Raw genomic sequence first — 285,465 nt, forward strand, 5'->3', positions numbered from 1 at the left:
GACCCCGCAGCCCCAAGAGAACAAGGGGAAGAGAGGCGCCCTGCGCATTTCTCATTTCCACCGCAAAATCCAAATGTGGCAATTGGGTGACGCTGTGAGAGAGGCCAGCAGGAGCTCCGTAAGCACAAGCATGCAGGTGAGTGCATTGGGCGCTGCCAGCTGATCACATGCCCTACATATCACAGCATTTTCTGTGGGTCCTTCACTGAGGTGACCCAGTTATGCGCTAAGCTGTTACTCTGTGGCCACCGCAGTGCTCACTGAGAAATACACACCACTGTGAATGTCTTGGGGGAGTCAGACACATCCAAACGGACAGACACTCTACAAAACAGCTCACTGAGAATCATTAAAGCATTCCGTGTAGTGCAAGTTCAGAGGAGGCTTCAGGTAAGGGGGCTGCTTTAGTGTGCAGCGGACTTGGGAGATTTGGCAACTAAATTATAATGTAATATATGATCTTGGGCTGGAAGTTATTAGTAAGATCAAGGAAAGTCTAAGTTGACAATCACAGTGCCCACCACAGACAGGAGAAAAGAGGGCCTGAGTGAACCCAGCTAATCAGAAAGGCACAGTATGTGTCTTTGTCTCTCAAGGCTGGGCTGGGATTCCACAAATGTCAACTGCTTTTACAAATGGTGACTGAGTCTGGACCCTCTGCCCTGACCTGTCCCTCATAGCATGAGGGCACGTTTGGCCAGAGCTGGTTCATGTCCTCCACCCATCTGGTGAGGTCTGACCGGCAAACTGAAGGCCCCTGAAACTCTAACCAGTGTTACACATCGGTGGACAAGAAGGATGCCCACACCTCCTCCCATCCCCCATCAGGTTACAGAAACAGGTGGGGAAGGTGAATGGCTGTGGCCACATAGTTGGAAACTGGGGGGTTTCTAGCCATTCACTGAAATCAAGCTCAACAAATCCAGAAAACAGACTCTAGGAGTGTGAGTGATCCTCCAGCCAGTCCCACCAGGCTGTCGCACGCCTCCTGCTGAGCCCAGTGCGGGCTGAGGGTTACTGGCCCCTTCCCTGCTGTGGCTGCTCACAGGGCTAAGCCTGGAATTAGCAGCGAACAGTCCCAGGCTCTCTGCCGTGGTGTCCTCCTGCTCCACAGCCCTCACTTGGTTACTTCTAGACATGCCCACCATGAGCCAAGTGTCCGGACACAGGGCCAGGGTGGTGCTCACCTCCTCTCCACCTGCTTCTGCCACTCAGTTTGGAACAGAGAAGCTTCAGCACTTAAGACAGAAAGAGAGAGAGAAGAGGAAGCTAACATCACTAAAAAGCAAGCAGGAGACGCTGCCCTCCTGCTGTGCGGTCTCCTGTTCCTTGTTTCGAGGAAGTTGCCTCCTGCTCAGCCTAGAGTCAATCACATAAAAGCACAACTGTCTGAGCATCTAATCTAGGAGGCAGCCGGCTCTGAGGAAAAAGGTGTGTGGAAGAACACACATTTCCGTGAAGAAAAGGTTCGCACACCGTGTCCTTCACTGTGCTTTTACCTGGATAGTACGTGTTCTGAGAAGCTTTCCAGTACACCTATGTTAATACACAGGTGTGCGAAATTTGTAACCAGAAGCACAATAAAAATTCTCCCTGTAAGAAGAGGTATGGGATGATATTTGAAGTGTGGTCAAAGTCATTTGCTTTCGTCACTATAAATGTGCACTGAAGTGTGTATGAGAGTGAACAGGGTGACCTTATGCAGCCGGGCTGGGAGCTGGCCCTGGGCAAACACAGAAGCTTTCCAGGTAAGCCAGGCACTATGGTGCACACCTATAATGCCAGCGACTCAGGAGGCTGAGGCAGGAGCATCACTTGAGGCCAGGGGTTCAAAGCCAGTCTCTGCATATTCAGAGATCTCCATCTCTTTAAATAAAAGCCCCAGGGCGGAATAAAGAAGCAGAAAGGCGGCCGGGAGAAAAGAGAGAGGGGTGTGTATGATGGCAGGTCCTGAACCCTGGGGCTTGCGTGGGTGGGCTAATCAGTGTGGAGACAGCATTTCAATTTGGGAAGCCCTGTTAAATGGAAGAGGTCTATGTGATCAGGACTAAAAACAGTCAGATAAAAGATACACCCCAAATCAGGAAAAGAGGAAATGCCACAAGTTGTTACAGAGTCATAGACACTGAAGACAGAAATAAATCTTGCAGATTATTCTGGTTGAATCTTCTCTTTCCCAAGGAAGACCCAGGAGCTCAGAGAGTCTGAGGGTTTGCTATGGTCACACTGCAAGCCTGTGCAGGGGTACGGGGTGTAGACCAGAATCTCTGTGGCCTTCTCCAGGCCTGAGCACACTTCTGCACACCCTCGTCACAGCCAGCGTGTCCCCATGGGGGCATGAAGTCTGGCTCTTATTCACAAGCCAGAGGAGTGACCTGGACTCCAGGGAGCGAGGAAGCTTTCTGGGTTCCCGAGTGGGGGCTGGTTTTTCCGTGGATAGGATGGTTGAGGTAACAGAAGCCAGGAAATCCTTGCTCTGCATAAAAGTGTTGAACCCATCATGCTCTGACCGAAGAACAAAGGAGCCATAAAGACCCGAGCCAGCCCACATCTCCCAGGTCCTCTTCGTCACATTAGTTTACCTTCAGAGATGTCTGGGCTTAGCCTTGCAGCTGCTCCCCTAACCAGCAACCCATCAGTACCCACTGGCCCTGGCACACAATGAAGGTACCCACACAAAAGCCAGGGCAGCCACCTTGGGGAACAGGAAGAGAATCAAGACGCCAAACCACGCATTCTGTGAGCCAGCTGCTGCATGGGCGGGAGACAAGAGGAGCCCATGTAAGCAACAGGCTGATTTGGAGGGAGCCAGGCTGAGATGATAGCAACTGAAGTTTAAGAAAAATAACTTAATGCTTCTATTGTTTGATTGATTGCAGGCCTAAAGCTGGCAGTCTGAGCATCTATTTGGAGGATAAACAATATGCATTATAGTAACGGTGGGGAATTTCCTTGTGTCTTGTTCCATTTTACTATTTTGTTTTATTCCTATAATGCCTATCATCTTGTTCTGAAGTCCTGTATCGCTACTGTTGGTTGTTGTCATCAGTGTCCTTTTGCTTTCGTTGTTTTTTAATTTGTTTGCTTCTTGATTGTCCCGTTATTTCTTTTTTCTCTTAAAAAAATCACACAAAGAAGACTGAAGGACAAGGTGGATGGACGAAAGGAAGGGTGAGAAAAGCACCTGGTCCTTCCTCCTTTCCTCCCGTGGGGCTGGGATAGACACCCTCTCCTGGTTTACTGCTGGGTTTGCCATGGGCGTGTCCTACACCTCCAGGTCTGTGTCCCACCCCACAGGGGTGGAGGACAGAAGCTTAACCTTGAGCGTTCCCTGTGCCACTTCTGTTTTCCGCAGGATTGTGTCTCTGTTTGGAAAAGCTCACACAATGCAAAGGGACCGCACAGAGCGATACCATTGTACCCATGCAGGCATTGCCAAGGGGCCCCCTATCTCTGGGCTCCTCAGTTCTCTGCCTAGAGCATCCTAGCCAGACAACCTGTCATTTCAAGCATAAGGCCCTGGAGGTCCGATCATTCTCTTAGTTTTGTGTGTATGTGTCACTTTGAGGGTAAAGGGTCTATTTTAACGCCATAATAGCATGGGGGAATCTGCCCAGCGCCGACAGATGGACCACAGAGCTGTCTACCAATCCTCCACCCACGGTGCCTCTCTGAATTGGACAGGAGTGGGAATCTCTGCCCTTAGGGGACATCCTCTCCCTTATCACCACGCGGCCTTTTCACCGTTCTCCTGAGAGTATCAGCTTGTGAGTTTACACAGCAAGGTGGTTCTGGTTTCTCTGCTTCTGCTTGTCCATTTGTTTTCCTAATAGGCAGTTTAAATTTACTGAATGGAGAAAAAAGGAAAAATACTGATCCATAAAGGTGTATGATCCATATAAGTTAATATTTCAAAATATTATCATCTATATATCAAATTCTTATAGGATCTGGAGATACAAGAAAATTCTCCACGTGTGCTAAATCCTTGTGAACAGAGGTGTCACAGAAGAAGCTGAGGATAATCAGGGAAGACCGGGGACTTGGGGGAAAGGGAATCAGGGAAGCAATTCCTCCTCCTCTGCTCTTCTCTCCTTGGGCGTCTGACCACGTGTTTCAAACGTTCTGCAAGCCGCTGTCTCAGGCAGCTCCTCCCTACGGGGACCTCCCCTGCCAGTTCTCGGGCACCTTTGGGGTGCAGTGAAAATAAGCTGAGAGAAGGATCAGCAGAAAGAAGAAATACTGAGCTCCACTTGCAGGATCTCAGAGAGTTAGTAGTCAACACAGTCCTAACGCACTTTGAAAAGAGATGAAGCTGCTCAGCGCGATGCTGCTGTTTCTCGTCCACACGGCCTGATGAGGATGACAGTCTTGGCCGTACTCTCCGATGGACTTGGTCAGAGGTCCTGGGTGCCTTCATCCCGTGACGCTGCCATGCTAAATATGCGATCTCTCTGAGGGAGAGATGCCTCGCTAGAGGCACATCAGCCTTTAATCGCCTTAGCATCATTCCCATCTGTGCCCATGGGACAAACTAAATCCCTTCTCTTCCCTTGGCTGTAGGAAAGGCTGGGAAATCTCTTGCATGTTCTGGGAGAGGAAGGTGAACGAGCACCTGGAGGTGCAGAGGTTGCTTCTCTGCAGTAATTGCCACAATTGCCTTGAGAGTAACGCCCAGAAGCTCTTCCCAAAGTCTACTGAGGAGCGAGCTGAGGTGGGAGAAGTTGTTGGCTTCCCAGGGACAGGCTCATAAGGGAGGTGGGGTGAGAGGGGGGCTGCAGTCCAGATAACCTCTCCCCTGAGAGCAAACTGTCTCCCTGCCTTAAGAGTTGCAGATTAGGGCCAGGGATGTAGGTCAGCAGCACAGCGCCTGCATGGCAAGCACAAGGTCCGCAGTTGGACTTCCAGCACAAAAAAAAAAAAAAAAAAAAGAAAGAAAGAAAGAAAGAAAGAAAGAAAGAAAGAAAGAAAGAAAGAAAGAAAAAAGAGAAAGAATTGCGGATTAACACCTGAGTTCTCACTGACAGGAGGATTTCCTCATGAGTCACCAGAGTCCCAGGGCCATGTCACAGTGCCTCTCAAAGCTGATCCTGGAAAGCCCCAAGGCTGACATTTCATTCCCACAGTGTCAGCCTAAGTCTAGAATCCATGAACCAGGTGATTTTGGCAGTTTTCAAAATGTCTTTGCATAGCGTAAGCAAAAAGGGTCACAGCATGATTAAAAACTACAGTGAATGTCTACATAAGTGAAAGGCATGGTGTTATGAACCCTCCTCAAAATCCTCTCCTCACTCTGAACACATGCAGGCTTCACCCCGCCACTTCCGAAGTAGTTCTGGACGTCCTCTTTCACCACAGTCTATTTGCACTCCGTGGCAGCCTTGATGTCCTGAACCAATTGAAAACATTTCCCTTCGTGGTTATTTTGACTTCGGGGAAGGGCCAGAAGTCACGTGGTACCAGATCCGGTGACTAAGGAGGTGAAGGACGTCATGCTGTTATGAGCTGCCTCTCCATGGCCAACTGTATTTTTGGGTCACACCTTGAAAAGCCACAAAGAAGGACTTTCAGAACTGCTTCAGGAAGTGGCAAAACGGTGGGATAAAAATGGATGGAGGATTAGTGACAATGTGTATTTTTTAAAATTTAAGCATTCCTCATATTTTGATAACACCTCATATTTCTGGAAGGCTTGTCATTCCATGCATGTCTTTGCGGGTTTTCCTTTGTGGGAGCATGGGTCCTTAGCTTTACTGTCTGTGGCCACACAGTCCTCCTGAGGGACTACTGGTCTAACCACCTATTGCGGAAAGTATTTTAAAATACTACAGCGAGGCAGCCACCTTTGATTGGAAGCGGCTTTGGCTAGAGATAGGACCTGCGTTCCCAGGAAACTGGGTGTGTGTGGGAGCTGCTTTGTATCTGGATTCTTTTTCCTGCTCTTGTTCGTCACTTTTTGACCTGGGGGTTGAGTTGTGAAGCTGTGGGTTCCCCACAGGGTGTCTGTCCATTGTCATTTACCTTGAAAAGCCAAAATACACAGACATGTGGAAGCCATTTAGAGCGGCAGGTCACCTCTGAGCACAAAGCTTTCTGAATGCTTTGTTCTCAAATTTGGGTGTGTTACCCAAGAAGAGGAGATGTTCTCACCAAAAGAAACTAGGTGCCTAGACGCAGAGCCAGTGGCTGATCAGCCTGCGGTCTGGGGTTTGGAGTTCTGTACCTCTGTGATTACTTGATAAGGAGCTAGTCCTTCCCATAGGTTCCCTGTCTTATCTAACATACAACCTGGTGTCCTAACAAAAGGTAGCTGAGGAGAGGATAACCCTGCTTGGCTGAGGGCTCGTTGGTTTGGAAGGCAGCCCATATGGTCCTGGGCTATGTCGGCCCAGAGAATGGTCCATGAGTTTATAGTTGATCATCTCTGCGGTGCCCTTTGCCCAGAGGTACCGCTCACAGCGGTAAGACTACTTTGTTCTGTTCCATTGATCCTCAGTCTGTTTTTGTGCTTGCACCAGGCTGTTTGTACCCAGCAGCTTTGTACTGTAACTTCAGGTGTGAGATTGTAAGGTCTCCTGCTTTGCTTCTGCACCCAGGATTACCTTGGCTATGCTGGGTCTCTTCAGGTCCCCTACAAATTTTAGGATTGTTTTCTCTAGCTCTGCCAACAACACTGCTGGTATTCAATTTGGATTGCATTAAATCTATATATTAGTTTTGGATGTATAGCTTTTCTGACTATATCAGTTTTGCCTCTCCAGGAGCATGGGATATCTTTTCATTTTCTCATACCCTCTTCAGTCTCCTTTTTAAGGGTGATATAATTTTCACTATAGGGGCATTAATCACTAGATTAATTCCTAGGTACTGAATTTTTCTTGTTGCTCTTGTGGATGGTATTATTTTCCTAATTTCTTTCTCATCAAGTTCATTGTGTATAGAGACACTATTGATTTTTATGTGTTGGTGTTATTGAATTTGGCTATCAATTCTAGAAGTCTTGTAATGATCTTGTCAACTGTAAATAATAATACTTTGACTTTGTCCTTTTCTACACATATTATTCCTTTCCTTTCATTCTCTTGCCTGATTGCTGTGGCTAATACTTTGAAGATCATGTTGAACAGAAGTGGTGATGCTGGTCTTGTTCCTCATATGATTTGATTGACTGACTGATTGACTGATTGATTGATGGATTGATTGATTGATTTTGTGTCTTTTTGAGATGGGGTCTCACTATGCAGTTCAGGCTGACCTTGAGCTCACTGTGTAGCCCAGGCTGGTCTGGAATTTACAATGACCCTCCTGCCTCAGCCTCCCAAGTGCTGGGATTACAGGAATGAGCCACTCAGCTGGCTTTTGTTCCTTGTTTTAAAACAAAAGCTTTCAGTTTTTCCTCATTTAACATGATGTTAACATGATGGTCATAAATAGCTTTTATCAGATTGAGATCAGGCCATTCGTACCTATTCCTTTTATCATAAATGAATGTGCTTCGTTAGTTAATACGTGATTAATTATTGGCCTTTGCCTCTGTCCCAGGATCTAACCTGTTTATTTAAGAAAGGAGAGTGCAGCTTATCTGGCCCAGTACCCAGTTCTTTGGAAATGGAACACAGTACTGTTTATGACCCCCAGGCGACCCAGAGATTAGCACACAGAGAAAACCAGTCAATAGCAGCAACCCTAGTGTCACCTTAGAGACAGCAGCAAAGCCATTAACAACAATAACGTTACACGCAAACCAGGTATTGAAAAACTCTTGAGAACTCTTAGGGCTTTGCCTAACGTACTACCCTTACCCACAGCAGGAAGATCTTGACTGCGGTATAAACTCTGAGATAAACCGGATAATGAGCCACAGTGAGCATCTACTTAGCTGAACAACCAAACCTCACCAGCCTTAGAACAGTATTCGACCTTAGCAAAATACAGTTGACTAATTATCTATAGATCCACAACATTTAACAGCTCTACTGGTCAGGTAAGTGTTGTGGGGAGGATGGAAGTGTGGAAGAAATCGAAGTTAAAAAGTAAAGTGGTGAACGATGAGAAAAAGTGATAAAAGTAAAATCAGGGGTCCCACTAAGGAAGAAAAGGAAATTGGTAGTACCGAATAAAATTAACACAATCGGGCTGGGGATTTAGCTCAGTGGCATAAGCGCCTGTCAGGCAAGGTTGTGAGTTCAATCCCCAGGACCAAAAAATAAAAACATAAAAAACCACAATTGATAAGGGAAATATGAAATAAGAAAAAATAGAGAATAAACTAAAGGGAAAAATAATAAGGAAACAGTAAAAAATAGAGAGACAGCAAGCAAAGAGAAAGAAGAGGAGCCGATCAAAGGGAGAAATAATAAGGGGAAAGAACAGAGAAGATAAAAATTCAAACACCACCAAAAGAGAAACATGAGACAGAAAACCAGGAGGAGGGAGATAAGAGGGGTCAAAAGAAAAACGTCTCCCGTGTTTCAGTGTGAGTCGTTTCCTTCCCAGACCTGTGTTCTTTGAAATCCAGAAAATTAAGTTGCATTCCTCTGCACCCCACTTTCCAGCCTGTGGATTGTGAGGTGACCCCTCTGCTCGAGAGGTCCCCATGTCTATACACCCCGGACCATGACAGCTGTCGCAGCCAAGACACTTTCCCGCTCACATTGGTACATGGAGAAGCAATCAGACCTCTGGTCTCTGGATGTAGGCGGAGGGGCAAGGATCCAGCCAGCCCCGCATGGAACGCCATCGCCTTCGGACCCAGCCTCCCTGAACTCGGCCTCCTACCACCGAACACGGGCCCTGGGTCCCTCCTGGCCTAACTTTGAGCTTCGCAGGGATTCTAAAGGGATCTATTTACAGCCCTCATCCTCTGCAGCTGTGTCTCCCATGGCTGTCTTTCACCCTGTGTCTGTGGTAGAGAAATACTTTAGTCCCAGAGTGGAACTAGTGTATACTCTGTGACTCAGTCCTACCCAGTTAATCCCCTCTCGAAATGGCCCGTATTAAACTCTAGTAACATGGCAGGTGCTGCCCTGGATTTCCTCTCCACCTCTATCCCACTGTAAAGAGTTCACTTTCCTCATACTCACATGGCTTTGTTTGTTTGTTTGTTTGATTGGTCGATTTTGTTTTATTTCAGCTTGGTTTAAACCACTGGCAGGGTTGGCAGGGGGCTACCTCTGCTGGCCATCCATTATTTCTTCCTGGAGCAGCCAACTCTTCTGGGCTTCCTTCTTCTTGGGGCAGTTGGTCTTGTCCTTGATCAGATCAGGCACTGGTGGTCACCTCTGTGGGCCTCTGCTGACAAGAACCAAGGTACAGGGCTGGCTAGGAGTTGGCAGTTTGACCCTGTGATGAGTGGGGCGTTCTCCCAACAGAACAGAGGGCTTTTAGACAGTGCAATTTGTTCTTCTGCTATCGCACGTGACTCAATCAGACTAAAAAATAGACTACAGTTACACTGGAAAACATTGGCCCGGCAGCCACTGGAGACGGCAGAATGGAGATGGGTTCCTTTGATTCCCAGAGAACTATTATTATTTGATCTGTATGGTGCAAAAGATCCTATTTGCAAGCCTGATTTTGACTGATCTTTTTATGTCTTGCAAAGCAAAAAGACTTTTCACTGAGAGTCTTTATCAAAACCAGGTATAAATAACTGCTTAATTTTTTAGCTTTGCAGCACTGAATAACAGGTGAGGAAAACTATATGCTAATCAAAAAGTTTTAAAGGAAAAGCTGGTGATGAACAGTTGACAGTGGCTTTGAAAAGTTATGGCACAGGGCTGGGAATTTAGCTCAGTGGCATAAGCGCCTGCCTTGCGAGCAGGTCATGAGTTTGATCCCTGATACTGATAAAAAATTTTTTAAAAAAGAAAGAAAGAAAGAAAGAAAGAAAATTTATGGCATTCTAAAAGGGCAGGTTATGTGTAAGGCTATGCAAATACATTCAAGAAAGACCAGGGAAGGCCCTAAACTCTCACCTTGAATTGACCTTGAACTCTGAAAAAGAGAGTTTTTGGCTACCTAAAAGAATTTTGAAGACACTTCCCAGCACATAGACAGAGTCCCTAGACAAAGACAGGGAAGATTATTATTTTATTTCCAGACACATAAGAAAATCCCTGTCTAAATTATTATCTGGCATTTAAGATAACCAAGCATAGAATTTAGTGGCTACAGACAAAGAATAAGGATATTACAGAATTAGTTCAGAAAAGTTCTTGAAGAAATAAACAACCACAGAAAGAAACAGCAGCAACAAGCCATTGTTTATAGAACTGCCACAGTATAGTGTTTGATTTTCTCAGTTTTTAATAAAGTCCTATGTCACGTACAAAAAAATATGGCCCATATACATGTGCAAAAACACTTAATAGAGAAACATGAGGCACTGTGTTCACTAGACAAAGACTTTAAATCAATCATTATAAATAAGAGAACTAAAGAAACTGTGTCTTGAGAACTAAAAAAAAAGTATAAGAAGAATGTTTCCTGAAATACATCAGTAGAAACCAAGATTATTTTTAAGAGCCAAATAGAAAATTCTGGAAGTGAAACACAAGCACACAGAACAAAACTTAAATATTCACTAGAGGCACAATAGCAGAAAAAAGACTTAGTGAATTTGAGGGTAAACTGCTGAGTTCATTCAATCTAAGAAACAGTAAAGGATGAAAACAGAGTACACTGTTACACATACCCATACGTGACTGACACGGACAGAAAGACTAACAGAGGAAAGAATGACTAAAAACTTCCTAATTTTATAATTTGATACAAAACATGAAACTACACATTGAAGAAGCATAACGAACTCCAAGCACATTAAACTGAAAGAAATCTACAGAGAAACATAGTCGAATTGTCAAAATCCAAAGACAACAAGAAAAACAGAGACTCACCATGGTTGTCTTGATTACTTTTCTCTTGCTGCTGGAACAAAATACTTGGCACCCAAAATTAAGGGAGGCAAGGTTTACTTAGCTCACAGTCTGATGAGGTTTCAGCGCATAATCAGCTGACTCCAAGGCAGGGTGGCGTGGCTCGGAGGCAACATTGCAAGCAGGCAGAAGATGGAAAAGGAGAGAACAAAGCTCTCTTCCTCCCCTAGATGGAAAGCAGGCCTCCCTCTAACACCCTCTGTGTAACGGTGCAGCACTCAGGCCATCTCCCTGCCCTCCTCTTGCACAGGATGTGGTTTACAAAGTAATGGACCCTGGCTCCCTGCAGAGTCAAACTTCTAAACTTCTCAAGTTGATGCAATGTGTCAAACATGACAATGGTCAAGAAACCCCGGAAGATTAACAGCTGACTTCTTGTGAAAAACCATGGAGATAGAGCACAGAGGAATAGTAGAAAAAATTCTGCTCTACACTATAAAAGTAGAGAAATATCACTTTACACTTGTTCAAAGCCGTAGAATGTAGAACACCAAGAGCGAACATGAGGTAAGGCAGGATCTCTGGGTGATGATGAAGGCTGATACGGCCTCCTCAGTGACAGCGAATGTTCCATTCTAGGGGCGGGTGATGGCACTGCAAGCAGGTGTGCATGTGCTAGAGGAGACTACACATGGTACCTCTGTGATTTCCTCTTGATTCTACTGCAAGCCTGCAACAGCTCTAAAAAATAAATTCTTTAAAACAGACCTTCGAGTGCAAAGTGCTAGCAGAGATGAGAACCAACTGAACTCCTCGCACGCTGCTGACGGTGAGGCACCACAGTACAATCACTGTGGAAAACACTACACACTGGACTCAGTGATTCTTAATCTAGTCATGGCACTGTGTGCCCATCCCCACAATTTTAGAACATTTTTGTTACTCTCAAAATAAACCCAGGAGCCCTGCATCGCTCTCCACCACTCCGTCACCCTCAGTCCCAGGCAACCTCTGCTCTATTTCCTGTCTTTCTGGACTGGCATCTTCTGGACATTTTCTAAGAATAGGATCATACAATACATGATTTTTGCCTACAGGTTTCTTAAAGTTAGCATTAGGCTTTAACTTTCATGCATGTTATACCATATGTCAGTACTTCCTTTCTTTTTTGCCAATTAATATTTTATTATATGAATGCCCTGTATTTTATTAACTTGTGTGTTTTCTGACTGGCATATGGGTTGTTGCCACTTTTTGGCTACTGTGAATAGTGTTCTTACAAGTTTTCTTCTGTTAGAAAGCATTCAGGAATTATAGTGGTGAAGACTGAACCACTTTGTGAATATGCTGAAAACCACTGATTTGTAAATTTTATAGTATGTGAATTATACCTCAAAAACAGTCAGAGTTCAAAAACAGCTCAGTGGCACAGAGCCTGCCTGGCAAGTGCAAGGTCCTGAGTCTGATTCCCAATTGCAAAAAAAAATAGAATGTTGATCCCTGACCCTTAGAAAGTCCGTGGGTGCAGCCGTTGGGGCCGGGTATATAGCTCAGCAGCACAAGACCTGCCTGGCAAGCACAAAGTCCTGAGTTCAGTTCCTGATACCGAAAAAACCACCCTGCCTTGCATGCAGGACTTTGTGCCTGCGCTTCTCTGGTGGGACCTCCACAAATGCTGCCTGGCCTGCCTCTATTTACTCACCCTTCACCTTCTCACGATGGCCTTCCCTGGCCACACACTGTGTATGAATTTATATAGTCTGTGTGTGCTGATGTTTCTTTTAATGTCTGTGATTTCTCATTGAAATACACACTGCAGGAGGCAGGTAGCTTTTTGTGTTTTATTCCCTGCAATAGTCTCAGAACTTGAAAACTATCTAGCTCATCGCGGCATTTGAAGCCTTTTCAGCTGAGATGGGGAGACAGATCTCTTTAAGAAAAAAAAAAGATCTTAAAAGCAGGAGCATAAGATAAGGCCCAAGGACCCAGAAAGGGGTCAGAGACCAAGAAGCCTGAGTTTCATTCCTTCTCAGCCAGTCCCCCTCTGCCGCCCTCAGCCTTCTGGAAAAGGACGGCGCTGGATGATTCAGCCCGCTTCCCACTGCTGCGGATCTCAACATCTGCCAAACACTTCTCCACCAAAGTTGCTCATAGGAACTGAAAAGCATGAAAGATGATTGGGTTCACCATTTTTTCACGCTTCTAAGGATACATAACTAGTAACATCCTAAGGGCACAGACAGATCCATTCACTACACTGTTCACCCCTGGGGATGTTAGACTCTCAGCAGGAAGGCAGGGGTGTAGACTGACAGGGGCTCGTTACAGATATAAAGGAAGGAGGGAGGCAGACACAGAAACACAGACGCACTGACACTGTGCAGTCTCATGTGGAGGCGGTGGTTTCGCACACAGAACCGGTAGAGAGCCAGCCCCGCTGCTCCAGACATGGCTCTTGGATGATGGATCTTGACCATAAGAGGGCCGGGCTCCTGTCTCAAGGACGATGGGGCAGAGTTCTGTGGGGATGTCACCCTGTTTCCACCCCAGGACAGAGGAGGAGACCGACAGTGGCAAGCACTGTGCAAAGCCGTGTAGAAATAACAGCAGTCAAAACCTTCTGAAAGCATGACCACGAAATTTGGGGAACTCTACAGTGGTTAGATGTCAATGAGGGGTTCCGGTAATTTTTCACAGAACATCGGGGCTGCCAGGCTCCTGAAGGGCAAGGGATTCAGTTCTGAGCTGTGAATCGCTTCCGTGTCCACAGCCTAATGAAAAGGCAGACACCGTGAGCTGTACCAGCCGTCAGTTGCCAACTCACGGAGCCAAGCTTGAGGGAACCAGGGCCGCCTCTCCCACGGCTCCAGGACAAAGCCTGAGCCCTCAGAACCAGGGAGACAGGACGTGGCTCCCGGGGACATCCCTCAGGCCATCTGTTCTTCTTTCAGCCCACACTCAGGAGCCGGAGGCCTTCTCCCCTGGCTAAACTTTTATTTTTTATGAGAAAATGGGCCAAGTTCCCTCTCAGACTGAGGAAAGAGGTGTTACTTTGTTTGTTTTTTAAGTACACTGGTTTGATAACCATTGCAAGGCTGGTTATGGACCAATACGCCGACCGTGATCCACTGGCCAGGCGGTGTTGCATGGGCTTTCCTGAGATTTTGTTCAGACAGGGCAGTAAGTGGACCAGTGTCAGCCATTGTCACTGACAGAGGTCTGCAATCATTTTCTGAGTGTTCCATGGTGATTTCATTAGGTTACCAGGATGCTGCTAGGAGTAATCTCTCTGAGCTGATCAGTCTCTTGGGGGAAAAATAGTGAAATTATTCAGAACTGAACGATCCCATGTTTGCCAGTTTCAAACCATATTTAGTTGTGTCCCCAGTACACTGGCTTAGGGAAGGCCCAGCAATTCATTTCCTCACGGTGTTCCGGACGGAGCAGCTCATGAAATAAGGGTACTGATGCTTGAATTCCTCAGCTGCGCAAACCCCCGTCTCTCTCTTGATGGCCCTTCATCTCTCTGGCTCCACGTACACCTGAGAAGGTGTGTCCATCCTTAGGCCACGACTTCCCAGATTGGCTCTGAGAACTTGTGGCTTCACATTTGCATTTATCCAAAGTTTCCTGAAGACTTTCTAGATGCCAGCCACAATGGTAGGAATCCGAAATAGATGTACAGCTCTCGGGGTGTGCAGTCCACTGATGAGACGGAGAGACTCGTGATTTTGACACATGGGCAAAACAGCACAACAGAAAAGGACACACAGGGCACACAAGGCCATTCAGCCTGCCAGGGAGCGGGGGAGCTCCCACGCTGTGAGACACTTAACGTGTTGAAAGATGTGTAGGACTTTTGCAAAGAGAAAATATGGCATTTCCTGGAGAGGATTGGCAGTCTTTCCTGAGTGTCTTGATTTTCTCATTCTTCATGGGACTTGATGTGGCCATGCTGTGTAATAATAACTATATTAAAGCCTGCATTAACCCCCAAGGTGCCACAAGTCACTAACACTGTCGGCTGTGTGCTGGAACTGGGGAGCTCCCGTTGGTTCTGCGAGCACCAGGCCCTGAACCAGCCAACCCCAGGGGATTATCTCATTCTAGAACAATCTCTGACCCCCACTGCGAGACAGGGCGTGTGTATTCCTGGCTGTGCTATGACTGTGTCAGTGCAAATTTCCAAAACAGCAAGTGGAACCCCTATCCCTGTCCACACCTGTCCCTCAGCCTCTCCGCTCTCCCTCCAGGGCATTGAAGGGCCTCACTTGTTCACACTGTGCTCCCTACGGGGTCCCCACTTATGTGTCTAATGAAGTGGATGTGGCCTCGCAGCTAGAGGCTCAGGCTGCCCACACAGGGGTCCAGAAAGTTTGGAGGACGGTACGAAGATGGAAGCACAGTGTGTCACTCACACTTGCAGGCCAGCTGGCTTGCCTGTGACTAGTTGGGGGTTTTCCTGCTGCTTTTTGTACATGAGAAAATAATAAAAACGATGACACAGAATTTTAAAACAAAATAATAGGAGATTAACAATGGTTACTATAATGGGTATTGTTATCTTCAAAGTAGTTAATTACTCAGATTACATGTTAGAGGCCTGAAAAATGATCAAACAATGAAAGCACAAACCATTTTTTGATGAATTTATAAAGATTAGTGGTATAATTTTCTATTATATTTATAATATCTTTTCTTTCTTTTCTCCTTTCCCCAATCCCATTTTTCTTTCCTTTTGAGTAGTTTCTTCCCCTTTTCACTTTCACAATATCTACTGCACATTTTGGATCTTATTTACTCTGTTGGCTTTTTAACTAGGGAGACAGCATGTTTATACGTGCAAGTCTGACTTACTTCACTTATGAGTACGGTCTCAAGTTGCATCCATTTACCTGTAAAAGCCTCAAGTTATCCTTCCTTATAGCTGAGTAGTGCTCCATTACATAAACATACCACATCTTTTTTTATCTACTTCTAGGTTGATGGGCATTTGTCTTGTTTCCAAGGTTTAGCTGTTCCACACTGTGCTGCAATAAACATGGTGCACAGATGTCACTGTGCTGTGATGTATTCAGTTCTTCTGGGAAAATACCCAGAAGAGGGATAGCAGGGTCAAACAAGACCTCCAGTCTTAAGTTTTTTGAGGAATCTTTGCAGAACTTCAAAGTTAACTTCTCTCCTCGCACGCTGTCCTCTGACACCCCGACTTGCTCAGTTCTTCCATGAGCAGCTCTTAGCGACACGTACTTGAGAAACTTCCTGGGGAAGAGGCTGGTGGTACAGCGTGTCCTGGCGCCTTCCTCCGCTGTGACAATCTCTGCAGTCCGGACATTCCGCCTCTACACTGGGCTGGCCTACTATTTGCTGCCCCACCGCTGGGCCTGGGCCTGGAGGATGACCAGTGTGCGGTGGGAAGAGCAGAGCATCGCAGATGGATGCCCAAGGAGCTGCAAATCTAAAGGCAGACGTGGATTTCAGGGAGAAGAGTGGACGTGGCCAGGCCAGGGCCAGGGAATCAGAAGTGAAAGGTCACAGAGCAATGATTGAGAAAGGAAGAGGTGCCAAGCGTCACAGGTTAGGTCACACCTGAGCCCAGGGGGTGAAAGATCAGGAGGCCATTAAAGAGCTCAACAAGAGCCGTCTAGCGAGGGCCTTGGTGGCATCCAGAGCCTAAAGGGTTAGGGAGCTGGGTGGTAACTCCCAGGGAAGGACAGTGGGCAGAGCAGCAGGACAGGCTGAACGCCACGAAAGGTACACAGTGGCCTTTCCTCAATGGTACAGTGTGTGACGTGGGTTTTGACTGAGTGTGCAAAGGCCATATGATACGCTCTCCATTTGACAGGCTCACAGGAATGGAGCAAAGTGTTCCACAGAGCAGACGTTGAAAACAGTCTTTGTTTCTATTTTTTAACTTATTAGTCCACGTTTGCCATATATAATGACCGCTTTTGTTGTGTTTGGTGCACGTAGCTGATACATCCTAATCCCATTTTTATGGCCCCTTCCGGCTTCTGCCTTCCCCCGGCTTCATCTTCCGGTTCCTTCTGATTTGTAGTAGCTCTATATCACCGTTTGCTTTTATTCATCTTTTATTTTGCTCTGTATTTATACTTCAGATTTCTCATATGACAGGAACCATATGGTATTTAATCCTCTGCGCTTGATAAAATCAGTCTTTGCATTATCTGCTGGAGAAGATGGACTCCCAGTGGGATGCCTTCTCTGAAATGATCCAGAAAAATTAGAAGAGCAAGGTACATTTTACTTTACATTCAATTTTCATCATGAATATGAATAAAGCAAGCTCTATATACATGAAATACACGATATGTATATGTAAAATACTACAGTAACTCCTAATGCATGCATGCATATGCAAATATATAACACAGCTAAAATATTATCAAGTCAGTGATGAGGCACACCGTACATTTGCCTTTCTTCTGACCCACTTCTGCCCAGCGGAACCTGGTCAGAAATGACAACTGTCTCTTTCAGACTCAATCACAGAAGAGATTTCTTTACATTCCTGCTTACATATGCACCAGCAAATGCAGAATGCTCTAAACAGATGCAGGTCCGAGAGAGCGGGGCAAGCCTCAGCTGGACCCTGAGAGCAGAGGGCCTCTCCCATTCAGCCCCTTGCCAGCTCAGGACCCCTCGCTGTGCTAAGTCACTGGGGTGCTGCGGAGAGTTTATGATCTGAGCAAAACCTCCCTTCTCCTGGCCTATACAATAACTGTTCCTTGAGATTTTCTAAACCAAAGCTTAAGTAGAGCTGTGAATCCAGATAAGAGCAATGGACATCCATGACTAGAACTGATCATAGAAGTAGGCTTCCAAACAGTGACTACATGCTAGTCAATTCTTAAATTGATTTTAATGTTAATTAATAACAGTTGTATCTGAGTTTCTCTCTTAAATATGTAAAATATTTTAATTCCAAACTCTAATCTGTATGAGGCTTATATGCTCTTACATCTTAAAAGTTCATCTTATTTCTAAGTTATAAGTAAAGACACTTTCTGCATTAATGATAAGGACATTGTCAAATCCAATACTCTAAAATCGGAAGAGGCCTTGGAGTTGCAACTCACATATACCATAAAAGGATCTCACCAGATATTTTTGTAAAGTTAAAATGTTTAAATTAATGCTTGTCCTGTAAAGAAATAAAAATGTTGCCAGGGATTTAGCTCAGCAGCACAAGTGCCTGCCTGGCAAGTGCAAGGTCATGAGTTCGAGCCCTGGTACAAAGAAAAAGAAAAGAGAAAAATGTTCAAAACAGATCATCTTTCTGCCAGCTTCATGGGTTATGTGAGACACAATAAAATGGTGAAGGAAAAATTTCCCATAGTTCTCCAACTCAGCTGTGTCCAAGTGGCACAGGACGAGGAAACCATGCTTCGTGATTAGAGTTCAAGGCTCTGACTGCTTGTCACTACAACCAAACGTGGGTATTATGCTCATTCGCCATTAAAACACTTTGATAATGACACATGCTTGAGTGCCAAACATTATTATTTAGAACTGTTACTCCATCAATTTCTTGCACAATCAAGTGTAATTACTGGAACCTCTGCAATAAAACTAGTCCTTAGAGATTTTCAGGTTCATTTGCAGAACAAAAGGGCACAGATATCATTTACCCCAAGTATTCCAGACATGTGAATCAAGAATACACAGACAGTGAGTGAGCACTTTCTGGTCGCCCATATTTCAACTCATAAGAACTTTGCATGTATCAGCGTATTCCAAAAAGCAGTATGGTAGAGGAATTAAAACACAGAAAGATTTAGATTCTAGGGCAGAGTAAAATGGAACCTACTCAGACATTTTGAGCTGAGATCAAAATCCTTCTTGGCTACTAGAATAAATTGCTCTTCAAGTAATTAAAACTAGAACCTGCAGTCGTTAGTGCAGTCTGGTAATTTTTCTGCACTCAGTTTCAAGACTTTATAGCTGGCTCCTTTCCAAAGAGTGCACCTGTGCAGTGTCTGCCTGGAAGATGAAGCTAACTAACTTTGTTTGATTTGGATCTCAGTGAAAACTCTTAAGTTAGATGTTTATACACAGAGCCACATGAAGAATCCTAGCTTAAATTATTCCACCAGGGCATGCAAGGAGAGCTCCACTTAGCTAATAGAACGTTAGAACATGCTTAGCTAATGAAAATGATTCATCTCTGTTTTTCTATCAAACAAGATTCGAAGAAGGAGGGAAGGAACTTATTTTATGTATAGAACATCTAGCATTTTAACCTTCTTCCCTGCCACACTACATCTTAAATTTATTCACTTTTGTTTCTGAACTTTGAAAAGTCCTTGATCTACTTTAATTATGAAAACTCAATAAAACATTGTTTTGATTTTAAATTATTGGCCTTTAATGTCTTTGATCCCCCTTTTCCATGTAAAACAAAAGCCTAATGATTCCTATTAAATGAGAGGAATGAAGTGTATCCCAATGATTGTTTTCATTTTACGAGGGCAATTTAAGTTTCTGCTTCTGCCCACTAATTATACGGGTATGTCACTAATGTCAGAAGATGGGATTTGTTTGTTTCCAATTTTGATCTCAATGGTGGTTATTGCTTTGTACAGAACTGAGTGGGGGGTGCCACTCCACCCTCCACTGCCCTCAAGAGGATGTATGTCCAGGGACAGTGCCAGCCACAGTGCTAGTTCACACCAGAATTTCCAGAAGAGCCTCCGAGAAGCGCCCATCATGCCGTGGGGCACGGAACCTCTCCTGGTGGTCGACCTGCAGGCTTCTTCGGGCTAGGACAGGAAAGGAAACTGCTGGCTTCTCCTGCCTTGCTGCCTGGGCTGACTAACAGTGACGCAGTCCAAGGCTGGAAGAGAAATCTCTGCTCAGCAGAGAAGGCGTTAGCCACTTCCTTAGTGGCCTCTGAAATATTTTACAAACTGCCTAAAGAACAGTAGCGAACGTTTGGGATTAGGAAGATGAACCAGTTCTACAGGAAAACATTAGAGAAACAATGTGAGGAAGGGTGGAAATAAGTATAGAATTTTCCAGAGCCTCATTCAATTGCTTTTCTGTTCCCACTTCAGAGAGGCCGGGGGGGCTTTCGGATCATCCCACCTCACTGGCGCCTGGGTTTGCCTCTGGTGAGCTGGAGTCAGGAGTTGCATCTTGTCCGAGTGTCCTCTCGTGCTTTTCTCTTTCAGTTTAAGTCCTGGGGGATTCCTGTACATTGCCTGTGGTGGGGTGCTTTATTGCTGGTACTTAGAACCCTTAGGAAATGACAGCCTCTCTGAGGCATCATACAGGTGCAGCTGGTTTTTGAGTTTTGAGTTTTGAGTCTGTTGGAAGACCCCACCTCTTCAATTTGTAAGAAATAAGAAGCTGCTGCCTGCTTGGCCCGGCCCCTGGTTCTCTGGCTCTGTGCCACAGTATTTTCTGCGACCCTTAGTCCGTCCCAGTCCTGGAACACCAAGGAAAAACAGCACGGTCACACGGTGGTCCTTCATGTCCACTGCGCCCGTCCACTGCTGCGTCGCTCCCGGGAGGCCTCTGGAGTGACCAGCCATCACGTGCGTCTGCAGGTTTGAACCGCTCCTCTCTGGCAGTGAGTCCTGTCTCCGGAAGCATAGAAATAAGTGTCATGGGAGAAACAGACCAAAAAGAAGAGCAGATGGGTGCTATGCATGGATTGGTGCTAACATGTGAATTTAACTGAAGCAGGAGAATCCACAGTCTGTTCCACACACTGGTACTGGCCCAGCTGAAGAGTCCACTAAATATTCATGGGGAAAGTGATATTGTTGCAGGCAGCTGAGTCAGTTAGAAATACTATAGGCAGTGAGACAGGGCTGGGTCCTCAAGGAGCCAGTGCAGAGACCTTGCAACTATGGGATGACCGACACCTCCTGCTGTGGGCCGGGCCTCAAAACAAAAGATCAAATAAATGCACCCATACCCTAAGGGCTGGTATTCTAAATGGCTCCCTAACACCCTGAGGAAGCCAGGAGTCACCCTGCCAACCCCCTAGGGAAGTCACTGCCCTCTAAGAATGCCCGCTTTCTACACGACTTGCTCCCCGCCATTTGTCCCCAATTTAATCAATTTCACCTAAGCAATTAATCTTATTGGGAAACCATAGTTCTGTCCTGCTGTATGCCCATCTTTTGAGTTTCCTTTTTCTGCACCTTAAACCCTTCTCACCCCATGATTTTACTCTATAGAAATCCCTAGAAAAGACAGAGTCCTTGGCAACCCGCTCAGGACCTCTTCTGTCCCTCAGACAAAAGCTTTCTTTCTCTCAATAAATATATTCTGCTCTTAACCTCCGTTGTTCCTAAAATTCATTCTTCGATTTTAGAGAACACGAACTTGTACTGGACACAGTCGGCTGGGAGTTTCATTCCCCTGTATTGATATGGTGAATGCTGATGCCATCTTCTATTAGCTGCTTGGCAGTGGAATGCATTTAACCTCCACTTCTCCTTCACCCAACACCCAGGGTGGGGTGCTCCACGATCCAGCAATAGTATTCTTAGAACACTGTGACCCACAGGTCACTAATGTGCAACAGAATAGATCAGAGTGACCAAAACTATTTTTATGTCAAGGCATTCCCCAGGGTAGCTTATATTTCTCAGTTCTCCATCTAGATGCTATGCAGCTTCTCCCATTCCAGGACATTCTTTGAAGCATTGATGTCTGTGCCATCAGTGGGCTATGTCCAAAATCCACAAAACGGGAAGAGTGAACGTCTCCAGCATCATGTCATCCTTCGTCACACAGATCGGAGAGCAACAAATGACTACTGGACGTTCTTACGAGAGGGGTTCTGTCGTAGATCCGACTAGGAAATTTAGATGTCGAAAGATCTTCCCCAAAACGATTCCAGGGCGTTATGGGAAGGCACAGCCCTGAGGTGTGTAGACCCTCGTCTTCCTTGTTCCCCGCTTCATTCTTGTTTTACCTAAATTTTAATTTATTGCCTTAATACTCAAAGTAGGGTCTGCCAGCACTGGACCACTGGAGACTGGAACTCATTAAGAATTTAAAATCTCAATCCCACCCAGATCAACTGTCAGAATCTGCATTTTAATGAGGCCTCTAGGTTACTTTTAAATGCATTAAAGTTGGACAAGCACCAATGCATAGAAGTCACCGTGTGGATTCTCCCACTGAGGTTTTCACATCCACACTGGGCGCTGGCGGGAAGCGAGGCTGTGCTCCCCTTCCTGGTCGGAGCCCGCCTAGCGCACATCTGTCCCCGGCAGACTTGGATTCCGCGCGCATCCTTCCTGGTGAGCCTCGATGCTCCTTCCCACTGCCGTCCCCACCGTCCCTGGACTCTGCGGATCCACTCCCTGAGCAACTGGAAACGCACCTCGGGACCCACTGAGGCTGGCGTCATGGGTCCTGTTCACTCTCTCTTCTCTTGCAAGATGTTATCACTCCCAGAGTTCAGAGGTCTACGACTTGTTTCTTGCAGTTCCAAATTTGTGGTCAGGATGCCCTGGCACTGAGTGGGCAACACTGACCATTTGGCTAAACATTTTCCCCACTCTGCTCTTCCCGAGCATTTCTTCCACATTGATATCACCGTATGAGACTAGGACTGTAGGAAGCCGTGAGGCTTGCAGTTTGTCTTTGAAGCTCCGCACTGATGAAGTCACCGGCCAGCAGTGCCTACGCACCGTAAGACTACTTTGAAAGAAAGACTTCCTGGACTTGACCATGCACCGTCCCCTGGACATGTTGACGTCTTCTGGAAGAAACCTGTTGCTTCTTGGATATGACAGGAAGGGCAGCTGAAGTCCAGGAAAGGCAAACATGACTTTTGGTGACGATATGGAGAAGTTGGATACCTTACGCTTTGCTAGCAGGAGCACAAAATGAAAAATATGTTGATGTTTCCTCAAAAACTGTAAATATAGAATTACCATATTGACCCAGAAATTCCACCTTCAGATAACTGCCCAAATGAAATGTAAACAGACACTCTAAAATGTTCATAGTACCACAATAGCATTTTTCACAAAAGCCAGAAACAAGTGCTAAATAAACTCCTTTGCCTTCTAAAGTCCCGGTCTCTTGCATTCTCTCATAAAAACAGAAAGCAGACAAAGATACATCTCCGCCAGAACATCTTGGACAGGTCTCAGTGTATTAACAGCCACGTCTGTAATATAATAATAGTCTTTGGACAGAAACTGGCCCTTTTACCCTGCTTTATTTTAGTTTTCCTATATCTGCTTATATTCTTTCCTCCTTTTATTCTAAAATTGGTCTTTTAACACTAGAATAAACTCTGCAATACGGTTTTCTAAGAAAACAATTTCGCTAAATTGAGTTGGTCTAAAATCAATCCCTATAAAGTCAATTTAATATAACCAACCTGCTTAATGTTCTATCACCCATTTGTTACTTGTACCTAACTTTGTTTTAATGTCTCACTTTCAGAGTGTTTCTCGTGAATAGGACAGGTTCAGCCTCTTACAAAGCTTCGTGTTTTTCTGCATGTTTTTTTCTGTCACTTGCTAAAAATATTTATTTTCCTGTCCCTAATAAGGACTTGTAGTTATTCACATATGACTCATAAAACTGATCCACTTTAAGCTATCTACCTTGCTTTTAGTGTTTCATTTTTCCATAACTATGCTTCTTCTGGGTTCCTTCGTAGGGATTAGTTTCAATTTTGATATAATTCATTTGCTATTATGTCCTATTTTGACAGACAAACAACCCTCCAGAAAGCTTCCTTGTAGCAATTTTTCAGTAGGTGCTTCTAGATGCACAAAAGTGGAAAACCAAAACGTTACCTGGACTATGTCCGGCTGGTTATACTCATGCGGATGCTTAGAGAATTTGAGCAGCCGAGCAAACCTGCCTCAGGTCCCCTGACTTCAGGCTCCGTGCCGGGCTTCCGAGTACCACACTTCTTCCGTGCCCTGCTGCAAGTCTGCCGTGTCACACTAATTAGTCAGTAAGACACTATTTATCTACTATTTGCTCAAATACGGTCTGATTTGGACCTCTAAAGATATCATTTCTTGTCACCATTACCACTTTAAAAAGAAGGAAACTTGTTTGAATGAACTAATCAGTTCGTTTTGTAAAGCAGGGTTTAAAGACAGAGTCACCAAAAAAACAAACAAACTCGTGCACTGATGAAAAGAATAAAAGACAGATTGGGAAATAGTTGAACAAAGTAACAAACACTTTCCCCAAGAACAGTTAAGTCAGTAGCTCCCAGCTGTAGGAGACTTGCACCGGCTGGACCCCTAGCAAGTTCTGGAAACAGTTCTGGTTGTCACCACCAGGGGGAGGGAGCTACTGGCATCTGGTAGGTCAAGGGATTCTGCTAGATGCCCTACAGTCCACAAGAGTCCCGCGAGGTGAACTGCCTGGCCCCCAGAGGCCCCTGGAGTGAGGCTGGGAGCCTCTGTGTTGAGGGCTGCTTGTCTGAGGAGGTGAAAATGAGCTATATTTGGGCTTTACCAGCGGATCCTCCTTTGTACCGTGCGATCCACTTCCCCAGCAAGGCTGTCACATGTTTCGCCATTTATACTCACATTTGGACTTCAGAAAGAAACCCTCTGTCTGCCTCCGTGGCTTGAAGCAGGCTCTGTTTCGCTCCTCTGTTTTCTCTGGCCCAGTGCCCTCTCTGCTCACTCTTCCTCAGCTTGGCTCGAGCTCTCCTCAGAGACAAAGGCCATTTTTGGCCTCAGGTTTTGTCCCTGCACCGAGTGCCATCCCCTGGGCCAGCCTCCGGGCCAGCTGAGTAGCCCAGGTCTCCTCTGGCTCAATCTGCTCCTTCCCCAGGCCACGGCCAGGCCAGGAGGGAGCCAACTGAGCGGGTGGCGGGGGAGAATCCCCTTCTTTTCCATCTCTCTCCAGAGCTATGCCTTCTGCTGTAGCGTGTCTTTTCCTTTCCTCCTTCCCTGTTTGTCTTCAGGCAGTTACTGGAATCCTTATTCCTGGCTGTAAGTCTGAGCCTTGGGACTCACCTCTCTCAACCGCTTTAAGCCCATTCTCAGAGATGGTCACTCAGGAAAGGCACAGCGCCATCCCTTCCAGGTGCTGTCCCTTCTAGGCCCTCAGAAAGGGGCCCTACCTCAGCTCAAAGGAGTGACGCTCCTAGCAAGATACCGTACAGGGTGTAACAACACCAGGAAGCACTGCCCTGCTCTCCTCACTGGCTTTGGAGTGGCTCTCAGTGCCTGGGACAACAGAAGGATTCGAACACCCTTGAGAACAATGGAGAGATACAGCGCATAGCTCAGGTTACCTGGGCACTGCTGGTGGGCAGGCAAAATGTAGCCTAGGCTGCTTGGTGCGCAGGCGGTGTAGACATTCTGCAGTGCACCTCAGGCTCTGCCTTCACGTACAGCTCTCCTTGCCCCAAGTCAGCCAATCCAGGCACTCAGACAAAGCACCCAGGCTCCCTCCGCATTTGGGAAAGGCCCGTGTCACTGCGCCTGGCCTCTGGAGCTGATGGGCTGATGCAGTTCTGAGTTCTCACCAGCGATCTCTTGTGAAACCTGACTTAGAGCATCAGCACAGCCTTTCTTACCCCAAAAGATCTTTAGCAGATGCCCACTTCTTCAAAGAGGGCTATCGAGCTTCACTTGTATGCTGACCGCAGACCTTCTAGCTCTCTTCCGGCCTGGGAAGACTCCAGGTGGAACAGCTCACACGTTCCCCCTGTTCTCTCTGCTCTTCCCTCCATAATTAAAGGTGAGTCTACAAAAGGAAAAACAAAACTTAGACTTTCACTGTTGGGCAAAATGTAAAACCATTTGAGAAGCATCCTGAAGATCAGGAATTAAATGCAGCCTGAAGAAGGCTGTGATTGACGAAGGCCTCACAGCATTCTGGGAGCCTGGGGTAAAAGAGAGTGGGAACTGCAGGGTCCCCAGAGCAGCTCTCCCCGACCCTGTAACGAAACAGCCTCTTCCCAGGAGGAGCACTGGTGTTGGCACCCTGGGTGGTTTCAGTTCTCACTTATGAACCAGTTCCAATGTTAGTGTAACTCCTTGAGTGTGCATGGCTTTGCTAGAAAATCAGAGTTTCAAAGCGACTTGCCATAGAATCCAAGAGGTGCACTGTAATTGTGAGAACGTAAAGTTTGTTGTTACTTTGGCCTAAATTATGCCCTACTTCTGTCTTCTCAGCCTGTTGACTTTCAGATGAAAGTTCACCTGTCAGCAGGTGAGGCGCTAACACCACCTACAGACAGCCCTGCCTTCAGGCCATCCTGCCTTTGTACAATAATCATTGCTGGATTATTTTATTCCGTTCCAGCTGCAGCAAAGTGGGATGGTTACCTAACGCACTCCTAACGAACAGCTGATAAGGATTCAAGAACTTCTTTGATGTCATCACCATGATTGTCATTCCACGCCTGTGCTCTGTCCAGCGAAATCCTCTGTAGCCCAGTTATTCCTGCTGCCCTGTCCTTTTAAACTCCCACAGCAATCCTATCGTGCTGAGCACAAGGTTTGGTTTGGTTTTCAAAAGACATTTATGTGTTCCAAATAACTTTTTCTCTTTAACTAGATCAGGCAGCAGATCTCCTGTAGGGGTAATTGGTTTGGGATGTTCTCCATCCACAGATTTGGGATGTCATAAGCCAGGAGCATGGGGCTGATGACCCATCATGCATCATCTCATTTGAAATTAAAAGAAGCATCAAAAGATGGGTGCAGGTGAGAGCGCGCTTCCTCTGGCACTTCACTGGACTCCTGAGTGGCTTTTAATACCACAGTGTGCAGCCCAAGGACATGTGGGGAACCTGGAAGGTAGGGGATGGAGCTGGACTTTTAAGGGTGGGCAGGATTCCACACAGTATGATCAGGAGAAAGAAGATCAACACCTCGGGCAAGGTACCATGGGAGAAATGATTGGGTCCTGTTTGGTTTGATTTTATAAGTCAGTCGCTGTTACTAAAGATCTATGTTCTAGGGTAAGAGAGGGAATAAAAGAAAATAAGCTTAGGCAAACAGGTAAGGGACAAATAATGTAGGGCTTTGGATAGCAAGCTGAGACTTCATTCTGTAGGACAGAGAAAGCATCGGAGACTTCAAAAAAATGTTCTAAAAGATGAAGGAGAGAAAGATACCCTAAAAGTAAACGTGAGAGACTCAGAAAATTTTAATCTGCTATTATCTGTGGAGATAAAAGGGACCAGGAGTTTTTGTAGCAACCAAACCGATCAGACTGGGGTGAGGTTGGTTCTGGGGGGATGTGGGTGAAGGGTTGGTATGAAGACGAAAATGCCAAAGATCAGAAAATGTACATCAAAATATTCTCACAGTGCAAGCTCCAAGGTAGGTACTCAACACTCATTGTGATTGCTGTTTCTAGGACTTGAAATGTAAGTGTCTGGTGAAGACATTTACTGAAGCCAGGAAAAGAAAAATAGACCACAGAGGAAGGTAACAAGGTAAGCTGTGGGCACTGTGTTTGAGGTCCTCGAGAGAGATCCACACGGAGATGACCACAGATGAGATCGCCGGCGTTCACAGCACAGGTGGAACCAGAAACATAAATGGGACCTTCCAAGAAGCATGAACAAAAGAGCTCAGGGCAAGGTGAAGGCCACCTACTGTGCCCACCAGCACGCTTGGTGAGGGCATCTCACTGTGCCCCCGCTTCAGTTACGTCTTCAGAGCCTGCCACAGGCTGGCCAAGGGCAAGTGCGTGGTAACATTCGTCAAGCATTGAAATGAACAAATTTAAGAAGCTAAACCTCTCATCGCAGGAGTAGGTAGAGAGACATGAAACCCCCACCTTGTGGAGGCAGCAACTATATGCTCTTTACTTGTGGTTTCTCCATTAAGAAATAACACGGTGTCACCTAAAGTTTAACGAAGCTTAAGAGTCCAGTGTTACAGTGACCTCCTCTTGCATAGTTGGACGTGTGCAATTCCATGCCGGCCCACTGACCACCTGCTTCAGCATGTTTGTGTTTAATCTCCACTTACAGAGTCAGGAAAAAGCAAAACTCGTTAGAACCCAGGACACATCCCGCATTCTCCTCCCTAAACACAACCCACAGCCCCCGGTTCTTCTGGGTTTGTTGCATTTCTTTGTGTGATTAATTAGTTGCTTTCTAAAACCAGCATGATATGTGTGGGAAGAAGACCTGCTCAGGCTTTGAAAAACTCAAAACACCTTTGAAATGTACATGTGTATGCATGTATACATGTGTCCATGTTAAATGTAATCTGTAAGCACCGTGCTCCGAGGGCACATGGAGAAGGAGTCTGACTCTGTGTTGGAGGGAGAGGTAAGAGTGAGAGACCAGGGAAATCTCACAAGAGGACAGAGAAGAGAAGAGAGCTGTAGAGGCGACATAGGTCTGTCTGTCTGTCTTTCTGTTTTTCCAGGCGGGAGAGGCCACACAGGGAAAAGTGTACGCGTACAAGAAGGCAAGAGTGGGAACCATCTGTAAGGCGCCATGTGACGTCTGAGCAGTGCCCCGAGGACTTGAGTATGTGGACAAGACCGGTTTTTATTCTTGGGGAGACAGTGCTGGTAGCTAGTGTGGACACTGGAGCAGAGGCGGGAGGGAGCCTGAACAGCAGCTTTGTGTCCAGATGCCTCCTTTCCATTCTCTTGTTGCTTCCGGAAGACAGCCGGAGGGCAGACCTTGGAGATGGACTTGTAAATGCGTTTTGCTGTAACAGAGGTTGGAGAGCTGCAGGCCACACACCACATGGTGACTGAAACCAGCAAAAGGAGCAAATTCATGGGAGACGGAGATAAATGGGGAGTGGAAACATTCCAGACAGTGTTGAAGAATGGGGTCTAATTTGTATACAAGTGTTGTTGTAAACAAGGGTCCTTCCAGTCATGAGTAGAGTTACCCTTAACTCCCTAAACCCACTTCCATGTTCCAAGAAGTTTGTGTGTCAACCTCAGGCCTGGATCCAGCCTTAGCCCCAGAGAAAATGCAAACTTTCACTCTAGCGAACACCAGGCAAGGGTGATCAGGTTAGCGTGGCTCCCTCACCGGACCTTACTGCTGGTAATTTACATATTCACCAGCTCTTATCACAGGTACACTATCCTGCTATAAAATTCAAGTGACATTTGCTAAAACTCTTATGAACTACAGTTCCTAAGTTATATCTTGGGATATGAGTTAACCACTTCATGAAATTCAAGAATCTTAACTATTCAGAAACTACTTTTGAAAAATATTGATTTAGGCAGGGTATGATGTTGCATGCCTGTATTTCTAGTATCCCAGGAGGCTGAGGCAGGCAGATTACAAGTTCAAGCCCAGCCTAGGCAACTTAGCAAGAACTTATGTCAAAATAAAGGGGATCAGGGAGTTGAGTGAGAAGGTGCTGTGTTCTCAGTCCTGCAAAAAAATTTTTAGATTGATTTAATTGCTGTTATATTTGACTTTTCATAAATATGCTTTATGCATTTTTGCACACATAGACCCACATGAACTAGAGATGAAATAACTGAACTGTAGAGTCATTTCTTAGGAGCCAAGAAGAAAGAACGAGTGGCTTTACCCAACAGTTCAAATGGCACAAGCCTTGGCAGGGCTGGCAACAGTCAGGAGCACAGACATTTGCAGCCTGGGATGCTTCACTTGTGCATCTTCTCTCAGGTTCAACAAATAAAAACACAATTCTGGATCTGGACTTTGTAAAATGCTCCTGCTCCCCAGTGCATGATGGGAGTGGGCCAGGTTGTGCCTCCTAAAGTTTTTACACAGTGATGGCAGCCAACCACTTGCCTTCTCAATCCAACCTATGCCTTCCCCATTCTCAGCATCTCTGCTCCCTAATCTACAAGGAAAGCCCCTAGCGAAGTGGGCAGGCAGCCTTCTGGGATTTCCCAGGAACCAAAAATCCTTGATGGTAACCTAGGGTATTGTCATGGTTTATGTCTGTGTCCCCCAGGCCTCATGAGTTTGCATTGTGTATTTGTGATTGATTCATTGGCTAGTGCTTGGATTGATGGTGTCAGTGCTACACCCATATAGGGGTGGAGCCAGGATGTGATGTAATGGCAGGAAGAAGGTGTGTCTTGCTCTTTGTTGGTTCCTGTTTGCTGTTTGCAGCCGCCATGAACTGCATCCCAGCCATGCCCGCCTGCCTTGGAGCCAACTGAGTGTGGACTGAAACCTCCAAAAACTGTAAGAAATAAACCTTTCCTTTCCCAACTTGAGCTTCAGGTATTTTGTCTCAGCAACGAGTAAAAAGTAACTAAGACAGTTATACAATCAATTTCCTTGGAATAAGGAAAAGAGAAACCTTCTTTAGGAGAACTCAGAGATGACCTTGAAAGAATAATACGTGGATTTCTTCGCACATAGGAGCACATATTTGTTAGAGATTTCTGGCTCAATAGAGAAGCTAAAAAAGAGAAAGTGGCCTTTTATTGAGGATACAGAAAGGAGTCCACAATCTGTGGGGGTTTGGCCTTCTCCTCTGACCGGATACAGAGGGGCAGAGGGTTAGGTGATGTCTGATTGGAAGTGGTGCATGGGGAGGGCATTGATGACTTGCAAGGAACTGATTGGAATTTTTCTTCACACGCAAACATTTGCAATTAGGGCCGAAGGGGAAGAAGGAGGAATTGGTCGTGAAGGCAAGCATTCCTGCTTTGACTCCACCACGTTAGACCGCCACCATAATCGTACAGTAATTTATAATAGGGAAAGAACCTTTCAATGTTAAAGCCTCTAGAAAGAGATAAAAACCCACTCACGGAGCAGTATATGGTCATTTACACTTAGAACTTATTCCCACTAAAGGCTTGTTATTCCTCAAAGTTCATTTTCGCTTCATATCTGTACTTCTCAAACGCCCACCCATTCCCCCTACGGAAGTCCATTCCAATGTCCACCAAGTTTACTGCATTTTACAGCATTCTTAGTATAAGCCTGTCCTTTGTAACAACCTATGAAGCTGATCTTTTTCCTTTTCTTTCACCTCACGCTCTAAGTTTTATTGACTCCTGATGCGGAGATGAAACAGAATAATGAAAAAGACCACTCAGTGAATCCCGATGAGTCACGGTCTACGCTTCCATCCTCACCCTGGCAAGAATGCTAGAAAACCTTAAAAGGTCAATCAATCTTTCTACTGTTCAGATTTCTTCCCCCTCCAATGGACAGGACCTTTCTGAGCCGTCCACCCCAAAAGACTGTCAGGAGTTCAGACAGGAACCATGTCTATGAACACAATCTGAAACCTTCTGTGAGCCAGAGCAAAGAAAGGGAATCTCAGGGTTTTCATGGATATCTCCTATCAGCTATCGCAGTTTCGATATGCTTAGTTTCCTTTTATTATGTTTGACTCATGACTTGGATCCTCACATAGTTCAGATTCTTAGAATTAATTCTAAAATAACCTGGTGTTGCTGCCTCTGCTTTTTATATTTTTAGCCTACGATGAAAATGATAACTTTGTCACCTGAGAACCAAAAATTTAAATGGCGATCGCTCCATATTAAAGACTACTCATATTAGAAATGTTATATCACTGCAGATCTTCCAAGAGGCTCCGCAAGATGTCCTTGTGTACCTTTTCCTATTATCTGACTGTTCCTTCAGTCCACACATGTGGACTGAGCAAACACTGCCCAGTAATAGCAGCAAAGACCCATGCAACAACCTTCAGGAGGATTTGTGCAAACATTTCCCTCCACTTTTTAAAAACAAAACATTTTCAGCTTTCCACACTTAAGCACTAAAAATCACAATAATTTTCAAACTGTACCTTCAGTAGAGACATATGTGATCTAACAAAAGTCCCATCCGTTTTCTCCTTTAACCGGCCGCTCGTCTAAAATATTTTACAAAGTCCAGAGCACAGAAAATTTACAGTGAAGTTTGGTGAGTAGAAGATGCAAAATAAGCTAGTAGAAACCTAAGTTTTTCTTGGCTAGAGCATGCGTAAAATCTCTGCTCTGATGAATAGACCTGCTCGGAGTAATGTCTGTGGAGCTGACTTTAAAGTTCTAAGTGCCAGAAACAACAATCACATTAAATTGGGTGCAGGAATGTATACTGGGACAAGAATGAGGGATTTTCCAAAAATCTGAGTCTTGTTTTCATCTATTATATTGCTGATAAAATTCTATTATTAAAACTTGACACTTTTTGGTCATGTAAGAGCCCTATGTACAATAAATGGTTCACCATTCTTTATCAATCAGAGGAGACAGGGAAAGCAGGCTGGGGACCTTATTGAGGTTCATGACCTCCTAATGAAGTGTGTGCATACATTAATAATAACGATTACTTAAATGTTTCTTTCTGGGTAATAACATAATCTGTGTACTTATATGTGTGTGTGTGTGCATATATATATATATGTATATATAAATATATATACAAATATATATATTTGTATACATGCATATATTTGCTAGCTCTGACCACTGGAAGGACAAAGGACCAAGGACACCTCAGCAGCAATGCATACACTGTGGTATCTATTCTTGGTCTCTCACACCATTCCACCAGTACAAGGTAAACCTCAAACAGTTTATAAACCAGAAACTGATAAAGTGCTAAAAATGTGATGGAAGCATGTCACAAGGATACAGGAGCCAGCTGGAATGGACTCTCTCTAGTCAAAGGTAGGAGAGGCTGAGTAATCAAATAATTAACTACAGCAACTTTAAACCACTAGAATATCAGATTCCACGCATCCCTTACAACAATATATAAATAAATATAAAAGGGAGAAAGAGGTCTCTGTTTACAGTAGGGTGTCAGGAGCCAAACAAGCCCTGACAGTTACAATATCAGTATTTTAAAACCACCATAGCATGGTAACGGATGGTAAACTCCAGGAGAAAGTTTGACAGGGAACAGGATATTTGCATGATTTTACACCAAGACGCTTATTAATTTAAAGGGAGGGGGAAAACTCAATAATCATACCATTGTAAAACTGAGCAATACCATTTTAAATGTTTTTTAAATTGGGCCACACCTTGGTCAAATGATAGGAATTAATACCATGAGGAGGGACAGATATACAGAGTCCCTCGCTGAAGAACTCATCTAAAGATTTTAGGTGTGGCTTTTTTCTAATGGAAAAGATTATAACTGATTCACAAAAAGCTCACAATATGTTCCAGAATTTATCGATTTAGACTGAAATAAGAGCTGGAACAACATGAAAAGAGATCTTTGTGTTACCAAACTACTACAAGCAGCAAACAGGCTTAAAAATGGTCTGGATCTGAATACAGGCCATTTCTCACCCAGAAGGAAAGGGGAATTACAGAGCAGAACCAAGAATCCAGAGACAGCCGTGTCCTATACATTAGCCCTTTGTCAGCAGGACGGAGACTTAACCTAAGAACTCACAGCATTTGCCTGGATGAATTTCAGAATGCTTTTGGGCAAGTTACTTATGGTCTTGTCTCTGTCTCATACTGTGTGTTGAATGTGTAAGAGACAGAAAATTGTGTCTCTTCTCTTTGTACTGTAAAAAGGGATGATACCGAAGGAGTTGTACTGGAGAATGACACCATGTCAAGAGCTTCACTGGCACCTGATCCCGAGGATGAGATTCTGAATTTCAGGTTACAAAGATGAGACTTAGTGCCTTCCTGTGCTCCAGGCTCGCCATGCGGATGGGGAAGAGACTCAGCAGGAGGCAGAACCACGCCTTCCCGTGAGCCAGCAGGTACAGGGGCATCCCCTCCCGTCCCCGAAGTAAGCTGATTCAGAGGACTCAGGGTGAGATGACAGCAACTGAGGTGACAGGAATAGTTCCATGCTTGTCTTGTTTGGCTGACTCTGCAGGCCTGGGCTGGGCATCTACCTGGAGGATGGCAGTGCGTGCTATGTCAGCTGTGGGGGATTACTCCTGTCTTGTTTTTGAAATCCAGTGTTTTGTTCAGTGTTACTGGTTTGTTTTATTTCTCTGTCTGGTAACCCGAGCAACTATTTTGAAGATAACAATGTGCAGTATCACAGCCGTTGCTAAATTCCTATCATCTTGTTTTGAAAACCTGCATCAGTGTTGTTTTTCTTTTGTTGTTGTTGCTGTGATTTTGCTTTTTGTTATTGTTATTGTTATTATTTTTAGGTTTGTCTGCTTCTTGATTTATCTGATTTTTTTCTTTCTTCTCTTTAAAATAAAATACATTTTTAAAAAAGATAAGACTGGGCATGGGTGTATTTTAAGTGTGGGAGGATTAAATTGTTGGACATGGAGGGTGCTGGTGTGGAGGGTATTTTCCAAATGTGGGCACAACAATAATGGAATTCTACAAATAAGGACTATCATGTGACTCTGACCTTTCTACCAGCAGTAGATAAGGACTATAATAAAGATTTCAGGTTCATAAAACAAAATTCAGCTAGGGGTTTGGCTCAGCAGCTGCCTGGCAAGCGCAAGGTCATGAATTCAATCCCAGGTACAAAAAAATAAAAATAAAAATAGAAAACTCTACAAACTTTTTAGTATAAATTTGATCCAGATATCCCACATGACATGTTAATACTTAAAAACACATTTCTTGCTTACCTGAAATTCAGATTTTACTGAGCATGTTGTGCTAGGAATCGCTACCCTTAAATTGGAATGGGCCTGTGTCTATGGCAGAAATGAGGCTTTGTGACCTCTAAGGCTAAGTCACACAAAGTGATACCACTGCCTGGTCCTTGCTGTTTGATCTTGTGACACAGCCACCATGCTCCAGGTAAGTCCAAGCCACCTTGTGCAGGGGCCGACACAGAGGTGTTGTACACTAGCAAGAAAAGCTTTGTTATATTTGTATTATACCAAAATACCTGTAATGTGGCCTACTGTTCTTCATGTGTGTTTTTTTTTTTCTGGGTGACCTAATTGATATGTTAATCAATGTTCTCCTCTGTAAAGAACTGTAAATCCTAACCTAATTGATATGTTAACCATTGCTGCCCTCTACAAATAACAGATGTGGTGCTAAAATAAGTTAACAAAGGTTGTTAATTACTGCTAGACTTCTCTATCCTCTGCTAAGGAAAACAAAGGTTTTCCTCATTAACAGATTTCCTGATCCACGCCCATAACCCTTACTTTGTGAGCTGTGATGTGTACCTAAGGGCGTCAAGTGCAGAGCAACAGACACACAGCTTTTGCAATCCCAAACTGCATTGTGTCGCTTGGCCCAGGATAAGATAAATCAGCGCTGCTTTTTAAAATATGTTTGTACTCCATTTTTTGAACTCGGTGGCTCATTTGTGGATTACAAGACTTGGGGGCTTGCTTGGGATTAATGGGGGACCCCTCCAAATTATTTTTTCACCAATTGACCAGCTAAACATCTGTAAGTATTTGGCTTTTTTGCCTGTTTGTAATCTGAGTGTGCACATTTGTAACTGCAGATAAAATGAGACAACTTCTGGGGACCTTTTTCCCCTTTTGTATGTTAGGGCTTTTGGGGCCCATTTGTAACTTTGGGCTTCGACCCGTGTAGGGGTTTTTGCCTGTGTGTAATTGGATGCGCACAGTGACTGCAGACGAGCTAGGGCTCCTTCTGCACCGGACTCCAGAGGCTATCGCCCGTTTGTAATGTGGGGCTTCGGCCCATGTATGGCTTCGGCCCACGTGTGGCTTCGGCCCATGTGGGGCTTTGGCCCGCCGTGTATGTGGCTTCGGTCCGTTTGGGACTTGAGTCCGTCTGTGGGACTTCATCCCATGTGGGGCTTTGGCCCGTCTGAAACTTTGGGGCCTTTTGCCTGTGTGCATTTATGTTTAGTGTTTTTGTACTTTGGAATTGTCTGCCTGTTTGAATCTGTTACTAACTTTGCGGGGGGGGGGGGGGGGGTTGCCCATTTGAACTTGTTGAATTTGTTACTAACTTAGGGGCTCATTGCCCATTTCTGTTGCAGGATCCATGTGGCTCATTGGACTCAAGGTTCATAATGAAAATTATTTCCTTTAGCTCACCAAACTGTGCACAAAACAACCTTTGTTTGTGTCTTTAATGTTGGTCTTGTCTTTTGTGGTGCCTTCTTTAATGTTTTAGTCCTCAATTGATTACTTGCAACCTCGGCATGCCTTTAAGGTATTTCTGTTTCTGGTTAAAATGTGAATATATGTGCACATATATATGTATATTTATGGTTTTTAAAAATCGTATCAACTTTACCAAGTAAAAACCAGGTCATACTGTAATTGAGCCAGTTAAAAAGTTTACAGTTTTTAAAAAATGTAGCATTTTAATGTGGTAAAAAGACATAAAATGATTAAATATGTTTTAGACTACTAAAAAGGTCATTTCAAGGATTTTGTTAAAGGTTTTAATGTCTAAAAAGCAAGAGAAAAAGTAATTGACTGGTAATAAGTAAAAAAAGTGATTTTGTCTTAAAGTAAAAATATAAAAGAGAAAAAAGAACAATTCATCTTGTACTGGAAAAAGCCAATCTAAATTTTAAAAAATAACTATTGTGCCTAATGTGATTGGTGATTATAGACATAAAATACAAGTTCTTACATGTGCTGTGGACATCTGAGAGATTATGTGGCATAATTTGGTTACCTATGAAAAAGCTCTTTTTTTGTTAAGTATATAATTTCAGTAAAACAATGGCCTGCCACATGGCACCCTGGGACAAAAAGCAGTATGCCATACAGATGAAGCCTGCCCTCTGATCCAGAATGCCAGAACCATGTTTTCCTTTTGTCCCACCTCAATTGGACAACCAGAGGTAAGGAGGTTCCCAATCAGTATCGCCAGTTGTTCTCGGTAGCCATTAGGGCACCCCAGAAAACCCACCAATTTGCCCAAGATAGCAGAGATGAGACAATTGGCTAATAAGTCTCCCTCGGGGTTTTCTGAAAAGATTACAAAAGGCCTAGCACATTTATACACTGATAGCACCTAAAAATGCAAGGGCCATTAATATTGCCTTTGTAACTCAGTCGGCCCCAGAGATTAGACAAAAATTGCAAAAGTTTGAGAGATTTGAAAAAATGCCCTTCAGTCAGTTATTAGAGGTTGCTTAAAAGATATTTGACAACCGGGAGGACCTTAAAAACCAGGCTTAAGAGGTTTCTGCTGGGCAGAAAGACTACATTGGTTGTTGGACTCTCCATTAAAAAAAATAAATAAATAAGACTCTTTCCTCCCAGAGGATGCAAGCCATCCAACAGATTCCAGTCCCTGTGACTAAAAGGCAAGTGCAAAAATTTTTAAGAGCCATAAAACTGATCCAGAGTTTGGGAACCTGGCAGAGGCCTGTTGCCTATCTTTCTGAGAGACTTGATTATGTGGCAGCCAGATGGCCAGCTTGTCTGCGGGTGATTTCCTTGGTGGCCCTCCTGGTAAAGGAGGCTTAAAAATTGCCTTTTGGACAAAAACTCTTAATTGTTCCCTCCTATTCGCTGGAGACTCTCATCAAGGCTCTGCCGGATCGATGGCTGCCCAACTCCCAAGTCATGCATTATCAGGCTTTACTTCTAGATCTAACTACCATCAGTTTCAAATAAATAGTGGCTTCAAATCCTGCTACTCTGCTGTCTGATGATGCCCCTCCTTGCCCCTCCACGAATGTACTGGGGACCAGACTTGACAGATGAGCCACTACTCAGAGTTCCTTTATATTTCTCCAATGGAAGCAGTTACATCTATCAAGGTAAGTGGGTCATGGGAGCTGCCGTTACCACGGACTCTCAGATTCTATGGGGACCAACCCTGGAGCCAGGAACATCGGCCCAATGGGCTGAACTCATTTGCCCTCATTGAGGCCTCAAGTTGTGAAAGTATGCATTTGTTTCTGCCCATGTTCATGGGGCCATTTATCAAATATGGTGTTTATTGACTTCTGGGGCCAAAAGATTAAAAATGCTCCCCAAATTTTGGACTAGTTGACTGCCTTCTGGATGCCAAGGAGAGTGGCTATATTATCTGCTGAAGAGCCCATTGGGCATGAGATGGCCTTGTTATACAAAAAATAATTTGGCAGACGCCACCGCCCAAAAGGCAGCCACAAAATCAGTGGGGATTGAGACTCTGACATTACTGCTGATCCCACCTACTTTGTCAGAGCCTATTTGCACTTAAAAAAAAACTTGCATCTGGCAGCTCAACTTCTGAGTGATCCCTGGGGACTAATGTCAAAGCTAGCCCAGTCTGTGAGCCTCAGATGCCTTCAGTGCCAATTGGTCAACCCAAAACAACTGCAACAAATAGAAATTGCTCGCTACGTGGGACTATAGAAACCATTGAGAATAGACTTTACAAAAATGGAAAAGCCTAGACTTCAAAAAATAAGTACTTACTAGTAATGATAGATATTGTTTTACTAAATGGATTAAAGTGTTGCCTACTAAGTCTGAGTCAGCCCTGATAGCAGTTTCCCCAATTTGGTCTCCCTTTACCCATGGGGTCTGACAATGGCCAGGCTTTTATAGCCCAGATAACTCAAGAACTAACCTAACCTTTGCAGATCAATTGAAAACTCTATTATGCTTACCAGCCTCAAAGTTCAGGACAAGTAAAAAAGATAAATCAGACTTTAAAGACAGTAATAACTAAGATGCCTTAAAAACTAGCGAGAACTGGGTGAGTCGCCTTCCTTTTGCCCTTCTGCATGTGCGATGTACCCCTTATGTTGCAGGTATTTTCCCTTTCAACGCTTTAAATGGGAGACCTCCTCCTCTTTATCCTTAAGATTTCTAAGAAAAAAATTAGCTGATTTGGCTAATCAAGATCTTATTAAGTGCCCCCCAGACTTTTCAGCCAACATTCCTCCACCTGCTGCCCACTGTGAGGACAAATGCCCTGCTGAGGAGCCTAAAACACCTGTCTTTATCAAACGACATCACCGTGAGTCTCTTGAGCCATGATGGGAGGCTCCCTACACAGTGGTTCTCAGCACTCCAACCTATTAAAGTAGCCAAAAAGCCTGTCTAGATTCATCATTCCCACTTCAAGCAGATCCCAGCTTCCAAAGGTGATAAACCTATGGATAAGTGGACTGTTGTTCCCTCCAAGGACTCTTTAAAGCTTAAGATTGCCAAATGTAACTGATAATCTTGTGTTCTCCCTTATAGAGACCCCAAGGAGGTCTGTCTGGCTTTAAAAAAAGTTGTTACTCATGCGACAGAACAGAGTAAATTTAAATGTTGGTTTTCTTTCTCCTTTTGGTTAACAGCTTTAATAATGACAGCTGCAAGACCTTTGTTAATCCTTCTATTGAGTCTTGTATTGTAAACAAGTTGATAAACTATGTCAAAGATCTTAAACGTTTATGATTTTAAAGACACAAGATTATAAACAGAAACCTCACAAGCCAATGATTTAGCTCACGGACTAAAATCAGTGGGGAATGTTGTACACTAGCAAAAAGAGCTTTGTTACATTTGTATTATACTAAAATACCTGTAATATGGCCTACTGTTCTATATGCGTGTTTCTTTTCCTCTGGGTGACCTAATTGATATGTTAATCAATGCTCTCCTCTGTAAAGAATTATAAAACCTAACCTAATTGGTATGTTAACCATTGTTGCCCTCTACAAATAACAGATGTGGTGCTAAAATAAGCTAACAAAGGTTGTTAATTACTGCTAGACTACTCTATCTTCTGATAAGGAAAACAAAGGTCTTGCTCATTAACAGATTTCCTGATCCACACCCACAACCCCTACTTTGTGAGCTGTGATGTGTACATAAGGGCGGCAAGTATAGAGAAACAACACACAGCTTTTGCAATCTCCAACTGCACTGTGTCACTGGGCCCAAGATAAAATAAATCAGTGCTGCTTCTTAAAATATGTTTTTTGCCTCATTTTTGAACTCGAGTTTGGGGGCTCATTTGTGGATTACAAGAGAAGGTAAGTGGTGGCCATGAAAGAACATCCCTTCCTGTCTCTGGGAATCATGTGAGGGTGGAGGAAAATCTGGCTCCCAGGAAAGCCACACCTTTGTCACCTACATCTCTCTCTATGCCTTGTGCTGGTCATTACCCCTCATCTCATGTAGACAAACAAGTCTCCTCACATTAATGAAAAAGGAAGGGAACTCCTGACACTATATACCAAAGAACACCCCAAAACCTTCTGAGCAGAGAGTGGCAGGACATTCTCTCTTACAATATCTCTGCTTTTCCTAAGGTAAAACTCTGCCTCTGATCTGGTTTAACACCAGACAGTCAAGTTCCAGATTCCTGGATCCGTAATGTCTAGTGATTTCATGTCCACAGGACCCGTATCACACAGGTAGAAGACTGACCACCTCCACACACACTACCTCCTTCACAGACATGAAACTGTTTCACTTCACCAGTGGGGTGTGCACCCATCACCCCCAAATCTCTGTGATGGTTATACAGTATTTTCCCACTTTGTTGACCAAAATACAGTTTCAGCTGGACCACCTTTCTGAACCTTGAATAAATTAATTACTTAGCCTCCCCCAGCTTCAGTGACTTCTTCTACAAGAGTGATAGTTATTTAATTACCATGCCTGCCTCATAGATTGTTTTGTGTACCATGTGAGGCAAACTGGGGGTAATGCTTTAAAAATTCAAAAAAAAATCACAATATAAGAGATCGTATTGTAAGAGCTGCCAGGCGGCCATCTCCAGACCTACTCATTCTGATACATTGCTGTCATGTTAATCTCCCTAAACTATCCCTTTGTTCCAGAGTCACCAGCATCATCCTACTTTCTGGTAGAATAAATTTCAAAGGCCTTCCCTTGACTTATCCGGCTTTATCTTCCCATGCTCCTCAGAATTTTTGTCCAAGCAATAAATTCTTTTTTCACTTTTGATCATCCTAGTTCTTATAACCTACAATACTTTCTGTACACTATTCTTCCATCCAACATGGCTCTTGATTTTTATCCTTTTCTAATAAAAACTCTAATGGAGTTTATAGAGTTCTGCACAGGCATACTCATTAGAAGGAAGTGATGTCTTGTCTGTTCCCATAATATGTGACTTCCATCAACATTTGCTCGTGTCCAGCCTCTCTGGACACATGAATCTGTACAAATTGCTCCATTAGATTTATAAGCACACCTTGTCCTACAATGCTAAGCCAAAAAGGGTAAAAGCATTTTACTGAACAAAAATGTCCAATGATTTTTAAAGAAATAGTTCTTGTAGAAATCGAATAAATTCCTTGCTATTTACGTATGTTAGGACCGCTTAGCAGCAATTTTTTATAAATTTCCGATATTATATATATAAAAATGCATACATATGTAATTCATTTATCTGAAATATCTTGAAATATCTCCCAAATGCTGAAGTGAAATTGATAATAGATATAAAAGTGGATAAAATTCCAAGGCTCAATTCTAATCCTTAGAATTTTGCTCTCTATAGGCAAAATTCATTTACATTGCTGTAGAAAATAATCATATGCATTATGATCAGTTTTTTACAAGTTCACTTCTACTTCTGCAGGAAGATCATAGTGAATTACTCAAAGGAGCAGGCCTGTTCACAATGAGACAATTCTGCATGTGTACATGAGAAAAACTCAGTGCTTCATGAAAAGGGTACACGCCAGTCTCTTTTGTCAGTTTCCATGTCTTAAACCATTTTCTGAGGAACTTCCAACCTGGTCAAAACTTGGAACATATTTTACCACAGTAAATTCCACTCAACCTAACTCTGGGGTCCCCAGCCTTCTGCTATCAGTCCTCACCACCATTACAGAGCAGGACGGTGCCTTCTACAGCAGAGGCACTGCGAATGCCCGAGGGCACCAGTAGGAAGTTGTCCTGCATAGAAGAAAATCGAAAGCAACCAGAAGCTCCAAGGGTCATTACTACTCCTGCTGAGGGACACGATGCCAAGCTGTCTGTTGCCAAGGAAATTTCCCAGTAAGTAATCTCACCTACAAGGAGCGAGGGTCTCAGTGCAGAGTTTAGACAGGCTGTGAACCCTAACTTACCTCTTTATGAGACCTAAAAGTGACTCCCTTGACCACTTACTCAGGAGGGACATTAAATGGCTTTCTGGGCCATGTCTCTTCCTTTCTTTGTGGTCCATCCTAGGTCCACCACGCTCTCTGCCCAGCTAGTGGTATCTCCATATTTTCTGCTATCTTTCTTAGCCTGAGGAATTCCTCCAAGTTTTACTTACTGTATAGCTTTTCAGACTTACGCTTATCATTTTTATCATCTCCCCACATGAAAATGAGGGCCGACTTTTTCCTGTTTTCTGCCCTGTCTTCCCTACCACGCTGCAGGGGTGGGGAATGCCCAATTCAGTGGATGGAGAGGGATGAAAAGGATGCATTAGAACAAAAATGGCTAACTATGACTTCAAAAGCAGCCTGCCACAGACATCTCAAAAGCATGATTTGAGACACCACTGATCCAATCAAGATGAGAGACAACTTAGCATCTTTGTCTGCAGATGCATTAAGAACAAATGCTTGTCTTTTAAATCGCTATCTATGCATTCACTCACTCGATGCTGTGAGCATTTTGAAATTTTATGTTTTGTTAATTGTTTTGAGTACAGGAAACGTAATGCATAATATATTTTAAAAATGAAGATCATCTTGGAAGTGAACATTATCTGCAGTCAACACACATCAGAAATAATAGCGAATAATTTCCAAGTTCAGATTGTCACTGTGAGCTGGGGGAATAAGAAGCAAGGAAAAATATCAGAAGTGAGTAAAAAACCTTCTAATAAAAGTAAGTGGTGAGAAAGCCGATCCTTCACATCTTTGCAGGCAGAGTCAGAGGTGGGAAAGGAGTCATCATATCCTTTAGAAACGGATTTTTCCCTGCACAGCCTTTCTCTATGTGAAGCCAGACATCAGAGCAAGATTTCTATGTGAACAAAAGGATTTTCTGTCAGAAAACCAGTTAGCAGACGGAGTTAGGGGCTGGGAGGGACTCATGGTAATGTCAGTCTCTGGGATGGCGAAGTGGTGGTGAAAACTGCCCTTCTCCCCGTGTTTACTGTCTGGAGGGGCCCTTGCAAAATTGGTTTTGGAAAAAACCAGTAGATTTCTTTCCCATGAAATACACACACATGTAGTTTTAAATTTTTTTTTTCACTGAAAGTTGCTTTAGCTATGCAGCAATACAGGCAAGTTTATAAGCTCTGTGCATTTCAGTTCCTCATCTGCAAAAGGAAAAGGCTGGACCAGATGCCCTCCACGTGCCCCTCCAGAGCTCACATCGTTTGTGCTGAGGGAAAGAGATCGGCAGGCCCTCCCGGAGGACCTTTCACTAAAGCAGGCATTCTCGGTGCAGGCACCCCTGGCCAGACTCACGCAATCCTTTCGTCTTCTTTATGGTCCAATCTTTAATTTTATTTAGAGAAAAAAAGCAAAACAGAAAAAAGGGTAGAAATATATAGAATTTCAAAAAATAACAGTAAGAAATCAGTAGTTGATAAATTACATATTGTTATCTTTGAAGCAGTTGTTCAAGTTACAAAATCAAAGCGTAAAAAGTGGGCAGACAACCAATAACGGTACAAACTATTCTGCTTGATGAACTAACAAAAGCTTAGTAGTCTGGTTATCTGTCTTGCACACTTAAACATACATACAGTTGTAGCCATCAGAGCACTTTCTTTCCCTTTCATTATTATATAGTTCAGCCTTACTGCATGATCGTCAGCCTTACATCCTCCTGTCTTCGGGAGGACTCCGCATACCCCCAGGCCCACCGTGGACACAACCACCTTGTATGTTATTCACTTTTCTACCACTGTGACACAGTGCCTGAGAAAATCAACTTGGAGACTGAGGATTTAGCTCAGCAGTTCAAGTACTTGCTTGGCAAGTGCAAGGTTGTGAGTTTGATCCCCAGGACCCCACCCCAAAAAGTCAACTTGAAGGAGGAAAGGAACCTTTTGGCTCACGGTTTCACAGGTTTGAGTCCCTGACTGCTTGACTCCTTTGCTGTGGCCTGAGGAGGACCACGGCAGGCAGCACATAGTGGAACAAAGTTGTTTACTTCTTGATGTCCCGGAAGCAAAAAGGGGTGGGAGAGCCTGGAGAAGAAGGCACAGAGGCAAGATATGTCCTCCAAAGGCACCCCAACAGTGTTTTCCTCCAACTAGGCCACATGGCTAAGGTCCCATCACCAATGAGGTTAGGTTAGCATCCTCATGGTGCGATAAGCACTCTAGCTAGATCCACCTCTAAACACTGCTGCATGCACAAGGCTCGGTGTGACCATTTAGACCCAAAGCCTGAAACCTTGGCTCTCCTGAGCAATGCATCAGGAGATGTTTAGGAAACACACACACACACACGTGCACACACGCACATACACACTAATCTAGAATAAGTTGGTTTATAATCTATGATTTACTATCAACTTATGATACACCACCAGGGTCAAAGACTCCATCTGTCTCTAAGGATAAAAAGCACCTGCCAACACTTACCTGAAAGCATCCATATGGACACCCAGTCTCCTCCAAACAAACACAGACTCAGAGACAGTGAGACCCAGCGGCTCCTGTCATCCACTGGGCCCCACCTTCTGGTTGTTCTGGAAGACTTCCCTTATGGAGATGACAGACACCAGAAATGACCTTTTGGGAAGATCTTGTCCTTACCCCCCAAGTCAAAAGTTATGCATCGGTGGAGCTCAGCATGGAAATCATTATGGGAGTGAAGCACAGTGGTCCCAGGGAAAGAATATAGTTGAAGAGACATATTTTAAAAGATGAATATTAGGTGCTTTGGTAGTGGTTGCAATGCAGGTGAATTAGAGTCAGGGCACATGAGAGATACAATAAAGTTATGATAAGGGTAAACAAAATAAGTCACCCTCAACGGAGAATTTCAGAAGTATACAGTCTACAGCCAGTGTGGGAGCGTTTGAGTATCAGTGTCCAGATTTGTCTGTTTTTCTGCCCCACCTTCTCTAATGTGCAATGTTTACTCTTGAGGGAGCTTCATGGTACAAAACAGCTGCTGGAGCTCCAGCTAATTCATTCATGGAAAGGCAGTGTAGTTAAAAAGTGAAATAAAGACCAAAAACAAAAGCTACGTGTCCTCTTTTTGAGAAGACTTTTTGGAAGTGCCACTCAACATCTATTTGTATTTCACTGGCAAGAGCTCCATCCCTTGGCTTCAGGAAAGTTGGGAAATGGACAGACCGACACTTGATGTTACGATTAGGCCTCTTTTATGAGAAAAGGGGGAGATTTGACACTGAATTGGACATCAATCAGCCATTCCTGTTTCAGCAGCGTGAGAAGGATGGTGGTGCAATGGAGTGTGGCGGGCAGGCAGGAGTCTGCCCTGAAAGGAAGCAGGCAAGCTAAACGAAAAGGAACTGAAGGAATGGACCGGCCGCCCCGGAGGCCACATGGGGGCGGGGTGTGTGGAAAGAGTCAAGACATTGCGAGTAGGACTCCTGGAGGGGGCCACGAGTGCCAGATCAGGAAGCCTACTGTCTCCATGGAGAGGTGGAAGTCTCACCTCCCACCCAAGAGGAAACTGAGAAGCAATTTTGTCTGTCTGTTTGTTCCACTATGCTGCCCAGTCTGCCCTGAAACTCTTGGAACCAAGAGATCTTCCTGCCTCAGTCTCCCAAGCAGCTGGGACTGCAGACACAGGCTACCTTGCCTGGCTAATATGAAATGCAACTGCAAACCAGAGTGACCCTCATGCTAGAACATGTTCTTCAGCAGGTGGACTGAGACTAAGCGTGTGCTGTCCCAACTGATTCCTCCCAGGAGAATCGCTAAAATCACCTGACAACAAGGGAAAAAGGGAAGAGCACGGGAAGCAACTGAGACGTTCCCGCAAAGACAACGCACACATGTGTGCACACCTGAAGCAAATCCAACGGAGACACACCCCAAACCTGCAGAAGCTCAGATAAAGAGAGGAGGGGAAACTATGCCAGTGTGATATGCAGCGCACCATTCATAGATGTCTATCAAAATAAAATAAGCACAAACACTTTTAAAAAGTAACAGATTTAATTCTGGTCTCCCCTTTGTTCTTTTGTACATCGTTCTCCTCCCCCACATCGTTACACGCGTCTCACCCTCAACAGAACAGCCAATTTTTAAATCAAAAACCATTTCTAGGATCAAAGAGAAACACAGTTCTAGGCGGATAGTATATTAGTTATATACTGTAACATCATATGGTGAGGAGCTTTCAAGTAAACTTAAAGACAATATTCACGGAAATTTTCAAAACAGCAAATGCCTCCAAATCCAGGGGGGAGCTTGAACCTTTTTTTTTCCAGGATATTTTTCTTCAGTGCTAGCGGAAGTGCTAATCAAAGACAGGCCTCCTTGCCGTCCACTGACAAATGCAACAGGGCACCCGAAACCACAGAAAATGAGTCTATTTAAAAACGTCAGACACAACGCTAAAGGGAAACTCAGTTTTGTATTTTTCCCTCTTGATCATGTTCTAATAGAGACGATTCAGAAGTGATTTCTTCTGAACCTGGTGATGGTCATGATTGAAATAGTGTTGCTAATGATAACAATGTGTAGAATTATTACATGGAAAGCACTAATAATGCAAATCATATGGGCCTCAGTTACAGTTCCTCTGTGGATTATTTTTTCCTAGGCACATTTGATTTCTCAGAATTAGTCTACTAAAAGTCAGATTTGTACAATCATAGACAGAACTCAGGTTCATTAAAACAAGTTTAGAAAATTAACCAAATTTTCACATATAGCAGTTCTGCTACATAACATAACAATGTGGTGTAGGAGGTATTAAACCAAATAACTATTTTTAAATGTTTTTGACATCTGATATATATTTGCTGAGATCTGGCTATGAGACATGTGTTAAATGTAAAATTACATGAGTACTTGCTAAATCAAAGGCATAACTCATAATTAACAGTGTCAAAATATGACACTCATTTTGGAATCTTTAAGTACTAACCTGACTTTCTTTTTATACCTAAAATAGAAGGTTAGAATAATTTCTTTTGCTTATTGAAAAGAATTCTATACAGTTATCTTCATGTCTTACCCTGTTTGTATGACTGATAATTAGTGGAAACAGTCTCCGTTTGTAAAGATATATTACGTGCTATGGCTGTAGGTCATCTCCACTGGTTTTAAGAAACAATAAAATCAGATTTTAAAAATGGCAAGCAAGAACTGTCCTTTTATATAATTGCATTTGTAGAACCGCATCACAAAATTCACGAGTACAGGATAAAGGATAAAAACAGTTGAAATAAGGGAACTTTTTTGACTAAAGACTTAGTAACAAACACATCATAACTATACCCATAAATGTGCCATAAAAAAAGAAATACCTATAAACATTTTTTCTTGGTGCTGGAGATCGAATTCCCAACCTCACACTTGCCAGGCGGGCACTTGTACCATGAGCTATATCTCCAGATAAATTTCTATAATAATAACTTAAATAGCAAAAATTACATTTCAAGTTCCATAAAGTGTATTCACAACTCACTTCTTCAAAAGAGATCACTATATCCTATTTTGGGCACATGTGATATATCTTCTATATATTAAATGTAATATCATGTAGAAAGATAGATGCAATGAATACATAATTACACATTCACTACATGCTGTATTGGACAGTTTTGCTACCTTCAGCTGCCACCCCCAAATCTCATCAGTTTCTGAAAACAAAGCCGGGTTTCCTGTGCCATTATGACCTTTAGCAATGGGCTGCTCCTGTATGCCACATGTTCATTATGGCACCCAGGATAAAGGAACAACCCTGTGTGAAAAGGAGAGAGACAGCGAGAGAGAGAGAGAGAGAGAGAGAGAGAGAGAGAGAGAGAGAGACAGAGACAGAGAGAGAGAGAGAGACAGAGAGAGAGAGAGAGAGACAGAGAGACAGAGAGAGAGAGACAGAGAGAGACAGAGAGACAGAGAGAGACAGAGAGAGAGGCAGAGAGAGAGACAGAGAGAGAGACAGAGAGAGGCAGAGAGAGAGACAGAGAGAGAGAGACAGAGAGAGAGACAGAGAGAGAGACAGAGAGAGGCAGAGAGAGAGACAGAGAGAGACAGAGAGAGGCAGAGAGAGAGACAGAGAGAGAGAGAGAGACAGAGAGAGAGACAGAGAGAGAGACAGAGAGAGACAGAGAGAGACAGAGAGAGAGAGACAGAGAGAGAGACAGAGAGAGAGACAGAGAGAGGCAGAGAGAGAGACAGAGAGAGAGACAGAGAGAGACAGAGAGAGAGACAGAGAGACAGAGAGACAGAGACAGAGAGAGACAGAGACAGAGAGAGAGAAAGAGAGAGAGAGAGAAAGAGAGAGAGAGGGAGAGAGAGAGGAGAGAGAGAGAGACAGAGAGACAGACAGAGAGAGAGAGAGAGAGACAGAGAGACAGAGAGAGAGAGCAGCATTCCATTATCCAAACAAGCCACATGGCCAACTTAGATGTCAGTGCCATACAAAACATTACCTCTCATTGGGAAGAGCAGGAAAATCATTAGTAATGACTTCCTCATTAAAGAGGTTCACTGAAAGCATATACACTCAAAGACTGTATGTCTTCAAGTACATCCTTCCCGGGGGAGTGGTCACTCATCTCGGCAAATAGACCCGTGTACCAATCGCCTACTCTCCCATCATTCCATTACAAAAATGGGATATGAGCTGAACAAAACGCGAAGAAATTCATAACTGGAAAATTTATATTTGAAAATAAGAACAAAAATAACCCCCCAAACACAGGAGAAAATCTTCAATAAAAAAAATTCAATAAGGAATTTCAAAAAGATCTAATATGCAAATATAAGCACTGTTTCCACTAAAGAAAAACCTTAAAGATACAGAACTATAAACCTTTAGGTCACCTGGTAGAAAAGGGGAGACAGCAAAAAATACAAAAATTATAAATAATAATGGAGTAACCATAAATACTTCGGAGGAAATTTAAGGATTCACAAGTGATTATGAAGCAAATCCAAGCAAACCTAAGAACTTGAATTAAAACAATGATCTTTAGGAAAACATAAATTACTTATAGCTCAAATACTATTTAAGTTTTCCAAAGCATAAAAATTTTGAAAAGAAAAACATCTAAATTCTTTTTAAAAAATCGAGTGCAATTCTGGCACTAAAACCCTCAGGGAAAAAAGTCACAAATTAATCCGACTTCAGAACATCAGTATAAAAATCAGATAGGAAATAGAGTAATATTGTATGATTTTTCTGTCTTTGAGAAGATGCCCAGAGTACCATTCTGCACTCCCACCTGGGTTCTGGAAAAAGCTGAGAAGTAAGACTAGGGATAATGTACACGAACACTAAAACATCATCCTCTCTGCTGATCAAGGGTCTGCTAGGGCCCATAGCTAGTGTGAGTCCAAAGGCTTCCTGAGTGAACTGCAGATTCGGCAGACTTACCCACAGGGCCACAGGAAGCACTCTGCTCACCGAAAGCTTACATCACAGAAAGGCAAAGACCTCCTGTCCCCGGTGAGAAGCCGGCTCCGAGGATCAGGCCAGTTTCCACTTCTTTCCCTGGCGCAGAATGAGGAAGGGAGACATACTAAAAGAACTTAAAATAATAGGATGTCTGTAATTTGTTTTTAAATTTTCCCACCAACAAATAAGCCAAGATCATCTTGTGAAAGTGGTGCAGATATACAATGCTGGACTGTAGATACATTCAAAGTTTTTCAAGAACCCAGAAGCCCCTGAGAACTGGCCACGCTGGGACTAGAGGATCCAACAAGAAGCCGACTAGCCAACCTCTCGGGTAAGTCGTGCGAGCTGTGTGGCTTCCAGGCAGAGAAAAGTCAGTGCCTCCTGTGAGCCCAGCAGCGTGCAGGCTGAGAATCAAACCCACCTCCACCCCACACCCCCCAAGCAGCCTGCCGGTTCAGAGCACAGCCTGAGTTGATAGCAACTAAGGCACATAAAGCAACTAAATGCTTGTATTGTCTGGTTGATTTTGCAGGCCTGGGGCCAGCGCTCTGAGCATCTCTTGGGAGGATGACCGTATGCAACATAGCAAATAAGGAGGATTTCTAACTATTTTGTCTGAAGGCCAGTATTGTTCTCACTGTTTTGCTTTGTTCTGCCTGTTTTGCTTTATTCAATATTCTGTTTTGATGGTTTTTTTTTTCTGTTTGGTTTTGGTTTGATTTTGCTATACCTGATGGAATGGACAACTAATGTGAAGATAACAAGATATACTATAGTAGCTATTGCTGTTTTCCTAGTATGCTGCTTTGAAGTCCTCAATTTTGCTGTTTTGTTTAGGTTGGCTTTGTTCTGTTTTATTTTGTTGGATTTTACTATCTTAAAAAAAAACCCAGAAGTCTAAGTCAGCTTGGTACTCTTAAGGACAGTAATATTTGAGTGACTGTTGGGGAAGGGAATAATATTTCAGAAGGAGGGGTTTGGAAAAGTGCACGAGAGTGGGAAGGAAAGACTAAAAGTAATTCTGGAGTAGAAACCCCACATAACCCAGGAGGCGCCTCAGGTAAATACGACCTTTGTCCCGATGGTTAGAGTTGAAACTAGTCAACTTGTCTTCACTCAATTATGGCATTTCAGAAAACTGTATATATTTTAAGTTAATCCCCTCGTCCAAAATACATTTTTCCTCTCTTCTTTATGTGAAAGCTATTTTTCACAGCAGGTCCAAGAATTCCCGTTAGCCAGGCGTGGTGGCTCCTGCCTGTAATCCCAGCACTTGGGAGGCTGAGGCAGGAGGACCATTGCAAGTTCAAGACCAGCCTGGGCTGCAAAGTGAGCTCAAGCCAGCCTGAACTGCATAGTGAGACTCTCTCTCTCTCAAAAAGACACACACACACACACACACACACACACACACACACAACACACACTTCCCTGTAGTTCTCTTAACTAATTTCTAGTTCACTGAAATCGCCCCATATCTTTAGGGCACACTATTTTAGCTTATCAAAAGCACCAGAACAGCTTTGCATGGGATAATCTCATCTCCCTGGCTGGACAGTTATCCCAAATCAGACCTAGTACAATGATCAGGATGCTAAGGGACTCATCATGCAGGGCATTCTTTAAACACAAGCAGCAGGCCAGATGTCGGCTGTAGTTACGGCTTGTACTAGATCTGCATCTCCCTCCAAAGCCTCGTGTGCTCATGGGTAGGGCATTTGGGGTAGGTGCTGGGGCTTGGGTGTGTGACACTGGATGCAGGGTGTGTGATCATGAGATTGGGTTAGCATAGATCTGAGTATGGCTAATGGGGAGGCCCACCCTGGGTGGGGGTAACATAGGCTTTTAGCCTATATAGGATAGAAGGGACAGGGGTGGCTGGATTCTTGCTACCTTCCTGCCTACCCTGTCATGAATTGTTCTTCCTCTGTGACACCCCACTTCCATGCTGCCCTGCCTTGGAGCCAGATGACAATGGATTGAAATCTACAAACTGTGAGATAAAATGAACTTTTTCTCCATTAACTTTGGGTGTTGGGTATTTTGTCTCAGCAATGAGAGACCGCTTCCGAAAAGATTACACATTCAAGTTAGAGCTGACATCTCAATTTCATCACTGGGAAGAAATTTTTTTAAGAGAGAAAGGAAAAGAAAAGAAATGAAATGTGGTTCTTTTTTCTTTCTGAAATGTTTTAAAAATGGATGACTCCAGAGCTAAAAATTGTAAGGGCTTTAAAATACTGGAACTCAGCCTGGTGCTGCGGTGCACACCTCCATTTCCAGCTGCTTGGAGGTTAATACAAGAGGATCAGAAGTTCGAGGTCGGTCTGAATAACAGCAAGACTGTCTCCAGGTGAAATTTTAAGAGGCCTGGTGGTAGAACTCAGTGGTGCAGCACCTGACACACACAGGACAGATCAGCTCCCTGAGGTCAAGTCCCAGTGTGAGGGTGGAACAAAATGCAGCATTTCTTTTGAACTTCGGTTTCTCACTTCAACTAAGAATTCTATAGATTACCATGAATGAAAATGGACGTAAGAATGGAACTGAACTTTTGGGTTAAGGATGTGATTACATCTCAGTGGCTGAGCTAGGAGCTGGACTGTGAAAACACAGGCAAACGGGAGACTTTAAACAACATCTAAGAAGCAAAAAGCAAACGCAAGCAAAAGCCTAAGAGAAAGTAAAAGGCTATCTTGGCAACAGCTTGTACTCTGAAGCTTGAGATCTACTTGGAAAATATCAATTGATCATTTTCAAAACAGAAATAGCAAAATCACCATAGAGAGCAGCTTGATACAACACAGTTGTGCTCTCTTACTGCTTTGGAGCCAGAACTTCAAAATCAGTTTCACTGGGTTAAGATTAAGGCGCTGGCAGTGCTGTCTCCTTAAGGAAACCACGGAGTAGAATTCCTCTGTCCTGCCTGTCCCAGCGATTGACCGCTCATGTCCCCTGGTTGGTGGTCTCTTATGCCATCTTCAAGTCCCAGTTCCAGACGCTGCCATCTATCTCACCCTCTGACCCTGGCCCTGCTCCCACTGTCCTGTCTCCTTCTCTCCCCTGCTTCTGTCCCACTATCTTCTGTGATTCTGGCCTCTGTCCCTCTAACACTGATGCTTGTGATTACACTGGTCCCATCTGAATAATCCAAGATACTGTCACCACTCCAGACCCTTAACACATGTTAATCATGCTTGCACTATCCTTACAATGCAGCATGCAACAGGTTCCAGGGGTTAGGACAGGGACATCTTTGGAGAGCCATTATTTAATTAATCACATCTGGATAGACGGATAGTATAGAAAGATATTTTGACCTATGAAAAATGCTATTCTTATTTTACTGGGGAATATAAAGTCTCCATTAAAAAATAAAAAGGAATGATTTGTAAAAGTCCCGTAGCAGCATTATTAGCTCACAAAATCTTGTAGGATGGAGCAATTAGTTTCTGAGGAATCCAATAAAATGGGAACATATTGTCCTCTAAGGAGGCACTCATCTGACGCTAGTCCCAATCTCTGCTTTGTTGTTAATTTGTAGAGATAGTTGAACTACATCTGCTGTATTTTTCTTATCCTCACTCTACCCTGCCCTGCCACTAAAAGCTTCTTAATGGTGTGGCTTCCTTGAGGGGGACTAATGGATTTAATAACATGGATTTAAAAAGACATTTGGAGTTACTCTGTCTATGGTGAGTTATCTTGAAAGCCTCAGTCTCTGGCACATATGCACAATATAATATGCATACATACACATACCTAAATATGTAATATAGTTTTCGATGGCAAGAACATCTAATGTGCTGTTTGCCAGATTTTCTTCTGTTCATTTTTTTGTAAGCCAAATGCTTCAATGCAGGTTGTGCGATGTGTGGACAGATGGTTAGGAAAAGATTTTCCAGTCCACACATCAAGTTTGATAGCTTTTAGGCCCATTTATCTGTCTGGACTGCTACATTATGTAATATAAGCCTGGTTGTAATGTGAGAGTTATATGTTGTTTTGTCAATTTGCAAATAGTTTTCATTTTATTTTGAGACAGGTCTCTCTATGTAGTTCAGGCTCACCTTGAACTCACAATGTAGCTCAGGCTTGCCTTGAACTTACAGTAATCCTCCTGCTTCAGCCTCCTGAGTGCTGGGGTTACAGGCATGCACAACCATGTCTGCAATTTTAAGCTACCTTTTGTATTCTCCATAGATTAAATATTAAAATGATACAATTCTGTGCATTAAAAACGAAGACATCAATTTAAAATTTTTGCTTAAGGTAAAACATGAATGTGTTTTCTTGACCTCAAATGTTGAAAAAAGAATTAATATGGATTTCAGGGAACATCGATGACAGTTTTGTGGAGTCTACATTGAAGAATCATACATTTAAAAGCATTTAGAATTATCTTTAGAATATACGTTGAACAGAGATCTTATATCACACATAAAAAAATTCTTGGTCTCGACTTTTATTCTTTCTTTTTTAAAATGTGGAATGCTTCACAAATTTGCCTTTTTATTATTTCTCCTTTTGTTTCTTGTATATTATCCTCTGTCTGCATATCCTAATTTAAGAGATGTCTAACCCAATCATTTTTACTTTCCCCATAATGGACTAATAAGAGGAAAACAACAAGTTCTTCCAATGCTCTCATAAAAACCACCCAAGTTACTCTTTTTTGCCATAGTCCCAGGTATCACCCATTTATCTGTCTCATTTACATCGCTATTATACAACCTTCAGTCTTTTTGCAAAGTATCCCCAACTGCTCCTTCACCTCCACAAAAGGGACTCCACCAATTACGGCAGTTCCTAGTTAGCCTCGAGGGCCCCTACATAGTTGATCTTGGCCATATCACAAATGCAATCTTTTTATCTCTTTCTCTTTGATGATGCTGCTCATGCAATTCCAGAACGTTCCATGCTATTCAGCGCAATTTGTTCCTTGTAAGTGCTGTATGTGGCTGACATTCCTCTGAAATCTTTTCATGTCTAGCAATCCTGCTGGGTTTCTCCACTTTCTATGAGATGGTTTTCCTCCCCTTCTGCTACATTCCTGCTAAATAACCTGTCACAATGGCTTCTAAGGAGCATTCCCGTGGGTTCTCCAAATCTTTCACAATTAGACCACTTTTGGTTTCCTCACCCTTAGAAACTGTGTGAGGTAATAATGTCAAATGTCCTAGGTTGCTAAATTTTTAGTAACTGTTAAGCAACAGTAAATGAACACACTTCTACCACTAACCTTGCCTTTTAGTTCTTAGACTAACATCACATATTTATGTATTTTATTTGTTCAGTGCATGTCTGTGAGATCAACGACTTTTTTTTTTTGATTGCCTTGGTATCTCTGACCTGGAATAATGTTTGAAATAAATGAGTAGTCGATAAAAAAGGAATGAGTAAAGAAAACATAATATTTTCGTGTAAGATAAAAGTGTGTCATTTAAAATCAGTACACGGAAAACTATTCAGCCAGAACGAATGGTGAAACCATGTCAAGTACAGGAAAACGGGTGAAACTTGAGATCACAGTGTTTTGTAAATAAGGCAGACTCCAAAAGCCGAAGTATTGCAGTTTTGTTATACGTGGAATCTAAAAAAAGAGAAAGATGACAGCAAAGTAGGAGGAAGAGTACTAGAGAAAAAGAAGGAGTGAGAGAGAGCAGGGAGGGAAGCACAAAGCGGGTTCCGGAGTGGAAAGTATTGGGGTGCATCTACGCAAAGTAAATTCACCCTTAATGTACACCTATTGCACCTTAATAACCACCAGCACACAATGGCCCAATGTCATGGCCATTTGTGCTTCTGATAGGCACTTTTGTGGAACATCTGCCTTGTTCACTATGTCTCCTTACCCTGCTGACAGAGGGCCAAGATGACCATTAATATTTGTCATTTATAATTTAAACTGCTGGACACTGGACCCAAAGTAAACAATTTTCTGGATATCTGGAACTAAAGTTAAAAGCAAGGAAAAAAGAATCACTGTGTGACAGTCCTGCGTCAGTTTAGACAGGCTATATGGTTGACACATAACAATGAAACTCTCAGGAATTTTAACAAAGCTCACTTTTTTCATGGTACGTGTTCACTGCAGGATGGTGAGTAGACTAAGCAGCAATAGCTACTCAAGGATACAGGCTCTGGAATGCTGTCATCACCTGCCAAGGGAAACTGTGATGTTTCAGAGGAAATCACCTAAGTCATCAACAGCTCAGCTTTGAAATGGCCCACTTTTCCACCTGACTCATTGGGTAGAACTTCTCATATCCCCTCTACCTCTCTCTTTCCCCAAGCACCCAACCAAGAGGCAAGTTCAATCCTACCATGTATCTAGAAGGTAGAAAGTAGGAACTATCTGAACAGCACCAATGGTTCCACAGTCCACCGGCATAAATCGCACAAACCATTGGCCGAGTTCTGTCATGTAGTCTGTGAATCAAACAATGATGAAACAGATGCCCACAGAGAAGCTAAGAGACAGGAGAGTTTGGCTTCTATTTCCAAGTATTTTGCACATACTATTTCCACTTCAAACCAAGGTCTGGGTGCATTCCTGCCTTGGACTAGGAGATCAAAAGCTCTGAGGGGAGACGCTTAAACACAGACTAAAACATATGGAACACAAAGTTGAAAGAAGGGGTAATTGTCTTTTAGGATCTCACAGTCTGGTGCTGAAAACAGGTAGTGCCCTAACAGAAGAATGCAAATGCTGACACAGGAGTATAAAGAAAAAAGCATCGCTGTATACAGCGTGGAGCATTAAGGAAACCATATGAATTCAACATCATGTGTTGAAGTTAATGGAAGGAAGGGAGAGAGAACAGCAACCTGCAGAGAGAAAAACACAGCAAAAATGATGAATTTATGAGAAAGAGTATGAGCATTACAGAAATAACAAAGAAAGAGGAAAGCCATAAAGAACAATTCAGAGGATGCCTGAAATAGTCTCTCAGACAGACAGTTGCAGAGCCTGGCTCTGCCAAGATGCCTTAACCAACTTACTTAATTTTTTGGGACTCTCTTTATACCATGATTAAACGAATACAATAGCATGGTGTGGCCAAAAGGACTGGAAAGATAGTTGTTGTTTTTAAAGACGGAACCTCTGGTTTATTCTTTCTAGCGCAGGCTTGTTACTGGATGGAGGGCCCCATGTTCCCTGAACAAGGAACTGAACAAGATGCACAGAAAAGACAGTGAAAATGTACACTTCTTGAAGGCAGAGAGGAGATGCACTCTACAGGGAGGGAGTGAGCTGGTGAACAGGCTCACAGCAGCCCCAGAATAAGGGCAAGGGGTGGTTGGAATCCAAAATTCCTGTACTGACTTCTCCTTCATGCAAATAAGCATTGGAACAGTTCTCCTACCAAATCAAATGCTCATTTGGACCATGGAAAAACTCACTTGACTTCCTGCAAGATATAAATGCACAGAAAATAGCACTTTTCTGATTGGTCCTGCAAATAGCCCAAGATTCAAATGAAAGACTGAAAATACTGTTTCCTGATTGGTTCCATGTACAATGCAGTCCTCAGGAGACGTGGAGTCATTTTGGGTCCTGTGTTCTGCATGTCCTTCTGCGCTTTTATGACTGTTGACACATTTCACCCACTCATTTGGCTTGTTTGGCCCGGCTTTAATCTCCTATCTCAGGATTAATGAAATTAGAGACATAAAGCACTTGAAAAATACATCACAGAAGCCTATGCAAGAATTTAAAGAAATGCTAACTAGTGAATCATGTTCAAGAAAGTTTTTCACACATTTATTAGTAAGGAGGAACACAACTTTGAACATACCACAGAACGTCATTATGATGTAATTAGTTATTTATGTACTTGCTTATGATTCCAGACCCCGTGGTCACCTGCTAATCCTGACCTCATGGAACTGCTCTGAGAATTAAAAATGAATTAAATCATGAGAAGCTGTTAAAACAGTGAACAGCTTTTTCTAAACTCATTGACTGTTGCGCACATCAATTAGGAAGCAGAACGTCATGACCAAAAAGGAAAAGCAATGAAGAGGTACTGGTCTACTGTCAACCACTGGCCGGATGATTGTGCCTGGCACCGAGATGTTGAGAAAGAAAGGAGCGAAACTACCCTTCTGAGCGTGGGGAAGAATCACTGATGACTTGCTGGCCTACTTGATTGCTCCTCTCCCCGGCGATAACACCGACCTGTTCCCTACGGTGTGATGCACGTTTGGGCAGAGTACGCTGGTCCGAGGTTAAGCAAACAACGCTGCGGCAACCTGTGTCTTCACCGAGTGTGGGCGTGGTGAGCTCAAAGTATCTCTGGGATAGACGGCCTTCCATCACCCTCAAGCGATAAGGGAGGTCAACTGAGCATCAACCCTCCCACGTCTGTCTGGAAGGGAAGAGACGCAGCATGTGGCGGAAAGGAAAACCAGGCAGAAGTATAGCAAAGATGCCAGACAAGAAGAGGCTCATACAGTTCAAATAAAGAGATGGAAACAGCTCTGACTCCTCTAGGCTTTCTCCGGGGACCTGGGTCACCGGCCGCAAGGCGGGATCAGCAACTCAACCCAGTCGCCCACCTGCTGGCCTGGTCTGGCTAGCAGCGGCCGCTTCCGGGAGTGGCGCGGGGCGCGGCGCAGTGACGTCACCGGGAGGCGGGACTTCCGGCTCCGCGCGCCCTCCCCGCCCTATCTCGGGCCAGGCTGGAACTGACCCCACTCCCACCCCCGCAGGCGACAGGTGAGGGGCACCTCAGGGTTGGGGTGACTTTGCCACGGTAGGATGGAGCTGACCACGCAGGAGCTCTGGCGTGTCCACGGCTGCTGTCAGACGGCGTGGAGATGAGGGTAATAGCGCAGCTCGGGGTCCCCCGCCGCTGGGCTGGGGAGCCAGGCGAGCTGGCACGGTGGCTTGCGGCGTCCGGGAGGCGCCAGCGCGGGGCCTGAGCCCGCCGGAGCTTTACTCCAGGAGACCCGGCGCAGTGTGCACGCGGCACTCAGGGTTTCATGGATGTGTTTCTTTCCTCCCAGGTTCTGTAGTTACTGGAATGCTGCTTAACACTGAGGATGATTACGTCCCACCCTGTGAACCATGGGTCTCAGCCTTTTTGATTTTGACTTTTACGGTTGGTTAGGGTGTTTTGTTTTGTTTGAGACAAGGTCTCGCTATATAGCACAGGCTGGTCCTGAACAGTGTCTACCCCGAGCCGGCCTCGAACTCGCGGTGATCCTCCTGCTTCAACCTCCCAAGCGCTGGGATTGTAATGGCAAGCAGAAACACCGACGAGACATCCAGGATTTGGAGGCAGCTTTATTTACATGAAGAGGTGATCATTCCCAGTGTACCAGGCCCTCATCTGTGGTGGCATGGTGCTTATTGGAGATAAGCAAGCAGAATGGCTTGTCATTGGGGATTGGTTTATACAGTGTGCATCACAGTGACCAGCTGTTTCTAAGACACAGGAGCACCCTGTACTAGAACAGGAATGGTTACCTGGGCAACTAAGAAACTGACGGGGATGGCGTGCATTTTCTGCTACATTTCCCCTCTTTTTAGTTCCCCCAGCAAATGGACATATTACATGTGATCTTCTGAGACAAGGCCCAACTAGAATTTAGGTCTGTCTGTTTTGTAACATTATTCTGGCAAGATAGTGTTGTGTCCAATGTGTCTTGGATGCTCATCAAATCTTGGTCAAGTGTTTGATTGATTGATTCTCTTGGGGCAGCTGTCCATAGAGCTTAGGATGGGAGGGCAGGGAGGCAAGGACTGGATAAGCAGGCTGAAAAAGATAACAAGTATCAAGGGAAATAGGTGAGGAGCAATCCTGTGAATGATGTCCTTTGGCTTCAGTCCTGAGTGGACTGGTCAGCTCACTCTTTAGAGAGAGACTTGAAGAAGCTGTGCTGTTAAATCTTTCCAGCAGGTCTAAGGCTGAATTTCTGAAACTTGTAGAGGTATTTAATATGTACGTGGGATATATGTGTGTGCAGGAATGTCCACAGATGCAGCTGGTCTTTTAACTGGTTATAAGCTGGGGTTTAAAAAAAAATTAGAGCTTTGTGACCTGTAGGCTGTAGATAGTTTTTATTTAATGGAGTTTTTGAGTTACCTCTACTTTAAATGCTGAGCTGTTGGTGGTGCCAGTGATTAAGGGTAGGCTATATCTGGGAATGATTTTTTTTTACAGCAGGACTTTATCAACTTTTATTGTTGTCTCAGTATGAATAGGGAATGGGAGGTTGGGGCTAATGACACAGACAGTGAAGTCTGAGCCAGCTTGTAGTAGTTAGGGTTTGCAAGGAGAACAAGACAATATCGGACACATACTTTATAATATTGGTGATAATGGCTACCCAAGGAGTCAAATACAAAGAAAGTGCAGGGAATCTGTCCACACACTTAAACCCAAGGAATCGAGCTGAGGGCCCAGCTGAGGGTGCAATAGTGTCCTGCGTCTGTCTGCTGAAGACCCAGAGCCCATGATAATGCCCCCAGCAAATCCAGCTGGAGACGAAGAGCCTAGGATAATGACTCATGCAAGTCTGTTTTACAGATCTGTGCTAGGTCAGCAGTGAAAGCTCTGTGCCAGTGGGATGAAGGATCTGTGCCAGTAGGTTGAAAGTTCTGCACTGGAGCCAGGAAGCAACACTTAAAGTAAGTACCGGGATTCCCCTGAGAAGTACCGCAGTATCCTCAGCAACAACGGAGTCTCAAGCTCCTCTAACTATGAGAACAGCTAAATTCATATCAGGAAGCCAGCATGATGAGCTTCTTCTAGAGATTGAATAGCATACTGTCTTCCCCACTGGAGTCAGAAAGTGGTAAAGACCAGAGCTCCCCCGAAGTGAACCAAAGCCATTCTCAGTGACAGTAAGGTCCCGAGCTCCTCTGATGATGATAACAGCCAAGGTCATATCAGGAAAGAAGCTCGATAAGCTCTTCCTAGACAGCCAATGGCAACACAGAAACAATAACATTAACTTCTTCTCCAGATCTCCTTTATGTTGGCAACAGTTCTCAGTGGGCCCCACACTCAGCACCACACTGATTGAGCTCAGCTAGTGTTAGGTTGACCTCCAGTTTTTAATCCACGACATAGCTGCAGGGTACAGGTGCCAGTGCAGTTCTTGAGCTTGCAGAACAAATGGTGGGGGCAGATCTGGTGGCTAGGGTTGATGTGTTAGTTGGATCCCAGGAGGGGCTTAGGCCTCTGAACTGAATTATTTTGTATCATTGGTGGCAGGTTTCAAAACAGCAGCAGAAAATAGTTTGCTGTGCAGATCATGCCTGCAAGAGAGTTTTTGGCCAAAATAAGTCCAAGGTGACCACAGCATATCTGGCCCATTGGACTTCATTCCTAACAGAGCTACTTGCATCTGTAAACAAGATGTAGTCAGCCTTGAATGGGCCCGTTTTTTAGAACAGTTCATCCAAGTACAGCATGTGGCACCGGGACAGTTAGGTCTCAGTGAAAAGTGAGCTCACTTGTCAGCTTTGTCAGCTTACTTGATCAGAAGAACAGTGGCTGTTAGTTTCTTTCTTGTAACCAGTTTCTGCCAGATATTGTAGCCGACCTTTTGTGTCTTTCCAGCAGGCAGCCTGAGTGTCATTAAATCAGAAGTGCTTTTTCAAACAGGAAACAAGTTTTTGAACCTTTGAGTGGTTTCGTCCAGGTCAGTTGACTTTGGAGTCCAGAACTGGGGTCTTTTCATTTAAAGGTAAAGGAGGGGCTGCCTGACAGCAGCCACTCAAAGGCAGGAGAAGGCATTTTTTTTAGGACCAGGCAGGTGAACCAGCAGGCTGTGGGTGGCAGAGGACTGAGGCAGCATATATGGAGGGCAATCATGGTGGCATTGCCAACTCAGAGATCTTTATGGGCAAGAGAGGTGTATTTTAGCAGTTCAACAGTCTGTAGACATTTTATAGTTTTGAAGCCTCATTTTTTCCTTTCTTGGGGGACTGTGATGGCTAGGGCATCCCTCAAAATAGTGGGAGAGTTTTTAATCTCTTATGTCAGTTGAGTCCAAATGAGCTGGGCTTTTGTCTCAGGAGTTTCCCAGTTGAAGGGTCTTATGGGAGCAAGTGTCGGGAACATCAGAGTGCAAGGTGGTGACTGTTGTCGGCAGTACAGACATCTTGCCAAGGTGATTAACAGTGTCTCAGGCTGATGTGTGATTGGATGCCTGTTGGTGCTTCTCATGACATCTGACAGCAATGTGGGTGGGTGGGGGAAATGTCAGTGAGGCAGCATGGTTGATTGCCAGGTCCGGAGGCAAGACCTTAGTTTATACCTCAGGGAGGAGAGTTTTTTAAAACTTTAGGATTTCAGTGGTCTGTCTCGGTCTGATGCAGGCATCATCTTAGGGAACAGTCAAAGTTGAAAGTGCAGGGTTATGGGCTGGAGATTTAGCTCAGTGGCATAAGTGCCTGCCTTGCAAGCAGGCAGTCGTGAGTTCGATCCCCGGTACCGATAAAAAGGAAAAAGACAAAAAAAAAAAAAAAAGAAAGTGCAGGGTTAAATGAGAGAGAGGCTGACTGGTTTGGTGCAGAGGAGATGGTTCTTTCTAACTTGAAGAAGAGGTCTCTTCCCAGAAGTGGAATGGGGACTGGCTTATACAGGAATTTGTGACTGGTGAGATATCTTTCCAGGCTGCAAGTTTGTGCCTGGCAGAAAGCGCAAGAAGCAAGAGTCCCAGTTGCCATGAGGAAGGTACTGTGGGCTCCCAGTGGCCCAGCTGAAGAAGGGAGCCTAGTCTGGCCTAGTCTGAGCCAATTAGACCAATGAAAGTGTTGTCGTCTGATCCAGGTTGAAACTTTTGAGAGTTCTTATTTATTTATGTCCATAGTTTTTATAATTCAGCAGAGGGTATGGTTATCTATCAGACTCAATTTTCTTACAGATATCAGCTGTTTTATTAAAATCAGGTTTCTGGGTAACAGTAGTTATTGTACTTCTTGTCTCCCTGTGCAATGTCTTTTTGAAGTGCTCAAACATGTTGTTTCTAGGAGAGGTGACCTTTGAAATGGCCATGGCAGCTCATTTGTCAGGACTGACAGTCTGATTTTCCTGAGTCAAAATGTGGAACTAACTCAGAAGGAATTGCTGATAGTCATCTTGAGTGGGCATTAGATGATGCCATCAGGATAGATGTGCAAGCAGAAAGTTGTGTAGGAAGGGCCCCTGTGACTAAATGCAGGCAATGGCTAGCTGAACGAGTTCAACTGGCTGACATTGGCTGAAGGGTGCCAAGGCAGAATTCTCAGGAGGATGGACCTATTTTTCCTTTTTTCTTTCTTTGAGATGCAGGGAGTGGTTTGGTTTCATTTATAACTCTGTAAAGCCCTTAGTCCTGTAGTCAAGAACTGTGGGTTTTGACTAAGTAGTTCCCATCGCTGACTTCCTGATGTAGATCGTGTACCCATAAAGAGTGGCACAACAGACAAAGGGTGGGTGGCCCTCAGAGAGAGACCATTCAGATGCCTACTTGGCCACACTCCTCTCACGGCCTTAGGCACAACTTAACTAAGGAGGATGCACGGCCTCCATTATGCCGTATATCAATCACCACAGAACCACAGGCAAAGGCCCAGTCAGCCACCATAGCCAGTCTTGGTGCATAGCAGAGCAGTGTATTGCTTATGCTGTCCAGTCCATTCACTCACATATTCATTCACAGGCACTCAGAGGTTACACATCCAACCCCCTTCTCTTGAGGGGAATAAGAGTTGATCAAGCTCTTCTGCTCAAAATGAGCAGGACTGACTGATTAACTGGGAAGCCCCCAGGGCTCTTACCAGAATCAGGCAGGCAGGCAGACAAACAGATTGCATCCTCCTGCCTTTGGGATTCAACAGGAACCAGGAATCCTGTGGATCTCTGAGGAAACTCAAGAAATCTCAAGAGCAGGCTTTCCTCTTGAGACCTGGAAGGGTCCTTGCTCCATTCATGAGGGCCACAACCAGTGATCAAACCTATCAGTGTGGTCTGTCTTCCAGGCTGATGCACCTGATGCAACAGCAAGCAGAAACACCAAAACGATACCCAGGATTTGGGGGCAGATTTTATTACATCAAGGGGTGATCATTCCAGGGATGTCAGGCCCTGGTCTCTGGTAGTCTTGGGCTTATATAAGTACGCAGAATGGCTTGTCAATTGGAGATTGGTTTATACAGTGTGCATCACAGTGACCAGCTGTCTCTGAGAGACAGGAGCAGCTGAAACTGGAACAGGAACTATTAATACCTGGGCGACTAACAAACTGAAGTCTGCTGGCTGAGGGGTGGGGAGCATTTTCTGCTACAGGATTACAGATGTGTGCCACCTCACCTGGCACCCTGTTGGTTCTGAGAATACTGTTGGGGGAAGGAGCACACACACACACACACACACACACACACACACACACACACAAGGTCAGAGTGTCTGATGTCTCTACTGTTGACTATTTGCCCAGTATTCCACTTAAAACGAAAGGCCAAAGTCCTTCCATATCCACTCCTCTCAGCTAAGGCAGCAAGCAAAAATTTTTCTAAAATGTCACGTTTTAACATTTTGTATTTTTTGCCTTCAAACTAAGTGACTTCCTTTTTTTTCTGATTAAAAGATTGATCTTTCAGCGTTTTTTTCACTTTTAGTGTGGCCACAATATATTTAGGTCTAAGTAATTCCAGCAAAAGAAAATCAATGTGTTATTTTAATGAGTTTATTCAATATGCAATAGACAACTTTGTACAACTCATGAAATTTTTTACTTCGATCTCAAGAGGCTGAAAGCTGCTTTCTGTCACATTAAAAACATGTATTTATTTATTTATTTTGGTTTGTGATTATAATAGTTTGATGTAATAATTGATGCCTTATAGCAGCAAAGGAGTTAAGGGAAAAGTTATATTTTTCAAATAAATTAATTCATCAAGTTCATGAGTGTAATGTGTGCTGTATTTTTATATTTCCTTAGCAGTAGGGATGGACTTTATATTCATCATGTATATAAATTTGATTTTCTCTCATAGGTTAGTATGCATTCATACAGCAACATCAGAGGAAATGTCAAACTTGCAAAAAAATTCTAAAAGTTGGGAAATTGTTGTCCATTTATCTAGTAGGAGCTTAGAAGATTATACATAATACCAGTGTAACATAACGTCATACTTACTCTATTTGGAACTTCTACAACATTTTGCAGGAATTTTAAAAAAATTCTTCATTCTGCAGACTTTTTTAAGTACTGTAATAGGTGATTGGAAAATAATGGGCTAGGAGTCTGAAGTAGGTAGAATTGATTTTTTTCCATTTTAAGTGTATGACTTTGAACAAAGAGTACTTAAAAACTTTGATCTTCATCCTGTTTATTGTACAGCCTACTGGTTAAGGTCCAATGAGAAAGAGTGAGAATGTCCTTTGCAAGTGAAACGAACAGTCCAAAAGAAGTTTGTGTTACCAGTAGTGACACTGTCAAGATACACAAAACAGTTGTGTCTGCTGGTGTGTTATTCTGGAGAAAGATGAGAGGCTACGATTCCATGAGAAGGCATGGAAGACTGTTTAGGCATCTACTGGATATGCTGTCTTGCAGCTGCCTGTTCTGAAACTCCTGTGGCACTGTTATGAATATAGACTTTTCCACTTTTATACCTCTTACCACAAATTGCAATTAAATAAATACATGTATAATTAGAATTTTTAATTATTCTAAAAAAACTTTTGGTTTTGAAGTAATTGTAGATTTATATAAAGTTTCAGGGATTGGGATTTAGTTCACCCGCATAAGCACCTGCTTGGCAAGCGCAGGGTCGTGAGTTTGATCCCCGGTACCAAAAAAAGATTTATATAAAGTTTGAAGGAAAAAATAACCGTGCCTGGAGAGAGCTCCTTTCAGCCAGCTTCCCTCAGCAGTAACATCTTGAATAGCAGTAGTGCAGTATTAAGACCAGAAACATCGGTCATCTCTGTGTGCACACAGCTCTGTGAGACTTTGCACATGTGTGGTTTCCTGTGTGCTCCAGTACAGTCAGGATGCTGCTGCTATAGCATCACAGCCAGCTTGACCTACCACAGAGGAGGTCAAGACTTGGGAAAGGTCAGTCTATCTCCATCATTCTGTCATCTCTAGAAAACTGTATGTGAGCCTGGAAAGGGCAACTTAGTGAGACCCTGCCTCTAAATAAAAAATAGGCTCAGGTTATAACTTAATGCAAAAAGGCCCAGTTTCTATCCCTAGTACTTTAAGGAAAAAAAAAGTTGTGTAAGTAGAATCATACTGTGTGTGACTTTTTGAGATTACTTTTTTGTACTCAGCGTAATTCCCTTGAGATTCTTCCCAGTTGACTGTATCAATCATCTGTTCCTTTTTCATTGCTGCATAGTGGAATGAGTGGCCCATGCCTGAACCACTCGCTGAAGGACATTGAGTTGTGTTTTGTCTGGGGCTCTGTTAAATGTTAAACAGAACTACCATGAATCTTTGTATGAGTTTTTGAGGGAACAAAGATTTTATTTCTGTGGGCTAAATTTCTATTCTATAGTAAGTATGTGTTTATTAAGGTTGACAGGTCTTTCTTGTTTGTGTTTTGAAGCAGGGTCTCAAAATAGTGGCTTTGAGCTCACTGTGTAACCCAGGCTGGCCACAAACTGATGGCAGTCCTCCCACCTCAGCCTCCAAGTGCTGGTATTACAGTTGTGTGCTCCGTTGGCCAGCAGACAGGACGTCTTTAGTTTCTTGAATTATTGGTTGATTTTTATTGCTGAAAATATCTGGAATACATTTCACTTAATGGTGGCATATAATTCTGTTTATATTTGCTGTGTTCTGTTTATTAGTATTTTGTTCAGGTTTAGCTATGGGAGGTGTGGAGTATAAATTTCTTTTTTGCACTTTTTTGTCTGATTTTGGTATTGAAGTAATAGTATTCTTATTCTGCAAGGTCTTTAAAACTGCTACTTCATTTTTATATTAGTAATTTGATATTAATAATCTCACTTTTTCCCTTTTTTGGTGGTAGGTTAATTGATGAAAAGAACTAGCTTTGTTTAATTGATTTTTCTCTTTTTTATTTTGTTTCACTGATTTTTATGCTTTATTTTCTTCCTTCTTGCTTTGTTAACTTTGCCCTTTTTTCTCCTAATTCTGTGATTATTATTTAAACCTTTCCTCATTTTTAACATAAGCAGCTAGTGGTTTGTTTCTCTGCATTGTATTAGTTGCATCCCATAAGTTTTGTCATCTTGTAGTTTCATTTTCATTCAAACAAGTTCTATGCAGTTTTGAAATTTCCTCTGAAACGTCCCCTTTTGGCCTAGGAAATGTGCAGGAATGTGTTCTTTGGAATTTGTTTTTGTTACTGGTTTCTGTTTTTGTTCCACAGTGCTAAGAACACATTGAGCTGTGTGATTCTAATTCTTAATTTATTTGCTCTTTGCCTGGAAACGTGATGTAGGTTAGCAAGTGTTCATGCAAGCTTGAAAAACACCCATGTTCCACTTCTGTTGGGCGCTGTGTGCTTTGCCTGTTATATCCTGTTAGCTGATAGTATTCTCCTCTTTCATAGTTTTTGATTATATGTCTAGTAGTTCTTGTTGCCAAGAGTTCCAACTGCAATTGTTGATGTTTCTTTCTCCTTTGAACTTTTTCAGGTTAGTTTCATGTATTTTGAATCTTGTTATTTGATGCATCTACATTGTCTTAGTTACTTTTCTCTCATGCTGAGACAAAGCACCCAAAGTTAAAGGAGGAAAGGTTTATTTAGCTCACAGTCTGTAGAGGTCTCAGCCCACTGTTGGCTGGGTCCAAGGCAGGGTGGTGTGGCGAAGGGCCAGTAGTTCATGAGGTGGCAGAAGATATCAAAAGCAATAAGAGGAGAACAGAGACACTTGATTCTGTCCCTTACATTGTATGCAGACTGCTTGCCCTAGAGCAGGTGTAACACTCATGCCCTTATTCCCAGCATTCGACCTTGAATCAATCACAAACTAGATTCAGCTGTCTCTGAAAAGTGCCCTCCATGACAACATAAGACTTTGAGGGGACATCAAGACACAAATCATCACATATAGTTAATGTATTTTCTTTTTTTAAAAATAGTTTTGTATTATCTTAGTGGAGTAACTAAACCTTTTATTGCTATAAAGCATCCCTCTTTGAAAGTAATTTTCTTTGTTCACTTTATCTTGTATCAATATAGCCATCCTTTTAAAAAATAGTGTTAGCATGACGTTTCTATGCTTTTATTTTGTGCCCACCAATATCATGTTTGAAGTGAGTTTCTTGTAGGTAGTATGCAGTTTAGTCTTTTTTATTTGATCTATTCTGGTAATCTCTTTTCACTGATATATTTTGATCACTTATTTTTTTTTAATTTAAGAGAAAAAAGACAGAAAAGTAAAACAAAAAGCAAAACAGACAAACAACAACAACAAACCCAAAACAATAATGGTACAGGTTTTCAAAACAAGGTGATAGGAATTTAACAGTGGCTATAATACTGCATATTGTTACCTTCAAAAGGGTTGCTTAGATTACCAGATATAATAGACATGTAGTATTGATGACTATACTGCTGATTAATTGTATTAGTTCTTTATATCATGTCTTTTTAGAATTGATATGTGAGGATTTGCATTCACCTTTTCTGTTTCTTTCCTCTGTTTTTCATTTATTTCTCTTGTCCTGCCTTCCTGTAGGTTATATTAATATTTTTATATTTCTATTTGACTTAAAGTGGTTTTGATTATATTATTTAGCATACTTTTAAGTAGTTGCAATAGGTATAACAGTATTCATAATGAGTTGCCATAGCCTGCTTGCATTGACTTTTGCCACTTCAACTGAAACTTCATTTCTACTTAACTTCTTTTATCCTTTACATTTGTAAAATATCATTATAATATTTCCTGTTACATACATTAGTGTCCCCCTTATCCATAGGAGTATTTTTCACATCACCTCCTACTATAAATGCCCCAGAAGTCCGTAATACTGAACGTTACATATACTATATTTTTTCCTATTTATGTGTGTGCTTATGATTAAGTAAAATAAGGGTTACTTTAACACAAGCACTGTGATACCAATCTGATACCTATGATGGCTACTAAGTGGCTAACAGGTAGGTAGCATATACACCATGGATTCACTGGGAAAAAAAAGAGTGATTTCCTGGGCAGAATCAAATGAAATAGAACCAGATTTCATTGTGCTACTCAAAATGGGGCAAATGTGAAATAAATACCATAGATATCATATAGATACGAGGTTTATGTTTATGTCTGGAATTTCCAGTTAATATTTTCAGACCTTTGTTGACCATGGTTAACTGAAACTATGGAAAGCAAAACCATGGATGAGGGGTCACTGCTATGTATCTGGAAAACTACAACACTGTTATACATAGAGCACTACATCAGATATTGTTAGCACTTTAGTCATCAAATATGATGTAAGAAACACGTGAGAATATATGTGTCACTGTTTTTACTCACTCCACTGTTACTCGTTTATTGCAATTCAGCCTTCTCATCACTTTCTTTCTGTTGAAGAACTTCCTCTTGAGAAGATTCTAAAGATAAAGCTGTTAGTGATAAATTATTTTAGTTTTCTGCTGAGAATGTCTTTTTTTCCCCTCACCTGTGGTCTTTAAAGACGGCTTTGTCTAGTATGGGACTAATGCTCGCCAGTTCTTCTCCGTCAATGCTGAAAACTGTTACATATTCTCTATGTAACTATTGTATATTATGTATCTGACCATAGTTTCCAATGAGAAATTAATGACTCTCAAATTGTTTCTGTTAGAGGTAATCAATATTTCTTCCTAGTTGCTTTTAAGATTTCTTGGGCTTTTAGCTTTACAAATTTTGACTATGACATTTTTTGTATTTCTTTGGATGCTACTTGGAATTTTCTCAACTTCTTGAATCTGTAGATATATGTCTTTTACCAAATTTGAAAAATTTGCAGCCATTATTTCTCTAAATTCCTTTAAGCCTGCTACTTTTTCTTCTTCCTTGGGAACTTCGATTGTAAGTATATTAGATCATTTGTTATCTTTTAAATCCCTTAGATGCTGTCAATCTTCTAATCTGTTTTCCAGCATTCAAAATGAGTAAAACTCTATTGATAAGTATCTTCAAGTTCACTTGTCTTTCCCTGTCATTTCTACTCTACTGTTCTGATGGAAATTTCACAAAATTTAAAATAGATTTGTAATTTATTGGCATTTCAGTTCATGTGTATGATTTGTCCTTTCATTATTTAATTTCTTCTAATGTCCAGTAAATTACATGGATATCTGTGTAGAGGTCTGATCATCATTTGTTGATCTATGGCTAAGTTTTTAATATTTTTTGTGCTGCCATAAGTGGTGTCTTTTTAAAATTTTCATTTTCCAGTTGCTGGCAAGTAGAAATATATTTGATTTTTAAATATATTAGCCATTTAGCTAGTGACCATGTTGCATTCACTTACTAATTCAAGTTGTGTATATGTGGATTGTTTTAGATTTTTTTCCCTTTGGATTTTCTGTGTATGTATTCATGTCATTTGTGAGTAGTGACCCTTTCTTCTTCTTCAATCCACATATGTTTATTTCTTTTTTGTATCTTAATGTGTTGGTTTAATAGCTCATTTGCAATGCAGATACAAGCTCTGATAGCGGACTTCTACATCTTGACCCCAAATTCAGATGGGATTTCCTCATTTCACCCTTAAACAGATAGATAGACAGACAGACAGACAGACAGGGAAATTATATACTATATAGTTCATAAAAAAAACCCTCTTTCTCCTTTTAAGGATTTTTTTTTCATGTATGTCAGATTTTACCAAATACATATTCTGTAGCAACTTAAGTGATTATATGAATTTTTGCCCATTATTAATGAGGTCAGTTAAATTGATTCAGTTCTGAATTTTTATTTCGGATATACACAATTTGGTTGTCATGTATTATACTTTTATATATCACTAGACTTGATTGTATATGTATATCACTAAGTTTTTTGTATGTTGTTAGATTTGATCTAATATTCCCAATTGTTTTTGAATCTCTGTTCATCTTCTTGTCTTATACTTGTCAAACATTGATCAAGGATTCACTGGCTTCATACAATGAGTTGGGAAACAGTTTCTCCTTTTTCCTTCTTTGGACAATCCTGTGTATGACTGTGTTATATTTGAAGCATTGTGTCAACTTGAGAGGTTTAGAAGCTTAACTAAGAGATTCAGCAACTCCACATCCTAGGGTGGAGGACAGCCCTTACCCCTCTAGGATTTTGTTCATTGTGTCAATTTGAGACACTCAGAAGTTTAATTAAGTGGTTTGGCAGGGACCCATCAGCCTTACTTTGTAACATCCTCAGGCTGTACAAGAGAAGAGCATGCAGATGGTGTGACTGCAGTATCCACCCAAGGGGCACAGTCTGCTTACAGTACAAGAGAAAAAGAGGCTTGCTCGCCCACTCCCCCTGTTGCTCTTGCTTTGCCGCTTGAAGTGTTATCCTGGTTCCATGCCACCCTGTCTTGGAGCCAGCTGACTATGGACTGAAACCTCCACAAACTTTGAGCTAAATAAATCTTTCCTTAATTTTGGATATCGGGTATTTTGTCCCATCAATGAGAGAAAAGTAACCAAGATGGAATTTGGTGCCAGGGAAGTGCGGTCATTGCTGTGACTGTACCTGACCATGTGGTTCAAGAGTCTCTGAGAATGGCTTGTGGGAAAAGTTTGAAAAGGTTGAGATGTCACCTGAAAGAGTAGTGCTGGAATGCGTTAGCTGTTGTGTATGGGAGATTCTGAGCAGAGCTCAAAAGACCAGAAGGCGATAGAAATCCTGCCAATGGACCAGGCTTTGGAGGTTTCAGCTGTGAAAGAGGACTGCATTGGTTGTCAGCTCCAGATAATGTATGTTACGGCTTGGCAAGAAGTTTGTATTTTGTTTGTGTCTAGAGACTTTGCTTGAGACCAAGCTTAAGGGTGGTGGACTAGGTAATCTGGTAGGAGAAATTTCAAGGCAGTCAAATGTCGAGGCAGTGGCATGGCTATTGTTGGGGGCTTTTAGCCAGATTTATGTTGCCGATCAAGAGCAGAGAGCCCCGCAGAATGATTTAAAATGTTGTGAGTTTGGCCAATATGGAAGCTCCACTAAGACTGTGGACTGCATAGGGAGAACTGAAGACATCTGGATTGCTGAGAAGAAACAGGAGAAAATAGAAGATGCCCTGAGTGTATCACAAATAGCAAGTCTCTACCCTTTGCAGTCTCAAAACTGCAAAAGTGAAAGACTCTGCTTTGAGGAGAAAGCCACAGAGCACCACATTCTAGAATGGTGGCAGCATAAAAAATTCATTCCTCACAATCAGGTTCAGAATGGCCAGTAATCCATGCACTGGACCCCTACAGCCAAGAGAAGAAAGCCCAGCCAATGCTCCAGCTGTCAGCAGACCTTAGCATCATCCATGTGGCACTGGTTTTAAGCTCATGCAGAATGCAACAGTTCTGAGGTTAAGGCAGCTTGCACCTCCATTAGGAGGCCAAGCAGTGTGCCCCGGACAGGCCAGTAGGTAAAGCTGTGAGCATAAAGCCCAAGGCACAGTGAAATTTAGAAAAGCCAGGAATGTGGATCATCTAAGGAGACCTGCAAGGAGGGAGCAAGGCCAGCCCAAGGGAGAAGCCATGGGATCTGTACCCACCAGAAGTGCTGCAGGGGTGGAGTGTCACGAGCCCTCCGGAGCTCACAATCGCCACAGATTGCTTCAGATGCTTGGCATGCAACTACAGTTTGCCCTGCTGGGTTTTGGACTTGCTTTTGTCCCAATCCTTTGTATTCTCTTGTTTGTAACCTGGAATTAAAATGTTTATCTTGCGCCATTTAATGTTGGAAGTGTTTGACTTTGTTTTCTTTTGTGTGGGAGTTGCCTGAGAGTTTGACTTACATCTCAGGGGAGAATTGGGCCGTAGATTTTTCAGCAGTGCTGAAACTGTTAGGAGTTTGGCAGCTTTTGGAGATGACTAAATAAATGTCTTTTATCTAAAGGAATGCACATGAGTCTTTGGGGGCTGGGACAAAACCTTAGGATTCTAATGTAATATAATGTTGATATACTTAATGCTGGTTCTTAAGGATTGTTAAACCTGTGTTATAATGTTCCAAGTTGTGAAATGCTAAGAATAAGCATGTCTTTATATCTGGAGACTGATTTAAAGAAATGTGTCTGGTTGCCAAGTTGACAAGGGGTGCATTATTATAGTTGAAACATTGTGTCAATTTAAGCAAGTCTAGCATTTAGCTAAGTGAGCAGCAGCCCTACATCCTGGAGTATAAAGGACAAGCTGTTTCCCCTGGAGGATGTTGTTCATTGTGTCAATTTGAGAAGGTCAGAAATTAAACTACTCAGCAGGGGCCAGGGGCCTTACTTTGTAACCCACTTGCTCTTTTCCCTTTTTGCTCTGTTGCTTTGCTGTCTTCTGCCACTTGCAGTGTTGTCCTGGTTCCTGTTCTACCCCAGAAAGGAGATCCCCCAAATGTTGCTCAGAACAAGGCAAGATGTTTTTGAAGAAAAAGAAGCGCTTTATTTTAGCTGGTAACCAGCAAGCAGGGAGCAGTGGAGACTGACAGCCTCTGCGTGGGGAGATGGTGCGGGCACAGCTTTTAAAACTGACAAAAACCGCAAAACGATAGAGGTTCTAAGACAGGGTGGGAGTCCAGGGAGTTTTACAAGGGACATCTGGTGCACAGTGATCTCAGAAAACGGGGTGTTTGGCTGCGTTGGGCTGAGGGCTAGGTGCAGAATGTTTCTGCACCCTAGCGGGGGAGGTCCGAGGCTGGTGGTTAACTTATCTATATGAGCCCAGCTGAGAAGGAACAGAAAAAGAGGGGGGGGGGGTGGGTGACGCATGCAGGACAAGAACACGGCGTGGAGTGATCTGTGGAAAGTACAAGTTATAACAGTTCCATGCCACCCTGTCTTGGAGCCGCTGATTATGGACTGAAACCTCCACAGACTGTGAACTGAGTAAGCGTTTCTTTCATTAATTTTGAGCATTGGGTACTTTGTCCCAGCAATGAGAGAAAAGTAACCAAAACGGATTGATATTGTTTCTTACGCATTTCAACTGCACCAGCAATTATGAATTCTATATTTAATAGAGATAGGTCTTACCATTTTGTATCTTTTTCTTAGAACTTTGCCATGTCAAATGTATTGACATAAGGTTGTTCATACTAGTCTTTTATTGTCTCTTGGTGCCTGTAGAATCTGGAAAGATTCTTTTTTTCATTTTTTACTTTGGTTACTTGGCCTCTTGTTTTTTTCTTGATGAAACCTTTCAGAGATCTACTTATTTATAGGTCTTTCCAAAGCACAAACTTTGGGGTTTATCTCTGTAAATAAGCTTGCTTCATCTGATTAATTTTTAAATTTTTATTTTTTTCTATTTTCTTTATTTGCATTTAACTCTTTCACATTTCTTAAACCAGATGTTTAGTTATTTGATTTTCATCTTTTTTAAAAACTATGTACATCTTAAGACCAAGTTTTCCTGCCTTCATGTTTTTACTTATAGTTATTTTTTATTCTGTATACTTGTTTGCTTTTGTATCATATTGTGTACTTACTCTTTTGTAAACTTGTTTTGGAATCTTACCTAGTTCTTTTAGTGGCTGCTGACCCCCCCACCCCCCATACTGGAGATGGGACCCAGGACCTTCACAAGGAGCTAATCCTGAGCCCTTCTCAAATTTTTATTTTGAGACAGTCTCAGATTGTTGCTCAGGCTGGGCTTGAACATGCAGTCCTCCTGCCGCATCCTCCTTGATGCTGGCATTACAGCTGAGTGTATAAAAAAATAGTTTCTCTGGTTTTTCTAATTGTTCTCAATGGATTATTTGAAAGCAAGCTAATCTGCTCTTGATGAAACAGATTCAGACATAATTTTAATTCATCCTTTAAATTAAGAAAAATCCTCTAATTTAAAAACGACTTCCAGGCTTATTTGCAACTTCTTTGCTAAACACTTAATATATGTAGATAACTAGCATGTTCAAAAGGAAACTTGAAATAGAGCTTCTGTTAACTTCTTTGTGTATATGCATGTGTTGTGTTTTGGTATTACTTAGAAATATTGTATCTCTGCCACAAGCCATTAAAATTTTAATCTGTACTTGTCTGATAGACAAATATTTTATAAAAAGTTCTGATACTTGTGCTAATTGTTATCTAAGGAATAGCTAATTGTTATCTAAGGCTCAGAACCACAAAAAGAGTTGTTCTGTTCTGTGTTGTGATGTGACAACACAGTCCTCAAAATTATCCTCTTTATATGTACACGATAAATAATACAGGTTTTTATTAGCTTTGTTCATCCTTTATTTTTTTAAAGAACACGATTTTACCACTTTTTCAAGTTTAATATAATTTGATTAAAGTCTCAAAATTGTAAAACAAGCTTTTGAAAAACTTAGCATCAAACAATTCCTACATGGGAAAAGCAGGATTCTTACTTAGTAACCAAAATAAAATACAGGCATTATTTGGACCATGAAACTGAATGAGATACAGTGGAGATAATTCCATTTCAGACATTTTTATTCATCAGTTCAGTCTTATTCTCATTGACTGACTATATTATAAAACTTTATGTACATACAAATTTACATTATAAACAAATAACAAATATTACAGATTTGAATCTGTTTAGATATACTGTATTCTAACCAGATGCTGAGTTTCTGCCTTAAATATCGAGATGTGTATAGATCTAACTGGAAAAAATTACATAAAATTAGAAAACAAATAATGTGGATGAATGCCTGTATTTTTGAAAATTGGCTTGCCTGAATTATACAAATTAATGTATACTTGCTGTTTATCTGGCCTAGATCTTGACATTTAGCAAACTGATTGCATTCATTGTCACTTATAGGCTGAAGCTAAAGGTGAGGCCATCACTCTTGAAATATATAGTTGCACCATGATGTTCTTATCACACTGACGCTGGACAGGCTGTGGCAGAAGGGAATTGCACTGGTTCCTTAGGTAAGGAAGAGCGTAAATGCTCACACCTCAGGTTTTCCTTTGCTTCCTTTATTTGGATATATGGGAGTCAGAAATGTAACAGTAGAAGAAAACGTAGGATGCTTTAGGAATATATATGTTAAGTGCATGTATTTCATTTGTATTTTGTTTGTTTATTTGTATTCGTTGAGACAGGGTGTTGCTGTGCAGTTCAGGCCGACCTTGAGCACATCTTGTAACCTAGGCTAAGTCCTGAACTCACAGTGATCCTCTGGCTCAGCCTCCCGAGTGCTGGGACGACAGGCGTGAGCCACCGTGCCCTGCTTTCTCAGTTGTATTTTATTTGAGGCATTTTAGAATTGTGTTTAGTTTTTTCAAATTTTTATAGATTGTGTTTGATTTCCATACCTACTTGAATTTGCGTTCATTTTTGTGGATAATCAAAACCCTGAAGATGTCATTTACTTGAAGTTGAGTATTTATGAGTTGAATATATTTAATAATTTTGAATTCCCCTCCCTTAAAAGTGTTCAGTATGGCCAATACCTTCAAAGTAAGCATTCTAAATCAATAGCATATATGTGGTTCCATCTAATATTGTTTCTAATGTATTATAAATGTTTGAAGACCTTATAAATACACTGTGTGATAGTTTTTGAGACCAGAAGCTTTAGTGACATTTATTAGTGAAAACTAAAAATTCATCAAGTGCTGATATGTTAGTTAATAGATTTTTGAGTCAAGAGTGGTTCTTACTTTTTTTTCTTTTTCTGGTACTGAGGATCGAACTTATGAGCTGGTGCTTGCCAGGCAGGCGCTTAGGGACTTGAGCTAAATCCCCAGCCCCAAAGTAGTTCTTACTTTTTAAGTAAGAATTTTTCATTTTCCATATTTTCATTTTCTTATTTAAGAAAAATCAGTTTTGGATTTAGGATTAAGCATGGAGTTTAGAATATCTTTGGTCTTCCTCCGTAAATTCCCTAAAATGACAGTAAAAATAATAAAACAGAGAATGCAGAGGCAACAGAAAATGAGACTAGAGAAGTGATATCTTAGAAATGTTAGGAAGCAAATGGATAAACTCATCAATTTAGAGCACAAATGTTGGTAGAATATAATATTTTACCATAACATTGAACTGCAGTTTAATTAGCCCTTTATGTGGGGTCATTAGATAATTTTTAGTGTGACTATAATGTTTTAGAATTCATCCAACCATTCCTCCATTAATGATGATTTAGTTTCTTTGGTTTTTTCAAATGTTATAAATAGCATTAGTCTACCAAAAATATGTTAAATTTTTGCAATCAGTTCCTCAAAATAATCAAATAAAAGGGAATGCCTTTTATGGATATTGACCCATGGTGCTAGATTGCTTCCCAAAGGCTGTTATCACTGTTCACATCAAGGTGTAGTTTCCCCTTTCACTGTATCCTAACCCAACACAAAGGCCAGGGTAGGGTTCAACCCTGCATTTACCTTAAGAGCTTCAGTCTGGAAGGAAACAGGTGGTGCTTGCTGTAAGTTTCTTGACTTGCTTCTGTTTTACACGAAGCAAATAAGCAGGCTCCTTTTATCACTACTGATTTAAAATAAAAACAAGTGCTTTATCTTTACCTGATAGGCTCAAGGAAGGATTTATGAAGCACATACGTCATTCAGGATCAAAGGAGAAGACAGGCACTACACAGTGATTTAAATGGTCAGTTTAATATAAAGAATGAGCTATAATAGAAAAGCAATAAAATTATTATGTAAAGAGAACTCTGAAAGATACCCTCGGACCGAGGGAAAGTACCCAGTGAGGGGTAGAATTGAGAGCTCAGTTTCTTTGAAGGTGTGGTTGCTTAAGCTTTATGTTGGTACACAATTGCTGTGGCCACAGGTGAGCTAAGACTGTTGTGAAAGTGTGCAGAGGGACCCAGGATGCTGCCACAGGTGCCAGCCCTGGTGTTTGTGTTGGGAGGGCCTCGAGACGCCGGTGAGTGCAAAGGGAACCAGGGCACCACAGTAAGTGAGAAAGGAGCCTCCCGATGCCTGCAGCCTAGAACACTGGGGTTTAGAGCACAGCAGTGCCAGGCTACTGTGTGGGACACAGGTCCGGTGCCTGGCTAGCCGGAGGGAAGAGAATGGGGAGAAGACACTGGTCTAGGGCTTTGGTTGTAGTGCTCTGCTGCCCGAGTAGAGAGCTGAAGAGAGAAAGCACGCAGATAGATGGCTGTGCCTTGGAGGATCCTAGGACTACAGCAGTGTTTACAGCCTCGGCATTGTTGACGTTTAGGACTAGATATTTATTTGTTGTTGGGATACATTCGGTGTACTATAGGATGTGGAGAGGCATCCTTGATCAAAAATCACTCTGTGCTTGTAGGTACTCCCAGTTGTGATAATGAAAGACAGCTCCAGGTATTGATAGTATACTCGGGCAGGAAAATCACTCCTACCTGTAACTGCTTGGCTATGGAAATTTCATAGCCTGAGCAGCAGAACAGAAAAGATGTGCGAGCTCTCTAGAAATCTTCAGAGAAGACTTTCCTGCTGTGACCTGTTTCCAGCCCACTATAGTAATACATTGTGATATGTCTGCTGACAAGAAAAAAATGTGTTAAAAACCCAGATTCATGCTCTGAAACAATGCAGGCAGTGAGAGAAAAATGTGAATCAGGGAGGCAATTGGTTGATAACTGATAACATGAGAGAAAGGTTGAGGAAATACAAGCAAAATTATGAGTAAAAGAGCATGTGGGCTGGGGATTTAGCTCAGTGGCATAAGCGCCTGCCTTGTAAGTGCATGGTCGTGAATTTGATCCCCGTAGCAAAAAAAAAAAAAAAAAAAAAGCATGAAGGCACTCAGAAAAAGAGGACCAGGTTGATGAGAAAGAAATTATGTAAGTAATTTGGGTAATATGTAAGTATTTATGTAAATTTTTGTACATCCTAGATTACTCAGGAAATTGTTCATGTTGCGACCTTCTGTTCCATTTTTTCCTCTATCTGCCTACTCCAAAATTTAGTAATGTAGTACTTTAAAATAATATATAAGAATATCCTTATAGAATTTGGGGCACAGAGGATTAGTAGAAGTGGAGACTATAAACAAGTTCACTGTCCGCCTCTCCTGGGGAGAATTCAAGAACACAACGCAACTTCCAACTTTTTCACCAGCCTTTACCAAGTAAAAGGTCAAGATAAAACCGGTCTCCGTGGCGAGACACAGAGTCTAAGAGAATTCTACCACAGGGAAATGAAGTTTTTTCATGTTTATTATGGTTTATATTCAGATGACCCTTCAAAAGCCTCATGCATTCAGAGGTGGAGCTTTTAAAGGAAGGTGATTTAGATGAAGGGGATGTCACAGCTGATTGGCTGTTAGGTGGCAAGCGATCAGCTGATGCATTTCCACGGCAGTGTGATCTGGGAGTATAGATTCCTTCCCGGGTCTTATTCACTCTCCCCACTTCCTGGCCACCAGAAAATGAGCAGCTTTGGTTTACCCTTGCATCATGCTGCCAACCCTGCAAGTCTGAAACTTACAAAACATAAACTAAAGTAAACCTGTCTTCCTTGAAGTCACTCGTGTTGGGTATTTCGTCCCAGCATCAAGGAAAAAATGACTAAGGTAGATTTGAGTATCAGAGAAGTGTTGTCATTGCGGTGATTGCTACCTGACCATGTGGTTCAAAGCTTTTGGAACCAGTTCGCAGGGACAATTTGGAAAGGTGATGCTAGCTGGAGAAGCTCTAGAATGCTGTACACTGAGCTTAATGGAAGACATTGGCCAGAGCTCAAAAGACCAGAATGTCATCAGAAATGCAGACGCAGGAGGTGTCAGTTGCAAATAAGGACTCCAGTGGTGGTTATTCTCCAGGCCATGTACGTTACGCTCCAGCAGAAAAATTGTCTGCATTTTGCTTGTGTCCTGAGACTTTGTGGAAGACTAAGGGTGGCAGACTAATTAATTTGGCAGACAGGATTTCAAAGCAGCTCAATATTCAGACTGCATAGATATTGTTGAGCCAGGTTTATCCTAAAAATCAAAAGTAGATTACAGAGCTGAATGATTCAAAAAGTTTATGTTAGGCCAGAAAGGAATATCTGGTAAAGTTGGGGACTGCAAAGTTGGAGTCAGAGGAGAGTTTGGTTTCTGAAAAGATTAACATTAGAAATAAGCCAAGTACTTTGGATCAGGACTATAGGAAATAACAGCTTGAGGACATCACAAGAACCAGCAAGGCTCCACCTTTTGCAGACGTAAAATTGTAAAAGTGAAACACTGTGCTTTAAGAAGACAGCCCTAGGGCACTCTGTTGAAGACAGGTTGCCTAGGGAATTCGTTCCCAGGATTCACTTCATAGTGCTTAGCTATCCAGATACTCAATTACTTCTGCAGCCACCACTCAAAGGAGCCTGGCTACTGCTTAAGCTGGTGGCAGACTTTGGCATTATCCACATAGTGCTGGCTTTATAGGCATGCCGAATGCAGGAGTTATGGGTCAGAGAGACTTCTACCCCTATTTCAGCAGGCTTGGGAGGCCAGGCAATGTGCCCCTTGAAGGCAATATGTGAAGCTGTGAGATTGAAGCCAAAAACGCACTGGAGATCAAGGAAAGTTGGAGAAGCCAGGAACATGCAGAGTTGCAGGTAGTGAGAGGAGCTTCCCCGAGAGAAACCGTATGGGGTGCAACCAGCAGTGCTGTAGGGCCAGAGCTCCTCAAGACATTTGGAACCCATATTTCACCACTGCCTGTGTGCCCCAGGCATTAACATAGAGTTACAGGGTGTAAAGTTCAGTCTTGCTTTGGTCTCATTCACTTATATTCCCCTGTTTCTCCCTTTTGGAATGGAAAGGTTTATCCTCTGCAGTTCTATGTTACTTAACTTTTTGATTTTTAGAGTTTGCTTTGAGTCTCAGAGGAGACTTCAGGCTTGGACTTTTTAGCAGTGCCAAAACTATAAAGACTTTGGATCTTAGGCATGGACTAAATGTATTTTGTATAAAGAGATGCATATGGGTGGGCAGAATGTTATGGCTTATATCTACATGTCCCTTGAAAGCCTTCCGTGCACAGAGGGGGCTTTGGGAAGGTGGTTGGATTATGGGTGCATTATAGCTGGCTTCACATTAGGTGGTGTCTGGTGGTATCAGGCACATCACTGGATGTGTGACCTGGAAGGATTCATCTCCCTTCTCATTCACCCCTTGAGTCTCAGTTTCCTGACCACCATGAGGTGAGCACCTTTGCTCTGCCTTGGACCTACCAATATGTACTGATTGTGCAAGGACTAAAACTTGTGAAACGTGACCCAAAACAAACCTGTCCTCTTTAAGCTGTAGGTGTCCCAACAATGAGAGATGTAAACAAGACAATGAACATTATCAGATCAGCCAGCCTGGAGAGGGGAACTGTGGAAAAGGCAATCTGATTTTGATTCAAACTCCTCTATGTTCTTTTGTTTTGCAAAGATATGATATGTGATTCTGTTTCTAAGTAAATATGCTTCTGATTTGTCTGGTCTTTTAATACTATAATCCAGAACAGTTGAATAGTCCTATATCTCCTATGGCCTGTGGCATTCCCTTCTAGATATTTTGAAATTTACCTTTTTTATTTTTCAATATTAGTTTTTATTTAAAATTTTATTTATTTTTTATATTTAAAGAAAGACTAAACAAAACAGAAAATAGGTAAAAATAATACATATGTTCAGAGAAAAAAATAAACAGCAAAAAATCACTAGTTGATGTTTACATATTATCGTTTTACAAATAGTTGTTCAAGATACAAAAATGGAATATGTAAAGTGGGAATTCAGACAGCGAGACTGCAAACAGTTCTGTTCAACTATCCAACAAAAACTTAGTAACATGGTTGTCAATCCTATACACTTAAACATACATGCAGTTATCCATATCTTCAATCATGTTGAGATTGAATAAACCCAAGCAGGCTAATATCACTCTGAACAAAGAATAATACTATTGCTGGGTTTCACATTACGACATTCCAGAATCAGCACTGGGTATTTTAGTGTCTCTTTTTCTTCAAAGTATCTTCATTACATTATGTGTCTTAAGATCAGTTCTCATAAACTGTTTATAGATTCTACACATGCATGAGTCTTAACATGTATTTCTATCCTTTCTATATTACAGGGAGAAGCAAAACAAAACAAGACAAAACAAAACATATTCCTGTAAACACATGAAACGAAAAAAACATATAAGACTGTTGTACAAAGAATTCTACCATGGTTACTGTGTTGTCTCGTTATCTCCAGTAGAATTGGCTATATCATCAGACATAGTATAATTGAATATATTAGTATATAACAGTATTAATAAAAACATAACATTGTGCATAGTTAGTATAGAACTTGGAAAACCGGCAGTTATCAAATCAGAATGTGTATCATAGGGTCTTGTCATCTTCAGTGTAGTTGCCTATACGCTCAGACTTGATGCTATCAGTCATATCAATTTTGAATAAAATCTTCTCTGCCTCATTTCTGTTATGCTCGTTTTTTCCCCATCAGTTGTCTGCTTTATCTTCTTCATTCTGTTTTCAGCTCCATTCATTGAGGCCTCTCTGTTCCACTGTTCCTGGAATCCTAGTACATTTCTCTCTCTCTAGAATGCCCTGCAGTATTCTCTGTAGAGTCGGATTGGTGGTTGTGAATTTTGTCTTGGAAGATCTTGTTCCACCATTAATTTCTAGAGACAGTTTATCAGGTATATCAGTCTGGGATGGAGGTTATTTTCTTTCAGGGCTTGGAATATTTCACTCCAGGCTCTTAATGGTTTGTGTTGAGAAGTCTACCGTTATTCTGATGGGCCTTCCTTTATAGGTGATCTGTTTCTTGTCTCTAACAGCTTTTAATATTCTGTTCTTATATTGAATTTCTGGGATCTTGATTATTATATGCCTGGGTGTAGTTCTGTTTTGGTTGTAGGTGGCTGGAGTTCTGTATGCCTCATATATCAGAATATCATTTCCTTTTCCTATGTTTGGGAAGTTTTCCTTAATTATTTCTGTAAATAGCCTTTGTTTGTACCCCTAGCTTCTTCATTCACATTCTTTATTCTCAAGTTATAGATCCTTTTGTTGTCTTCTAGCCTTTGTATTGTTACTGCTTGTTTCCTTGTTATTTTTTAAAAGTTTTCCCTTTCATACTCCACATTGCAAAATTGTCCTCCAGTTTGGATAATCTATCCTTAGTTTCTTTCAAGCTGATTTGCCATCTTTCCATAGAGTTTTTAATTTCCTGGTGATCTCTTTGAATCTGCTTCATATATTCTATTTTTTTATGTTATTCATCAAATGGTTCTCTCCTTTGTTTGAGTTCCTCCCTTCCATCTGTATCTGTTTGAGAGGTGCTTAGTATCTCTTTTATTAATATTCTTATATCTTGCCTTACTTGGCTAAATATTTCACTTTTGAACTCATCTATGTGGTCCCGAATATATCTCTTTATGTCCACTGGCGCTGTATCTGATACTACATGTTTGCGGTTTTCATTCTCCTTTGTATTTACCTGTCCTGGGTCAATGGTCTCAGGGTTGGGACCTGGGGACCTTTTCTTGTTGCTTCCTCTTCCCATCTTCTTTGTTTCTTCCAAGAGGCCTCAGTTTCTTTGTTGGTTACAATTCTTTTGAAGCACGCTGGCTAGATGAGCCTTCCCACTGCTGTGTGCTAGTGAGTTGCAGACAGGGACAGTGTATGCTGTCCTCTCACTTCTGGATCAGTCAAGCTGCTGTGGCCTGCGCTGTATTACTATGCGCCCCCTCTTCCCCAGATCAGTCAAACTTCTGAGGTTTCACTGGGTTAGTGTGGTTAGTGTGCACCACTGCTGTAGGGACTTGATTTTGGATAACCTATTGGGTCTCAGCTAGGTCACGTGACCCAGGCCTAGCTCACTCCACCATCCCCATTTGGAAAGGGAACAATTGACTGAAGTCACTGCTGCCCCTTGTACTTGCCAGTCCTGCTCGGTCCCAGAATGTCCCCCAGAGCCCCGCCAATTCTGGAATGGCTCCACTCTCGTCACTCACCACAGGTTGATGTAAGCACCCTGGCAACTCAGCTCTCCATTTGGCTTGCCGACCCTCAACTCAATGTAACTGCGCCTCCAGTGAGTCGAAGTGGCAGGACCTCAGATGGCTCAGCAAGTTGTGGCGAGACCTCAAATGGTTGGCAAGTTGCCTGCAGTGGCTGGAACACTGAACCTTTAGCTGTTCCAATAATAGCATGGGACTGTATGTTTTGTTGGTTCTTCTCACTTTAATTTCTTCTTGGGATGAGAGAATTCATCTCCCTCTGTTTGGGGCTCCCCAGTCTGTACTATGTTGGATTCTAAGTTGACTATCTCAGGGAGCCTCTGTAGCCAGTTGTTATCTATCTGCCATCTTTGCTCCTCCCTCCTAAATTTTATTTAAAGAGAAAAAGAAAAAAAGCAGAATAGATTTACGTATGTTGAACCATCCCTGCATATCTGGAGTGAATCCTACTTGGTCATGGTGTATAATCTTCTTGATGATTTGCTGCATTCTATTTGCCAATATTTTATTGAGGTTTTTTGCATCTCTGTTCATTAGGGAGATTGGTCTGTAGTTCTCTTTTTTAGTTGAGTCTTTCTCCGGTTTTGGTACTAGAGTGATATTTGCTTCCAGAAATGACTTAGGAAGGATTGCTTCCCTTTCAATTTCATTGAAGAGTTTGAAGAGTGTCAGCATTAAGTCTTCTTTGTACTTCTTGTAGAATTCTGCAGTGAATCTGTCTGGGCCTTGGCTCTTCTTTGCAGGTAAGGACTTAATTACATTTTCAATTTCATTAATAGAGATTGGGTTATTCAGCAGTTTTACATCTTCTTGACCTAGCTTTGGTGCTTCATATGTGTCTAGGAATCTGTCTATTTCTTCTGTGTTATCAAACCTATGAGAGTAGAGGTTTTCAAATAGGTGTTGATGATCTTCTGTATTTCTACAGAGTCTGTAGTGATTTTGCCTTTTTCATTCCTTATTGCACAAATTTGAGCTTTTTCTTCCCTTTTTAAAATAAGGTTGTCTAGGGGCTTATCAATTTTATTTATTCTTTCAAAGGACCAACTCTTTGATTCCTTGATTCTTTGGATTGTTTTCTTAATCTGTATTGCATTAATTTCTGCTTTGATTTTTATAATTTCCTCTCTTCTTTTGGCTCTGGGCTTGACTTACTCTTCTTTTTCTAGATGTTTGAGGTGTAACATCAGATTGTTTATTTGTATTCATTCTGTTTTCCTGATATGGGAACTCAGTACAATAAATTTTCCTCTGAGGACAGCTTTCATTGCATCCCACAGATTCCAATAAGTTGTATTTGTATTTTTGTTTGCTTGTAGGTAGTGTTTAATTTCTTCTTTAATTTCTCCTGTGACCCACTGATTACTCAAGAGTGTGTTATTCAGTTTCCATGTGTTTGTGGGATTTTTGCAGTATCTTTTATCATTAATTTCTAATTTCATCGCGCTATGATCCAATAACATGCAAGGGATAATTTCAACTCTTTTGCATTTATTTAAATATGTTCTGTGAGCTAATATTTGGTCTATTTTAGAGCATGACCCATGTACTACTGAGAAGAATGTGTATTCTGATGTTGTTGGATGGAATACTCCGCATATGTCTATCAAGTCCATTTGTTCACAAGTGTGATTCAGTTCTGTTATTTCTTTGCTGATTTTCTGTCTGGTTGTTCTGTCCCTTGGTGTCAATGATGTGTTAAGGTCTCCTTTATAATTGTTTTACTGCTTATTTGGTTTTTCATTTCTGTTAATACTTGTTTTATATAACTAGGTGCTCTATAATTTGGTGCATATTTATGTAAGATTGTTATGTCTTCCTTTTGAAGTTTTCCCCTAACCAGAATGTAATGACCTTCTTTATCTCTTCTGATCATTACTAGCTTGAAGTTTACATTGTCTGCAAACAGAATCACTACCCCCACTTTTTTTTTGGATTCCTGTTGCATGAAATATTATTTTCCATCCTTTGACTTTTAGTCTGTGAGTATCCTTTTGGGTTAGATGGGTTTCTTCTAGACAGTGTATGGTTGGATTTTGTTTCTTGATCCATTCTGCCAGTCTGTTTCTTTTAATTGGTACATTGAGACTATTTACATTAATGGTTATAACTGTTATATGTTGGTTTATTGTTAACATGTTATCTTTCTGCTGTTGCATCTTTTATTTTTCTGTTCTGTTTAGTTGTCTGCTTTGCTGAGTCGTTTTTTCCTAAGTGTATCTAAACTGTCTTTCAGTGTTCTTTGCCTGGTTGGCTTGGTGATCATGAAGTTCTTCAGCTGTCCTTTGTCATGGAAGTATCTTATTTCTCCATCCATTTTGAAGGACAGTTTTTCAGGGTACATCAGTCTAGGTTGGAAATCATTTTCCCTTAGGCTCTGAAATACTTCACTCCATGCTCTTCTTGACTTCATTGTTTGTTTTGAGAAGTCTGCTGTGATTCTGATAGGTTTTCCTTTATAGGTGATCTGTCTTTTTCTCTCTGACAGCTTTTAATATTCTATTCTTATGTTGGATTTCTGGGATGATGATTATTATATGTCTGGGTGTAGTTTTATTTTGGTTATGGCTATTTGGAGTCCTATGTGCTTCACTGATCTTGATATCAGTTTGCAATCTCAGATTTGGGAAATTTTCAGCTATTCTCTAAATATCTTCTTGACATCCTTTATGTTGTCCCCTTCTTTTTCATTTATCCCTGTCAATCTTATGTTGTTTTTCTTTCCATCATCTTGCAGCTGTTGAATTGTTATTTCCTGATTCCTTAGCATTTTTAAAAGATCTTTCCTTTCCTCTTCACTAGTGGCAATCTTGTCTTCGAGGTCTGAACTTCTATCTTCACTTTCACTGAGGTGGTTTTTACAACTTTCAATGGAATTTTTGATTTCCTATGTATCTCTTTGCATCTACTTTATTTATTCTGTTTGTTTCTTACATTGCTCATCCAGGGATTCAATATTTTTGTTTAGTTCCTCCAATTTTTAAGTGTGTCTTCTTTAGGCATGGTCAGCATCTCTTTCATTTCTTTTATCATTTTTTCTTTTACCTGGGAGATTATTTATAGTTTAAATTCCTGTAAAGCTTTCCGGGGTTGCTTCTTTATTTCAGTTGCTGTTATGACCAATATTTCAGGTGTATGGCATGTGTTTTCTTCTATGTACATACCTCTTAAGGTTTCTTTGGAAGGGCTAGAGGTTTGAGATTGTAATTTGGTGTTTCATTCTGTCATTTTGTGTTTCAAGTGTTATTCCAAAGCTTTCCCAGGGCCTGTTGGAAATCCTCTCCTATGCTCTCAGCTCCTGGGACTCTCGCCGCCCAGTTCCCGGATTGAGAGAGGGTCACTGGGGATGGGGCAGGCCAGCTCAAGACCTGCCGAGCTGGTCCAGTGCAACAGGAAGCTACGAAGTTCCTGGTCAGGGCTGAGGAACGTGGATCCCAAACTAACTGGTCTCTGGGGATGGTGCAAGGACACTCACCCCAGGCTGCCCAGCCTCTCAAATGGATGGCGCTGGCAGGCCCAGAACTCCAGAGTCTGCCAAGCTTGGTAGGCAGTGGTGAGACCTGTGCAGGCCGGTTCAAGACCCCCATTTAATGACTGTTCATATTGCTTTTCTCCATTTATTTAGAAATGGATTCAAACACTGAGGAAGACATTCCTGTCCGTGAGGAATTCTTGCTGTGTGGTGGAGTTGAAACACAGGTTATAAAGTGTGGGCCCTGGACTGACCTCATTAACGATCCAAATGGCAGTAGACCTAAGTTGCTTATTTGCGTCATTCCTGGTAAGTACAAAAGTTTGGATCAGAAGACTTTTACACAGATACTCTTAGCCTTTCTGATTTTATGATTACTCATTCCATTGATATCAGGAACCTTTAAAATTTATGTGCTTTTGATCTCTGTGTGTGCATTTATGTTATGTGACATATGTGATTATATGGGGGCTGCAATTGGAATATAACATATTATTTTATAATTGGCTTTTTAAGGTTTCCTTATATTTAGAACTGTATTAAAATTTTAACAATTTTTATTAAGTTTATTAGTATATTTTGGGTATACAGAATGCTCACATTTATTATAGGGAATTTGTATCTGGATGTGATATAACTTGATACCTTTTTTTTCCCCATTCTCTTACCCTCTCTTCGACCCCTTTTCTCTTTCTTCCTTATTTACAAAAGCTTTGTTTCTGTTTTTTGTTCTTTTCTCATCATTTTTTTCTTTTCCCTTCCTTTCCCCTCCCTTCTTCCCTTCCCCATTTGAACATTTTCTTCCTATTTCACAATACGTATTTTGATCCTTATTTACACATTTGGTTTCTCATAACAGAAAGCCATGTAGTATTTACATATCTGTGTCTGATTTATTCCACTTAAGAGAATGGCCTCAATTTGCATCCATTTCGCTAGAAATGTGTCAAGCTTATTCTTCTTTATGGCAGAATAGACCGCACTGTGTAAAAAAAACCAAACCACATCTTTATCCATTCCTCAGTTGATGGGCATTTGGGCTCTTTCCAAGATTGGCTGTTAGATTTGGCTGTTAGAACTGAGTCGCTGTAAACATGGATGTGTATGTCACTGTGGTATGGGAAAGATAATCAGAAGGGGAATACCTAGATCAAATCGATCCTGTAGTCCTAGTTTTTTGAGGACTCTCCACACCAATTTCCACAGTGGTTTCAACATCTACACTCTCTCCAACAGTGAAAAAGTGTTCCTTTTTTCCTGCAACCCCTTCAGCATTTGTTATTGGTTGATTTCTTGATAGTAGCTATTCTTTGAGGTGAGGTGGAATCTCAGTGTTCTTTTAATTTGCATCTCTCGAATGACCAGTGATATTGAACATCTTTTCACGTATTTATTTGCTGTTTCTACTTCCTAGAAATGCCTGTTTATTTGAGATGCTCATTTTAGAATTGGGTCTTTAAATTTGGGGAGTTTTTGAATTGGGTCTTTAAATTTGGGGAATTTTTAAATTTTTTTGAGTTCTTCACATATTATGGATAGTAGTCCTTTGTCTGAGGAACAGCTGGCAAAATATTTCCCCACACTGTAGGTTGTCTCTTCCCTTTGTTGGTGGTTTCTCTGGCTGTGCAAAAGCTTATTAATACAGTGAGATCCCAGTTGTTGATTCTTTGTAATATTTCCTGTGTGACCAGGTTTTTGTTCATAAAGTATTTGTCTACACCAGTATCTTCCAGAGTGCTACATAATCTATCTTCCAGCAGATTTAATGTTTCTTTTTTAATATTTAGATCTTTGATCCACTTTGATTTTAGTTTAGCACATGGTGAAAGATATGAGTCTAGTTTTAATCTTCAGCGTGTGGAAAAGCTACTTTTCCCCCCATTTATTGAAGAGATTTTCTTCCATTGTTTGGGTCCTTTGTCAAAGATAAGGTGGATAAATGTGTGTAGATTTGTTTCTGCCTCTTCTAATCTGTTCCATTGATCCTTCGGTCAATTTTTTTTTATGATGATATTTTAATTTTATTTATTTATTTATTGGAACCAGGGATCAAACTCACAACCACATGCTTGCAAGGCAGGTGCTTATGCCGCTGAACTAAATCCCTGGCCCACAATGATGTTTTTAACACAGCAGTTTTGTCATATAATTTCAAGTCAGAGATTGTGATGCCCCCTGCCTTGCGTTTATTGCACAGAAATGCCTTTGCTATTCTAGGTCTCTTCTGGTTCCAAATGAATTTTAGGATTGTTTTCTCTAATTCCGTGAGACATGTTGGAATTTTAATCAGGATTGCATTAAATCTGTGTAACAATTTTGGGAATATAGCCATTTTCACTGTCGGTTCTTCCTATCCAAGAGCATGAGGTGTCTTTCCATTTCCTGAGAGCCTCTTCTATCTCCTTTTTCAGAGTACTGTAGTTTTCAGTGTAGAGGTCTTTTACTTTCCTCATTAGATTGAGGTTTTGGATGCTACTATGAAAGGCATTGTTTCCCTAATTTCCCTCTCAGTGAATTTGTTATTCATGTATAGGAAGAGTATTGATTTTTTCAGTGTTGACTTTGTATCCATCTATGGTACTGAATTTGGTTGTTAAATCTGGAAGTCCTCCAGGGGAGTTTCTAGGGTCTTCCATGTAGACGATCACAAATGATTAACTTCTTCCTTTGATGTCCTTACTCCTTTTATTTCTTTCTCTTGCCTAATTGCTCTGGCTATTGTTTTCAGAACTATATCCAATAAGAGTAGTGACAGTGGACATGCTTGTCGTGTTCCTAATTTTAGAGTGAAAATTGTCAGTTTTCATCCATCTAATATGATGTTAGCTGTTGGTTTGTCATAGGTGGCTTTTATCAAATTTAGATAAAGACTTGTCTATTCAAATTTTCTGTAGGATTTTTATTGCAAATAGGTGTTAGATTATGTCAAATGTTTTTTCTGCTCCTGTTGAGATAATGGTATGGTTTTTATCCTTGGTTCTGCTAATAGGGTATATTGCATTTATTGATTAACATTTGTTGAACCATCTCTGCATCCCTGGGATGAATCCTACGTAGTCATTATGTATAGTCTTCTTAATGATTTGCTGCATTCTGTTTGTCAATATCTTATTGAGGATTTTTGCATCTGTTTATTAGGGATATTGGCTTGTAGTTTTCTGTCTTAGTTGGGTCCTTCTCTGGTTTTGATATCAGGTTAATGCTTGCTTCTAAAGACGAATTTGGAAGTATTGCTTCCTTTTCAATTTCATTAAAGAATTTGAGAAGTAGTATTAGCACTTCTCTAAATTTCTTGTATAATTCAGCAGTGAATCAGTTGGCCTGAATTTTTTGTTGATTGATTTTTAATTACATCTTCAATTCCATTGATACTGATTTATTTAGAATTCTTATATCTTCTTGGTTCAGCTTTGGTTCAGTTCATATGTATCTAGGAATCTGCTTATTTCTTCTGCATTTTTCATTTTATTCAGAGTATAAGTTCTCAAAGTAAGCATAGATGATCTAGATTTCTACAAGATCTGTTGTGATTTCCCCCTTTTCATTCCTAATGACATGGATCTGAGTTTCTTTCTTTCTTTTGTTGAAAAGGTTAGTTAAGGATTTGTCGATTCGATTTCATCTTTCAAAAAACCAACTTTTTGATTCATTGATTCTTTGTGTTGTTTTCTTATTTTCCATTACATTGATTTTTGCTCTGATCTTAGTAATTTCCTCCCTGTTATGAGCTTTGAATTTGACTCACTCTTCTTTTTCTAGAAATTTGAGGTTCAATATTAAGTGTTTATTTAAACTCACTCTGTTTTGGGTATTTGCCACTATAAATTTCACTCACAGGACTGCTTTTATTGTGTCCTATAAGCTCTGATCTGTCGAACTGCCATTATTGTTTAATTGTAGAAACTAATTTCTTCCTTAATTTCATCTTTGACCCATTGGTTGTTCAAGAATGTTTAATTTCCATGTGTTTATGAATTTATTATAGTTTCTTTTGCCATTGATTTCCAGTTTCACTCTCTAGTAATACGCATGGGATAATAATTTCAGTTCTTTTGCATTTATTTAAGCATGTTCTATGAGCTAGTGTGCGGCCTACTTTGGACAATATCTCATATGTAACTGAGAAGAATGTGTATTCTGATGTTGTGGGGTAGAAAACTTGTAAAAATATCTATTAAGTTCATTTGTTTTAAAGTTTGGTTCAGTTCTAATATTTCATTGTTGATTTTTTTGTGTGTAATCTACTTGTGACAGTGGAGTATTGTGGTCCCCCATTAAAATTATATTTGATTTTTTTCAGGACTGCTCATCATATTTGTTTTATACTTGAGTGCACTGGTATTTGGTGCATATATATTTATAACTGTTATTGCTTCCTCTTTGATGGTTCCCCTTACAAGGACATGGTGACCTTCTTTATCTCTGTTAATCAATCTTGGCTTGAAATTCATTCTTTCTGCAAATAGAATAGATGCACTTGCTTTTTTTCCAGGTTCCTGTTGCATGGAGTATTGTTTTCCATTCTTTAGCTTTCAGTCTATGAATTTATTTTAAATTGAGTTTCTTGTATGCAGCACATTGTTGGCTCTTGCTTCTTGATCCATTCCGATAGTCTGTTTCTTTTGATTGGTGCCTTGAGACCATGAACACTGATGGTTATCACTGATACGTGTTGACTTCTCTTTGTCACGTTATTTTCCTGTTGTTCCTTTTTTCCTTTCATTTGTTTGCTTTTGCCTGGTGAGTTCATTTTGTAGGCATTGATGGAGTTGAACCCTCGCTTTCTCTTTTTAAAGTATCCTTCAAAACATTTTGGTGTTCTAGTTTGGTGTTCATGAATCTCCTCAGATATTCTCTGTCATGGAAGTATCTATTTCTCCATCAATGTTTTTTTTTTTATCGGTACAGGGGATCAAACTCACGACCACACACTTGCAAGGCAGGCGCTTATGCCGCTGAGCTAAACCCCAGCCCCACCTCCTATCAATTTTCAAAGATAGTTTTTTGCAGGGTACTTCCATCTGGGCCAGAAGTTGTTTTTTTCTAGGGCTCAAAATATTTCACTCCAAGCTCTTCTTTACTTGAGGGTTTGTGCTAAGAAGTCAGCTGTGATTCTAATGTGTTTTCCTTTATAGGGGATTTGTTTCTTTTCTCTAACAGCTTTTAATATTCTGTTCTTGTGTTGGATTTCTGGAATCTTAATTTATGATAGACCTTGCTATAGATTTTTCTTTGATCATAGCCAGTTGGAGTTCTATATGCATCACATATCTGTGTGTCAAATTCTTTTTGCTTGCGAGGGAAGTTTTCTGCCATGACATCTCTGAACAAGTTTTTATGTCATGTGCACTATCTCCTGCTTTTTTCATTGACTCCAATCAGTCATATGTTATTCTTCTTTGCATCACCTCGCAGCTACTAGATTCATTTCTCATGTCCCTTACTGTTTTTAAGAAATCTTACTTTTCATGATTGATACCCATAACCCTGCTTCTGTATCTGAGATTCTGTTCTCACTTTGACTCATTCTTCTGTATATGCTTTCAATGCAGTTTATAATCTCCTAGATGTCTGTTTGAATCCATTTTATGGATTGCATTTCTTTCCTATGTTGGGCATTCATGGCTTCTGTCGTCTTCCTAAGCTTCTTTCTCTTTTTTATTTTTTTTTTTAATCTGTATCTGGTTTAGAGTCCTTAAGCATGTCTTTTGTTGTAGTTACCATCTCTGTAGTTATCTGAGAAATTGTTTCTGATTTGATTGTTTTCCTAGAGCCTCATTTATTGTTACCACTTCAGAGTGTCCAGGTGTGTGGCTTTTGACCTCATTGCCCTTGGTGAGCTGGATTTGGGTTGCATCTTATTTGTCTTACTTTGTGGTGTGTGTGTGTGTGTGTGTGTGTGTGTGTGAGAGAGAGAGAGAGAGAGAGAGAGTGAGAGAGAGAGAGAGAGAGAGAGAGTTTAGTTCCTGGATTGATGCTTGTAAATTGCTTATGGCAAGAAGCTTTATTCCTAAAGGTGGCATGGTCCTTTAGGAAATGATTACTGTTCAGAGGTATGTTCCAGATGTAGCTGGATTTTGAGTTTTGAGTCTGTTGTGAGATTGTACTTCAGTTTATTGAGGATGAGAAATTCCTCTCTACTTGGCCCAACCCTGGTTCTTTTCTACTGGCCTATGATATTTTTTAGGACCTTTAGGCAGTCTAAATTTTGGTATAGCAGGAAGAACAATTGGTTAGAACAGTTATGTCACATTAACTAAAGTGGTGTAATCAGCAATAACAGCAGCATCAAACACAGCCTAAAAGATGACAAACCAAGGTAACCATTAATGTACCGCCTTTACTGTCTGAATTAGATTTGTGGTTATATGACAAAAATATAAAATGGGCCAAAAATTGTATGCAGTAAGCCCTCAGTGTGGTTGTTTTACCCCCTCAGAGGAGAAAATGTAAAAGCATTTAGCATGGAAAATACAGAAAGAGAAGAAAGGGAGAGATTAGAAGCCAGGCTGGAGGACACAGGAGGACCTGCCACCTTTGGGAAATTGGTGCAGAAGATAGAAGGGAGAAATCAGAACAGAACAACGTCATCAAAAAACTAGAAACCATGTTCACACTCATAAAAAATAAGAAGGTGCAATGAGGAAAAAAGAAACAAGAAAACTTTAGAGAAAAACAAAACAAAACCAAAAAAAGGTCCGCTTCGAGGTGTGTCTCAGCTAATAGACAACATGGGCAGAGTGCAGGTCCACGTGGTCAGTCTCGGCAAGCTAGCAGCAGCTGCAGTCTCCGCAAGCCTGTACCCCTCCTTCCACTGACCTTCGGGCCGGCCTGGACCAGCCCTTAGAGCCCTCAGCCGACCTGAGCCACTGACGGACTTGACAGGGCTGGGCACCGCTAGGTGGCGCTCACAGCCACTCCAGGTCCTGAGCTCAGCTGGCCTCTCTCCAAGATGGCTCCTGGCCAGTTGTCTTTATGCAAGTGGGAACGACTCACCAGCCACTGCCGGCCACTGCAGTCCACCGCTCCACTCCACTGCTGTGCTGTCCCTGAAGGCCCCTGGGGTTGAGAGCAAGCGCTGTGAGTCTGTAAGTCTGAGTAGCACCTCCCACACTTGAGTCCAGGCTCAGGAAGAAAGTGCTCTCTGCCTCTTTTTCCGTTGACGTTTCTCGCTTCACTCTCCTCCAGGCTTCAGTGCTCGCTTCAGATCCTTCCCGAGTCCTGGGGACCCCCACCTTTCCTTCTTCGCTTCCCCATTTTGCTGCATTCCAGTGTCTGGACACAAAATCCGGAGGGAGGGGCCTTTGCTCTGTTGCTCACCACCTCGTCCCCAGGAATTTTTTAAAAACTGTTTTCCACCCCATTTTAGGATGATTATGTGATTATTATGAAATGTTTATTGTTGGAGTTACAGCTAAGACATTTTGTGACTTTCACTAGATTGTCAATAAAATGCCAGAAGTAAATACTTGATTGCATGTATTTGAAGTCCTTTCTGCATTATGAATTAGAGCATACATGGTTATGATCTTTCTTGAGGCTCTTATTCTGTAAACTACCAGCTGAAATCCTTGCTGATTTTTCAGTTGTCTTAGTGTATTTCTTCATTGGTTTGTAGTAAAGTTGTGTTCTGTGTATCATACATGAGAAAAATCTTTCCTCGTATAATTTTTTATTTCATTTACAACATTTGGTTGGACAGAATGTTTCACTGTTATGAAACAGGTGAGACTTACTAGTCTCTTCCTTCAAAGCTTCCAGGTTTTATGAGTTCCTTAGAAAAATCTTCTCCATTCTAAGATGATAAAACAATTCTGCTGTGTCTTGTACTTTTCAGTTTTAGTAGTAATTTTAAGTCTGATGAATCTAGAGCTCAAGGGAAGTAATTAAAGAAAGGATCTAGCTTTTTCACCCTTTCTCTAGATGGCTTACTATTGTAAGCCAAATACTGTGTACAGTCATCTAAGTATTGTAATTTCTGGTTTTCCTCACAATCCAAAAAGTTATAATTGTAATCCCATTGAGACATTATCGGAATCCCAGGAAGTGAATTCCAATCTTCCACCTCCAATGCAACCCACTAGGAGAGTAAAGACACCAAGACACATTCCAAGTGAAGAGCAGCTGAGGGGCCCTAAATCCCATCCCTGTGAGGACGTGTGGATAAAGGCCCTGATCCTGGGCCTCTCCCAGAATTTGTTATCCTGTGAAGAAGGGGGTGGCTCCCAGATGAGTGACAGTGGGGGTGGGGGTAATTATGTGAGTAACTTGAGCTGGCTGCCCAGGTGGGGAGAAAAGCATCTCTGCACAATGCAGAGATAAGGATGTGCAGAAGGATCAATTTGCATAATTCAAAAGGTAGCAACTGAGTTGTTTTAGAGGCTGTTGCTTCGGTTTCTGATATGTAAATTTTTGTGCCCTGGGAGTCAGAGCCTCTTTACCTTGAGGCTCATACCCAGGTGACATTCCTGGAGCTGTTGGCTCTAACATCCTGCGGTGCTCATATCTTCTACAGAGAGCACTGTGCAAGGAAACAGGAACTGTTTGAAGGCTTTAGAGATTGCACACCAGCACCTCCCTAGCCTTATTCAAAGAGAGAAGGAAATACCATGACCAGCTCTCTACATATCAGTATAAGGAAGTCAGTCTCCCTGTAATCAAAGTTGCAGCAGTTGTTATGCATTCAAGGGGAGACACTGGAGTTGTCTAACACAGCTTACAATTGGCCCACGTCATTTATTAGATAATGTGTCTTTTCTTTACTGGCTTGTGGTACCACCTTTATGATAGTACAGCTTCTGCTACGACTTGGAGTCTGTTTCTGCCTCTTTATATGCTTTTCAGAGCTGAGGCTTTGTGGTACCTTTATGTCTTTCAAAGGTGCCCTTGGTTTTGCTGAAACCAGTTGATTTTGAAGTATACATACTTTAAAACATAAAACATTTGGTTTCACCAAATATCTGCAGAGACAAAGCCTTTCAACACTGGTATATCACTCTGGTGTTTATATTTCTTTTTTGATATCAAGTGTTTCTTCCATGAAAGATGAGAATTAGCTTCTGTGTACTTGTGTGCTTTCTCTGGATTAATGATGGATGTTCTCCCTCTCTTTCCCTCTCTTCTCTCCTTAGTTTTCTATACTTTCATCACCCATTTAGCCTAAAGCTATTCTCCAGGGATAAAAAGAAATCCTCTCAGTGCATTTAAATCATCAGTCAGTTTGGTTTTTCTTGGTGCTCTGCCTCCGTAATGGTCTGTTCCTTGGCTCTGGTGCGGACTGATTGTTGTTCAGGTTGTCACACTGCTGCCATTCTGGGGATTCCTGTCACTTTCTCCTGCTCACATCTCATTTCCTGCAGTTCATGTTTTCCACTTTATTAGGTTATTCCTTTGTTTTTGGTGTAATAATTCTAATAGTTTCTTAGAAAGAGGTACATGGACAATAAAAGATCACAGCACAGCAGAAGCTGCCTTTCACTTCTAGGTTAGAAATTTTTCCTTAGAATTTGGGGGGAGGGTTTTATCATTTTCCAGTACTTACAGCTGCCTATTGGAACTATTGATATAGATCTACGTATATTTGGTATACTTGGAAATGACTGTTTTTTCATATTTTGCACATGGGTTTCAGTGGGCATTTCTAGATTAGCAGCTCATACATGTACCTAAAGTCTGAGTTCCTTTTCCTGTCTTCTTACACTCTTCTGTTTTATAGGTATAGTTTCATTTTCTTGGCTTTTTTCATTTGTTTTCACTGTATTTCTTTTTCTGTTGTTTTTCAGTGGTATTTTTTATGTTTGATAATCTTTCACTATCCACTTATTTATAAGAGGAAGACAAAAACCTGATTGGAAGTTTAATATTTAGAGGTAAGGTTGTCCACAGGTGTGCCTATGCCTAGAGATTTTTCCAGGGCCCATGGCAACCTCCTAAAATTCTGACAGGCCTGGACCAAAGGGCACAGCCAGTTACCATTGGTGAGCCTCACCCTTGAGCTGCGGGCTAGGAACCCTGCATTTGTGTTTCTAGTATAGTGAGAAGGTAAAGGAGCCTTCAGGGGAGAGAATCTTGAAACGTTCCTTGTTTTGTAGTCCTGTTGCTTGTAGTGCTTTGATGTTTTCAGAAGCCACTTTGTTTCCTGTGTTCTGTTATGCCTGTTCTGTTGTCATTGCTACCCTTGGCCCTTCCCTTAGATTACTGAGCGCTGTAGGCGGGTGCTGCTCATTGGTTTCTGGAATTCAAAATTGGGTTCTATTTTGGGGCCTCGTCTGTTGAAACCAAAAGGAAAATTAGGATGACAATGTGTGTGTGTGTGTGTGTGTGTGTAAAATTTGTTTACCCTTTTACATTTACTGGTTTATTCTTGCAAATAACACAAATTAAGAGATGCAAAAGGTGTGGGAGAATAAGCCTGGAGCTTTTGTATACTTTCCTGTGTGCCACCATAAACTACATATATGTGAATAGCATGATACCTTCTAGTTTCCAAACACAGATCCCCTACATCAAAATAATACACAACCCAAAACCTACTGCTACCTTTTTAGATTCCCACGTAGTCATTAATAATTAGTCTGTCCATCATCCTATTGAATGAATATGAGAATTGCAGTATTTCAAGGGCTGTCAAAACATTATAGACATTATAGACATCCTGATAGATTGACTTAACATTTCATTTTAAATCATTTTGCTAGCAAAATTGGTTCTTCACAATTAGCGGTAATATTTAGGAATGATTTATCGGAATCCACAGACTGAATAACTTAATTTCCCAGTGACCTTAGATCTAGAATTTCTGTTGTGTCTTTGGTCTTTAAGTAGTGAAATGGCAAAAGGAAGTTGTCTCGGTTACTTTTCTCTCATTACTGAGACAAAATACCTGACACCCCAGATGGAGGTGGGTAAGGTTTACTTAGCTCACTGTTGGTGGAGGTTTCAGTCCATAATCTGCAGGTTCCAAGGCAGGGTGGCATGGCCCCAGGGCAACACTTCAGGCGGCAACCAGAGCAAAAAAGAATGGGGAGAGCCAGGCTCTTTTCCTCCCTTGTATTTACCAAGTCAGAACTCTGGCTCCCTGCAGAGTTCCTCAGTTAAACTTGTAAACTGCCCAAGTTGACACAGTGAATCCCCGCAAGGGCCTGGGCCTGCAGTTCTCCTTGCATGCCCCAAGCCTCCAAGGCCGCAGGTGCTTTAGGCTCCTAAACTGCAAGACGGGGCAGTGGACAGGGCTGGAGGTTCTAGCCCTTGTGATCTTACATGCACTTCGCCTCGGTTCCAGCTGTATTGTCGCTTATTCCCTATTCCGTGTGTGCATAGATATTATGACTGACAATTTGTGTACCTTTATAATGAACAGTATGATGCTTTGAAGTCAAGCTAACTACTGTATTCATTATGTCACATAGATTTTACGTGTTGAAAACCCATCTCAGAAATTTTAAAGTTATATTAGTCAGATTTTTGTTGCTGTGACCCAATACTTGAGAAAAACGGCTAAGGAGAAAAGGTTCACTTCGGCTCGCAGTTTCAGAGGTTTCTGATGTCCGCCGTCAGCTGGCTCCTCTGCTTTTGGTCCCTGGTGAGGTACAAGCCTGGGGCAGAACTGCTCGCCTCCTCGCAGCCGAAAACCGGGGCTCAGTAAAGATGGAGAAAGAGAGGGGCCGGGACAAGGTGGCCGCGCCCCTCAGCTCACTGCCTCTGTTAGGCCCGCCACTTACTTCCTTCTCCCAGTAATGCGGTGGAGTTACGATCCATCGATAAATTAATCCAGCGCCGGAGTTAGACCCCTCAGGCTCCATCACTTGAGAAGCCCACAGCAAAAGCTTCAGCGCAGTGAATCTTTGGCAGAACATTTTAGATAAAAGCCATAATAAGAATGCAGTATCTTACTTTTAACTCTGACACCATGATGTCCAATGAACTTCTTGAATTTATTCATCCTAATAAAGTTTTATAATCGTCACCCAACCATCACCTCCCTCACTGTCTCTCTCCATACTTTGAATGACCACCATTCTACAAGAGCTTTTATTGAACTTTTTGTTATCCCACATATAGACGAGATCATGCAGTATTTTCCTTTGTGTGTGCCTGGCTTGTGTCCTCCAGGTTGACCTAATTTGTCAAAAACGATACGATGTCTTTTCTAAAGACTGAATAGTACTGTGTTGTGCACTTATATCTTTATCCATCCATCAGTTAATAGACCCTTAGGATGTGTGCATGTCTTGACTTTTATGAAAAGGCCTGCACTGAACATAGGAGTACAGGTATCTCTTTAATACTGATTTTGTTTCCTTCACATACATGACTAGAAGTTGGATGGTAGACTAAGTCTAGTTTAATGTTTAAGGGACCACCATACTGTTACTCATGTCTACTCTAAGTAGCATGCCCACTGCGGTGTGCGGTATTCTTTTTTCCAGACTCGCCAGCATTCATTTTTTGTCTTTTTGATAATATCCCTCCTTACAGGTATGAGCTTGACTAGCAGCTGCCTGCTGTATGAGGGGCTTAGATTTAAATATGGTTCCATATCCAGCACTCCTGCCCGACTCACTAGCACCTGGCTGGCCTCGCTAGGTTTTTTTTTTTTTTTCTTTTTTAGAATTTATTTGAAAGTGAATAAGACAAAACAATAAAGCAAAACAATGAGAACAATCTTGGACTTCAAAAACAAGACAGTAGGAAATCAGCAATAGTTACTGTATTGCATATTTTTATCCTCTAAATAGGTGCTCAGACTCCCAGATCGTGGCATGCAGAGTTAACCTAACAACACAAACCCTAAGTTGTTTCTTTACTCCAGGTGCCATCATTTCAGAAATTTCAGATGTGGGGCTTCTAATTTTGTTATGTCCATGTCTCCCGGATTTGTTCTGGGTAAGATGTAGGCATGAAAAATTAACCACACAGCATAATCACTAAGTTGTTTCTTCACTTCGCCTGCTCTCATCTCAGACGGTCCGGCTGGTGACTCCCATTTCCTCTGCGTCTGTGCCTCCTGGACTTGTGCTGGGTGGTTTAGAGGTCGGTCACTGCACCGTCCTCCATCTTGTCGCTTTCCTGCACTCCCCGATCAGCCAGCCGCTGAGTCCGGGCACTTTCCACACTGGGACCTGCAGCCCCGAAGATGGTGCCAGGCATATGGATTCCTCTGATCTGAGGCTCTGATCTGGAGAGGTGCTGGCAGCAGCCAGCCATTGCTCCCTGGGGCGTGGCCTCCTCTCCTCCAGGCCCTTGGCAACTACTCACCAGGGGCCGTGGCCCTCCTCGCCTCAGGCCGGTGGCAGTGGGCCTGCTTGGGAACGTGCCCCTGCTCTTTGGCCCTCAGTGGTGAATGTGGCTTCCTTCCCTGGGCCTGAGGCAGAGGGCCTGGTTTTCTTATTTTTGCTGGATTCCAGCATTATCTGTCTCCATGGGCTGCGAGTCTCACTTCAGAGCCTCCTGGGTCCAGGGGACCCTTCCCTCCTCTTTTCCTCATGTGCTGTGTCTGCAATCTGGACACCCAATTTTGGAGGAGCTGTTTTTCCGCTGCTCACCTCTCCACCATCTTCCTGGAAGTCCCTCTCTAAGTATTTTAGAGAAAATATAATCATCTGGATATTTATTTAGAATAAAAAATAAATCATAACAAGTTACAGATTTAGTACTTAAAAGTTTGCTTTTCACATTGGTTGAGCAAATGTCATTTTAACCAATTGAGTCTTACATTGAATAAATTTAAAGTTTCAGTGTTTCCCATTATATTATAAAAATTAATGAAAAAATATGCAATTTTTGGTTATCTTTGGACTGGTAAGTGGTGAAAAATATGCTAGAAGCATCAAAAATGCAGGAGAAAAGCAAATTTTCAATTAGTTGCTAAGCATACCACTATGAATCTTTGTTTCTGCATTTATTGGCTGCATATTCTTTATTTTATTATGACAGTACATTTTCTTTTTCTTTTATTATTTTGCATTTTTAAATTTTATTTTAAAGAGAATAAAACCAAGGAAAATAAAACAATAAACCTAATCAAGATAAACTAGTATAAGTGATACAGGACTTCAAAACCTTATAAAATCAGCAATAGTTACCATAATGCCTCTTGTTTTTAAATAGCTGCAGATACCTTTGGACCTAGTAAAATCAAACAGAACAGAAACAATAAAACCAAAACAATGAATGCAATAAAGGACTTTAAAATAAGCTAATAGGAAATCCAAAATGCTTACCATTATATATCTTGCTATCTTTTAAATAGCTGCTCCTGCCATCATATTTAACATAATCAACAAAACAGAAGAGAATAAAACTCAACCTACAAAATCATGAAAATGATACGGTTTCCAGGCAGGGGCTATCTCCTTGAGGGACCTGGTTCCCCCCACCGCCCCTTGCTGACTCGGGAGAGAGGCTTGTGTGTGGCTGTCATGCTCTGGCTGTTACAGTGGTATTAATCAGCTTTCTGTCACTGTGACCAAGTACCTGAGCTCGTCAATGTAAGAGGAAGAAAAGTTTATTTTGGCAAATAGTTCCAGAAGGTTAGCCCATGCCTGGCTGCTGTGTTGCTGTTAGGTCAGTCTTGCCACTTTCTGAAGCTGTCCTGCAAGTCTTCATGGATATCTTTAGTTGTGCTGTGTGGCTTCATTAGTGTTCTGACTCAATAAAAAGTCGCATGGTGCCTCAGCAGTGAAGAAGTGAGTGAGGGCACACCGTAATGTTTCTATGACCCTGTCCTGTCCTTCCATTGGCTGGCTGTATTTTTTAATCACGCCTCATAAAAACATGAAAGAAATGCTTCAGCAAAAACAGTCGGATAATTGTGTTCAAAGCTAGGCTGCGTGTTTTGAGAGATTAATGGCAACGTGCCTTTTACTGTGATAAATTTTTAAAAATTTAGAATACTACAAAGAAGGATGAATGAGAGGCTTTATAGGTAAATGGGCGCAGCTAGAGACCATATTCGTAAGTGAGAGAAGTCAGACTCGTGTATAAACACCAGACAGTCTCGCTAGGGTCAGAAACTGACGGCAAATGAGATCCAAAAGTTATACTCGATGTAGTTAAAGGGAAAGAAAGTGCTCAAAGGGAAATCATTCTGTTTGATCAATTTTGCATGCCTATATCTAGTAACCTGAGCAGCTGTTTTGAAGATAACAATATGCAGTATAACAACCATTATAAATTCCTATCGTATTGCTTTGGAATCCTGTATCACTGTTTGGTTGTTGTTGATCCGTGTTTGGTTACTTTTTCATTTCTCTGGATTTTTTTTTCTCTTTAAAATAAAACTTTAAATACCATGTATTTTATTGCTTCGGTTAATTTAGGATCTTTCTTTCCTTAGGTAACCCAGGTTTTTCTGCCTTTTATGTGCCGTTTGTAAAGGCTTTGTACTCTTTGACGAACAGACACTTTCCAATTTGGATTATCGCTCATGCCGGCCATGTCTTGGCTCCCCAAAACAAGAAGACGGATGTGACGTTGGAGGGTATGTCCTGTTAACATCTGCTTTCCTTCGCAGGGAGTGGGTGTTCTTGTTTCTAGAGTACCTACTAAGGTTAAGAGTTTTACCGTTGAAAACCTCTGCTTACAGCATTGAACCCATGATGCTGATTTGGTAATTTTAGGATTTGTAGACATTTTAACTCTCATATGGATAGTTTTCTTTAAGAATTTGGGTAGATGAGACTCTGTATGACTTGCCTTCTTTACCAGTTAGCAATCACGTATTTCCAAGGTTGTACTAGGAGGAGGAGTAGACAAGGAAGTATAAAGGGCAGGGTCTTCAAAGGAGCACATGCCTGGTGTTCAGAGAATGACTGTGTGACAAATCCAGCCTGCTGATCCTGCGGGTAGAGGAGACTTCGTGCAGTATGTTGCCTCGTCATCAGTTTGGACTGCGGTAGCCGGGGACCAGGGACTGGGTACCTTATACACAGCACACGTGAGCTCTCCAGGTTCTAGAGGTAGGGATGCCAAGGTCAAGGCACTCAGCAGTTCATTTGCAGATGAGGGCTTCCTCCTGATTCATGATTCACCCTTCTTCCTGTATCCTCTCTCAGGGGAGGAAGAGGCAGCCCCTCTTAGAACCCTTCTAAGGGCATTAGCCCTGTTCCTGAGGGCTCCGCCTGCATGACCTTATCTGTGCATAATACCCTCAAGGAGTGCATGTTTGGGTGTGAGATTGTCAGCATCTGAATTTAGGGATGTGGGACCCAAGCATGAGTAACGGTGGGTTTGGCGGTGGAGAAGGACTCGGATCGGGTGCTGCAGAGGTGTGGCAGGCAAAGAGGTAGCATGGAAGGGAGCCTGGAAGGCGCACTGCTTCTGTGCACAGCTCATTTAGGAGAAACCGGACAGCTGGGAGAGAGCTAGGATTCTACACGCTAAACTGCTGGAAAACTTTGAGGGAAAGAAGTATCATTGTCGACATGCAAACTCTTTGCTTTTAACATAAGAATTCTAACATGTTCAGCCTTCTAAAACAAAAGTGAGAGGACAAAAGAGGGCTATAAATTCTCTGTAGGTGTGGCTATCAAGGGCCTTTCGCGTGCAGCGTTCCCTTTGTTAGGTGGGGTGAGAGCAGTGGCCCCTCCGGCCTCATTGCTTACTGGGCTGTGCGGCTCCCAGGCTGCTCATGGGTGGGCATTGCTTTGTACTTCCTGAGTGCTGTGGTAGGAGTGGAGCTATAAAGCTACGCTTTCTTTCACACATTGCTGTACAAGTTTGAATACACAAAGCCCGTACTGTAGGAGTGATCTAAGTTACTGACGGGGACCTTTTAGGGACTGAGTGCCCCAAATGCAACCCAAACGTTTATCACAAAGTGCTAACATTGTATTTCAAACCGAACACTCAAGTTTTAGCTTAGAAACTCACATAATAACATCTTTTGTTTTAAAACAAAAACACAATAACAGAGCTTTCAGTGGTACAAATAGCTTTTTAGTGAATGGGAAAAGATTGCATTTGTTGTGTTTTTGCAGAATTAATGTGAGCTTTGCCATTCTGTGCATACCGGTAATTTATCAAACCTCAGCTCATACTCCGGCAGTTTGAGAGCAGCTCCTGCAGCCCTGTTAGTCTGTTTCTTATATCGGATTTGATACAATTCAAAGTTGAAAACAGCTGCTTGTAGGCATAAGCTACTCCAAACAAAGTAAGAACAGTAATCCCAAGGGCTTTCATTGATTTAAAATTACGCGGCAGCGACTTTGACGCCAGGAGGGTTTCCCTTTCGGAGCTACCGACTGTGCCTGCTGTGCCCTCCTTCACACTTTCACTTCTCTCTCTTCAGAGAGATCTCCACAGAGATCATAAAATTTATTTTTCCAGACTGAGCTTTCTTGAAATTCCAATAGCTCCATTTCCAGGTTTCCAGCATCTAACCTATGTGAGCAGGAAAGATCAAGGTCTTCAAATTTGGCTTTATCTGGAGAAGAAAACACAGGGTCGTCTCCGTCTTACAGAGCGGTAAAAATCTGTTACTAAAATTCTCCTTCGTAGCTGCTGCAACGCTAAGAATTCCTTGTAGATTTCCTGATGGCTTGTAAGAGCATCTGCAAATCTAGAATTTTCTAAATATATTTTAGCTTTGGAAAATATTTTAGCCACCCACTTTCCAGGTCTTTTTCAGAAACCTGCAGTTTTCTCTCAAATGTTTTGGTAGCACAAAACATTTCTGCTGTTTCCCTTCCCATACAGTGCAGACTTTTGTTCAGCACTTTGAAGTATGAAATCTGTAAAAAGCATGAGATGACTCAGCCAGCCATGTCCGTGAGCCATGGTTATGTCTACCCTTTTCCATTCATAAACGCCCTAATTTCATCCAAGCAGGACGTGTCCTCTGCTCAGCCACCAGTCACTGTTACACGTGAGCAAAGCGTTGTACTGTGTCTGAACCTCAGCAAGAAGTGCTTGAACTGCTGGAAAAGTGAGAGCGTGAACCGTGACACCGTCTTGATGACAGCTTCAGGGTACTGTCTAATCTTTTGCTGCTTTCCCTGGCACAGAGGCCTTCCTGATATATAACACAATGAAACTGAATGACTGGATGCTTTGCTTCTTTAACAAAGAGCTGCATGGAACCAGATATTGCCCTCACCATGCAAGGTGACAAAAAGCCTCCGTGGCAGCACTGTAGATATGCATGGCTCGTGTTCTCCAGGTAGACACATCGTTTCACTAACTCCTCTCACAGTGTCACCAACAGCATAATGCAAAATTACCGCTAGCCTTGCGTGATCGTTCTTATCTGTACTTCCATCCAAGCCGCCTTCAGTAGTCAGTGGTGACTGCCGTGCACAGGACTCAGTCTTTGACAGTATTTCTGCTAAGTGACATCTCAGATGTGTAATTTTATGCTTGTTTGGGAAATCATGAAAAAGGAGATTACTCCAGGACAACATGACCATTTTAATAAAATCCCCATCAAGAGAGCCTGGCTACATTTTACTATTCTCAGCAAGATTTGAGAGCTGGCAGCTGTCAGGTTGTTGTAGAAAGATGGTTGCAGTACTTCTGGTTAGTGTGAACCTACTGTCTGACACTTTATGTGGGAGCCATGACACTTCCCACTGCACAGAACGCGTAACTTTCCCACTGTGCTCAGTCACCCCAGATGACTCTGTCCAGGCCTCCTGGGATGATCTTCCACTCTGTTTTCCATTTTATTTTTTAGTTTCTTTGTTTTTGCTTTTGTTTTTTTGCTCTATTCATTTTTAGGTGTTCAAAACATGGAGTGTAGAAAAACACAAAATTTTTAAATAACAAAGTTACCCCAAAATAGGTAACATTGTTAGTTAACATGAATCAGCAGTGTGTGGCAGTGATTTTCAGCTGGAGTTCCTCTTGCATTTTCTGGCCACCCGTGCACCAGGACAGTGTTCTGCTGACCATTAGCACAAGGGGTTAGTGTTCGGTGGAGGCAGAGTTCCACCAACTGCCAGCTTTGAGCTGCTCTGAAAAGGCATCTGGGTGCATTTCTTACCTTGGGAGGACTTCTAAAATCACAGCCAGCCCAAGCAAATATATATATCCTTTCTCTTATTTTCATAAATTCTTCACAGACAACTAAATATGATGCTGCAGATTTAAATATGCAGGGAAAAGCACATTAAAAGAATCTCAGTCTCTTAATTAGAACATCTCTTTGCTAAATCTTAGATACTAAATTTAGTTTTTCATAACAAAATTCAAAGCTAAAATCTTATGTAAGTAAAAATGAATGTGTTAAACTTACATCCAGTCCAAGCCAGTATATGTACCGTAATACCTCTGTTCACAAACACTTCTGTTCATGAATAATTCAGTTCACAAACAGAAGCATTTGACAAAATTTTGCTTCCATTTGCAAATTCCACATCAGATGATCAACATGACTGTAGCCATCTTCCCTATATAAACACAAACATGGCCATGCAAAACTCTGTCCAGGGTCAGGGACTTAGCTCAGTGGCTTAAGTGCCTGCCTGGCAAGGGTAAGGTTGTGAGTTCAATCCCTGGAACCAAAAAAACCCAAAAAACCCTTCTATCCAATTAGCTAATGAGTCCCAGCTCAGATGTCCTCACCTGGTACAAAAACTGTTTTCTGAGTGTGCACTTGGCCTCCAGGTGTGCTGTTTTCTGATGCCCAGATGCTGGGGCAGCTTGGCTTACCTGTAGACAGAGAGGGCTCTGCCTGCGGCCATGCCCACATGTCATAGGTTTGCCACCACTGATCTAAATGTATTTCAGGGTAGCTTTGATTGTATTTATTTGTTTTATTTATTTATTTTTGTGCCAGGGGTTGAACTCATGACCCCACACTTGCCAGATAGGCACTTACACTGCTGAACTAAATCCCTGGCTGATTGTATTTATTTTTAACTCTGTGCTCTGACTTCAGCTGCTAACCATCATATTTTTTGTTTATGCTTTGAAATTGAATTTATTGACAATAAATATGAACACATACTGAACTCTTCAATATCCTCTAAAGACTAGTTTATTAATCTATTATGAATATGGGTAAGCATTACAGGTCATATAAACAGAATTTTAGCTTTTATCTGATTATTAAATTGGTGCATATTAGTAAAACAATAATGAAATTGATTTTAGTGTACTGGTATTTTCATACCTTTTACCCCACTCTCCCTTCCCCTGATCCTCTTCCTCATTTTCACTAATCTGTCTTCTAAGCTGGGCCTAGTCACGCAGGCCTGTAATTGCAGTGCTTTGGTAGGCTGAGGGCAAGAGGGTTACAAGTTCAAATCCAATCCCGGCAATTTAGCAATTTAGCAAAACCTTTCTCAAAAAACAGAAAAAAATTTAAATGGTCCTATGGTTACTTTTCTGATCACTGGGACAAAATAGTCAACACCCAAAGTTAAAGACTGCAAGGTCACTTAGCTCACAGATTCCATAGTCTGCTGGCTCCAAGGCAGTGACGGGCACAGAGGCAACAGTCAAGGTAGCAGAGACAGGAAAGTATCAAGAGCAATCGGAGAAGCCTCTTTTCCTCCCTTATGCTGTATGCAGACCGCTCACCCAGGCTACCCCACAGTCCTCCAGCACCAGACCACAAACCAGTCGGAAACCCTTTAGTCAGCTGCCTCCGAAGAGTCTGTCCCCAGGACTGCATGAGGCTTTGAGGGGATATTCAAACACAAACCATACCGTGGGCTGGGGTCATAGCTCAGGTGAAAGCCACCGGCCGGGTTCAGTCCCCAGGACCACAATAAACAGGTGAATGAGTTAATGGGTGAATGAAGAAAGAATCTGCTTGCTAGTGTTCAGTCCTCTTTCCATTTATTAACTGACTTGTAGATGACAAAGAATGTAATATTTACTTTCTGAGTCTGGCCAGTTTCATTTAACATGATATAGTCTGCTTCCATCTATTTTCCTGCAAGTAGCATCATTTCCTCCTTCTTCGTGGCCCATTAGTGTCACATTTTCTGTATTCCTGTTGACAGCATCTAGACTGTGAACAGGACATGAGTGCATGTATCACTAGAGGATACTATCTTTAATGCTTTTGGGAATATCAAGGATTAGTGTAGCTGGGTGTTGATTGTTTATTTTTGTGACAAGATCTCATTATGCAGGTTGGGCAGGTCTTAAACTCACTGTGTAGTCCATGCTAGTCTCAAACTCACTATGATCTTCCTGCCTCAGCCTCCTGAGCTCTGGGATTACAGACATGAGCCACTATGCTCAGCACAGCTGGAGTTTTAACATGTTCCCATCAGGTTGAACCACAGGAAATACATACATGACAGCTTGTATCACTGGTGATACGAGCAGATCTAATCACTCTTGTCAGTCTTTCTACTAATAGAAGTAATAAAAAGTTGCCCAGTGAGACAGTCTGGCATGTACCACTGTGGCTGAAGCCTCCCTGACAGCAAGACATACTAATCATGGCCCCACTGTGAGCAGCTTAAAGCCTGTGTTCTACAGGCAGTCTTTTATTTTTTTAAGAGTACAAAACAGTAAAACCAATCAAAACAAACCAATGTAAAAGATACGGGACTTCAAAACATTGCAAAATCAACAGTAGTTATCATAATGCCTTTTGATGTCTTAAAAATAGCCACAGATGCCTTTGGACATAGGAAAAATTAAACAGCAAAATAGAATAGAAACAATAAAAACAAAACAAAGGACTTCAAAACAAGTGATAGTAAATCCAAAATTGCTACCATAATATATCTTGCTAACTTTGAAATAGCTGCTTGTGCCATCAGATTTAACATAATCAAACAAAAGAGAATAAAACCCAACCCAACAAAACAATGGGAACGATATAGGACCTCAAAACAAGACCGTAGAGAATCAGCAATGGTTGCAACAACCATGAGATCCTCCCTAGATGCCACACTGCATAGCGCTGTCCTCTGAGCCCATGATCAGACCACTGGCCCTAGACCTGCAGTGTTAGTGAAGCTCGAAGGCCCCACAGGCATCCAGCTGCATTGCACCTCCAGAGCTGGCATCACAGCCTGAGTTTCTGTGGGTAAGCTGTTGCTTGCACAGGGCTGGGCTGGGGGATGACTGGTATTCTCATTGGCCAACCTGCACACCAGAAGGGGCTGGGGTCTGTCCGTTCCCAGTCCAGCAGCAGCCGGCACATGGTGCTGGTTCCCAGACTGGGCTTGCTTGCTGGTGTGGCCCTGTTGTCTCTCCCCACAGTCTGTGAATGACCTTTACGGCCAATCTTTTAGCTTTTGTGACAATACTGTGCAGTTTATTTTCAAAATGGATTCACTTTTTGATTGTATTTTTATATTAAATGTAATATGTTCTTCATATTAAAAAGTTAGACAATTCAGAAAATTGAATAAGACAATAAAAATCAGAGTTCTATAAAAGGTTGAAAAAGAATGCTGTAACTTTGTAATGTTTTGCTTTCATTAGGTTTAAAACTTTTACCCCCAAATCAAATAAACATTAGCACCTTGGCACAAAGAGATAAGATTTCCCAGTATCTGTAACACTTCATGTGTGGCTTAATCTTTTTTTTTTTTTTTTTTTTTAATTTTTTTTTGTCTTTTTCATTTTTATCGGTACCGGGGATCGAACTCACGACCACCTGCTTGCAAGGCAAGTACTTACACCGCTGAGCTAAATCCCCAGCCCCTTGTGGCTTAATCTTGTGCAGCCTGAGAACTAGCTAGTAAGTACATTTTTAGTGTCCCACAACAGTGTTACAGTGAACACTTAATAAAATAATTACATTTTTATTCAAAGGGTAGTTTTTGACTTCTATTTGCTTATTATTAATTGTTAAGAAATCCTAGTTGCTGTGTATTATGTACCCAGAAAACATTTAGTTTTAAAAAATGAGCAGTGGACTTCCAGTTTCATTACTGATGTGGAGAACTTGAAATTTGTCACTTCCATCCATGTAAGAAAAAGAGCCTCATAAACTGACACATCAAAGGTTTTTCTTACATCTGTCAGAGAATTTAGGTCATAGGACAGACTACCAACTGAAATGGGGTTCAGGATATATAATAGGTATCAGCTTATCTGAAGCAGAAGTCAGATATCCAAAAGCTGATGGAATGCAAAATGGGAATTCTGAGTAATCATTGGATTCAGACTCTCTATTTTGAAAGTGAGGAACTCTTGGGGCTGGTCTTAGAGAACCTTCCACATTTTCTTGTGTTCCACCACATACCCCACTAGGTTTGTTTGTGAGTGTCTGAGAACATTCACGAGATTTTGGTTGAGCGGAAAAGAGAAGAAATCACTTTGCAGTACGCTCAGAACATTCTGAACAGCAGAGGCCTGGTTTCCAAAGGAAGAGACTTTGCCAGTCTTCTCTAACAGGAGGGAAAAGCACTTAGCTAAGCCGCCTCCTCTAACATTCCTGTCTCAAATAGACAGGGAAAAAGAAGAATTTAAAAAAAAAAAGCTGACAAACATTTTGAAGATCACAGCTCAGGGTCTCAGACCACTTACAGACTGAGGTTTAGTCACAGGTTGTAGGACTTACATTTCCCATATTATCACCACAGCAACCAAACTCAAGTATAATAAAAATATGTCACAACTTCAAAACCAGTAAGAGACAGACTCGAATCACAAAGGAATTCACAGCAAGACATGGAAGTGTATGCACTCCAATCTTAGCTGAGGAGGCGGAGGCCGAAGGATCCTAAGTCACACCCAGTCACAAACAAAACAAGCAAGAACATTTTAGGGCAAATAAAACAACAGGAGAAAAAAACAAGGACATAGAGGACATCGGTCCTCTGTTACTTACAGCCCACAGCTACAGAGCACACTAAATACTGCTCAACTCTACCTTAAAACCAGGCCTCACACGCAAGAGTTTTTCCTAGGTTTCTGTTACCCAGTGCATCATGTGAAGCTTTAAAGACACTGCAAGACGCCATGAAAGTCTTATTTTAAAAAATTCCTACTGAAAAGGAAGCATCAGAGCCAAACTCATCTACATGCTTATTGCTGGCTTTGGAATTATCAGACATAGAATTTAAAATAACTATGATTAACAGTGAGATCGTAACGGAAAGCATGTTGAAACAGATGCATAATGCAACTTGGAGTTAGAAACTCTTAATAGTCAAAAATGAATACTAGAAAATACTACAACAAAATGAATATAACTACAGGAAGAATCCACGAGTTTTAAAACAAGTCAACACAAGCTTCCCAAATTAAAATTTAAAGAGAAAAAAATTTAAATTTTGTGATCACGTTGATTGACACAGAAAAGGTATTTTACAGAATTAACACTTATGATTTTTTAAAACTCAGCCAACTAAAAATAGAGAAAATTTACTCAACTTGATGAGGATTATCTGCAGAAAGCCTACAGCTGGCCTCATACCTAATGGTGAGAAGCTGAATGCTGTCTCCCTAAGTAAAAAACAAGTTGAGGATGTCCCCTTACACCACTCCTGTTCAGCACTGCACTGGAGTTCGTACTCGTGGGGTAACACAGACAAAGAAATTAAAAGGAAAACAGACTGTGAAGAAAGAAGTGAAATTCTTTGTTCATAGATAGATAGTATGATTGTCCATTTAGGGAATCCCAAAGAATGAATAACAAAACTCTTGGAATCAGTATGTGGTAGTCATAGCAAAGAAATACCAGATTAATACTAAATACTTCCCCAAATTACCTATTCTGTTTTTTCAAAAATAATTTAATATGTATGCCGATTTGTTTCGTGTACACTAGACATTTAGTTTCTCTTAGTTCCATGAAAACGGTTTTGTGCTTTTGTAGGAAAGGATCTTTTTGTCCATGATCGTGTACTCTGAGTAACTATTTTGAACATAATGATACCTGGTGTATTAACTGTTGTTATTCTCATTATTTTGTTATGAAATATTTTTTAATTAAAAAAGTCATTAGTGGGCTAAGAGAAAAATCAGAAAGCTCCCTGGAGGACAGGCTGTTAGGAGACAGGCCATGTGGGTTGTGAACTTGCCATGAATTTGCAAAGAGTGAAGGGATGAAAGTCTAAAAAATTCAGACGTGACCCCAAACCTGCTGTTACTCAACAAAGAACATTCAGTAGAATGAGATGACATCTTTCAAATGAGTAGGTCCAGATTGTACAGGGAGAGAAGAAGGCCCTGCCTGAAGGGTTCCCACGTGGAGAAATAGGTTTCAGTGTGTCCCCCTAAACAGCGCATCAACCCATGCCATTTCAGGGTTACTTCTCTTATATACTTATCTAGTAAAACTTACAAGATTGTTGTTCACTCCGTGTATAGAAATAACCACAAAAAATAATTTCCTGGCATTGAATAGTGGATTCTCAAAAAACAAAACAAAACAAAAATGTCAATGATTTTGCTATTTAGCAGCATTGAAACATTAGAATTTAAAAATTAAAAGCATAATACATTAGAACCAGAGTGCGTGTCTGTTTTGTTTTGTTTTGTTGGGCTGGGTCTCACTGTGTATTTCTGCCTGGTGTTGAACGCGTTTATGCGGCCTTGAACTCATGGTGATCCTGCTCCCTCGGCCTGCTCAGTGCTGGAATTACCAGCGCCAGCAAGGGTGCATTTTGAAAGGTAAATGGATATTGATTACTTAACTAAAAGATTTTAGGAGAAGTGAAATAAAACTAAATATACAAATTTCAGCCATGATTTAAAATATCGATTTCAACAGCCAGCATACTGAAATTGAATAAAATGTGTAGCAGGTACTATTCTTCGAAATACTTTTAAAGATACGTCTTTCTTGTCCTAAGTTATTGCTTCAAATATGACCAAGATTACAGGCTTAATACCATAGTATTTCCTTTATTTGGAAATTTTAAGACTGTTTAGAATGTACTTTTGCAGTTTTACATTGCATTTGGAAAACAGAGGTATTAAAAGAATTCTTCCAGGCTGGGTGTGGAGCTCAGTATGAGACCTGACCTTGATCCCCAGCACAAAACGAATTCTTTCTAGAAGAGTGTGCTTTACCATGCTGAGCTCCCAGGAGCTGCCCGCTCTCTTGGCCCATAACCTGAACTCTGGCAAGAAAAGAGAGAACCCATGGACAGGGACCTGGGAAGTCGTGAACACTGCATGGGACCTTGGGACGTTTTATTCTTCCTGGGCCACACTGAGACTTCTTAGTGGTGAGTAGTAGCCTGTGCTATTACCTTGACGAGAATGACTCCCATTATTCACTGAGTTACTTACTTAGAGCAACATCCAGCTGTGACCGTGAGTATTTGAAATCATGCTGAAGACAGAAACGACGTTTGAACAGACTGTGGATAGCAACTTTGAAAGTCAAAACAGACTTGATGCCCTCCATCAGGGATTCTTGTTAGAAATCTGAATGGCCACCTCTGAGTTGCTAATTCGGCTGAATAGGACCTGAGAGTGTGTATATCTGACAGTTTCCTAGGTAGTATTCATGTCAGAGCCATTGCCCTAGACCTTCTTCATGAGTAAACCCAGTAGAAAGTATCTATGGTGTGTCTGAGGTTTAGGAAATGTCTTCAGTCCTTGTTTTAGGTTGATTTCATTATAATGTCAAGTATGCTCATTGCTGTCTGGGCTGCTTGTTCATAATAATGCGTTAATAACTTAGTAGTTAGAGTGCTTTCTTACCTAATGAGCACAGTGCCACCTAGAGGTGTTTGCCCAAAGGACCACCCCAGGCTAGAGGAAGCTGTAGGGTGGAGGTGCGCACATTTCCAGGTGTGGTCATCAAGGGCATATCGACAACCAGCTAGATTAGTGTGTAGTGCTGCAGGGGTATAAAAAGAACAAAGTTCTAGTCGCTGTCTGTTAGGCTAGTGCTTTTCCATCTGAATCCTCAGCAGCCTGAGGTTCTGTGTGGGCTGAGGAGGGTTGTGAGCTTCTCTAGCCCCATCCAAGCAGAGCAGTTCTGCTTCCTCTGGAAGTTGCATGTGCTGGTCTGTGCTGCAGTAAATTGCCCAGCATAGGCGGGACAGATACGTTATTCATCAGCCACGTTACTGTCAAGACCACGCTGAGATAACATCACATGCTAACAGTATGTTTTGCTGCCTGTTGACATATTAAAGTTATGAATAGCTGAAAATAATGTTCCAGTTGTACTACATTATCACAGTCACAATCATTGTAAGTTGAGTGTAATAGAGAACATAGATGTTCACCTGTATCAATGGGGGTCATTCAGTTTATAAAGAAAAAGAAAATTTGAGAAAGTAGTTCCTTTGCTTTGACTTATTAAAATCAGCTTAGTTGATGACATATTATCAGTTATTCAACTAATTTGTTCAAAAAGTAGAAAAGGAAGCTAAAACCTGTACTTGCTGAGTAGTAATTATAAAACATTACTTCAAAAACTATATGATTTTAGCTGGGTGTGGTGGCACATGCCTGTAATTCCAGCATTTAGGAGGCTGAAGCAGGAGGATTGTTACAAGTTTGAGGCCAGCCTGGCTACAAAGTGAGCTCAAGGCCAGCCTGAACCCTGGTTCAAAGAGAAAAACTAACACAATCTTGCAGTTAGTGCTGAATTTGGGTCGTGGTTTATCTAAAGGAACAATGAACTCGTCCCATGGTAGTGCCCCAGATAGGAAGAGAGAAGAGCCTGCTGCAGTTTCTCCGGGGCAGGACCAGGACTCGGGGAGGAACAGAGGCAGGCGGGAAGGCGGGATGCGCCCAGGGCAGGGACACTCAGTCTGTCCAGTAGTCCGGATCACAGTCATTAGGAATGCAGTCCGCTCTGGGGCAGAAGCCGGGAGGGCCGAGCCAGAGAGGCTGGCAGTTGGGCAGTCGGCATCCCAGGCAGAGGGGCTGTCGCCATGAGGGGTCCTGTCCTGCACCACCGACCGGGCGCACTGCTCCGCGCTTCGTATTCTTGGAAGTCTTCTCACCATTTACAGAACGAGTCCAGGCTACTGGGTTGATGTTCCGTGTCCTGCTGGATTATTCACAAGCTTCCTTTTGACCCTTTTGCTCCCCTCTCCCTATAGCCACAGCCAGCTGGAGAAGAAAGCACCTCACACTTCCGCGCCTCCTGCTTTGGTTATTTGCTAAGTCCGTGGCATTTTGTTCTTGCTGAATTTCTCGTGGGCCCTATTTCTGCTGAAGTCCTTAGAAGATAAATCACTGATGGTAGTCAACTGGAAAGCATAGTTTGAGGACCTTAGATTCTACTATCTGTTTGGAGAATAGTAATTTAAAATCTTACGTAAGACGTGTGCTTAGAGTTGTAGTTTTCATTTGTTTTTAAGTAAGAAAGTGGTTTTGAATAGAATACTTGTCTGCTGTCTGCTTACTGTGTCCTTTTGCATCCTTGCAGAGTTAGCAGAGTTGCCTCGAGGCTTAGGTGCAGGAATCTTAGAGAATACTTAGGGAGCTTGGAACCGATGAGCCTAAACCGTGGGAGTGTGCCTTCACACCAGCTCGCAGCCGGGGGACAGTCGTGAGAGGAAAGGCTTTCGGATCCATGAACTAAGTGAGCACACGGAACTGGGGACTGGTTCTCATCCCGCTGCCTCGCTGCCGTGGGACGGGAGCCCCGCAAGGGCTCAGGGCTCTCAGCCCTCTGAGTGACAGAGAACGGAACAGTGTACCCTCCCCTGTGAAGTGCATGCAAGAGCTGGGGACACAGGTCAGGGCGATCTCGTTTTTTAAAAGAATTTATCTTGAGTAATTTTTTAAGTCACAGAAACATTTAAGGCTTATACAAACAGTAGTATGACAGTCCAAGTTCTGTTACTCAAAAGCGACAGTTAACAATGCAGTAATTCCTCAATAATTAATACACAGAAAGTTCTGTTTTTATGCCTCTTCAGTTCCCCCTTCATGAATTTAGAGCCAGTGTTTCATGGCTCTCTTTATATTGCTATGTAAGTGTTGCATTATGTATTTTAAAAGATTTACACAAGTGCCAAGCGTGACGGAGCACACCTGCAAGCCCAGCACTGCGGAGGCTGAGGCGGGAGAGTCTCGACCAGCTTGAGGCCAGCCCGAGCTGCGTGGCGAGGCCTGTGGGGTGGCAGGGGCTGCCTGGCTGTGCTCTGCACTCATCTTGCTTGCACTGTTTTTTAAATATGTGTTCTGTGTTTCGACTTTTTTGTACATCTTACTTTTTTATTAGAACTGTTACTAAGAAAGCAGGGAGCCACGTGTGGCGGTGCACACTAGTCAGCCTCACACTGGGAAGGCCGAGACAGGACAATTGCAAGTTTGAGCCTAGCGTGGGCAGCTTAGCAAGACTCATCTCCAAATTTAAAGATAAGTAATAAAGGGCTGGGGCTATAGCTGGGCTCAGGGGCCCTAGTTCAGTCCCCCGTACCAAAAGTGAATGACTGCGGCAGGGGCAGACAGGAGGGGAGCAGGAGGGAAGACGTGTGTGTCTCAGCGGGAGTGTGCGCAGGCCTGGGTGCAGCCCCAGCACCAGTGAAGACATGTTCCCTGTTCCCCGGGCGTGATGGCGGATTCTTCTTTTTGAATGACACACTGTAGGGGATGTATAAGCCCACCTTTATTTTGGGAGAGTATTTCTATTGATGAATTGTTATTTTATGAGTTTTATTAAAATATGCACTTAAAGGAAATTAAAAGTAAAAATTTGATGAATTGTTATTTTATGAGTTTTATTAAAATATGCACTTAAAGGAAATTAAAAGTAAAAATTATTAAATATTAATATGTAATAACTGTTTAAACATCAACATTTTCAATATCAACTGTTTGTTTGCTTACAGAATCTAAAAATTAACAGCAAAAATGCATTTCCATTGAAATCCAATGAAAATACAGACGAGGCCACCACAGCAATAATCCTTAGTCAGCACACCCACTGTTTCCTTCCTCGGTTGAATCAAGGTCTGTGGGCTGTACTTTTGTGTGTCATGACTTGCTGGCTTCTTCACTTACATGACCCACGTCATCACTGGTAGCTAAGTCACCTGAGGACTCCTTTCATACTCCTCCCAAAGTTGTAAAAGTGAATCTTCATGCAGTAATATACTGAACTGGGCTAATTCTACACAAAAATCAAAAGAAAACATTTAGTAAGATAAGTTATACACAAAATGTTATAAATAAGCTATACACAAAACATTTAGTAAGATAAGTTATACATACACAAAAATGTAACGCAGTGCATAACACAGGTAAACCCGTTCACACTCTGACACACGTGCGCACACCTTGCTGTTCTTCGAACAAGTGAGTGGACACAAAGCCTGCTTCCTGATTCCCTCGGGGTGGCGATACCGACACACAGCCAGCCACCGTCACCCCGACTCCATCTGCTCATTAGAACAGTATGATGGGGCGACCTTTCCCCAGGTAAGGGGTGGAGCAGTGGTGGACCCGTCCCCGGGAGCACTCATCTCTCGGCAGTCTCACCAGTTCTGGAGTTGTAGAGTGTAAATACTGTTTGTGTAAAAGTCCGTAGTTGGAACTTAAAGCTTTTTCATTCAGTGCGTCGCTGGGCATATGTGTGTATAATTGTGTATACAGTTAAGGTTAGACTGCTACGCTTGTGTTCAAATATGCAGTTAAACTTACATGTGGATGGTAATGTGCGTGTAGTAAAGAACATTTTCTGTTTATTTTGGGTAACTTGAAAAGAAGTACAGTACGTATTGAGGCCAAAGGACTATTACCTTTCTGTCATGATCCAGTAAAACCCTGTTCTTTTCTCAAGCAAATTCTTGAGATTGCAGCTTCAGGATTTGGTTAATCGTGTTTTTACATTTCCTCTTAGTACACTATGACCTCCCTCAAGACAAAGGTAGTTTTTAATTAGATTTTGAAGAAAACAGTTCATGTGTGAGTGACAGAAAGGAAGGGTATTTCAGATCAAGACTGTGCTAGTTACGAGAGACAACACTGCCACTTATGCCTTTAAGCCTAAGTTCTTTAAACAAAGCGGTAACGCTGTGTGACTGACATTCTTAGTTGTCTGTTAATATAAATTAGCCTAACACAGTGGTTCTCAGTGTGTCATCCAAGCATCAGTAGTGAGTGTAGACACGCAGGTTCTTGGGCTTAGCCCAGACCCACTGAGTCATAAACTCAGGAGATGGGACCAGCAGTCTGTTGTGCAGGGCTTCCAAGAGATTCTGTTCGTGCTCTTGCTTGAGAACTACCAGCCTAAGCTAACTGTGGTCGTGGAATATTTGAAAGGTCATGGGCGTGAGGACAAACAGACCTGATCTGAGCTTAATAGATCTGCAGTTGTCAGTCTGTTACATATCAGTGCCGAGATTTTCACCTATAAAATGAAAATGATAATGCTTTCCAGCATTGTAGGAAATATGGTTACTATTGTCAGTGCTTTTCCAGTATAGTGATTACTTTTTCTTATAGAGTGAAAGTGTACTTGTATTTTTGCTTTCAGATCCAAATGCTCAAGAAATTGAGGACATCTATGGACTGCGTGGTCAAATAGAGCACAAAATCTCGTTTCTGAGGACTCAGGTGCCAAAGGATGTGAAGCTTATCCTCATTGGCCACTCAATAGGCAGCTATATGGTTCTTCAGATCTTGAAGTGTGTCCCAGAGCTCCCAGTAAGTATGCTGTGGGAGGGAACTGTGGGTGCCGGATTACCCACTTGCACAAGCCCTCCTGGAATTTCCTTTGCTCTTTTGTCTCTTGGTTAATAGATACAGATAAATAGGACAGAGACAGGGAGAGCTGGTGGCTGCCTTATCGTACCTGTTACGTGGACCTGTGTGAGCACGTGTTCAAAGAGTAAAAGGGGACACAGTTTCTGAAATGAGTGCCTGCGAATCTGGGATCGTCTGGAGTTCCAACATTACATTGCACTTGCAGTCTTCCATAAGGGGATATTTAAGAGCAGTTCTCAGCCAGTCCATAGATAAGAATCTCATCGGTTTTGGGAGAGTATTTTGCAAATATTTATGCCTAGGGGCTGGAGGTTTAGCTCAGCGGCATAAGCACCTGCCTTGCAAGCAGGCGGTTGTGAGTTCGATCCCCGGTACCGATAAAAAGGAAAAAGACAAAAAAAAAGAAAATATTTATGCCTCTCTCAGAAGTAAAACAATGTATCATCATCATCAACATCATTAATAGGCCAACAATACAGAAGACAAATCTTTAGTCTTGAGTCTGGCTTTTTATATATTCTTGACTTGACAGCCTTTTTGAGACATTTTGTTCCTTCACACATACTTCTTGGGTGCTGCTATGTGCTAGATGTTAAGTGACGAACTGAAGTCACAGAGATATATTTGAAGTGAGCTACAAGAGACTTAAAACAAAAAGCTGCACTTTGAGTAACAGTGTACCATTGAAATGACCCACAGGATAGATGTGATTGGCAAAATTATTTATTCATTCAACGGACATAGTAAGGACTGTCATGTATCAGGCACTGTACTATGCTGACATCCGGTGAATAGGATGGTCTTTGAGGTCCGAGAGCCTGGAGTGTGATTAATAAAAAAAACCAGACTAGCCAACGGTGGTGACAGCTGTCGCCTGCTGCAAGAACTGGGAGTGTGGGAACAGGCAGCAGTGCTGTCTCACCTAGTAATTGTAAGGCGGGGAGGAAGGGACCTCTCATGTCGCCTCTTTGTAGGATCTCAGGTTTTTCATCCCGCATGGTAAAGTGTTTCCCAGAAGGTCTCGGAGCTCCTTGGGAATTTGCTCCTTTTCCCGCCCACTTGACTGATCACTCAGTGTGGCCCTCAGAAAGAGAACAGCTGTAGTCTTCCTCCCAAATGGAGGTTTTTAATTTTCTTCAATTTCATTAGGAAATGCATTTTTCATTTCTAAGTGAATTCAGTAAATTCAAGATTATGTTCTAATTTGCATTATTGCTTCTACTCTTCGGGAGTTTTTCTAGAAAGCGTGGTTTAAGACAGAAGGGTAGGCTTTGCTTTTGCTTTTTGTCCTGGATGTGGCTTATCGTGTCTTTGGTGCCGCTGAATCTCTGGCACCGTGCTGTGTGATTAGCAGCTCTCTGGCTTTCTTCCTTTGTCTTTGTGGTTTTCGCTGCTGCCTCTTGGAGGTTCCCACGTGCACACTGCTGTGAGCTCTCGCTCTAGAGCCAGCACACTTAGATTCAAATACTTCAGTGACCTTGGACAAGTTATTGAGTCTCTACCTCAGTTTCCTCATGTAAAATAGCACTAATAATACATCCAGAGTATCTTTGTGAGGAATTATATCAAGTATTAAATAACAGTACAAGTATTGTCTACTATGATTATTGCTATTATTATTCTACAAGTATTATCTACTATTGTTATTCTGGAAATGACACTAGAATCATTGGCATGGTCACTAGATTAACTACCTTATTTGTTGTCTGCTGCTGTGTATCAGGTTGCCTCATAGCTTAGCACAGTAAAATCATATACATGTATGAGATTATAATACATCTAATTATAGTCAGGGCTTACAAAGGAATAGATTTAATACAGGACACATTATGTTACAATCCTATAAATTCACCCAAAAGTCAAATGCAGAGAGTACAGGAGGTCTGGTCCACATACTAGAGACCCAGAGAATCCAGCCAAGGGCCTGGATCCCACAGCAGTGTCCTGCATGGGTCCAGCTGGAGGCCAAGAGCCCACGACAATGGCTCATGCAAGTTGTATCAAGGATCTGCACTGGGAAGGCCCAAGGTCAGTGGTGGAAGCAAGAAAATCTGCACCAGTGGGATGAAGGATCTGTGTCAGCAGGCGAGGGGTCTGCACTGGAGCCCAGAAGTGATGCTCAAGGTAAGGACCAGAGCTCACAGCCATCCTCAGTGACAGCAAGAATCCAGCTCCTCCAATGGTAAGAATAAGTGAGTTATCCGGAAAACCAGCGTAACAAGCTTGCCCAGGAGAACCTACAGCATACACCTTCCCTCCAGGTCTCCTTTTAAGCTGTTGAAGCAGTCCTCAGCTGGGCCCGCCACACCTGGCACCATGCTGACTCAGTTTAGATGGGTGTTACAAGCTGATCATTAGTTAACCCACCACGGAATGTGATCAGAACATGCAGTGAATGGTCAAACTTTTCAAATTTGTTACCCTAAAAGACATATTGTCATTAATTTTCCTCAAAATACTCCCCTTTGTCATGGCTTATATCTAGATATCCCCTCCAAGCCTTGTGCACTCCTAAGTGAGGCTTGTCAGAGCAGGCTGGATCTAGGGTGTGATGATACTGGGACTAGGGTCGTGTGATAACGAAATCGGTTTGGCATAGTTCTCCGTGTGGATGACGGGAGCCCCGCTGGGGCAGGAGGCTTGGAAGGCCTGGGCGGATATAGAGGGGCAGGAAGAACGCAGGCTGCAGCTCGCTGCCTTCCTGCCTGCCGCCTGCTCTGCCATGCGCTGCCTCCTCTGTGATGCCCCTCTGCCATGCCACATGTGCCAGACATCAGTAACAACAGCAGAGCAGAGCACAAGAGCCACCTGCGTCTTTACTGAGTGACTCTCACACGGTGGTTCTCGTGTTTACATTCTTGCATAGTGCTGTAACCGCGCCTGCGTGTTCACCTGTGCGAAGTCGTGGTTACATAACTGCATCCCACTGTGCGCCTGCGCGAGACAAGCAGGGCCACTTCTGCAGGTGTCCTTCGGCACCCTGAGCTTTGAAGCATTCTGAGTGGTTCCCCACAGTGGGCCAAAGCAAACCTTTTCTCCTTTTGCTTGTGGGTGTCGGGTATTTTGTTTCAGCAACAAGGAAAGTAGCTAAGACATCCTTGCTTCAGATACACTTACGGCATCATTCTTGCCGCTTTCTTAAGCAGTTCTGGAATCCTGTTTTGTGTGTTAACAAGGCAGGATCAAAAATTTGGTGAATGCTGCTGCTGAGTGCCACTGAGTAGAAAGCCAGGCTCATGATGTAATGTAATATAATGATGTGTCCTCACCCGCTGCATTTACAAACACAGCGCATTGAGACTTCCGGCTCCTCCCCAAAGTCAGAAGGACCATGAAAGGTGAATGTGCTGAATTGATTCAGGACACTGAGACAGACACAACAGTGCACCTGAAGACAGGAAAGAAGACTTCCGGAATTGTTCAAAAGTAGCAAGAGTGATTGCTGATTGTGTTCAAAGTAAGAGAAAACATTTTGAAAGGAATTAGTTGTAATACGTCTTTACCGTAAAAATCTAAAGAGAAAGCGCTTTAAACATTCACCATACATTTTGGACACACCTCATACTCTGTCACAGTTTCTGGTCAGAAATCTAGCCACAGCTCAGCTGAGTCCTCTGCTTAAGGGTCTCTCCCGAGATTGTCATCAGCCTGCCTTCACGGCCTCATAGGAGGACTGACCTGAGGTCTGCTTCCAGGCTCGCTGTGTGGTTGTTGGTGGGGTTCACTTCCTAGCAGCTGTTGGACCGAGGGCCTTAGTTCATCCCGGGCAGTCGGCTGGGCCTGACGTTCCTGATCGCTGGCTTCATGACAGCAGACTGGTGAACGCTGGGGAAGGAGTCTGTTGGCAAGATGGAAGCCACAGACGGTGACTCAGTTACAGCCGTGACAGCGCACTCTCGCCGTTCACGTTGGCGTGAGTCACCAGGTCCAGCCTGCACTCACGGAGGGCAGGTACACCACGGTGTGAACTCTCAGAGGCCAGGGACACTGGGCACTGTGTCGGAAGCTGCCTGTCCCTCTGCTCAAAAGCTGGATTTTCATCAGTGTGTACAATCAAGCATGTAGCTATAAAAATGTACGTAAGTCAAAATATTGAATTTATTTCCTGCTAGAGACATGACTTATCCCTGTTAAAAAGATTCATTAAATGGATATGAAATAAGAACTTTTTGCTATTAGTTATTATTTTGTTTAAATCGTTGTAAACATTAAAAGGGGCACTGTGTGAAGTAATAGCAGCATTGCTGTTCAGTACACATGGGGAGATACTCATCCTCAGGCCGGCCCGCTCTTGTGTTCATCCCAGGCCTGTCTTCAGTGTCGCTTTCTTTGCCCAGCCCCTTTCTGCTTCTGGTACGTGGTTTCTCTTATGTGTGTCTGAAAACAGCTGTGTAACACATCCGCTCGCGCCTTCTTCTCTTTTGGTCTTGCATTGCAGTGTCCTTGAGAACGAAGTACAGCACTTCTTGCAGTTAACGCCTCCCCTCATAGCTTAGGTTCATTACCGAGTAACTCCTGCATTGCCTGCGGGGTTCCCGCCGTGGCGGGAGCCGCAGTGGAAGGGACCAGGTGTGGCTCCGTGGTACCGCATGTGCGCAGCATGTGTGGAGCTCGGAGTGTGATCCCCTCACCAAGAGGAAAAAAAGGAATCAGGGAGGGAAAAGGAAAGGAAAGAGGAGGGTGTGAAAGAAGGGAAGAAAGAAAGGGACCAAAAATAGCAATGAAAAAGATGAAACACAAACTTAATTTTTGGAGATGCAACTCATACTGTGACCACAGAGTTTTTAGAAAGATGTGAAACTGTTTTATCTTTATAAAGAGAATTCACTAGAAAATGATCATGTGATAAATTGTCCATAAAGTGCACCCTTTGGGGGAATGGCAAGAGGATGGGGCATCTGCGTGGTTGTTTATTAGTGGAAGCCTTTCTGGTTTTAATTAACAGCACTGTTAAAATCCTCCCGCCTCCTCCCTCCCCGGTTAAACACCTGGGCCGGTTCATGTGAGTGGCGTGATCCCTGCTGAAGTGTTGAAATTTCAGTGTCTCTGGGCTGCTCCAAGACAACACAGGGCCTGCACGCCAAAGTTAGCACGGCACGCTCCATTTGAGACGTGCTTGACAATCAAGTAAGTTTGTATAAGCCAGAGTTTTGCAATTCCTAATCATTTTGCCAAAAATAAGTTAACTGTTATGTTTTATAACATATGAAGTGTGATAATGAGAAACTTGTGTTTCCATCTATCCTGTTATTTTTACTGGAATTTTTGACTCCCGTCAGGTTTTGAGGACATATTTGTAGTTCAGTAGCAGAGCTATTTGGTTTTGTTTTGCTTCAGTTCTTTGTAATATTTTTGTAACTAATTGTAGGCAGTTTTGGTCTTATTTTAAGAACGTACTGCATATGTCAGCTATATTATCTGATCAACATTGGATACTAAAAAGATTACTTCTTCAAAAAACTGATATTTAAAAATTTTGTTTTTTCTTTTTATAAGTTTGGTATATAGACCTATTGAAAATTTTCGGATATTTTACCACTCACTGGAGTCCAGAATAGGGAACTGGAAAGGCAGTGTTATGGAAGATTGCATGGTTGTAGTTGTTATAATTTATAATAATCACACTTGTTTTTAAACTCAGAGGACCTTAGACTTGATGTTGGTGTTAGATATAATCAGCCCATCTTTCATTTTATAGGTGAAAAGTGAGAGGGCCTTGTCAGGAATCACTGCTGGCACCGTCGGAGCCCTGGCGTGGGTTATGCTGTGGTTTGATAAGTGTCTGCCAGAGACCCCTGTTGAAGGCTTGGCCACCACTCGTGGCACTTTCCAAGGGCCGTAACCTGAAGGAGGAGGGCCTCGTGGGAGGAGATGCTGTCACTGAGCATCACAGCAGGAGCCCTCTCTTCTTGTCTTTGCAGCAGCCATCAAGTAAACAGGCCCCTCTGTCACATGCTCCCCGTGTGATGTCTTGTGCCACCAGAGGCCTAAACACCATGGTCCAGTGGGCACGGACTAAAACCCCCAAAACTGTGAGCCAGATAAAAGCTTCTCCTCTTTATATGTTGATTATCTCACAGTACCAGAAAATGGAGAGACACAGGTGTGCTTACACCGGCTGTGGGTGTAAGAGTCTAAGGCGGTACCTGCTGATGGCTCTTCCAGCTGTTGGATGTTAGTGAGTCCTCCTGTGCCGTGACTTGCATCTGCAGCGTGCAGTTAAAGTGGCTGTTCCCCGTGCCACATCAGGGAGTAGGATGTCCTGAGAACGCTGTAACAATTTGGAGGGAGGGGGCAGCTGACATGGAAACTAAACAGTAGTAGGAGTAGTTACCTCCTTAGTTACTCGTCTTGCTGCTGAGACAGAGTAACAGGCACCCCAGTTAAAGGTCTCAGTCCATAGTCAGCTGGGGCCAAGGGAGGGAAGTGGACTGAAGGGAGTCCCAGAGAAACAGTTCATGGCTTGGCTGGCTGCAGCGGCGGCAGCAGCAGCCTGCCTCCCCATCACATTCCTCGGGACTATGAGCCTGCTGATTGGTACTGCTCACAGCCAGGGTGGGGCCTCCATCATCCACGCCCAGAACTATGCCAAACCTGTTTAGTTACCTACACCCTTAACCCAGCACCACACACCCGGGATCCAGCTACCTCCAAAAGGCCTACCCATGAGCACATGGGGCTTTGGTGGGGGTAGGGGGATGCACAGATATAAGACGTAATACATCCCTTTGTCCAGAGTCTGCTTTCTGTCATTATCATGCTCCGATTGTTTAAAATGTGCCGTCTGGTTTTGCCAATCTGACTTTAGTGCCTAAAGTTTAAGACTAGAGGTTAGCTAGAGCCTGCTCTGAGTTCTGTGGTAAACTTGAGATAATACGGAGGAGGGAAGAGAGAAAAGGAGACGATTCATCTGTCATAGTAACACATCGGGTGGCAAAACCACCCGGCTGAGCCTTTGGATGACCCAGAGGGACCGTGAGGAGGCATAATCGCTGCAGTTTAAGCCGTAGGGTCCGTGGGCTCGTGGGTGGTGCGTTACACAGCACTGGTAAGGGAAGCCGGGTATCAGAGCTGAGTGTGGGAGAGGCCGAGAGGCTGAGAGCATCTGACAGCGGGTGTTAGGCTGGAGGTCGGGATGAGCCTGAAGGGAATGCTTCCGTGAAACAGCGGCCGGAGGCGCAGGAAGCGAGGTGGTCAGTAAGACAGGTCTCTAGGAGTGCGGCCGTGCAGCAGAAAAGACAAGATACGGTGAGGTCAGAGAACTTTGTCCCCTGTATTTGGAGAGGAAAATTTAACATTTACCGAGGGAGCACAGGCAGATATTGAAACTGGAAGGGAAATGGGAGCATCTGTTGTGTCAGTTCTCCTTCTGATCACCTGTCATACCCATATACTTGAGAACTAGGAAAATGAACCTTTCTTAATCTTTGCGTCCCTGTAAGTGTTTTTCTCTGGTGGGGGATAGCACATGTGACTTACATTTGGTTTTTCTTTCAGGTTAGAAGCCTGATGAAGTTTTAAACTGATGTTGCTGTCATTACTAATAACAATTCTGTGTCATGTTCATTTGACGCTTTTAAAATATATTCACATGAATGAGGTCATTTAACAGTTAATTTTTCTCGCCTTACAGTGAAACTGAGATTCTAAGGGTTTTGTGTCCAACCTGTATGTCGATTATGGCGAAGTGACAGAAGGGCACTGTTGTTTTCTGACTTTCCCATTATTTGCTTTCCAATTGAGTTGATTAGAAAGTTTATGATTATAGATGGCTACAGTAAGTTACTTTCACAAACCTCTAAAAACTATTTAGCCTCAATTTAAAAATTCTGTTGCTATTTCTTTAATACTTTGATTCTTCAAATACATAAGGAGGTCTGTTAGTGGAAGGCAGGTGTGTGCTTAGGGGGGCACTAGAGATGTGGGGGGGAAATGACAGCACATGGTAAGTGTTACGGAGCAGGAGACAGAGAGCCCTGGGCAGAAGAGGATGGGTCACAGCCTTCGAGCTGACCTGGAAGGAAGGAGACGTTGCTGGGAGAGGACAGACAACTCTGCAGGCATAATTCCTCATCAGCTGTCACTTGTCTACACGGGACCCATCAATGAACCCTGATGTGTGAAATCACAGAGATCACACAGTCTGTGACTAACTATTCTATTTATAAAAGACTTCATTTCAGAAAATGATAAATCTACTGAGGAAGGTTTTGTCAAATGCAATGAAATACAGTGATCCTAGTGACTTACAAAGGTATTTAAGTATATACACATGTTTACCTGTGCACACACACCGTCTTGTCTGAAGCACCTAGGAGAATCTTTGCTGAAAACAACACACTTGGGAAGTTTCAACTTTTCAATTTTAGCCATTTTTTTATTATCTGTATATTTTTAAAATCCTGAAATTGCTTTCAAAGTGGAAAAATTATGTGGGTTTTTTTTTCATCTTTTCTAGCTAAAAAACTAATATATTTTTCTCAAACTTTGCAAAAAAATATCACCTTTGGACTGAAATGAAGCATGGAAAATTTCACCATAATGGGCTAATTTTTTGGAAAGCTGCAAGAAAGTGAAACTGGGTTTTATAATACAACATTTTTCCTGCATGTCAATACTTAGTACTTTATTTACTGCATTTCATCTGAGAATTTCTGAATGCTTTTTATATTTAAATGCCAAGCCACTTAAATATTTGTGTGTCCATGATGTTCAGATGTAGGAAATGTCTCCTGTCTTTTCAATTTTTCGTAAGGCGGCTTCCCGGGCTCAGGTAGGGGAACTGACGCAAAGTGGCTAAGGACCACATAGACCTTTACACCTCCTGCCTGGTACGTTTTTGTCATTACCTGTTCCTGCCCAGGAGAGTAGGCTATCGCAGATGACACTAGACGTGGAAAGCATGTCTAGCATATGGACGGCAGCTGCCAGGGCGGTGTCGGCTTCGCCTGGGATCTTATTAGAAATGCACGTTTCAGGGCTCAGCTGTGGAGGGCGGGCACCAGTCAGTGCTGTGTCCAGTGCTGACCATTCGGTCAGGTTCAAGCTTGAGAATCATCCACTGAAGCTTTTTGAAAGAGTAAAGCACAGAATGAATGAGAATGCTTTTGACAGTTAAACGTGTCCCTGGTCTTTCTGTGATATACCAACTCTGTCTTCTAGCACCTCGTGGAAGCAGGAGGATGCTAGTCACTTTCTTTACAGGTAGTTTTTGTATTAATGTTCGCTGGCTCTTCCCTGGCACTTAGGAACCTGTCCACACACCAAGAATCCCTGCTAGTTCAGAGTAACAGCACCGCCAACCTGTGTTTTGTCATTCTCTTGAGTTACCAGAGTCAAGCCTGGTATGGACGGGCACTAGACAGTATTTCATTTTCATCTCCTTGAAGTCTTTAATTCCAAGATTGATTTATCCATTAATTATTTGTGGCGCAATGGATTGAATCCAAGGCCTCACACATGCAGGCAATCGCTATATCGCTGAGCTACATCCCCAGCTCCTGACAGCCAGCGTATAAACAGAGGACATCAGTTCTGTCAGTGGAAGCTGATTTAAGCTCTTCTGTTTTGATGCAGGTCCTCAGCCTTGGGTTCTGCACTAATCTCATCATTCCTGCAGACTCACTGTCTGTGGCCTTATAACATTCAGAGGTTATTATCCTGGTGACAGGTATCTGCTCTGTGGCTCAGGCCTGGCGTAGTTGTAAGGATGGGGAATTTGAGCATAGCCCAGGGCAGCAGTGGTGAACCTTTTAGAGCTGTCAGTAATCAGCCCGCTGCCCTGTGGGCGCCATCGGTCTGCTACCATCGGCCTAGGCAAATTCACAGAATTTAAAGGTCTGTTCAGCAACAAGTCATCTCAGTGAAACACGTAGCTATGTAAGCCAGTATGAAAGGAGAGGAAAAAGATGTCTTAACATGGACAATATAAAGTTTTATTGTGAAAACCTTTAAAAAGAAATAAAGTAGTTGTGTGATAAATCTCCAAATGCCCAGTATCCAGAGTAATAGAGCCACTAATACTTTGTTAACTTTGTTCCATTTTTTCTTAATGACTTCCAGGTAAATTATACCCCTCTTGACGTTTCATCATGAACTATTCCGCTGTGTGTCTTGAGCAAAGGACATTTTCCCTTGGCGCTGCCTTGTCATTGTCACGCCTATCAAGGTGAACGGCCGTTCTCCGATATCACCCGTTACAGTCCATACTCAGATTTTCTGTGGCCCCCAAATGTCTTTTAATAGTTGCCTTCCAAGATTCTTCTTTAAAAGTTTATTTCTAATTATAAATTAAAAGTAACTCCAGGAAGGCAGGGGGGAAAAGTCTTTAAAGAAACAAAAAACAAAGGCACTGTGAAAGCAGTGTCCGGAGAGACTGTGTACACAAATTGTTTTTATAATGTGCCCCGTGGCTTCCTAGAATGTGAAAGTAGCTTGCAGAATAGTTGAGATAGATGTCACTACACTTTGCTTCAGAGACACTAGGTGTAAGAGTTCATTGTTTTAAAAGGGTCATATTGAGGCTGACTTCTCTGAGTTGCTGTGCTTAGACTAGAGACAATAATGTAGCATCCCCTCTCCACTTCTTCAGTGAAAAGAGAGGAAAGGAACATATGTATCACACATGTTCAGAGTGAAGACCATTTACATTCTCCGTGAGGAGCCTGTGCGTGTAGACAACACATCTTGCCCGCTTACAGTTTACCCCAGACGTCACTCGGCAGTGTTGTTTATGTCCTGCCTCTGCAGAGCATCGCTTGAGCAGGCGTCATTGCGACCAGCTGATTCTTGTTCGTGTGAGACACACTCGTCTGCCTGTTTGGCTGTTAGGTACGGGTGGCCTCAAGCTTACGGGTCCTCTGCTCAGCCTCCTTACTGTTGGTGTGACAGCCGTGTGCCACACACCCAACTTACCTCGCTGTTTATGTCCACTATCTGTTGCATGCTCTTTTACTTAGAACATCGTATCACCTTTGATGTTCGTTTCTAGTGAAATCTAGTAAGAAGTTCTGATTGTTTTGCTATTTGTCTTTATTGGATTTGTGAAAAATAACCTGTAACTTTGTGCTACAATCTATAAAAACTCTTGTGGTAAATGCATTAGATATAATTTTTATACTTCTCCGGAACTTGGTGATATTCTTTTACAATACAAAATGGTCACATTTGGGACACTGAAACTGAGTAGGAAAGAATTGCCAAAAGATGTGCAAAAGAAAAAATAAAAAGGGAGAAATGTTAGCATATCAGAGAGGAAAAGTCAGTGTTACAGAATGAAAAGTCAAAAAAAATTTCCTTATCATGAACTATTCATAACGCAGAAGTGATTGAACTTGAAAGAAGAAACAAAACTAAAAAAATCCAGTAGCAGTTGATGTTTGTAGTAATTTTATGGGTGGCGTTGACAGTTGATCAACATCTAAAAGTCTGTCCTATAGTCAAATGCAAGGAAAAATAGTATTATAAACTTTTTATGTACCTTCTGGACCAAGCAATATGGAACTTGTTTGTAATTTTTCAAACAAGGAAATTCCAACAGTTATTTATAACTTAGATTAGATCTAAAAGACCAAATAATTGAAAAGTACAGGATAGCAAATCACCAATCAAATATCCATCATTGACATCTTCACATCGTGGTTAGCATTACTCACAGAAAAAGAAAAAGGCCAGCATTTCAGAATAAAGTGTGTTGTTCAAGAAAGATAATAATACAAAAAAGAGTTTGGAAAGAAACTAAATGGTACTGTCCAGATTATAATGTTACATTATGTATTAAATATTTGAGGATATACTGTTCCTTATAAATTTGATAAAATTGTCTTTATATTTCCTGTTATGTATAAAAATTAATGAAAAAGTATGCAATTTTTGGTCACCCCATATTTAAATAATTGGACTGGTAGGTGGTTAATTCCTATTTCACCTGCTTCCCTCCTGTCTCCAGGTCTCCTTCCTATCTGAGAAGGATTTGAATTGTATTCACATTGTTACTTATTAGGGTATGTTTAAGATATATAATCCCTTGGGTATGTTTTAAGGTAGTTAAGGTATATAATCCCTTGTGTATGTTTACAGTACTGAAAGATCAAATCAGTTTACCGTGGTGGTAGCTAATCCTTTCACCAACTCCGTGAGGATGCTGTTGTTTGATTTTATACAAGAGGAAACTGAGACTTAGAAAGGACGTAAGTGACTCAGTCAGCGTCAGGCAGCCAGTGAGCAGCACTGCTGGGGTTTGAGACCACGTCTTACCCCCAGAGTCCATGCTGCTCACTACCTTCTACTGTAAGGAATTTGTAGAAATGCATCAGATTCTCAGATAAGGAGGCAAAGAACATGGCAGATAACTCGCTAAAGAACTAGCTAATAAGATATTCCAAAAACCTATATCCCTGGCCGTGTATGACACAGTGATAATTAGGTGGTACACAGGAGTATGTAATGATTCTATGTACAGAGCACGTAGTGCTTACTAGTGTGTATTTTTTTTTTTTTTTTTTGGTCTTTTTTCCTTTTTATCGGTACCGGGGATCGAACTCATGGCTGCCTACTTGCAAGGCAGGCGCTTATGCCGCTGAGCTAAATCCCCAGCCCCCAGTAGTGTCTATTTGATGAGCAAACCTCAACAGGTATCAAAATTAACTGCTACCTTTGCAGAGCTGCTTGTTTTTTGCTTTTTCTAAGAGTAGAAAATTTTATTGGAGAAAAGGAATGGGGAATAGGGATGGGGGAATGAATGGGGAACAGGAACAGCTCCTAAGAGTCAGGAGGGTCCCCGAACGGATTACCAATGAACCCACCTCAAAAAGGAAATTTTATAGTGAAAATCATGAGGCAGGTTCAGTGTGGGTCAAAATTATGATCAGCCAATAAGATTGCAAGTACAGTTGCTTAGGTAATACTGATCTAATAGTAGCAATGGTGCATGCGTGACATCATTAATCTTGGTCAGTAATCCATAGTCTTATTCTTGTCTTTAGTCTCGGCAGTCTTAGTTTAGGTGGGAGAGGATGGCCCACCCCTAATGAAATAATGGGCAATCTGGAAGGGTGACAGCCACCATCCCAAGCCTCTGTCCTTCCCTCAGGATGTAGTGGAGCTAGCCATTGTGACTGCAGTCTTAGGTGCACCTGCGACCACAGTGCAGATGGATTCTCGTCCTCTCACTGACTGCCTCCAGGACCAGCCCTGCTGACGGCCTACTGTTTTTCTACCTCCTCTAACTGTCTAATACTGCCCCACCCCAGAAGATGCATCCCTGCCTGTGGTTGGGGGAGAGGGGTGAGCTTCTGTCCGGCCACTTTCAGCTGACCTGGGTATGTGGAGGGGGAACCGCCACCAGGGGCCTTCTGTGGAGCCCAGAGCTTAGAAGAACGAGTTGTGTTGTGTGTGTGTGTGTGTGTGTGTGTGTGTGTGTGTGTGTGTGTGTGTGCTTATGCTCTGAGGGGTCTGAGCAGGTGACTACCAGGCAGAGGAGAGCAGAAACAGGTTCACGGAACTCTGTGGGACTTCCTTTTTGTAGTTATTTTTCATTACAGCCAGAAACTTCTTTTAGATCTGTTTGTAGACATGAGGAATGAGAATGTGATCTCTAAGGGAGGGAAGGCTCGTCAGTGCGGTTATCCGGCGTATGAAGTTGTTTTACACTCACTCACTGCTTCTAAGGAAAATCTGCGAACAGTATGCAGTGTTGACCACAGACAGTCCCTGAAGTGGAAAAAGCCTAGCAGGCACTAAGCGCAAGATGCTGCCCGGGAGTGAGATGTGGCCGCTTTGAGACCCACATTGCCGGCCAGCTCAGGCGATTTATGTTCGGTTGGGAAGAAGCGAGAGACTGTCAGGTATCAGGAGGTGTGTGGATGCCAGGGTAAGAGCGTAAAGCCACAGATGCCCTGAAGCCTTTTAATGGCACAAACTCTGAAGTTCTGTCCCTTCAGTACAATGAGGTTTCCAAAAACTTCTTCAGCTTCTTGGCCCCCTAACTTCTCAAAAACCTGTAAATAACTCAAGAAGCTATCTCAGCGCTCCTCTTTGAGTTTCCTTTTCCCCATCCGGGCCTTCTGGCTCTGGTGCTCTCACACGGTGTTTTTAGTGTAACAGGGTGGTTTGTTTGGGGGGAAAGAGGGAAAGGAGGGTGGGCAGCTACTGTGAGGTAGTCGGGGCTTCAGAGCTGGAAACCTGGGGTTTGTGACCTTTGTTATCTGGAAAGCTTTGGAACTTTAACTGTCCCTTCAATGTTACCTCTTACAGTGGTATTTCTGGGACTGGTTCCTTTTCATTCTGGAAACTGCCATATTTCCACACTGAGAACTTCTCCCTCACATGTAAGCTTTTGGAAATGATTGTCTTTGTTGTTTGTATTGTTCCTGTTTTGTCTTTTAGTTGAATATGATAAGAAGCGTGAAATTTTTCTCCAACATTATCTTCTAACTCATCTAATTAAACTCTTGATGTTAGCATTCATGCAGATAGTTTCCAAGGAATTTCTTGATTTTTTGTTCCCTCTGTACTTTTTTCCACGGGTCTCTTTCTCAGGGAGCAGATTTTCAGCCCTTTGTCTTGCATTCTCTATTTCTGATTTTCTTTTTTCCACATTTTGTTTGTGTTGCTTTATCATAACTGAAACTTTGCTCAGCTCTCTGATACCTCTATATTATCTAAATCCATTTAAGAATGAGGCATTCACAGTGCTGGGAGGTTTTGTGTGTGAGTGCATTTTGTCAGCTGCTCAGCTTTACTGAGGCAAAGTGGATGGGTACCCTGACATTTTTTGTGTGTGGTATTACCCAGTTTCACTCTCTGGATGATTTTCTTTCAGTTTTTCCAAAAGTGTTATCTTAGCCAGGTGTAGTGGCGCTGGCCTATGGGGGCTGAGGCAAGAGGATCACAGCTTGAACCCAGCCTGGGTGACCTAGTGACTTACCAAGATCCCACACCGAAGTAACAAATGAAATAAAAAGGGCTGGCAGTGTAGCTCGGTGTTCAGCTCCCAGTGTCAGGGCGGAAAGTCTTCAAGGCTGTTACCTGAAGTGAGCTGCTCGAGGGGCTGGCACGGCAAGCGAGCCGTGGCCCTTGCTCTCTTGGCTTTTCCCCACTTCTCACGCGCCCTCCTTTGCCCTGTACGCCCAGGGCTGGCCGCTCTCCTTTGGTTTTTACATGGAACAGACTTCCAGGCTGGGCTGGCATTGAGGAAGGGGTGAGACTGCTGCAGACTGTCTGTGAGGGGTGTGGTGCACCTGTGAGCAAACCAGGAGAAGCACTACTTGCCTTGAAGGGTTTATAGTCTCCTGGGAAGAGATGGAGACAGGCATGAACGTGAGCAGGTCAGTCTTTGCAGGGGTGAGAGTGTGGTGGCACCCACCCATCATGCCAGCGCTCAAAGGCTGAGACAGGAAGATGCCACGCGTCCCAGCCCAGCCTGGGCCACCCAGTGAGTGTGAGGCCAGTCTGAACTACACGTGAGACCCTTTCTCAGGAACCAAACCAAAAAGATGATGCCTTGGTAAAGAGTGGTTGGTGGAAGTGCCTCGCCCGGGGGATAGAGGGCAGTGGTGGGCTGTGAGCGAGTTTCTAACGTGTTATTTGGAAGTCACTGCAAAGTCCAGAGAGTTGGAGGAGTAAGACCAGGATGGAGAACACTGTGCAGTTTACTCAGGCCGCGGTTCGCCTCATTTGCTTCATCTGCTCATTCTCTCCCTCTTTCCCCTTTCCTGTCCCCCACTCCTCTCTCTCTGTGTACACACAGATCTGGTTAAGGTTACGGTGAGGGTATCTTTCCCCATTAGCCCGTCCTTACGTGTATAGCTTTTTCGCGTAGGGCTGTTCTCCTTTGTAACCACAGTACGTGTTTCAGTGCCGCTTAATCTAGCGTTGCTGTGATGCTTTAGTCTGCCTGCCATTCTCCAGCTTGGTCTTTCGACCTGCCGATACCCGTTTTGGTGTTTTGCCCTCCGCTCTGGGATCCAGTCTGGAATCGGGTATCGCATTTAATTCTCATTTCTCTTTATTCTTATCTCAATAGCATTCTTTTTTTTTTTTTTTCATAAAACTGACATTTTGAAGAATACAGTTCCTTTTTTAACAAAAGGAAAAGAAAACCCTCAATGATGTTTGTCTTTTGTTTCCTCACCATTACATTGAGGTTGCAGTTCTGGGCTGTGAAACTGTGTAGGTGGTACTCTGGTCTTCGTAAGATCACACCTCTGTGGCACAGAATGTTCAGGTGATGTAACTTTGATAACTCAAGTCAAAATGTTGTCCAAAATTTCTCTATATGCTATATACTTACTAGTTTTTTCCTACTAATTAATAAAATGTGTGAGGAGGTATTTTTAAGTGTCCTGGTCTTCATCATCATTTCCCTAGATTTAACATCCATTGTGTATCCTGCCTAATCTTTACGTGACAGCTGCAAAATGGCCTTCTCACCCCAGCATTGCTCCACGTGGATAGTCAGCCTTCAGTCTTCCGTAGAGATGAGCTCTGCTTTCACATTTATATTTGCATTTGTATTTATCAACATGGATTTTTAATTTTATTTACTAAAAGTATGCTTAGGACATAATTAGTGATTTTACTCACAAACTTGCCCCATATTTGGCCACTGGGAACCACCTCACTGTGGCCCCAGTGTTAAGTAAAGTCAGCGGGCCTCCCTGAGAAGTAACTCCCACACAGGCCTCGCAGGGCACCAGGATGCCAGGCGCTCCTACCGCCAAGGCTGGCTGGCCGGGATGTGCCTGTTGAGAGAACAGAATGCAGGCAGGAAGAAAGAAGGGAGTCTGGAGTCCTGGCAGCTCCCTGAAAGGCTTCGCTTTTTTACTCTAAGTGAGCAGAACGGGATCCGACCTAGCTTTCAGCAGGAGCGCCCACCCTGCTATGTTTGAAGTAGACTGTAAAAACGAGAGAGAGAGGAGGGAAGCCAGCAGTGAAGCCATCGTGACACCTCAGGTTGGAGGTGATCACAGGGAGCAGCTGAGCTGAGAGGAAGTGGGGGCCTGAAGGAAAAGCCGAGGGTATCCTGCTTGATTCATAGCACAGTGTGAGAAAGGAGGAGCCCAGGACGACTGCGAGACTGCGTGGTGTCAGTGTCGGGCGGGCTGAGAAAGGGAAGGAAGGGCCAGCGCCCATCAGCTGAATGGCGGAAGACCAGAGGGATTCGCTGTGGGGAAGGTCAGAGTACAGTCTTGGCATTCCTTGATCGAAGTGATGTGTGGACCTCTCAAGTTAAGTGGAGAGGAGGAAATTACAGTAAAAGAGAAAGGAGAAAAGAAGCTGGATGTGGTGGCACACACCGTATCCCAGCACTCTGGAGACTGAGGCTGAGGAGAGCAAAAGATCTAGCCCCATGCGAAGGCCAGGGGTTCAGTCCTCACTGCCACTCAGAGAGGGAGGGGGAAGAGAGGGCCGGGAGGGGAGGGAGGGGAGACAAGACCGGGGGTCCAGGGCGTCCACCATCAAGTCAGACTGAAAAGAAGAAGGCAGAGGAGTGAGGGGTGGGGGACAGAAGTGCCCTGAGTCAACCGGAAGAGAGGGCCCCACTCTGCGGGAACGCTGTGCAGTTCCATAGGTGAGGCCCAAAACCTGACCGTTGGCTTTAGCAGCGTGGATTATCTTTGCTGAACTTGAGCAGTTTTGGTAGAGTGGGAGAAATGAAAGATTTTCAGCCAAGGTGTCAGTGCACAGCCTCCACCTTTAGAGTTTCTAAGAGGTGAATGAATGGTCTTTCTATTTCTATCCAGATGTAAATAGAATACTTTGCCTGTTGCTGACAGTGGAGGACCCTCTGCAGGCGCTGGTGACTCAGCGGCTCCTCCGTCTCTCCCATTGCTGAAAGCCTGCTATCAGTGTTCTCTGGTCTGCTCCCCACATTCTTTTCCTTTTCCTTTTACATTTTAAAAAATTACTTTCATTTTCTTAGATTTCGAGAGAGAACAGAGAAGATAAATGAATGGCTTCAGTCTAATTCTATAAAGGAAGTCAGTTAAAAGACTACAGACTTAAGACCGGACACTGTCACTGTGCTACGTTATATTTCTTTTTGTTGCCTCTGTGTCTTCTCCACATCCTCCCTCTGTGTTCTGTAGTCCAGCAGAAGCATTCCAACATGCCTTTCTACTTCAAGCAAAGCAGTGAAACATGCCCTCAACCACACGTGCTGAATTGATTGTTTGCATTGTCAAATCCAGGTAGCTACATAGAGGTGTGTGCTTACTGAAAGGTATCCTATCAGTGTGGGGCTTTTTACTTCCATTGAGGATGTTCTAGCACCTTTCCTTAGACGATTGTGCGAGATCTGACTGTAGGAAAGGAAGATAGTTACTCAGTCAGTTTAGTCCAGGTTTGAGCTTACTGGGTAGACAGCTGGCAAAGAATTCCTGAACGTTTTCGTAGTGAAAGTGACAGTTTTTAAAGATAAGACAGGAGCCAGAGGTTTAGCTCAGCGCATAAGTGCCTGTTTGGCAAACGTGAGGTTGAGTTCTGCCCCTCCCCCCAAAAAGATGAGAAGACAGAATTGGAGTTTTCGTTAGTTTACACAGTGCTCAGCAGTCGTAGTTAAGGAGGAGTAGAGGCAGTGGCACAGAAGTCTCAGCTCACCACGTTATTGCAATGCCCTGGGAGCAGTCCCGGAGACTGGCTTAACGTCGAGGTGGGGAACCAGGTCGACCTGATGGATTCTGCGAGTCGCCTTGAAGGGTCAAAGGACACAGCTTGGGATGAGGAAGACAAGCTTGAAACAAGCTCTCACATTGCTGAATTTCCGGATTATCTGGAAGTGAGACTTCTTGGCCACAATGAAGCCACAGGTCAAAAGCTGTCAGCAGCATCAGAAGGTAGAAGCAGCAGGAAAGGAGCTCTTCCCGGGCCTTCCTGGCAGAGCTCAGCGCTGTGGTGCTGGTTTGGCCTCCAGACGGTGGAGCGTCTTCTACTGAAGCTCCCAGGTTGTACGGTACGGGCTGTAGGGATGTACCGTAGCAGCCTTTCGGAATGAATACCTTGTCCTAACCCCTGATGGCTATTCGGTTTAAGACGTGTGTGTGTGTGTCTGTCTGCTTCAGTTCTCCCGTGCAGTATTTCTGTCCCGGACCTTCCCATCTGTTTCTGTCTTGTCTTTCTAGGACTCATTTAATAGGACAGCACTTTCCCTGGATGGGGTCTGATTTTCTTTCCATTTGCTCATCTCCACTTTCACGGGGATTTCCTCTACTCCCAGTCTTCCAGTCTTACTTATTTTTTTAAATGAGTAACTTTTTTAATTTTTAAAGAATTCTATCTTACTTAGTGTTCTATTTGTATTCTACTCTTCATTAACATTTTCTTATCTATAAGCAAATTATAATTTCTTCTAATCCTTCATCATCCTTTCCTCTAAGTTCCTTTTCCTAAATTTTGCTCTCTGTAAGCTTTACTCTAATGCCTGCCCACACTTCCGTACCTGTAAGTGTGAAGTTATTTCTCAGGCTGGGCTTGTGTCCTCCCCTATGGAAGTCGGCTCTTTTGTCAAGGACCCCAAACATTAGGCTTATTTTAAGATGATGAGTACAGAGGTGCTCAACTCTGGGAGAGACAAAATTCCATTTATAGGAACAGTGTGAATTCTTACATGCTGAGGTACTGCTGATGACCCCCAAGCCACTCATAAAAAGGCTGCGATCCAGCTATGAGGATTGCTAATCTCTGAAGTAATGGTGTCTGTTTTAGTGAGATTTGGTTTTTTGGCAAACATATATATCAATTTAAGAGCCAAAGAAACATACGGTTTTTTTCCCCCTGGAAACTAACAAATGACAATCTTTCAAATACATGAGAGTGAGCTCCATGAGGAGCCTCCCTGGAGTGTTTACCCTCCTAAGACTGGAGGCGTTGGTATTGTTAATTGTTACAGATGAGTTCTAGCTGTCCTGAAAATGGAGGTTGTTTGTTGAGTGATTTTTTTTTCCCCAGAGGAGAAAAGAAAACATCTTTACCTCACGATAAAATCCAACACCACATTATTTTACAGTGATCTACAGGAAGACTCACAGGGTCTATTTCCTAACAATGTGCATCTTCCATACAGTAATAGTATTCTGGGTGATGACCTGAGATTGTTTCTTAACTTTCTTTCTGAAGAATGATTAATAATAATAATAAATTAAAGAAATATAAGTGCCACAATAGTGTCACTAATCCCCACAAATGTATCCAGTGAAATAAGCCCCAGTGTGCATGTTTGCTTTCCTGTACTGTTCAAGAAAACATGACTGTTGCTTATTACTGTATTAGATAAAGTTCTCTACAGGTACAGAGAATATTTGTACAGTTGTGTGAGGGCCTTATTAGGTGGGCTTTTGGGGTCGGAGGCAGGAGAGTCCACAGTGGCTGCAGCATGCGGGAGACCGGGAGAACCCAGGAGCAGCTCAGTCCAGGAGACTGGAAGCCAGAGCAGGCAGGGTTAAGATCGCAGTGCCAACCCAAGGCCAACGGCCTGGGAGCTCACTGGAGGCTCCCGGTGCAGGTCGGCTTTGTAAGGCTGCAGCAGCTGCGCAGACGAGAGCTCTTCAGCAGGGAGCACCTTTCCCCCTCCTTTCCCCCTCCTTTCCCTTTGCTGTTCCGTCTAGGCTGCAAGCCTTTAGTTGCTGCCGTCTGTATCTGGGGGGATGTTCCACACCTCAGTTTCACGCCTCCAGATGTACCCAGATCTGTGTCTCGTAAATCTGCTAGGTATTTCTTAATCCATTCACTTTGACATATGTACTAGTCACTGCCTCATTGCTGCAACACAATACCTGACACTTGCCATTTGCAGAAGTTTATTTTGGCTCACGGTTTCCAGTGGGTTTAGTCCATGATTAACTAACTCTAAAGCACGATGGAGGGGCCTGGCCGTGGAAAGCTGCTCACCAGTGGCTGCCAGGAAGCAGAGAGAAGGGAGGAGCCAGAAAGAAGAAGACACCCAAGTCATGCCTCCAGTGACTCCTCGTTTGACCAGGCCCCATCTCCAAATGTAAGACTTTTGGGGGACAGTGTGGATCTAAGCCGTAGCATTCTGCCCCTGGCTCAACGCTCAGGGCAGCTTTCAGTGAGATGTGAACTGTAAAGGGCGTGGGCAGCTCTACCACTGTGGCATGCTGGTTGCCACCCACATGGCATCTCTCTGAGGCTGGCTCAGCTCACTGCCTGTGACTTTCCTCAGCAGACTTCCCACGTCCTAGCATGCCCACCTTCCCGGGGTCCCCCTGCTCCTTCACCTTCACGCTCACAGCTTCATACACCGCCCCCTCGAGGCTCCTCGTCTGACTTCAGGCTTTCCTGTGAAATCCAGGTGGCAGCCTCCATGACCCAGTAACTACATTCTGCATCGCTGTAAAACAACACCATGCGGATGATGTCGAAGGTTTGCAGTGTCCTGTCCCCTGTGCCTGCAGTAGCCTCTGAGAGCCTGGGTGGCTGAGCATAATGAAGTGAATCCTGGCAGACCAATTTCCTAGGTGGCCCTTTTCAAGCAGGGGGAGCCAGAAGGTATCTTCTTAAATGAAAAGTTTATAGTTTTGCCCCTTTGAACTGTGATGGGTGAGGTCCTGTTGATTCTTGAGAGGACTTCAAGCCATTTTGCCCTTTGCCTGTCGTCCTGATGCAAAGTGTAAAGATTACTTTTCCACCCTCGTTGCCGTTAGGGACAGTTGTATTCAGAATCCCATGGAGTGCCTTCCTCACTGCCTCACAAGAGTGTAACAGACCACAGACTGTTTAGCACAATGCTTAGTCGGTGAGAACTGGTTTTCTCCTTTGCCATTGGAGAATAACAGATGCATTAGATGGAACTTATACTTTTTCTAGATATCATAATGATAATTTCCATGAAATTTATAGTCCAAATTTGGTAGGATAAGTCACCTTAAAAAATGTTTATTCTTCATACATAAACCTGCTAGCAACAACCAAAACCAAACCACACTTTGTGTGGTCCTTCACACAGAGCACTTGGTTTCTTTTTAATGCTGGTCTTTTCAATGACTGAGCTCTGCTTAGCCCTAGCTTTAGAGGTGCTTCCTTTCTGGACACCAGCAGATTTTTTCAGATTGCTCAGCTCTGATTTTTGGCCCCATTCTCACTGTAAGTGAGATTCTCACTGCAGTGTGCCCATGCAGTACCCATGCTGCAGGCTGAATGTTGGCCTGGCCTGACGTTTCTGCTGCCAGATAAATTAGCTGCCTTTTTGGTCTTAGGACATGGGCAAATGAAGACCAGTTTTTAACACATGGCCTCTACTCCGATTACCAACAGGGCCTGTGTCTGCATTCCCAGCAGTACTCTCGTCCTCTGACCTCCAACCAGAATCACTCGCCAAGCCTGGCTGATGGCATTGTAACTCTTCCCTAGCCAGCATCTCCAGGCCACTCTTCCACAAACAGATCCACAAAGCTTCTAAACCACACGGTTAGATACAGTCACAGCATGTGGCAGAAGAGACAAACCAGTTCTCACCAACTAAGTACTGTGTAAGCAGTGTTTGGTCTGGCTATAGTTTTGCAAGGCAGTGAGGCATTCAGAGTACGTATTATAACTTCCTTCTTACTGTGGTCCATTCCCATGATTTCAGAGCGCACTTCAATTCTCAATTTGTTACTGATATAGATCAGCCAACCATTACCCCATGCGCTTATGTATGTTTAGTTTCCTTGCATGCAGTTTTGTTTAATATGGGTCACGGTAAAGGATCATTTATAAAAGTAATGGATTGCTTCCTGTTTCTGCCAGCTGATTTGGTCATTGTGAAGTTCTTATGTTTTGTGGGTTATATAACTAGTGTAGAATCTATTTGTACATTTTTAGTTTGACAGTGACTGAATTAACTGTTTATAGTCTCTAAATCTTTTGAGAACATTTTAATAAACATAAGGAATTTGCTCATTTTAAAGAGAATACATTTGAAAGTCAAATGAGTAATTACCACGTAAAACTAAAGACTTCTCGGAAAGCAGATCATCTCCATTTTTGATGTACTATAGGTTTGCCAAGTGGGGGAGGGGAGAACAATAACATGTATCTCTGGCTTTGCTACTTAAAATGTTTGTGGTATGTTTTAGCATATTTCCCTGTGCTCATAAACAGTGTTCAATAGGATAGAATTTAGTTTTTATTTTGCTAATAAAGAATTTGTACCTTTAGAGCCCTAGTTTTAAATATTTTCTCATATATAAATAAATGCAAACGGTTTTTTCTACGTTCTAGGCAGCACTTAGCTTTCACTTTGTTATTCTAGGATGTGCGAAGTGATAGCCCCTGTATTTAATTTACATTTCACTTGTCAAAGATGCTGAGCATCTTGTACACCAGTGCCATTCAGATGCCTTTTTTGACTATTCATTTCCTTTGCCTGTTTTTCAACCAAGTCACTTGTTTTCTTGCTGTTGAGTTGTGTGAATTCCTTTGTATTTTGGGTAGTCGTCCTTCTCAGTGTATGATTTGCAGATACGTTGGCACATTCGGCAGGCTGTCTCTTCAGGCTTCCTTGGCTGTGCAGTGCTTTTTAGTTTGATGTGGTCCCAGTTTGTCTGGTTTTGCTATCGTTGCGTGTCTTTGGAATATGTCAAAAAACCATTGACCACACCGGTTTCATAGGGCTTTCCCACTATCGTGTAAGAGCTTTAGCTTTAAATCCTGGAGCTTTAGCTGTAAGTGCCGGGAATGTGGAAAATCTGCTGAGGAAAGTCACTGTAGGCATTCTGTATATGATACGTTAGAGTGTTAATTTTATTTGGATGTAGATATCCAGTTGTCACAACATCCTGTATGGAAGAGATTGTCCTTTGTCCACTGTGTGTTTGTGGCACCTTTATTTGATTATAAACAGGTGGAAAACTTCCTGTTGGATTCTGCTGGTCTGTGTGTCTGTTTTCATGGGAGTGCTGTCTCAGTCATTTGTCCTCTCCTTGCTGAGACAGAAAACCCGGCACCCCAGGTGAAAGGAGGAAGGGTTTATTTAGCTCACAGTTCGAAGAGGTTCAGTCCATAATCAGCTGGCTGCAAGGCAGGGTGGCAGGGCAGAGGGGCAGCAGTTTGTGGTGGTGGAAGACAGCAAAGGCAGCAGGAACCCCTCACTGTAGCACCTACCAGGATTAGGGTGGTGCCAGTCCAGTCGGTGGGCCGACCCAGCAGCCAGCCACCCTCAGCCCCAGCACTCTTAATCCCTGTGTTGAACCATGGATCAGGAACACTCTAGTCTCGACCACCTCTGGAAAAGCCCCGCCTGAATTTGCATGAGGCTTTGGGGGGACATCTAGACACTAACTGTAGTAAGTGTCATGACTACCGTAGCATAATATTTTTACTGTTATTTTTCTTTTTTGTAGTGTAGGAATTCAACCCAGGACCTTGAGCGTGCTAGGCCAGCACTCTGCCTGTGAGCTAAGTTCCCAGCCTGTGTAGTGTACTTTGGAGACCAGGCAGTAATACACCTGCAGCTTTGTTCTTTTTGTTCAAGATTGCTCCGGCTAGTCAATGTCTGTTGTGATTTGTTTTTTTTAGGCAGGGTTCACTATGCAGTTCAGGCTGGCCTTGAACTCCCAGGGATCCTCTTGCCTCGGCCTCTCGCCAGCTGGGATTACAGGTGTGCACCACCACACCTGGCCACCTTTGTGACTGTATATGTATTCTCTGTTTCTTAGGGAAATTTCCCAGGAATTTTTGTAGGGTTTACACAGAGTATACTGTTTTTTGTGTTTGTTTTGTTTGTCTGGTTTAGACAGGGTAACTCAATTTGTGGCGCAGGCTGGCCTCAAACTTGCAGTGATGCTCCTGCCCTAGCTGCCTAGTGCTGGGATTTCAGGTGTGCACCACCACTGTCAGTTCGTGAATATTTTTAAATATTCAGTCCACAGAATTTTGTCTCCTTGGTTAAATTTATTCTTATTATTTCTGTGTGTAAGTTATTATTAATGATTGCTCTCTTGATTTCTTTCTTGGATAATTCCTTATTAGTGTGTAGAAACACTGCCGAATTTTGTATCTTGCACCTGTACTGTATTAACCCTAATGGATTTTTGGTAGAATACTGGGGTTTGCTATATGTAAATGCATGTTGTTTGTAAACAGGCGCGATCTGCCTTCCTTTTTCTAGTTTGGCTGCTTTCCATTTCTTCCTCCTGCTTGTCCTGTTTAGGACTTCTAATCACTGTGGACTAGAAATGGTGAGTGTGGGCATCCTTGTCTCACCCGGTCTCAGAGGAGCTGTTTTCCGCTCTTCACTGTTAAATATAATGTTAGCAGTGGATTTGCCAGGCGCAGCTGTCAGTAGAGCGGCATTTCTTTATGCTGAATTTGCTAAGACTTCTTTTTGTCCAATATTTTTTCTGCATTTTTGAGATGATCATAAGATTTTTGTCCTTCATTCTGTTAACATGAGGTTTCACATTTATAGATTTGCATTACTTTATTAACTAGATTTTGCTATTAAAAAGATAGTAAGAAATGAAAATTAGGAAATATGGGGGGATAAAAAAGCTTTAAAGCACAGGCGGACCGGGCTTCTGGCTCAGCGGCACACGCTCTCACCCGGCAAGTGCGAGGGTGCGGCTTCCGTCCCGCGCTGCTCCCACCGGCCTGGCGAGGGCTCAGTGGGACAGCCGCCACTCATAAAGCTTTAAAGCACAAAGAAAAGCTTGAGGTTTACATTTTGGATCCAAAATATTAGCAAATACTTTAGATGAAAATGTATTCACTATACTAAATTATGTTAAAAGACCAAGACTGAGACATTATATAAAAGAAAAAGCCCAGCTATATCCTGTAAATATGGGACGACAGAAATAGAGTAAAAGAGTGACAATTTTTATGTCTCGTAAATTCTAACCAAAATAAGCCCTAAAGGAAAAAGCATTACTAGAAATGAAATTATATTACTTCGTAATTATAAAAGGTTTATTGTGTCAGGTACAGCAGTCAGTATCAGAAATGAGAGAAGTGGTATCATTACTAATAATGTGGAGACTGAAAGGATATTATGAATAACTATGCCAATAAATTTGGAAATTGAAGTGCACAGATCCACAGAAAAAGATAACGTCTTTTTTCAAGAAGTAATATAAAGCCTGAATGGGCCTAAACTAAATAACTTGAATCTATCAATAGTACTCTCTAAAAATGAAATTTTAGGTTCAAATAGCTTTATTAGTGAGCCCAACCAAATATTCAGATAACAAAATAATACTATTATCTCACTAAATCCAGACAACTGGAAAGGCCATATTTTCTAAGTCAGTTTTTTTAAACTTACGAAGTCTTCACATTCAAACCTAGAAACAATAATACACAAAAAGAAAGCTATAGATCACATTGACTCATCAACATACAGAAATCTTATACAAAATATGAGGAAACCGAATACAGTGACATCAGAGAATATGTACTATGGCCAAGGTATGTTTTTCTCAAGAATGGAAGGTTAGTTTCACATGGAAAATCAATATGATAGTTTACCAAATTAATAAATGAAAGAAAACCACACAATCATCTCTCTATATAGAGAAAGTATCTGATGAAACCCAATATCCATTTATGATTTCAAAAAGCAATTACCAAACTGGAACTAGAGGAGAGGTTTTTTCCTAATCCAATAAAATACATCTCTAGAGAAAGTTCACGTCTTATGTTACCAGCTAATATAAGCTATGACATTGAAAGTTTTTCTTTTGAGGTTAGGAGCAAAAATTCCTTTTCAGCATTTACTTAAGGATTAGGCCAACTCATTAAGAAAGTGAAATAAAAGATGTAAATGTCTTTAAAGGTGGACGCAACACTGTTGGTACTTGTGGGTGATGTGAGTGTGTACTTAGAAAATCCAGTGGCAGCTATAGAGATGTTATTAAAACTAGTGAGAGACTCACTAAGTTGTCATTTGTATGCGTGTATCAGCAACAACCACTTAGAAAAATAAGTTTTTAAAATATTTTGTACAATAATGTAAAAAAATTGCAAATACCTTATACTCCAACAAACGTCATTCATGATGACTATAGGTAAAATGTATAAAATATTTAGAGACACAAAAGATTTATTTAACGGGAAAATTACCCTATGTTCCTACACTAGAGAACCCAGTGTTACAAAAATATAACTAATAAAGATATACCATGTACAGTGTCTTGGTTACTTTTCTCATTGCTGAAACAAAATACCTGACACCCAAGATCAAAGGAGGAAAGTTTATTTAGCTCACAGTTTGTAGATGTTTCGGTCTATAATTAACTGACTCTAAGACAAGGTGGCACATGGCAGAGGGGCAACAGTTCATGGCAGCGGAAGACAGCAGAGCAACAAGAGACAAAGGGAGAGAAAGGCGAACCTCTTTCTGGCCCTCATATTGTGTGCAGGCTACCCAGCCAAGAGCGGGTGTAGCACTCACACTGAGTCCCAGCACTGGACCATGAATCAGTCACAATCTCTAGAATCAGCCGCTTCCAAAAAGCCTGCTCACCCCATGACTGCATGAGGCTTTGGAGGGACATCCAGACACAGCCATAACACGCAGGAACCTAAAAACCTCAGTGAACATAAACATATACCATAACATAGCTAAGATTAAAAATAATGAAAATTGGGGTAGGTGAATTAGAGGAGGAGAGGGAAAAGGGGTTAAAAAAAAAGCAAGCCGTATGTGCCCACTCCCCAAGATGATTGCAAACTGCATGTACTGCAAACATGTACTAATAAAACTTTTAAAGTAAAACAGTGAAGATACTAAATTTAGTATAATGTCTCAGAATTTCAACAAGATTATTGAAAATATCATACCACAATGATACATGTGCACCCATGTTTATAACTGCACAATTTATAATAGCCAGATCTTGAAAACAACAAAAATGCCCATCAACTAAGGAATGGATTTTTTAAAAGATGTGGCATTTTTTATGTAGTGGAATACTACTCAGCTATAAAGAATGATAAACGCGAGCCTTTTTTAGATGATGGACGCAACTAGAAACCATACTCATAAGTGAAATAAATCAGACTCGCATGTGTAAACAGTATATTGTCTCACTGGTATAAGAAACTAAAAGAGTAAATAAGGTCCAGAAGTTACAATAGATAAAGTAAAAGGGGGAGAAACTGCAAAGGGAAGTTATATTGATCAGTCTTGCATGCCTGTGTCTGTAACCTGAACAACTATTTTGAAGATAATAATATGCAGTATAACAACCATTGTTAAATGCCTGTCATCTTGTTTTGAAATACTATTTCGCTATTGTTTTTTGTTGTTGTTATCATTTTGCTTTTCTTGATTGTTTGCTTCTTAATTTTTCTGGTTTTTTCCTTTAAAATTTAAGAAAAAAGAATTTCCAGCAGATTCCTATAGAATTTGGATAACCAATTCCAAACTGTTTACACAAATGCAGAGAGCCAAAAATATCCGAGGCATTCTTGAAGGACAAGATGGGTGTAAATTACCAGATATCAAAATATATTACAAAGCTTTAGTAAATAAGATGTCGATGCAGAGTGGGCCAGTGGGACAGAGAAGAAGGCTCTAACACAGGCGCATCCACACTTGCTCGGGATTTACACCTGACGCTTCACTTAAAAGCAGAGAGAAGGCAGCCTTGCATTTAGTCGTGCTTGGGCCAGTTGGATTTCCATATGGAAAAATTAAATTAGACTCATATTTCACAGCAGACATGGAAGTCCATTTCAGGTAATGATGGACTTAGGTGTGAAAGAAGAAACTGTCCTAGTTAAAGGAGACGTATATTTGGCTCACAGTTTGTAGAGGTTTCAGGCCATAGTCAGCTGACTACAAGGCAGGGTGACATTGCAGAGCAGCATCACAGAGGACAAATAGTCCATGGCAAAGCAGGATAGCAAATGGTAGCCAGTAGTGAATTAGTAATCAGCAAGTGACAAACCACAGCCACAACTATCACAGTCCCTCATATCTTACTCGGGCTCCCCGCCCCTAGGCTGGATAGCACTCACACCCTTAATCCTAGCATCATGGCTTTGATTCCAGCAGCAGCAAACCCCAGATCCAGCCACCTCCAAAAAACCCCATCTATGACTGCATGAGGCTTTGCGGGGGACATCTAGACACAAGCCGTAACAGAAACCTTGTAGACATATTACTACAAAAAGAATTGAGATATCGTGTACAGATACAAATTCCCTATAATGAATGTGATCATAGTGTATACCTAAGTTGTACCAATAAACTCAAATTTTATAAATGAACAAATAGCCCAGGGGTCTGCAGTGACTGTAATCTGTAGCTGATCTGGCTCCCTTATCGTGTCTTATTCATGTAACTCCAAGAACTGACAAACTAGGACCTGGCCAGAGCTAAGAACTCAGCTTCTTCATCATTGTCTTTTTTTCCGTCTCACTTGCTACCATCCTGCTCCTCAGCCTAGTGGGACGACTCTCCTGTGGGCCAAGGAGGTAGCTCTTCAGCCATCCGCCGGAGGCCTGTCGACCGGCAGAGAAGCCGTTCCTTTCTCCGCACCAGCTGCTGTCTTGCATCACTCCACCCCCAATGGAAACCTGTTTAGTCCTGCCAAGTTCAGCAGAACATCTGTAGCACTTTGCAGAATCAAAGGACTCATGATATCAGAATTCCCTGAAAAGGGGCTGCGGGTTTAGCTCAGAGACGTAAGTGCCTGCTTGGCAAGTGTGAAGTTGTGAGTTCAATCCTGGTACCAAAATAATAATAATTATAATAAATAAGTAAATAAATAAACAGAAGTCCCTGAAAACTAGAATTTGAAGGTGGAAAATTAATCCTTAATTGTGGTGCCACTTGCAGCTGCCTGATTTTTACTTTGTAGACTGTTAAAGCATGCTGTTTGTTATCCAAATGAAACACCCCTAAACTGTACTGTTAGTGTTAGATAGTGTAATGCAAACTTCCTTTCTCTGTGAACTCCAGACATGCACTAAGATGACTGTACTTTGAGAAACAGAGAGGAAGTGTGGTGCTTTATGCATGCTCTGTGAGTCCCTGTTGGTCCGTGCCTTCTTCTGTGTCCAGTATTTTTACACTATCTGACTTTTACCCACCTAAAGGGCACATGCCACATCTTTAAAAGTTACGGAGGTCATGTTGGAATTTGAGCCCTGGATACCAGTCCTTTAACAATCACAGCAGCAGCAAAAGATCTTTTGACAAAGTCTAAGCTGAAGTCATGGCATACTCCCACATCCAAAAAGAGCTGTAGTTATGATGGTTGTACCATGTACTCTGTGCGTCCTCTGTATCATAGTGCTTACTGCTGAATTAAGACTGTTGTATTCCTCTGTATGTTAGAAAAGGAAAAAGATGACCAAATGTCAGAATAGTGCTGGCATTCTAGAGCTGATCTCAATCCTCCTGTCTACACAAATTGAGTTGGAGTTCACTGAACGTGGCATGCAGAGAGGGTGATTCCTTTTGTTGATTTTTCTTGTCCAGACTCCACAGAGACCCCACATGCCATATGAGTGTTAGTATGTAACCGTTGTGTAAGTCCATGGCAATGCAGGCAACTCTGGCTGTGACTTGATTCCAGAACATAACCCGCCTGACATTCTGGAACTCGTGCTCACAAGTATCCATGCACGCTGCTGTGTCGTCAGTAAGCATGGTCCAGGCCATCGTGCACGACCTCCTCCGCTTTGTTCTTGAGAAGGGGCCAGAGCAGAAGTTCACGTGCATTTTCTGTTGAAACATGACATTCAGTTGAAATCACATCAGAAGTATTATTGGCAGTCCAGCATTTGTGAAGTTACTTGAAGCTGTATTTTTTTTTTTTTTTTACCGGTACCAGGGATCAAACTCACGACCGCCTGCTTGCAAGGCAGGTGCTTATGCCGCTGAGCTAAACCCCCAGCCCTTGTGAAGTTATTGGAAAAGCATCAAGGTCATACATACATGTATGAAATGAACAGTACATTCTTATATGATAGAAGACGAGCTCCAGTGGAGGTCAATTACTGTGTGACCAAAAGAGAAATGCTAAACTATTTCATCACTTCTTTTTGAGAGAGAAGGGAAAGTGTAAAGGAAATGACTGGGCACTTCCTTGAGGTACGTGACAAAGAAAGAAAGACAAAGACTGGAAAGAAAAAAGTCCTCCACAGTTTTCAGTCTTACATTTTTGTTCTCTATTCATGAGACAGACATCAGAGCAGAATTATAGATGACAGCTGGTCAACTTGGACACACTGGCAGTGTCATCAGACAGAATACTGTGAGAACACACTATCCCGAGCAGCAAATAGAAGAAAGCTAAGACCCACCGTACTCTCAGGGCCTCCAGGAAAAGTACATGGAACACATTCACAAAGAGTAATGTAAATACGGAAGGCAGTGACAAAGCGAGTCATGATACCCAGTGTCAAAAGGACAAGCTTGCAGCTGAAGCTGAATACACCTCACAGTTTAAACCTACGTTGTACTCAGGGAAAAGAAAAGAAATCTAAATTTGTATAAACACACTTAGGATAGCTAAGATGATTGTGCTACAAATTCTGTAAGTTCGTAGAACAAAGCAGTTAATATTCATAGGATTGGAACAATTTTGCATGTATCTGTCACGTGACCTGAGGAACGTTGAAAATCACTGTGTAAAATAGCAACCTTAGTTCTGTTCCTACCACCGTGTTTTGAAAACCTGTATCTTCATTGTTTTGGGCTCTTTGCTATCATTATTTGTCTTTTTTGTTTATTTTTCTAGTAATCTGTTTTTTTTAATTGTTTTGTTTTTCCCTGTAATGCAGAAAGGGATAGGAATACATGTAGAGACTTATACGTGCCTAGAACTTCTAAACAGTTTATGAGAATCAATGTGTCATGAAATGAACAGCTGCTTTGAAAAGAAACAGACGTTATGGTACCCATTGCTGATTTCATATCATCATGCTGTGAAATCCAGTAATGCTTCTGTTCTTTCAGAGTGGTTCTAGTCAGGCCAGGGATTTAGCTCAGTGGCGTAAGTGCCTGCCCGGCAAGTGCGAGGTCGTAAGTTCGATCCCCAGTACGGAAAAAAAAAAAAAGAAACCTGAGTGGTTTTAGTGTGTTTTGTATTGTTTAATTTTTTTTTTTTGACTGTGATTTTTTTTTCACTTTATTTAAGGATAAAAGAAAAAAAAAGCAGGGAAAGGGTACAAGTTATACAGATTTACAGAAAAAAAATGAACAGTAGGAAATCACTAGTTAATGGATTACATATTGTCATCTTAGAAATAATTGTTCAAGTCACAAAATTAAAGCTTGTAAAGTGGACATTCCATCAATGATACTGCAAACAGTTCTGTTCATTGATCCAATAAAACTCTGTGATATCATTTTCTATCTTATACACTTAAATATACATGCAGTTATATAGTTTGGAGCACTTTCTTTTCCTCTCTTTTGTACCATGACTATTACACATTTTGGGTTTCATTGCTCCCACGGTTCTTATTACTTTTTTGGAAGAGAGTAAAACCAAATGTGACATAACAGAACAGAATCGGTCAAGTCAAAAGGGTGGACATAATAGATAATGTAAAAACATAATACAAGGTGATCAACAATGGTTACTATAATGCCTCCCGCTATCTCTAATAGAATTGCCTATATCATCAGTTATAATAAAATTGAACAAAACAGTAAAGAATAAAACCAACAAAACCAAAACATTGGAGACATTGTAGGTCTTCAAAAGTAGATAAAAGTCAACAAGAATGGGCGTCATAATGAATCTCATTATCTTCATAGCTGATGCCTAAACTTTCGAACCTGATACTATCCAGCAAAACAGAATAGGGGAACATCAGTTAAAAACCAGATGGTGAGAGTAATACAGGGCTTTAAATCAAGGTAATGAAAAGTCAAAGTGGGTTACTATAATATATCCTGCTATTTTTTTCCTTTAATTAAAAGGATAAAGATAAAAAAGTAAATAATGGAGTGGAGATTGAGATAAAAGAGGGCATAACAACGAAACAGCGCAGATCAAAACATAACCATTTAAGCAGAATAGTGTTTTACCACCAGATAATCCTAACCTAAATGTAGTTACCATATTGTCTTTCTTTGAAATCCTTGAGTACAGCTTCGTATACTGTAGCATTAAGTATATCAAAACAATGTAAAACCATTCAAGAGAATGACAGCATTACAGAGTATTTAGAATCGACTAACAGAAAATGAATAATGGTTTCTGTATAATCTCCTTGTCTTTACAAGGTTTTTGCTTATACTATCGTACATAATAAAATCCAGTAAGATACAACCTATTTAGACCATTGGAGACAGAAGGACAAAAGCTAGATGAGACTTCAAAACAAGATGATACTAAATCAGTATTACCTATTAAGATGTCATTTTCTCCAAAATAGCTGTTCCTATCATCCAGTCTTCTCTGCCTCATTTCTGTTGAGCTCTTTTTCTGTCAGTAGCTGTCAGTTTGTCTTCTTCATTTTGTTCTCTGCTCCATTCGTTGTGGCCTCTCTGCCATTATTTCTGGATTCTTTGTATTTTTCTTTTTTTAGAATATCCTGCAATACTCTCTTTAGAGTTGAATTGGTGGTTGCAAATTCCCCCAGTTCCTCTTTATCCTGGAAGCACCTTGTTTTTCCATCAATTTCCAGGGACAGTTGTGCAGGATATCTCAATCTTGGCTGGAGATTATTATCTTTCAAAGCTTGAATTATTTCCCCCCACGCTCTTCGTGATTTGATGGTTTGTGCCGAGAAATCTGCTGTAATTCTGATGGGTGTTCCCTTGTAAGTGGTCTGTTTCTTGTCTCTTACAGCTTTTAATATTCTGTTCTTGTATTGAATTTCTGGAATTTTTATTATTATATGCCTGGGTGTTGCTCTGTTTGGGTTATAGGTAGCTGGGGTCCTGTATGCCTCATACATCTGAGTATCTTTACCTTTTGCTAAATTAGGAAAATTCTCCTGGATTATTTCTGTGAGTAGCTTTTGTAGTTCACTTGTTTGTGTCCCTACTTCTTCTTTTACGTTCTTAATCCTTAAGTTATGGATCCTCTTATCATCTTCTTGTCTTTGTATTATTGCTGTTTGTTTCTTTGTTATTTTTAAGAAGTTTTTCATTTCATTCTCCCATATTACAAGTCTGCCCTCCAGTTCAGATAGTCTGTCCTTAGTTTCTTTCAAGCTGTTATGCCAGTCTTCGATAGACTTCTTGGTATCTTGGTAGTCCCTTTGAACCTGCTTCACGTATTCTATGCTTTCTCTGTTTTCTCCATCAAACAATTCTCCCCTTTTTTTCTGTTCTTCCATTCCACCGCCTGTTTTTTCTTGGGTGGTACTTAGCATTTCTCTAACTATTCTGCATACTTCTAGCTTCAGGTCGTTGATAACTTCATTCCTGAATTGGTCTATGAGGCTCTCTATATGGTGCCTTATGTATATTGGTGCGGTGTCTGCTATTGCCTGTTTCTCAGAATTGGGGGCCGAGGAGCCTTTCTTGTTGCTGCCTCTTCCCATGCTGCCTCTTCTTCTCTGTTCCTTATATATGCAAGCTTATATAAGAGGCCCAGCTTCTCTCCCAGTCAGCCACAGCCTGATCGAATTGCGCCAGTTAGGTGTTCCCGCTCACTGCTGCGCACCAGGGAGTTACGGACCAGGCAGCCTACATGTCTCCCCTCCCAGCCACCATCAGGCTCTGGGATCTGTGTTGGGACAGCCTACCAGGTCCGCCGGCAGCGTCACGCAGGCCAGGTACTTTTCACCAATCCCGCCCGAGAGGGGGATGTGTGGCTGGAGTCGCCACTGCGCCCTGCTCCCGCAGCACTGCTCGGGCCCAAAAAGTCCTCCGCTGGAGTCAAACTGTGGTAGAGTGTCAGCTTCTCTCACTCACCTCACCACAAGTCAGTGCACGCCTCCCTGCCGTTCGCAGATTGCCGTTCTCAGAGCTTCTGCGCGTCTCTCTCCTTGCTGAGCCACTGTAGAGGCAGCCAGCCGACGCGCGGCGGGAAACCCAAATCAATGGCGCGGGGTCCAGCCTCCACACCAAGGCTTTTCTGTTCCTGTTTTAGCACCAGGAATGCATTCCAAGTTGGTTTCTCTCAGCCCAGTTCGTTCCTGAGTCAGCAGAGCATATCTCCACCTGCTTATGTCTCCTTAGTCCGCACCATTCCTGGCTTCTCAGCCGAGTCTTTCAGAGAGCCTCCGGTAGTTGCTGTTATCTGTCCGCCATGTTCTCCTGAGGCCTGTATTGTTTAATTTTAACATACATGAAGGTGTGGACAGCGATTTTGCAGAGAACAAGAGACACATTGTGGCATCCACTTTTAATTTTCATATTGTCTGGTTTTGAAGACCTGTAATGCCTTCATTACTCTGTTTTGATCAGTTTTATACTGTTTTGTATGAATTCGTTGTGTGTGAAGATATAGACAACTATTTAGAAGAAAACAAGAGACGTTATGATAGCCACTGTAACTCTCCTGTTGTCTTACTTTGAAATCTGTGTCACTTGCATTGTTTTGCTTCTGATCTGATTTGTGTTCTGTTTTGTGCTGTTTTTTAAAATTAAAAAAAGAACCTACATTGTAGAAAAGATAAGAGATAAGATTATATGATTTATAAAAATTTTTAATGAAGAAATAATCTTTATGATTTTGTGTTAGAGAATAATTTCTTAAGACCACAAACAATAACTGTAAAAGACTGAATCCAGCTTAAAAATGGGCAGAGAACTTGGATGTTTCTTCACAGAAAACTTAGAAATGGCCTAAAGTATATGAAAAAGATGCTCAGTGTCATTAATCAGGGACATACAAATCAAAATCACAATAATATGTCACCTAACTCACATTAGTATTGTTACTATAAAAACCAAAAAATTAGTAAGTGTTGGTGAGGATGTGTAGAAACTGAAGCCCTGTGTATCCTGGCGTCTGCTGCGGGCGAGGGGAGAGTGGTACCGCTCCTTGGAATTATCTGTGAAGACGAGCCTGATGAGCACCGCGTGACCCAGCATTCTGCCTTGAGAGGACAGATCCAGCAGGAGTGCATGTGCACACACACATGCTAAGAAACACGCACAGCAATTTTAACAGGCCTGTGGGGCCTGGGTCCACACAAAAGGACCTGGGACGCTGCCACTTCATCCCAGCAGTGACAAGCCAGACAGACTGGGGAAAAGACTGAGAGCTTTTCTTAAATCCATTAGAGATGGGCGCAAGGCACACCGCTGTCCCCAAAGATAAAGAGATAGACAAGGAAATAGGGGCATCGTGCCTACCGGAACATAGATTCTCGAGGAGAAACCAGTGCCAGGGTAGGAGCCGCTACGTGTCCTCGACAAGTTGCTAGTGGACAACTCTGAGAGTTAAGAATTGTTTTGGAGATTACCTTCAGGCTCTGTCTTGGTTACTTTCTCATTGCTGGGACAAAATACTCAACATCTACAAGTTAAAGGAGAAAAACTTTATAGAAATTTTAGTCCATAGGTCGGCTCCAAAGCAGGGCAGCATGGCAGGGGCATCACAGAGGAGAAGCAGTCATGGCACGGCAGCAGGAAGCCAAGTGAGACTTGGTTCTTTCCCGTTTTATTCTGTCCGGGCCACAAGCCCTCTGGTTGGTGCCACCCACACCCAGCTTGGGTCTTCGGTCTTCAGCAAGGCCATCATCCACACCAGAGCTGTGTTAAACCGATCTGCGGATGAATTCAGTACTACACACCGTGACCCAGTGTCACACACCCGATCCAGGCACTCCCAAAGCCCCACCTATGAGCACACAGGTTGTGGAGGAGACATCCAGACAAAAGTCGTAACAGGCAGCCAGTCTGGTTCTCACAGTGAAAATGGGGCAAATCCCCTTGTGTTCTGGTATGGAGCAGCGGAAAGAAACAATTTTAAAATGTATCGGAGCACTGTGCTCTTCTTAACAAGGCCTATTCTAGAAGAAACTAGTTAGCCAGTTCCTGACTTGCTAGGGTTTTATCTGAGCCTCACTGATCTGGGAAGAAAGAAGTACTCCAGCTCCTCTAGCCATCCTCTCCATCCTTAGAGAAAATACTGCGAAACACTTGAGAATTCATAGTCCAGAGGCATACCCTTAAAAGTCTAAGACTTACTCATAGGATTGTAGAATGCTTTCACCTGGTACATCACATCCAGCTATAAATAAAAAGTTATAAGGGGGAAAAAACCATTTAATGAGGTGGAGCAAGCATCAGACCCAGATAAACATTAGGAAAAAACCAATCAGGAAATTATAACAACTGTAACTATATTCTAAAGTTTCTAATGGAAAAAGTAGGTAGCATCCAAGAACAGGCAGGCACTACAATAGAAACATGGAAATCTTCAGGCCAAAACAAAAGTGTTAGAGATCAGAAATACTATAAAAATGGGGTGTGATGGTGCACACCTGTAATTCCAGCACTCCGAGAGGCTGAGGCAGGGAGATCACAGCTTCAAGCTCAGCTTAGGCAGTTTGGTGACTTAGTGAGACCTGTCTCAAAGTGGTAGAAGCTCTAGGTATAGTTCAGTGCAGAGGCTCTGGGTTCAATCTCCAGTGCCACCAAAAAGAAGGGAAAAATCAGTTAGCACAAATGAAGGACAGCTCTGATGGACCTACTAGTAGACTGAGGATGGCTGAGAAGAAAATTCTGAGCTTAGGGTTACCTCAGTAGAAACCCCCAGACCTCAAACTGATGCTTCTGTGCGCACCTTTTTACCAGGTGTGACCAAAAATAGGGAGCAGGCTGCTCCTGAGTGCCTTCAACAGAAACACAGCTCACAGAAGAGAACAGAGGCCAAAAAGAAAGAAAAAGAACAGAACATCCAAAGACCTAGGGATGCCACCAAATTTGTTAGTGTGTGACGGGAATTCCATAGGGGAAGAGAGCCAGAGGAATTTCCCAGATGGTAAAGACTGAGTTCTCAAATCAGTGTCAGACGCCAAGCTGCAGATCCAGGAAACTCAGAAAACGCCAGGCAGGATGAGTAGCCCCTGCAAAAACAAAACAAGCAAAACAAAGACAACTAGGCATATTGTCTTCAAACTACAAAAAGTAAAAAATAATTCCTGAAAGAAGCCAAAAGGAAAAGTACCTTTCTAGAGAGATGCAAAACAAGAGTCACATTTAGCTTCTCAGCAGGCATGTAACAGGGAGAGACTGGAGTGAAATATCTCAGTGTACAGAAGGAGAAAAGCCATCAACCTAGAATTCTGAGCTAGGAAATCGTCCTTCAAAAGGAAAGGAAAAACAAGAACTTTCTCAGGTGGAAACAGAATTTGTTGCCAGAAATTCCCAGCTAAAAAGTGTTTAAAGTTCTGTAGCTTATAAAAATATGGATCAGAAACTCATCTACAAATGATAGACAACAACTCAAAAATTTATCAGTAAAATAGCTTATAATACATTCGTACAGCGTGACCCTGTATAGGAAAAAAGACAAGCTATGTAACATAAACCAGCATAAGTAAATCTTAAAAACAGTGTGCAATGCTAAATAAAACCACGAAAGCATACTGTGGTAAGGTTCACCAACCGGCAAATATAAGGAACATATAAGTGTGATGTGAAACAAAATTGATTGTATTATTAAAGATGACAAGTATTTATATTAAAAAAGCTTACCAAGATATGGGCAGAGAAAGGCCTTGTGATTAGAAATGCACGGGCAGAGCTCTGGCAATATTTCATTTCTTAGTGTACCTAGGTGTTCATTTTATAATTGTTAGATGATTTATAGTCTCTGGGCTTCACCAGGTACAATCCAACTATACAGTGACTAAACTTTTAAATATATGTTACAGTAAAAGGCACATTACCATTGATCACCCTTAAAACACTCGGTTCCGCCTCAGACACACTCATCCTAGCATCCGAGCACCTTCTGAAACTGTTCGGGAAGCTGTTTTCTGTGAGCGTCTTTGCCGGTGTGATGAGAAGCACAGTGAGTGATGCTAGGTGCCAGCACAGGAAAGCGCGGCCATAAAGCTGTGACACTGCGTCTCACCCATCCGCTGCGCCAGGTCTGAGACCATGCAGCTTCCGGCTCTTCCCCAAAGTCTTGTCTTTTTTTTTTGAGACAGTCTTACTATATTGTTCAGGCCGGCTTGGAACTCACTTTGCAGCCTAGGCTGGCCTCAAACTCATGAGGATCCTCCTGTCTCAGCCTTCTGAGTGCTCTGATTATAAGCGTGTGCCACTACGCCTGGCCACCAGCCTTAATGACCGTAAAAGTGAGCATTTGAATCAATACAAGACGTCAAGGCAGCTGTAGCAGCACAACTAAACACATAACTGAGGGCTTCAGAACGCTTCAGAAAGTAACAACACTGATAAGAAGTGCGTTCACAGGGTGGTCACGGTATTTTAAGGATTAACAACAAGGTGTCTTACTGTGCTGTTTTTTAAAATAAATATTCACTGTATTTTTAATTATATCTCCTACTATATGTGTTATACTTAACAGTTTAAGATTTGGTTTAGACAAAGTTCAGCATTCTGTTAATAATTTGATCTGTTGCATTTTATATTACTCTCTTAAAATAGGGATTGTGTTTAACTATTTTGACTTTTCTGATTCCCTTAGAAATTATGTATGTGTATACATACTAATCTCAGAAAATAATGAGGTCAATAATGGAAGACTTAAAATAACTTCATTGATGCCGTGTTTTCTCTTGCTAAGTTATTAAAATGTGTTTCCTGTGATTCTGACACACTGAGCAGGAATGATATTGTTGTCCTTAAACATCTTCCAGTAGCCTAGTAGAGATTCCCAACTTCCCTGGTACCCGGCTTCTGCGTTATTAAGGTTGGATCCATTGTTAGGAATATATTGGTTCTGTTAAAGATTATGCTTTGCTGGTAACATGAAGGAATAGGAGAGCTGCAGGTATAATCAATTATCAGCATATAAGTATAATCAATAGTTAAAATAATGCTGAGTGGAAGCAGACATTTATGTGGCTGTTTTCTTCAGATATCATGGTGAGTCAGCGGGGCAGGCGTAACTCCTGCAAAGGCATGTCAGGTCCTGATTGCAGCAGTTCTTCAAGGGAAGTGTGAATTGCTAACATGGTCTGGGAGTCATCCAGGAAACTCACTCGCCCTACCATGAAAATCAACCGCAGTATTTCTAGGGGGTCATTATTTATACCCCTGCCCATACGTGGTAATTCTCGTCCATCTGACGGGTCTCTAAGACACGGTCATTTGTCACCACTGTGTAGAAAATATAACAGAGCAGTGAGCAGTGGGCTGTGCCGTGAGGAAACCTCTCACCCAAGGTCCTGTTCACCGCAGGTCGTCCACGCCTTTCTGCTGTTCCCCACCATCGAACGTATGGCCGAGTCACCCAACGGCAAGATCGCCACCCCGCTGCTGTGCTGGTTTCGGTACGCTCTCTACGCCATCAGCTACTTACTGCTTAAACCGTGTCCTGACGTCGTCAAGTCCTGGCTAGCTGGCCTCATCCTTCAAGTCGTAGATATAAAGACGGAGTTTCCACTGACCAGTATGCTTCAGCCCTCCTGCCTTGGTAAGTGTATTTTAAAGGAATGTATTTATTACCGTATATGGAAGTGTCTACAGAGTAATCTCACACAGCAGATGAACAGCACACATGCAATTGTTTGTTAGATGTTTTTCCTCCCACAAGTTTAAAACTAGAAATAAAGTGAGTTCTGGCGAGGGTGAGGTGAGCTCTGACAGCAGGTCAGTGGAACCCGTGGAACCTGCTTCTGACTTCCCTCGGCGGGGACAAGTGACAAGCCTTCTGTGTGTGCCGCGCAGCCACGCGGGGCTCGGGCAGCTCCCGAGTGAGTCCTGTGAGCTCGGCAGTTACTCCCGCAGGGCTGCCGCTCATTCCGGAAGCTGTGTTTTGATCTTCTCCCTCTAACTGTTTTTAGGGAAGCTTTAGTTATAGAAGGAATAAATGATCATCGTGGTAGTATACTCTATACTGGGACTTTTGCTGGTTATAGTTCCTGCATGTGACAGGGAATGTTTCTGCTACTTGTCTCCAAAAGTTTAAAATATAATTTGTATTTTCAATGTTTAAGTTAATTGTGTTGGTACAGTCTTACGCACATAATGATCCTTTCGTCACAGGAAATGTGTACCTGCACAAAATGTATCCCAGTTCTTCTTCTCCTCACCTTCGCTTTCCCCTCCTTCCCCTCCCCACTTACAAAGCTTTGTTTCCATTTTGCTTCATTCTCCCCATTTTTCACACTCATTCCTTCCCCTCCCTTCTCCAGTCCCTGTTCCCCTCCCCGTGTGAACATTTTCTTCCTACTTCCCAGTACCTATCAGCCATTTCAGGCCTTATTTACCCTTTGGTTTCTCACACAAGAGAATGTGGTATTTAAACGTGTGTGTCTGATTCATTTCACTTGAAATTATTTCTGCTGCTTACCTAAGAATGCCTCACGTTATTCTTCCTTACCGCAGTGTGGTCCTGGGTTGTGCAGTGTATCCATCCATCTGCACGTGGGCGTGTGGGCTGTTTCCAAGATTTAGCTGCTGCAGATTGTGCCGCTGTAAACGTGGGTGTGTGATGCTTTTGAACTCTTGTTTTTTCACCTAGAAGGGGAACAGATGCGGCAAAGTGGAACCTCTAGTTTTAGTTTTCTGAAGAATCTCCGTACTGATTTCCACAGTGGTTGCACCGGTTTACACTCCCACCAACAGTGGAGAAGGGCTCCTTTCTCCCACAGCCCCTCCAGCATCTGCTATTGGTTGCTTTCTTGATAATAGCCATTCTTTCCGAAGTGAGACCTGATCTCACTGCTGTTCTGATGTGTGTTTACCGGGTGACCAGTGACGCTGAACACTTCTTCTTATGTTTGTTGGCATTTCCACTTCTTCATCTGAGTGTCCATTTCAGATGCCAGTTTTTGGATTGAGTTTTTTAATCTGAGGGACCTGATTTTGTTCGTCATGTATCCTAAATGTTGGTCCTGTGTCTGAGAAATGGCCGGTAGACTTTTGTTTCTCCTTCTGTGCGCTGTCTCTTCACTCTGTTGGTGGTTTCTGCACGGTGCAAAGCTTTGTAATAAGATGAGGTCCCAACTGCTGATTCTTTGTGATAGCTCCCATGTAACTGGGGTTCATAGTCCTTGCCTATACCTATGTCTTCAAGAGTTTGACCTATTCTTTCAACAGAGTAAGTATTTCTGATTTAATATTTAGGTCTTTGTTCTATTTCAGTTGCAGTTTAGTACATGGTGAGAGATACAGGACTAGGTTTAATAGTCAGCATGTAGAAATCAGTTTTCCCAACACCATTTATTAAAGAGGCTTTCTTCCAGTGAACACATTGGCCACTTTGTAGAAGAAGGGGTGGCTGAGTGTGTGTGGAGTTATTTCTGCATCTTGTAATTTGCACCTTGATCTTTGGGTCTTATTTTTTGCCAGTACCATGCTGTTTTTATCATGGCAGCTTAGTATAATTTCAAGTCAGGGATTGTGATGCCCCTTGCTTGCCTTTGTGGCCGAGAATTGCTTTGCTCTTGTAGGTCTCTTCTGCTTCCGAATGGATTTTAGGAATGGTGTCTCTATTCTGTGAGGTTTGCTATTGGTATTCTGACTGCGGTTGCGTTAAATCTGTATAACAGTTTTGGAAGTATGAGCACTTTCACTGTGTTGGTTCTTCCTACAAAAGAGCAAAATCTTTCCATTTTCTAATCTCCTCTTCAGTATCTCTGCTTTTTCAGAATGCTGGATTTTTCAGTGTTTCACTTTTTGATGCTATTGTGAAAGGTGAGTTGTTGTTTGTGTACAGGCATGCTGCTGATCTTGGAGTGTCGACTTTGTACCCAGCTATACGACTCAATGTGGTTATTAATTCTAGGATTCTGTGGTGGAATTTTCCCACCAATAATGACAGTTTAACATCTTCTTTCCTATCCTTATTCCATTTTGTTCTCTTGTCTAATTGTTCTAGCTAATGCTTCCAAAGCTATATGGAATAGGATAGTGATGGTGGGTGTCCTTGTCTCATTCCTGGTAGGAGAGTGAAAGGTTTGCATTTTTGACCACTTAATATGATGTTGACTGTTGGTTTTTGATAGATGACTTTTATCAAATTGAAATAACAACCTTCTATTCTAATTTTCTTTAGAGATGTTATCATGAATTGGTATTGTACTTTTTCAGATGCTTTTTCTATATCTATTGAGGTGATCGTGTGGTTTCTATCCTTGATTCTGTTAATGTGGTATATTATATCTGTTGATGTGCATATGTTGAACCATCCTTTCATGCCTGGATGAATCTTACTTGGTCATGGTGTATAATCTTGATGATTTGCTGCATTCTATTTTCCAGTATCTTTTTGAGAATTTTTATGTCTTTGTTCCTTAGGAGGAATAGCCTATAGTTCACTTTTTGGGTTGGATTCTTCTCTGGTTTTGGTATCAGGTTAACACTTGCTTCTAGGAAAGAATTAGGGAGTATTGTTTGCCTTTCAATTTCACTGAAGAGTTGGATGAGTAGTGGTATTAGATCTTCTCTAAATTTCTTGTGGAATTCATTAGTGAATCTGTCAGGACCTGGGCATTTCTTTGTTGGTATTTCTTAATTACTTCTTCAATTTCATTGATACTGGGTTATGTAGGATTTTTATATCTTCTTGATTCAGCTTTGGTAATTCGTATGTATCCAGGAATCTGCCCATTTGTTCTGTGTTTCTCATCTTATTAGAGTATAGGTTCTTGAAGTAGGTGTCGATGATCTTTATTTCTGCAGGATCTATTGTTATTTCACCCTTTTCTTTCCTCATTGTATGGATTTAAGTCTAAGGTTGGCTAAGGATTTGTCTATTTTATTTACTCTTTCAAAGAACCAGCTTTTCAATTGGTTGATTCTTTATATCATTTTGGGATCTTAATTGCATTAATTTCTGCTCAAATCTTAGTTACTTCCTCCTTATTACAAGTTTTGGCTTGACTTGCTCTTCTTTTTCTAGAAGCTTTGAGGCTCAACATTAAGTTGTTTACTTGAGCTCACTCTGTTTTTCTGATGTGGGAATTCACTGCTGTAAATTTCCTTCGCAGGACTGCTTTCCTGCATCCCATAGGTTCCAGTGTGTTATATTAGCATTATTGTTTAATTGTAGAAACTGTCTAATTTCTTCTTTAATTTCATTTGTGACTCATTCATTCTTTGAGAGGGTGTTATTTAATATCCATGTGTCCATGCAGTTTTTGCCATTGATTTCCAATTTCATTGCACTATAATCTGATAATATACATAAGATAACTTCAGTTCCTTTGCATTTACATAAGCATGTTCTGTGAGCTCGTCTGTGGTCTGTTTCGGAGAAGGTCCCACGGGTAGCTGTGCACTCTGTCATTGTAGGGAAAGAATCCTCCCTTTAGTTACAGCTGTGACTTCCGACTGCATCTTCCCACAGCTCCAAGCGCGTGCAGCCTACACAGCTCACCGTGTCTGTGGCTTCCTGACCCAGGCACCCAGAGCCTTCCAGTCATGCGGTTACTGGAGGAAACCTCTACCTTCAGGAAGCAAATGAATCCCTAGCTGAAGAATGCCTTCTGTTTTTAACTAAACTTTTACATTACGATAATTGTAGATTCACACGTAAGATGAAAAGAATACAGAGAAGTATGTGGAGAGTTATATCAGGTGCAAAATAGACTGTAAGCCAGACTGACCATTCCTCATGTCTATTCCAGAAGCCAGCCTGCAGACTTGAAACACAGCCCTTTTGTTTCTGACGACCTTTTCTCCTGGTCTTCTAGTCCCTTGCCTGTATTTCCAGCTGTCTGGTGTCCCACGGAACGTTTGCTTCAGTATCTCTGTGCTTTTCCAGTGAGCTGCCCAGTCTGTCCAGCTATGTGTAAAGGGAGAGAAGGTCCTGTCTTCCTCTCTGTGTTCTTGGTTTATTCTCTGCTTGGACTTAGTCTCCTGGAGTAACTACAGGCCAACCCTTGACCACGCATCTCAGGCCTCTTAGCCGGCTTTTCCCACCTGTCCCCTCTGGATCTGCCGTGCCACCCAGTCTTCTTTTGTGGCAGCTGTCACAGAAGTAGCCTCCACCCTGCACCCTGGCCGTCCTTCAGGTGACTCCTGATAATCTTGCTTACAACAAACAGAAGAAGGTCCTTGCTGTCTCGGGAGACCCAGCCTTACCGTGCTTAGTGGGCTTTTCCGAACGATGACCTTTAACTTGCCAGCTTGACTCGCAGGAGGCCTTGCGGGGTTTGCACATTATGTAATGTCTGTGCTTCGGTAGAAATCTTACGGAAACAAATGGAGGAAGTTCCCGAGTCCAAGTGGTGGATAATAAATCCTGCCCTATCTGGATAGACACTGTTTCTCCGTATCCTTTAGTTTATACACATATTTTCTGTTGTTGTAAGCTCTGAAAAATTCAAAGAATCAAAACATTCAAGTATTTCAAATGTTGCTACCCTTTGACTGGGACGGCGCATCCCTACCCATAGGCTAGTGTTCTGTGGCACTAGTGTTCTCCATGTGAGGGCTGAAATACCTTTCCACCTGACATGCAGAGAGGGGGAGCCCTGACTCAGTTAGCATGGGCCATAAACATTCTGCAGTGTTCATTAGTATCATTGGCATGATTAGATTGTTTTAAGTATTATTTTTAAAGAACATGCATGGATTTTCCCCTTAATTTTAATTGTAGAAGGTTTGCTACTATATATTTTCTTTAGAGTAGATGTTCTTCCATTTCATGAGAAATAGACTTGGCATTGAGACAGTTAACTTGGATTTTCTGATAACAGCTAAAAGAAAAAATATTTTAGCTCAGAAATATCACAGGTCAAGTAATTAACTTTTTAAAATATTCTGAGGTATTTTTGTTAGGCTAAACTGATGGTTTGTTTTTTTTTTTTTTTTTTTCCTTTCTGTTACCTGACTACAAAAACACAGCCCAGAGACGCAGGGAATTCCTGGCGGCCCACATTACATTGAATATATTCTTGTAAAAGAAACTCTCATAGTCTTTCCTTAATAAACATGGAAATAACTTTTATACATCCACATGGTATAAAATGAACTGAACCATTTAATGAGCTGACAATATATGCTTCAATCAGGACTCACAAATTCCTCTTGGATTATTTATAACTCAGCCCCAGAATAACTTTCTGGGGGAAGAAGTCAGATTCCCGATTACCCATTCTCCCCTTTATATGAGAAGCTTATAGAAATCGGTTTGGAAAATCCAATTGCAGCTTTTAATGATCAAAGTTTAGCCTAAAGTTTAAGAATAAAGGGAAAAAGTTTTACGGTCAGTATTAGGTAGGACCCAAGGGGATTAGAAATGGGACTTAGGGTGTCACTGTTTGGTTTAGAATTGAAAGGTCCTGCGTGTATCTTATTTTTTTCTAAAGAATTTTTACTTATATATTAAAATCTCTTGCGTTTTTTAGTTCTACAGCACTGAGTTGTTTTTCACTTTGGTAAATGGGGTGTCACCTAGGTAGGGTTACCTGTTTCCAGATGAAATGGACAGTGTAATAGCCAGACCCTTGGCGCAGGGAAACAGACAGTACACTTTATGAATAATAAACATTCTTCCTCAAATTTGACATAAATTCTAGAATGAGACAGTTTCATTTTTAGATCCAGTTTCTGCATTGCTAAAAGCCACATTTGGCACCATTAGGAAAGGTGGAAAACAACTTTAAAAAAACAAAACAAGAGCTACTAAAGGATTTCTGCTTGGTGGATGCTCCTCTGGGTGCCTGGGCGGATGCAGGCCTGCGCACTCCTGACAGAGCCTTCTGCTTCTTGCTGCCTGCCGGGCCATCCTCCTCTGCCAGCAGCTCTGCGCAGATCGCTGCTCCAGTGAGCTGCTCACGCCGCCTGGTCCTCCTGGTGTCACAGTATATTCTCAACCCAAATGTTGCTAGCATGCAACCCTCGCTGGCTCAACCCTCCATCCCCAAATCTTCATGGATATTCAGAGGATGTACGGCGAGGAACTGTCCCTGGGAAACTCTTCTTCCATCAGCTCCTCCCCTACCTTCTTAGGGGAAGCCCTGGATACTGCGTACAGTGTGTTGATGCCACCTTCCTTCTGGTACCCAGAAATTCATGGAAGTCATTTACTTCCCCTGCGCTCTGACCAAAAACAAAAAAATTCAGTCACTTGGAATTGAGTTGAATATAGATAACATAAAACTAAGTAACAGTGGCCAGGTGAGGCTTTGTCTCCCTTGCGCACCAGGAAATCTAGGTATAGGAAGTCCAGAAGTAAATAGCTTCCCTGCGAGAGCGTCAGGGCTGTGGGCCATTTCCCCTGTGTGGTCCTCAGCATGTGGCCTTTCTCCTGCGCAGGTCACGGTCACACAGTGGCTCCTGGAATCATAGGCCTCCTTGTCTGACAGTCTGACAACAGAAGGAAAAGGACAAAAGAAACAGGCTGATTACTGGTTAGGCTTTGGCTTATTAAAAAACAAAATCCTCAGGCTCTCTGTATGAGTCAGCGTTTTACTAGAGAGAAAGATATAACACGAGATGTACAGATGTAAAAGAAACAATAAGATTGGCTTACGATGGTCAGCCACAGAGTCCGATGAGGAAGTGTGCGGAGGGTGGCTGCACACTGGAGGCCGAAGCATTCAATCCAAGGTCTGGAGTTCACCCTAGTGTTTTGTGCAAGTGCACACCAGCAGGCTGATGGGTCTGCGACAGAAGTCCGAAGGCTCGGTGATGACAGGCTGAAGAGTCCACGCTGGAAGCCAGGAGACAGGTCCAACCCAAAGGGAGACTGGAGCTTCTCCCAAGAGCGGGATGCATTCGTCCTTCCTCCTTGCCTTTTGTCCCTCCAGGTGATGAGCCACCCGGGGTGGGTCTTCTCCATCCTTGGTGTAGACTTGCTAACCCATTTAGTTAACACAAAGTCAGAACTGTGTCACGTTCCTCCTCAAAGGGTTAAGGAGAAGTCGTGTACTGACTTCTCCATGCCTCAGTAGAAGTACTCAGGGGACCTGAGGAGTGTGTTTCATCACATCTTCCCCCACCCTGGAAGGTGGTCCTGAAGTTCATTTTCCCTGGACTCCATTACCCTCCAAACACCTCGCTAAAGCTGTAACTCCACTCACTGTCCACACAGTGACGTCCAGCACAGCCGTGTTCTGCAGAATGTCTTTGGGCCTCACAAGCCCTGGGAAGAGAGCTTCAGAGCAGGGGCTGCAGTTTATTTCTCAATGATCCTGGGACCCCTGCATGCACGTGTTGCTACCCGTCCATAGTAGAGCCTGCCTTGGTTCCCAAGACTGTACAGTCTTTACAGAGATCGTTTTTAATTGTTACCATTTGAACTCTCTGCAGGTTTATTTACTCTCCTCTACTGCCCTCCCATCATGGAAATAAATAGCCCAACCCTTTTTCCACCCAGCAAATATTTTTTAATCTTTTTAATTAGTACATTTGCATTATATAATGATTATACTCACTGTGTGGAGTCGGTCAGGTACATAATACGTCTCAATTATTTTTATCCCTTTTCCTTCCCAGCTTACCCCTCTCCTTACCTCTCTTGATCCCTTTGCCATTTGAGAAAAATCTGTCTCCCTACTTCCTATTATCTGTCTTTTATTTTACTCTTACGGGTTTTTCATAAAAGAAAAAGTATTTATGCCATGTATCTGATATATTTCATTAGCATAAGAATGTCAAGGTGTATCTTATTTTTCTACAGATGACTCAAATTGATCCTTGTTTATAGCAGAGTAGTGCTCTATCGTGTATAAATAAATGCATTTTCTTCATGCGTTCATGTGTTAATGGATATATAGGCCTCTTCCAAGATTTGGCCTTTGTAAGTTGTGCGGCTGTTAACATGGGCATGTGTGCATCACTGTAATGTGGTATCTTTAACTCCTTCAGCAGGGTACCTAGCAGGAAATAACTGCGTCAAATCTCTAGGATTTTTTTAGCAGTCTCCATACTGATTTCCATAGTGGTGACAGTAGTTTACATTCCCAACAGCAGTGTGGAAGGCTTCCTTTTTTCCCCTAGCCTTTCCGATATTTTTTGCTTTTTGAGTTGGTGATGATAGCCATTCTTCCTGGAGTGGTTTTAATTTGTATTTCTCTAATGGTGAGTGATGCTGAACATTTTTCCATGTATTGATTTGTCACTTGTATTTCATCTGAGAAGTATCTGTTTGTTTCAGCTGCCCATTGTTTGATTAATTTTTTAATGGAGGGTGCTCTAATTTTTTGTGAGTTCTTTATACATTATAGATATTAGTCCTTCATCTGAGATATAGCTGCAAAATATTTTTCCATTCCATAGGTTGTCTTATCGCTTTTTTACTGTGCAGAACTTTTTAAATTTGAGGTGATCCCATTTGTTGATTCTGAATATTATTTCTTGTGCAGTTGGGTTCTGTTGCTGTATCTGTGACATCAAGAGCTTTATCTGTTTTAAACTTGAGCTTGGTGGTGAATGCCTTTAATCCCAGCATTCAGGAGGTTGATACAGAGGGTTAGAGACCAGCCCGGGCTAGTGAGTTTCAAGGCCAGCCTGACTCACAGAGTGAGACCTTGCATAAAGTACTTCTACTGATTTTTATCTTCCATTAGATTAAATGTTTCTGTTTGAATACTTAGACCTTTGATCCATTTTGATTTTAATGGGTCTATATTTACCAGATTATCTATCTTTCCTCCAGCATATATTTTGATCACTTTGTGAAAGATCAAATGGCTGAACATGTCTTGGGTTGCTTTTTGAGTTCTCTGTTCTGTCCATTGATCTACATATCTGTTTTTTTGTACCAGTGCAAGGCTGTTTTTACCACCGTAGCTTCGCAATATAATTTGAAATCTGAGACTGTGATGCCTCCTGCTTTGTTCTTCTTACCCGGGATTGCTTTTACTATTCTGTTTTTCTTCTGGTTCCATATGAATTTTAGGATTATTTTCTCCAGTTCTGTGATAACTGGTATTTTGGTTGGTATTGCATTAAATCTGTATGTATGTATGTATGACAGTATTGATTCTGCCTCTCCGAGAATGAGGAATGATTTTCAATTTTCTAATTTTTTTCAGAGTTCTGTAGTTTGTGTTGTAGAGATCTTTATTTCCTTGTTTAGAATGATCCCTAAATAATATTTTCTTGATGCTATTGTGAATGGCATTATTTTCCTAGTTTCTGTCTTAGTGAGTTCATTATTGGTGTACAGGAATGCTATCGATTTTTGTGTGATTTTTCTATCCTAGTATACTGCTGAATTTGATTATTATTTGTAGGATTTTTTGGTGGAATTTTTGTAAGTCTTCTGTGTAAAGGATCATGTTATCTGGAAATCATGATAATTTGATTTCTTTCTTTCCTGTATACATCTCTTTTATTCCTGATTGCTCTGGCTGTTTCCAGGACTGTATTGAACAAGAGTGGTGGTGGACATTCTTATATTGTTCCTGATTTTGGAGGGAAAGCTGTCAGCTTTTCCCCACTTAATGAGATCTTGACAGTAGCGTGGTCATAAGTGGCTTTTATCAGGTTGAATAAAGTCCTATAACACTAGCTTTCTGAAGGTACACCTGCAGATGGGAAGCTAAGTTGTGCTCCTGTGTTGCCGTGTGGGATCTAGTAGCAGCAGTAAAATTTCACAATAGAATGCCCTAGTTTGTTTAATTTTGCCATCATATCAAGGAAAAGAAATAGTGCCAAAGCAAAGGGAATTAATTAGTGGAGAGGGGCACAATTTAATTTGGATAGGTGCACTGTGGAGGCAGGAAACCATGTGAGTATGTGCAGTACAGGGATGATTAGTGCTTTGGTCTATTCTGAGTGATATTTTACTTCTAGTGAGCTTCTTTAAAAAGGATGATAGATTCTGCATGTCTAAAATAAACCACGATGTTTACAAGGAAAAAATCGATCTTAATAAAATGTGCATTACAGTATTTGGTGGATAGATTTAGCTGTTTGATTGTTAACAAAGGCCCCCAAAACAGTCACTCACTGGAAGAAAGAGAGCTTATTTAAAAAATGATGGCAGGAAAACTGGCTTTCCATATGCAGAAGATTGACTCTAGACCCATGTCTTTCAACATATACTAAACTAAAATCAGAACAGATCAAAGGTCTGAATATGAATGCAGAAACACTTAATCTGCTGAAAGATAAAATAGGTAAAATTCTTGAAGATACAGGCATAGACAGGACTTTCTGAACAAAACGCCAGTGGAACAAAACACAGTATCAGCAATCAACAAATGGGATCCTAGCAAATTAAATCTGCACAGCAGTAGCAACAACCAACAGAGTGAAGAGACAACCTACCAAATGGAAAAAAAATTACCAGCTATACTTCAAATGAAGGACTAATACACCTATAATGTTTAAGGAGCTCAAAAAAATTACATGCCTTCCATAAAAGACCAAATAAAAAAATAAGCAATGAGTGAAATGAATAGCACTTCTCAGAAGAAATTCAGGTAACCAATAAAAATGTTCAGCATCACTGGCCACTAGAGAAAAGCAAATTAAACTACACTGAGGTTTGTTTCACTCCAGGAAGAATGGCTATCATCATAAACTCAAAAAACAAGAAATGTTGGCAAGACTGTGGGAGGAAAGGAACACTTACTTCTACATTGTTGATGTAAATGTAAACTAGTCCCACCCTATGGAAATCAGTTGCAGATTACTCAAAGAACTAGAAATTCCATTCAGCCCAGCTATGCCCTTTCTCAGTATCTTCCTGAAAGAATTAAAGACATATTACATATTTAGCTACTTGTCTCATGGGACAAAATACCTGACACCCAAAGTTAAAGGAGGAAAGCTTTATTTAGCTCCCAGTTTGTGGAGGTTTCAGTCCATAATCAGCTGGCTCCAGGGCAGGGTGGTTTAGCAGAGGGGCATCGCAGAAGACAACTGGTTCATGGCAAACAGAAGACAGTAAAAATAAGCAAGGGGGACCTTAACTTACAAATTTTTACTCATAAAATTTTTAAAATTTTATAAAGAAAGCTATTCATGCATCTTCTTTAATCCTTGACAATTAATTGTGTGTAGTTGTACGTGAACCCTGGCTGCGAGAGCTAGTGCTCACATACCCCGCGTCTGGCTGCGTGGCAGGTCATCCCATTTCTTGTATCAGCACCTGCCGTCTTGGCTTTTCAGTGTCAGCTCAGGCTCCTCTTCCGGCCTCCATCTGATCTCAGCTCCTGGCCTGCTTTTAGCAGGATTGCTGGCTTTTCCTCCCACCTCTCCAACAGTGCTGGCTAAGCACCTCCTTCCTTGTTCTTTAGCACAGGTTTCACTTAGCAGCCCTTTCTCATGCACACCTGCTATAAACCAAGCAGTCAAGGGAGAAAATACGGAGTGACACGTAGCTCCTGCCCTTCACGTTATTTATAGTGCACCAGGTGAGGAGCACGAAGACTTATGTATCCCAGTGAGGACTGTTGCAAGTCTAGATTCGGGGCCTGAGTAGTATTTGGGAGGAGAGGTCAGGTGTAACTGGGCAGTGAGGAGAAGATAAATGAGCTTGGACTTGAAGATGACGTAGGACTTTTCCAGACTGACCAAATGGCGTCAGGATGGGTGACAGGGCTGAATGGAAGACCGCCTCTGTTGTAGCTTATGTACCCTTGGAGGACTGTCACATTAACTCCTTCACTCCGCGCTTTCAGACCTCTCAGCCCTTCTGCGGTAAGTTGAAGCCCCGCAGTACTATTCAGACAGGAAACTGATTTCAGTGGTGTTGGCAGCAAACAGTGTTAGACTCTTGGCCCCCCGCCCCCCGCCGCATCTTATTTTTAATGAAGCAAAAATAAACAATTAGCATTCTTCTAAACCAGCCTGTTTCTTTCATGTTTTTGTTTCCATTACTCCTGGTACTAGACATTTCCTTGACTGTGGAGCTTTAAATCCAAATCTGCATGGTTTCCAGGAATGCTGTTGACAGTCATTGCCAAGAGAAATGTGTTTTCCACTTAGGAAATTACACTTCTGTTTGGTATTATTATTTCTGACCACTGTGTTACATTTCGAGCATTTCTGAGGAATGACAGCAGTGACTTCCTCAGAATAATTACTGGAAAAGAAACTAGTATTCTGTTGTTTTTTTTTTTTTAAGCATTTCATATATATGAAATTACCAGGAAAAAAGTAAGAAAGGTAGAATGGGACCCTGATGAAAATTCATTCTTAGAAATGTAAGACTCCTTAAAAACTATTTGAATTTTTAAATGTTTCCTAATTTAATTATGCCAAAAATACTTAAAGCATAAATGTATATGCCCATGAACTGTCACATGAAATTTCCCTGCCACCCCACTCAGAAGGCACCCTGCCTGGGCCTCAGAAGCCTCCCTGTGCCCCTCCAGTGCCCCCGTGCCATCCGCCCATGTGACTGAGTATTGACACCGGGCAGTGTTACTTAGTTTTGTCTGGTTTTGAACTTTATAAAGCTGGAATTGCCTGGTGTAGTTCTTTTGTGTCTGGGTTCTTCATCTCAGTGTTCTTCCGTGTTGTTGCACGTAGTTTTAATTCTGTTCATCAGCGTTACTCAAGGCCATGCTGGCGAACCTGCAGTGTGTGTGCCTCAGCCGGCTGTCTGTATCAGACTGCTCAATACTGTGCCAAGGCTGGATGTACTTCAGTATATTCATCCTACTGTTAATGATGTTTGACATGTTTCCAATTTAGAACCATTAAAATCAGTACTGTCAAAGCTGAATGGTAATGTGCTTACCTGGTATGCATGATGTCCTGGACTCAATCCCAGTAATGCCAAATAAAATACTAAAAATCATAGTAATATTTTTAAAAACTAAAAAATTAATACTGTCAAGAACATGTTTATGTGTGCCTCTCAGTGAACTGGTGCATGAATTTCTGCTGAGATTTTATCTAGAAGAGGAAACATAAGGTTCAGCCTCACAGAATAGTTCCAAATTGCTTCCCGCGTGTTTACACCGATTTGCACTGCCCCATCGGTTTGTGCATGAGCTCGTGTTGCTCCATTTGCTGAGGACACTAGGTACCGTCTGTGGTACCCACCGTTAAGGCCGCAGCCTGCACGCTGAGCTGTATCCAGAGCTCTCTTTGTAGTCTTTGTTTTGAGGCAGGGTCTTGCTGCGTCACTGAGCTGCCCGGCCTGGGCTTAGCTTGCAGCCTTACTGCCTCAGTCTCGGGTGCCACCATGTTGGGTCTTGTTTTGTTTTTAGAAAAAAAAATTTTTGTTTTATCAGTATCAGGGATTGAATACACGATCACGCACTTGCAAGGCAGGCACTTATGCTGCTGAGCTAAATCCCAGCCCTTGTTTGTTTAAATTTCATTCAGTCTAGTCGTTGCATAGTGGCACTGTGTGTGCGTGTGTGTGCGTGTGTGTGTTTAAATATATTTTAGTCTATTAAGATAGTTTGTTCTTAAATTTTAAAATTTAACTTTTTACTTGGACAATGCTTTTCCTCCATAAAGGGAAAAGAACCACATAAAGAACTGACTGTTTCTTATAACCATTGATTTGTCGGTGATCTCATTTGGTACTCCAGCACATACCATATTGGATGAGCTCCAAATATTTAAATTTACATTTCCATGATAATAACAACTGAGGTTGAGTACCTTTCATCAGGTTGAAAACCTTTTCATAATTTGACTAACTTCTAAAATTGCTCCTCAAGTCTATTCCATAAGTTGAGGTTGGACCATGTGAGTTTTTCTTACTGATTTGCAGAAGTTTTAATATACACTCTGGCCACCAGTGGCACCCGCTTCCCATTGAGTGGGCTGTCTCTACCCTCATGTGCATCAGGGTGGCCAGCTTCTGTCCCGCTGTCGCAGGTCCTCACGGAAAGCCATCTGCTTCCCAGTTCTCCAGGGAAACACGACTGTGACCGAACTTCCCGAATCTTGTAGCTCTTATGTTTTCAGGGGAACTGGTTGGATACAGAAGCCCACTTGGTCAAAAACAAAACAAAAACCTATCCAGGTGGGAAAAGATGGCCTTTCCCTGACAAGTGAAAGCTTTCCAATCAGTAGGACAGAAGTCCTGCATGAGTTTACAGCTAACAAATACAGGTAAAGACAGCAGGAGTTACTTTTAGAGTACATTGCTTCATATAATGCAAGTAAATCAGACATTTCCTTAAGGAAAGAGTCCGGCCAGGGATGCGGCTCAGCCATGCAGCACATCACCTGCCTGGCAGGCACGAGGCCCTAAGTTCGATTTCCAGTACCCCCAAAAACAGCTAAGAGTCCAAATCAGAAATGCAGGCCAGAAGAGGAAGACTCATGCGAAATCGGTAATGCAATGAACAGGAAGAAAGAGAGTGAGCTCTTAAAAACAGAAGCCCTCTACTCTCAGGAATCCTAAACAGCATCATAGCACAAGGAATAGAGTCATATAAAAAGGAAAGAGAATGAGAAAATGTTCTCAAACGGATCTTGACAGGCAAAATAGAAATATCATAGAAAGCTAAAAGACAAACCTGAAGCAATCTTCTAGAAAGTGTGTAAGTAGAAAAAGAAAAGCACTCCAGAAAAATACAACTTAAAGGATGAGTCTAGGAGGTCTGATACCTCACAGAAGTTCCAAAAGTCAGAGAAAACAGAACAGGAAATCATCAAAGATGTAATAAAAGAAGAACTTCCAGAAACGAGATTGGGCTGCCCTCCAATTACAGGCGGTATTCTAGGTCACATCCTGAGGAACGCCAGAACCCCAGAGCTGAGCTGAGGGTGGGAGGAGTCCCAGGGCTGGGGGTTCGGGCACCTGACGGGTCGGAAGTAGTTACATGCCGAACACTAGGACGGGAGCACTAGCCTTAGACGCGGGAAGGTCATCCACTGGGAGGGTTCCCACTTTCAGTTTAAAATCCTGTGCGCTGTCAAAGTAGGAATCGTGTCAAAAAAGAAAACTAAGAATGTACACATTCATCAGGTCTAACGTCGTGTACCTTTTTATTATTACTTACTGGAAAATGTGCTTCAGTGACGGGGGCAAACCGAGACAGAGGAAGTCAGGCTGGAGTCCATAAAACAGGGAGTGGGGTCCAGAGCAGTGGCGACGGGAGGTCCAAGGCGACAGCTGTCAGCAGCCCTGGAGAGCAGCGTTCCAGCACCGGACCCGGGAGGGAGGGAACGGATGAGTCGCTGGGTGTGTTCGGAGATTTGGAGATAAAATGATAGAAATAAGAAAAATGAGGGCTGGGGATTTAGCTCAGCGGCATAAGTGCCTGCCTAGCAAGCACAAGGTTGTGAGTTTGATTCCTGGTACCAAAAAAAAGAAATAAGAAAAATGTGATAGATCATTGAGGAAAATAGAGAATTGTTATTGGACAATAGAAGAAGCACTATCACCACTCGGGAAGGAAGGAATGGGGGGAGAGAAGGGAGGACCAGCAAATCCCTGGGGTTCCAACCACCAGAGCTGATGATTTTACTCATCTTTATATATATATATATATATATATATATATATATATATATATATATATATCTGTACCACACCTCTGTTTTTATAATTGGGGTCATATTGCATTGTTTTGTGATTACATTATTCTTATGTATGTGGTTGACATTTTATAGTCTCAGTATAATTTTGGCAGGTTATATGTTGATTTAATTGAATGGATGGACCATAATGTATTAACCAAGTCCCTGTTGCTTTAATTAAATTCGTTATAATAAATGCCTGGACTTATATCACAGGAAAAGAAAGATAGCTCTAACTCTGGAATCACAACATAGAGGCTTGTGCTCCACGTGCTTAATGTATAGTTTTGACCAAATATTCTGGCTTGATTTAGGAGATTAAGTAAAAAAAAATACATATAGGAGAATATTTACCCCCATCTGCATTTATACTGGTATCAGAAGTGATTGATAAAAATATCAACTATTTATGTAATGGCTATTATGTAACAACTACCACTAAGATATTTGAATAGAAGAGGTTGCTTGTTATATGTACGTGGTATGAAGCACCTTGAAACTAGTAGACTGTGAGTCCTGTGCAGTAGGGATCATCTTTTGTCCACTTTAGTCCTGGGACATAGCAAGGGCCCCTGTATGAACACAGAAACTGGTTAGACTAATAAAGATGAAGCCATGTTTTAGAATTGTTGTGAAATTGAAGAAGTTAATAAAAGTTATTTATAAAAAAAGGCAAACTTTATTCTGGAAAGGGCTAAATGGATCACAAATACTTGCCTTTATTTCATTCTAGTATCTGATATCAAAGGAAGTCTTTGAGGGTCACGAGGAAATGAGAGAGGCCCTTGGTCAACAGGAACTCTAGGTGCAGTTCTGGAGCAGGGTGGCCAGTGTGGGGCGCGGGTGGGGCAGACAGTTCCAGTGCTGCACCCGCCTGTCTAGTCCAGTGCCGCCAGGCACGTGCTCCTGTTCAGGTTGAGATCACTCACAGTTACATTAAAAATTCAGTTCCTCCGCCATAAGAGCCATATTTCATGTGGTCAGTAAGCATGTTGTGGCTGATGGCAGCTGTAGGGGACAGGATGGGCACGGAACATCTTTATCATTGCCGGAAGCTTCTCTGTACTACCCTGGTTGGGACTGGTGGCATCTGTCTCCCCTGAGGAACCCAAGTACTTGAGATTCGAGGTTCCAAGCATGAGAAGGATGAGACTGAGAACCCCTCTGCAAACAGGAGTACTTACAGAATGTCACCCTTCCCACCTCCCTGCCAGACGGCAGCTCACCTCTAGGCAAAGAGGGAAATAAAACGTGTGCAGAGCCAAAACGAAAGGAGAGACCTGCATATGTTCTGGAAGATCAGGGCCTTTTAAGATGACACTATAACTCTACAGTGGAGCCTGCCAATCGGGAAAACTGACTTTCCTGCAAAACTTCTTATTGCTTTTCATGTAAAAATGAATAAACACCTGAGGCTCACCAGATGCTTAAAAAAGCCCTCCAATGTTAAAGAATTTGAGGAAAGTAAAGAAACAAATGAACTTAGATAAATGGAGGCAACCAGAAGAGCAGAACCTCAAAGCTGCCTGTTATCCTCGTAGGTCAGAAAACATGCTGATAAACGCAAGACAGGGAGCTTTGACAGAGACGTATTCAGAGACCAAAACAGACCCCAGACATCTTAAAATTTTGATCAAACTTCAGACTTTACTACAAGGATAAAAGACAAAACTGAGGTTAACAAACAAGAAGTAAAACAATGACCCAAAAAAGTTCAGTTTTAGAAGAAAGATAAAAGCAAACGACTTAGAATAGTGCAAGCAAGGGGAGGCTGTGTCCCGCAGTGTCGGGGGCTTTCCCAGAACTGCGGAGTAAGTGAACTGGGAAAGACTGTCACGGCACACCATCATAACAATCTAAATCATTAGTAACAAGCAGGCTTTAAAGCTTCCAGAGCTGACACACACAGAGCCCACAGAGGAGGAGACTCAGATTGCCTCAGTAATACGGGTACTGTGTTTCAGTGAAGGAGAGCAGTGTCCTCTGGGTTCTTAGAGAAAATTATTTTTAAATTGCAGTTCTCTGGCTAGCCAAATAGTGTCCATGTATGAAGCCTAAAGAAGCCTTTCTCATGTGTGCAGAGAAGTCAGAAAACAGTGCTCTAGGACAGTTTTCCTTAAGGCATCGTGATGTGATCAGCAAATAGCACCTGTGCGAGCCCTGAAGAGCCCTGAAGAGGAATCCCGGGCCAGCCTCCCGCCCCCCACTTCCGCTCCGCACCTCACCCTCCACAGCACAGGGCTTTCCTGAGTCCTCAGGCTGCAGGTGTTCCCCCTCTGTCCCTGGCGTCTGCGTGGCCCACCCCGCTTCCTCAGGCAGAGAAGTCTTCAGGGCACGGTACACAAAATAGGGCCCCAAACTTTCCTGCACAATCTAGCTGCTAGCACTTTCTTACCATAAGTTCAGTGATAACAGGTAGTTTTTGTATCCTGTCCATTGCCTAGAGCAAGCTGTAGCGTAATCCTGCAGTGCTCAGTAAGCTTGTCTCTGAATGAATAAATGCAAAAAGAACTAATTAGTGTGACTTAGAAAGCAGCAAAGAAACCTAAGAAGGCAACAGAGGGAAACTGTAAATTGCCTGTAATCTAGGACAGCGCAGAAGGTCTGTGCATCCTGGAAGGGAGATTACCAGGAAAAAAGCCGCTCAGAAGAATGTCCAGTGTGGTGCGTGTGCTATGGGGAAGCCAAGTGAGGCAGACAGAAGGGTCCTGTAGGACGCGCTCTCATTGCAGAGACCACGCGCGTGACATGGCTCCTGGGCATCTGCGGACCTCCCGGCATCCTGTATCAGACAGCACTGGCACAAAGGGAGGTATGTGAGTTCCTGAGATCATCGTGAGCTAATGTTTGTCTTCTTTGTTTTCTACATGTAGCTAATGCTGCCTACCTGGGGGCCCAAGAAATGAGGAAGGTGGTGCAAAGAGACGACGACATTATAAAGCAGCACTTGTCTAAGGTAATCTCTTTAGGGCTGCAGGCAGATTAGCAGGTGGCAGAAAGTCATTAAAGCCTGTTAGAGCTCATGGGTGTATAGACTGTCCACCACTTCAAATTAGTGTTACCCTTGAAAGTTGCATAGAGTAAGCAAAGCTGATTATACAGTTACATGTATTTTGCTATTTCATTGAGTTTATTTTTAAAATTGACACTTTTGTATTTTGACAATGTAATGTACTGAGAAGACTCAATATTTATAGAATAAACAAGTTATATTGAAAGCGAAAGAAAACAGTAAAAAATAACTGTTATTACACATGACCTGATCACTCGTGGGCCTATGTTATTTGCTATCAATTGCAACTAAACTATTTTGTTCAGACACAAAGAATAGCTTCTGAAACTTGTGAGTTACACCTGCAAATACTGGACTCTTGCACAAATACATTTGAAAGTGTGAATCTCTGAAACTAGAAAGCCATGTTTAAATATTGTAGAATTTAGGTGGCCATCCCTCCTGAGCAGGGTAGAGATGCTGTGTTTTGGTTTGGTTTATGAGGCTAGGGTGGAGTCCAGGGCCTCCCACATACAAAACAGGTGCTGCACCCCCACTCTGCACTGTTTAACATGATGGTGACCACACCTGGTTACTGTGGACGGGCTGAGCTGAGATGGGTCGTAAGTGCAAAAAACATATGAATTTTAAAAACTTAGACCTGAAAAGGGAACTATTTCATTCGTATTTTTATATGGATGGCATTTTGAAATGGTAGTAGTGTAGATACACAGTGTAGTAGTGAGTTAAATAAAATGTATTATTAAAATAATTCCACTTGTTCCTTACACTTGGTTAGCTTTGTTCCTGGAGATTTTTCAGATTGTTTTGTGCTTTGCTTCATCCTTCTGTTAGACAGCATTAACCTGGAGCTTTGCAGCTGATGGCTGCTTCTAGGTGTGGTAAAATGATCCCTGCCTCACAGCCTTCTCACAGGGCACAAGAACCCACAGTCTGCACGCTCACACTTAGATTCCCTGGAGTTTAGAATCTTCGTCACTTTGGGTCATTGGGCTTAAACTAATCTGCAGTTTTAACTTCTATTCCTGTGATCTCCCAAAGCAGGTTCTTAAAGCAAGAAATGTATAACTTCATTAAAAATATTTTCAGAACACAGTGTTGACAATATTCCCCCAGGGAGGACTTTGGAAAATGCCAGTTGTGTGTCTCCTGCCACAGATGTCATTATATTTCTTAAATGCAGTTGTCTGTGGAGAAGAGGTTTGAGCCAGAAGAAGGCTCCCTCAGACTGAACGGGGAAGGTGGGGCTCTGCAGAACCCTCTCAAGGACTCTCAACTACTTCCAGACACTGAGGGGTGTGAAAATGCAAGACAATAGTGTTTGATTTTTTATAAAATTGTGTGAGTCTATTTCAAGAATGCATTTAAGTTGTTGAGGTTGGAAGTTCATAAAAACAGTTCAACTCCCAGTTAATAAGACTGGCAGATGCTCGCTTCCAAAACCCACACTTGCTGAATGACCGGATCATCATTGTTAGAGCCCCTGTTGCCACCTGGGGAAGCCAGCTGCTGTACAGTACTCATCAGTTCTGGATTTTGTTTGTGTGTTGTACTCAGCAAGAGGTCAAAGAAAGGTGCTAACTTATTCCTATGCTAAGTTAAATCCATATGCAAGTGTAATCATTCCCAGATAGAGGTCTGTTCATAATAACTGTGTCAGGGCTTTAAGTTTACTGAAACTTTTATGGACAAAATACAGGGTATAATGGTAGATGGCAGGCATTTCAAGGTTAATATTAACACAGTCACAGGAATCAACTTTTCCAGTTCTGGGAATAGTTTTGTTTCTAAGAGCATTAAATGTACTTGTAGAGTTGGAGAAACAAGGCACCATTGGGTTTAATGGTACACAGTACCTTGCAGTGCACTGATTATGCTTTCCAGTCCTAACTTGGATCCCCACTCGAATAATACAGCTCCAGTTCCCGAGTGAAACTAACTGCAGAGAGACAGGAAGTTTATTGCAACTTTTTGTTTCTATAATAAAAAGAGGAAACATGCTGTAATTTAATATTGATAAAGTTGAATCAAAATAATATGTCCCGGTCAGCTTATGAAAACAAGGAAGGTTAGCAAGGCACGTAATTCTAGGAAGAGTGTGGGCACCGCCTGCTGCTGTCAGAAGCCCTGACGGCTAGTCAGATGTGCACGCCGATTCCTGAGATTAGCAGTGTCCCCATTTAGACACTCGGGTCACGGCTGCTCTGTCCCATCTCCACCCTGACAAAGCCATTCAGAACCCTCATCCCTCCTCAGGGGTGTCCCGAGTGGAGAACTGGGGACCATTCATTCTTACAAATGTCACTGCACCCATCTCAGTTATTCAGTGTAAGCAGTTCTGAAAAACGCATGTTTGTGTCATCTGCTCAGGACCCACAGGAAAGCTGGTCTACAACCACTTTGTACATATCATGGAAAGGCCTTGTTGTTATTTCTCCCCACTAGGAAACCGGCTTACCATAATCAGCAGGCTTTGGTTCTGAATTCCAAGTTTCTGCCCGTGGATCGCCACTGTTCACATGAAAAGACATTTTTTATATTATTGAGGGAAAATGCCCTTTTCAATTCTGAAAAATCTAAGCTGGTTTTCTTCTCTCCAGTGCCTAGAGTCTCTGTACCCTGCTCAGACAGTCGTGTTTCTTTGCAGTACTTCAGTACTGGGTGGTTCATCTTTTTTTTTGGAAAAAACATATGAGACTCACATTGTTTCCAAAAGGGTGTGCCGTGGTTTCTGGAGTCGCAGGCTCTGACCTTTCCTCACCGGACCTGGTCCTGCTTACCCTTAACACTTGGTGCCAGGCGTCTCCAAGAGGCCTTCGCCAGCCCTGGCTTTGGAAGGTGCCCCTTCTCCGGGCTGTCGTCGCCGCCTGTGTAGTTACGGGACTGCTTCTGTCTCATGTTAGATGGTCAGCCCTCCCTCCTCTCCACTGTGACGTCAGGAACTGTGTTATTTTCATCTCGGGCTTCCCTGAGACCCCAGCACTTCACACACACACCACCTGGTTAACAGTTGGCAGCTGTGCAGTGGAGAGAGGCTGGAGAGACTGACGGGGAAGCTTCAGAGTGTGGACTCCAGACGGCGGTGGGCCAGGTCTCGGGCTCTTGTAAAGTATATAAACACCTTCTCAGAAAAATGTTAAGTGCATAAAATAAGTACATGAGATTACAAAAGAAGTTGATTATGTTGAAATGTAATTATGTAAACATTGTTAAAACTAATAATACAGTAATGTGTACATCCTTATTAACCCATTAAATAAGAGTAACGGTCAGAATTATTGTAAATTTACAGTGATGAGTGTAAATTTTAATGAGATTAAATTTTATTCATAACAAGTTTACTATGATTCAAAAATATCCGTAATTCCCTAGATGATAAAATATAAGCACTGCTAATTATAAGGCTTGTTGTTGCCTACATTGTAACAACATTAAGTTACAGTTAAAGATAAACACAAACTGCCAAGTGTGGTGGTGGATGTCGTGATTCCAGCACTAGGAAGCTGTGAGTTTGAGGCCAGCCTGGGCTGTATTATCGAGTTCAAGGCCACCCTGCACTACATGGGGAGACCTTGTCTAAAAAAAAAAAAAAAGATTAACAAAAACAGAGATGTACAGAAGTTAGCTAGCATGGTGTGGCAGCTTGGCCACTGGCCCGAGAGCAAGCCACGGTAAACTGCACTAAGAAGTTAAACTGTTCAAGGGAAGGGTTTTAAACAAAGGCTACAACCCAGGGTGAGCTCCCTGTGCTGGACAGCAGCGTGGCTTAGCTGCTGTGTAACTGGAACACCTGCCACCTCCCACCAGCTCGAGGGGCCGCTCTTGCTAGCACTGAGAATGAGAACACGGTGAAACTGACCAAGGGGAGGAGTTATTCCGGGGAGATGCGCGCTAGAACATTGGGCAACGGTGAAGTTTCAGGTGTGGAGACCGTTTACAAGACCTTTATAAGAACGAAAGGGACTGGAGAGGAAATGATTTAGGAGGTGGAATCAAACAGGATATGAGAAACCAGATGGAGGATCGGAGGCCGTTTCTCTGGATGGGGATTTGGTGATAAGGGAAGAGAAGGAGGAGAGGTGTTGCTCAGCCGAGGGGAGTTCAGAGAAAGTAGTTTGTGTCGGGACACCCGTGGGGTGTCTGGGTGGCTGTGGGTTTGGGAGTAGCTGAGCGGGCGGGAAGAAGCTTGAAAGCGAAGCCGGGGCTTGGTGTGGATTTGGAGTGACGGCAGCCGACGAAGCCGGAGCGTGGAGGGACATCTGAAGATTCCTCGCGGGAGAATCCGACGAAGGCCTGGAAAGGAAAGAGCCGGTAAAAGAGGAGACCGAGGGGAAATGGGTGGGAGGAGAACCAGGGCAGAGCAGAGCAAGAAAGAGTCGACTATGATCTTCACCGCTGCAGCCCCGCATGCACAGGAGCCTGGGGCTGCTGTTCCTACGAGGCGGCCAGGAGGCCAGCACGCCTTGTCCTGCCATCGCATGAAACTAAGGGGATGCGCGTCTGCTCATAGAAAAATGAATCAGTGTTCGGTTATGAACTTGAAATTTTAATGTACAGCTCACTTAGGAGGGAAATTCTAAACCGCGTGACAGTCTTTGGCTCAGGGCTATGGGAGCAGCTGGTGTGTGCTGCCTCCAGGCTGAAGCCAGCACTATCAGCCCGCAGGAGGCTGAAACTGTTCACAAGGAGAACAAGTGAGGTACGCTGTCAGAGGAGGGCAGCCACATCCGCCAGCCCAGGTCAGGCCAGAAGAGACACGGGGCCCTCAGAAACAGGGGCGTTTCCCCCAGTCCTCCTGGGCCTGCCTTAGCCAGAGGTGCTTGCTGCCCTTGGGACAACTCTCAATGCGCCCTTTGCAGAATGTGCCTGCAAATCCCTCTGAAGCACGTACATCCTGCTTTCTGGAGCACAGGAAGTGCCATGTGGACAGCTAAGCAGACTTCTTTTCCATCAAGCCGCAGTCTGAAATGGATCGCGTTAGGTCTGCCCGCTTAACCGGAAGCCTACCTGGGCTGCCCTGATCATCCTGGAAACAGACAGGTTTGTTTTTATTGCGACCATTTTGACCTTGAGAGTTTCATCTTGGGCAATTGTGTTAACATATCCTTGAGTTCTTCAGTGGAGTCTGATTAAAAAGTGTTGGAGAGCAGAGTCCTCCGCCCGCAGCTCTATCTCTGCCACTTGCTTAGTTGTGTGACCTTAGGTTACTAGGCCTCACTGTGCCTCACTTAACGCTAGTATCTCTTCTCCTGCGGTCATTGCAGAAGTATAACCCTCGGGTGGCATATGAGTGTCAAACACTGAATGTTCGTTATTGCCGTTACAAAGTTAGAGCCTCGGTGTATCTTTGAGCGCTTTCTAAAAAGATGATTCGCCTGACTCTGGCACCTCATACACACTCCTGTCTCAGATGACATTAGTAATACCATGTCTGGAGACCTGGAAGAGTCTCCATCACAGCCTCTAAGCCCTGTAAGGGGCACAAGGGAGCTGTCTTATGGAACCGAGATGAACAAGAACGCAGTGGGATGTAACTTTTACCAGAACCCAGGGGCAGCACCAGCGCAGTGAGTTGGGCTTGGCCGGTTCAGTTTAGTACAGCTGTGTCAGCGTATCTGCCGCTTTCTTGATGCATATAATCAGGGCAGAACAAATGCAATAGATAACTTGGCTCCCAGTACCTCATACTCCTTGGCAGAGAAGAGTAGCTACCATGAGTGGGCTCCTCGGCACAGTGCCATGTAAGAAGGCCAGGAGACCATCGCTGGACGGCTTTGGGGCCTCCTCAGGGGGGAGGAGGGGGAGAGCCCCGCTCTGTGGGCTGTGTGTGCTTAGTCTCAGGCGCCAGAGGGTGTGGGCCAGGCAGGGCCCCCCGTGGGGTGGCCTGAGCCCCTCTGGCGCCTCTGTGCCTGCCGCTCCCCCAGATGCCTGCCGAGGGAGGCACAGGGTCCTGTGGGCAGGAGGGTTCTGCCTTCACCTCCATTTTCTTTGGAGATTGTAATTCTCATTTTCTCAAGAATGGTAATTAAGCCAGATGGAGATAAAGGCAAGAAAAGAAACAAGAGAAATTGAAAATTTAGTTTCCTAAACATCTCCATTTCTGTAAGTTTAGTTGCTCAGAAAGACCATAGTGACATTATAAAGCGGTGTAGCTGCTGTGTCCCCAGAGGGGTGAGACTTTTGAGTCACTGAATGGAAATGCGCGAATACAGAACAGCTCACCTTCAACAGGACAGGGTCAAGGCCCAAGTGTCCCGGACCCTGGCAGGAGGCGAGATGGGGAAACCTGGTGCTGTCATCCAGCCTGTTCTGCATTGCCCTCAAGACGGAGACAGCTGGGGACCCGAAGAGTCTGTACCCTGAACCGTAGACGGCTGGAAGGAGATGAAAACAGGGAAACAAAGGCAGGCTGGAAAGCCTAGCTGGGAGCTAGGAGAGTGCCTTAGCTTGGCCCTAGAGTGTCTCTCAAAGGTGTGGGACAGGCGTGGTCACATCTTGGGACTGTCGGGGTGGACCTTTAGGAGACTGGGCCTGTAGCTGAAGCTGTGCCCACAAACGGGAAGGGGAACCCCAGCCCTTTCTGTCTCTCCTTTTACATTCTGTCCACTGTGTGGTGAGCAGCTGCCTCCTCCACACACTCCCTGCCATGCCTGCTGCCTGTCACAAGCCCAAGCAGCAAGGCCAGGCAGCCATGGAGTGAAGCCCCTGAACCCGTGCAGATTGACTGCAGTGATGGGGAGCTGGCTGACACAGAGGTCCACGTGTGGGGTGCTGACTGATCCCTAGGAGTGCGACAGGCTGTTTTGTATCAGACCTTTTGCTGCTTTCACAAGCAAACAGACAAACAAAAACCACCTTGTCTGGTTGGAGTTACTCCAGAGAAGGGAGCAAAAAGTGGAGAGGGAGGAAAGGCACCCTTTTCCTCGACCTCTCAAGGTCAGGGAAGGAAACAGAGCTCCTCCTGGGCACCTGCATCATGCCCTCGGCTACTCGTGCCAGCCTCTGCCTGCTGTCTGCCTGTGTCAGCATAGCAGCCCAAGACGCCCTTCCAGCAGCACATGGTCCGTAGCTCAGGAGCTCAGCTATTTGTGCAGGGCCTGCGCAGCCCAGGTGAGCAGTTCGCAGCTGCCACAGCTGTGAGCACAGCTGGGGAGGGAGAAGGGGAGAAGGCACAACAGGCCTCAGCGGCAGGTGCCATCCTTCACTGGGGCAGTGCAGTATCTGATTGAGGGTACGGAGGCAGCCACGCCCACTTACAAGGATAGGTAGGTTGCATTTTAAAGGGGGATCTGGGCAGTCCACCCTCAGAGGAGTGCCAGCGATGGCTTGAGGAGAGGGGATGTGCTTCACTGTTCATTAGCTTGGTGACCTACCTACCATTAGACTCTTTGCATGACAGTTTCTGAGAAATGTATTTTTTTGGTTAATGAATGATACATATTTAATAAAGTAGTTTTGCTTTAGATTTTACAAACTGCTAGTACAAAAGCAGTTTATCAGGAGAAAATATATTTCTCAAAAGCTAATTGAGGCCATGGGGATTTTTTTCCCTCTGACCTGGGCATGACGCCCACTGTGGGGAAGACTCGGCAGGCGCTGTGCCCTCCACACCAGCGCTCTGTCTGGGGGTGCCTGTGTCCTTGTCTGTCACGCAGCCCCCACAAAGGTGCCCCTGTGCGCTTGGGGCACTCACTGTGCCTTATTCTCTAATCTCGACAGTAGCACAGAGCAGCCATCCCAGCCGCACAGAGGCTGAGCAGCTGGTCTGGGGTCCCAGTGCTGGTGGGTACGATCAGTGCCCAGACCTCATGCTGTGAGCCCTGCAGTGGGCTCCTTGCTGTCCTATGTAATGAGCCAGAGGTTTCAGGAATCACCCTGCCATAACGAAAGTAAAATTATTATAAAAACGTTAGAAGAGACCCTTTTGCTCTGAGCTTGCTGCCCTCCCAAAGTGCCATCTACTGCTCCAGTTAGGTCCACACTAGATCATGAGTAGGGTGCCCAAAGACTGCATAAAATGAAGTTCATTGTATACCAAACTTCACTATGTGGTGAGTTGCAGTCTAAGAAACTTACAAAACTCAACTCATCCATAGGGTTAACAAAAGAATACACACACACACACACACACATACTTTTTTTTTTTTTTTTTTGTCTTTTTCGTTTTTATCCATACCAGGGATCTAACTCATGACTGCACACACACAAGTCAGGCACTTATGGTGCTGAGCTAAATCCCCAGCCCCCCGACTATTCTTAAATAGTGAAACTCTGTTTTACTGGATTTCCTATTTCTATGTCCTACTGGCCTATTGAGTAGAGAGAAGTAATTGTATAATTGTATGTGTGGCTTCTTCATTGTTAGTATTATTTTTAAGTGTTGATATGTCATTTGAAATAGTTTTTATTAGGTGTTAGATCATTACCATGGTTTCTAACTTTTTTTGTTCTATTGGTAATAAATTCTTTATTAGTGACCCATCAGGCTGGGTATGGTGGTGCAGACCTGTAATCCTAGCACTCAAGAGGCTGAGGCAGAGGGTGGCAGTGAGTTCAAGGCCAGCCTGAATTGCATAGTGAGACCTTGTCTTTAAAAATAAAAAAAAAAAAGGGCTGGGGATTTAGCTCAGCGGCATAAATGCCTGCCTTGCAAGTGCATAGTCGTGAGTGCAATCCCCAGTACAAAAAAAAAAAAAAATTGAAAATAATTTATTTTTTTCTGAGCTTTTGAATGTAGATACCCTACTACTATCCTGAGATTCTTAGTTACAGTTCCAGAATTTTCACAGCAGCGGCTACCCTGGTGATGCCCCATCCCCATGCAGAACTGCTCGCACTACAGAGAAAGCTCTAGATAGAGGCACTGGGGTTTGCACAAGTTGACAAGACTCACACTCTGTCAGTTCGCACATCCACTGTAAGACTCCTGGTCTGCAGATCTGTGGTCTTCATAACATGGGCCAGTTCACGGTGAGCCATAGGTAGGGCAGCAGACAGTACCTGTCTGGAACGTTGTCCCTGGGGTCATCGCCCAGCTTCCTGCCCACTCATTGCGTGAACTTAGCACGTCACTTTCACCACGCCACAGTTTTCCTTTTTGTAAAACGGTGCTCAGATGCCAGCCTCCGGCATACTGCTGCCAGCATGCGCGGAGATGATGGGCAGAGCGCCCCGCGTGGAGCCCTGCGGCCATCCTCGGTCCCGATGTCGCGCTGCAGCGCAGGTCTCCCGGCCTGTAGTACAGTGTGCTCTCCGCCTCGGCGCTTGCTTCCAGCCGCTTCTCTCGCTGTCCGCCTCACCCGGCCTCCCCCATTCCCATCCCTGCCTATGCACTGGCCACGCACCGTACTTTCTCATTTTCCTGCTCAGGGTTTTTCAGGTGCAGAGTTCTCTAGTCAGATCTGTTACCTGTGATTTATAGTCTATACAGAACAGGAAATATTTCAAGCCAGTGTTCAGAAATGGGTTAGATAATCACGTGTTTCACTATAAGCCAAGGTTTTCATAGAGAGGCCTTCAGTGAATACAGCCTGAAAAATCAAGCAAAACAAAATTGTCGAAAGACTTACTTTAAATTATCAGCCACACAGAACCGGGAAATACACTCAGATGAACCTCAGGGAGACGTGGAATCCTCGCTGTTCATGATGTCTTGAAGACTAACACTGCTGTCTCTTGAGGTTCCTAGCACAGCCCCGGCCACTGTGATTGGTCCCTTCCCACTGAGGTGGGTCCAGCTGCCTGCCTGAGTCCTCATGCATGAGAAGGAGGTGACTTTTCTGCTGCCGAAGGCTCACCGTGCTGGCTTCTGATTGGAGACATTTCACTTTATAATCGCCTCAGGGAAAAGGACGTATTAGGTTCCTCACATGTCAGGTGGAGGGCGCAGCACAGTGAACAGTGACGGGCTGGTCAAGGAGACTTCGGGGAGACTGCAGGGTGAGGTCTCTCCTGCCTCACTTTCCCCTGGCTGATGCTTCCATATTACACTTCCCTGAGACTCTGCACTATAGCACGTGTGGGCAGAAGGGTCCCAGCGGGGCTTCGTCCGAGTCGGGTATCTTTGGACAGGAGCACTAGAGCAGAGGAACAGACCTAATGGGCACAACTCCCAAGCCAGGTTTCTAGATTTCAACACCGCTTCATGCTCTGGGGAAATACTGGAGAACTGTGCATAGTGACGGCTGCACATGATACTTCCTGAGTGCAGTTTAACAGATTTCCTGGGGGTTAAGTGTAGGAAGTGGTTCAGGGACAGCCTAAGGTTATTAACCCTACTGCTAGTTAATTAATATTAATACTTGCAGGTGGCTTGTACTGAAAGCAGGTTTTTAAAGGGACGCTACAGCAGAGTAGTCGCTGACAGGTCCTGGGAAATAACCTGTGTCCATTATGGGCTGAAGTGGCCAGCTGTGCTGGTGAGGTCACAGCAGAACATGCTGCTTTAGAGCAGTCAGAGGAAAAGTGGTATTCAGAATGCAGTCAGCCACTCAGGGCACGACTGTCAGTGCTTCGCTCTGGCAGACTACCTTGTGTTTCTCTTTGAAGGTTTGCATTGGCATGGTGGCATGCACCTGCAATCCCAGCTCTCGGGGCAGCTGAGGCCGGAAAATCACAAGTTCAAGGTCAGCCTTGAGCATACTGAGACCTTGTCTCTCAAAAAAAGAACACGTATTTTTAGCTGCCTCTGTAAATACTGGTTAAGCTGCAATGTTGGTACAGTAAAGGCCAGTGTTTTCATAAGCGCAGCGTCACCTGTCCATATGCACATCATGGATTTAACGACTGATGCGGTGAAACTGTCCAGAGAGCGGTTAACACCCACCCCAAACCTTCCTCCCACCACCTGACCCCGATAGGCTGCCCTGCTGGACCGAGTCCTTTCCCTAACACAGAGACCTGAAGGCATCGCTCCACTGTGGGACGTGCTGTCTTCCATTAGCTCAGTGGACTGAGACGATGATGCCCATCCTCAGTGCATGGAAGGCAGTCACGGCCAGCCTCCCCTGCCATGCTGTCCACCCTCACCGCGCTCTTTCCTGCAGGTGATGTCCCTTGGCCTGCTCTCCTCAGGGGCTCCCCAGCTCGAAGACTCAGGCCCCATTCCCCCTGAGAGGTCATCCCTGCCCTGCTCCCCTCATCGCTCTGGGTGGCCTTGAGTAGCGGATCCCATCTCCTACCCCAAGAGAGCCCTGCCATGTTTCCCAGCTTCCTAAAATGGGAGAAATGCTCCTGAACAGACTGATGGAAGGTCTGAGTGAGAAGGCAGACTTAGCCTCTGATGGACACTGCAGGAGTCGTTTCTGACCAGCCAGGGCTGAAGCAAGTCCTAACTGTTTTTCAGTGATAACAGAAGTCATGGGATGCTTAAACTTTAGTCTTTATTTTTTTGTAAGAATTACCACTGTCTACTCTTCTAAGTATAAGCTGTCACTTTTGTTGCCTTTTCAGAAAAACACAGAACTATAGCACAGAAATGTTTCAGCTCAGAACAACAGCCTAGAACTATATGTACATGACACATCAAATATATAACCATAGCTAGATCATATATATACAATATTTCTATGTATGCATCAAATAACAGGTGTAGGAAGATGAAGGTCTTAACATTGTGCCAGAGAACACTGTGTCTCCATTGGCCTTCCTGTTGTCACCAGAGGTATGATCACAGCACCTCCCACTGAACTCAGCATGCCCTCCTGGTGTGTGAAGCATTGTCTTAACTCTTGGAATACTGCATCACATTTCATCAACTACACTGAAAAGCCTGGGTGTAACCTATTTATCTTAGCATTCATTCGACAGATGCATCAGCTGTAGGAAAACTGGTACATGTACTACACGGTCACCGTTCTATGCCTTATTAACCCTCCTCATTCTCACCTGCCCCTCCTCCCAGCACGTGTGACTTGCCCAAGATTTGCTCCACAGGGGCCTCCACATGGCTTTACTGCAGTCCGGTCCTTCCAGTGCAGCTGTGATGTGATCTTCTGAGCCTCAGACAGGCAAATGGGCCAGAGATGGGTGCTGCCTGCAGGGAACTGTGGCCACCGGTGTTGTCTCTGTTTGGAGAAGTGTTTCCTAATGGACATCCTGCCTTGTCTTTCAGATTACCTTTTACTACGGAACTGTAGACCCTTGGTGCCCGACAGAGTACTATGAAGACATGAAGAAAAGCTTTCCAGAAGGAGACATTCGACTCTGTAACAAAAACATACCTCATGCCTTTATCCTCCGTTTTAGCCACGACATAGCTGACATGATTGCCACCTGGGTAAAGGAGAACCTGTCTAAAATAAAGATGCTGATGAAGGAAAAGAGCTCGCACCGCCAGCACCTGTGTCAGTAGGTGGACTGAGCCGAGCAGGGAACTGTTCGGTTTTGATGCTTGGACTTAGAAAAGGAAAAAAAAAAATTATAACCTCTTGGCTTAAAAACTACCAGCTGCCCCAGTAAGGCTGAAATGAGAGTGGAGAGTAATCACATTTGTGATCTGATGAGGACTTCTCTGCACAAGACATCTAGGGCCACCAGGCTGTGCTTTAGTGGGCAGGAGCCTTGCAGACGAAAGAAAACCCCAGAGATGGGGCTGGGGATTTAGCTCAGCGGCATAAGCACCTGCCTTGCAAGCAGGCAGTCGTGAGTTCGGTCCCCGGTACCGATAAAAACGAAAATGACAAAAAAAAAAAAAGAAAACCCCAGAGACCTCAACTGAGTTATACTGTGGATGGAGCAAGCTCCCCCGGCGGGGATGAGGAAATACTCAACAGTGGAAAGGAGATCCATGAGCGTGAGGCACGTGGGATACTGAGGAGGACCACTCGTGTCCCATCAGCAAGAAGGGAGGACCTGGTGTCCTTTAAGGATGAAAGGTCAAAATCATTCTGGACTGACACTGCGAGGATTGGCCGAGGCCATCCGTGTGACTTGTGACCTACCTGCATTAGATCCAAAATCAGAGTTCTCCAGACAACACTCGCCAACTCACAGGGAAAAAGCTGCAAAGGTTTGTCGCTGCCCCCCGCCACGTGGCAGCAGCAGGCTCTCCACAGACTGTAGCCTGCGGCATTGGGCTCCCGAGGTCCCTCCTCCAGAGCCAGAGTGAGAAGCACCAGGTTGCCCCAGATCGAATGTGCACAGGACACCCATGCGATTGATGATGGTAATGTTCTTAGCTACTTCATGACTCTTCTGAAAGTTTCCTAATAATTTATGGAAAAGCGTTTTAAGTTGCCAGGTATAATATAAATATAGGTATTCTTTTTCTCTCTCTCCGTTTGCCTTAACTTTACTTATTGGAAAGAAATTATTTTGTCAGTGAACCAAAGAGAGCCCTCAGATCATGTGACTCTGCCTTCTCTAGACCCCGAGGCCCCGTGAGGAGCAGCACAGGCTCTGGCTGCAGTGGGCTGAACAGCTCTATGTTCCGGGAACTGACGCCATCATGAAGTCTTAGGGGACAGTCCACCCCGCTGGCTGCAGTGACGGTGGAGCACGCATCAAAGCATTCCATGTTCTAGTGAGAGCCCCGTGGGATCACCGTCCCCTAGAGACGGGGTGGTGACGGAAGACACCTCTGACGTACTGTCCTTTGGCCTGGCTCCAGCATCAAAGCAGATGGCTTCTCAGAGGTGAACAGCTGAGCTCCAGATGAGGAAAGGGACCGCGAGACATGGCCGTGCACACAGGGCCCACGTGGTCCTGCCGGTGTCCGCGTGGCAAGGCCTTCTGGAGGGCTCACAGCTGCGGCCGGACTACGCTCTGGGTGCTCGCAAGGAGGTTTCACCAGCACGAAATCAAGGCACAGAAACCAGTCCTGTAAATCGGACCTCCTGGAAGAAAGAGTGACATCCACAGCTGGGTTTTTAGATGTTATTTTACAACATTCCTCTGTATTTAAAAAACCCACACATGGGAGCTTTGTGTTTTAGAGTTTGAAAATGATAATAACTAGCTTAGTTCCTGTTTATTGTCTAAACACCAAGCAAATTTTCAAAATAAATGACTGGCACTTAGGTTTGTGTGTGGCCTTATCTGTGTGTACTACTGGGTCTTGGGGAGAGGGTGCAAGCCGAGCAGTTAGGTTCAAGGCGACGTCTCTCTGTTTAAAAGGAGAGGCTGCTTTCCTGTTGCTCCTTTTAATGGGGAAAGAAGTAGATTTCGGGAGACTTCAGTTCATTTGCTTTCATTAGGAATACACAAAAGACAAATGTCGATAAGCCGTGAATAAGATCCATTTTCCAGGAGCAGTGCGGCCACCACCGGTGGTCTTTGTCAGAGATGTAACTTATGGAAGCAGCCGGTGCTGAGCAGACAGTGGCAGGTGGAGCCCTGGACTGAGCCCACACTTGTCATCACCTGCTCCGGGGCACACGAGACGCCCCAGAAGGTCCCCAGCATGGCCTGGGGTCCTACACTGCAGGGTCCTCTCACCGTCCACTTCTGCACTCGGACTGAGAGCCAGAGACCTCTAAAGACACGGCTTTCCCTCATCACACATTAAACGATAGCAGAACAGTCCAGAAATATGACCACATGACACAATAGCTACGTCTGAAGTGGATGTTCTTATTGTAAAATAAATTACTGGGACAGTGTACATGACTTGGGGAGCCTGAAGCCTAGCTGGGCGTGAAATCCCAGTGTTGATTTTCTGACCGAGTAGGGAAAGGGGTGTTGGGGGGATCCTGTTAATTTACTCTCCAGTGGTTCAAGGGAAATAATGTTCTTCATACTTGGAAAGTTCTTGAAATTGTGAGATAGTTTTGGAAGTTATACAAATAGTTATTACAAAACAAACAAACACAAAACCCCACCTTCTCCTGCATCTGCTTCTCATTGTTTCTTTTCCAGAAAGTAAATTTCTTCTAGACAGTAAATTGACACCCGATTCATATCCCAGATCTGCAGTTGATTAGATTTGTGATGCTACATAAGACCACACCTCACAGGCCCCCAAACCTACAACCGTAAAACCGGGATTTGTACATTAGGTTTCTGAAGGAAAGATTTTGTTTTGTTTCGTTTTTAATGGGGAACACCAAGGTCACACGTGTGACATTGTGGTGATGCTTTGTAACAGTGATGGCAGACCTTTGAGAGTTTTCAGTGATGACACTCTGCCACTGCATGTGTGTCCTTAGGTTTGTTCTAGAAGACGGTACCTTCAGGGAGGGACACCAAGCTCGTTTTTCCGTTCACCTCTCCCAGTGAGTGAGATGTGGCCTCCACACCAGCTGGCATCCTTTCACCCAGCCTGTAACTTGATTCCTACAGTTGCAGCATTTCTGATGCATTCGCAGGGTGCGGTGGGTGACACATGCTCACTCGCCTGGCCTGGCTTCCTGGCCTCCAGCCATTCGGCCTCCCACACAGCCTGGTGCTTTCACACTTACTCAGCAATGATGCAGGAAGCAAAGCAACTCTGAGCACGAGACATCCTTGCTCCTGCTTCCTTTTACAGGCAGAAAAGGCAGGGACAGACTTGGGTTGCTCCTTCCCTACGAGGAGAAACGAGGAAAGAGCAGGGGCAGCAGCTGTGTGTCCTCTGGGAACCAATCTGTCTCTGGGTCTTGGGGCCAGGCCCTCCTGACCAGGTGGTGAGGACCAAAGCTTGTGTGGTGTCCTGGTCACTTTCCAAGGGCACTGTGATTCCCCCTGCCTGTGCTCCATACCCAGGTGTACATGGTCACACTGGCCCAAGAAGGGAGCTGGAGGACATGGCTGTGGCCACTCCCACAGGTCAAGGGCATCTCCAGAGCAAGAATGGTATCACTAAATGTGATGCCCAGAATGGCTCTGGGTCTTAGCATAGCCAGGGCCAGAAAAGGTGGAACTTGGATGGGTTTAAAATAGAGGAACAGAAGTTCAGGTGAGAGTCACCTGCACTGTCACAGTGCCTCCTGCTCTGGGGAGGCTCCAACTGTGCCCCTGAGGTGCAAAGGGGTACGCTGCATTCGGGATCCTGCAGCTGGCAGGTGACAGAGGGACTCCTGCTCCAGAGCGCTGGCTTTATCTCCTTTTCCTTGCGTCATGCTGCCTCCCGGAGGCCACAGCAGGCAACCCTAACACAAGTGGAGTTTGAGAAGTCCCAGGAAGGGCAGTGGGGTCCTGGCTGACAGGCCGGGAAGAGCGGATGATTGGTTAACAAGTAAGTTAACAGCGTGAGAGCTGCAACACCAGCTCTCAGAGGCAGGAACTTCATCTGGGCACTGGGCTTTGTGCTGTGGCTGCAGCCGCAGGCCAGCTCCTTCGCACACTTCTGGGTCTCCTGTGCTTCACTCAGACCCAGTGTCTTCTCACCAGCCCTGCTGCGAGTGTGCTGAGCTCTTGAATTGCAGGCCCACCGGCTGCTCCAGCTGCGATGATGCCTCTGCTCTTCCCTACCCCGAGGCTGGCCCAAACTGCTGCAGTGCTCCTCCCCCAGAAGCTCCTGCCAGCCCCATGAAGTCGCAGTCCTGACCAGGGATACACCTTTGCTGGTCTCCTTCCTGCCCCTCAGAAGGAGTTCCCCAAAGATGGAGTCGCGTCAAACCCTCACCTTGGAACTCACGCGGCTCAGGAACAGGGCCTGCCACAGGAATATCCTATACATTACGTGTAGGCAATCTCTCAAGAAATACAGATTCTCAAGTCGGTCAGACTGTCAGGGAATCGCCTTTTGGGTCCTCGTCTTTATACTGGTCACATGTGTGGAAGTGAGTGTGGACACCTGCTGTTCTGTCCCTTACGTGTTTTCCCAGCAGAGCATAGTGTACTGCATCAGACATTCAAGGGCATCATCTGTGCGCTTCCTGACACCAGGGAACAGCAGAAGGGCAAGGCCACTGTACCTTTTGGCCGTTCACCTCACCCAGTGTCTGCAACTCCTACTTCCATTCTTCTATGATTAGAAAACCTCTGAGAGCTGGGTATTAGCAACTTCTATTCGTGTAACTTGTATTTGTTGAGTACTAACTGCAGTTCTCCAAACGGGAATTCTAGCAACAATACCTAAGATAGTACAGTGTTTGCATTTTGTGTTATATTCCTCACACACTCTGGCAAAGGGGCCTGGGCTGACCTCGCACTGGGACGGATTTCCTAGCTGGGTAAGTCTATGGGAAAATTCCTCTTCCCTGGGATGGGAATGTGACCCCATGACTGCGTGTCCTTCACAGCTACGGGGTGCGGGTGCACCTGCAAGGTCTCCCTCCCTCTCAGAGTAACCCGAATTCCGCCTCTGCAAATCCACCCAGCTCCAGCTCTGCAGAACATCTGGGCTCTCTCCTAGTGGCCACTGCTGAAGGCCTGTGCACCTGCATGTGATTAGAGACGCCCACAACCCCAGAGTCGTCGGCTGAGCACTGGTGACACTCCCAGGGGACAAGTCTCTCCCCAGATTGCTGTTCCTTCCAGAGAAAAGAATGCAGGCCTGGGGACACGGGCACCATAAACCCACAGACCACGCCAGGCGCTGCCCTCACTGGCAGAGGCTGGAGGCATCTTTATCTCAGCCTGAATGAAGATGAGGAAACAAAGGACCTTGTGGGGCTGGGGAGGCAGTGGACAAGTCGTCGCTGCTCAGAGACGCTTCTTGGCATCAGTCACTGTAAGCCTCTGAGACTCGATCTCACCAATGTTTGAAAAATTGGATAAAGTGTTAGATGCTGCTCCTGCTGCTGCTGAGTTTCCTGTCCTTTCTCTACTCAGCACGGAGGTTGCCAGCCCCAGAGTGCTGGGCCGGGCCAGGCACAGGCTGCGGATTGTAACGAGACTTCGCACAACCCCAGGGAGGGTCACACAGCTTATGTGTTTATTGGACTTCGTTCAAAGGGGAACACAATTTTTCTTCCAATAAAACATCCATCTAGCAGTAATGAGATTAAAGAACAGAAAGAAACCCACCAGGCTGTGGGGACTTCTGTTAACACTCTCCAGGAACACTGGGCTCAGCGTCCCCTGCTCCATCCTTAGTGAGGGCAGGTCCCTGCCAGCATTCCACAGCTACATCTGTCCCTCAGCCTCTTTCAGAAGTGCTCAAGGAGAAAGGCGTCCCACTGGGCAGTTCCCTTCTTCACCTGCTGGGAGCTTGGGGTGTGAGCCGGGGCCAGGAGGGGCCAGGAGGGGCACTGCGGGCTTGGGTCTATGCTGTCCACCCTGGGAGAGCTGCTGAGCCTCCTAGGGGGTATCACAAGTGTGGGGGTCTTGGTCCTGTCTCAGAAGTGGCCCATCAAATTTACTGTAAGACTTAGCAGGTTAAACTTCACACCGTGGGGGCCCGGGGGAAGGCCACACTTGGTGTAGCCATCAGGTCCTACAGCACCCACGTAAGTGCACATAACAGCCTCTTCCTACTGGGTCTGCGATGAACGCTACCTCTTTACACTGTAATGCTCACTTCCCAAAGACAAGATTTTGCCACTGCATTTTGGCCTCCCCCCCGCCCCACACACACACCTAGACTTGATTTTTTATCTTCCTGTGTAGTGCCCTGGGCCCTTTCACAGCATCAGAGAGCCAGTGGGCAGTAGCTCCGTGCTGGGGCTTCCCCTCCCAAACCCACACCTGACACACTGGTGTTTCGAAGTGCTCAGCATCCAGGCCAGAAGGCCCAGGCCACCGTGCTGCTGGCCCTGTTCCACAGCAGCCATTCCTAGTGCCCAAAAGCTACGTGCTGTTGTCACTGCAGAGGTGGACGACTGGACTGGAACAGCTGGTAACAGGGACAGAAGCGCCGTCTCTAAACACCAGTCATGGTCAGTTTTTGGAATAAAATATTTAATCAATGCATCTGTACAAAATATTAAAAAGGTTAATGATGAATATACAGGCATGTTTAACAAATATATACTGCTATGTAATAGTCAAGAAAAATAGAGTTTGCTGTTTTACAGGTCATTTACATTGCAATATGTACAGTCTATTTAAACTTGAGAATGCATATACACATACGGGTTTCTTCCTGCCCTGGAAGGGTCCCCAGTGGCTGCCCCAGTCAGGGATAGCTCTTGAGGACATCAGCCACTGCTGCCCCAAGCCCAGGTGGGGCCACAGGGAGAAAGGAGATCTGTAGCCTTCAAGCCTCCGAGTTCTGCTCTCGGGCCAAACGAGAGCTCAAAGACTGTAATATCTCTTTGCATCAAATGAGATTTTAAATCTCTTCCCGTCCTTCCTCTAGCTTCTCCTTCCTCCCTAGCCACGTGGAGAAACACTGTTGCTGCAAAAGGAAAGGAACTTCCCCCTAAAAATCATTAATTTTGCCTTTAGCTACCGAGAGAACAGCATGTAACTGAGACTTGATGGCACCACCGTCGCTTGGAATTCTGCTGTTTCCTCACAGTCATTACACGTACGTGTTTCACTGCAGGCCCCTCAGCACGTGCAGAATCCTGCTGCCCACCCAGGGCCTGCTTATACAGCATCACCTTGTAGGCAGGTGCAGGAATCTGACAGCAAACTTCACAGTGGAAGGCTGCTTCTGTGTTTAAAAACATTCCCAAATGGAGCAGGATCCCCTGTGGTCACCTTCGGAAAGGGCAGGCTGCGGAGAGCGTGTGAATCCTTGTAAAACTTGTCAGTGGGGTGAAAAACTTCCAGCTAAAAAACCTAAAGTGACTCGATTACAATTCTTGTCAAAACACAAAAGCTGTTTGCACTACAGAATACTGTGAAATGCAACATTAAAAATGATGCGAAGGGTGCTCGTGTTTAATCTGTGGTTTGTCCGAGATGGAGAAAGCCAGGGAAGTCTCCCCTGAGAGTCTCCGCTCTGGCTCAGGTCCTGCCTGTTCCCTGGCCAGGAAACGCCTTCATCCTGAGCTTGCTTTCTCACTGAACTGGATCATCGTTTTCTAAACAGATCGCTGACTGGCTGGCTTTCTCTGATTCTGGCAAGCCCTGACCCAAAGGGAAAGAAAGGAGTTGCAAGGAGATAAGCGACGCTCCTGAGGCCGGGCTGCTCAGCTCCAGCCTTCCAGGGGGACCAGGACAGGCAGCCTCTCCTGACTCTGGCAGCCTTCAGCCTCTGAGAGATGAAAAGATGAAGTGAAGCACGGCCTCGGCACACCTTGTTATTCACCGCTCACCCCATGGAGCAGCTGGGTGTGGGTTGCCCACTGCCCCGAGGGCAGACTGCGAGCGGCCAGGGCCCTGGAAGGGCCTGCAAGGACAGCTGAACAGCAGCAGCCTGGGTGCAGAGCCACAGCTCCTGGGGCTGCACCAGGAGCGTCCTCCGGGGCCCTGACCTGCGTGCTTCTGATCAGCTTGTGTTTACGTCTAATTTAGCAGGACTTTCATGAACAAGCCCTAGGAAGGGCTTGCATTGGCCTGCCACAAGCACCCCTCAACCCCCGGGGGGACAGCCATGGCTCGCCAAGTGTCTGCAGGACCTGAACACAAAACAAGGCAACTTATCCTGTCCTTACATGCACGAACTGGCCGCTTCTTGCCTGGTCACATCACGGGCTGCCAGCACACCATGCTTCCTGTTTGCTAACCACTCAGAAGGTGGCAAAGCAGAAACTCAGAGGCAGAAGCCAGCTTCCTCCTGAGCTGTGTCCCGCCCTCCCAGAGCTCCCAGTCTGAGCAGAAGCTTTCCCCTGCTCTCCTAGACAACTGTCTCAGCTTCTCAAGGGCCACTCCAGATGAAGAGTCCCTAACGCAGCAGAAGGAAGTCGACCTGTCGAGTGAAATGTGCTGCTTATGCCTTCCCCCAAGCCACCGCACCTGCAGGGTCCCCTCCTGTGCGGAAACACGCCTCTCAGGACACTTCTGTGATGCTGACACTTACTTGCCATTGAAGATGCGTGAGAGAGACACCAGTCCTGTGGCTGTCACACAGATGCTTGAGGAGGCCTGCTCGTTCTCCCTGGGTGGAAGGAATAAGCCATTGCCAGACAGGTGTGCTGCTCTGGGGTGAACGGAATCAGCAACGGTGAGCAAGCCTGGCAACGCAGACCTCGAACCCTAGACCTGGGCTTGCTGTGGTGAGATGGCTGCTGCCTGCATGAAGCACCGAGCCAAGTATGGTGCTGTCATAGGTCAGGCACAGGCCCAGGTGCAGCGAGAGACAGAGGAAGCCAAGCTCAGGGACAGCTGGCTGAGTCAGCTGGCTGTGTGCAGCCCGCACGCACACAGGGGACTTGTCAGGCTGGGGCAGGAGCCCTTTTGCGCTGGATCACCTGTGTGTGCAGTTCTAAGCTCTGGGCACAGATTAAAGACCAGAAAAGCAACATGCGGAGGAAGAAAACTTGGCTCCAGCCTAAACAGAGGGCCCCAGGCACAAAAGTCCAAGCTGTCTGAAAAACTCAAAGTAACCCTCTGTTTGACTCCTCCCTTCTGGTGCTTCTGAATGTTAAACTCTGCCACCATTATCCAGGTTACAAAAGGAAGAGGGGGAGACGGCTTTCGGATGTCTGCCCCAGATCACTCCCCTGGCAACTGCAGTGGGACCGCTACCCAGAGTGGCACTGGGGGCCGGCACGCTGGGAGTCTGGGAGAACAGCTGTGCCCCCTCTTCTGCGGCTGTACCGAGGCACCAGCCGCAGGTGGGGGATCTTTTCCCAGCAGCGGTCTCCAAACAACCTCAGCCTGAAGAAGGCTCCACATGCACAGTGTGAGCTCAGCTGGGCAGGCTGAGGAATAAGCCTCAAGCAAGAGGCACAAGATAGCGTCGTGTGTGAGGTGAACTGAGTCCTGTGGTGGCCTGCCGACACCCCCACACGCAGAGTGAGCTGCACAGCTTAGGAGCTGGGGCTCCGTGAGAGGGTTGGCAGGGGTTTATTTCCAGGAGCATCTGCATCTGCCTGGGAACCATCTAATGAGCTCTGGAGACAGCAGAACTCTTGGGACGGAAGCTGCCCTCATTTTAAGAAGCAGAAGCTAAAGTCTGGGCAGGGAGGTGACTGTCGGTGGCTGGCCGCGATCTCTCAAGAGATACCTTCAGAGCGCTGGCACCAACTAGCTCCCTCCAGGCAGGTAGGGCCACACTGTGGAGGGACTTCACCCCTAAACAGGAAGAAAGCACCATGGACTCCAACTCCAGTGACCCTCGGACATGCCAGCCTCACAGGGATCTGGGTGACTTCCTATTCCCCAAGTTTTATACATGTGGGTTCACTTGTCCCCATACTCTCTTCCTGTCCCAAGCCAGATACTTCCTGAAAGGCAAACAGGCTCTTTGCTTCCTCCAGTGGGGAAGAAGCTACTTTCTGAGCCTGTCCTCCCAGCCCACCTGCTGAGGCCTCCAAGAGGGCCCTGCTTCCTGGCCAGGGAGGCCAGGACCTTGAGAGGACGCGCTCTCTGGAGCACCGCAAGGCCCCAGGACAGCTGCACGCCTTCTCCTTTCACTGCGTCGTCTGGAGACCAGACTCAGGCAGCGGAAGAGCTGGACCTTGTCTGTGCACAAGCTGCTCTTGGAAAGAATGCGATTTTGCCTCGTGGTTTAAGGAAAAAAAGTCCGTCCACAGCCCCAGTTGCTTTCTGCTGCAAGCTGAGCAAGATCGCTAATAGGATAAGGGCTCGGAGGACCTGGATCACTCTCCTACTCCATCTGCAGGGTTCTCAGAATCCCCTTCCGACATAGCCACACTTCAGCCTCACCACCACCCTGAGAGCTGCCAGGGGACCAGCTCTGTCTGCACGGGGCTTCTGAGGGTTCCGACCATGTCCCACACCACACATACCCGCTGCCCTCTGTGGCACACAAAGGCCGCACAGCCCTAGCTGGCCTTCCCCAAGATCCAACCCAGCTGCTGGAAAAGCCAGAGCTCCCAAAGGCCTGGACATCATGGAAATGCCCACTTGGCAGTGCAGGGGTCTCTCTGAATACCAGCGCTCCAGGTATGAAGACAGGGTCAAGTGCCAGGGCTTGCGGCTGTGTGGCGGCCCCACAGCAGCCCCTGGAGCCCTGCCAGCCTGCCCAGCCTCCGTAGCAGGGATGTCAGACCCGACTCCCTCCCTCCCAGGATCTCAGTGGCAGTATACAATTCTCCCCGACAAAGAGGACACACAGTTTGCCGAGCCTGTGGGGGTGAAAAGTGGGTGACACAACATGGTGCTGACACAGTTGGTCCTTGGTCCTTGTGAGGACTGGCCGGGGAATAGCTGGGCTTGGGCTGGTCACCCGGCCTGCTCTGAACCACCATCGAGTCCAGTCCTGGCACAGCAGGAGGGAAACCCTGGCCCCTGGGATCCACAGGCCTCTAGAGAAGCCCATGGACAGAGACAGCGGAGCACTCTGCCAGCCATGGCCACAAGAACAGTGAAGGGCAGCCCGCTCCCCAGGTGCATCCTGGGAAGACAGGGCCATGTGCACTGCCCTCAGCACACAGCTCAGGGGGGGACAGGGAGACGCATGCTCTTCTCTACCAGAAAGCAAGACCTGACCTGCCTGGTCACTGGAAATACCAAAATATTTGCTTTTGTTCAAACATAGTAAACAGCCTAAAATTTCCTCAAAATATTTAACCATGATGTTTCATTAACTTCCTTTCTACAGCTTTTAACACTGCAGAGCCACGGTCACTCTGCACCGTGACAGCTATCAGAGCAGCCACTGTACGTGGGAGTCATTCACATTCCTGTTTGCCACAGAAGAGGGGGGCTTCCCTGGCACAGTCCACAAATCTGGGCTCCCTCGTTGCTCAGCCACTAAGATACACTAGGATTATGCCAAAACAGCCAGTGTGGGATTTTTATAACCTGGAGAAACAGGTGCTTTCCTGGTTCCTTACAGCAACTACACAGCCACAGCATAATAAAATCACATTGTAAGATGAGACAAATCTTAGTTTTTTGTGCTTTTTTAAAAACAGGATCTCATTATATAGCCAAGGCTGGCCTTGAACTCAAGGAGATCCTCCTGTTTCAGCCTCCTGAGTGTGAGTCTAGACATGAGCCACTGTGCCCAGTGAAAACCTTATTTTAAGAGTAAGTTACATTGTGTGAGAGTGATTTTACTCTTTGGAGGAAATTTTGCAGAATGAAACTAACTCCAGTAGATAAATCTGTCTTTCAAGAATGTAAAGAGTAACTGCTGAGAATTAAATAGGATGAATTCTCCTGGACCTTACCATGCAAAACAAGGGTGGAATTAAGGTCTTTCTGGGAACCATACAGCCCAGCATCAAACAGTACCCAGGAGAGCTGCAGTTCTGCAAAAAAGCCAGGGGCGGAAAGGTGGAGTCCGGATTCTGGGTTCCAACCACTAACAAAAGGCTACAAAGGTCTCCCAAACACGAAGGAATCAATCAACAAGGCCGACCTGTCGCTGCTGGCTTTCAGAGCCACAGAAAACCTTGCCATGAAGATGATCACGGGCGCCCCGCCCACACCAAGGCCCTGCCCTTCCGAATTGTCCACGCAGCCAAGCTGCCAAGCCTGAGGGTGGCCCTTCCTTCTGCTCCAAGGTCTGGGGAGAGAGCAGAGGTCTGACAAAAGCACTTGTGTGTGGCTTCACTTCCTGTTACTATCACACTGCCAAAAAACCACAGCAACAACAGGGAAAGCATGTCAGAGCCGCCCGCAGACATGACAGCTAAGCGCAAGCATATGCGGCCACTTGGGCTGTGCCACGCGGAGGGGCTGCCTACCTGGTGGAAGCCTGAGTCCCCAAGTGCCCAAAACTCTGCAGCCATTCGCCAGCGGCTTGGGAAACCGCTGGGCACGACAGCTGTGCCCCTTCCCTCGTGGCCCGGCACTAACCTCTTCCTGCGACCCCCAGACGCTGCTCCCGCCCTCTCGCTAGCGGGGAGCTGCGGAGCCCGACAGCGATCACCGCGCCGCACCCCGCTCCACGCGCGACCTGTCGGCTCAGGCTCCGTGGTGCACGACCCCTCCCATTTCAACCCACGCACGCTGTGTGCTTCCCACTTTCTAGATCATTCCCAGCTAGGACGGATGAAAGGGCGGCGCTGACCTTTGCAAAGCTCCAGGAAGCTCCGCGACACACTGAGGCAAAACTTCCCTTTCGACGGGGAAGCGGCACCAGGTTAAAAAGTTACAGTCCGAGGAAAAGAGGCTGTCCGCACCAGCTCCTCCCCAGTCACCAACCCTGGTGCACCGTGAACCCCGGAAAGAGCCAGCCAGCCCTCCTCAGCAGCCCCAGGGCGGATACCAGGAGCTGAGCCACCAGAGTGGCCACGCCGCCACCCGCCAGAAACAGGGGCCGAGAGAAAACGTGCTCAGTAGCCCGTGGGTCACCCGTCCCGGAGCCCCAGCCCTAACCCGTTTCCACCCAATTTAGTGCCAGTTACCAAAACACCACAAACACACTCCCTCCCGAGAGGCGGCGGGCGCCGCGGGGATCTGTTTACAAAACCCACTTGGGCTGTGCCCTCGGGAGCGGCTTCCCCCCACCCCAAGGCCTGAGGCCGCTGTCCTGGGTCAGCGTGTGCGCAGTGAGGAGCGTGCGATGTGAGTGTGAACGTGAGCTCGGCTCCGACGCCGCGGCCGCTGGGCCTCCCCGCGCACGCTACCTGCAGCCGCACGCCTCCACCACCATGTCCTCGTACTGCTTGTAGACCACGTTGTTGGCCGCGTCGATGTAGAGGATGCTGATGGGGCTGAGGCGCGCGGGCACGCAGCAGGACGCGGGCGCCGCGTCGGGCGCCATGGAATTCAGCAGCGTCTGGATGATGGCGTGGTTGGTGGGCTCCAGGTGCGAGCGCAGCGGGAAGTCGCAAACGCCCTCGCAGTGGTAGGCCTCGTAGTCCAGCGGCGCGATGATCCAGTCGTCCCAGCCCAGCTCCTTAAAGTCCACGTGCAGCGGCTTGCGGCTGCAGCGGCTCCGGCCCCTGCGCCCGTGGCCCCGGCCCGCGCCCCCGCTGCCGCCCTGCGCCGCGCGCGTCCCCGCCAGCGCCGTCCGCCGCCGCCTGCGGCCGCCCAGCACGACCCTCGGGAAGCCAGGGCCGGGTCCCGGGTCGGGCGGTGGCTCCCCGGCCAGGGCAGCCCCGAGCGCGCGGGCCTGGGCACGGATCTCTCGGAAGAGGCTCTCCTTCCTCTGCGTGCGGGAGGCGACCACCAGCAGCGCGCGCTCCTGGGCGGCCGCCCCGCCTGCGCCCGGCCAGCCGAAGCCCAGCAGCCGCGGCGCCAGCGGGCTCCGCGCGGGCCCGTCCACGGCGCGCAGGAGGAGGCAGAAGGCGCGGGCGGCGCGCGGCTCCCGGCGGTGGCTGCGCACGGCGTCCCCCACGTCGAACACCTCCCAGCGTGCGCCGTCCAGGGCCTCCGCCACCCGCGAGTGCAGCAGGCGCGGCGCGCGCGCGGTCCCCGGACACGTGGACAGCAGCAGCAGCGGCGAGGCGGTCGCACTGCCCGGGTCCGGTCGGGCCGGCTCGCGGCGCAGCACACGCAGCTCGGCGCCTACCACCTCGTCGGCGTCCGGAAGACTGGACACGTCGAACAAGAAGCTCTGGCCAGTCTCGGCCGCCGATTCGTCTGCAGGGGACCGGCAGAGGCAGAAAGAGAGAAAGAGCTGAGTGAGCGCAGAACCCGCACCCCGCCGCGGGGTCCCCCGCGCAAGACCGAAGACCGTGGAGCCCGGGAGCCGGCGTCCGCCCGCAGCTGGGTCCCAGTGAAATGCTGCGAGCCAGGCTGGGAGTAAAGGGGCTTGATCCCGCCAGGGATTTAGTTTAGGAGCCGCCACCACAGCCCCCGACATTCGCGTCACCACTGAGCCGCGGGCCGGGAGCGCAGCGGAACCAAGAGGAAGGCCATCAGGTTCTGCCTGCCCAGAGCAACTAGGACGGCCGGGCCGTACTCCTAGGCATGGGCGAACAGAAGGCAAGGTGGACGCGTCCTTCCCGAGCCCCCGCGCTTAGGACCTGCGCCTCACTGCCCTGCGGTGTCCCGAGAGCCGCGGTCCCGATTCCTGCCGTGTGGAAGCGGGATGTTCGCGTCCCCAGGAAAATTTCTCCTCTCCTGATATTTCTTTTCCCTCCACCCAGCCTGGACTTTGCCGCTGGCCGGATCGCGGCCTCCCGTGAAGGCTGAGTCGTCCGCAAGGGGAGTGCAGGAGCTCGCTGAGTGTGACCTCACTTAGCCGAAGGGGGCCTGAGGCCCAAGGTCTCAGCAATGGGCGCTACTGGTCGCCACTGGGAACCTCGGGTGTGGCTGCTCGAGCTCCCAGCCGCGGCCTGAAGGAGGAGGAAGGCAGCTAAAGAATGGAGGAGAACTTGGGGCCGCTGAATGGCCTGGCAGTGAGCGCGGCACAAGCCTGGGGGCCCCTTCCAGGGGAGCTGTCCCTCAACAAGCCCACACTTTTGCTCTGTTGCGACGTATCTCAGGCTTGGGGTTTTATTCCTGGTCCTTGGCACTTTTTTTTTCCTTTGGGGGTTTGGGGGGGAAAAGTTTAAATTCCACAAGGCAGCAGATAAGGAGCTCCCTTTGAAGGAGTCATATGGTTTCGTTTTGTCCCAACTTCGGAAAGACTGTACAGACTCTCCACAGCCACTGGGGACTCCTCACCAGTCATGAGCCAGGCCCTGAGGCCTGAGGTCCACCATCTGGGTGTTGCTGGTGGCCTCTAGGGACATCAGCAACCCTGCTGCAAGCAAGGCTCTCGGTAGAGATGGAGGCAGGCGAGCACTGCCTACCCCTGTGTCCTCTCTGGGCTTGTTGAGTATTTCCCAGCTCTCTCGAGCCCTTACCTCTGCAGCCTTACAGGCCCTGGGCCAGCCGCTACATTTCTCCCTAGAGGGGCTAGGAAAGGTGGCCTCTCTAGCCATGCAGTGCTCTCTGGGAGTGGATTTAGCTTGGGTCTGCAATAGTGGCAGGCCTGGTGGAACCTAGAAAGCCTGGTGCCTTTGCTGGAACCCCTCTCTTGCAACAGGGAGCCCCTGTGCAGGCAGAGGTCTGAAACTCTCCCTGCCAGGTGCAGGAGGGCTGGAGCTTTCTATGGGCATCTGTGCATCCAGGGCAGGGGCCATGGCAGGTCCTCAGAGAGTGTTCCCTGGTTCTAACAGACCCAGACGGAAGTTTGAGCCCTGGGGTTCAAATGAAGCAATCTGTGCTTAGGCCCTGTGCAGGGGAGGAACGTGGCCACTGCAGTGTCCTCTGGAACCCAAGGTGTGCAGAATGTCGGTGGTGCCCAGCCTCAGACCAGCAGCCCTACTCAGTTTTTCTTTCCCTTCTGCTTTGCATCCTAGATCTCTAGCTGGACAGAATTAAGATCAAAATTATGTGCATTTCCGCCTGAAATTAGTTAAAATGTCCCTATCTGTCTGCTTTAATGGTTTCAATGGAGATTAATAAAATCCAGATGACACACAGCAACCGCCACAGCCTCACCCACATCCCACCTCATGAGAGCCCACTGCCTGGGAAGGTGGGGCGCCTGGGTGGGAGGCCCACATTCCTGCACAGACTCCAGGCCGGCCTCCCCTCCTGCCACCTCAGGCTCTCACAGGGCCTGCACCCCACGTCAGTCTAAGCCTGCTGAGAAGGGATTGCCATCACTCTCCGGGGCCGTTCAGTCTGATACCTGTTTCCATCCAGGTTCCCCCTGAAGTTCCCCCAAATCCGGGCACCGGTCAGGAGACTGGGAACGGCAGATAGTGCTGCCAGGAAGCAGCTACCACCTCCACCGCTGAGGCGCGAAGCCCCCCTCCTGCCGTCTTTCCTCTCCAAAGGCTGTGGGCCAGGAGCCACTCCAGACCCTTCCCCAAGAAGCAGATCTCGGCCTCAGGTTTCCCTCTTCCACGGGACCTGCCGGTCAGCAAGGGCAATGCCCCCCGGGCCGTGGGAGCCGCTCGGCCCTCTGGGGCTGGCCAGGCGAAACGACTGCGCCCCGTGCTACAGTTGAGGCACAGCGAGTTCCGGTGCGCTGACCTCGACCGGCTGGCCGCGAAGTTTCTTTGGAACACCTGAGGCTGGGACTTGCGGGAGCACAGCTCCAAGGGCGACCTCGGGACGGACAGGAAGACGGGCGCAGAAATGGCGCGAGTACCTTGGGTCGCCTGGTCTGCGAAGCCGGTGATGGTGTCCGCGCGGCCGTGGCCCGGGGCAGAGGCCTCCCCGGCCGGGGCCCTCCCGGACAGGCTGCGGTACAGAGCCATCATGAAGTGGTGCGGCACCACCGAGCCGTTCCTGAAGCCGGGCCCGGGGGCGCGGCGCGCAGAGCGGGCGCCGGACTCCGAGGCGGCCTGGACAGGGGACGCGCCCGCCGCCGCGGCGAGGGTCCGTCCGCCGCCGCCGCCCCCCGGGCCCCGGGCCGGCCCTGCCCCCGCTGCTCGCAGCACCGCGGCCGCTCCCAGCCCGTCGCGGGGGCGGCAGGCGCTCAGCAGCCAGAGGCAGAGCGCGGCGGCGGCGCTCAGGTCCATGGGCTCCGCGGGCCGGCGGCGGGCGCGCGGGCGGGCGGGCGGCTCCGCGGCTCGGGAAGTCCCCCGGCGCCTTTTGAACATAGTGTTTAATAACGGGGGAAGTGTGCGCGGCGAGCCGCGGCCCCCCCCTCCCCTCACCCCACCTCCTCCCGGCGCCCGCGCAGCGCCCCCTGCCGCACGCGCGGGCAGCGCCGCGCCCCTCCGCGCACCCTCGGGGCTGGGCCGGCCTCCTCCCGCGCCCGCGGGGCAGCGCAGCCGGCCCAGGCTCCCGCCCCAGCCGGCGCAGCGCCTCCGGTCCCCGGCGCCGCGACCCCCCGGCCGCCCGCGCGCAGCCCGACGCGCGCCCCTCGGCCCCAGCTGGGGCCGGCGCCCGCCCGCCCCGTCCCGCGCGCTCCTGGTGCGGAAACGCCCCCACCCGCGCGCCCTGCTCCCCGGGGCCGCGCCGTCGACCGTGGGGCGGTGCGGGAGTTGCCCTGCGCGCCCGCTCGCGGCGCTGTCCCGGGGTCCCCCCGCAGCCACAAAGGCGCGTGCTTGGTCAGGGGTTCGGGTACGCCCTGCGCTCCCGCAACCCCAAAGGGTTGGAGCCGGCGGCCAGTGGCCGATGGGCGTGGACAAACCATCGGGGAGGAAAGGATGCAGGCGCTTAAGGAGTTCACAATTCCAAAGGCAGCTGGGGCGCCGAGGGTACTTCCGCGCGGAGTCCTGCGTTCTGCTGTCCTGCTCGTCCCCGTCATCTACTCTTTCTTCACCGGCTAATGGAAACCAACTGCCCGTGTGTCTTTTGCCGCGGCTGGAAGCCAGGAGGGCGACAGCGTGCCTGGCCGGCACCCAGGTGCACAGGCTAGAGGTGGGTGGAGCGCACACTCGGGCCACAGCTGACAGGGGAAGACCCTGGTGAGGGGACACGTGGATAAGTGAAGTCGCCCAGCCGACTCTGGATAACAGTCACAGTGTCTGGCCGCGAGGATTCCTTTCCTTTAAATTTGCATTTGCCACAGAACTTGAGAGTGGAGCCTCCGGATCACTTTGAGATGGTGACCAGCGTAAGCAGGACACCATCGCGCTCGTGGCCGCGGGGTGCTGGCGCGCTCTGCACTGCCCCCTGCTCTCTGACCCACGGAAGAGGCCCCAGACAACCTCCAGAATCCACTGGATCGGCACCTCCTCCCGAGTTCATTCCTCCAGCGCTGCTTCGCCCAAGCTGGCTCCTGGCCCCTGAACACTCAAGATCGTTTGGGGTCAAAGGAAGAGACCTGGCGATCAGGTTGGAGGAGAAAGGTTGGTCAGCAGCCAGAGGGTCAGGGCAGGAAGCCTGGCCCCAGGGTCACCCAGTCTTCCAGGGGTCTAGAACCCGAAAGCCTGGGGCGCAGGTGGGGCTAGGATGACAGCTTTTACCTTGGCACACCCTGGTGAGCGATGGAGGTCACTGATTCCATGACACAGTGGCTTTGTAGGATGTGGCAGAAGATCCAGACTAACACACACACACACACACACACACACACACACACACCTAGCCAGCCCGGGGTCTCTCCACTGCGGCGGGTGCTGGGTCCTTTCCAGTGCAGTCCCTACAGCATTGAACACCCTGGGGCTCTTTATCGGGTCTTTTTTTGGCCTTGACCTCCGCCAGCAAGTCCCTTCCTTAGCTTGATTTCTGTAAAGGAGACTGGAGGAGGCTGGGCACAATCTTGGCACAGTGGGTGACAAACAGGTTTATTGATTACACCAAGACACTGCTGCTCTGAGGTCAGGTTGGGCTTGAGGAAGCAGGGATGAGCTCTTGTCCCTTTCTGTCCTCTGTGGGAGCAGGTCACTTAGCTTTTTCGAAACTGACTTTCTTCATCTGTAAAATGGGAGGATGCACCCTTGGAAATTTATGTGTGGCTAATTTATGTGTGGCCCTGGGAGGCTCTGGAGGAGACTTCCTGGAGGTGACAGGTGCTGCTGACCATGGCCTAATTTCTCCTCTCTGTGTTTCTCTGTGCCATGAAGGCAGCCATTGATCCGTCCACTCACCCATCCCTCCCTCCATTCATGTCTTCTCTCAGGCAAATTCTGATTGCCAGCTACTTGTCAGGAGGTGTAGATTCAGTAACATGCAAGACAGATGCATATAGCCTGAGAGTGGACAGGAGAGATAATAAACAGGACGCACAGAGAGTGTGCGTTAGAAATCGGAAGCCAGGGCTAGGAGGGAAGGGTGTGGCCAGCAGACACCTGAGCCCGGAGAGGAGGGAGGCTAGAGGGTGTTAGGGTCATGCCTGGCTCTCTCCCTCCCTGGTAACGACGTTAGCCGTCTGTTACCTGTCCACAACTTTACACAGCTCTCGGCATTTCATCCATACACCTGCCCTACCCTGTGACGTGGAGATTTTCATCCCCCTTGTACAGGTAAATTGATCAGAAAGAAGGTCAGCACCTTGCCAGAGGTCATGTGGGGATTGGCAGAGCCTGGAGTGAGTCCCAACAGTCTGCCCATTCCTCAGCTTCCCAGCCCCAGCAAGAGCACCTAGAGCACCGTGCTCCCACATCCCCTCCTGAGCTCCCTGGAAGGTTCTTGGCAGAGAAAGGAAGCCCGGGGCTTCTTGATGATCATGAGTGTCCCCAGTGGAGACCTGCCTGCCACTGCTTTCAGCGGGAGCTCGCAGCACCTGCCGTGGATGGGCTTGTGCTGTCAGCACCATGGCCTGTCTGTGACCAGGACCCCTAGCAGCCTGCAGCAGAGTGCATCCACAGCCCGTGAGGAGCGTCCACCTGCAGCGGAGATGAACTGCACGCACTTGCTCTCGCTGAGGGGGTCTGAGGCGCACCCCTCTGGACTCCAGTGGTGTCCCGGACAGCAGAAGCCAGCCTGGCTCCAACAGCTGTGGTGAGGGAGAGAAGCAGGCTGGGGTGTTGGTTCTCCCCCGGGCGGAGCCAGCTGAGGTCCCACATTCCCACCCCCAGCTCCTTCTCTGGGATGGGAGCACTTCGTAAAGCATTCTCTCCTGCATAAGCCATTGGCTTTCCTCACACATCAAGTCCTGGGGTCCGTCATAGAAACCCAGGATGTGGAAGAACCCGAGGGTTGTGTAGACCCACTTCCTGCCATGCCCGAGTCATGACAAAGTGTTTGCCTCATCGTTCGCGCCCTGCACAGCCAGGCACCCTTATCGCGCAGGTGTCCCATACCCTGGATGGAGGCCGCTCTGCACGCCATACCTGTGAGAGCCACACAGCAGTGACGTGGCACCTGGGTTACTACTTAGAAGTTAGAGCTGTGTCCTGCCAGCTAGACAAAATGAGGCACAAAGCTCACCTCCTTGCCTGTGCTCACCTGGTGGGTGGCGGAGCCGACCCCCTGAGGCAAAGATCCTGCCACTTAGAAGCCACTCTTGGGTCCTGCCAGCTGCAGCCTGCTCTGCCTCGCCCAAGGTCGCCTGTCCACGTGATCAAAGGTGGCCTGCTTTGCCGCCCACAGTGCCCACACAGGGAAGGCAAGACTCCAACGAAGGGAACTGATGAGCAGTCTGTCATCGTGCATGACAGCCATGCAGGACCTGGGTCCCCTCTGTGAGCCTGGACTCTGAGGGATTCTGCTCAGCTCTGCACTTGGCACCTGCAGGTGAATTGTACGAGGCGTCACCTGTGCCCTGTCCCCTGCAGAGGGTGTTGGGCCCCTGAACCAGGCACTGATTGAAACTCAAACTATGCCCCTAGCCTTGGGCTGCAAGTCTGCCCTTCTTAGCTGTAGGCCCCAGATGATCTCATGTCATGGAGGGCCTGCCCATGCCTGCAGGTAGAGATGGGGTCTATCCTGTGTGGACTGAAGCTGGAGGAGCTGCAGGAGGAGGAGGCTGGGAGAGGGGAGGTGGTGACCGCAGCCCTTGGAGGTATCCACAGGCGCCCACTATGCTGGGCTCCGCTCAGCCCTGTCCAGAGATGGACTGCAGGCCTCTCTTCAGAAAGACCTGGAGCAGCAGAGAAAATGACTCCAGCAGGCTCCGCTCGGCTCCTATGCTGCCTGCGGCTGGGCTTCCTCAAGCACAAGGAATTTCCCATGCTCAAGCCCTAGCCGCTGCCCAGGTTACCCCCAGCAACTGCTCTGGCATCCAGGCCTGCAGGGGACATCTCGGAGCCCTTGGGCTTGGAACAACTGGCAGCCGGCTGCCATCTGCTGGTCACAGGTTGTAGCAGCGCCCCGTGAGGCTGAGCGCCCAGGCTCCAGGGTTACCAGGGCCAGGCCAGTCAGGAATGAGGCTCAGGAGCAGGGCCAGTACCCTGCAGCCACCCGCTTAGCTGGTGCTGTGATGTGGCTTGGGAGGTGAGATGACCACACGCCTCCGCTGAGTCAACAAGACCTTGTCCAGGGTCACCCTGAGCATCTGGTTCCTTACCACCTTTGTGCGGCTTTGTGGACTATATCCACGGACTTCCTTAACCCTGCAAGTAGGACGGGGATGCCTACTTATCTCATGTGCCAAAGAGTAAATGAAAAATATCAGAGACGGTCCTTCCCGCAGGGCCTGGCTTGTTTGACTGTTTGTACTGTTCTCTGGTAAGTCCTGACTAGAAGGCTAGTGCGTCTCACCTCCCCTCTGATCTCTGGGTGGCCACCATCCTTCAAGCAGCACCCCTTTGTGGACCGGACCATCACAAACACCAGTGTTCTGGAGTTATGTCTCCATTAGATTTTCTTGGAGACATTTGTGGACACATAAGGTTTTTTTTTTTTTTTTAATTAGGATTAAGAGCTGTGACACTTGCACTTTAATTTGGATTCTCCAGTTCAGTCTTGGTCAAAAGAACCCAGGGTTTGGGTTCAGGGCAATGCGGTGATGAAGGGGAAGAGGTCAGCCCAAGAAAATGGGGGACAGGAGAGTGGGAGGGCCCCTAAGTCCCATCCTCCTGTCCAGGCTGAGGCCTCACCGCCAGCAAGAACTGGAAGCTCCTCTGGGTACCGCAAAGACCAAGGGACGTCGCAGCTGGCTGCACCATCTGGGCCTTTGGCCCATGTGGCAGAGGCATCTATGAAGTTCGCCAGCGGGCGCTAACCTCCGAGGCCGCCCTGCAGAGGAGGCGCAAACACAAAACAGGGGCTGGAGTCTAGGCCACGCTGCCCCATGCCGCCCCACTTCCTCGGCAGCTGACCCACTCTGCAATGGGACTCTGACCCAAGTGCTTCTCCCGATGGCCATGGACATAAGCCTGGAACTTAGCACAAACACTGAGTAGCAGGCTCAGAACCCAAAGACTCATCGGCAAAAGGCACACACAGCAGTGAGAGAGCACTGTATAAATCCCTCAGGCTAGCGGAGCTGAAAAAGATCAGCGGATACTGCGAAATGGGACGAGACTGTCAAAGTGAAAGAGGAACGGATGGCGGAAAGGAAAATATATATATATATATTTATATAAGTGTACAAGATAGTGAAGATAGTTACACTAATTTCTATTACTTCATCGAAAGGAAAGGTTTGTGCTTATATTGTTCGATCCATTTTTCATGCCCACAGCTGAGCAGCTGCTTTGAAAACATCAATGCACAGTGCATTAACCGTGCTGCTGTCCTAGTGTTTAGAGCTTTGTATCATCACTTTTCTTTTTTCCTCTTAAAAAAAAAAGCTGAAAAAGATAAACTCCATTATGGAGTAGGGTATGAGAAATGGGCGCTTCCGTATGGTCGGCAGGAAAGCAAATTTACAGAGATGTTTTCCAGGAGCAGTTCGACAGCATCAGCATTTTAAAGAAGAAAATCTTTTGTCCTGGCACCTTTGCGTGTAAAAATGTAATTTAATTTATGTATATGCTTGTATCAGTGGTGATAAGTATATAAGGATTAAAAACAAAATCTTGAGGTTCTGGCACACAGTGGGGTTGTCCGTAATGGCATGGAAAACGGTAAGGGCGGAGTAAATGTGGGTGTAGAGCCAGGGACACAGCCAGCCACACGACCCCTCCAGGGCAGGCTCTGTGTGGCCTCTGCCGCCTTCTCAAGGTCCCCCTCGCCTTTCGATCCAGCTCCCATGCAGGATGTGGCTCTCACAAGATACCTTGCTCTGTGCCTCCCCTCCCCTCCTGTCCAGCCATCCCATCCCCCAGGGACTAGTGCATGTCAGGTGTCCAGGAAGTCACTCACAACTCTACCACCAGGGAAGCCCGCAGGGGCTCAGGCCCTGCTGAGGTCTGGTGAACAGGTTCTGGGCCTGGTGTGATGGTTCCTGTGCGGTAGGTCCCGGGCTCTTCCATGCTTGACACAGAGGCCCCAAACTCAAGTTCGTGCCTCATGTTTACAGCATGGCTGCTGTGTCTCCAGAGTTAAGAAAACAGGAAAGAGACCAAAAGGTTTCTCCTAGAAAACTAGATCCTACATAAGAAAAATATAATGTGCACACACACACACACACACACACACACACACAGTAGCTAGAATTGCATCCCGCGGCCCCTTCTAACCACAAGAAAACGTGTGTCCCCTTGTGGCCCCCGCAGCAGTGAAAGCAGGAGGAAAGTGGGTTTAGGTACCTGACCCACAGGGCCTGCATCCATTTCATCTTGTTTCAGCCATGTTTGGGCCCATTTCATTTACCGCAGTGTCATGAATCAAAAGCTTCTGTTACACCTGGTTCTCCAATGAGAAAGCCAAAGGTCTGTGACAAGAGCCACTTTCCCGTGACCCGGCTATGGCACCACCTCCTCCTGGGAGAATCCCTGTGTGTCCCTAACCCAGGCTGACACGTGTGTGCACTCTCCCTGCCGTCTCTGTGGTGCACCACAGCTCCCTCCTCCCACCCTCCCTGCCCCAGAGTCACCCGGGAGCCCACTGGACACACCTGTCTCCTGCTGCAGCCCCAGGGCCAACGGTTTAGTGTTAGCTGAGTGGCAAGCAGGGGCGGCCATGTCCCAGCTGGAGGGCCACAGACCCCTACAGCTCTTGATCATCACATCGGAGGACAGAGCCAGGTCAGCGGACCCCCAAAGTCCCGCTCCACTAGAAACGACAGATGTCGGTGCCCGGCAAGGCACAGGCCCCCTGTGCGGGCTGCGGGTACAGGCCCCTCTGTCTGACCACACTGCCCCTAGGCCAGCGGCTTCCCCAGTGGAGGAGGGAGGGCGGGGGCCTCCTCCAGGGCAGTGGGAGAGAAGGAGGAGAAAATCTTTTGCAATGTGGTTTTTGTTACCACAGCTTCAGCCAAGGAAGGGGCTGTGCAAGTCAAGCAGGAAGCAGAAAATATCAGATTCAGACCCCACATTCCATACATTGTACACAAGTACGTGCTGGAGCTGCATCAGGCCACAAAGAATCCACACAGGCAGAGAAGCTGGGGTGGCCGGGGAGGGGTCCTCTTTCTTGGAAAGCCGGATGTGTGCTTGGTGGGCAGCAGGTGTTCCAAGGCCCCTGGGATGCACCCAGGTCCCAGGCCCAGGGGACCGACGCGCCTGTGACCAGCCCAGCACCCATGGGGAGGGCCCTCTGCAGCCGCACCTCTGCTCTCCTAGGTCCCCGCTGTCCCTGCAGGGGCTCCCCCAGCAGTCTCCCGGCTCTCAGCCTGGCTGTCTTCAGAGCTCCGGAGCCTCGGACCCAGCCAGCCCACAGCCCCAGCACCTCGAATGCCCCGTGCTCAAACACAGATTCCTCAGCCCACCAAAATGGGCTCTTTCTCCAAGTGCTCTGCCCCTACACAGGGCACGTTTTAGCTACTTCCTCGTTATCGGGACAAAATACCTGACACCGAGTAGTTTATTTGGCTCACGGTGTGCAGAGGCTCGGTCCCAGTCCGCTGTCCCCAAGGCGGAGCGGGCGGCTCGGCAGAGGGCGCAGCAGTCTTCAGCTCAACGCACCAGGCGCTCCGGCCCTGGCTGCTCTCTCCGCTGGTTCCCAGCGCGCTCTTCCTCAGGTTAGAGCTTTGCAGATTCTCCTACCCTCTCCTTCCCACCCCCGTGTCCTCAGGGCTTTGCTCCTTTCCGACGGCCCCCCTTGGAAGCGCTGCATAAGGTCAGGGAGGCCCTGTTTCTTCCCACGTAGTTGAGCCTGGCATAGGCGGGTCTGCTCCCTCCTCCGGCCACCTTGGCCAAGCTGCCCTCTGACAAACTGGCCCCAGTGGGCGCCCCCTGGGACAGTCCAAGTGAGGACCCAGCGGCTGAGGGCGAGAGGGAGCCTGGGGACTGGGCGGGGGTGGGCGGGAGCTGGAGGCAGCCAGACAGCGCCCCTGCTTAGCAGATGTTTGTTGAGCGAATACACAGAAAGGCCATGAGGTAATGGGCAGTGTTTTGCACAGGTCCGGCAATGGAAAGGGCGGAGTTCGGTCCCCTCGGGGGCTAAGCACAGCGGCACAAAGGCCGGCGAGGTCCCCCACACGCCGCGCCTGCTGGGGCTGTGCGCTCTCCAAGCTCGGGGTCCCGCGGCGCGCACGCGGCTGCCACTGCGCGCGCTGCCGCCAGGGGGCGCGCCTGGCCCGGGAGGCGTGTCGGGGGCGGGACAAGGGCGGGGAGGGGAGGGGCTAGGCGGGGCGGGGGCGGGGCGAGCGCGGGCCCCACCCCCGGTCCCGTGACCGCCGCTCTCCGCCATGCAGGCCCCGGCGGTGCTCGTCACCTCCAGGTGAGCCCGCAGGCCGCCCTGCGCGCGCCGGGCCGGGGTGGGGCTGGCGCGGTCCCGGTCCGGGTCCCGGTCCTGGTCCCGGGCCCCGTCCCGGTCCGGCTCGTCGCTCGGCCGGCCCTTTCGGAGAGGTGGCGCCGCCCGGTGGCCCCGTGTACAGATGGGGAAACTGAGGCTCCCGAAGGCGCGGACCGCAGCCGAGATCTGGCAGACGCCCGGGCCCAGCCGGCCCCCAGTTCCCCCTGCAGCTCGGTTCCTCGGTGCTGCCTGGGAGGGGACCGCGACGGCGGGGTCGGGGCAACCGGCCGGGGCGCGCGCGCCCCCGGAGCAGAGTTGGGGTACGGGAGGCCCGGCGTGTGCCGCACGCCTGTACCCCATCGCCAGCGCTGGGAGGCCGAGGCAGGAGGGTCAGCAGTTGTAACCGACTTTTGAGACTTTGTCTTAAAATTTTAGAAGGGGTTGAGCGGGGTGGAGCGCAGCGCAAAGGCCCTGGGTTCTTGTCCCAGTACCGGAAAAGTAAGTTGCGCAGAGTTGGAGGTGCGGGCCGAGGGCAGTGCGGCGGCGCTGTCACGGGGGCCGGGCCTGGGGCCTAGCCGGCCTGTCCTGGAGGGGTCTTGGGGGACTGGGAGCAACGCTGTGTGCTCTGCCTCACTCCTGTCCCCGCCCCGCAGGCATCTTCCTGTCCTCCTTGCCGGCACAAACTTTTTTTTTTTTTAAAGAACTTTTTTGTTTTTATCGGTACCAGGGATCGAACTCACGACTGCCTGCTTGCAAGGCAGGCGCTTATGTCGCTGAGCTAAATCTCCAGCCCCCACCGGCACAAACTTTAATCCTACACCTGTAACCCGAATTCCTGGACCCCTTTCACCAGGGGCCCCGCTGCAGAGCCCGTGGCAGCAGACGCCCGTGGCGTGTGACCTGGGCTCTGGGTGGCTTCCAGCTCTGCCCAAACTGTGCATGGCCTGTTGGGGGTCGGGGGCTGCGCTGGCCAGGCTGGGGGAGCCCCGTCCCTCCCTGCTGGCCCCTGTGCAGCCCTAGGACTCTTGGCTAGGCAGTGCCCTTGGCACGTGTTTACCGAGGGCCTCTTCCCGGCCAGGTGTGGGTCCAGGTTCTAGGACACAGTGGTGAACAAAGCGAGGTCCTTCCCCCCCCACCCCACCCCCGCGGAGCTTCAGTGGGAGTGGATGGGCAGTAGGTGGAACACGACTCTGCTGGTGTTGACAGGTGCCAGAGAAGGAGAATAGAGCCTGGGGGCTAGAGTGACAGGCGGGGGTCCTGTCTTAGTGCAGTCAGGGAACTCAGGGAACATCATTCTGGTAGGTTGGCTGCAGGGCAGGTCCCCCATAATCTCCCCAGGGAGAGAGCCCTGGAAAACAAATTTTGAAAAGCGGTGTCCTGGGCAGAGGTGGCAGGAGCTGGTGTCCTCAGGTCAGTGTGGGGGCCAAGGACCAACGAGCATGTCAGGTGATGCGGTGGAGAGGTGGCCCAGGCAGGGCACAAGCAAGCCCTGTGCCCTTGGCAAGGCTGTGTGGTCTCTGCTATATGTGATGGACTCCAGGGGCAGAGGGTTGTGGGAGTGACAGAGGTCCCTGACAGCTGTGAAGTGACCACAGGCCTCTGAGGAAACAGCCTGAAGCCTGGCCAAGGGGATGTACAGAGCCCACAGGTGCTTAGGTTCTGGGGTGCTTGGGAGATTGGACTTTAAGGTTTGCTGGTGCTGAGGTGTGGGACCAGGTTATAGGGCATTACTTTGGGGTACTGGGAGCAAGTTTGTTCTTTCCCCAGAGCACCCCATTTGTACGAACAGATTAATTTGGGGGCTTATTGCCAGCCAGACAGCTGTGTGGGGCAGGCTTGAGGCAGGACTGGCCCTGGAGGCGGTAACTGGGGCTGCTTTCTGGCAGTGGTCTTTAAAGCCGTGGGCCTGCGGGAGCTCGTGGGCCTGGGGAAGAAGCAGCCCAGGCCCTCTAGAGAGGCACCGCGTGGGGACCATCTGAAGGATGTGAGAACTAACCTCTGGATGTCACATGAATAACCAGGGCGAGGGCTGCTGGTGACATCATGAGGACAAGAGTCCAGCTGGACTAGGCTCAGGGTTCAGAGGAGGGGACCGAGCATACCGGCCACTCTTCTGAGCTCTGCTGCAGCGGGGCAGCAGTGGGGTCACACAGCCTTCCTGACAGGAGAGGGCAGGGCGGGGTTGCCTGCAGATAGGAATGATCAAGGGGAAGGAGCCAGGTGTGTGGGGAGGCACCGTCCCTGAGGAGGTGAGGGGCTGGCCTTGGAGTTCAGCCAGACCCGTGGGAGGGAGATGGGGTAAGACAGGGTGCATCCCATTGACAGACGAGCTGGAAGCCCAGGCCATCGGTGGATAAGCAGGGTCGCCAGGGAAAAGCAGATGTCCGGGTTGCAGAGGGGTGGTCTGGGCTCTGTGTCTTGCTGGGCAGCTGGTCCCTGGAGCAGCCCAGTGCAGTGCTGGAGCCTTGCTGGAGGAATCTGTGTGTGACAAGATCCAGGCACTTGGAGGCAGTTAAGTGTGAGCAGCTTGGTCTAGGTCACGGTATCCGTGTCCATCCTGCCCACCTCTCGCCATGTGCCCACCTCCAAAGAGAAGCCGCCTGTCCTGTCGGCAGAGCCGCTTTCCACTCTGGAGGCAGAGCTGAGCCGCTACAGCTGAGATCTGATGTCCCACAGAGCCCCGAGTTGTTCCTGTCTGACCTTTTATGGATCCAGGAGCCTCGGGCACCAGAGCCAGAGGACCGGGCCCAGGCCAGCGAGTCACACCGGGCTCTTGGAAGGAACATTGCTTGCCCACTCAATTTTTGACTCGGGGTGAGGGACATGGTGCAGGTCCAGGGCCCGTACTTAGAGAACCCACAGCCAGGGAGAGGCAGGGTGACCAGGTCACAGCAGGGCTTCAAGTTGGTGGCTGTCAGCTTCAGCTAGGACCAGGCAGTGTGATTGTACCCTCGAGGCAGACCAGGCCGAGTGGGAACTGCCTCGGCCATTTCAGCCCAACGTCTTGGCCACCCCAGCTGTGGACAGGAGCGTGGTGCGGGGGTGTGCAGAACCTTTTCCAAGGAGCCCTGGGGCCAGCACAGGGTGGCCCAAGTAAGGCCAGCCACAGTTCAAGCTCCTGGAGCCTGGCCTGGCCTGGGCCTTGCTATCCTGAAGAGACATCCTGCCTGGCACTGGCTGATATTTTCTCTCTGCACAGCTCTGCGACACAGCTGGTGCAGGAGGAGCAGTACACAACGCCCTTCTCACTTTTGAGGGAACACGTTGTGCCTGTGTTCCCCACGGTTCCTGGTATCTGAGATTCTGGTAACCAGGATGGGTGGGAGCTCTGAGAGCTTCAGTTCAGCCAGTGCAGCCCTGCAGCCCTGAGAGCAGACGCTGACCACACGGTGGAGGAAACCACCCTCTTCCTGCTGCTTTGCTGGCCCCCACCGTGGTGCTTGCTCCTGCCTGGCCAGGCTCCAGTGCATCCCCCTGCCTCTGGCAGGCTGAAGAGGGGTGCACCCGGCTTCCAGGAAGCTCTCGATCCTGCATTGTCTGTGTAGACCTGACCCCTCCCTTATCTCCATGGAGCCCATAGACACGCTGCTGCCCACAGATCCTGCCGAGCTCACACACCAGTTGGTGTAAAACACTTAGCTGATTGTGCTTTCCGACAAGCCCCATCCTTCTGTTTCCTGCCAGGAACAGACTGGTCCCTGAGCAGCCCAAAAGTAGGACCCAAGGTTTGTGCCAGCACAGTGGCCCCTGAGGGCCCCTGTGTTACCTGCTGACCAGAAGCCCAACTTTGCCCTCTGTCCTTGGCAGGCAGGTCCAGAATGTCCACACCGGCCTTGACCTGTCCGTGCCCCAACACCAGGAGGTGCGGGGCAAGATGCTGTCCGGCCACGTGGAGTACCAGATCCTGGTGGTGACCCGGCTGGCTGCGTTCAAATCCGCCAAGCACAAGCCCGAGGATGCTGTTCAGTTCCTGGTAAGTGGGGCCCTTGAGCTGGGGTACCCCAAGGGTGTGCAAGGCCCAGGCAGGCAGACACTCCTGCCCTCCAGGGTGTGGGGAGTGGGGAAGCGCCCTGGAGACCCCTTGGGAGTGGCAGAACTCATCTGGGTGTCCTCGGCAGAGAGCACAGCCTAAGGCTGCCAGCCAGGTGGCGTGAGGGACTCGGAGCAGTAAAACGTGAGCCAGAGCAGAAGCAGGGAGGTGAACACAGCCGGGCAGGATCCACGTCGAACCTGGCTTTGTCCTGCAGTCAAGTAGGAGTTTTAAGCAGGGGTGTGATTTAAGCAGGGGCGACCATTGGCCTGGGTCGGGCCGTGGGTAGCTTCGGAAGGAGGAAGTCAGGGTGCAGGGGCCTGGGTACGGCTGGTGCAGCGGTCCCTATGGTAAGGCTTGGAGCCTGAGGCAGGTAGGGGTGGACAGTGTCCAGGTGACCTGCACACGGTTGCGCTCACTGTGTAGGGGGAGAGGCAGATCTAACAGAATGCCAAGGAGGGTGGACACAGGGACCCACCAGGGCTGGGTGGGGACTGACTTTGGAGACATGGGTTTGGAGTGGAGGTGGAGAGAAGGACCAAGGAAGCAGCCTGGGGCATCAGCAGTCAGAGCCAGCCAGGAAGGCTCTGCACGCGAAGCAGAAGGAAGAGGACTGTCCCCTGAGTCACAGGAGCCGGAGACGAGAGGGTTTCAGGTTCTTGGTCTCTTGTGAAAAGAGCTGGACCCAGTGACCAGGAAGGACAAGCTCAGGACCTCAGGCTCAGGCAGAAGGAGCCGGAGTCCTGTCTGACAGCAGGGAGGAGCTGGCTTCCAGCTTGTGCCGGGCTTGGCCCTGAATCACCTCTGGGGTAGCCACGGAAGAGAGAAAAAGGACGACCTGTTAAGTGAGATGCGTCCTAAGAGAAGTGCCGGGCCCGGTCTCTCTCTAAGGACATCCAGCAGCTCCGGGAGCAGGGCCTGCATCAGCAGTGGTGTTTTCTCGGTTCACTGCAGCCCTGGCGCTCTGGGGAAGCCCGGTGGGGTGTGAGCTGGTGGTTCCGGGGCTGCTGTGCACCGTGTGTGGCCCTGCTGGTCCGGGCTCTTTGCAGCTCCTGATGGACTCAGTGGAGCCAGGGTGGACTTAGTGCCCCTGTGTGATTTGGATCTGGGTGTCCCCCAAGAATCACAGGTGCTCAGAGGCTTTCAGAAGGGCACTGAATCCTGGGGGAGTGACCGCTGACAGGGCCAGGAGGCAGGGTCTGGCCTGCTGGAAAAGGCTGTCCTGGGGGCGTGGCCTGCGAGAGTGCCTCTCCGCCCTCTGCCTGGGTGGGCCCACCTTGCCTCTGACTGTACCAGCACTGAAACCAGAGCCACAATAAGCCTTTGCTCCTTTAGGCTGCCCGTGTTGGGTTTCATCACAGCGATGAGGAAAGACTAAGACACATGTCTTCATGGACAGGGTCAGAAAGGGAGCCATCTGAGGCTGATTACTCTTGGGCACAAGCGGGCCAGCTGGGTCCTTTGTGCTGTGACAGCTTCACAGTTTGCACCAGTGCCACTTGGGCCTCACCAGTGATGCCCATGTCCTGTGGTGTGCAGGTGTACAGTACATGTGTGTATTGTGTGTGCCCATACATGGGTGCTGCCAGGGCAGAGAGAATGTGTGTGCCCTGTGAGGTCTGGAGGTTGCCCACGCCTGAAGCTTCAGGAGTTTCATGATTCAGTTAAAAGAACGAGCATTTTGCACCTTCTCCTTAAAGGATCACGCTAAGGAAATCACACACCGGTGTTCAGCTGTCGGTTTCCTGTTGCTGGGGCAAAACATCTGACACGTGTGGCTAAAAGAGGAGCCCTTTCCCTCGGCTCACGGGCTTTGAGGCAGGAAGGTTGAGGCATAAGGACCCGGCAGAGGACAGCTGCTCACATCCAGCAGCAGGGCGGCAAAGCACAGGGGACGGGCCAGTGAGAGCACCAGGGTCACGCTGCCTGGCCCCCAGACACGCCGCATGTGCTTTACTGTCTCCTGGCTGTCTTTCCCATAAGTGACCTCCAAGAGTCACCTTGCAGCACTGCCGTGCAGTAAAGCCAGCCCAGGAGGGCACCATTCCTGGATTGCAGGTGCCCCCGTGCAGGTGTGCGTGCATCGGAGGAGCGGGGCAGCAGTGCTGTGTGCCCACCGCCTGGCACATGGGAGCCACAGATGAGCGTGTGTTCTCACCTCATGCTGCGGTGCTCAGTGTGTCTTCCTGGGCCCCCTCGTTGCTAGTGCAGGTAGGAAGCTGCTGAGATGCCCTGGCCATGATGCTGATGGGCGTAAGTGCTGGATGGGCTGGAGCTCAGGCTAAGCTCTGGAGTCCAGCTGCTTCCTACTTCAGTGGGTTTGTGGGTCTGGCTTGCGTGGGGGCGTCCTGCCAGCAGGGGGCGCTCAGCCTCCACTGCATCCTGCTTTGCCTGGACGGAATCAGAGTTGTTCCCTAAACCCACATCAAGTTTGGGCGCTGACAACTGCAGACAGCAGCTCTGTCCCAGGTGACTTATGAACCCTATGGGGGTTCTGAAGCCCCCTATACGTCCTAGTGCCTAAAACCCTCAAACTGGGGGACTGGTGATCCAACACCAGGCAGGGGTCACCAGGGCTCCACAGCCTGTGTATGCTGGAGCACCTGCAGTCCGGCTGCTCCCAGCATGTTCAGAGCAGGCTGAGCGTGCAGCCCAGGCCCTGGGTGTGAGTGTGAGTTGGTTGTGTCTTCTTCACACTACCAGACTCGTCAGGGAAGCCAGCTCCATTGTGGGGAGCCAGGGTACAGCGGGCTGCTGGTAGGCGTGGTGGCATAGGATAGCTCACTGACTGTGCAGACCACAGTGATGGTCCAAGCCCGTCGTGCGGTGGCTGCTCACCCCACACAGAGCATCTCAGGGTGCCTGGGGTGTCCTGGCAGCTGGAGCCCTGCCTGGGTTTGCCCACATCCTGGCATGCTGCAGGATGCTGGCGGCAGCTTTGGCAGTGCCCGACTGTACCACAGGTGGGGACTGCCCCGTTGGAAGGCCACCAGTGGTTCACAGGAGCACATGGATGATCTGAAGTTCTGTCCTGACACTTGTTCACTCATGGAGTTACCCAAAGCTGACCTCACAGCCTTTGGGTACTGAGCTCACCCTGCAACTTTGAGGAAAGCCCAGAACATAGGGGGCACCCGGGGACACCTGTGGGCCAGCCTGGGTTGCTGTACTGACTGCTTCACCCAGGCCCAGGTCTCACACCATCGCCAATCTCCCCCGAGCCTTTCAGCTGCTCCAGAGGGCCCAGCATGAGGTGGGCCGAGGGGCAGTGGGCGCCGTCCTGGGTGCACTCCTAAAGCCGCATGGTGGTTGGGGTGAGGGCCTCTCTCAGGGAGACGCGTGCTTCTGTCATTTCAGGTCTCCAAGAAGTACAGTGAAATAGAGGAGTTTTACCAGAAACTGAGCAGTCGCTACCCAGCAGCCAGCCTGCCCCCGCTGCCCCGGAAGGTCCTGTTTGTGGGGGAGTCCGACATCCGGGAGAGGAGGGCCATGTTCAGCGAGATTCTGCGCCGTGTCGCTGAGGATGCCCAGTTGGCGGGCAGCCCAGAGCTGTTCGAGTTCTTAGGTACTGAGGCTCTGTCCCTTGTTCCTGAGGCCTCCCCGCCCAGCACCGGGCCTGACCACCCTGGCTGGGCACCACTATGCCCACAGGTTGGGTGGGTGGGGGTCACTGACATCTGGGGCTGGGTGGTGGGTAGACTTGGCTCCTGAGGGCCTGACTGACCCTGGGAGGACCAGCGTGGGGTGCCCTGCACAGTCATGCAGGGTGTTCCCCAGACTTTCCCAGCCAGCCTGCTATCTCTTGTTCTATCACATACATACACACACGCACGCACACACACACACACACACATGCACGTGCATACCTACATATGTACAGCCCTTCTCCTTGTCAGCCCTGGGGCCTGTGGCATCAGGGGCAGCTCCGCCCCCACACCTGGCTGGTGACCCTGTCTCAGGGCACCTCATTCTCAGCCTTGTTCCCAGAGGACTGTGGGGCGCTCTAGACACCACCTCCTGTTGTGGAGACCCCGCCTCCAGCCCTCTCAGGCAGCGTCCTTGACGGGGACCCCCAGAACCTGGAGTGACACTGACGGGTGGTCACAGGGTCCAATGAGTGGCCACCCGGGAAAAAGCTGACAGTGTGCCCCGCCGCTCCAGCCTGTGTCCCCCAGCCCCTGCCAGCCGTGTCCCCAGCGTCCCTCTTTTCTGAGTCTGTTCCATGGGACAGAAGGGAAATTTCCAAGAGAAGGTGGGCAGTGGATAACCAGCATTTAAACAGTGAGGGTCGCAGTGAGTGGAAACCAGCAAACGCGCAGAGGGGCCAGGCGGGAGGAGGTCACAGAGCCGGGCTTCCTGTGTCCACTGCTGTGTCCCATGCGCATTCTCCGGCCCATGTGCTCTCTGACCAAGGCCCTTGCTGCCCCATCTCTGGCGCTGCACAGGCTGTGACGAGGGTTTCTGTCGCAGCCAGCAGGAGGCTGGACGCCTGCCCTGTCTGCTGTGCCGAGGTGCGACAGGATGCTCCAGCTCCCTGAGCCCTGCTGAGCCTCGGTTTCCTTGTCCTTAAACAGAGGCACAGTCACCTTTCCCACAGGGTTTTCTGTTAAATGTCAGATGCTTATTACGGGAAACGTAATGAAACTGGGAACAGTATTTTCACCTTTGAGTAAAAGAACAGAACAGAGTACACGGTGCAGTCATTAGCGCCCCACACATCCTGCGGAAGTTTAAAAATACTCTTTTTTTTACCTACCAAGTGATATTTTTAAGATAGTGGATGCTTTAAAAAATAAACCCCCAATATGTGTTTGGAGAGAGATGAACAAGGAGTCCAGGCCCACGCTTCTCCCGCTGGACGGAGTCCCTTCTCCCCAGCCTGTCACAGGCTGTGCTGTGGCACTAACGCCAGGCTGCTGTGGGGCTTCCAGATGCTTGCTCCCCTCCTGCATTGTCACAGATGCCTGGCTGTGCACTGCGCTTGGAGAGTAGGCGAGCTGGGTTTGTTTTCATCTCCCGCGTGGCCCCAGGGCACTGGCAGCAGCTGTGGTCTCCCGGTGCCGAGTCCGGAGCAGGTCTCCATCTGTCTCTGGGTCAGCAGGGTCCCTTGCTGGGCGCTGCACTGGGAGACCCCTCTGCCGCTGTTGGTCCTGGCTGGCCCGGTGAGTGTGGGCCGGCCATTCCTGTGGTTGTAGCTGGCCCAGGAACCAGGGGCTCAGCCTCCCTGTGGAGCTTCCACTGTGACTGCACACTGGTGCCACTACAGCAGGCACTTTGCACAGGGAATGAGTCGCCTCATGGTACTGGCATTTGCTCCTGCTCCAGTAGAGGAGTGGCTGCTGTGCCTCAGTGGGCGGGTTCGAAGCCCCTTCTTTTCTGTCTTTACAGGCACCAGGTCCCCAGGGGCTGCAGGTCTTACTGGTAGAGATTCCTCTGTCCCGGATGACACAGGAAGCCAGGCGGGGGATGGTGAGGAGGCTTTCGACTTCTTTGAGCAGCAGGACGGAGTGGCTGCTGCGGGTCAGCCAGTCCTAGGCCAGAGAAGTGAGGCCAGAGAGACGTCCCTAGAGGAGGAAGAGGAGGAGGAGGAAGAGCTGGATCCCCTGGGCATTCTGCGGTGAGTCTTTGTTGTCGGGAGCGTCTCTTCTTGGGACTGTGACAGGTGACAGCCTCTGTCCCTCCCCTGGCACCTCCGAGAAGGCTTCTGTGCTTCCTCAGTCCCGGGGCCTGGGCCACAGGTGCTCAGCCTGCAGTGCTTGGGACTGGCTCTCTGCTCACGCTTGGGATCACCCATGTCTGTGGTCCCTGGGCTGGTGGACAGAGTCCCCTTCACGTGCACCCACGCCCTGGCGGAGGTGAGAGGCAGACCAGCCCGTCTCTCCCTGTTTCTTCCCTGGTCCTCCCCTCCGTCCACCCATCAGTGAGCTGGCCCTCAGCCCCTGCTGCATGGACTACTCCTGCTGTGGGGAGAGGGGACAGGGGCCTGGGCTGAATGAGGAGACGGGAGAGCCACAGGTCTGTTTTCAGGCCCTGTTCTAGGCCTGAGACAGGTTTGGGTGGGACCTCTCAACCAAGCCAAGGCGGCTTCCCTGGGACCCTGGCCACTCAGCCATACCCAAGCAGAGTGAGACATGTTTTCTGAGCACCTGCTGTGTGTTGGCATTGCACTGTGAGGGCCACATACTGCCCATTGAACAGGCTGAGGAAACAGGTCTGCAGAAGTCGGGTGCCCTGCGCGAGGTCTGGCAGCTGGCAGGAATGGGACCAGGGCTGGAGATCCCTGCCCGTGTCCCTCATTGGCCCTGGTGTTTACCTCTTTTCTTCAGTTTTCCTCAGTAAAAATGGGCTTCTGGTCACATCTGCCTCTCGGGGCTCTTGTGCAGATGAAGTGGGGCACACAGAAGTTAACATTAGCTGTCATTGCGACCCTCCGTCTGCAGCGTCAGACACAGACCACACTGCCCTGAGCCCTGCCCTGTGAGTGGGTCTGGGGTTTATGGGAGCTCTCACTTTCAGCGGAAGGAGCCCTGTCCTGTAGCTCCAGCTCCAGAAAGGAACTCGGGCCCATGAGAAGTCAGGCAGAGGCAAGGTCAGCTTAACTGACCTGCGGAATGAGGCTCTCTGGAAGGTGCTGGAAGGCCAGCGTGGGGGATGAGGATTCACATCAGGGGCCTGCAGCAGATGCTGGAGTCACCATCCCAGTGGCCTCCGGCTGGCCTGGTCCTGGAGGAGGTCAGAGCCCCACGCATGGCGGGTGATGCTGGCACTGGCTGGTAATTCCGCCTACTTGCCAGCCTGGCCCGGCTCTGGCTTTTCTCGGGCTTGTTTTGGTAAAGACAAGACCTTGCTTGAACTCTTGCTCAGTGCTGTCTTGAGTGACCACAAGTGGAGCCAAGCTGAGATGGACTTGGGTGGTTAGTGCCAGGCTTTGGCTAGAGGACGTGCTTAGCAAAGTGGCTCCTTTTTTGGGTAGGAAAATGCTCTTTGGGGTTGGCAAGCTGTCCTGAATTTCCTGCTGATTCTGGTAGCAGCATGCGGGGTGTGTGCCAGTGCCTGGGACCTGTGGCCCCTGGCTCTGTACTCCAGAAAAGCGGGGTGTTTTGAGCACTCTCGTGTTCTTCCCTTTGTCAGGAATAAGAAGCAGCATGTTTTGAGAGCTTGTTAAATGCCAAGAACTGAGCTAATTAGATTAGCTTGCGTTAGCTCCCTCTACCCGTAAGATCACTTTTCCAAAACCCTGCAGCTGTGTCTTTCTGTGTGTCGTGACTAGGGCTTCATGTGGACACATTGCTTGTAAAACTGAGCTGGAAGCTTTAGGAACGCACGCGGAGTCTTGGTTAAGTGGACTGTACTCTTGGTTAAGTGGAAAGGTCACAGTGCAGATTACTCTCAGGATCCGTGCGGCACAGGGTGAGACCTGGCGCTGTGGGAGGCTGCACTGATGCTGGCTGTTTTCTGTGGATTTCAGGAAGCTCACGTTCGGAGTCAGGTTGTGTGTTCCCATTCACGCAGCCCAGATAGCTGAGCCAGGACTCTAGGCCACCCACAGTCTACTGTTGTGATAGTGTGGGTGGCGGTCAGGGTCCTAGGATGGTCCTCTATTCACAGATGGGGACATGGAGGACGGAGAGGTCCAGTTCCCTGCCAAGCCTCACATGGCCCGAGGCGTCCGGTGGACACCCTGTTCTTCACAGGAAGCTGATGGTTTTCACACATCTCTGTCTGCCCACACACCAGGCCTTCCTGGAGCTCCCTAGGTCCTTCCCTGCCATGGCCACGCGGGGGCACTGTGGCTCCATTGCTGGGCTGCCTGGGAGGGTGGGCGTTGCTGGCACAAAGCTGGAGCCCGACCAGCCTGGCTTTTCTTTGTCTTTTCAATCTGCCTGATTGAGGGAAGGGCATGATCATGCCACTAGAGAACACAGGAGACCAGGGAAGCCCTGCCGAGGGCTGCCCTTGTTTGCTGGGGTTTCTCCTTGGCCCTGACCCCGCTCAACCCACACAGCTACAGATGCAGCGCAGGGCCTGCCTTCCCACGCAGCCTCTCCTCTCCGTGTCAGACGCAGGGTTCGTACGTAACTGTCTTAGTGTTCTGCAAGAGAACATTGACATCCGACCGTGACTTCCCTCCTTCTGCTGGAAATACTGTTACAGTTTCTAGGAGACTCAAATGATAAGGCAGCCAGCAGAGGAAGATTGAAATCATGGGAGAGGTCCTCTCCCCACGGATGCAGGCACTTGGGAAGATCCGTGGCTTATTCCCCAGCGGGCCGTGGCGCCTGAGCCCTTCGGCAGCCTGGCTGTGCAGCTGTGTACTCCGCCTCCCCTGGTCAGGGAATCTACTTCACCAGGCCTGCTCTGCTGGTCCCTCGGGTTGAGGCGCTGTAAGAAGCAGTGGCCCCATCTTGGACACTGCAGCGTCTTCCGGAGGTTTGCTATGAAAGGTGGTAACTCGAGGAACTTGTGTATACCGAGCTGTTCATTTGCTCGAGCTTCTCCTGGGAGCCAAGGCGTGTCTTTGAGGGCTAAATCTCCCTGTGGGGAGGCTACCCAGCTTCCTGAAGCCTTCTCCCTGTGAGGCTGATTTCCTGCTTCTTCCGGCCTGTCTCCCAGTCACAGGGAGCACTGTCCTCTGGGTCCTGGGTCCCAGGACTCAGCTATCTCGCTGTCCTCAGCTCCAATGGGCTGTGGGGCACCACTGCCTATTAGGACTCTCAGGGAGTCCTCTGCCTGGCCCTAGCCTGAAGCAGAAAAGCTGGGTGGTTAGAATTGCTTGTATAGGTTTTGCTTCCCTTCCTGTAAGGAACTGTTTCAGTGTAAAAGTAACATGTTACTGACTGTATCTGTAAGCACTTTGCTCTGGGGTGATCCTGTATCCTGTGGTTTCACACACCCCTGGCACACTGCAGGGCCCCATGTTTGCCCCCCAGCATTTAGAATTGGACCATCTGCCAGGGTAGGTCACCGTGGGCACTCTGGGGACAGCACAGCCACAGCCATACCCTGCAGGGCCCTGGAGCCGCCTCCCTTGGGTGGCACTTGCAGAGTCATTGGCTTTGCTCCTGGGCCTGGAGGTGTGGAGCCCAGCGCCCCAGCCTTCCCTGAGTGCCACCAGAGCAGCAGAGACCCACCAGGGACTCTGCACCAGCCTTACACTGGACAAGATGCAAAGTTCCAGGCCCTGCAGAGCCTCGTGGAGCCCTGGCCTGGCTCAGCAAGACCTGAAGTGAGTGTAACCTCATGCTGGAGAAGCCCAGAAACCAAGCTCTTGTGGAGTCTTGGGCTGCTGGTCACCCCAGAGTGCCACGGTCACTGCCCACAGTACGTGCCCCCAGCTGTGTCCTGTCCCAGTCCTGCCCAGTCTGGCCTAAGGGCCTTCCCAAGATGTAGAGGCAACAGTGCTGTCATAATTTTTTATTTAAGTAGTGAAGTATTTGGCTCAAAAGAAATCTCGTTCAGAACGCTAATGTGTAAATGCCAAAGTAAAGCTCCCTCACTCAGGACAGGAGCCTCAGGACAGTGTGCTCCTGCTTCAGCCCTTGCCCCAGGGCTGCCTTCCAGGAGGCCAGGGCCCTGCTGAGCTCCCTTCGAGCCCCCAGGACGTGTGCTCAGCCTTGAGCTGGCTGGAGGCAGGCTGGAGGCAGGTGGCAGCAGGCTGACCTCCCGGCCACGTGGGGCACTGACGGTTGTGAACTTGTCAGAACTGGCTCTGGAGTAACGTTTCTTCCCCTGTAAAGAGGTGTGTAGTCCAGGCCCAGGAGTTGAAAGGGTGAAAGTTCTTGGGAGAATCACTGTTTCTGCTGAGGTCTGTGTATCTTAAGAGCAGCTCAGGTGGAGAGGCAGCTTGCCACAGCCTGTGTTACGCCAGTGCTGTGCTGGGGGCCCCCCCTCCCACCAGGCTCCCCTGTGAGCCTGGAGGTGGCAGGTTGCCTCCTCAGCCTCTGCCCCGGGAAGAATGTGTCACCGAGCTGAGCTCTAGACAGGTGGTCCGGCTGCTTGGGGGATGGCATCTTGGGAGGCCACATTCTCCTGCTGAGGCTGCCCCAGATCCGTAGCATGACAAAGTCCTTGACCTGTGAGGTCAAACCCAGTCCTCAGCTCTTACACCAGGCAGCGTCCGAAGGCCACAGCGAGCAGCATCAGCTGGGTGTCTTCCGACTGCTGGCTGTGACTTTTCCCTTCGTCCTGAGACCGACTCCCAGCCCGTCTGTGCCGCCCTTTTCGGGAACGTGGGTGATGGGCACTGTTAGTGAGGATGGCCAGGAATGGGGCCAGCTTCTCCAGAACGCAGTGTAGGAGCGAAGACACCCAGATAAGAACAAGCAAAGGCAGTTTGTCCTGACGCTGCCACAGCCAGGGAGGCATCTGCCACCTGCCCTGCCTGTGCCAGCAACTTGGCAGCAGGGCCACGGGAGGCTCCACAGTGGGCAGACAGGGAGGGTTGGTGTCTGCTGGCATGGGGAACAAACACTGGGGTGTGCTGCGTCCCGTACGGTCGGGTAGGGGGCATGCTTGGCTGCCCTGGCTGGTCCCCCTGAACTGGAAATGGAGGCAACTAGGAGACTGGCAGTTACTGATCTAACCTTGGCCACTCGGGGCTGACTGCTGCAAGACTGGTTCAGGCTCCTGAGGCACTCGACACGAGCTGTGGCCTGGCCAGGGTCCCTTTGCATGATGAGTCTCTAGGTGATGTGGGTGCGCTGCAGAGCCCTGTACCTGGGTTTGCAGTGGTGGGTGTTGGGTGAGGAGAGAGCGGTCCCTGCCCAAGTCCTGGTCCCCAAAGAAGGCCCGGAGAATCAGGCTGGCAGTTAAGAGGATGACACTGGTACCACGGCAGTGGCGGGCATCTGTGGGCCCCAGGGCAGCTCCCCACATGGACCTTTCCTTGTTGAGGCCAGCCTGCCGAGGCTGATATGTGCTGAGCCTGGGCCTCAGCACTCGGCGCTCAGCGCTGTGGCCTGAGCTGCACCCCTGCCCCACGTCCCCTTGCCCCCGGCTTCACCACAGCTCTGTGTGAGCTTCCTCTGTACTCACTGAGGAGGGTCCTGGGGCGTGGTCATCTGTGGGTCCTCCTGCAGTCTCCCCTGCTGCTGGCCCTTGGCAAAGCCAAATACCCCGGCCCACAGGACGTGCCAGCTTCCCTCATGTCCTCCGCCCTCGGACACCTGCCACCCAGCTGTTGGGCCCTTGCACCATGCCAAGCTGACACTTGCACAGGCCGTCGTCTGCTGGGGTGTGGTTTCTGTGCCTCTGCTCCTCCTTCCCCCTGGTCGTCCCCGTCCCTCCTGCTCTCCAGGGAAGCCCCAGTGGGCACCACTGCAAAGTCACCTCGTCCAGGTGTGACTCCGTTTCCTTGCACACTGGAACTAATTGGAAACAGACGGCTGAATTAAGGTGAAAACTGCTTTATTTCAAAGCAGCAGAGTTACACCATGGGAACAAAGGTTGATTTCCCTACTTGGTCAAGTGTCACCAGGGCCTAGAAGGTCACAGTCCATGTGTCTTGGCCATGAAAGGACCCAGTTGAGCTGGCTGTGTCTGGGAGACGACTCTGCCAGGCCTGCACCTTCCTCTCCTGGGTGCTGGTGCCCAACCGCTGGTTCCCTACTAGGCAGGCTGATGCGGAACCCTGGCACAGGCCCTGGGTAGCCAGAGGGAGGGTGCCCTGTGTGTCAATCACTGTCACCAGAAGTGGCTGAGCCGCAGGGAGCAGCATGCTTCTTGGCTGGTCGGGGCTGGGGAGCTGTCAGCGTGGCAGCTGCCGCCTCTCGTCCACATGTGCTGCACGGCCGCCTGCAGAATGTGGCAGGGTCTGCTCGTCTGTCTCCTGTCAGGCCCACAGCAGGAGCCCAGTGTCTGTGTGGCCAGCACTGGCCAGGAGCCCCTGCCCACCTCCCACAGCTGCACGGGGCCTCCTCGTCTGCTGGGTGGCCCTGGCTGTCTGTGCAGGCTCACCAGGAAGCCTCTCCGAGGGACACCCCAGCCCTTCCTTGGGGACATAGCTCTAACCTTTTCCAGCTTTCTGCTCAGTGACAATTGGAGGCTGCCCTGGTCATAGCCTGGAGGGCCTGGTCTCCTGTTGGGCCAGGAGTGGGCTGGCAGGCGGCATCACAGAGCTGAGCTGCCGTTTGCAGGCAGCTGAGTGGACTCTAATGTTCGCAGAAGGGCAGGCACCGGGGGAGGGGGAGGAAGCTCAGCACGGTCCCAGCCTGGCGGACTGGAGCAGTGCCCTTGCACACGGCCCTGCCCACACACGCTCGTGCCCGGAAGCTTTCCCGGCCTGCCTGCCCCTCACCTCTCCACTCCCCCAGGGCCAGGCCCGGCCAGTCCCCTGAGACCGGGAGCACAGCGTCCATGAGGAACTGGGTGCCCCTTGCAGGGCTGCCCCTGCCTGGAGCCTGAGGGGTCCTTGTCACCCACAGGCATTGGGTTTATAGACCTCCCAGAGTGCCTTGGTCTGCCTGGGCCGCTCCTCCTGCAGCCCTGAGTTTGCTGCCTGCCTCCAGGGAGCCCCTCCAACCCTCAGGCTGGGCTGGCTCTGCCCACTGTGCTCGGGCCTGGGTTGTCCTGTGTAGTGGTGACTGTGTACATGTCTGACCGTGCTCAGCCCTCAGCTTTTAGGGACAGCGGTGAGTCTAAGCTTCCAGTGCTGGTATCGCCCAGCTCAGGTGGGTGCCTGTGTAAGGGAGATGCTCATGAGCGCTGGTCCCAGGCAGCCTCTGAACGGCTGCTCACAGGGTGGCCTAATGGCTGAGAGAGCGTTGGAGGGGGAGGGACAGAATGAAGATCAAAGGTGCTGGTGCCTGGTGCCCGAAACCCCTCTCAGATCATTGCCTGACGTTTTAGGGCCAGTCTCCAGGCGCCAAAGCCCTGTGTTTCCTGATGAAGGTTGTGTTCCCAGGAGCCACCTGTCCTAAGCGGGAGAGCAGGGAACGTGGAGGCAGAGGTCAGCTGCAGGGCTGGCACCCTAGAGCTGCCTGGCCAGGTGGCAGGCAGGGCTGGGGGCCTTCTCCCCTCTTCACCGCTGTAGGGCCTGCTTAATCCAGGAGCAGGGAGCCTGACGGGGTGGGGGTGGGTGTCTGAAGTGGGTGATTAAAGGTCAGAGAGGGGGTGGGACAGAGACGGGGAACTGTGGCGCTGGTCCAGAGGCTCCCAAGGTGACTGTTCGTCACTGTAGTAACTGATACATTATGTCCACCTGGGAGGTTTAGAAGTTTAACCGAGCCACTGAGCAGGGACCCTGGGTCCTTTGTAAGCATCCTCACCCTGAGCAAGAAGACAGCAGGGAGCAGTGTGAGTGCGGCATCCGCCCTGGGGTGGGTGACAGCCTGCTTACCACGTGATGGGCAAGGGGCTGGTTCTCCCACCTTTCTGCTCCTGCTTCTGCTTCTTTGAAGCGTTGCCCCCTATGTCCTGCCATCCTGCCCTGAGCCAGCTGATTACAAACTGAAACCTTCACAAACTGTAAGCTGAATAAACCTTCTCTTCCTTAATCTTGGGGGTCAGGTATGTTGCCTCAGCAACAAGAGAAAAGTACCCAAGACAGCCACCTTCCACCAGACATGCAAACTCGGACCCCAGAGCTGCCTGGGGATTTAGGCCCAAGGGGTCCAGGCTGTGGCCATCTCTCCTGGGACCACAGCTTCTCTTGGTATCCACTCACAGGGATCATGAGGGCCTGGTGGCTCTGCCATGGCCCAGAGAGGAGGACACTGTCCATGCAAGAGCAGCTGAGCCCCAGCCACAGTGTGGGAGGAGCACAGCTGAATTCTCTGGAAAGCACTTGCTGTCAGATGGAGAGTCCAGCACCAGCCACAGGTTGGCCCTGACAACATCACAGGGTGGAAGTGTGGCCCTTGCAGCCTGACCACCTTGGCAACAGTGAAGGGGCTGAGACAGGGCTTCCTGACCTACAGCTGAGTCTCTGCCACTGTCACTACCTCTGGAGCATGTTGCTTTCTCCCAAGAGGGCTGCAGGGCCACTCTGCAATCCTCACATTCTCCACGCCGCCTTCCAGCTCGGGGCAGGAGGAGAGGACCTGGAGCCGTGACCGAGCTCGCTCCAGGCCCTGCCTCGCCTCCTGCCTTGAGGCTCCGGCAGATGCTCATCTCTGAGCCCACAATTCCTGGGGTAGCACAGATGCCCGGCCCATGGGATCCCCTGCCAGGACTTGGCCCCTGAGCACCCGAGGGCTGGTGTGTGCCACGGCCTCCCGCTTCTCGCTTCTCCCCACTTGAGCCGCAGCTGCAGGCCAGGCTCTGGCAGCACCCAGGGTCCTGCTGTTTCTGTCTGCTGCTGGTCAGCCTGTGTCACTGCGTCTCTGTGCAGTTTTGCCACAGTGTCAGCAGCGTGAGGGTGGGTGGCGACCTCTGTCCAGTGGGACAGCCTGCCGGGCAGACAGGCTCATGCAGCTCCAGTTTCCAGGGAGAAGCACATTCTCGTTGTCTGCAGTAACCTAGAGGGCTAATGCGGGCCACAGCTGCAGGGAGTGGCCAGCTTGTCCCAGTGAAACTCGGTCTGTTTGGTCAGTGGGGCTGTTGCTTACAGGGACAGACACAGTTCCGGGATCGGGGTTGCAGGTCACCCTGGTGGAAAGATAAACCTGGCACCACCCTCCACCCCCAGATTCTGCTGCAGGCTGGGCCCGGGTGGGGCCTCCTCTGCCTGTCAGTGCACAGGGGTAACAGGACCTAAGGGGCCAGTCAGGTGGGGTCCTGAGCTCCTGAGGGTTTCCAGAAGGAGTGGCCTGCTCTGGGAACACTACGCAAGAGGAAATTAGACTTTTCTGGCTGCTTTCTGCTCCCCCCTGACCCCACCCTCAGCCCTCAGACTGGTCACCCCATCTGTGGCCATGGAGTTGGTCCCCAAGTTCCCAGGCCTGCCGGCCTCCCTGCCTTCAGAAGGAGAGCTTGTTCTCTGGCTGTGAGCATACAGCAGCCGAGGCCTGCCTGGAGCTGGAGAGCTGCAAGCGTGTGGCCTGGCAGGCTAGTCCAGATGACTGCTTGCTTCTCCCCGCCCCTCTCAGCGCCGGGCATTCCCCCAGGCACAGTGCTTGGCTGCTGCAGCCTCCGGGTTTCCTCACTCTGTTGTCAGATCTGAGGAAGCTCCTCTCGGGTGGCCCTAGCCCAGGCCTGCCTCCTCGCTGGCCTGCCTGCATCCTGGGGGCAGGAAGATGTGTTTGCTGGACATGCCGAGGCCACTTCTATTGCCCTCCTGGCGGGATTATGCTGCTGGGCTGCTCCAGGCCTCCAAGTAGCCCTCTTCTGCTCTGGCTTCTCTGGCCCAGGTGTCCAGAGGCCCCAGTTAGGCCTAGCGCCTGACTGTGCCTGTGAATCACCTGGTCTTCCCAGGGAAAGCTTCGCTTCGTGTGTTTGTGTTGTCTCCAGCTCCAAGAAGCCTAAGAAGCGCCCTGAGGTAACCATGAAGGCCAAGCCCCCACCCCGGCTCACCATCTTTGATGAGGAAGAGGACCCTGATGGAGAGCTCTTTGGCCCAGGCAGGAGGCTGTCCCCAAAGAGCCCTTCCAAGGGCATGCCCCCCGTGGACTGTAAGTGAAGCTCCGGGTTGAGGGCCTTTGCTCACGGTGTCTGCGCCGTGACTGCCCTGCTGCCCAGTATGCGTGCAGGTCCCTGTCCTGTTCTCTCGGGATGCAGGCTTAGCCGAGACATGCAGCCTCACTGCTGAGGTCTCCACCACCCGGAACATTCTGGGGCTGCATGTTTACTCTCAGCATCCTGTGGGGGAGGGGGACAGTTTTCTTCCTTATCTGTGCACCCAGGTCTGGGCACTGGAGCTCCAGGCACCGTTCGGTGGAGTGGGTGCTGACCCGCCTCGAGCATGCGTCCAGCTCCTCCGAATTTTAACGTTAATGTTTTGTGTTGCCATGTAGACCCCCCTGGGGGGCTTTGCGCTGCTGGCAGAGGAGGAGCTAAGTAGCCTTAGGACTCCCATACCCATGAGTCTCAACTCTTTGCACACCCACCCCAAGTATTCCCCAGGAGAGGGAGTCGTGAGCAGGCGCTTGGTGAGCACCCACCAAAGGGTGTCCCCAAGGAGCTCGGGTGGGAGAGGGTGGGCAGATCTGCAGTAAGAGCAGCGTGCGGCCTGTTGTCCCTGCCCCCTGCCCCTGCATTGCAGAGAGCCCCGGCTGGTGGGCAGCACGAAGTGCCTGCCTGCTGGAAAGCAGTGTGGCCGTGGCGATCACTGAGGTATCCAGCTGCACACGCTGGGAGCCCAGCTCAGTGAGCAACAAGGGGAGCCCATGAGAACCAGAAAGTGGAGCGAGGCAGAGGCACACCAGTGCCCAGGTTTTCCTCTGCCCTGCTGATGCCTTCTGCGTGCATAGGAGGCGTGGCCGAGCAGCCCTGCCCGGCCCCACGCAGCAGAGCACAGCCAGGACTTCTCGGCCCACGGCCCACCTTGCTCTTCCCTTCCCCACAGCCCTGAAGCTGTTTGACGACCCTGATCTCGGTGGGGCCGTCGCCCTGGGTGACCCCCTGCTGTTGCCGGCCGCCTGTGAGCATGGAGGACTCACGTCCAGCCTGGGCCGCAGGGACACCTCCAGCGAGCTCTTCAGGTACTGCTGACCCTGGGATCCGGGCCACCCTGGAAGATCAAGTCCTGTGGCTGCAGTGGCCAAGGGGCAGCCATGGGGGTTGGGAGGAAGCGTGGCCAGGGCAGCTTGGTGGGTTCCGTGATGGCAGCTTCATGCACGTGGCCCGGCCTTTCTTCTCACACTCGTGATTTAATAGCTTCTGTAAAGGGTTATAATGAAATGACAGTTCAGGAGCAAGGATAACTCGCACACATGGGTTGGGGAACAAATAAAACTTCTAGCCGGTAGCATGCCGCTCAGGCAGCAGGAGCAAAGCACTGCTGTGATGGACAGATGATGGCCTGTCTGCAGGGAGCGCCCCTCCCAGTGAAGGGAGACCAGGCTGCCCTGCCCGGGGAAGTAGCACAGAACTCTTTCCTGAGTGCTTGCTGTGTGCCCAACGGCACGGGAGGCTGTCACCTTGCTGACTGTTCACTCACGCCCCTCAGGCAGGCTGTCCCCTCCACTTCACAGAAATCCGAGTGATTCACACAGCCCTGCCTGCCTCTGTGCTGGCCTCCCCACCCAGGAAATCTGCTTCCCTGCCCCGGGCGCTGGGCTTTCCCTGGACCTCTGCACCAGGCCTGTGGGGTTCCTGCCCCTAGGGTGCAGGGTGTGCTTGGAAGTTTACAGGAAGCTGACTACATACAGTTTTCATGACCTCAGGAGGTTGTCATCGGCACCCTCTCGTTAGCAGCTCCGGCTGTTAGACACCCTCTCAGCGCCTGTAATGCCTGAGTCACAGTGATGGCTTCTTGTGTTTACATCTCCCCTGGGGCCCTGGCATCTGTTCCTTCTTAGCCTGTAGCCTCACTGACAGTGATCATTTCCTTAGCTCAGAAACTGAGGCACAGGGAGGCCAGTACTAGAGTCAGCCCCGGGGAGCTGCAGGGCCAGGCTGAACGTGTCTAGTGGGACAGCTCTATGCCCTCAGGCGTTGTTGATTCTCAGCCCGTCACTTACCAGCCCAAGTCACAGGGGGTTCAGCGGGTTCTGAGGCCAGGCAAGCTGGGGACGTGCCTGGGTAAGCAGGCCCATCACATGCAGGCCAGGGCCATGAAGCGGCATTCCCTGCTCTTTGTCCTTGGGACCACGCCTAGCACTGCACAGAGCACCCAGGAAGTCACGGCTTAAAGACCTGAGCCCTGCATCCCTTCCTGAAAGTGAGCAGGTGGCTGGGCAAGAAGGCGTAGCTCGCTGAGCGCAGGAAGCAGGTTTCATTCTTCTGTGTGTGTGCCGTGAGGCTGCGCAGGTGCTAACTGGGTTTCCCATCATGGAAAGCGTTAAATCATCCGTCAGCCATCTTGGGGCAAGCAGGGCAAGGTGGTACTGTAACGGGGTGGCAGCTGAGAAGCGTTGTCCCCTCCTGGCTCCAGCTGAGCTCTGTCCTCCATGGGAACTCATCAAGTAGGAGCAGGAGGGGCCTTTGGGACTCCCTCAGCCATACCCGCTGTGGACCTCATACTGTGGGCCCCGAAGAGTGGCGAGCTGGGCTCCTGGGGTGAAACCTGTCCTGGCCATGACTTGGGGAGCCCAGATGAAGGTAGGCAGCTTGGGAAGGGGGACTTGTGCTTGCACGAGTACCCACCGCATTCCCCCGGGGTGGCCCCCATGGCACATCTGCCCCAGGTGATGCCTGGCTCCAGGGTACCTGCGTTACCATGCGATGCCAGCTGACATCAGGCACAGATTTTCAGCTGTTGCTCTGCTTTCCTCTGGGCCCCTGTCTTAGCATACTTCTGTCCCCTTGAGCTTTGCCAGGGGCCGTTACCCCTCTGGAGGATGTGCAGGGAGCCAACATTAGAACCGGGCACTCATGGAAGGGCAGAGTCTGTCCATGAGTAACACTGAGGCCGCCACTGTCTCTCAAGGCTGGCGTGGGCAGGGCCTCTGAGTCCGACCTGGAAGGACACCTCTGTCCCATCCTCCGCCGTCCTCAGTGGCATCTGTCAGTGGCATGGGGACCCATGCCACGTTGCAGGAAGCAAGCAGGGCGCCTGGCTCACCGTCAGCAGCCGGTCCTGGCAGCAGCCGCGTGGTGATGGCACAGCCCCATATGCCCCTGCCAGGTGCTCAGCATGGTCCTTCTGTCCACTCCGCCCTCCCGGGGCCCCGTCCCTCCCCTATCTATACCGGGCCTGCCCTGCTTCTCCCTTTCCTAGGAACCCTTTGCAAGCCGCCCTGCCCGCACCCTTCTCCGGCCCTAGGGAAGCCCTGTCTGACCCTGGCCAGGGCGTGCCTCCCGTCAAGTGGCAGGCCAGCTGAGGACGGAGGCAGCTGTCCCTTTCTTCCTTGCCCTGGGTCCTGCTCCTGGCAGCCAGCTGGGCAGTGTTCCCTCAGCACTTTCCATCTGCTATTTTTCTCAGTCCTTGCAAAAGTCCAAGAACATTGGTGCGGTACAGACGGTGAGACTGAGGATCAGGGAGGGTGGCCTGAGGCCACCTGGAGAGGAACAGAGCCAATGCCGCTGTGCGCAGCCTGGGCAGCAGTGTCCCCGCCTGCTAGTGGGCAGGCAGAGGTGCAGGGCATGAGTGAGCACTGCGGGCCCAGCTGAGACCACTCCAGCTGTAAGGGGCAGACCCCAGGACAGCTCCGCCCGCCACCACCACTGGCAGCACCCCTGCCTAATCCTTCTCCAGGTGGACTTGGTCAGGTTGGGTGTTGGGTCTTGCAGGTCAGATATCCAGGGTTCCAACAGCTTCTGCCATGCACTGTCTGCAAGCCGCTGTGCCACCCGGGCCGCCTTAGCTTCCCCTCTGCAGGGTGGGAGCGGCACGCCTTCCCAGAGCAGCGTTTGCGGAGCGGATACTGTGCCTGGTGTGGATCGGGACCTTGGAACAGGGCAGCGGGTGGTTTTTCCCACAGAGGCTGGAGGGAGCAGCCCCTGTCAAAGCATGGGGTTCAGGTGGGGCTCCCCAAGGGGCCCAGCGTGCTGTGGAGGCAGGAACAGTGAGCCCTGGCCTTCTGATCCTCCTCCAGGCTGGGCGGGATGGGGGATGGCAGTGCCATATAAGGAGTGACCCTGCTTGGACTCTCGCTGATTTTGTGGGGTTGCTCGTATTTACAGCTGCTCCCTCTGGTTCCCTAGAGTTGAAGAGGACTTGGACCAGATCCTGAACCTAGGGGCTGAGCCTAGACCCAAGCCCCAACCTAGGCCCAAGCCTAAACCCAAGCCACCTGTGGCAGAGAAGCCAGCACTGCCCAGAAAACCAGCTGCGCCTCCCAGAGAGAGCTCAGCAGAAGCCGAGGTCACACAGCAGAGGCAGCAGCAGCAGATCCAAGCAATGGACGAGATGGACATCTTGCAGTACATCCGGGACCATGACGCATCTGCCCAGACCTCCCCAAGCCTGTTCTGACACCCACGAGACGCTGACCTGTGCTGTACACCCTCCCATGGAGGCCTGTGGGGGTGGGTGGCAGGTGCCCTCGCTGTCCTGTTAGGTCTGCTCTTCCCAGGTACAGGGGCATGTCCAGGCCCCACACCACTCCCTTCTATCCTGGGCTCTGGGCTCGACGCACACCCCAGAGTGGAGTGGCACTCACCCTAAGAATTGAAGCTGTGTCATCTGTGTGCAGCTGGGTGTGGAGGGGAAAAGTGGGGGGTGCCTTGCTCAACAGGTGCCTGAGGTGAGCTGGGAGGGGCCCAGGGTAGCGGCAGTGTGGGTGCCCACTGGCCAGGCTGCCCTGGGGTCTGCACAGCCTGGCTGTCTGGAGTGTCCTGGCCCCAGCTCTGCCTCCACTCCTTTCCCAGCGGCCATCTGGGCACAGAGACCAGCCACAGCAGCACAGCTCACAGCAGCACGGCTGGTGTGTCCCCGCAGCCCGGACTGTCCTCCTCTTCCCAGACGCGGTGCTCCAAGACCTTCCCATGCCTGGGTGTGAGTTTTCTCAGTGGCCTTTTGCTGGGCAGGCTGGCACCTCAGCCTTGGCCTGTGCACACAGGCGGGCACTGCCTGGAAACCTCGCCGTGGAGGAACCGTGGCAGAGGAAGCCGGAGTGCGCGTCCTGGATATGGTCTTCGTTTTCAGAGCCAGTTTCTGATGAAACATGATCGTTTTTAACAAAACGTAGCCACTGTGGTTCCTGGCTCTCCTGGTCCACCTTAGGGAGTTCCTGGGGACACAGCCCAGTGGCTTGGCTCTGTGGGTGGTATCCCCACTTCGTGCGGGACCTGCAGGGCCAGGCTGGGAGCCCTGAGACCGGCCTGTCCTGTGCCTGACCTTGCCCAGGCAGGCCACCCGCCCACCCCTCCAGCCCTGCCAGAGTCATGCCTGAAAGTGGTCGGACCGGAAGTCCTCTTCTGTCCTGCCTGCCTGCACCTGAGGGTCCCCTGCCCAGGGACTGGACCTGGCTCTAGAACACGCCCTTTAACCCCCAGCTCCTGTGTCCCTATCAGTCAGGTTGTAGTCCCAGACCTGCGTACACTCTGCTGACTCAAGAGGCCTTGCAGGTGACACAAGGCCACGCAGCTGCCCTTCCCCTGGGAGCCAGCCCCCACTGGCCCCTCCCTTGCCACTGCCTGTGCCCAGCTGCCGGCTCCCTGGCCTCCCCACCTCCCTGCTTTGGTGAGATAACAGCAGAGTGTGCCAGGCAGGTAGCCAAAGGCCGCGGCCCCTGGCTCGGGCCCCTGACCGACCTGAGCTATCACTGCGGCTTGGGTTCCTCCCCAGTGGCCTGACCACCTCTTGGTCCCAGAGCTCTGAATGCCCCAGCTGTGGCCCGTAGTGACCGCAGGTCTGTGATCTAAGTCAGTCCTGACACCCAGACGCGGTGAAGTCTGCCTGAGTCATCCAGGTGCTGGCTAGTGTTTTTTTTCATGCTTAGGCTGACAAGAAACTGGGCACGTACATAGGTGTGTGCGTACCTGTGGGTGTGTGTGAGGGGTGGTGGTTAGAGGTTGATCCTCATGACCCTGGACTTGGGCATGGGAACTATTGCCGCTGTGTCCTGGGCCTGCCACCCGTGTGCCCCAGCCTCTTGGGCTTCCTCTTGGGGGCGGGGTGGGGAGGAGTCCGTTCCTTCTACACCATGGAAACTGAGGCAAAAGCCCAGACCCAGTGGGACACTGGGCCAGTAACTGCTCAACCAAGACCCACATGGAAAGAAGGCCCCTCCCCTCTGTGGGCCTCTCCTCCCCACAGGGTGGGCTGCACTAGGCTGACGTCCCGAAGTCCTGCCCCATGTCTGCAGACCAGCCTGTGCTGTCCTCAGCATCCTGCCTGAGCTCGAGGTGTTGAGGTGCTGCCCTGTGTGTGGGGCCCAGAGGCTTCGGAGCTGACAGCACTGCAGGCCAACACCATGGAGAGCAGGGAGACAGAGATGCTGCCCGTGGGCCAGTTGTGAGCAGACTGCTCTGGGTGGCCCTGTGGAGCAGGGCCTGCCATCCAGCAAGCCCACCAACTGGCACCACTGGCAGCTCTGGGGGCCTTTCTCAGGGTGGGACCTTCCACATCACCCCAATCCTGGGGCTCAGTCCACTGTGACGGCCTCTCCTCCCTCAGACCCTAGATGTGAACCTTGCAGCTGAGAGTGAATTGCCTCTTGGTTCCCAAAGGCAGGCCATGGGGCCAGTCCGCGGAGGCCTGCCCAGCCCCAGAGCGTGTAGCCAAGCGCTCCGTGGGAGGAGACAGTGAGGCCGAGCTGGGACAGCAGCGTGTGTCTGCTTTGCAGGCTGTTGTAAGCTTGTGGACAGGATGCACCTATCAGTGGCCAGCGTTTCACTGTCCCCTTCTTGGCATTGTTCTTCAGGCCAGTTCTGCAAGGTCCAGTACAGTGTCCAGGCTTCGCTGGAGAGCTCCAATCTGTGACCGTGTTGACACGTCTGGACCTCAGTTGTCCTTGACACTCAAGCCTTGTGCGAGGTGCAGATGAGACAAAATCTAGCCGCTCCTTGGCCCTGTGGCCTTCATGTCCAGCTGTCACCTCGGTGCTGTGTCTGCGGACTCTCTGCAGTGGGTCTAGTCCCCAGGATCAGGCTGATGTGGAAGGTCCCACCCTGAGGGAGTCCCACAGAGCTGCCAACAGTGCCGGCTGGTGGCCTTGCTGGATGGCAGGCCCTGCCACAGGGCCACAGGGCCACACAGAGCAGGCCCGGTCAGGCCCAGTCAGAGTCCCTGTGAGCACCGGGGTTCTTGGTTCTGTTCCCGGCTTCCGACGGCTCTCTTCCCTGCACTCCCTATGTCCCAGTGCCTTGCAGCCAGGGACGCTGACCTGTCCTGCAGGTGGAGGAGGGGTGGCATCTTGGCGAAGCATCTGCCTGCCCTGGGGGTCCACACGGCAGGGCTGTGTGGTGCCCCTCACCACACCGTTCTGAGCAGAAATCGGGTTCCGCTCCTGGCTGTTCCTGAGAGTGCTCCAGGGGACCAGCTCCTCTGGGCTCTCATGGGGGACCTCAACCCTGGACAAGCTGGCTACGGACTGGAAGGAGCATTGCCAGTGGACAGTCAGAGACTCCAGCTCTGTCCAGCCTCATAGCTGGACAGTGAACATTGGCTCTCCCATGGGGCACTGCTGTGACACAGGGGTTGCTCATGATGGGCAAACACCTGCCCATGTCCTGCACGGCCGACCGCCAGCTTTTGCTTCCCATCGCTCTGCTGCTGCTGGGAGCTGAAGGGTTGAGTTTTTTCGGGTCACTCACACTCAAGATGACGCCATCATTTCTGGCTCAAGGGCTGTGAGCTCAGCTCGGTGGCATTCCACTGCCAGTTCCCAGTCCTGGTACTTCTCTGCCAGCTCTGTAAACAGCACGGCTTTTTGAGTGAAGCTGGCTGGTCATGTGGTGTCCTCGTCTCCGAACTATTCAGTGGGCACCACAGCGTTCGGAAACTGAGCCCTGCCAGACACAAATGCTGGTCCTGCGGGGTGGCAGTAGCTGGGCAGGCAAACACAAGCCAGTAGGGGGCAAAACACTGGGACAGGCAGAGCAGAGGGAACAGGACTGGGGCAGGTTCAACCGGGGCGCCTGGGGCTCACGAAAAAGATCAGGCCTGCACAGGCTGAGAATGCCGTTCCAGACACAAGGGAAGGCACAGAGCTGGAAGCCTGAGATGCCATTTCCCTTCTGTTCTCTGAATCTTCTGTGCGAATGTTAAATACAAGCCTTCGCTACCTGCAGCCTGAGACCTGCTTCTGGTCCCAGAGTCCCAGGGCTCTCCTAAGAAAGCGGCTCTGAACACCATGTGTGGGTCCCCTCTCGTACTGGAGGAGTTTGAAAGCAGGGGACTGTAGCCTTGGAGGTCTCCTGGTTCCAGTGGTTGCTGGTGACTCTGGGCTTGTAGCTCCCCACCCTCTTCCTGTGACAAGCTCCCTGCTTGCCTTCACGCTGGCCTCCATGTCTCTCCTGTGGGACTAGATCTCCCTCCTGTTAGACCACCTGCTACTGATTAGCGCCCACCTCCTCCTGCTCTGTCCCATCTTCAGGGACTCTGTTTCCAGATAAGCCACCTCAGTTCAGGTGGATATGCATGTGGCTTTCAGAAACAGGCTGAGGCAGGAGTATCCTCTCTGTCCTGAAAAGCTGTGGCCTCTGTGCTGAGCCCTGGGTCTGGGGCCTATCCTCGCAGCCTCAGGCCCCATTGGAGCATCAGTGTGGCTCGGAGCTGCTGACTGATGGTGGGCAGCACAGCTCAGGGATGCCTTCTGCTGGGGCAGCAGAGCCATGGTCCTGGTGGGGCCCTTTTCCAGGCAGCTGGCTCCCTGTCGTCCTCGCTGGGCCCCTGGGATGAAGTCACAGTAGCCTCAAGCTTCCAGAGCGGGGCCCGGTGACTCTTACACCCCTGCCTGCAGAGCTGGTTTCCCACCCTGGCCATGGCTGCAGGTGGCTCCACCCGTGCCCCAGTTCCCCTGGTTCGCTGGCTGCCCTGCCTGCTCCTGTCCCCAGAGTAGGGTGCTCAGATTATGGGGGAAATGATGGGATCCCCTCTGGTACAGCCCCTCTGCTCCACCCATTCCCCGACATCAGAACCACCAGCGGCCAAGGGGGACACCAGCCACAGGTGACAGCCTCACCGCACTCTCCAGGTGGTTCTGGGGTCCCAGAGGGCTTTGAACCCGGGCTTCTCAGACTGTCTGGCCCCTGGGTGGCCTTGGAACATGGTACAGCAGTTTGAAAAGAAGTTCAATGGTTTTTTGAAAGTTGCAGAGAAATTGAACACAGTACAGCAATTCCACTCACACGTGTGCAGACAGAGCTTGGGAAATGCCACGATTCCACGCAGAGGCTCGCACACAGATGTTCACTACAGCAGCCACAGCCCATCAGCTGGGCGCGGATGCAGGAACGGGTGCAGTCGTACAGTGGGAAGGACAGGCTGACCCTTGCTACAGCATGGACCAAACCAAACTCAAAACATCGCGCTCAGTGAAAGAAGCCAGATTGTAAGGACCCCATGTTTCGAGGGTCTGCTTACAGGAAACACCCAGGCCAGCCTGCAGGTCAGCGGATGCGGGGGTGGTGGTGGAGACAACAGCCACTGCAGATGGGCGCTGAGAGCCTTTCCTGAGGTGACGGAAGTGTGCCCAGCTCCGATGGTTACAGAGGTTCTGAGCTCACTAACGTCACCTGGAGGGCGGGGTGAATGGCTTATAAATGATGCTCAGTAAAATTACTAGGAAAAGACTGAGAAAGGAAAAGGAGCTCATGGACAGCAGGTGAAGGCCCTGGCCTCCTGCACGTCTGGGGCCGGCCCTCACTCGCTGCCTCTTCCCCTCCTAAGCGGGCAGGGCAGTCCTGAGGCTGGGGCGCTGCTGCTCTGAGCTGGTGCATCGCATGTTATCCGTGAACGATTAAAATTATGGTGTCAACTGTGCCTTAGAAATTGAGGGGTTTGAGGGGCCTCCTGTTCCTGAAAGAGGGGCCAGACCTTCGGGGGGAGCGAGGCTGTTCCTAAATATGCCCCCATGCCAGTCTCTTTATCTTCTGGGAGCCGCTTCCGCTACCTCTCTGTGCCCTGGGAATCACGAGTGCACATCACTCGCACACTCAGGAGCCCCACGGGGCGGGGGCCGAGGTCTGTGAGTGTGGGCAGAGTGGGAGGGAGGATGGACTGGTGGATGGGAGTCATTCTGAGGGGATTGCTGATAACATCATATGCTCCTCCCAGCTCACCCCACACTGCAGACCAGCACCATGGAGACAGGAAATAAACACACCGGCAGCTCTGCGGCCCCTGACCTCCAGCGAGAGCAGCTCATGGGTGGGAGGATGGTGGGGAGCTGGCCTGGAGAGAGGCCCTTGCAGTTGGTCCCACAGCCCAGGCCTTGCTGGCTTGTGGAGAGGGTGGAGCTGCTCTGTCCCGTCTTCCCTGTGCCTCCCGAGTCTGCATCCTTGCAGGTGGGGTGAGCCAGGATCCCCGTCCCTGCAGAAGCCCCCACAGACTTGTGCGGGGATACTGTGGCACTGTTCCCAGCAATGACCCGCCCCTCCCCTCCCCACCCCAGGAAGCAGCCCACATACCTGTCCGTGGTTGTGGATAAACACGGGGGAGACCATACAGGGTACAAAATACTCCATGCTGAAGAAGAGAGAAAACTTCCCACAAGTATAATGTGGATGAGTGGACTTGGAAACCATGCTAAGTGAAGCAAGCCAGACCCCAAAGTAGAGGCTATAGGACCTCATTTCTGTAGGGACCAGATGGTGGCCCAGAGCAGAGGACAGTGCTAGCACCGGGGCCAGGCAGGGGTGGGGCACTGACTGAAGTGGCCCCGAAGAAGCCTTCCGTGGTGAGGAAGTGACCTGGGGGCCAAGCATGGCCACAGATGGTCACTGAACCCATCCACTGTGCACCCGGCATTGGCAGAATCACTGTGTTTCAATTAGACCTCAAGGAAGCTGTGAGAAAGCTAGCAAGACCCCAAATGCACCTCTTCAGGACAACCCAGCAGCCGAGGTCCTTGGTACTTACCCAGAGCAGCTGAAAACTTACGCCCACACAAAAACCTGCACACAGATGTCTACAGCAGCTTTTTCCCAAACTGCCAAAACCTGGAAGCAACTGTGTATTAGGAGTGACAGGTACTGCCCTGAAAGGCCGTGTGTTTCGATTCTATAACCACTCTGGAAAAACCTATAGAGACAGTAAAAGGTCAAATGGAGCCCAGGATTACAGGGGGAAGAGGGACCCATAGGCAGAGAACGGGACTTTAGGATGCGGTGAGACGTCGCTTCGCACTTCCAGGCCCCCAGGCACCCTGTGCTGAGTCATGTGTGGACCTCAGGTGACAGGGAGTGTTCAGAGCAGTGACACACAGCTTCTCCTGCCCAGGTGTCAGGGGAGCATCGAAGGTGTGGGGCAGGGCTGTGTGCTCTCTGTTCAGTTTTGTTGTGAACCTCAAACGGCTCTGGAAAGTAAAATCTGTGTGAAACGAAGAAACAAACCAAGCAGCATAAGGAGGGGTCTCATTAACCCAGAGGGCGCCAGCCGCTCAGAGACGTCAGCCCTGTGAAGAAAAGGTACCTCTGGGTCCAGGTACCTCTGGGTCCCCAGTCGTCCCCAAAGCCCCGGCACTGGCTGGCTTTGGTTCCTCAGAAGCACTGCTCTCGGTTTGATTTCCTGCATTTTCCTTGCCTTGTGCTGTCCTCAGCAGGTAAGGGCAGAGGACACCTCTGAGCTCCTGGGAGGAGCTGAAGGCAGCCTGCAGAGCTAAACGACACCCCAGGGGCTCCCCAGGACCCTTGGCAAGCTGGGAGACTGGGTTGTGTGGCCCCAAGGAGACGGGAGCCCTCGGCCCACCTCGGCCTCAGGCTGAAGTCTCCCCTGGCTCCTGAGGAGGACAAACTGCCCTTTCTTGCTTGTTGTGTGCCCGCGGGAGCTGAGCCCAGCAGCCCTGCAACCTTGGATGGCTGCTGTCCTCACAGGGCGCTAAAGCAGGGTCCAAACAGGACAGGCCCACCCTGCTGCTGGCAGTGTCCCCAGAGCTTTGCTTTGCTTTGCTTTGTCTCATGGTTACAAGGTAGGAACATTACAGACGTCATCTCCTGTCACCTGCTTTAAGCCTAAGACACTGTCACTGCTACTGAGGGAGGGGCAGCCTCCTGCTGTTGGCTCTGCTTTTCCAGAAGTCATTTTTTTCTTGGATTTGGGGCTTTGGGCTCAGCTCGAGGAGACCGCTGATCCCTCTGTCTCCAGGGACCCTGTGTAAGGAGGAGCCTTGGAGACCACATCCGAGAGCAGCCCCAGACTCCTGTGGGGATCTGGACAGCGACTCCTCAGTAAATGGCAAAGCGGGTGATGAAGTCGCCTGCACTGCTCTGGTCTCCATCCTCTCCTGTCTGTCACTCAGCTACACCCCCTCCTGGGACTCAGTCATGGATAATTATCTGTGTTTCTTCTTTGCATATTGGCCTCAAGTTTTTCTAATTATTTTCAAGTTCATGTAGATCATGAACTTTCAGGAAACTTGTCTCCTTTAGCCAGATTTCAGATCTCACTCTTATTCTCTTATAACTTTAAAACTGTCTTTGTATTTGTGACATTAGTTCAGAAAATAATCAAAGACAGGCACTAAAACTTGTGCAAATAGCGGCACTATTCACAGCAGCCCAAAGACAGGAATAACAGTCATCACAGCCCCCCAGCTGACCTGAGTCTGTGTGGTGCTGGGCGTGGAGGGCCCCCCTGAGGACCGCTGTGAAAGGGGAGCTGGGGGGGAGAGCCGTGCTGTTGCTTCTCCTGGAGAAGCTTGTTGTGCTAGTTTTCCTGATATGACTTCTGCCATTATTGTCCGAGGAGGAGCTCAGGACCTCGCAGTCACCTAGGATGGCGGTAGATCTTTCTGGGGGGAGCTCTGGTCCTTACCTTGAGCATCGCTTCCTGGCTCCAGTGCAGATCCCTCTGCCTGCTGGCGCAGATCCTTCACCCTGCTGGCACAGACTTTCTGGCTTCCACCACTGACCTTTGGGCCTTCCTAGTGCACATCTTTGAAGTAGACTTGCATGAGACATTGTTGTGGGCTCTTAACCTCCAGCTGGACTGGGGAGGACTGTCATGGGCTCTAGGTCTTCAGCTGGACTCATGCAGAACATTGCCATGGGATCTAGGCCCTCAGCTAGATTCTTTGAGTTTCCGTGTGTAGACACGTCTCCTGCATTATGCATTTGACTTTTTGGCGAATATGATAAAAATAATTATATAAACTATATGTCCTGTATTAAATCTATTCCTTTGCAAACCCTGACTACAACATAAGCCAGGGTTTATCAACGGATGAATGAATAAACACAATATGGCACTGGCACACATATATAATGGAATGTTGTCCAGTCATAAATTACACGAGGTACAGCAGTAAAATACCAGTACAGAGGTGCTAAAACACACAGTAAGAGGAGGGACCCCGAAAAATAAAGCCAAAAGAAAGAAGCCAGCCCCAGAGGCCACATCCTGTGCCCTAGTGTCGCATTTAATATCCAGGACAGGCAGTTCGAGGACACAGCGGCCAGATTGTGGAGGTGAAGGTGGGGTGACGGCTTGGTGGGTTGTTTTCCTTTTGGGGTGATAGTGGCATGACATTGTGGGCATTGTGAATCTCCGTCAGACTGTTCACTTTCAAGCAGTTAAACGATAAACTTTAAACGTGTGCCTTGTCAATTCCCATGCCCTGAGTGTGGCAGGGGAATAGTCCCCAAAGGCAGGGCTGCCGGGCGGAGGACACGGGATGATGCAGGCTGCATAGCAGCAGTGACCTCGGAACGCGAGGGGGGCCGGGGAGCAACATGTTTCTATAGCTGATGTGGAGATGCTGGGAAGAGAGGTGCTGGCAGCTGCAGGCTGCCCAAGTTTAAGAAGCTTGAGTGTGCGTGTGCGTGTGTGTGCATGTGTTTCCTGTGACTAAGGCCGGCTGGGACTTGTCTTCCTTGGCCGAATCTAGACTGCAGACAAGCTCTCCCCTGGTTTGGCAGGAAGCATCTGAAGCACTTGCCAAGACATCTGTTTTATCTTCCTTGGCAACAAAAGGCACCCTGAGAGAGAGAGACGGAACGAAGCTAGGGAGCAGGAGCTCCCATCATGCTTTCTCCTCCTCTCCCGTGAGACTGGCAGCAGCAGCCCCAGCCTGGAGTTTCAGAGAGGGTCCGCTGCAGGATCCTGGGGGGGAGAGAAACAAGCGGGATGTCTGGAAGGCAGGTCACACCCTCAGGGGAGCCCCAAGAATCTCCTGAAAACCTGGGCCTGGAGCAGAGTCTCTGTGTTTGGAGGACGGGGGAGTCTCCTCCTCTGGACCTGTTCCGTTTAGGATATCAGGGGAACTGGTCCAGGAGAAAGAAAAGGGGCTTTGGCTCAGATGTGCTGGGTGTGAATCTCCACTTACTCTCCGAATGACTGGCCAAATCTCCATTGCACTGCAAAAAACGGCAAACAACCAGGTGCGGTGGGGCCTGCCAGTGTTCCCAGCAGTCAGGGAAGCTGAGGTGGGAGGATCACAAGTTTGAGCCTATCCTGGGCAACTTAGAGACTTAGCAAGGCCCTGCCTTAAAATATGAATTTGAAAAAGGGCTGGGGATATAGCTCAGTGGGAAGCCCTGGGTTCAATCCTCAGTGTCATTAATTAATTAAATGGCAAGGAAATAGCATTAACTCATGGTTTGGTGTTGGACTCAGTGAACACGGCTCCAAAATGTCTCCCAGGTCCTCAGAGGACCGGTCCTCTTGGCCTGTGCCCTGGTCTTTCTGTCTCTACACCAGAGCCTGGTGCTGGCTGACCGCATTCTTATTCCTGAGAACTCCAGACTCAAGCTTCTTAAACTTGGGCAGCCTGCAGCTGCCAGCAGCCTCTCTTCCCAGCATTTCAGCATCAGCTGTGCAAGGTCCAGTTCAGGAGCCAAGAGAACCCAGGTGCAGGGCGTAGACTAAAATCCTGCTGATTCTACAGCTGAGGCCAGCGGGCACATGACCACTGGCGCAGGGACCACTGCCTCTCGGGCCACCTGACTGAGGCTCCCTGGGAGCTGGGCAGAGAAGGTGCCCTTGCCTGTCCTGCATCCCTGGCCTCCTAGAACTTTGCTGAGGTCCTCGCGCCATGAGGCCTGGAGAACTGTTATTTAATATTAAACTGGGGCACGCTCTGGCCCCTAGCTCTGCCCTCCCTCTCTGCTCCCCAGCTGCCCCCTTCCTCGGCCAGGCCCCTCCCCACACAGTCCTGCCGGCCAGCCAGGGACTAAAGCCATGAGCTCACATGAGCCTCTACTCCTTGAGGTGGTGGGTGTTAGGGCATTTCCAGCTCATGAGGACTCGCAGACCTGGACATCACCCCCAGCCCACTCCGCCGGCCAAGCAGGATGACGACCTCCTGCCTGGTTTTAAACAGCTGCATTAAGACACAATTCATATATCGTTGAATTCCCCCATTAAATCCTAAGTGTCAATGGCTTTTATCATATCCAAGTACTGTACGAGCACCGCCAAAACCAGAGTAAAGCATTTTCATCGCCTCAGAGAGGAGAAGCTCCTTACTCCTTGGCTGTCACGTGAGCTTCCCCAACTCTCCAGTCTTGAGCAGAGACTTCTGTCCCTATTTATTTGCCCTTCTGGACATTCCACACAGATGGGAGGATATAATACGTGACCTTGGTAATCCCAACTTCTTTGTCCTTAGAATAACGTTTTCAAGGTTCATCTTTACAGGATGTGACATTTTATGGCCTACTCATTTTATGGCCAAATAATATCCACCTGTATGGATATGCCATATTTTGTTCACCCCTTTTCGGCTGAAGGCTATGATGAATTATGTCACTATGAATATTTATGTCTAAGTTTCCATGTAGACTTGTGTTTTCATTTTTTTAAGGTTTATTCCCAGGAGTGGATTTCTGAGACATAGGGTAATTCTGTATTTAAATTTCTGAGGAACTGCGAGATCATTTTCCAGAGTTACGGTGCCAGTTTACATTCCCACCAGGAAAGGATGAAGTTCCTGTCCCTGCCTCCTCTCACTAACACCCCCAATGTCTGATGGCAGCTATTCTCATGAAAGGGGCATCTCACAGCCTGGCTGGCATCTCCCTGATAACTACGATGTCGGGAACTTTTCCTGTGCTCGGTAGGCATTTACACATCCTTGGAGATGTGTCTATTTATTTCTTTTGCCCATTTTTAAATTGGGTTATAAATCTTTTTATTACTGCGTTGCAAAATCCCTTATGCATTTTAGATGTAAGTCCCTTATCAGACATGAGATTTGCAGTGTTTTCTGCCATCCTGTGGGCTGTCTTTCTCCTTTTTTGATGATATACTTGAAGCACCAAAGTTTTAAATTTTGACAGAGTCCAGTTTTTCTTCCATGGCTTCTGTTTACAGTATCCTACACTTCCTAATTTTTTAAAGTGCTGCTTAACATAAAGAAATATGCCCACACTCAAGTAGCTTTAAAAACAATCCACTGAATGAGCAATCATAAGGATTGGAGAATTGCTCGAGAGATAGTGATAAATTTATTTTGCCTTTTCAAACGCACCCTTTAAAAAGATCTTCTTTTATATTCCACTTCATACCATAATAATTTGATGTAACTTTTGAAAATTTAAATAAGATAAATTCAAATAAAGAATTCTGGGAAAAATGAAAGTATGTCTGTAATCAAACCAAGAGTAAGGTAGTATGTAGATTATATACAGAGTTTCTCAGGGACCAGACAAAGCAGAAAATGCAATTATTTATAATATTCACAGACCTGAGACATAAAAAGAATCAATAATTTAATTAAGACATCTCTTTCTCTGGCACAGGAGCCAGAAATAAATTTCCCTCATGGATTGTCTTAAAAGGAGAATATATTTGAATTTATCAGTTAGAAGAGACAACACATATAATATCCCTTGTAGCTTGTTTTTACAGCTCGACTTTCTTCCTTTTGTATTTTACAGCCCATATTTCTGTCTTCCTGTAGCACACTAAACCGTCCTTTAAGTAACAGGCTTAGCACATGTGCAGAGCTGGGCTCCATCCTCTAACACCGGAAAAAAAATATAAATCAACAAATAAAAATAGCAAACACACATAGGAGCACCTCACTTCCTTTGGTTTCCAACAGCTGCCAGCCACTATCAGGATAACACGTAGCGTGATTCACGTGTTTGTCCCTTCCAAGCTCTGTCCTGATGTAAGTGCTGCCTGTGGGGACTGGCTGTTTTCCCCTCGAACAGAGCTTGCAGCCAAGGTCCGGTCCCGGTCCTCTACTTGGCTCACACTTCTAACAAGTGCATGTCGGCTTCTCAATGCTGCGGTGAGGTAGAAGCGCCCTATTAAAAGACTGGGATTCTGAGACTGAAGGTTTGTATGCCCTGGAGGAGCTGGAAAAGCTCTAAGAAACCAGTCTAGAGACTCTGAAGGTGGAGACACAGACACAAACACTGCCACTCTTCCAATGGCCCTGGAGGTCCAAGTATTATCGGAGGACATGGAGAATTTGGCCCCTTCCTCCTGATGAGATTACACTTCAACTCTTATGGGATCTATCCCAAGAAGGTATGAGGGTGCGTGCTGCTGGGAACAGCTGTCTCAGCCTTTGTGAGTAGATGGGGTTTGGTGCTGGGACCCTCGCGGAGTCCAGAGTCTCTGGATGTTCAAGTCCTTTGTATAGAAGGCACGGCATCACAAATCCTCCTGTATACTTTGTTTTCTTTTTCTTTTTCCAAATCCATTTTATTTTAAGGAGAAAAATAAAAGATTGAAAATTTCAAAAGCATGTCAATCAGGGAGCAACAATGGTACATATGTCGCACATTGTCATCCCCAAATCGTTCACCCAGAGCACAAGACATCTGCATTCAATTGTCTGAACAATTACAGCACAAATCTTTCTCTGCAGTGCACTCAGAGAAGTCAGTAATGTAACTATCACTATTTTTATATACATATGCATACACATATACACACCATATACATACACACATACACACATATACACATATATACACATATACAGACACACATACACATGTATACACAGTATATACACATGTACATATACACACATATACATACGTTGTTTCTTCCAGCTTCTTACACCAATGAGACAATGTGGTGTTTACACACGTGTGTCTTATTTAGTTCACTAATGAGTAGGGTCTCAAGTTGCATCCATTTACCTATAAAAGTCCTGAAAAAACAATCTCTCAACCACTTACAAGCACATGTCGGCTTCTCAACGCGGCGGTGAGGTAGAAGCAATATCTCAGCCACATGCGATACCATGTACAAGGGAAATACATGGTTCTTTTATATTTTTGAGGAAATGATGACAAGAAAAAGCCTCTGTGTGTTTATCACAGACACGGTTTTCCTCCAGAGATGCCCGTTCATGGTTGGCTGAGTCTGAAGATGATACTTCTTAAATTATTAGCATTCAAATTAATAAAACTTTAGTTACAAAGAAAGCTTGATTCTTCAAAACAGCACCTTTTCATGAGGGAAAGAATGACAGCCCTTTAACTCTCTGTCTACAGTAATGTTTAAGGAAATAAAAAGCTTTGAGAGATACAAGAGAAATGCATATTCATTAAAGAAAATCCAGATAAGCCAAAATTTTAAATTCCACATCATCTTACTTTTTAAAGCTAACTATTGCTAACACTTTAAATTATTTTCTTTTGTATTTTGCTGTACATACATATGTAGACACATTTTTATGCACAAATGTCATCTTTTTGGTGCAGACGTCGGGGACTGGCTTGCTCGGTATCCTCCTGATATTCTGCAGGTTTCCATTCGGTGCACACGGTCGCCTTTGTTGCTGAGGGCTGGGGCCTCGCTCTGAGCCATGCAGCAGGTGAAGGGCCATGAGGTCTACGAATGCTGGGTTATTTCTACTTTTTCTCCCCCTCCCCCTCCCCCACCCCTCCCTCCCCACCCCTTCCCCTTCCCCCACCCTCTCCCCTCTCCCACCCCTCCCTTCCCTCCCCTACCCCACCCCTCCTTTCTCTTCCTCTAATTCTGCTTCTGGGTGGCTTTCTGGACCGTGCTGGAACCATCCTCATCAGGTTACTAGGTTTGCTGGGATTTGAAAGCCTGCTGGTCTCCTGGTATGCCGCTGCTATCTGGAATAGTGGCACTTTGTGGTTTGCTGAGAACAGGACCCTATTAGTCCCTCTTTGTCTGACCTCATCCAACCTCGCCCTCTGCCCGCCCTCGGTGGAGGCAGGATTCTTAGGCTCTTGGGACTCTTTTGAGCTGTTGCCATAGTGACGGGGGGGAGGTAGGGTCACTGGGCCAGCGTCCCTGACCAGACCATCTCTGTCTTGATGGCACCCATGGATCATGGCTGTCCAGTTCTGAGGGAAGAGAGAGAAGCGACTGACCAGGCAGCAAGGCCAGACTTCGGTCTCGCTGCACCGAGACCAGGGCTCCCAGAAGATTCCTAGGGCCTGGCATAACTGTCCAGGGAGGACCCGGCTGGCCTGCCCAGATGGCCCCACAGTGAGCTCTGCTGCTGCCGATGGTGCGGGAGCCCTTACAAGCCCAGGCCCCCGCCCTGCAGGCGTCTCTGAAGGAGCCCTCCCGCCCATCAGAAGTGCCCAAGAGCTGCACAGCGCCACACCTGGTTACCGGAAGCAAGGGCTGGGGGCACCTGGTAACTCAGGCCCCGCTTCCCGGGCTCAGATGGGGAATCTGGCGAGGGAGCGAGTCTGACTCGAAACCATTTGGCAGGGACGGAAGCCCGCACTCCTTCCCCGCCGCCCACTCTGCCAGAGAACTTGTTTGGAATCTTTTTAAAAACAGCTGGTATTTTTACAGTAAGTTCTTTAAGCCTGATATTTTTTTCCAAGTGCTTTTTTTTTAATTACACAAATAGTCCATGAGTACATTTTTCTTGGGAAAAAATAGAACATTGCTGATAAGGTTCCAACCCCTCTGGCCGCCGTCCACGATCCCAGCGCCCTCCCCAGACACTGAATCCTGCTTTGGAACACATCCAAATTTGGTTTCAAATCACCTAAACCTCACTGAAGCGGCTGGACTGTGGGGGTGACACAGCTCCGGGTCCCCAGCTGGACGTGAGCCCAGGCACCCTGGCTGGGGCTGGAGGCACCTTCAGCTGCCTGCCACTGGCAGGATTTCCACAGGAGGGTGCTCCCTGGCTCCGGGAGTGGCAGTGAGGGACAGCGCTGAGCCCCCCGCAGGCCCGTGCCACCTCGCCTCATTCCTGCCATTCTCCCCTTCTCTCAGCTCTTCCAGGGAAAGACTCAGCTGGTCTTCTCGACCCTGGAGAAGAAGGAGGCTGAAAAGAAGAACTCAAAGAGCATAGTGGTGGAGCCAAAGAAATAAACTTCAAAGGACGCAAATTCAGAGTCACAGGGAGGAGGGAGGCCCGTGTCCCTGATTCCTGCTGTGTGACCTCCCCTGTGGGGCTGTTTCCCCTGGCCGAGGCTGGGCCTGGCTCCAGGCACAGAGCCTGGGAGCCGACCACTCCCCTGCCAGCCCTCTGACCACAGAAGGATAACAAGAGTCCTGAAAAGAGCAACAGAGGCTCACGGGCTGGAAGCAGGAAGTGAGTCTCGGCCTCTGCAATCTCCCAGAGCCGGTCTGAGAACCCACAAGCTCAGCACGGTCTGGATTCTCCACCCCCAAGTGTAGGGAAGTCACAGTCTCAGGTTTCTGGTTTGCTTCCCCCCACTTCTCTGTCTCTGTCTCTGTCTCTGTCTCTGTCTCTGTCTCTCTGTCTCTCTCTCTCTGTCTCTCTCTCTCAGTGAAATTTGTTTTCCTGAAGGAAAAAATCTCACCCAGAACTCTAACACACATGACATCAGATCACACATGACATCAGATCACTAAGGAGGTTTCCCCAGGTGAAGACTTTTCTGGGCAGCAGACTGTTAATGTTCATGGAATCCCTGAGGTTCCTGTAGCTCCACTTGGGTCTTCTGTCCTCCGAGGCAGCTTCTCCTGCCCCTGGGACAACCAATGGCAGAGACTGAGAGCCTGCCGAAGCTCCCAGAGCAGGGAGTGTGGCCGCAGGTTGCCCGGAAATCCTCCCAGGACTCTAAAACCAGCGCAAACCTCCTTGGCCCCAAGTGATACCACTGAACAAAAGCAGAGCTTTAGAGGACGCATTGCTTGCCAGCCAGAGCTGCCAGGAGTGGCCGCTGTGCCTCCCAAGGCCCAGGAAGTGACCCCGGATCCTGCGGGGCTGTGGAGGGGCTGGGATGGCAATGAAGCGCCTTTGGTGCCTGCAGGTCTCATGGCCCAAGTCTGCCCTTGATCTCCCCCTGGAGTAGAGATCAGAGAGCACCTCACTGAGCCCCCTCATGAGCATCAGTGGGGACCCTGGGCTGGTTCCTAACTACATTCAAGCATCCAAGTCTTACCAGCAGTTACTGCAAGGGCACCGTACAGCCCAGCAGGCATGGAGGCCAAAAGGAGCCCAGTCCTGTGTGGGGACAAAACAGGACATGCAGAGGACACTTAGGGGGAAGGGAGCAGTGTACAGGCAAAAGGGACAGACCACTTTGCCCGTGTATGGGTCGGAGAGAAGGCAGTTCTTTGCCTTTTTGAGTTATGCTCTAGTTTGCCATTAAAAAGAACATCGCAAATTGCATGCAGAGGCACATGTGTGTCACCCAGCTCTCTGAGAGACAGAAGCAGGAGGATCACCAGCCGAGCCTGGCCCAGGCCACTCAGTGACTTAGCAAGACACGGGTTCAAAATTCAGAAAAGGTCAGGAGGGGTGTGTGTGCTGAGGGTGCAGCTCAGCGCAGAGGCTCTGGGCTCGCTTCCTGGTACACACATACACACACGCACACACACTCACCCCAGGTTAGGCAGCTCACAAACAGCAGAAATTTGTTTCTTGCAGCTCTGGAAGTTCCAAGTCCAGTATCAAGGTACCTGCCGATGAGATGCCCTGTAAGGACACTCCTGGTGTCTTCTCGCTGTGTCCCCACATGCAACGGGCAAGGCAGCTTCGGGGACCTCTTTTTAAGAGCCTGATCACCCCTTAGTAACCCAGGGCCAACACTGCTTCCAGGCCAGTCTGTTTGGATGTGGGCTCTGGAGGAGCCATGTCCAGATCATCGCAGCATGCACGCCTGTGAAGGGACAGACTCTGCCCAGGGCACAGCCTTCCTGTGGGACGCAGCCTCACCCGCCCAGCCTGAATGGCACATGGCTGCTGGGATCCCCATTCACAGGAGGGAAACGAGGTCCCACCTGACAGAGCACCCCTCTCCAGTGGCCATGACACTCACCCTGACCCTGCTCCAGATGCAGGGGTGTCTCCCCTGTGCGGGGAGAAGTGGGGGGCTGTGTCTGTCCTGAGGAGGTGCTGTGGCCCCAAGTTTCCTGCTCACCCCCACACTGCAGGTGTCAGGAAGCAGGGCTTTGGGAGGGGATAGATCATGGGGCAGAGTCCCTGTACCTGGATTAGGGCCCTGGCAGAACAGCCCAGCAGCCCAGGGAACCCCTTGGCCCCTTCCACCATGTAAGCATTCGGGGCGACGGTGTGGCCCCCCCACACGCTGAGTCTCTGCCTCACCTTTCTCTGCCTCTCGAACTCTGAGAGATTATTTCCACTGTCGGGAAGCCACCCAGCATGTGGCGTTCTGTTCTAGCAGCCTGAGAAGACAGACAGCAGGCCTCACTGCCGCAAGCACAGGTCCTCTTATCCAAACACGCCTGGACCGGCCTCCACGACCAGGGGTCACAGCCCCACGGGAGGCCAAGCAGGGTTCTTGTCTATCCATGACCTCAGGCTCACCACTGTCTCCACAGGGTCAGTGAGACCTTCGCAGCCCATGGCCCATGTGACCTCGGAGGCCTCTAGACACGGCCATCAGCCACTCATTTTGGTGGCCACCCCCCAGCTCTTTCCTTTACCATGCTGCCGCACAGACTCATGCAGATCTGCAGCCCAAAGCTCCCTCCCACATCAGCTCACCCAGCCTCAGCACCTTTGGGGCCTCACTCATCTGCATGCCCACAGCAGACACCACAACGGGCCAGAGCCCTGCTTTCCTGCTAAGCCTAGAACGAATAGCAGACCCCGTGTGACCAGCAGTCAGGCTGCCCTGGCAGAGCTGACCTGGTAACGAGATGCGCCCTATTCAGCTACCCCCAGGTGGTCAGATGCCCAGGTTTAGAGGTGAAGAACCTGGATTTCAGCTCTTGGAAGGAATTTGTGAAGGTCCCACCATCATCAGCAGCGATGTGACCAACAGCCAGGTTCCCTTCGTCCTCCAGGCCCAGGGCTCTCTTACCCACCATAACCTCTGGCTCCTGTGAAACAGGCTTGGGTAGCACTGGTTAGGAGCATCTGTTGTGGGGTCCCCTCATAGACAGGGTCTCAGGGCCCGTGCCTGGGTCTCCACACCTGCCCTGGAGAGTGGATGACCTGCATCCTAAGACCGGGCTCATCCCAAGACACATGCAGCTCTGGAGGCCAGCGGGGGCACAGGGCCAGCCCACCCTGCCTGCACTGGTCCCTGTCCACAGCTGGCTGCAGGTGACCAGGGCAGGGGTGGGCCAGCCAGGAAGGAGGGGCTGCAAAGGGTCAAGGCCCAGAGCTGCGGCATGCTGTGGCTCAGGGAATATCCTCGGAGCACATGACCCTCTCTCCAGACTCGGAGTCGCACACTTGAAAGAGAGGAGGTTTGGGCCCTCGGGAAAGTCTGAATATAGCAGAGGTCAGCAAGGGGCCAGGGTGCTCTGCAGGAGGCGGTGAAGACTTCTGGCAGCTGAGAGCTCAGCTCACTCGAAGGTTTGCTTACTCATCCACTCAGCCGTCCAGTGTCAGGCATCGTTCTGGCCCCTGGACAACAGTGACAAATTCAACCAGGTGTGGGGATGCCCACCTGAAACCCCAGCTACCCGGAGTCCAAAGTGTGTGGTATGGGGGGGACAGAAATCACAAGTCAGAGTCCAGCCTGGGCAACTTAGCAAACCCCATGCAAAATAAAAGTTCAGCAAAAGAGCTGGAGGTGTAGCTTGTGCTTCCTCTGAGTCTGATCCCCAAAACCACAAAAACAAAGCAAAGCTTACAAACCTTCCTGCCCTCTGGTAGAGGGGGAACGGGAGATAAGATGAGCAGAAACTGGAGCTCGGAGGTGAGAGGTGGGAGACATGGGAGCAGAGGTGTCCGGGCTACTTGGTCAGATAAGGTAGGTGGGGAGGCCTGGCTGGTGCCGGACTGGGGATTAGGCCTGAAGATAGCGTCAGAGAAGCCCAAGGCTGGAGCCGCCCAGTGGACCAGGGGGATGGTGGTGGGCAGTCAAGGGGAGGCACAGCTCACCATGGTGACAGGAGAGTTTTCTCAGGGAGATGGTGGCTGAATGGTGGCTTCCAAAAATCTATGTTTGCACCCTATCTCCAGAGCCTATGAATATGAGCATATTTGGAGAAAAAGTCTTCAGGGTGCAATCACACTAGGGAATCTCCAGATGAGCTCACCCTGCATTTCCTAGGTGTGCTTAAACCCAACTATGAGGGCTCTTACCAGTGACTTCTCAAGGGCAGATTCGAGAGAGATGGGAGACCAGATAAAGTCAGAGGCAAAGACTGCAGTGGCCTACGGTGAAGGGAATCAGGGGTGAGGAGCAGGGGAAAGCAGGAAGGCTCAGGGCTGTGGCCCTGCCACTGCTGCGTTTCAGACCTGCTTTCCAGAACTGTGAGAGAAGTTAGCTCTGTTGTCTGCAGCCAGGCCACTGTGGTCATGTGTGATCCCACCCTGGGAAGTCAACACGGGTAGGCGTCCCGGAGGGCACAGGCAGAGGAAGGACACGTTCCCCTGTTTACAGGACCCCTCCTCTGGCTGTGTGCAGAAGTCGGGGAGTAGCAGGGCACACACAGCAGCCAGAAAGTGATGCCGTGCAGCTTAGAGTGAGCAGGTAGGGCCCAGGGAGTCACTGGGTGTCACCGAGCCTGGTGATCCCAAGCTCTTTCCATCCTGCCCAAAGAATTAACAAGTATAACACATGAATGGGTAAACACAACTCTTATTTAAAGTAATGAAAGAGAAAGGAGAAAGTGTGGAGAAGAGAAGAGCAAGTAAAGATACGTCCCACACGCAGGATTGGCCACTGCAAAAACAGGAAGAGAGCAGGACAGCAAGGTCACAGGGGCAGCAAAGTCACTGGCCAGTCTTTTCTATCCTCCCAGGCCCTGGGCACTGGGTGTCGCTCTGCCCATGCATCCAGGTTGTGATCGACAGGTCAAATCCTGTTCATCACCTCCAGCCGGGCTTGGGCTACATCCGCAGCCTGTTCCAGCCAGCCTTTCTTGCCCTGATCTCTTGCCTCAGGAGATGAGCTGCAAAGTCCTGAAAGCAGAGGACGGACAGGTGGGGGTGAGGGTGTGAGGAAGGCAGACAGCTGGAAAAGGGAACACTTGAAAGTGGGCCGTGGCCTCTGCGCTTGTGAGCCAGGTGGGTGGGTCCCCTGTGCAGCTGGGGGCTCTCGAGAGAGCCGTTACCCCAGGACAGCGGGAGGCTCCGGAACCCTCATAGCCTTCCAGTCGCAGAGGAAGAGGAAGGCTGACACAGGCGGGGACCATCACGGTGGCACATGGGACAGTGAGGCTGCGGCCCCTCTTCAGCTGAGCCCACTACCTGCTGGGTTCTCCCCACCTTTCCTCTTCCCTTGCTTCCTCACCACCCTGGGCTTCGTCAGCAGCAGCTCAGCACCTGAAGCCCCCCAACCTTCCCTCTGATCATCTTCAGTGTTTTCTGACTTCCTCCGGGGCCACCCCCAAGCCTCCATGCTGGGCTGCACCGTCTTTGACCATCTGAGGAACACGACTGAGATGGATTCCATCCAGCCACTTCAGAACTCTCAGAGAGGATCACACAGGGGCCCCAAAGCGACAGGGCAGCATATGCAAGGTATGATGGAAAAACACAATGGATATTTAAATTTCAAAAACATATTACATTAAAAGTCACATTGCCATTGATCCCTCCTCAAAATCTTCCCACTTGCTCTAAACATACATGTCCTCTCATTCTGGCCACTTTCTGTTTGGGTTGTTTTTTTTTTTTTTTTTTTTTTTTTTTGCTTTGTGTTGTTATGGTTTTTTGGTACCAGGAATCGAACTCAGGGCCTCCTGCCTGCTAGGTGGGTGCTGGGCTGCTGAGCCACATTGCTGGCTCCTTGGCCACTTCCTAAAGCGAATCCTCTCATGAGTGTGTTTATAGGGTGTGATAAAAAGCACAGCGAGTGCCGCTGCCGAGTGCCAGCTGAGGAAAGGCAGCCTCTAAAACATGACAGTGTGTCTGCGTCCACCCCACTCCCTGGATCTGGCACTGTGCGACTTCTGGCTCCTTCGTAAAGTCAATGACCAAGTAAAGGCAAACATTGCAAATTAAATTAGCTCCGGACATTGAGACAGCCACAACGATGTTACTAAAGACCGTCAGGAAAGTGGACTCCAGGAATTGCTTTAGAAAATGGCACGAGCAATGGAATAAGCCCCTGAGCGGCTGGGGTCAGGGCAGCGCAGTGCTGTGGGGAGGACATGGAGCACACAAAGCTCGCCCGCCCGAGGTTACTCATCAAATGTGACTCATCTGGCCGGGGGTGACTAAGCAGCGGTGGCCTCAAGCTTGAGTTCCTGGTGGCAGGTGCTGGCAAGTCTGGCGTTGGGGTTGGCCTCCTGTCCGGGGAGGCAGGGCTGTGTGTGTTCTGGGGTGAGCAGCCAGGAGCTGCTGAGGACCTGAGCAGCCAGGGATTCTTCTTCTCAAGGTTGGGTACTTACATCCTGGAACTTGGGACTCGATGGTTCAGACCTCGTTAACACTGCCCACCCTGGCACTGAGAAACTGCCCTGCTTGGCTGCCACCTGTTCCCTCTGAGAGGCCCATCTCTCAGTGGGCTTCCTGGGTGCCAGATCTAATCTCTGCTCCATCAGCAGGCCCTGGCAGACCCACCCCGCTTCAGGGGAGCCACAGTACTGGACGGGACATGGCCTGGTCACCTTCAGAGGCAGGACTCACATCCTCCACAAATGTTGCACCTGAAACACCCTCTGACACTGTCCCCCAGGCCAAGCTCGGGTGGGGCAGAGACCGGAGTCCATCTATAACCAGCTCGCTGATCGATACGCTGTGGGAAGCGTTAAATGCTTAGCACATTAAATGGCTGCAGATCCAGCAGAAGACGGAGGGGTTGCAGGGTGAGGGGACAGAGCTGAGGCTGGACAGCTGGGCCCCGGAGCTGGGGAAGGGAGGCTTCGGGGAAGAAGCTGGTCTAGACGTACAGGGTCTTGGGGCTAAAAGCACAGAAACAGCTTTCACCCTCGAAACCCCTGGGAGTATACAAGTCCCAGAGTGTTTTTACACCCAGCTTCCTGAGCTTCTCCCCATGGACTGGTCTCCATGCTAGAGAAGAACAAATGGAGGCCAGAGAAACTGAGCCACACCTGCCCGTGTGGGAACCCAGAGGCACAGCAGATGCTGAGCTTGGTTCCCCCCACCCGTGATTTCCCACACTGCACGTCCCTCCTGATGATGCTGGAGCCGCCGGGAACAGGTCCATGGGCCCACGCTGGACACAGTCCTTGGTGCTGTTACCAGAAGTCCTCCTAACCACAGACACTGGGGCTCCAGGCTGGCAAACTCAGTGGGAGGGGGAGGGTGGCCCAGTCAGAGGGCTCCAGCAATGGGGCCACCTCAGCAGGGGTGTAGCACCTTCAGGGAAGCCGGCTGGAGGTCCCACAGTAGCCTGCAGTGGAGCCCCCTGAAGACACAGTTTCCGAGAGACACTGCAGCCCACAGTGCGGCCCTCAGGTGAGAGTTCCCGGAGTGACCTCCAGGAGCGGCTGAAGTGAAGGGGATGGGGATGGAGAAGCAAAGGCTGCCAATCCACGGGCTCATTGGTGACAGGCAGGAGCAGTGCCCCCTCCTGTGGTGCCACGGACTGAGTTAGGGCTATGGGGGGCAGGAGGGTGAGAGGCAGATGGAGAGGTCATTGGTGTTAGCTGGTGGCTTTGTCTCGGCCTCTCTGCCTCCGTGCTCAGGACCCAGACCCCGCAGGAGATCATGGAACAACTGCGGATAACACCCTGGTGTGCCTCGTTGGAGAAGTCAAGTTCTCAGGATGCAGGGTCTGCCTGGCCCGAGACCTGGGGTACTCAGGAGGGAGGAGATCGCTGAAGCCAAAGGGCCCCCGAGCAAGGCCTCCCGGGAGAGGTGTCCTTGTCTCCACCCCAGGGAGCACTGTCTGTGGCTTGCTTCTGGTCAGGTGGACAGGCCAGAGCTGGGCGCCCTCGGTGAGCTTCCAGCTGGACGCGATTCTTCACTAAGAGGAAGTGGTCCTCCGGGGACCCTTGTGGTTGGCATCAGGAAATGGGGTTTGGAATAATTGGGAACACCAGTTATTTTGGTGAGAGCTAAGGACATTTCTATTGTTTTCAAAGTAACCTTTACTTTCTTATCGTAATAGATACTTGATATAGACATTGTTCAAACTATAGAAAAACATACAAAAATCAACGCCATTTTTAATCCTACCGCATGTTACACTTGGTTTTTTTTTTAACATCTTAAAGAGACCTGTCCACTTGCCTTGGTGACCACCAAGGCCATGGTGTTCACAGCGTGGTCCCCAAGCACTGGCCTGGGAGCACCTCCTCCCCACCCTGAGTGCCCAATGTCTTGGGGCACTGGGTGGGGAGATCATGGGGCAGACAGAGTGGCACACGCCTCCCAAGGTGCTGGGCTCCGTGGCCAGGCCCACTGCAGTCACCGCCCCTCACAGGCCCCTGGCCCTGGCGCTTTCTGTCTCCAGCTCTCGGCCTCAGCCTTTCCTTGGGTTTGCTGCCATTCCCAGCCTTTCCTCCACCCTGTGAAGCATTAAAGGGTCTCCCGACATCTCTGCCACCCTCGGGACAGCCAGGGTGACGTCAGAGAGGCGCACTCCCTGTGCTGGGTGGAGGGTGTGGCTGCTAAGGCTGTGTCAGGTGTACCTACACAGATACACACGTGCACATATGTGTGCTTTTTCAAATTGGGGATCAGATTAGTTTGGAGCCTACTTTTCCACCTCGTATTTCAGAAAGCTTTTCTTTCTTTTTCTTGTTTTGTTTTGCTTTTGACTTTTTGATTTTTGAGACAGGCTCTCACTAAGGAGTGCAGGCCGGCTCCCAGCTCTCAGCCATCCTCCTCCGTCAGCCTCCTGAGTGCCGGGGTTACAGGGGTGTACCACCATGCCCAGCAAGAAGATTTTTTGTGCATGAATATGCTTCAAAAATACCATTTTAAATGACTGTGTAATTATGCAAACACATCAAAATATATGTAATTTTGCCTATTTCAGAACATCTGGGCACCCTTTTTTGCCATTTGCCATTTTCTTGGTTGATACGGTTTGTTTGTTTTGAGACTAAGTCTACATTGCCTGGGCTGGACTCAGATAATCCATCCTCCTGCCTCAGCCTCTGGAGTAGCTGGGATTACACCGTGTGCCACCACACTTGGCTGTTGATCATCTTTGAAAATAATTTTTGTTCGCATTTCTAAAATCCTTTCCTTGGAGGAACTTCCGAGACGTTTTGATTGACTCTCCTGCCCTGTCTTGCAGTGTTTCCGCAAGGGCTGCCCTGGTTCTGTACCACCTTTGACAGTGGTGGCGCCCAGGGTCTGATACCAGCAAAGCCATCTTATTATTTGAAATTCAAATATGGGTATTTCAAAACTGTGATTTATGAGGTCGTCAACAGACAGAAATAATCACAGTGATTAAGTTATTTTTAAAGGGCCTTTTTGGTCAAGTGTCTGCCTTCCTCTCCTATTTTTCTAACAAGATTTTGATGGATTTAGGGAAAATCACTTTGTGTGCTTTCTGTATGTTATCATTCTGCTGTGTGTGGCCCGCGTTTTACGAGCACACTGTTTACTTTGGTTTTTGCTTTTGCCTAAGCTCTGTATTTTTACGTCGCAGCTACTGGCCCCTCCCCTTTGGTGATATGTCAGTGATGTCCTTCCTAGGGAACGGCTTTTTAAGTGGGTCAAGAGGTTGCCTCCTCCTCTTCTTGGTAATTTTCTATTTTGGTAAATTGTAAACAAACATCCTTTCCCCCCACCATTTTGCTGGGAACTTCTGGGAAGTACTTGCCTTGTTCCTCTTCCCTGGAGGCTGGGGGTCCAGTGGGAAGGGGCACTCTGCCCCTGGGGTGTCCTCCAGAGGGGCCCCCAGAGCTTCAGAAACAGCTCTTTCCAGGCCCTGTGCTCCAAGGGACAGCTGATGCCTGACTTCTCACCACGGAAATGAAGACGCCAGCCAGGACCTCTTCTCTGTGAAGCATCTACGTCACCAAGACGCTTGAGGTGAGCCCAGCCCAGCTCAGAGAACAGAACGATCCTGCCCCTTGGAGAATTGAGGTCTTTGATGGAGCTATAGGACTCCCAAGCTGCAGCCAGGGGTGCGCTGACCCAGGTCACACAATGGAAAGCCCACTCAGCCCGGAGCCTGGATTCCCAAGTTCTCGTCCCCGCCCAGCTCCCTCAAGCTGTGTGACCTCGGAGAGCTTCCTGCAGGGGCACACAGGGATCAGATGATGGTGCTCCCTGCAATGCCCACAAGGGCCAGAACAAGGGTGCTCATGCATCGCTGCTTCTGCTGCTGCTGCTGAGCAGACCATTTCCGGCCCCACTATCCCTCCAGAGCAGGAGAAAGGCCCAGAGGGCCAAAGGGCAGGGCTGGGGAAGAGTGACCTTGGGACGCCGTTATTTTTCTAGTATTTGGCAGTGCTGCCTTGTTGGTCCTTCAGATTTCCAAGCAAAGGATCTTAGGTGAAGAAGTTTGGTTTTGCGGCTAAAAAGGAGCTTTGAAGTCAAGAAATGAATACCTGGTGGCTTTTGGGTCTGTCACTGTGATTGTGCAACCTTGGGCAACTCCTTTAAGCCTTGGCATCTTCTCATATTAGAAGTGTCCCCCAGCAGGGCATGGTGGGCTTAAACGAGAAGTGACTTACGCACATGTATACCACTAAGGCAAGAATAGTACGTAACGGCCTTAGAGGCCCTGTGAAGCATCATCCCAGCAGTGGAGGATTGTCTCAGCAGGCTGGAACAGCTGATCACCCTCCAGACGGCCCAGCTGAGTCCTCTCTCAGTACGCCCTCAGCGACTTACGCAGGCCAAAGCTCAGGACCATGGACTGCTCTGCTCAAGCCAGGCTTTGAGGGGTACCAGGACCACAGAGTCTCCCCGCCTGCGTCTTCTGGCAGGCTGCCTGGCGTGAGGGCAGAGTAGCCCTTTCTTCGGGTTCTCTTAAACTGGTCCCTCTCCCTTCCTACCCCATGGGGAAAGCTTCAGGCCAGCTCTGTCGGGTTGGCTCTTCCCCTGCTGTGTCTGTAGCCCCGCACATGCACAGCAGTCTCTCATTGGCTGCAGAGGTCACGGCCTGGGCCTTCACCCCAGCCCTTGGCAGGGACTCATCACAGAGGAAGCAGATGTGAGTGTGAGCTCCCACCTCAGCCTGCTGCAGCCTGGAACATAAACACTTCCTCAGCCAGGCATGACTCAAGCCTCAGGAATGTGCAATCGGATCTCCTCTTCTGGGGGCAAATTCCCATCCAAAGGTGAGCAGCAGGCTGGCCAGCCAGTCAGGGGAGGGCCTCTGCTTCTCTGAGGAGACGGACCCCTTTCCACAGCTGCTCCACTGTAGATCCCAGAGAGCTTACAGTGTGGGGGATGGTAGCACAGGAGAGGGGCTATGGGCCAGAGGGGCTATGCTATGACTCCAGTCTAAGTCCAGGCTCTGTGGACTTGGAGCAGACGGGCTGAGTCAGCAGAGCGGAGGAGTATGGACAGAGTCTGTCCCACCGCCTGCCTGGGCCCAGGAGTCCTGGTTCCCTGGCCTCCCAGTGCAATCTCTGAGATGCTGGCAGCTGTTGGAAGCTGTAGCTCCCAGGTCTCCTAGCTTGACCTGGCACACCCTAGGCCAGGGCCTCTCTGGGGACACAGCTGTGTCCTTCCTCAGTGCCACGGAGTAATTTAACAAGGCTTCTCTTACAACCCCAGAAGAAACCTCCCATGTGGTGGCTCTCAGGGCAGCTATGCTGCTGTGTGGCAATCACACAGGCTGGAGCCTGGGAGCCAGGCACCAAACTCTGCAAGAATGGGCAACACCAGGTGATGGGACACAGGGAGCCACCGGGCCTGGGCACAGGCCAGGCTTGGCTTGGGACCCTGTTCTGGGACCAGAAGAAGCATAGTCACTCACTGCTGACATTTACGGGACAGTACACTGGCCAAGTGACCTAGCCAAAGCCAGGGTCCATGGCTCACCCCCAGAGCTGAAGAGCTCAGCTCAGCATACACCCTGTCCTGCACAGAAGCAGGCTCAGGACAGCTCAGGAGCCAGGGCAGGCTGGTCTCTGCCTGCCCTGGAAGCCGTGCCTGTTCAGGGCATAAGCAGAGGCTAGGGTGGCTGAGAGTTCTGGTTATGGGTGTAGGCATTGACCTCAGACCCTCCGTCGCACCTGGTAGTGGCAGGTGTGTCCTGTGAGGGGGCCATGGGGCAGGCGGGTTGGGGGCTGTTCTGCAGCCTGGTCAGAGGAGGCAGGCGCGCGGGGTCCCCACAGACCCTGAATCCCACGGGTAGGAGGAGGCCTGGCACAGTGGGTGTCTGTTCCCGTTCAACACACTCCTCCTGGGAGTGGAATAAGCTGAGCCCAGCCACTGAGGTCATGTCCACCCGTGACAGTCCTCCAACTGCCCCTCGGAGAGGATAAACGATGCTGCCCTGCTGCCCTTCCGATCTTTCCATACCTGTGAAACTACCTACAGGTGAAGAGGCACTAGGGAAGGGGTTGACGTGTGGGGGGAGAGGTGCCTGGTCCTCTGACCAGGCTGCAGAACAGCGGGGGCCCTCTCAGCTGCAAGGGGGGACATTCTGTTACCCGCCAGGCCCGCTGCCCTCCACCCTCACTCACCTCCATCCCTCTCTTCTGGCCCCACACACCTGGACTAGCGTCCAGCTAGGTCTCTGCTGGCCTCCTTGCAGAGGTCCTGAGCCCTGGCAGGGAGACTTGGTCTCCCAAGGCTGCCCTCCTGCCAGAGGCAGTGCCATCCGATTGCAAGACAGGTCCATCCTTTCTGGAAGGAGTAGGGCCTCCCGCCCTGGTGTCCACTCACTGAGGACCCTTGGCGTGTCTCCAGCCCACAGATTGGCAAAGCTGAAGACTCCACATATGTAAGGAAGGCCCTAGTCATTTAACTGAGCTGATCAAAGCTGATTGTCTTTGTGGGCCTGGCTCAGGCAGGTAAGAGTCCTGGCAAGAGGGCCTGGACCTTCTTCGTGAGGCACAGAGCCATCCCCCAGCACAGAGCCACACAGCAAGTTCCCGCCAGGAAATGCACCACATGGTGAACACGTGCAAGCCCCCCCCTGGGGCCTCCAAGGGAGATCACAGTCCCTGGATACCTGGACAGTTTTCTGAGACCCTGAGGAAGCCGGGCCTGGGCTCCTGAGCCGCAAAACCGGGATCACCAAGGGGTGTTCTGAATTGCTAAACAGATGGTGACCTGCAAGATGCAGGTGGGAAGCTGAAAGCCTTCGGATGTCAGGTTGGCGCGGGGAGGGGGAGCAGATGGCTTGCCTGGACCCAAAGCCCTTATCAGGCCAGAGCCAGCAGCTGGACACCAGGAGGTTCCGGCCCAGGCCAGGGCTGTGCACTCAGGCTCAGATCGAAAGCTGCAAGGGTGTTCCAGGAGTGCCTGCCTGAGGTGGACACTGACCTGGAGCCCCGTCCCTGGCCCCAAGGCGAGCTTCCCTCAGGTACTTATGCTCCACTGTCTGATGCCTGCTCCTCCTGACAATTTACATGTTGATTTTCAATAAAAACTGCTCGTCTCTTCCCTGCCTGGGTCTCCACTTCGGCCAGCGGCCCCCAAAGGATTTAACCTGCAGCAGCCCTCGGTGTGACCTGACTTAGTAACTTCAGCTGAGTTCACAGGTGTAATTTCTGTGTCTCCAGCCACACATGAGCCTGGCAAGTTGCTCCCGACCTTGTTAGGCATTTAGGTTTCCTTTCTGTGAACTTTTCTTCAATTGTTGGAGAGCGCTGAGGCTGAGTCCACATGCAGGGCTGTGGCGTGGCCCGGGCAGGGCTGAACTGAGACCGAGGAGACGCCTCAAGGGGCAAGACAGGCCACAGCTGAGGCCACCGGGAGCCTTTTTGGACAGTTTTCCTAAATTAGCATTGTCTGTTGCTCTGAGGGGTCCTTGAACCCCTCTCAAGGTCCTGTTCAGGTTTCCTGCATTTTCCACTCAATTGTTTGCTTGTTCTGATTAAATACGGGCTGCCCAGGGTCAGGTGGCCAGCTGGCAGTTACGAGCTCTGCCGAGAAGTTCACTCCTCCTGCAACCCTAAAGACTATGCCGCGTGTCTTATTCCTTTGGGCCTTTGCCATGTACCCTTCTGGGGAATTGGGGATCTAGGCACAGACCCCAACATTCAACAGCTAACTTTTTTTTCTATTGTTCCCATCACTTTCTGAGGGTTTTGTTTTGAAACTCAGGTGGCCCCTCAGCTCCCACCAAGCTGCAGGCCCTAGGGTGCTGTATCCCCCAGGGCAGGCCTGATTCTGCGGTGGGTGGTGAGTGTGAGTTCAGGGTGTTTCTACCCTAGACAAGGACCTGTATGTTACGCTGGACAGAAATCCAGAGCTAACCGTTCTGTTGAACCAAAGCCCTGTGCCTTAATGTTTTAAAGCCAGGAGGGGAGGATGGTGAGCTGGAGCCCAACCTGGGTAACTTAGAGACTTAGCAAGACCCTGTCTCAAAATAAAACAACAAAGGGCGGGGGATGGAGCTCAGTGCAGAGGCCCTGGGTTAAATCCTCAGTGCCACACAAAACAAACACAAATACAGGGGGAAGTGGGGGAAGGAGGCAGGAAGGAGGGGCCACGCGCAGAGCCTGGAGTTTTAAATCACAGCCCGGAACCCAGGCTTCTGCCTGCCAGCCAGATCCTTGTCCTGCACTGGCACAACGAAGCCAGCCCTGCAGTGCACATCAGCAGGCCCCGCCACCACCAGGGCCACCGGAGCGGGGTAGAGTTGGGAGGGGGAAGAGGGGAAGGGGGCCCCAAGTGCGCTGTGATGGGGGCTTTCGGGCTAACAATGGTGCCTGTGTCTGGTGTCTCAGGCCGGAAGCCTCGGTGTGGGGCCTGATGACTCAGGCAGGATTCTCCTGGGCGCTTTGTTGCACCCGAAGATCTCAGCCAGGCTGAAATGGCAGATGAGCTCATCGGCAGGAGTGGGGAAGCCCTGTCACTCCACTCAGGAAGTTCACCACCCACGGCAGACCCAATCCCTGGCCTTGAGAGGGTTCCCGGAGGCGGGGTGGACACAAGCAGTCCCCTGGCCCTGGTCCGTGCAGGCTGCTGTGTGTAGGGCCCAGGGAAAGCCCCGCTTTGTTCTCTTAGGACACGGGGTATCTGGTGGCCTCCCAGCCAGCTGCATCCTGCGGAGTTTCCCCTGACTCAAGAAAAGGCTTAATGAGAAGATTAGGATCGTCCCGGGAAGAGCAGATGGAGGCTGGCAGGAAGTCAAGGGCTGGGTTGCTGCAAGCTGACCTGGTCTGGGAAGCCCGGGAGGGGACACGGACACACTTTGCGTGCAGTTGGCTCAGAGGACCTCAGAAACAGTGCAGAGTGCTGCGGTGATTTGAGTGCTTCGAACCTGGACACTGTCCCTGCTGTTATTTAATGTGGACTAGGCTCTGGGGTCCAGCCAGACACTAATGCAGCTGGAGCAAACCTTTCCCCTCCCTGAGCCTCAGCTGTCGAAGGGTGGCGCTCCTGCTCAGGCTGCTCAGGTCCCGCTTGGGCTGTCCTGAGTTTGGACCACACTTGCCAAGAGTGCAGGTTAGGACCAGCCGCAGGCCCAAGGTCTCCTTCCTGCTCTTCACTCCCCCCGAGCTTTGAGGAGGCTGTCGATGGACGTCTGTTGTCCCTCACCTTGGAGAGCCCCTGGCCTGAACCTGTGCCCTGGGCCTGCCCACCCTTCCTCAGGACACAGCTGACGGGTGGGGATGGCTGCAGAGCCTGGGGAGACGGCCCTTGTCAGAGGGCCAAGGGCAGTGTCAGCACAGCCTTAGTGTGCAGTGGCTCCAGGTCAGTCAGGGAGAGTCGCAGGAGGCCACGGTCAGGTCTGGGGCTGCATCCCCAGTTCTACCTCTCAGAGCAGCACAGGCTGCGGGAAGCTCTGCCTGTTTCAGCCCTACACTGCCCTCCTGCAGCCTGAGTTCACCCATGTAGTTCCTCTAAGAACGCTGTCCAGCCTACAGGGCAACAGCATGGTATGTTAGCTCAGGCACCAGGGCCTCAGCTGATGGCCTCGGCTCCCTTCCAGGCTCTGCCTGTCTCCACCTCCTGGTCTGCTCTGTGCGTGTGTGGAGACGATGCAGAGCCCCGGTACTGAGTTACAGCCCCGGCCCATTTGACTTATTTTGAAAACAGTTTTCTAGGTCACTAAGTTGCTCATATTGGGCTCAAATTTGTGATCCTCCTGCCCCAGCCTCCCAGAATGCTGGGATGGCAGGCATGTGCCACCATGCCCAGCTTCGAAGAAGCACCCTTGTGCTCGCCAGCGGGCTGTGCTACACTCCTAGATCGGGGAGGATTTTTCTTTCCCCTCCAGATTGAGAGCCAAATCAAAGGCATTAAGAGCCACCGAGGCACGGAGGCAATGTGAGGAGCCCAGAAGTTTGCAGGCACGAGGCCTGCTTTCAGGGGTGACAGCACATAGTTAGGGAGTCTTAGCAAGCCAAATGGGCAGCAGAGAGAGCCCGGGGAAAGTGGGCAGCTTCTTGGAGAGGCCTGGCCTGCAAGAGCGTGGACCTTCCAAGAGGAAGGACTAGAGGAGAGGAACCCCTGCTGTCCTCCCCTCCCCAGTTGGGGCCCACATTCATCAACAATGAGTCAGCAGTAAGAGAATATCCGTTTCTGGTGTCCCCAGTTCTCACTCTCGGGAGCCCCCAGGCCCGGGCCGGCCCCCACGCGGTGCCAGTGCTGGTCTCCCCAAAGCCTAGCTCAGTGGCTTTCCCCCGGGAATCTGTGCACCAGGTCAGGGCTACACTGTGCTGCTTCGAGCCTTTCCTGCTCCCCCTCTGACAGTGCCGCCACTGTGGGTGTGGAGCGTTCACTGAAGGCAGGTGGGGCCTCCCTTCGCAGATGGCTGTGGACGCCTGATCGGGCCCTCTGCCTCGGAACACGCAGGAGCACATGGGAGTGTAAAGCGGGAAGTGTGTGCGATTACTCCGAGTGTCTGGCACCACACTCACTTCCTCCTGCTCATCCTCGGACACCCCAGGCCTGTCCTGACCGTGGCGCCCTCTCTGGCTCATCTAGGCCCACCCTTAGCCTGCCACAGGTCAGCAGCAGGTCTGCACACCTCGGCCAGTGTCGCCCAGGCCCATCTTCACCTTCCCACCCTCTCTGCGCAGGCCCCTGGCTTCCCCTCAGCCTCTCTGCTCCCTCCACTTTCTTGAGACACCAATCAGCTTCCAGATGCAAGGGGTGCCCACTGCCCCCTGCTGCCCACCCTGGAGGGCCCCTGTGGCCTGGCCTCCCACCACCTACCCTCCACTGAGCCTCCTGACCTCAGGTGGCCCTGCACGGTTCCTGCTCCACTCCCTGCCTGGGCTCCACCCTGCCTGCAGCAATCCCTTCCCCTCCTCAGCCCCACCAAGCCTCTCCATGTCCAAGACCAGCTTGATTCTCAGCACTGCCCCACACACCGGGTCCCTTTTCTCCACCCTGTGGGCTGATGAATCCACAGAATGAGGCCCTTAAAGCCCGCTGAGTACCCCAGTGCAGGACACTGACCTCAACCAGCCCCCAGAGGGCCTTCAGTGTGAACCCCAGGTGTGAAATCCCCTGAGACTGGTTGTCACTGGACTGGACACATCTGGAGACACTCACATGACGTGTGAGTCCAGGCTGGGCCTTCTTTGCACAGTGATGCAAGATAGAAGGAAATAGAGGCTCAGTTCAGAGACCGCCAAACAAACTCGTAGGGAATTCCCAGCACCCAGCCGTCCTCGGCATCTAACTGGAAAAGATCCACTAGTGGAATTCTCTGCCCTGTTGTTTGTTTATCACTGATCAAAAGGGTTTGACTGGACAGCTTTTGATTCTTAGAAAGCAACTGCTTCTTGAGTAACAGAAACCAAAACTGTAGCCCGACTTATCTCTTTGCTGATAAGCTCCACTTCCTGGAAAGCGGGCAGGACCCGAGGAACCGGGGTTCCCTGTGACCATCTGCTCCCACTTCTGCTGTAAATAAAAGACCCCAAGAGATGGGGTACACTCCACGCACACTGAAGGCTTCATTCAAGACCTCTCTATTGGCGCCTGCTACGTGGCAGGCCCTTTCTAACATGAGGTGATGTGTCCCCACCAAAGGAAGTTCACAGAGCTAGAAGGTAGCAGACCTGGGGCACCGAGCCAGTCCGACCTCAGTGTCCACCAGCCGGGGAATCTCAGGCCGGTGGGGATCCGGGACTGCCCGGCCTGGAAAGAGGGACTTGGTGGCAGGTAGGCATCGTCTGAGAGGAGGGTGACACCCCAGGGGTCCCTGAGGATAGCGGAAGGACAGGAACCTCTGGGCTGAGGTGCTCTGGAGAGAAGCACGTTAGCAGCCTCAGTGGGGAGAAGCCTCACAGGGAGGAAGGTGCTGTGGTGCTGCCCGGCCAGCCCCTGGCCCTCCAAGTGTGGCTTCCAGCTTAGCGCATGCCTCCCCTGGGAATGAGGGGAGCTGCAGAACCAACCCCAGAAGCCAGCCTTCTGAAAGTTCCACCCAAACCAAAGCAAATCCCACCCGGAATACGGGAGTGAGCGGGCAGTGCAGGAAGGGCTTTGTCTGGGGCTTCCAGACATTTACATTTCCCACATTTATTTGCTGGGAAATGGCTGTTTTTATGCCAGTAATAACAGCCACCACTCCTCGAGTGTTCTCGTTTAACCCTGGCAAAAACTGAGCAAGGCCAGGGCTCTGGCTGCTGTTGAGAGACAAGGGAGCGGAGCATCCAGGAGGACCCGTGATTTCCCTAGGCCCCAGGTCCAGCTCATACCTGAGCTACGACTCCGGCCTGCCACAGGATGCTGTCCCAGTTACCCAGGGGCAGGTTCCCAGCGTGAACACAGCCAGACAAGCAGGAGACACTCATGAGGTGGGCAGGAGGCCAGCCTCAGCCAGTACTGCCCGATGAGGCGAAGGCCAGTGCCTGCCAAGTGGGGCCGGTGAGGTCACTCTGGCCCTGCTGACCGACCACGCATCTGGTGTGCGGTCACCCATCTTTCCTGGCCAAGCAGCACTCAGTCAATCCCGCCAATTCCTTCCAGAGCTGTGCAGGGAGCTCTGCCCCCTCCCTCTCTGATGCCCATCCAATGCTGCTGACCATGGCCAGGGCATTTTGTATTAGAGGGAAGAAGGAGCAGGCAGGGAGAACCGGTTTGTAGAAAATCCGCTAAGGGCCGCAATTCCTGGAAGCCTTGTGAGAGGGGCGAACTGCTATCTTTAGCAGAAAAAGTAAAAATGCTGAGCTTATAAACTGTGATTTTGACTAAGCCATTAATTCCAGACTTCCCGTGAACTTTTAGGATTTGATGACCGAATTCCAAACCACTCAGGATTCCATTCTGCAATGCGCTATGCAGGGTCCCCGGAGACCTCTCATTTCCCAAATTGTTTCTACGCTGTCCTAATCCACAGAATGATCTTATGTGGAAATTGAAATAAATCTGGAGTTTTCCATTTAAAAATAAATAAATTGTGGTTTTGCAAACGTCTCTCTCCGAAGCTCACTGCCAGATCACCAAGCGCTGGCTCTTGGGCCGTGGCCCCCACGGGGCTCCAGCGCCTGAGCCCTGCAGTTTGCATCTCAGAGCTGTGTCTTCCTTGCAAGGCTCCCAGCCGGCAGGTGGTGGCGCCGCCGTGACACTCAGCAGGCAGGAGCCCCAGGACATGGACGGTGTCCAATTAGTAAGTGCAAGTGTGTCCTCCCCTGCAAACATGGGGGACACGCTGGCTCTGCGTGGACACCACATTCAGTATGAAGCGCGGTTCCTGACAGGCAAACCCTGCTGCAGCTGGGAGCCAGACCAGCCTGCTGCGCTGCAGAGCCCTGACCGCCCCGCTGGGGTGGACACTGCGCCCTCAGAAGCCAGCAGTACAGCACACTGGAGGATTCTGGTATGAGGCTGGCAGGAATCTGGCTCTGCAAATTGTGACTTTTATGGGAAAATGACTTGTTTTTTTTCCTTGCCAACCAGAAGAAAGAAAACTGCAGGTTGCTGATGAAGGAAAGGAAGCCCATTAGCTCCTTAATGAGATTATCCCTGAGAGCAGGGCCCCAGGGGAGGCTTCTCGCTCTGGTTTGAAACCTCTGAGTCTCAGGTTTTCAGTCTGCCAGTTGCCAACTCCACGTCTGCTGAATTATGAGGGTTTGGGGCTCAAATAAGTCAAGGTCTTGGAGGGTCTCCCTAAGAAGAACAAGTTACAGGGGCAGGTGTGGACCCCGTGGTCAGGGCAGGTTCTTCTGGGGGAAGGTGGTCCCGGGCTGGGCCCGGCCTCTCCCTGCAGGACCCCAGGACTGGTGGCACCTGGGGAAGAGCCGCCAACTAGAATGAGTTCCTGTGTCTGGGCTCCTAACACACACGAACACACACACACACACACACACACACACTTTCCTGCCCGGTCTCAGGAGGGGGGACCCTGGTCCCCTATTTCATGCTGAAGTCAGGAATCCGGGCTGGAAAGAGGTGTCTGTGTGTTCCCCTGAGCCCCAGTAAGGTGGCCTCAGTACAACAGGGGAGTGGTCATGGTGTGTGGGGCTTGGGAACCGGGGGTCAAGAGGATGGGAAAGGCTGGCTCAGGCTGTGACCTGGTGCGACACCCAAATATGGTAAGGACTGGAGGAGGGCGATCTGCGGCCCCAACACAGCCTTCATAACAAATGTCCACAAACTTGGCAGCTTATGTCAGCACGTTCGACTCTCTCACAGCTCTGGAGTTGCCACGGTTCAACCCAGGTGTCACTGGGGTCGCACTGCCTTGGGGTCCCCTCTTTGCCTCCTCTCCTTTCTGGTGGCCCCTGGTCTTTTGGGCTTCAGCAGCCTCTCTGTGGTCTCTGCCTGGCTTTGCATGGCCTTTCCCTGCTGCGTGCAGCCCAGCCCCATCTCCTTCATCTTGCAAAGGCCCAGGCAATGGGTTCACACACCCTGAAGCCAGGGTGTCTCAGGCTGAAGTCCTCAACACCACTTCATCTGCTGTCTCTATTCAGAGGCGGCTGCATCCAGGCACAGGGATGTGGACGTATCTCTTGGAGAGGACACAGTGCAACATCAAATACCCCCGGTGCTTTGACAGCCACCAGTGGGCTCTGGCCCTGGTGACTGCAGAATGCTGGACTCGGCCAGGTGGCAGGCCAGTGCCCAGGGAAACAGGGAATAGCTGGAAGGGCCAGGGGCAGGTCAGTGGCTCAGGGGCAGGGGCTCCCTGGGTCTGTCTGTACTCTCCCAGGAAGGTTTGGTGCCCCCAGGACAGACAGACAGGACCAGCTAGAAGCTGTGGACTGCATAGGCTGGAACTTGTGTTCCCTTCTAGAACAGGAGAAAGGAGCCCCAGAAGGTTATAATAGTTACTGCCACTGATTGCTGACATCGTATAGCCCAGGTACTTTTTTTCCTTATGACTTCACTAAATCTTAATAATTATTCTGACCATTTTTTAGATGACAATACTGAGGCTCAATGAGCTTAAGGAACCCAACCAGTAGGTGATGGAACAGAGGAAGAACTCAGGATGGTCACGGGTTAGGGCCCTCGTTTATTCACTGTACCAAGCTATCTCTCCTTGGGACAAGCATGAGTTCTAAATCACAGGTGTGGGACAGAGGAGGGCTACAAGATAATCCTGAAGTCTTGGGCCACACCAAGCCTGAGTCAGGAGTCTTTGTCACCCGATGGTCTGTGACACAGATGGCAGGGACGGGGGTGGTTCTGGGGATCAGAGGAGAAGTGGCCCCAGTGCAGAAATCTTGCTGCTGTGAGCTGGATGGAGGCAGCAGACACTGAAAAGAACATGGCAGGAGCCCATCAGGAGATGGCAGTGGAGCCGGCCACAGCGCTGCACCCCAGGCCTCTCCTCAGGGTCTGCCCTGCCCTTCAGGGAGGCTTCAGGACCGAGCCACTGTAGACAAAGGTAGAGATGGACTGCGGATACGCATGGCATACGAACCCGCCTGACAAAGCTAGAGAGCAGAGGACATGAAAGCAGACCCCAGGCCTCTGCCCGGGTCTGGCTGGCATCAGCTCTGCAACGTTGGAACGTGGCTCAACCCCTCTGAACTTGGAGTCCTAGGAAATAAGACAAAGCAGGAGAGAGTTGGGCACAGGGGGATGGTGCAGTGGAGGGAGCCTCTGGCCCTGCTCTCCTCGGCTGCTGGGTTCTGCTGGAGGAGACGAGGTCGAGGCTGTGGACCCGACCAGCACTCAGCTCAGGTCTTCTGGGAGCGCCACAGGGAACGTGCCCCGCTCTGTTCAGACTCATGAGTGGCATCTCATGTTGGTGCAGGGATCCAGGAATGTCCAGCATTCACTGCCCATGGCATTTGGTGGCTCCCGAGAGAGATGCTGCAGAGGTCGTGGTGTGCCCAAGACTTCTGGGGAAGCAGCATGGCGGGCCAGCTGGAGCCCTGCCAGGTCCAGGAGGGGCGGCCCCAGGCTGTGAGGACTGTTTCTCTGCTCCAAGTCACCAGCCCCAGGGGGGCAAATGACATTTTGGGGACCAGGGCAATAACATGGGACAGGCTCAGACACAGGAAAAAAGACACAAAGGCCAACAATGAGGGACTGTTCGGCAGGAAGGGGAGGAGCTGGGGTCCTAGGCCAGCTGCAGTGTCCAGGGGTCTGGAAGGGCACTGTGACCGCTAGGCCCAGGGGGTGCTGCCAAGGGGACCTGTCAGAGCGGACTCCAGAGCACAGGCCCAGAGCCTTCCCCAGGGCCTGGCACGAGGGGCGGGAAGGCCCAGCAAAAGGGGTGCCGGTGAGGAAGGCGAAGCTAGGGAGCCACCACACAGGGCTCCAGCTGGACACGGCTGTCTCCACGGCCAGGCCTTAGCTCTGCCCTGCTCTTCACCAAGTGCAAAGTTGGTTCCACTGAGCTCCTGCTGTTGGCGTGAGGCCTGGGCCGTAATTTGAAGGGGGAGAAGATGGGGCCCGAGCCCTGGAAATTGAATCTACTCTGGGGTCCTCTCTGCTTCTGCCTCTGTCCAGCCTCCCTTCTCCCTCGCCTTGAGTTCTGCCATCCTCTCCAGCACTCCCGAGGGCCCAGGCCTGGAGGTAGCAGTGTAGGCCCCAAGAGCCTCTGAGTCCTTCCGTGACGGGGGCCCCAGCTCCTCCAGTGGAGAGAGTGACTTGTTCTGAGCCTCGGGCCTCACCTACTTTGCTCCTCTTTCTGAAACACTGTTCCTTCTCCTCTTGCCTAGCGCAAACCTATCCACTGGGCACTCGGCTCAGATGCTACCCCTGCCCTCCCGGCCTGGAAGCCCCTATCCCCTCGACAGCTATCCTGTCAACTATCAGGGGTCAGACATTCCCCAGCTCTCTCCTACCATCCTGAGCTCCCTGAGCCACAGTAGAGCTTGCTTTGCATCCTCACGCAGCCAGGACCAGGCCGAGGACAGGTACTTGTGAGCGTTTGCCAGCGGAGTGAGCCCAAGGGCTCCACTCAGCCCCCACAGGTGTCCTTCTGGAGGCCGTGGAGTGGAAGGGCTGGTGTCCTCATGACCTGGTGCTTCAAAATGAAGCAGGACTTGAGATTCCGGTGTCTCCAGTTAAGAAAAGCAAGGAAACCCCTCTCCAGCCCTGCAGGGGGACAAGTGCTGGGCGAGAGGTATCTGCACTGGTGCTGAGTGTCCTGGCCGAAGAGCGGAAGGGCAGGCTTGGGGCTTTCACTGGATCCCCTGCCACTGCGTGGGGTGCAGGTGGGTGAGGGCGGGGGCTGTGGCCAGGGAGGCCCTGTGGGACATGGGCAGTGGGGTCCCCTCAGATGGAGGCTGCTGTAAATCTTGGCCCACAGCCTGCCTAGGGCCGGAGGTCCCCACAGCTCAGCTCCAGGGCCCGGGCAGAGCTGGCCAGCGGTGGGGAGACTCTGGGGTCAGTGAAGCTGGCAGGCAAGAGGGCAGCAGGAGCCCGGGGGGCTGGTGGGTGGTCATGGGACTGTCTGTGGAGCAGAGCAGTACTCCCAAATACCATGCAGGCTCACTCTGAAATTCAGATAAATCTATTGTTTTAGTCTAATTATGGCCCAAATGTTGCACTGTCCATACTTGGGCTAAAAAGAATCTGTTGTTTATCTTGAAATGCACATTTCCCTGGCGCCCTGTATTCCGATTTGCCAGGTCTGCCCTCTGCACGGAGGGGCAGTCTGGCCCAAGAGGCTGTGTGGTCTGTGAACCCGGTTCCAGTAAGGCGGCTTTAAACAAACAAACCCAGCGGCACACAGAGAAAAACATGGTGCGTAACTTCCTGAGAACACGTTGTTGTCTAAAGGTGGAAGTCTGCGATTTTGAAGGAAAAAACAGTTTTCTTCTGAGGAAGAGTGAGTCACAGGCGGGCGAGCTGGCTGCATTCCCCTGGCTGTGGGGGTCATGTTGCAACCCGTGTCTCCACGACCCGCTGGCCACCGACCCCCTTGGTGCCTGATGCTGTAGGCCGAGGCCCAGCGCACCTGTGGCCCACAGGGCACTCGAGTCACAGGCAGGACTGTGGGCCAACTTAGGGCAGACTCCCTGGCCTCTAGAACCCAGGGCGGCTCTGAGCCCGACGGTGACAGGGCTACCGGGGCATGGGGAAGTCCCAGCACTGGCAGTGGGGCTGTCCTTTGTCAGGTGGGAGTTCTCTGAATCTCTACATCAGTGGCTCCCCACCTGGCCCAGCACAGGGCCGGACCTGCTCTGGTGTAAGCAAGCGGCCTTGTGCAGCGAGGCCTGGACCTGCTTCTGTGCTGCAGACATAGCGGAGCGGTGCTTGGGCCCCACCCCCATCGACACCCCATGTGATAGCCTCCTTTTGCCAGGGCCCCCAGCTCCTAGGACCCTCAGGGCCCTGCAGCTGGGTGGCTGGGATGGGGCCTGGTGCCTGTCTTCAAGAGAGAGTTCACCTTCCGGGGGGCTGTCGGAGCAGCAGCCATCAGCCAGCACCCTCCTCTTCCCTGAAGCTGCTGCAGACTTGGGCAAGTCCTGCTGGGGTGCAAGGGCCAGCTGGGATCCCGGCCACCCCCACCCAGGGACTGAGGTGAGAGGGCGAGGTTACAGATCACGGGTGAACTTTCTAGGCTGAGGTCACTCTTTGCCCAGGCACAAAGGCAGCCACTGCTCTGTCTGTAAGAGCCTGGTGCTGTCTGGCCTTGCAACATTCCGAGCATTCTTCGGGGTCCTGGAGGATGAGGGCTGTGTCTGGGGGAGCAGGGGGAGGAGCAGGACTTTGTGCTGGAGAGGAAGTATCTGCAGACCCCTTTGTTTGGCTGCCAGCACCACGTGCTTCCTTCTGTCTGGCCTCACTGACCAGCCAGCTGGGGCAGGGCAGGGCGGGGGTAGGGAGGGCAGCCCGGACCCCCTTCCACCCTGCGAGCACAGTCCAGAACTGGCCTCCCATAGTCCTCCAGGAGGAGGCCGAAGTGGAGGGCAGGCTGCTGCCCAGGCTTCTGCATCCTCTTCAGTCAGAGCGTGACTGTGGAATGTGATGAGCCCGCAGGAAGAATTGTACCCATGGGTCACCCGAGTTGATTTGAGGCACAGCACTGCCACTGACGAAAGCTTTGACCTCGCCAGGGACAGCAGCTCTCACAGTCTGTTCTGTCATGCATAAAATTGGCTAACGTCACTCACTAGATCACATCATGGAGAGATTAAAGGAACACAGGCAGTGGGGCCAGGCACACGGAAGCGTCCACACATGTAATTTCAGTGTCCAGAGATCCTGACATGGTACACAGGGGGACAGCGTTAACCCCTTGGAGGCAGGAAGGAGCACTGGGACAAGCCACGCAGCGGGACTCCCAGCAGCAGCCAGGGTGTGGGCGTGTCAGAGCCAGCAAGTGAGGCTCACTGTTCCTGTCTTCTTGGATTAGACAGCTGGGGGCTGTGAGGCCCAGTGTGGCCCCAAGGACCCTCGTTCTTGGGAGTTGGGGTAGCTGGGCAGAAGTGCAGAGCTCTTAGGGGTCAGGGCCACAAACGCTGGGTGGTTCAGAGGTTAGGCTGGGAAGGAGGCAGGCCCAGGCACCATGTGCAAGCTCTCAGAACTGCACCTGGCACTGGCCGGGGGCTCGGAGGTGTGGGGGACACTGAGCTGTTGTCAGGAAGCGGCTCCCACTCACGGCCGCGTCAGCTGTGGGTCGGTGCTCATCCGGAGGCAGGTGGAACTATGATCGGGGCCAGGAACTACCGGTTTAATCTCGGTTTAATCTTGGTTACCAACTTGATTGGCTTGAGCGAGGCCTAGGAGATTAGTAAAGCACACTTCTGAGTGTGTCCAGGTGGGCAGACTGAACCCTCTGAAGCTGAGAGCCAAAGATAACCTTTGCCCCTGTCAATGTGCATGTTGGATATTTCGTACCAGTAACAGAAAGTGGGCTAATCCAGTCCCTGTCCCGGGAAACAGGCCACATCCAACTCTGCAAGCAGAGTCCCTAGGAGACAGCACGAGCCTCTCTTCAGGCTCGTGATGAGTTCCGTAAGCTCGTTCTTCATATAGGACAGACAGAACCTCTGCGCTGAGCAGCCTCATGTGTCAATGATTGACAGCTGCTCCTCCTTCCACGGGAGCCTCAGAGCATTATGGATCCAACCTGGCTCTTCATCCAACATGCTGTGAGGCCCTCAGCAGGTCTCTGCCCATCTCTGCCTGTCCTCTCTCCTTTTATATCCCGAGAGCAGGGACAAACCCTTTCGTACTCTATTTGTCCCCAGGGAGTTTGCTCTGTAAGTCAAGCAGAGAAGAGGCCACCCTGCCCTCCCAGGGGGAGAAGTGCAGCTGTTAGGTCCGTGCCAGCAGCAGGGTGTGCCGGACCGTGCTGGGCAGGGCTGGCTGCCTGGGAGGGGCTGGCGTGCCCCGGGTCCTGCTGCCTGTTGGGATCAAGCGAGACAGGCAGCCTCCTCAGTGCCTTTGGCCACAGTGCAATGCACAGTGGACAGACCATCAGGATCGGTAGCCAAGGGTGGAGCCTGGCGAGGCCCCGGGGTGGTGGTCAGTGAATTCCAGACCACATGCAGGTGGACAGAGTGGAGGACACACAGGCCGTGGGATGCCTGATCTGTCTGGGGAGGAGCTGTTGCTACAGGGATGGGAGCAGGCTGCAGGCCAGGTTCCGTTTGTCTCTTCTGCAGGCTGTTGTATTTCCATCTTGAGGCCAGGCCCTCTTCAGATGCACCTCCAGCCACAGGGCAGATGTGTTTTCTTCTGTCCTTCTTCTCTTGAGGGCCCATCCTGTGTGACTGCCTATTAATTTCTATCTAACTTAGTCGTCTATTATAGTCCTCCCCGAAGAGGTACCCCTACTGTCACTGTGGGGCTGGAGGGGTGATTGTCACAGTTGGAGTCAGGGACACTCCTGCGAGTCTGTCTAGAGGCCCCTGTAGACGCCAGGCAGTCTCCCTTGGTATGGGTATGGCTTTAGGTCTGGGGGAGACAAACCCAAGAACAGTCAAGTCTGTGTGATCCATATAACAAGATCCACAGGACTATGACCAACACGGCCAACAAATGTTTGCACCAGGAAGACCCAGTGATGGCTGCTCTCGAGGAGCGGAGGAAGAGGTCCACGGAGCTTTGTGGACACTTGTCACACAGCTGTACAAATCCCTGTGCATCTCCCTTATCTCCTCAGGGCAACCAGGGCCACAAATTGGTTCTGCAGAACCAATAAGCACCATTGAGGGCTCCCCATCTAATCTTGGGGTGACTAACCTAGTCTTTTGCAAACCAGTTTTCAGCCTATAAATTGTGGCGTATGGGCATTGATGGAGCGTGTCCACCCCAAGGGTTCAGTGGGAGGCCAATGCGAGCAAGAGACATTTCTTTGCTCCCAACCTAAGGGGGCAACCTGCCTACTAAGGCACCCTGCAGCAGGAAGCAGTGTAATCACTCAGCATTTGAAAGTAGGTGTCGTGATGGCTGTGACTCTTGGCTCCTGTGACAACTCCCTTACTTGTAGTTATAGAAGTTATAATAGAGCCCATAGAGAGTGGTCTTTTCAGAAAAAATTCAGTTACGTCCAGATTCACGAATGGTAGGCGTCATAGGCCACTCACTTACCTTGTAATGAAGGACTGTGTTATGAACTTGCTTTCTCCAGTGTAGCCTTGTAGCATATTCCAATTATCTCCTTGAAATGGAGGCACCCACCAGAAGAATCCTAGTGTGTTTTACAAGGGGAGCAGACCATCCAGTAGCATGTTTGCTGTAATGACTATGTATTCCTGTGCCCACGTTAGAAAGTGGTAAAAAAATAATTAGTCAAATGGCTAGGGTAATGTGTTAGATTACTTTTTGTTTTGTTTGAACAAGAATTTTCGGTAAGTCTTCTGTAGGTTCACAGGCGTGTTTGGGGGTTTGCTCACACTCAGGGCAGTCTCTGGTTCCCAGGGCTTGAGTGGAGTGTGGTGTGCCCAGGAGTCCAGGCCTGCTGCTGTGACAGCTGAGGGGCTGACAGGATCATGCTCCGAGTGAGTGCTGGAGGACACCCTGAGTGGAGCAACTTTACCCGTAACAGACCTCCGGGGTGCAATATGAGACTTCCCTTCTCCTGAGCCTCCCTAAGCTATTGAGGCTGTTGGAATTTTGCCGTTTCTCATCAAAGAGAAAAGCATCAGCCTCAGCATCAGGAGAAAATGCTGTCCATGAAGCCTCTCCATGGGACCGAGGCCTGGAGTTGAGGTCTGTTTCTCACCTTAGTAAGAGGTAAGGCAGTAAATGCGGCCACGATAGGTGGGTTTCCTGGGCCATTTTATGAAAGTGTTTCCACTTTTCAGCCTTTCCTGACAACTGTGGTCACCATGCACAATAGAAGTGACAGGAAATGCCCAGTGCCCGAGAGCCACACTGTGTGACTGGCCCAGTACCACCCTGTAAGCTCTTAGGGAGTCCTAATCTGGTGAAGATTTCCAAGGCCAAACCTTTACCACGTCTTGTGCTTGTTTTGTTCTATCAGGGACGTTGTCACCCTGATTAGGAAAAGTATCCACCTAGAGCAAGAAGGTGCTGAATTCCTTTGCTTTTTGGCATAGGAGTGCACCAAGCTGCCAAAGGTCTCCAGGATGTTTACTGTGTCTCCCCACACCTGGAGGACCACGGTCCAGTGAAGAGGACTGTATTTTGGGGTTGGGTGGGGGGTTGGCTGGGCCCACAGGTCTCAGATATCTTTTATACTGTCCATGAGAGTCCCTTTCCTGTGAATAACAGTGGGGCCATTTGGGGGGCCTTTTCTTGCCCCATGGGAAAGATCTGATATAAAACTCAATAATTTTCCATTGATTAGCACCAAAGAGCAAAAGTTTTTCACCGTCTGATTGTAACCATACAGGTGGAAGGCACTGAGAGAGAGCCCATTCGATTTCTGCTTGATTTGATTGGGGTCAAGTCTGATGGAGGAGGAGGGGCCTTTCACACATCGGGGGCCTGAAGGGAGGGGAGGGGAGATTTTTTTTTTTGCAGCTGTACTGGCAGCTTATGCCTGAACCCTTTTTGGTGCACTCTATAGTGAATCACCACCACCAAGGAGGGCAGAAAATTGGGTAATAAAAGTTCCCCTCTGGGGCCAGGGATATAGTTCAGGGGCGCATGACTGCCTAGCAAGTTGAGTCCTGAGTTCAATTCCTGGTACCAAAAAAAAAAAAAAAAAAAAAAACACCAAAAACCATCTATCTCCTTATGATAGTTTACGGGCAATCCACTGGCTGTGAGAGGGTTTCTCTCTCTTTTTCTCTTCCCATACACCTGTGCAGGCTCACAGCGTTAGGAAAGCATATTTTGAATCAGTGTGGATATTGATTTTCTGTCCTTCGCCGAGTTGTAAAGTCACATGAGGGCTACAAGTTCTGCCAGCTGGGAACTCACGCGGTCCCTGCCGAAAACCTCGTCTTTGTCTCATTGTCCAGGAAGGACTTGCCACCACAGAAGAGGCTCAAGTCAGGGTCAGTAGGGCTGGCTAACACCCCTGCTGCCTCCCGAGAATTACCTGCTTGCAGCTGTGTCTTTCAGCCTCGATTTCCTTCTTCCCTGGTAGAGGGTGGCGGGCTTTAAGGACGAGTGTGTCTTCA

General features: G+C 47.5%; 4 protein-coding genes and 3 long non-coding RNA genes across 21 annotated transcripts; 3 read left to right on the forward strand and 4 right to left on the reverse strand.

Moving 5' to 3' along the window:
- Positions 1 to 15,511: 15,511 nt before the first annotated feature.
- On the reverse strand, positions 15,512 to 57,618 carry LOC134471845 (uncharacterized). Its single transcript, XR_010041560.1, has 3 exons — positions 57,377 to 57,618; positions 25,435 to 25,604; positions 15,512 to 17,102 (listed from the first exon to the last, which is right to left on the reverse strand). It is a non-coding gene; the product is annotated as an uncharacterized LOC134471845 (long non-coding RNA).
- Positions 57,619 to 57,776: 158 nt separating this feature from the next.
- Positions 57,777 to 191,703, forward strand: Ldah (lipid droplet associated hydrolase). 11 transcript variants are annotated; one of them, XM_063231962.1, is made up of 9 exons: positions 57,806 to 57,916; positions 59,733 to 59,833; positions 75,095 to 75,207; positions 86,868 to 87,023; positions 102,052 to 102,195; positions 118,036 to 118,205; positions 158,509 to 158,743; positions 177,546 to 177,628; positions 189,798 to 191,703. In XM_063231962.1, the coding sequence occupies exons 4-9, from the start codon at positions 86,870 to 86,872 to the stop codon at positions 190,035 to 190,037; spliced, it is 1,026 nt and encodes a 341-aa protein (XP_063088032.1). In that variant the 5' UTR covers positions 57,806 to 57,916; positions 59,733 to 59,833; positions 75,095 to 75,207; positions 86,868 to 86,869; the 3' UTR covers positions 190,038 to 191,703. The 11 variants fall into 11 exon arrangements, with proteins under 11 accessions (XP_063088065.1, XP_063088032.1, XP_063088070.1 ...); XM_063232000.1 differs by lacking the exon at positions 189,798 to 191,703 and adding an exon at positions 180,131 to 181,087; XM_063231963.1 differs by having other exon boundaries at positions 57,890 to 58,023.
- LOC134471847 (uncharacterized) lies at positions 165,451 to 180,254 on the reverse strand. 3 transcript variants are annotated; one of them, XR_010041562.1, is made up of 5 exons: positions 180,144 to 180,205; positions 179,542 to 179,624; positions 177,068 to 177,159; positions 174,153 to 174,330; positions 165,451 to 165,588 (listed from the first exon to the last, which is right to left on the reverse strand). It is a non-coding gene; the product is annotated as an uncharacterized LOC134471847 (long non-coding RNA). The 3 variants fall into 3 exon arrangements; XR_010041563.1 differs by lacking the exon at positions 179,542 to 179,624 and having other exon boundaries at positions 180,144 to 180,254; XR_010041564.1 differs by lacking the exons at positions 177,068 to 177,159; positions 179,542 to 179,624 and having other exon boundaries at positions 180,144 to 180,235.
- Gdf7 (growth differentiation factor 7) lies at positions 189,050 to 207,179 on the reverse strand. 2 transcript variants are annotated; one of them, XM_063231952.1, is made up of 3 exons: positions 206,613 to 207,114; positions 203,146 to 204,103; positions 189,050 to 191,520 (listed from the first exon to the last, which is right to left on the reverse strand). In XM_063231952.1, the coding sequence occupies exons 1-3, from the start codon at positions 207,064 to 207,066 to the stop codon at positions 191,235 to 191,237; spliced, it is 1,698 nt and encodes a 565-aa protein (XP_063088022.1). In that variant the 5' UTR covers positions 207,067 to 207,114; the 3' UTR covers positions 189,050 to 191,234. The 2 variants fall into 2 exon arrangements, with proteins under 2 accessions (XP_063088022.1, XP_063088025.1); XM_063231955.1 differs by lacking the exon at positions 189,050 to 191,520 and having other exon boundaries at positions 203,142 to 204,103; positions 206,613 to 207,179.
- Positions 207,180 to 207,316: 137 nt separating this feature from the next.
- Positions 207,317 to 212,834, forward strand: LOC134471849 (uncharacterized). The gene is made up of 3 exons (XM_063232026.1): positions 207,317 to 207,832; positions 207,984 to 208,263; positions 209,380 to 212,834. Exons 1-3 carry the CDS (start codon positions 207,587 to 207,589, stop codon positions 209,499 to 209,501), a joined length of 648 nt encoding a protein of 215 aa, XP_063088096.1. The 5' UTR covers positions 207,317 to 207,586; the 3' UTR covers positions 209,502 to 212,834.
- A 2,633-nt stretch (positions 212,835 to 215,467) lies between these two features.
- On the forward strand, positions 215,468 to 240,275 carry Hs1bp3 (HCLS1 binding protein 3). 2 transcript variants are annotated; one of them, XM_063232023.1, is made up of 7 exons: positions 215,468 to 215,566; positions 219,389 to 219,554; positions 222,969 to 223,176; positions 225,000 to 225,228; positions 234,999 to 235,159; positions 236,053 to 236,188; positions 239,274 to 240,275. In XM_063232023.1, exons 1-7 carry the CDS (start codon positions 215,535 to 215,537, stop codon positions 239,563 to 239,565), a joined length of 1,224 nt encoding a protein of 407 aa, XP_063088093.1. In that variant the 5' UTR covers positions 215,468 to 215,534; the 3' UTR covers positions 239,566 to 240,275. The 2 variants fall into 2 exon arrangements, with proteins under 2 accessions (XP_063088093.1, XP_003473119.1); XM_003473071.5 differs by having other exon boundaries at positions 239,295 to 240,275.
- An 11,575-nt stretch (positions 240,276 to 251,850) lies between these two features.
- Positions 251,851 to 254,020, reverse strand: LOC134471852 (uncharacterized). The gene is made up of 2 exons (XR_010041565.1): positions 253,195 to 254,020; positions 251,851 to 252,835 (listed from the first exon to the last, which is right to left on the reverse strand). It is a non-coding gene; the product is annotated as an uncharacterized LOC134471852 (long non-coding RNA).
- Between the last annotated feature and the right edge of the window lie 31,445 nt (positions 254,021 to 285,465).

This window comes from Cavia porcellus, unplaced genomic scaffold (assembly GCF_034190915.1).
Source record: "Cavia porcellus strain 051 isolate PalLab524CR breed Dunkin Hartley unplaced genomic scaffold, mCavPor4.1 scaffold_1, whole genome shotgun sequence".
NCBI lineage: Eukaryota > Metazoa > Chordata > Mammalia > Rodentia > Caviidae > Cavia > Cavia porcellus.

Bases quoted from the DNA above. Each gene is read 5' to 3' on its own strand.
- LOC134471849 (XM_063232026.1), top strand. From the start codon at position 207,587: ATGGGCGTGGACAAACCATCGGGGAGGAAAGGATGCAGGCGCTTAAGG. The intron at 207,833-207,983 runs GTGGGTGGAGCG...CATTTGCCACAG, and splicing joins CCCAGGTGCACAGGCTAGAG to AACTTGAGAGTGGAGCCTCC. The intron at 208,264-209,379 runs GTTGGTCAGCAG...CCCCTTGTACAG, and splicing joins GATCAGGTTGGAGGAGAAAG to GTAAATTGATCAGAAAGAAG.
- Gdf7 (XM_063231952.1), bottom strand. From the start codon at position 207,066: ATGTTCAAAAGGCGCCGGGGGACTTCCCGAGCCGCGGAGCCGCCCGCC. The intron at 204,104-206,612 runs GTACTCGCGCCA...GGTCCCCTGCAG, and splicing joins CGCAGACCAGGCGACCCAAG to ACGAATCGGCGGCCGAGACT. The intron at 191,521-203,145 runs GTAGCGTGCGCG...TCTTTCTTCCAG, and splicing joins GTGGAGGCGTGCGGCTGCAG to GAGGTCCGATTTACAGGACT.
- Hs1bp3 (XM_063232023.1), top strand. From the start codon at position 215,535: ATGCAGGCCCCGGCGGTGCTCGTCACCTCCAG. The intron at 215,567-219,388 runs GTGAGCCCGCAG...TGTCCTTGGCAG, and splicing joins GCGGTGCTCGTCACCTCCAG to GCAGGTCCAGAATGTCCACA. The intron at 219,555-222,968 runs GTAAGTGGGGCC...CTGTCATTTCAG, and splicing joins AGGATGCTGTTCAGTTCCTG to GTCTCCAAGAAGTACAGTGA.
- Ldah (XM_063231995.1), top strand. From the start codon at position 86,870: ATGGATTCAAACACTGAGGAAGACATTCCTGTCCGTGAGGAATTCTTG. The intron at 102,196-118,035 runs GTATGTCCTGTT...TTTTGCTTTCAG, and splicing joins GACGGATGTGACGTTGGAGG to ATCCAAATGCTCAAGAAATT. The intron at 158,744-177,545 runs GTAAGTGTATTT...TTCTACATGTAG, and splicing joins GCTTCAGCCCTCCTGCCTTG to CTAATGCTGCCTACCTGGGG.